Genomic DNA, 204,990 nt, shown 5'->3' on the forward strand with positions numbered 1-204,990 from the left:
ACACAACACCAGCATGTGGGGGGGGAGGGGGGGGAGTGTGTTTTTAAGAGGGGAAGTGAAGAATAACTCCTACAATTGGACCTGCAGAAGGGAATAGGAGGGTAGCCAGAAAGTAACCAGAATTTGCCCCAGATACCAGGGCTCTTATTCCAAACATTTGCTAAAGTAGCTGTGGAATCACAATGGAAAGAAACGAGCCTACATGCATGGTGGGACTGGACTGGTTAGGGCTGCTAATGTAATGTAGGAATTTAATCTACCTGCTTCATTTCCAGCCTCTTCTTGGACAACACCCTCTCCCCCATCCCTCTGGGTGTCTCCCGCTGGATCTTAACAAGTCGAAGGGAAAGCGGGGGGGGGGGGGGGGGGGAAGAATGTAAAAAACTGAGCAGACACACTCCTGGGTTCAGAAAGTGATATTCATGGACATTTACACTTAAAACCAAAAACAAGGAAGAAGGGACATTTCAAGATTGCTCCATTTTTAAAACCCAGCTTCCCAGTTAGCGTAGAGTGGGATGGGGTGATCTGGGGAGGGAACTCCATGCCTGCCGGGGAGCGGCACCAGCTGGCTAAGGGGATGGGTGAGTGAGCCCTTCATCTCTAGGTCAGTCCAGATCAGGCCCCACCAGAAAGGAGTCCAGGGCAGCTGGCACCAGGAGCTGTTCCCATCTGGAAGCGGTTTGCTGTGGAGTCAATCCTTTTCCTAGCAGACGAGCAGCCTCATCACAACTGCCCTCCTTTGCTGGCAGAATTGGCCTGGAGATGGGACCCTCCTTTCCTGAGGGGCCCTGGCCCATGGGGGGAAGAAGCACCCTGGCTGGGCAGTGTGAGGACACTAGCCCTGCCACTGGCCAGGTGGCGTGTGTTCTGCAAGGGGGCTTTGGTCAGCAGCGCTCTTCCCCAGCATTAAATCCCCCAAGAGGGAGCAGCAGGACCTGAAAACCTTCTCCCAGACTGTACCTCACTGGCAATCCCCAAGCTTTGCTGGGATCGATCCCCCAAGGCCACTCCCCGAACGCCTCTCTGCTCTCCTGAGAGCCAGCGACTGAAACAGCATCGCCACCATCCACATTCCCCACTCCCCGCGGGCTGGAAGTGTCTTTGCTCAGCGTGTATCCCTGAGGCTGAAGGGTGCCGGGCGGCTGCTCTGCAGGGGGCTGCTCAGGCACTGAGGCGGGGAAGCCCATCTGCTCCCAGCAGATGGAGGTTGGGATCATCCAGAGGCTGAGGCCCCGGCCCCGGCTACAAGAGGAACAAAGCCACACATTACAGAGGGGAGCTGGAGAGGGCTGCTGGGACCCCTTGGGTGCTACGGGTGAGAGACCCAGACACGTACACAGCAGAGGGTTTAGAGAGCACCAAACAGCTGACTGGGTGCCCTGCTGGGGGGGGGGGGGGGGTTTGAAGAAAGCCCCCTTTGAGCATTGCAATGCCAGAGGTGGGCAGGCCGGTGGTCCGCCTCCTGCCATTGCAGATCTGTGAACCTCACAGTCCAATCTGGGATGACTAAGTCTTCACCAGCAGCCTGCCCCCCATCCAATGCCTCCTCATCCTGCTCTTAACCGGATGCTTGCCCCAGGTCTCCCCTCCGCACTCTGGTGGGTACGTTGGATTTAACCCTGTGATGCCAGGGGACACCTTGCATCACACGCTGCTTTCCTCTCACACCAGCACTGGCCAAACCCACGGCTGGGAGCCACATGGCTCCTCCAGGCCCTGATTCCACGTGGCCGACGTGCTAGGGGACCGCTGGGTCACAGAGAAAGAGGAAGCAGGTGCTGGGATGGGGCGGGGCCAGCTGCCAGGAAAGAACTCAGGGTCTGTCCTCACTAGCAATGTTAAAGTGCTGCACCAGTGCTGGGGGAGAGCTCTCCCCACGCTGCAAAAAACCCACCCCCTCAAGGGGCGCAGCTCCCAGCACTGGGGCACTGTCTACACTGGCACGTCACAGCACTGAAACTTGCAGCGCTCAGGGGGGTGTTTTGTCACTCCCCTGAGCGAGAAAGTAGCAGTGTAGATAAGGCCTCGACGAGCGCTCAGCCCCACCCAAGGAACTGGCTCCACAATCTTGGGGCGCTCCCCCATGGCACAGGGCTCTTGTCCTTACAAAGGGCCAGGCTTAAAGACAGCCTTTGCAATGGGGATTGGGGGGGGAGGACTTAAGCCCCCCTCCCCGCCCCTAATTCAGACTCTGGGGTTCGGAGCGTGGCCAGAGACCCAGAGGGGAGTCAAACAGACCTGTGCCCCTCTCGTTACCCACTCCAGGCTGCGCAAACATGGTTTCTTTCTGCCGCTGCAGACAGTCAACCCCAGGGCCCAGCCATGTTTGAGCTCCCCAGTGTGGATGGGCCCGGGTCTGCAACAGCACCCCACACCTGCCTCAGGCCCAGCCCCACGCCGTACCTCGGTGAGGAGGATGTACCGGATCGCCCCAGGAACAGGCTCCAGCACCACTGTGGAGAGCAGCTCCTCCGAGAGCAAGGCGGGCCCAGCCGGCAGCCCCCTCAGGAACCTGCAGGATATCGGCAGGGGTACGTGGGGCACACGCCAAGAGAGGGGGGATGGGCGGGTGGTCAAATGGGGCTAGGAGTCGCTGCCCTCCCAGTCATCCCCCCCTGCGCCGGGTCACCTCGGGCTGCCCCTCATCTGCTCCAGACTGGCTCTTTCTCACCAATGCCCTCTCCAGGCCCCCAGGCCTAGCTCCTAGAGCTCCCGCCTTAGTCCGTCGCGGGCAGACCCCACTAGTGCTGCCTGACAGCCTCAAACCCTCTGGCCGCTGCAGGCCCTGGGCCCCGGGAAATGCTCGCCTGGAGCAGACCCTGGCACCAGGGCTGAGAGCAGCCGCTAGAGACCCTGGACAGACCAGAATCAAACGGGCCGGGCAGAGGGAACAGCCCTGCTGCCAACTTTCTCCTGCTGCCCCACTGCACCTCCACCCCAAGCACTGCCAATGTCCCTCAATCCCGGCCTGCAGCCCCCTCCCCTGGGAGCCCTCAGCTCTACCGATACCCCTCAATCCTGACCAGCATTTCCCTCCCCCGACCTACGCCCCTCTGCTGGTGCCCCTCAGTCCCGACTTGCAGCCCCTGCTACCCCAGTCCCCAGCACACCGCGCTGGCTGAACAGGGCGGCTGGGACTTACTGGCCTCCATTAGACTCAGGAGGGAAGCTGCACTTCACCACTTCCACAAACTCATCCACCGTGTCCGCCAGGGTGAAGACCACGGCGTTGGGGCCAGCGTCAAAGGTGTAGGCCACCTACAACAGAGCGGACGTGGTCAGCACAGCATGCGGAGCAGGGCTGCCTGTCGCCCGTGGGCTCCAGCGCCCGGCATCCCGAACACTCGCCCAGCCGCAGCCTTTGCTGGCCCAGGGCACGTCTCCACGCTCCGGTGCCCTGCGGCACACTGGCACCAGAGCAGGGAGCTCAGGGGGCAGGTGAATGGGGCTGACCAGAGAGAAACACCTGCTCGAGGAAGGCAGCAAGAAGAGCAGCAGCTGCTTCCTGTTTCATCTGCCCCCTATGAGATGCACATCCCTTCCTCCGCCACGCCACGGGGCCGATGCTAGCACGGCCAGGTGGGCAAACAGATCCTGCCCAGCGGTCCATGAGATCTAGTATTCATGGGCAACACCCGGTGCTGCAGAATGAACCAACCCCCTCATCCCCCGACAGCTGCATCTGGGGTGGGGATCCCTCCCTGAGCCCTGCAGAGAGCAGTGGGGCCCCTGAAGCGTGCGAGCCGACTGCACCTCGTCCTCACATCCACCAACTGCTCGACTCCATCACGCCCCAGGGATCGGGGCCGCGGGATCCCACACATTTCCCACAAACAGTCAGGGGCGTGTGATGGAGATTTGCTGAAGGTTAGTCACTGGGGAAGGGGGGTAGGTGCTGCAGGGTGGGTGGCAGAAGCCGGGAAGGATAGATCACTCACACAGGGAGGTCGATTTTAGTTGGTTTCCTAGGGGCAGGTCGTCTGGGGCAGCAAGGATCCTTTCGTCACACACTGGAGCCCTCTATGGGGGAAATCGCTCCACTAGGAAGTTACCTCCCGCGTAGCGGTTACAAGTCAGTGCAGCCCTACACCGGTTTGCTGTCCCACCCCGGCACCCTGACTGCGCTGCCCTCAGTTAGGTGGGAAGCGGCGTCTCCTGGACACATACCCCAGAGCTCCCAGTGCCACTCCAAGCTGCAGCGCATGGTAGACAATTGCACATGGTTGGGGGGGGGGCCCTCTTGGGTGCCAGGGGAGAAGGTGGTAAAAGTCTCCCAACTCCCACAATCTTCCTGGGGAAATCCCAAAATTCCCTAGGACCTGCTTGAGCACACGTGCTCAGTGAGTGACTGTAGCGCCCGGCACAGCAGATCGGCCCCGGGAGATCTCAAAGGGGCGGCCAATGGCTCATGTTCTGAGCAGACAGACACTACCCTCCAATCACGGGGCTCTGACACTCGCTCCCCTGGCCCCTGTCGCCTTGGTGAAAGGACAGCCGCTCTCTGAACCAGGAGGCCCTGCCCGAAGTGCCATGCTGTGCACCCCTGATGCCAGTCCAGGTAACCCACTCTGAGCCCACCTTGGTCTTGCCGTGGTGCGCGTTGAATCGGTGGGCCAGGGCGATGATGCGCCGGGAGATGTCATTGAGGTAGAAGATGGGAGGGAAGGTGTCCAGGCAGGTGGCATGGAACTGGTTGCTGTCCTTCATGGTCAGCTGGCCAAAGCCCTCAAAGTCTCGCTGCCGGATGAACTGGATCATCTGGGCCATGCGCTCCGGCACCACCGCCTCTGCGCGATGCTGCAATGGGGCAACAGGGACAGTTACACTGAGGGGGGCCCCACTGCATTGGGATGGGGAGACCCACAAAGTCTCATTACTATTTTGGGCACCTGTGCCATCTCCTTGGCACCATCGTCCAGTGGGGGCACCTCATCACAGCACGAGGGATGGACTGCACCATCTCTAACCCTGGGCCCCACACAACCATCGGGAGGGGCTGCTCCCAGCAAGGCCCTACCCACCAACAATGCCCCTACAAAGGTGGGAAAAGAGTCAGGAGAGCTGGAGGAGTCATAGAATCATAGAACTGGAAGGGACCTCAAGAGGACATCTAGTCCAGTCCCCTGCACTCATGGCAGGACTAAGTATTGTCTAGAGTCCATCCTTGACCGGTGTTTGTCCAGCCTGCTCTTAAAAATCCCCAATGATGGAGATTCCACAACCTCCCTAGGCAATTTATTCCAGCGCTTAACCACCCTGACAGTTAGGAAATTTTTCCTAAACCGCTCTTGCTGCAATTTAAGCCCACTGCTTCTTGTGCTTCCTCAGAGGTTAAAGAGAACAATATTCCCCCTCCTCCTTGTAACAACCTTTTACATACATGAAAACTGTTATGTCCCCTCTCAGTCGTCTCTTCTTCAGACTAAACAAACCCAATTTTTTCAATCTTCCTTCATAGTTCAGGTTTGCTAGACCTTTAATCATTTTTGTTGCTCTTCTCTGGACTTTCTCCAATTTGTCCACATCCTTCCTGAAATGTGGCACCCAGAACTGGACACAAAGCTCCAGTTGAGGCCTAATCAGCGCGGAGTAGAGCGGAAGAATTACTTCTTGTGTCTTGCTTACAACACTCCTGCTAATACAGCCCAGAACGATGTTTGATTTTTTCACAACAATGTTACACTGTTGACTCATATTTAGCTTGTGGTCCACTGTGACCCCCAGATCCCTTTCCGCAGTACTCCTTCCTAAGCCGTCATTTCCCATTTTGTACGTGTGCAACCGATTGTTCCTTCCTAAGTGGAGTACTTTGCCTTTGTCCTTATTGAATTTCATCCGATTTACTTCAGACCATTTCTCCTGCTTGTCCAGATCATTTTGAATTTTAATCCTATCCTCCAAAGCACTTGCAATCCCCCCAGCTTGGTATCGTTTGCAAACTGTATAAGTGTACTCTCTCTGTCATTCTCTAAATCATTGATGAAGATATTGAACAGAACCGGACCCAGAACTGATCCCTGTGGGACCCCACTCCTTATGCCCTTCCAGCCTGACCGTGAACCACTGATAACAGTCCCTCCCCACCAGGAGTCAGTGCACAGCTGCTCCCCACTGGCTGTGGAGGGCTGTTTTGAAGGGGATGTCAGGCGGGAGGGCTCCCAAATCTCCCTCCCACCCTCTGGATAGAATTAGTGCTTCAGCTACGAAGGGTCTCCCCAGACGCCCTCAGTCACATCACAACGCGGCAGCTGGCTGAGTTGTTAACACAGTCAGGGATGTTCCAGCAGCTGGCTGAAAACTCGGCCCATGGCCACTTGGGTAGAGCCTGCTCACCCCCGAGTAAAACCTCCCCAACGCGCAGGCAATACCCTCGGATCCAGCAGCCCCCGCAGGAAGAGACTCGGAGCTAAACGGCCTCGGTGTCTCCAGCCGCACTGCGTTACAGCCTGCAAGCAATGAGCTGGTTCCCCGAGTGCATTCAAAGGCGCTCAGTCACTCTAGTGACCAGAGCCCGAGTAACACTGACATGGAACCGTTGTGCTGGAAGGAGTTGGAAAAACACCACCAAATGCACTCAGAGGTCCAGCAGATTTTGCAAGGGAGCACGGCATCAGGCCCAGCAGCCCTGCAGACAGCATGGACGGAATAACCTGCCCGTTCCCGGCCACCATTAGCTAGAGGTCAGCTCAGGCCCTGAAGCAGGAGAGTTTGGATTCCACCAAATTCCACATTTCCAGTCTCTGGGGTCAGGAGTCAAACACGCCCCCCAGCAGGGCTCCAGGGGCAGGTGCTGGAGCACAGGGGAAGTGGGAAGTTAGCATCAGGCCCCCTTTGCTATGGGATTTGAGTGAGTGATTTGGGGGTTATTCCAAACGCCAGCGCCCCCGTCCGCCCCAGCAGCATTGCAGGGACAGCTAGATCAAACGTGAGCAAGAGAAACACCTGCCCCCACACAGCTGAGAACAGGGCTCCAGCCTCAAACCTTCAGCAAGCGGCTGGTGTCCACGCTTGTCTGCATCCCAGCCGTGCTGCCCACCGGTTTCTTCTCAGCGCTTACCTGCAGGGGGGGGGGAGAGGAAGAAAGCTCTTCGCATCAACATCCCCAAGGGCTCTCCCCACCCAGAGGAAGGTGCAGCGGCCCCCAGATGCTTGGGGAACAGATGTCACCACCTGGGGCCAGTCAGCTGCCCCACCCCAACTGGGACATTCTTGGGAGTATCTCACCCCTAAACCCTCAGGACCACTCTGACTCCACGCGCCCCAGCACACCAGGAACAGACACAGCTCTCCCTCCCAAGTGAGGACGCAGCAAACCCCAGAGCCCAGGTCTGGGTCGATAGGTTCTCAGTCTCGGAGAGCGACTGTCTGCAAGAGCCCTACTAGCCAGAATCCCATCTGGAACATACCCCCGCGGATGAACCTCCAGCCCCTTTGGGAGGCAGGCCCGGGACTGCAGGGGAAGTGAGCCACAGGGAGTGGGAGTGACTGCCCAAGGTCTAGTATGCGGGAGAGGCTGGCACAGAACCGAAGAGTCCTGATGCCAAGGTCCCTGCTCTAACCACTAGCCCACACTTCCCTTCCAGAGCTGGGAACAGAACCCAGGAGTCCTAGCTCCCAGGGCAGAACCAGCCCTAGGTCTCACTCTCTCCTCACCATCCCATAATGCTTTTCCTGCCCCACCTTCAGGCTGGATGGATGCCGTGACCTAGGGGTACCAGACCCGCGGGGTTGCCCCCCGGTTCTCACTCACCACCAGGATGAGCACTCTGAGCTCCGGCCAGTGTGTCTCTGGCACCACCTGCTGGGCAACGCTGTCCTTGCCGTCGGGCCGCTCCCCCATCAGCCACTGCACGAAGCCCCCAAGCATGCTCCTGCAGGCGCTGCCCGATCCCTGGCGGGCGACGTCAGAGAGCTCGCCCTCCACGCCATACAGCCGGGCCAGGGTGTGCACTGGGACAGGAGATGGGGTGAGGTCAGCGCGGCTGGGGGACTCGCTCCCCACCCATGGGGCCTGGCCCCAGGGCTCTGGCCAGCTGGATCCTCCTCCACCAGCATCCAGCCCCCTGGGCCGATCCTAGGGTCGCTCGTCCCCAGACAGCCCCCCCCAGGCTTCTCCCCAAACCTCACTACAGCACAGCCCAGCCACGGGGGAGGAAGGGGACAGCACAGCAGCCCAGTGCAGGGCATTTGGGAGGGGAGGGGGGCGAGAGGAGAGAGAGACATGGAAAGCCCACCCTCCACTCCCTGGAGAGCCGGGGACAGTGTGTGTGGGGGGGGGAAGGGACAGCCCGGCACCCTCTCTCAAGAGCCAGGAGCAGGGACAACCCAGCGCATGCACACCACCCACTCCCCCCTCCCGAGAGCCGAGGGCAGGGTGTGGGGGCAAAGAGTGGGGGGGCAGGAGCTGGGGCAGGGCTCACACCCATGCACTCACCCAGGCAGGCATACCCCGCTGCTGAAGACGCCAGGCCGGCCGCCGTGGGAAAGTTGTTCACCGAGGCAACGTGCACTTTGTAGGACAGGCTGAGGGGGGCCGCGGCCCCAGCACTGCCGCCCCTGCGCTTCCTGGCCAGGCGGCGCACTGCAGGACAGAGCAGAGCGGGGCTTAGATGTCCAGAGGCATCTGACCTGCCCCAGTGGGTTCCACGGGGTCTGGACTGGGGGCAGCAGGTCCATGGTTAGCACCTAACACCCCCTCCCCATTTGGGTGCTGGAGAGAAGACAATGAGCAAGGCAGCAGCAGCAGGGCCATGGTGCCAGCCACAGAGGTATCTGCCTGCCCCTCCTCGCTCTCCTGGATGGGTTCTGGGCAGGGCAGGAGAGGGCCTGCACTGGGGTAGCACAAGGGACTTTTAGGGAGCGGGGTACGTCCCAGAGAAGCAGCCTCCACCCCGCAATCTGCAAGGGTCTCAAAGCACTTCACAAGCTTTAAATACAGCCCTTCAAACCCCAAAGAACACGGGGGAGGTTTTACAGAGAGGGAAACTGAGGCACAGAGCAGGGCGGCGACCTGGGCAGGGTCACGTGGGGAACCACTGGCATGGCTGGGAATGGACCCCAGGAGTCCCACCGGCAGCTTGCATATGGCCTTGTGGGGGGGTACTGAGCGCGCCCAGTGGGGATCATGCTCCCAGCAAGTTGGAAGTATATGGGCAACCCAAGGGACTGAGACAGACCTTGACCGCAGGGAAAGCTGGGGGCTCAAACTGGGGCCTGCCCCTTGGCAATTCCAGCTGCTCACCACCAGCCCACCTGGCTGTGCCTGCCCTGCCCCCAGCCAGGATACTCACTCTCCCGCAGGCAGGACTGCAGCCGCGGGTGCCCCACGTTGGCCTCTTCCCCGTTCAGCCAGAGCCGGTCCTCTTTGAAGTCTCTGCTGATGGCGGCCGTGGTGGTGGTTTTAAGCTGGGAGGGAGAGATCAGAGTGCGCTGAGCTGCAGCCAGGGCTAGGCAGGGGCGTTCCAGCGACGTGCAAGCACATGGTTAGATTTAGCTCCAGGGATTGGTGCTGAGCCCCGCCCCGTGGCAGTGGCCACTGTGTGCCACACGAAGCCCCCATCCCCATCTCAGAGGGGGCCGTGGATCAAGTTCTATTTATGACGAGGAAGAACAAAAGCCCAAAATTATTCTAATGTATCACGATTGCTCTCTATCACGGTAGCACCCAAAGGCCCCCATTGTGCTAGGTGCTGTACACAGGCAGAGTGACACAATCCCCTGAAGAGCTGACACAGGTGGAAGAGGGAAGAGACTTGCCCAAGGTCAGCAGAGGTCAGTGGCAGAGGTGGGACTAGAACCATGGTCTTCCAACTCCCAGCCCAGCACCCTGCCCACTGGTCACCCCCTCCCCCTCCATTCAGAGGCTGCTACCCGGCTTTGCTGAATGTGTGAACAGCTTCTGTACAAAGTTTACTTTGTTTTACAGAGCGGCTCCTCTCTAACCGCAAGTGTACGCAGAGCGAAAGCTAAGTGCCCCCAACCCCTTGTTCCCAGGGGGCAGCGGCTTGCACATTTTGCTAGGATAATAATTAAAGGTTTCTATTTATACCACCACTTACCTGTGAACTCACAGCTGCATAACCCCCGCTGGTAGGTAAATACTATCATCTCCCACTTTACACATGGGGAAAACGAGGCAGAGTTGGGAAGTGACTGGCCCAAGGCCACACACAGCAAGCCAGTGGCAGATGTGGGAAGAGAACCCAGGTGTTCCTGCCACCAGGCAATACTCCCTCCAATGTGAGCACTTCTAAAATGGGAAGAGACATCGCCAACAGGCTGGCACCTCTCACCTTTATGAGAGCCAGACTGGGCATGACCTTCCCAAGGCCCTAGAAGTGCAGTTTAAACTAGGTGTCTCTTTGGGTCTGAGGGGCAACAAGTCACCCAAGACGAGGCAGCATTTCAGCACAGGCCACGGGCCAACCAGAGATCCCTTCGGATCCCAAGCCCCCACCTTTTCACCAGGCTGCACCCACCTCGCCCTGCGGGGAAGCGCTGAGCTAATACATGGCTGATACATGTCTCCAAGCACACGTGCCAGTTCAAACACTGCAGAGGGACAGATCACAGTGCACAGGGATCTACAAATGAAGGGCAAAAGGGAACTCCATTGAATTTCCAGGAGTTAATGATTACACCAAGGGATAGACTTGGCCAAATGAGATTAAAATAAGAAAGGGGGAAATTTTGGCTAAATATCAGGGAAATAAGTCCCAACGCTGTGACCCAGGAGGCTGTGTAATATTCTCCCAAGGGAAGGGACAGGAGCCACAGGGGACAATCATGTACTGGTCCTTGGGGAATGCACTGGAATGATGATAACATAGAAAGTAGAGAGAGGAAAGATTTCTATGACACGCTGACAGTGGGGTTTATAGCAAACCACACTTTAGGCAGATGTTTCTCCCACAGTGGCCCATCATTTCCAAGCCCTTTGGGAAGAAAGTTACCACCTGTTTCCTTGAACATTTGCCTGATTGTTCCCAGAAAAAGAGTGCCTGCTGTTGTTTCACTCTCAAATGAAACCCCCCTCTCTGCTCCAGTCCAACCGCTAACAATCTCTCTTCTCTAGCAGCCTCAGCTCCGAGTCACTCCCGAGAAGCATCTTTCCTGGGCTTTTATTACAAGTTCATACCAACCTGATCCTGGTGCAGGGTGACGCTCAGAGAGGAATTGATGGGTAAAATCAGCTCTTCATCTCGCTTCCCCCCTGGAAGAGATTAGATGGCAAAATCAGCATGGAGAGTCCCCAGTCATTAGTACGGGGCTGGGGTTCTCATCAGACAGTTAATCACTCAGGTTCCTGCCTCAGCAGTTGCTCTCAGGCACGTGGAGACCCATCAGAGGAGCCCAATAATGCAATAAAAGAGAGAGACCCAAGTCACTTCCAAATAATCCTCATCAGTCCACAGCGAACTGGCTACAAGAAACAGGTCTGACGAGATCAGGCTACAGAATTCATTCTGCTTGCCTCACCCAGTCCTGGTTAGATACCATGGCCTCTGTTTTAATTTATTAAATCCTACAGCGTGTGCTGCCATGACAGCTGGAGGTGCTTCTGATGCAGAGCCTGAGACAATCAAGGAGGGCAAAATCTGCAAACTCAGGAACAGAGAACAAGCCAAAGTCAGCCCCATTAAAGACAGGCCTGATGGCCCGCCCTGCAGGGGACATGGGGCAGAACAGGGTGCCAAGAGCCCCCACAGAGACCTTTGCCCCAGTGATGGCGAGAGCCTTTCCCCTAGCTATGCCCCCGTCCGGCAGTGCTCTATGTTCCAGTCCCGTTAGACAGAGTCTGAAAGGGACTTCACCGGGGTCACAGGGTTTGGTAACTTTCAGCTCCTCCAAGACTGCCAGACTCAATGAGATTGGCTTTGACAGGGCTCTTCCCCCGGCCCAGACCCGCTCCGCTGCCCTTGACGAAAGGCGCCATCTGGAGGGGCCGCGGGGGGGGGGCCCGCCCGCTGGAGGGGCCGCGGGGGGGGGGCCCGCCCGCTGGAGGGGCCGCGGGGGGGGGGGCGCCCGCTGGAGGGCGCAGCCCCTGCCCCGAGGAGGTTACACAGTCTAACAGACACAGGCGTTTGCTCGCTCAGGCCGACCCCAGGGCCTTCCTGGGGGATACGCGCCCCCCCACCGCCCCCCTCTGGGGCGCTGCCCTGGGACCGGGGCGGGCCAGGCCGGGGGGGGGGGGGCGCCCGGGAGAGGGGGCGGGCCAGGCCCGGGGGGGGGGGGCTGGGCCCGGCCCGGGGGGGGGGGCGTGCCCGGGAGAGGGGGCGGGCCAGGCCCGGGGGGGGGCGTGCCCGGCCCGGGGGGGGGCCAGGGCCCGGCCCGGGGGGGGGGCGTGCCCGGGAGAGGGGGCGGGCCAGGGCCGGGGGGGGGGGCCGGGGCCGGGCCCGGGGGGGGGGGGGCCAGGCCCGGGGGGGGGGCCGGGCCCGGCCCGGGGGGGGGCGTGCCCGGGAGAGGGGGCGGGCCAGGCCCGGGGGGGGGGCTGGGCCCGGCCCGGGGGGGGGGCGTGCCCGGGAGAGGGGGCGGGCCAGGCCCGGGGGGGGGCCAGGCCCGGGGGGGGGGGCGTGCCCGGGAGAGGGGGCGGGCCAGGGCCGGGGGGGGGGCCGGGGCCGGGGCCGGGCCCGGGGGGGGGGGGGGCGGGCCGGGCCCGGGGGGGGGGCCGGGCCCGGCCCGGCCCGGGGGGGGGGCGTGCCCGGGAGAGGGGGCGGGCCAGGCCCGGGGGGGGGGCCGGGCCCGGGAGAGGGGGCAGGGGGGCAGGGGATACTCACAGTACTTGACGACAGCGATGTTGACAGGGGCTGTGCAGGTCACCACGGTGAGGGGCGTCTCCTCAGCCATGCCGGGGGCTGCAGAGGCCCAGGGAGGGAGCCCAGGGGCGCCCCAGCGCGGAGCCGAGCTCTGGCTGCCCGGCCAGGCAGCTGCCCTCCCACACGTGCCTGCCCCGCGCGACACCCCCCCGCATCAGCTGGCGGGAGCGGATTGGCTAGCGGACCAGCAGCTGCTACAGCCGCTTCCAATCAGCACTGGCCCCCCCGCCCGCGGCTGGCTCCGTCAACCAATGGGAGGGATCGGAAGATGGGCGCCGACCGCTCCCTCCGCACCCAGCAGGGGGGACCCTGGCGGCGCCGGGTGCACGTTACCACCCGGAGGCTTTGAGCTGGCACACGAAGAGGGGACTGTTGCTACGGTCGCACCAGGTGCCATATTCGAGAGTGGAACAGCTTGCACATGCGCAGTCTATACAACTAGCTTTCAGAGGAACAGCCGTGTTAGTCTGTATTGGCAAAAAGAAAAGGAGGACTTGTGGCACCTGAGAGACGCACCCATTTATCTGAGCATGAGCTTTCGTGAGCTACAGCTCACTTCATCGGATGCATACCGTGGAAACTGCAGCAGACTTTATATACACACAGAGAATATGAAACAATACCTCCTCCCACCCCACTGTCCTGCTGGTAATAGCTTATCTAAAGTGATCATCAGGTTGGGCCATTTCCAGCACAAATCCAGGTTTTCTCACCCTCCACCCCCCCACACAAATTCACTCTCCTGCTGGTGCTAGCCCATCCAAAGTGACAACTCTTTACATAATCAAGTCGGGCTATTTCCTGCACAAATCCAGGTTTTCTCACATCCCCCCCCACCCCCATACACACACAAACTCACTCTCCTGCTGAATTCCTTGAGGAATTCCACCATGATTTCAACAATTTCCATCCCACCACCAACCTCAGCCTGGTCCAGTCCACACAAGAGATCCACTTCCTGGACACTACAGTGCTAATAAACAATGGCCACATAAACACCACCCTATACCGGAAACCTACTGACCGCTATTCCTACCTGCATGCCTCCAGCTTTCACCCTGACCACACCACACGATCCATCGTCTACAGCCAAGCTCTGCGATACAACCGCATTTGCTCCAACCCCTCAGACAGAGACAAACACCTACAAGATCTCTGTCAAGCTTTCTTACAACTACAATACCCACCTGCAGAAGTAAAGAAACAGATTGATAGAGCCAGAAGAGTTCCCAGAAGTTACCTACTACAGGACAGGCCTAACAAAGAAAATAACAGAACGCCACTAGCCGTCACCTTCAGCCCCCAACTAAAACCCCTCCAACGCATTATTAAGGATCTCCAACCTATCCTAAAGGATGACCCAACACTCTCACAAGTCTTGGGAGACAGGCCAGTCCTTGCCTACAGACAGCCCCGCAACCTGAAGCAAATACTCACCAACAACCACATACCACACAACAGAACCACTAACCCAGGAACTTATCCTTGCAACAAAGCCCGTTGCCAATTGTGCCCACATATCTATTCAGGGGACACCATCACAGGGCCTAATAACATCAGCCACACTATCAGAGGCTCGTTCACCTGCACATCCACCAATGTGATATATGCCATCATGTGCCAGCAATGCCCCTCTGCCATGTACATTGGTCAAACTGGACAGTCTCTACGTAAAAGAATAAATGGACACAAATCAGATGTCAAGAATTATAACATTCATAAACCAGTCGGAGAACACTTCAATCTCTCTGGTCACGCAATCACAGACATGAAGGTCGCTATCTTAAAACAAAAAAACTTCAAATCCAGACTCCAGCGAGAAACTGCTGAATTGGAATTCATTGGCAAATTGGATACTATTAATTTAGGCTTAAATAGAGACTGGGAGTGGCTAAGTCATTATGCAAGGTAGCCTGTTTCCTCTTGTTTTTTCCTACCCCCCCCCCCCAGATGTTCTGGTTTAACTTGGATTTAAACCTGGAGAGTGGTCAGTTTAGATGAGCTATTACCAGCAGGAGAGTGAGTTTGTGTGTGTATGGGGGTGGGGGGGATGTGAGAAAACCTTGATCTATGCAGGAAATAGCCCGACTTGATTATGTAAAGAGTTGTCACTTTGGATGGGCTAGCACCAGCAGGAGAGTGAATTTGTGGGGGGGGGTGGAGGGTGAGAAAACCTGGATTTGTGCTGGAAATGGCCCACCTGCTGATCACTTTAGATAAGCTGTTACCAGCAGGACAGTGGGGTGGGAGGAGGTATTGTTTCATATTCTCTGTGTATATATAAAGTCTGCTGCAGTTTCCACGGTATGCATCTGATGAAGTGAGCTGTAGCTCACGAAAGCTCATGCTCAAATAAATTGGTTAGTCTCTAAGGTGCCACAAGTACTCCTTTTCTTTTTGCGTATACAACTAGCGTCACCGTCATTCAGGCCCGAGCGTTCCAGCGTCGGCCATGACACTATAGGCAAATGCAAGGGAGAGGTGCGGGCTGGGGCGGCCAGAATTAGGGACTGATCCTGCAGCTGAGCAGCCTGGGGGGGCTGATCCTGGGGTCACTGACACCAGACTACCCAGGGTGCCAGGTCTTGCAACGTTATATGGCGGCTTATGTGACTTTGGGAGGGTTTTGGGGATATTTGCAACATTTGGGGGGGCTGGAGGGATATTTGGGGATCTTCACGGGAGGGCCACTATAGCCAAGCTGGAGACTCTCTTACTGTTTAACAGCTGACTTGTCCAAGCGCTGTAAAAATCTATGTACCTCCGCAGATTTTGGAAAGCCCCAGCTTCTGGAGTCAGGGGATCGCCTGCGAAATCACAGCTTTCATTTTAAACTAGTAAGTTTCTAGCCTTTGTGGTTGCCGAGGAAAGCTTAAAACTATCCTTCCCCCTCCCCCCCAATGGCTCAGACACCAGCAGGCAAATAAAAAGAACCAGGCATTTGTTATTTTTATAACTCTTGTGATTTTTAATCCAATCTTCTGATTTTGGGGAGGCCTTTTTAACATTTGAGGTTGGCAGCGCCCCATTCGTGTGTAGCCAACCAGGGTGTCACTCCTGATTTACACCAATGAAAGAGGAGATTCAGCCCTGGTTCCCTATGTTTTCCTGCAAAGTACTGCACACCCCTCAGGGGCTGTGTAACTGCCTGTAATGGGGCCCTTCCAGCAATGTCAGCCAGTGGCATGACGTGGACAGTTCAAAGAGATTTGAGGAAGCAGCCTGTGTGTAAGTTGGGTCACAAGAGTTTAGACACTAGGGGATTTGTAACCAGAGTTCGTTGAAGTAACATTCAGCCTGGCTTTTTAGTTCCTCTTCTTTCTCCTGCCAAGCATGGGTCAGCCCTGGTGGCCAGGCAGATCCTGTGAACATGGCTGCCTGGCTCTGGTGCTGGTTCTGAGCCTCATACACCTGGATCCATTTGTTCTACAGGCAGCTGTGGCAAGAAGGGTGGACTTGGGCAGGTCCATGTGTCATCCTCGTTGTGTATTAAAGCCAGCTGATTTCCACCCCTTCTTTGGACCAGGCTCTTTAACCCTTCATTGAATCATAGAATCATAGAATATAAGGGTTGGAAGGGACCCCAGAAGGTCATCTAGTCCAACCCCCTGCTCGAAGCAGGACCAATTCCCAGTTAAATCATCCCAGCCAGGGCTTTGTCAAGCCTGACCTTAAAAACCTCTAAGGAAGGAGATTCTACCACCTCCCTAGGTAACGCATTCCAGTGTTTCACCACCCTCTTAGTGAAAAAGTTTTTCCTAATATCCAATCTAAACCTCCCCCACTGCAACTTGAGACCATTACTCCTCGTTCTGTCATCTGATACCATTGAGAACAGTCTAGAGCCATCCTCTTTGGAACCCCCTTTCAGGTAGTTGAAAGCAGCTATCAAATCCCCCCTCATTCTTCTCTTCTGCAGGCTAAACAATCCCAGCACCCTCAGCCTCTCCTCATAACTCATGTGTTCCAGACCCCTAATCGTTTTTGTTGCCCTTCGCTGGACTCTCTCCAATTTATCCACATCCTTCTTGAAGTGTGGGGCCCAAAACTGGACACAGTACTCCAGATGAGGCCTCACCAATGTCGAATAGAGGGGAATGATCACATCCCTCGATCTGCTCGCTATGCCCCTACTTATACATCCCAAAATGCCATTGGCCTTCTTGGCAACAAGGGCACACTGCTGACTCATATCCAGCTTCTCGTCCACTGTCACCCCTAGGTCCTTTTCTGCAGAACTGCTGCCTAGCCATTCGGTCCCTAGTCTGTAGCTGTGCATTGGGTTCTTCCGTCCTAAGTGCAGGACCCTGCACTTATCCTTATTGAACCTCATCAGATTTCTTTTGGCCCAATCCTCCAATTTGTCTAGGTCCTTCTGTATCCTATCCCTCCCCTCCAGCGTATCTACCACTCCTCCCAGTTTAGTATCATCCGCAAATTTGCTGAGAGTGCAATCCACACCATCCTCCAGATCATTTATGAAGATATTGAACAAAACCGGCCCCAGGACCGACCCTTGGGGCACTCCACTTGATACCGGCTGCCAACTAGACATGGAGCCATTGATAACTACCCGTTGAGCCCGACAATCTAGCCAGCTTTCTACCCACCTTGTAGTGCATTCATCCAGCCCATACTTCCTTAACTTGCTGACAAGAATACTGTGGGAGACCGTGTCAAAAGCTTTGCTAAAGTCAAGAAACAATACATCCACTGCTTTCCCTTCATCCACAGAACCAGTAATCTCATCATAGAAGGCGATTAGATTAGTCAGGCATGACCTTCCCTTGGTGAATCCATGCTGGCTGTTCCTGATCACTTTCCTCTCATGCAAGTGCTTCAGGATTGATTCTTTGAGGACCTGCTCCATGATTTTTCCAGGGACTGAAGTGAGGCTGACTGGCCTGTAGTTCCCAGGATCCTCCTTCTTCCCTTTTTTAAAGATTGGCACTACATTAGCCTTTTTCCAGTCATCCGGGACTTCCCCGGTTCGCCACGAGTTTTCAAAGATAATGGCCAATGGCTCTGCAATCACAGCCGCCAGTTCCTTCAGCACTCTCGGATGCAACTCGTCCGGCCCCATGGACTTGTGCACGTCCAGCTTTTCTAAATAGTCCCTAACCACCTCTATCTCCACAGGGGGCTGTCCATCTCTTCCCCATTTTGTGATGCCCAGCGTAGCAGTCTGGGAGCTGACCTTGTTAGTGAAAACAGAGGCAAAAAAAGCATTGAGTACATTAGCTTTTTCCACATCCTCTGTCACTAGTTTGCCTCCCTCATTCAGTAAGGGGCCCACACATTCCTTGGCTTTCTTCTTGTTGCCAACATACCTGAAGAAACCCTTCTTGTTACTCTTGACATCTCTGGCTAGCTGCAGCTCCAGGTGCGATTTGGCCCTCCTGATAGCATTGCTGCTTGCTGACTCTGGAGACATTAAGACACTGTCGATGGCCCTTTGCACTCTGACCCAGATCCTTTGCCTCCAGTGGGAGTTAGGCAACTTAATACCTTTGAGGATCTGGGCCTCTGCTCATGCAGCATGGGCAGCAGCAGGGTGAGCTTCCCACATAGGCCAGCGTCTCTCATTCACTTCTTGGCTGCTTTGCTGCAACTCATAGACATTAAGATCAGAAGGAACCATTATGATTATCTAGTCTGACCTCCTGCACAATGCAGGCCACAGAATCTCACCCACCCACTCCTGCCAGCAAAGGGACAGATTGGTGCCTTGTGGAATGGTCTGTCTGCTACAGAGGCCTGTGAACTGGGCAGGGATCCAGGCCTCATTTCATTAGGGTGACCAGGTGTCCAGTTTTCGACTGGAACACCTGGTTGGAAAAGCGCAGCCGACTGGGACGTTAAAAGTCCAGTTCGCGGTGCTGCGGAGCTAAGGCAGGCTAGTTCCAAACTGTCGTGGCTCCGTGCTGCGCCCCGGAAGCGGCCAGCAAGTCCAGCTCCTTGGCGGGGGACAGGGGGCCCATGGGGCTCCACGTGCTGCCCCCACCCTGAGCACCAGCTCCGCACTCCCATTGGCAAGGAACCACGGCCAATGGGAGTTGTGGGGGTGGTGTCAGCAGGCAAGACCAGTGAGTGGAGCCTCCTGCTGCACCTCTGCCTAGGAGCTGGACCTCTGTCTGCTTCTGGGGCACAGTGCAGAGCCAGGACAGGTGGGAAGCCTGCCTTAGTAACCCCTCTGCTGACAGGGAGCCACTGGAGATAAGCCTGTGCCACAACCCCCAGCCCTGAGCACCTCCCCAACCCAAAGCCCCCTCCTGCACCCCATATCCCTCATCCCCATCCCCACTCCAGAGCCAGCACCCCCAGATGGAGCCCTTACCCACCCTGCACCCCAACCCTTTGCCCCAGCCCAGAGCCCCCTCCCACACCCTGAACTCCTCTGCCCCAACCCTTAGCTGGAGCCCTCACCCTCACCCTCACCCACTCCCGCACCCATACCCCCTGCCCCAGCCCACAGCCCCTTCCAGCACCGCAACCCCTGGCCCCACCCCGGAGCCCACACCCCCAGTTAGAGCCCTCCTGCACCAGAACCCCCTGGCCCTAGCCCAGTGAAAGTGAGTGAGAGTGGGGGAGAGCAAGTCACTGAGGGAGGGGGAAATGTAGTGAGCAGAGGGTAGGGCCTCGGGAAGGAGCAGGGCAGGGGCATGGCCTCAGGGAAGGGGCAGGGCTAGGGTGTTCTCTTGGCAACCCTACGTTGCATAGAGGCAGCCAAATGGTCACCAGATGAAAAGGTTTTAGGTTAGTACCAGCTTGGTTTGAATGGGTCATCGAGAGACAAGAGGGTCTGCAGCCCATTGCCAAGGCCCTGAACCAGCCAGTGCCCTGCTGGTTTGTTCTCATGGTTTGCAGTAATTACCTAAATTTCAGAAGGCGGCGCTTGATTCCACTGGCCAGTATCCTCCAAGCAGGCAGCCTGGAGCTGCTTTAGATTCCAGCCCCAGAGCCTGATGATCTGGCTGGGACCCTCAAATGGGGTGAGCTGAGATTTAAGGCTCGCTCCTGCTCCATCAAAGTCAATTGCAAAACATTCCCTGGGCATGTTGGAAATTAACAAGGTGTAAAACTGAGCAAAGGGAGGTTGAGGCTGGCGAGCAGGGAGTGTTCCTGCCAGGCGCAATGGATTTGTCTGTCTACTGTTCCAATCTGATCATCTCCCAAGGGAAATGGGGAAAATCCGGTCACCGGCCTGTCTGCAGAGACTAATCAGCAGCCGGACAATTAGTGCCGCTGTAATTTCTGTGTGTGGAGTCTGCCGGGAACTGGACTTGATGTGCCAATCCGTGGCACGGGGGCCACTGACCAACCCTCAGATGGTAACAGCTTCACTCACCTCTGACCAGTGGCCTAGGCAGGAATGAACAATGACCAGTTCCTCCCCGAACTGTTTTTGAAGATAGAGAGAGCTCCTGTTTGTTTTTGATGTCACGTAGCTTCGGCTTTGAGCAAGTGACAGGCCTTATGTTTTCCTTGGCTAGAGGAATCATTCTGCCAGATACAGGAGGCCTTTCTTTTCTCTTGAATTAATGCTAGGATTGCCTTGTTGTTTTCATCAAACCAGTCTTGGTGCCGATGAGTGGAATATCCTTTGGTTTCAGCACATTCATTGTGAGGGGTAAAACAGCTCTGGTGGGACTTGAACCTACAACCTTTGAATGACTCCATCTGTCATCAGTCTAGAAGTCCAATGCACTATCCATTGTGCCACAGAGCCCTTGTCACATGTGGGGAAAATCTGCAGCACATGAATTGGGCTCCTCAGGCACCTAAACCCCCTTGGTAGATATGATCCTCGCATGGCGGTACAGCCGAAGTAAAAGAAGAAAGAGATCCTGGTGGAGGTTTGGACTCTGCCAGCCTTGATGTATTTCTTCAGCAGGACTCATTTGGCAGGAGGCTGGGCGACGGAAGTCAGGGACACCCTGTTTCTTAGACGCATGCTTTGCACCTGTCTAGCACCTGCCATTGCAGGGTCTCAAAGGGCTTTACAGACATTAAGGAGCTCAGTGGGAGGCAGGTGCCCCTGGGAGGCAGGTCACTAGCATTATCCTCATTTTACAGATGGGGAAACTGAGGCACAGAGCTGTGATCCTGCTCACGCAATGAGCTGGAAATACAACCCAGATCTCCTGGCTCCTGTTAACCACAGGAAGGCTCTGAGCTGAGCTGCTGGGTCCCTTCCTTACAGTAGTGGCGTAACATGCCTCAGAGGGCCCTGGTGCAAGACTAGGCTATGGGCCCCCTTCCTGATTCTGAAATCTAAAATGTTGCTTACTCTCGACATCATGGTCCCCTGGCCTACCCCACCATCCCCAACCCCTCAGCCTGCTGCCCCCCCAGTACGCTCCACTCACTCCATAGCCCACTAGCAACTTGCCCACAGGCCTGGGACCTTCCTGGCCAGTCACCAGCACTGCCTCCGCTCCCCGCCCTCCCGCTCAGCGTGCCGTTCACCTCCCTGCCTATGGGGCCTCTTCCCAATCCCGGCTACTCAGCAGCTCCGCTTGCTCCCATCACCCGCCCCACGCTCACACAACACAAGCCAAATCTGAGAGATGGTGCCAAGGTCGCGCCGCTGGTCAGGTTTGACCCGCCATCCCCCCCCTTCCATCAAGACAGAGGTGCGATGGAGCCAAATGAGAGCGAGTGGCGTCGTGACCCCACGGGCCAGGAGACATGCCGCAGCATTGCTCCAGGTGGTGGGGCCCCCGTAACCTCGTGGGCCCTGGTACGCCTGCACCACTTGCCCCGTTGCAGCTACACCACTGCCTTACAGGTCCCCGCTGCCCTCCACTGCAGCACCTCTGGGGAGGTGGCTGCACTCAGGAGGGCTGTTTCTGATGGCGCTTTGACTGTCAGACGCTGCCTTGTATCAAATACACGGTCACCGCTGGGGCCAAGGCAGCTTGGTACTGGGGGCAGCATGACGGGGATTGCCCAGCAGGTGGCGGCGTAGGCCCAGCTTTCGCTGTGAACCAGGGATGTTTTCCCTTGGCACAGGGGGACTGAGGGAGGTGCAAAGTGGAAGGGAGACGGCCGAGAGCGGGCCAAGAATCCTCCCTTCCATCCCCCAGCACCTTCCCAGTCACCCTCTAATCTCCACAGCGTCACCCCTCTGGTTCCTTCCCGCCAGCCAAGTGGGCAAGGCCCCACCAGCCCCCCTGGGACACGGGGAGCGCTCATGTCGGGCAGGGGCCCGGAGGAAGAGAAGTGCTAAGCAGAATTCTCCTGGCTGGTTTGCTGGGGGATTTCCCTGCCTTGGGCTGGGCCGGCCCAGATCATGGCCTTGGGCCGGGGCGTGAAGTCAGAGCCCCGACAGGGCTGGCTCTCCGCGCCTAATGGCGATCCCAGGGAATCATAGAATATCAGGGTTGGAAGGGACCTCAGGAGGTCATCTAGTCCAACCCCCTGCTCAAAGCAGGACCAATCCCCAATTAAATCATCCCAGCCAGGGCTTGGTCAAGCCTGACCTTAAAAACCTCAAAGGATGGAGATTCTACCACCTCCCTAGGGAACCCAGTCCAGTGCTTCACCACCCTCCTAGTGAGAAAAATAGGAGCTGAAGGGGAAGAGTTGGAGAGGCCAGAAGGAAAGTACAGGAGGTCACAGGGTTTGCAAGGAGCAGGGCCCGACCCACTCAGTTTGCCCCTCCTTTGTACCCTGCCCCTCCAAAAGGTCAACCACCCTTCCTTGCACTGCCCGGCCTCCCTGCTGACTGTACTGGGCACAGAGGCAGGCGGGAGCTTTGCGAGGGTCTCCCAGCCTCATCAACAGCCCCCAGCAGGGCTCTAATGAGCTCCCATTCTCTGCGCAGCTGAGCCCTGTCCACGGCCGCCTATCACCCCTGAACAGCCCCGCGCATCTCGCCAGCACCACGAAGATCCGGGGAGGGGCACGAATGGGCGCGGCAGCCAGGCCCTGTTTTCCGGGCCTCAAGCACCTGCCAGCCAGGCCGCCTGGGGGCAGGGGCTGAGCGAGGAGCAGAGCGAATGCACAGCTGCCCCCAGAACGGACGCAATGGTCCCCCTCCAGCACCACCCTAGGGGGCCCACCAACATCACTGGGGCTGCCCGTTCCCTGGAGAGCTTAGAGTCAGTTCATCTCCCTTGTCTGAGGGCCCTGGTGTGGGTAACACAGTACGCAGGGGGTCCCAGCCCAGCATTCTTGGAGCCCTGGTGCCTGCAGCCGGCCCCCCAGCTCCCTCCCCGGCAGGCTCAGCATTGCACCTACACAGCCAGGCCAGGACCTCGTTCATGTCTGCCCAGGGGCGGGTTCTGCACAGCCGAGCCCAGCGCCCGCCGGCGAGATGCGAAGGTGGAACCCGGACCCCTGGGGATGGCGCCCAGATGAGCGATCGCTCCTGCGGGCAAAGAAACCCAGTGACGCCCCCCCCAAAACCGTCCCTGGGGGGATGGAAACGGAGCCAGACGCAAGGGATGGCAGGGCTGGGGGAGGGACCCTCGCGAGCCAGCCCAGGGACAGACCCGCGGACAGCGGACACCATATTCCCCACCTTTCAGGACGAAACCAACCAGGGTGATTTCGGAGATTTCCCCCTTCAGTCTCCCGGGGAGGGGGGGGCTGCGTGGAACAGGCTTTCCCCAGCAGGGCCCAACAGCTGACATCTCACGTCCCCCGCAGCCCCAGCAGGGTGGAGCAAATCTGCAGCGGAAGCAGCACGGCTCGGGCCTATTGCAGCCTCCAGCCCTGGGCAGTCTGCAGCCAAAGCACTTCCAGGCAGTGTCCCCTCCTCCCTGGCCTGGCACCAGCCCCTCCATTCCCCCTTCGTAGGCAGCTTTGCGGCAGGGCATCTCCTTCCTTCATTTGCTGAACTCTGCAGGAGCCCCAAACTTACCTACCCCTTTTGCATCAAGCTACTCTGTTGCCATTTATACCCACCCACCAGAATGCACCTGCTCTGTTCAGAGCCTCCCTGGGATGTCCAGGCAGCACTCCCCTACCCTGCTGCTGGAAGTGCCCAGCCACAGCTAGAGAGGAGACACTGGCCATGCCGCTGGCCACGAGCCGTGCACGAGACACTGGCCATGCCGCTGGCCGCGAGCCGTGCACGAGACACGGGCCATGCCGCTGGCCGCACACGGTGCACGAGACACTGGCCATGCTGCTGGCCACGAGCTGTACATGTGACACAGGCCATGCCGCTGGCCACGAGCCGTGCACGAGACACTGGCCAGGCCGCTGGCCGCGAGCCGTGCACGAGACACTGGCCATGCCGCTGGCCGCACACGGTGCACGAGACACGGGCCAGGCCGCTGGCCGCTGAGCCGTGCACAAGACACTGGCCATGCCACTGGCCGCACACGGTGCACGAGACACGGGCCATGCCGCTGGCCGCACGCCGTGCACGAGACACTGGCCAGGCCGCTGGCCGCCGAGCCGTGCACAAGACACTGGCCATGCCGCTGGCCGCACGCCGTGCATGTGACACTGGCCATGCTGCTGGCTGCACACGGTGCACGAGACACGGGCCATGCCGCTGGCTGCGAGCCGTGCATGTGACACTGGCCATGCTGCTGGCCGCACACGGTGCAGGAGACACGGGCCATGCCGCTGGCCGCACACGGTGCACGAGACACGGGCCATGCCGCTGGACGGCCCAGGCATACCCAGTGAGATGACGCCTGCTGCACTGCCGCTACCGGGCCCGCCTGACATGCCATGGATGGGAGGGGAACGCTGAGAGACGCGAGCCGCCCAGGTGGGGAAGCAGCAGCAGCAAAGACGCTAATCGTTTCTCCAACAGCATTGCAGGCAGCAATGCCCACTGGTTAGAGCGCCTCCACTTTGCGGGGAATTGTTCTTTGCTGGGTCTGCCCACATACTCTGCTGCGCCCCTAGAAGGAGCACAGCTCGCCCCTCGGGGGGCCAGCGCAGGGCACGGGCTGCTAAGCTCTCGGGGGGGCCGCTGCTCCTTGACGAACCAGCTGCCGTATTTATTTATGCACTTTAAATACCTACCCAGCTCTCTGGATTCCGGGCATAGTTCTCACCCGATCACGCCACCGACAAAGGGAATGACACTCGAATGGGGTGTGGAGGACGGGGGTGAGCGCTGGGGGTCCCGAGGCGCATCCTTAACCTCACGCCCACTGCGTGCGCACACTCACACACTCACAGTCACACACACACATACGCACACAGTCCTCTCCTCAGCTTTGTCACCGCTCCAGGAAGCAGGTGCCTGCCCATTAGCCCCAGACACCTACTAAGTCCAGGGCTTCCTTGATAACAAATGCTCCCTCTTCTCTCAGTCCTGCAGCCCCAAAGGTCCCATCTCACTCTCCTTCCTGGGGCAGGGGGGTGGGGTTCTTCCTTCCCAGCCCAGAATCTTGACCCCATCAGCTCAGCTACACGGGTGAGCTTTGCCCCTCCTGAATTCCGGCCTGCTGCAGGGGTCAAGGGCCAGGGCCAGGAGCTGCTCTAACTTGTGACGGCCTCCCATAGGTGCAGCAGGGCCAAGCTGCAGCCCAGAACAGAAGCAGCACAGACCCACCCTTCCTTTCCTCCACCCTCTCTCATCCCTGGCCCCATCCCTGGACTGGGAGCTGCTGGAGGGGGACAGCTTAGAACCTTTTCTGCGCAAGACCGGGGACGTCCCCTGACACTGGGGTAATTCCCGGTGAGACAATCCTTTGGCTTGATAGTCTCTATATGAACAGACCCAATGTTCAGAGTCCACAGCAAAGCACAGACCCGAGCCCCAGCCTCCCTTCCATTTGCTGGGGGTGCTAATAATTATCCACAAATCATTTTGGGGGCGGGGGGATGGATCCCGGCCGCTCTAGCCCTTGTTCCCTGCTGTCTGATCTCCAAGGCTCTGTCCAGGCCTGTGGGGAGAGTTCTGAGTGATGGTGACTATTACTATCATATTTTCCTTTTTTCCAATGTCCCATCACAGCCGGCTACCCGTAGGCCTGGGCTGACGTGAGTAATGGGACACGGCACGGCCTCATTTCTTGGGAGACCGAACGAGGGAGGTCAATGGAAGCGGAACGTCTGTATGAGCTAAGATAAAGGGGGACACCCACGGACCCCCTTACAGGGGATCACACAAGCTTGGCATGTGAGATGAGGCACAGAGTAAGGCGTGCACAGCCCGCGCGGGAACAGAGCATGCTGCCCCGGGTCTGGTCCCTACAAGGGACCGCGCCAATCCCGACACGTGGGATGCAGTGTACAGCAGATGCAATGTGATGTGCACGTGCATATGAAGGAAGAGGTTTGCTGTGTAACTCTGGCTGCGTGGGGTAGCCTGTACTCACCATACACTGAGTCTGATCAACTCAGCGTAGCATTGCTGTATGCCAGATCCAGGGACCCGAGCATGGGCGGTGGGTATCATAGGCCGGGGAGGCTAAGACTCCCTAACCCAGGCCTGTGGCCCTGCCCACCCTCCGCCCACCCTCGCTCCCCCTCTCCCCTGAAGCTGGCAGGGGTTTTGCTCCAGCTGGTGGCCGGGTACTCGGGCCGGTTGGTGTGGGCCGGCTGGGGCTCCTCCGGCCATGGGGCTCCTCCGGCTGCAGGGAGGGAGGCTCGGGGCTCCTCCAGCCATGGGGGCAGGGCCTCAGGGTTCCAGGGGGCAGGGCTCAGGTGGAAGGGGCGGGGCCAGGGGCTAGCCTCCCTAAAGCAGGGGTTCACCCGCCACCCATGGACCAGAGTGAGGAGACTGCTGTCAGACTGACTTCTTGGGGAACTGATGGCTCGGAGGAATCCCCAGCAGCCTGTCCCTTAGACCAAGCTAGCCCTGCTCTGCCCCTGCAGCTCCCAGGGTTATCTCACGCCCCTTGCAGTCACCATCTGGCCAGGCCACACAGGATCATTTGATTCTGCCTTCATCTCTTCGGCATCTTTTAGTTGCTTTCTGAATTCCCTTGACCTTTGCAACATCTTCCTGGCACTGAGGAACACGGGATTCCAGCTGCCATCTGATCAGTGCTAGATGGAAGATTATTAGGGGACTAGCTCCAAATTTCCCCCTCCTCGCCCCCCAGAAAGAGCAGATGCCCCATCCCCTGGGCAACAGCTGAAATTCAGTCCTTGCGCCCCCTTTAACGAAGACAGCTCCCTCGCCATGTGAGGGGGGGGGAGATTGCCCCTGCCACCTTCTGAGGAGCCCGGCTCGTTCTGCATCCTTAACGAATTTCCAAAACAAGCAGCTACAAACTTTTGCCCCTGTATTTACATGAACCTAGCAGAGAAATGCAGGTAACAAGTGCATGTAAAGCCTCATTCACCCAGCCAGCCCCCGGGGGGGGGGGGGTATTTTTATCCTCCAGTCCTTCACAGTGGAAAGTATTCAGCAAATCCCAGCCCTAGGAGAGACACACACACATGCACCCAACCCCCAGGATAAATATATCCCAGCCTTGATTCACTGGGTCCGGCTAAAAATAGCAGCCTTGCTTAGCGCACCTGCTTGGTGGGTTAATAGCTGGTGGGTTAATAGCTGGAGCACGTTAGAGCTGATCCCCCTCAGGCAGAATGGGAAACCCTGGCATAGGTGGTAAAACAACCACTGAAGAAGCAAAGCTGGTCCCAGCAGAGCCCTGCAGTTAGCCCCACATCCCTCCAGACTGATGCCCTGTTGTCCTGCAGTTTAGGCAGATCCGGGCGTGCCAAGGAAACCTGCGGGTCTGCCCCTTGAGTGCCTTGAGGGTGACTCATTCACAGGGTTCTCCGCTGCCCTTCTTATCAGAACGTATGGAACTTAGGAACCGCCAGAGCGGATCAGAGCCAAGTTGCATCTGATCCAGTGTCTCGTCCCCAACAGCAGCCAGTACCAGAGGCAGGTGACGCAGCCGCAGACGTGGGATAATCTGGTCTCTGATAGTTAGAAATCGGCTCAAGCCCCGGAACGGGAGATGTAATCTCCCTGCCAGCATTATCATCACTCATCATAACAACTCTGGCTAGTCTATTCCCGAGAGCTGTACACATGGCCAGGCTAAATTCTTGGCCTCAGCTCCCTGTGGCGGTGAGTTCCACAGCCTAATTCCGTGTCGTGTGAAAAAGCATTCCCTGGGACGGGTTCTGAATCTGCCACCTTGGCTGTTCATTTCTTGTCCTCGCCTGGACCCCATTACCTTTGGTCACCACAACTCCAGATTTGCAGTTAAGGGTGGATCCACCAACCTCTCACTGGCCTGGGGTACAGGAGCTATGACCGTCACTGTGCACTGAGTTACGGCTGGGCTCGGCCTCAGCTCAGTCCCGAAAGTACAAGCCCATCACCATGGCGTCTGAGCACCGAAGAGTTCCAGAAACGTGGGCTCACTTCTGGTGCTGAACTAAGCCTCCTCCCTAGCCGGTGAGTCCAAAGCGACAGAACTGTGTGTGCTCACTAGGATTCAAGGGGCTGTCAGTGTCCCATCTCAGCCTGCCCCCTTCGAGAGCCATGGGCAGATGTAAATCACCATAGCTTTCAGTGGAGCCATGCAATTTACCCCAGCTGGGGAGCTGGCCCTGTGCCTCTCTGAAAGGCTCCTCCTCCCCATACAGGCTGGGCGGGGGCTTGAGTGGAGAACCCCCAGCCCTTGCCCTGTGCTCTCCCAGCTAACCCATCAGCTTTGCAGCAGCCTCAGTCACGCTCCAGCTGCAACCCGCCCGGCAGATGCTGCTGATCCATGCAATGGGGGAGAGGGATTTCTATGTCTTGGGGAGGGGGTGAAGGGCTGCTGTTCCCTGCAGGCACTGGGGCTGGCCCAGCCTCACACCCCGTGGCTTTGCCGAGGGGCGTTCTAGGCTCAGCCCTGACTCACGGAATAAAAGCCACCTGTGGCACCCAGCTAGCGAGGTCAGTTTCTCTATTAGGCTCAAATTCAGCCCCAGCGTCAGCAATGTAGACACCCTCTGCCCCCCACACACACACACTGAAATCAGTGACAGTTGTGGCTTGTCCCATATGCCCTTGTTGCCTTAGGCTTTCGGGGTTAGCTTTTGGAGAAGCCGCAGGTGGGCAATGGGAAGCAGGCCTGACTCAGACCTGGGCACCTGGTACCCATCCAGATTGATCCTGATGAAGAACTGCTGACAGACTGGGCCAATCCGTGATCCAGCCCTCCCTGCCACCACGTGGGCTCTGGCCCCGGGAAGCTCCGACCCAATTGCCCCGGGAACGATCCCAGATCGAACACGCGCAACCCTGTTGCCCCGGGCTCTGGGAATCCAGCCGGCTCCCTGCTGCCTCGCTGCCCGTCACACTAGACAGCAGCAGGAGTTGTCGGTTGGGCTGACAGGGCAGGAGAGAGCCCAGATCCCTGCACCGGCTCCAGGAACAACTGTTTGTTTGAGTCAGTAAAGCCGGCCGCACAGGGTGGATGATGCTGAGGGCTAAGCCCAGCACTCACCCTGACCACCCAGGAGAGGAGCTGGTGTTCCCAGCGGCGGGGACGCCTGCTGCCCTGCACAGCGTGGGGGTGCGGAGCCCGCCGCTGTGATCCAGCTCAAACCACCCAGCACCAGCCAGCGATTGCCTCACCAGCTCCTAGGTGCTCTCCCTGGCATCTGAGCTGCTTCCACTAACGTGCTAACAGAGCCTTGGAAACTTGTGTGGTTCCAGAGGGGCCTGCCAGCTGCTTATAGATAGTAAGTGGAGGGCAGGCCCAGCCCAGGGCAGCTGGCAATAGCTAGGAACCGCGCGGCTATTTTCAGACAGGTCATCACACTCACCAGAGGGGCCCCTCCCTCCCTCCGCCAGGCTCCACTGCAGGGGATATTGATCGAGGGGCTGGTGCTTTGGGGAGCAAAGGAGCGAACCGTGCTGCATCTCCAACCGTCACAACCCTGTGCCAGTCCCTCCCCGGCCCACACCTTGATCCGATCATTTCCAACTTGCCCAGAGCCGGCGAGCGAGGACGTGACTTTGGCCTTCCCCTCATAGATTGGGTTTAAGGGCCGAAGGGACCATGAGCTCCACCCCGCCGCCCTCCTGGGTAACCACAGAGCTCCCCCCAGTTACCCTGGTCCTGATCCCGGCAACCTGGGCTTGGCTGCAGCATCATGTCCCAGAAGGCAGCCAGGCTTAAAGCCAGCAAGTGATGGAGGAGGATCCATCCGAACATCTGAAAGAGTTTGGCAGGTGCTTGCGGATCTGCCTCTCCCACCCCTGCTCTCACAGTCCCCATTTCACAGACCCCGCATGCCAGAGCCAAGGAGAGCCATGGGCTCCCAGTCCCAGGCTTTAGCCACTATCCCGCTCCCCCACCCATATGTGTATAGAGGGGCAGGAGGTACAGCCAGAGAATGGCGTGAAAGGCAAGGGGGAAGGGGCACTGGGGTCTGGCGCACTCAGCTAGGGCCTGGGCTGTGCTGGAGACCGAACACCCCGCTTCCCCACTGCTTTGCCCCTTCCAGCTCACCAGGGCTCTCCACCCAGCATTTACGCTCGTCAAATAACACCAGCACCTTAGATCGCAAGGCACCTGGGAGAGGCAATTTAAACAGACACGGGCCAATCCACTGGTGCAGAGCCAGGAGGGAGATGCTATTCTCACCTCCTAGAGCCATGAACCCTTCCCTCTAGATCCCAAACACTCAGTCTGAACCCATGGCAGTTCAGCGCCGTGTCAACGGGGCAGCGTCACCATCACTAGAGCACCCCGAAAACTAGCCACCCCCTTAATGGGACAGTAATAGGATTGTTTCTCATGTGTAAATTAAATACCAGCTCTTACGGGCAGATTTACTGAACTCTGACAAGAGTGAGGCAGACAGATGGGTGCGGTTCCCCAGCCACTCTCCCCCAGGAGAGAGGATCTGCACAAGCAATTAGTGCATAATTTACAGGCAGCAGTTGTAATTCTGCACTCTGGTGCAAGACGCCAGGGGCCAGACTTCCCCCTAGACACAATGCACTCCCGTTTGGTTATTTCAAGACAGGTTGCTGCAGTTTAGGCCACACCCTCCCTGGGGAGAGTCTACCAGAGTGGGAGAAATCTGTTTTCACCCCCTGTTGCACGACAGCTCTGTGGATGATGAGCAGAAGCCTGATTTGCAAACACGGCCCTCAGTCTGGATGTGACGTTGTTCACTGGGCCGTAGTGAGCAACTGTACTGTGAGGACCTTGAAAGTGTCAGGGGGTCGGGTAGCAAGGTGCATTACTCTTCATTCTTCTGGTAAGAAAGTTTCACTCCTCTGCTAAGGGACCTCCTGTGCCCAAGCCCCAGAGATCAACACAGGCTGCTCCTCACGGAGCACATGGGCTGTCCGTTATTCTCAAACAGCGAACATTCCTGGGTTGTTTGAATCAGAATCCTTCCCGCACCGTCAGATGTCACTGGAGGCACAAACAGGGCTCACCTTTCCTGCCTATCCCAGGCTGCTCTTTGTACCTTCTCTGTGTTAAGTCCCACAAGTTCTCCCTCTGAGCACTGTTTGGCAGCTGGATTCTTTCGGCCACCCCTTTTGCACATTCCTCCGGATGCCCCTGGCACAACTGCTCTGGCTTGATTCTTTAGAGATAAGGAGCCGTTGAACTCTGACCAATCTTGGCATTTGCTATAAAGTCATTAGTCTCTAAGGTGCCACAAGTACTCCTTTTCTTTTTGCGAATACAGACTAACACGGCTGTTCCTCTGAAACATTCCATTTGATAGCGAGTGTTTTCCTAAGACATTTGCCGCTGAAGGCATTCCGAGATTTGTCTGGATCTTTGGTGGATTTCCGGCTTTCACCTCCATAGGGTAAGGTGGAGATAAACCCTGGACTGGAAGGTTTGTAGCTTGGTCTTAAAAGTGTAGCTTGTTAACAACCAAATCTTCTTTAAGCTGGTGAGTACAGCTGCCACCTTGCCAGTTTGTGACTTTGATTCCTTCTGGGCAGCCCCACTGGTTTGCCAGTTCCTGCCACGACACATAAATTAACTCCCTTCTTGTATTCCTTTGCTTCCTAAAGCAGTGCGGCCATGGGCAATTGCTTTGAGAAGCTGCAGAAACCTGTAAACGTGCTGAACATCCACCGCCAGTTAAAACCCTGAGCAGGACGGGTGCCTGGTGTGTTGGGGGCGTGAAATGGGCCAGGCAGGTTGTCCGACTATAAAACGCAGAGAAATGGCTCCATGCTATCAGTGACCAGTGCTCCCAGCCCCCCGAACAATGGGCTCTGCTCCTGATTAACGTGCACATGCCAGATCCGGCTCTGACGAGTCGTGTATGCATCCATAGGTGCACCAGCTCATGGTGAGGTCACTCCTTGCACTGGACGAGCCAGCCCTGGTTCATTCCCCTTCCCTCCCGTATCATGAGACTGTCGCCGCTCTGCCGCTGTGGGGAAGGGAGAAGGCCCGAGCCAGACACATGCAGCGCCCTCGAAAGCAGAACTATGTTCCTGGTGACCTCACTCAGGAAATGTCTCAGAGCTGCTGGCTTTCTGTCTGCAGGCCGCAAGCTTCTTCTCTCTCCTCTCGCGCACGCACAAGCTGCGAGCCCAGCAGCCTCCCCCTAGCAATCAGCCGGTGGCCTGTACTGAAGGGGAGATCAGCCTGGTTTGGCAGTGATGGAAAGGAGAACCCCTGCCACGCTAGCGCCTCGGCACAAAGACCACCCCATCCACTGGCTCCGTGCAGCACAGCCATTTCACTGCTAGCACATCAGTGCAAGGCATCGCTTTTCTAACGGGGATTGTGGGGCTTGGAAATGGGCTGGGCAGGGAAGGAGATTCCTGGCTCCTTCTGTGTGTGCCCCTTCTGAGGCCAGGCTGTGCCTCAGTTTCCCCAGCTGTCAGATGGGGAAAGTAGGGGCCGCGTGGGCGCACCGATGGGGAAGCAGGTATAAAGTGCTGAGCGTCCCACTACGGCTCCTGCAGCCATGGGCTCTGGTAAATTTTGGTCCCTGGGCTCTGTGGCTCCCATGGGTGGTCCCAGGCTCTGCTAGGCCGGCTGGCACAGGCCCAGCATCTCCCACCCAGCCTCTGTACAAGGAGAGGGAACCCCCAGGAGGGTGGATTTTGTCCTCTCAGAGGGAAGTGCAGAGGCGCTGACCCACATGGCCCAGCTAGGCACTGCCCTTCCAAGCCCCGAGGAAGGTAAAGGGGCCCAGCTGCCTGGGGTGGAGGGCAGATAGCCCAGAGGAAAGAGGCAATAGAGGGGAACAGAGAAGGGGGCGGGGGGCCCTGTAGGCCCCGTGGGGAGGATGGGCTGGGGGTGCAGGAGGCCCAGAGATGATGGGGGGAGAAGGCCCCACATGCTGTTTACAGCTTCAGCCTAACCACCGCAGAGTGGAAAATCTCATTCATTCATTCCGATCCTGCTCTCCCTTGTTGCACCCAGGGCTGGCTGGCTGCCAGGGTCCCCGTCTGCTCCTCTCCCCCCAGCCCGGGGATATATTTATACGTATTTTCCATGCACCGTTAGGAGAAGGGAAAACATTCGGGTTTATTTTAGAGCCTGTAAGATTCTTTCCCCCACTGCCCCGCTTGGCGACAGGTGCAATGGACATATTTAGACATGGGGCGCTAGGAATAGAACGCAATTCACAATATAGCTTCCTTTAGGCCTCTGGGCTCTATTTATAACCCCCCACTCAAGCCGCCTGGTGCCCAAAATATACATATTAGCTCTGCTTTGCCTTTCTGCTGGGCCAGGAAAGTGACATCAGCAGCCCCCACACCGCCGCTCACCCAGACACACTGCCATCTCCACTAAGGAAACACACGCGGGCTCTTTCATACGGAGCTTTCCATAGCCGCTAAAGGGGGGGCGCGGGGTTCTACACTGAGAAGCATCCCATGACGACATGGCCCCGAGCTGAGCTGTTTCACGGCTCCCTGCGTTGCTTCCCCTCCCCGCAGCCCTGAGTTCCCTTTGTCACGGCGCTTGTTGGCTCCTTGGGGCAGGGTTTGCCCTTTGGAGAGTCCGTACAGCGCCTAGCGCACAGGCCCTGGCTGTACAACAGAAAAGGCCCCTGGAGACAAGCTGCCCACTCTACAGCTGGTACTGGGCAGGTCTCATACCTATTCTCTGCCACCAGCAGAGCAAATGGGTCAGGGAACAGCCCAGACCCATGAAAATACAGAAGCAGCTTCCCCCCTGTGCCAAAGTCTTGTCTCTCCACTCACGCAGCTAGGGATGAGTAGCTGAGATCTCTGATGTGTGCAGGGTGGGGGGAAAACACCTCTCTGGCACGACATGCCCTTTGGGGCAAGGACTTCCACTGCACATTGTATGAGGTGCCCGGCCCATTGCTCTCTGTGCTGAAACAACATAACCCGGCCCCCTGTTCTTCAAAGCGCTTGGGGTGGTGGCTTGCCTGGCTCAGATCGTCCACCCACAGCATCTTGAAGGGGCTGTCCACATCACACTGCCAAACCACCACTGGTTCACCCAGCTGCAAAATGGAGACCTGATCCCTCAGGTGAGGGCAGGCAGAGGTGGGTGGACGTGAGGCTGGCCTCATGACTCGCTTGTGGGCCGTTGGCTATGAAACTGACATACCTTAACTGCATCAGCCCCATGAGCCGTTGTCTTGGGGGAACTTTGACCAAGATCACCACGGGTCTGGAAGTTTAACCAGCTGCACAGGGCTCCGAAACCAGCAGCAATCAGCACGGACACAGTCAGCTGTGTCCAACACAAGCAGAGTCCTGCCCCGCAGAGCTTAGAGCTACACCAGGGAAGAGTTTCAGAGGAACAGCCGTGTTAGTCTGTATTCGCAAAAAGAAAAGGAGTACTTGTGGCACCTTAGAGACTAACCAATTTATTTAAATAAATTGGTTAGTCTCTAAGGTGCCACAAGTACTCCTTTTCTTTTTACCAGGGAAGAGGAGGAGCAGGCAGACAGGCTAGGAGCAGGGATACAGAGAGATTCGACCTCCCTAGCCCCCGTGGAGAAGGGGGGGGAAAGCTTGCCCTGACCTGCTCAAGGGGTAGATAGGTAACTTCCAGAGCCAAATGCCTGCTCATCTCTAAGACCCCAGAAGGGAAGGGGGCATTCCCACAGCCCCCCCCGAAATCCGACAGGGCTGCAGCCCTGCCTCATGCTGCCCCCACTGAGCAGGATGCGAGGAGGAGCTGAAAGCCACAAAACACATGAGGCCACAAATGGGGCCAGGGGCCCAATGCACACAATGTAGGGCCCCGTCACTGCCCTTGCCCCACAGCCCTTCCCCAACTTGGAGTGGCCGTGGCAACAGTCACCGCTCCCTTTGCTCCCAGACAGACTGGGCCAGTAGCAAGTGGCCCCATTGTCCCGCAGAAGTGGCAGCAGGGGGTCCCCTGCCCATCGTCAGAGAGGCAAGAGGGACAGCAGGGGAGCCCCAGTACATCCCCCAGCAGTCAAGGTGTATCTGTAGAGGGTGGGCGGAGCCTGCTGTAACCATCTGCTGCCACATGGAGAGGACTTGGTGTGAACACCCATCCATATGCACAGGGCAGGCAGCAGCTCTCAGAGCTATCGGTTCAGGCTCTCAGCAGACACAGGCAGACATCACTGCTTTGGTTACCCCCAGACTCCCCTTTCAAGTGTTTCTTTGCAACCACAAGACAGAGACGCTTTAAAAAAACAAACAAACAAAAAATGAAATCCCAAGCTGCAATCCTGACTCCAGGAGCTGGGGCCCTGAGTAGCAATCTAGGGCCTCGGCCTTCATCCAGCCCAGGAACGTGAGCAGCAACTGTGACAGCACCCTGTTTGGGGTAGGGCAGAGGGGCATGTGCAGTTTGGGAGAAAAGAAAACCAGGCCAGGAATCTGATATGTGAGAGCCCTGCCCACTGAAATTACATTCAGCGATCAGCAAAAATGAATACCCCTGCTTCTATTTATACTGCCTGCATGGAAGCAGCCTCAGGTCCAGGCCCTCTGCTTCCTGTTTAAAAAATTAAGAGATGAAGACATAACACTGAATAGGGCAAAACAAGATAATGCATTCAAATTCCACGTGCCATCCCTGGTGCAGAGCTGCAGCAAATCCCTCCCTGCCTAGGACCCATTCCCCCCTCCCCAATCGGTAAAATTTTATACCAAATTACACTCACATGATGGCTGACCCCTGACAGCCCCTCTGGAAATGCAGAGTTTAGCTGAAGAATTTACACCCGATCATTCATTCCCTTGCTCGCTCCTCCCCGAGGGAAGGGCTCAAGTGCTTAAGTCAGAGGGAGAGACAGGAAAATTGATCCAAAAGATAGAGCCCCAGCCCCTTTGAGGGGTTCCTCCAGCACTCCTGGCTTTAGGATTTCTTTCCAAGAAAAGATCAGAGAACACTGAAGGTTAAGGGCAGATTTTTCAAGATCGCTCTGGGTGCAGAAGCTCTCAGACAGATCTGGCTATAAAAGCATCGCAACAAGAGCGGAGCAGCATGGAAAGACAGGGCCAGTTGTGGGCACCGAGCCCTTGGAAATCTGGCCCTATAGGCACAAAAAGAGGTAAAAGGGAGTGAGCCCCTCCCTCATCATGGTAGTTGCGGCGTGGTGCCAGGTTGGCTGTGGCTGGGACCAGAGCACACCCAGATAGGCAACGAGGAGATGTGGGGGCCTGGTCCCATGGGTCTTCCGCTACCTCCGAGCACAGCAGTGAATGCAGCACGACTGCCGTGAAGCATCAGCAGGGGTGCAGGACACACTGGGGCAGGCCTACGTAAACAAGGTCCTTAAAGAACAAAGCCGACACAAACAGCAGAGATTTCAGACCTGGGAGCTGTCCTTCCAGCAGCTGCTAACAATGCAAGACACGGTACGTTTTGGGGCTGGAGGACATGTCTGTGTCCAAGCGGTGAAGGTGAGTGAAACTGTGCCACGAATGGGGAGAAGCAGATGCCTGGGAGAGAGGTAAGAGAGTGTCTGAAAGCCAAAGAGCACAGAAGCAGTTCCTCTGCTATGACTACGCACAGCCCTGGAGACTTCTGCCAATCAAGGTCTCATTGTTTCTTCTATTCTGTCTCTATCCTCCATTGCCCCTTGTCTGATACTTAAGACTGTAACTCCTTGGGGCAGGGACCATTTTCTGTTCTGTGTTTCAGAGGCTAGCACACTGGGATCCTGGCCCATGGCTAGGGTTCTGGGTGCTACTGCAATACAAGTAACCCCGATCAGATAAGTGCTGAGGCTGGGGGGGAGCAATGCATCGTGAAACAAGGCTAGGAGGGTGTGTCACCAAGGTGGGGCAGCAAGCAACCTGCGCCCTCGCAGTGAGAAGTCGCTGGCCCCATCCTCTTTTGGGCAATAAGACAAGTTCACTTGCAGACTGTCAGTTTTATTTTTTATTAGACACCAGGCAATCAAACTGAACCCATGTGCAACAACAGATCCCACAGGGGCAGCCATGGAGCAGTGGCAGCATGCAGGTGGGGAATGGACAGCTCCCACTGGCTGCAGGTAACCTGACGTCCCAGCCCCTAATGAGGGAGGTGGAGACTCTTGGATGCAAAGGATGGGAGAGGGGCAAAAATGACTAGAGGCTATTCCTCCGGCACGGCTGTGCTTGAAGCACCGTTCAGGCAGCCCAGCTGAATGGGTGCAGACAAAGGTACTTCCAAGGCAGGTGAGCAGAGTGGATGCAGCTTGGGGCTTTGGGGGCGATCCAGTTCACCCCTACAGAGCCAGAGCTCAAGGCAAGGAGCTCAAAGCTAGGCTGGAACGCAGTCTCCACTCCCCTTCCTCACGTGCAAACTGAAGGGCATTGCCTGCATGGAGACAGAACCAAGCCATTCCTGCAATGCGTTTGCCAGGCCTCCAGCACTGCCCTCTGCAAAGCTGGTGCCATTCAGCTGAAGACACAAAGCTGGAAGATGGGTATAGATCTCCACCACCACCAGGAACCGGAGCCTTCTCCCCCGGTAGCACACATCCACCCGCACCCTCCACAGCGTGGCAGGATGCCAAGAGCTCCCACGGAGATGCCCAGGTCTACAGTGGGTTTCCTTGTTCTGACCGCTTGGTGCGGCCCTGGGCAGCGGGCGTCAGGATGCAGGGCAGCAGCCAGCCTCCTCGTGCCGGGAGAGCAGAGACACCCGGGAGAAGGTTTTGGAGCAGCCCCGGCACTGGTACTTCTTGACGTCCGAGTGCGTCTGCAGGTGGGCGCGGAGGTTGGAGCGGTCGGCGAAGGCGCGGCTGCAGTGCGAGCAGCTGTAGGGCTTTTCACCTGGGGGGGAGCAAAGACAACACTGTCAGAGAGAACCACCCCCACTCAAGCAGCTCCAGCTGGACAAGGCCCCGGGCCCGGGGCACCAGCCTGGCTTGGCCGGGTCGGGGGGGAGGGACCGGTCCCGCCTCTGGTCTGGTTTGTACGGATCTCAAAGGAGAACTGAGCAGCCTGGGGTCCCAGAAATAGCAGTAAATTCCACACAACTCTTCTATCCTGGCTCCCCCTTGCAATCAGTGGGGTGCAGCGGCCAGGCCGAATGGCAGGCAATCGCCATGGGTTGCTAGGCGCTCAGGTGGGTTAGGGGGTTTCCAGGGAGTAGGAGGGAGGGAGCGTTGTGAACATCCCAGTGGCTGCCCAGCCCGCTGCCCGTTGTAACCAGGGGAATGCTCCGCCTCCCTGCCATGCGGAAGGGGGCTGTACAGCAGGAAGAAAGAGCGGAGACTGGAGCCAGGTGGACAGACAGCCCAAGAGACCTGGAATCTCATTTCCAGCAGCTGACTGCACAAGTAAATGTCAGAAGCGTTCCACCATGGGGGGAGCATGGACTCGCCAGCTGGAAGCCTTTCACCTGAGCATATCGTAGCAGCAGGGGTGGGACACAGCACCCAGGGGAGCCAGGATCTTGTATTCCCTCCAAGCCAAGCCAGGTGACTCTTCCCAGCCACCCCCCTAGCCTCTGCTGCAGAAGCCAGCACAGGCCAGACAGTTTGGCTTGAAATTCACAATCTAAGGACTCCCTTTCGATGTAGAAGTTGGAGATGGAAAAGCCCCATCAGACTCTCTCCCCAGGGCGAGGCCCAGATCATTCTCCTCCCAGCACCATTTGCCAGCCATGGGGCTTACAACACTCGCCTGGGGAGAATATTCCACACCCCAAGGCAGCTCACTGCCAGGTTTGCCCTGCTTCAACCTAATCACCCCACTACCACCCTTTATTATCCCTCTATATACCACACTGAGTAGCCCCTCACTTCCTCTGCTCCCACCCTTAGGTGCTGCTTAGCCAGGCTAGGTGCATGCAGCTTTTTCAGTCTTTCCTTGTAAATCAATCCTGCCAGGCTGCTGATCGGTCACTCTTCTCAGAACTCCCTGCAATTTGTCCATATCTTCCTGCGATCCTGGTGCCAGAACCAGGGGCAATATTCCAGGTGCCGTGCCCAGAGCCCTGTACAAAGGAACCAGGACTGGCCCTGCTCCGGAGCCCAAGAGTCACACACGCTAACCTTTGCTTTGCAACCGGATCCTATTACCTGCTCATGTCCGATGGGCTGTCTGCTTAAGGGGACACTGGTGAGTCAGCCTCCAGCCCGCCCCCAGCCTCTCTTGCGGGGAGACAAACATCAGCTTATTGTGTATCCTCTGCAGGAGCACTGTTGCTCACGCACAGCTCTGGGCTAGGTTCGTACATGGGATATGGAGGGGGATATGTGCATTGGGCACTGGTATTGTGTTTCCTGTTTACCACCTCTATTTTAAGCGTGCAGGGAGGGGGGAAATCGCAAGTCTCCCACTTCGGAACAACCAGCTTTGTAACTGGATTTCTCGGCCTACATGGCATGAGCACTTCCTATTACAAGAGGAACTTTCCCACAACAGCAAATCTGGCAAGAGACTGTTTAGGCAGAAGAAATGTACTCGACCAGTGCTCCTCTGCCACTTTCTTTGCTGACAGCACTTAAATCTTCAAAGCACTTTATCAGCACTAACCAACCCTCACAACCCACCTGGAGATAGGTAAGTATTACCCATGTTTCACAATGGGGAAACTGAGGCAACATGCCCAAGGCCATAGTACGTGAGCCAAGAGGGGGCAAACCAAGACTGTAAAGGCACCACAACAATCTTACAATAAACACACTATGAGTAAATAGAATTAGGGCTAATCTGGATGGATTAGAGAACATCTTTTTAAAAGGAGAGGGGAATTTCCCCTCCCTTCCCCCAATCTGTAATACCTAAGATTATTAAAACCAGAAGAATTCTCTTTTAAATCATTTACTTCTCACTAGTTGCATTTGCTCTGGATGTTGTTCTCATCTGGCATAACGGAACAAAGCTAGTCAGTCTGATTTTTGGTTACTTCGCTGCTAGTCAATTTGACTTGAGTTATCCAATTTCTAAGGGAATAGGTAGGAAATACTGCAAATATTTCTACTAAAGGGACACAATCAAGGTAAATGGTGACAAAAATATTAGTTTTGCTAAAACAAGCTTTTATGAAACCTAAACCCAACAGGGCAAGATTTCCATACTTTAAAAAAATTAATTCCCATGAAAACAGTTGTTTTTAAACATTCATCTGCAGTGTCTGTAACCCAGACATTACAGCACCAAGAGTCATAAATTGAAACTCACAGGGGGAAAACTAAGTTCATTGAGTTTGCATTGTCCAAACAAATAGAAATGCAAAGGGCAAACAAAGAGCAAAACAGGGCCGAGCAAATGGGATTCTGAGGATCTACTCACTTACTCTAAGGGGTTAGATTCTTCTTCCAAGATCCTGGCATGATTTATGCACTTGTTTAACTTCCTGCATGCAGGTAGAGCCATTGAAGCCAATGGGATTATTTGGGTGCATAAAGGTAAAGTCTGTGCAGGATGCCTTAGGGCTGGTCATCTCTGCACTGTTGGCTCGAGCTAGAACTCAAACGTTGCCTGTTGCCCCTACCCTGACTCCCGTCCACACTTTAAACTCCACCTAGCTGGCGCACCACCAAGGGGGAGTTGAAGCTCCAGGCGGGATGCAGCCACTCAGATTACAACAACTCATCAACTGTGGCCCCTGGAGCGAGCAGTGAGAGGAGCTCCAGTGTACTAAAACAAACCCTTGGCCTGTAAACTCCTCAAGGCAGGGACTGCGGTATCCTGGGTCTCTGTACAGCGCCTAACGCCAAAGGCTCACTCTGATCTAAATGGAGCCTTTAGGTGCTACTGGGATACAGATACAGAGTATTAGTGTCCCAGGTACACAGGTTGGTCTGCAGCATTTGATCTTTTACTCTTGGGATCTGCAAAAAATCTCCATACAAAATACAAGCATTTTGAACCCAACTGGGCCTGGCAGGCTGTTTTGTGAATGCCACATTAAAAGGCCGATCCACCAGTCAAGCCTGGGGACAACAACAGATTAGCCATTTTCTCCCAACCCGCCCTCCACTACCGCCCGCTATGCGCCTGCGAGCCAACTAGACCAGCTTGCTGTGCAAAGTTACTGGCCAAGCGGAGCCCTGTAAGCACAGGAAAGGCGCTTCCCTCCCTGTGCAGCTCTGCGCTGTTATCCCGAGGACTCGCCCCGGCACCGCACCCCACCTGTGTGCGTTCGGATATGTCCCTGGAGCAGCCAAGGCCTGGAGAAGGCTTTGCCGCAGATCTTGCAGACGCATGGTAGTGTATGGGTGCGGATGTGCATCTTGAGCGCTCCCAGGCTCCCGTACTCCTTGTCACAGTACTTGCAGGTGAAATACTTCCTGGCCTGCAGCACGCAGCGCTGCTGGCGGTGTTTGGCCAGCCCGGAGAAGGTGTGGTAGGACTTATGGCAGTCAAAGCACTCAAATCTCTCCAGGGGCTCAGCTGCCCTGCCCCGTGCCCCTTGCAGTTTGTCCTGGGCTCCCCTGTGCCCCTCTGCTGGGCTCCCCGGGTCGGGTGGCCTCCTTTGGGGCAGGCTGAGGACGGGGGGCAGGTTGAGGTTGTTCTGGTTGTCTTTGAGAGGGGAGCCCGGCGCTCGGCCCGTTAACGTGTCCACCAGGCTGATCTCCAGGTTGTGGGGGCTTGTGCTGGGAGTCCTTTTGGTATCCCCATCCAGTGGGAGAGGCAAGGAGAAGCGGGCGAGGATGGAGCTGCCGGCCCAGGGCGCGGAAGGGGTGCCGTCATTCGGGATGAGGATGGGGATGACCAGCCCCCCGCAGGCGTGGCACGCGCCATTGATTTCTGGGGAGAAGCAAGAGGCAGGTGAACACGGAACCGTGGACATTGTCTAGTGGCTCCCACCCGCATGCCCTGCAGGCGCGCCTAGCCAGGAGCTGTGCACCGGGGAGAGCAGCACGGCAGAGCTGATGGCCAGTTCCCCTCGTGTGTCCATTAACCAAAGTCCGCTCCGCCTACACACTGTGTACACACCAGGCCCTGCATCACGGTCACCCCAACTCCTCCACCCTCTGCGGGTTTGTTCTGCTCGGCCCTTACACACTGTGTGGAGAGAAGCCGGGGACGCTTTGGGGCAGGGGCTGCTATTGGGGCAGTGCTATTTACAGGCTGAGCACCAGGATGTTGGGCTGGCCCCAGCACTCCCTGCTAGCTCCAAGGTCCACCCATCTAACTCCCCCCAATGATCCCCCTTCTCTAGGGAAGGGAAGCCTCAGTGCAGAAGTCAGAGCCTTGTTCTACCTGATGGAATTGGCCACCTTTCCTGCTGCTGCTGCCCCAGTCTCCTAGGTCCTGGACCTGTGAAGGGAACTGGCTCCAGCAGTTGCTAAGGCTCCCATCCGGTGGCATCCTGCCCCAGCCAAGGGGCCCGAGCTGGGAGGACGGCCCAGGCCATCTATCCATGGGTGAATCAGGCCCACCGTGGTGCTCAGTGGAGCGCGCTGGACTTTCCAGGAGGTCCAAGAGGGAAGTTAATCACAACACAGCCAGTGTCAGCCCTTGTGCCTCCATCCTGGGGAGATTTCTGACCTCCCCCGCCGGAGCAGATTGGAAATACTCCCTCCCCCCCACCTGCTGGACTCGGATGAGATGACAGCAGTGGGTCTATCGGGAGGGTCCCCCTGTCTGAAGGGGGGCCCCCCACTGGGACCGCCTGTTTGAACTGCTTGGGAGCCCCTCTCCGCAGCTCCCCCGGCCCGAAGACCCCCCTGCAGAAGGAAGCGAGGCTACTTTGCAGTCGCACCCCCGCGCTGCTTTGCTCCAGCCCGCCCCCAGCCGCCGGGGCAGCCCCACGGCAGGACCGGGCCACCGCTTCCCCCACCCGCGGGCCGCCGCGCTGCGCTGCGCGGGGCGCAGGGGGGAGCCGACCCCTGCCCGGCGTGACGCTCGTTCCTCCCCGCGGTGCGGAGCCGGGCCGTCAGCCCCAGAGCCCGGGAAGCGGTGGGGGCTGGCTCGCTGGGGCGGGGAGACCCTCGCCGTCACCCCCAGGAGGCGCCCCGCTGCCGGAGGCGAGGCGCAGGGGAACCTGCCCGCCGCGGGAGCCTGCGCCCCGGGACAGCGCCCGCGGGAAGCCGGGAGACCGGGCGGGGTGGGAAGGGGAGCAGCCCGGGCGCGCAGGGAAGTCGCGGTCCGGCAGCAGGGTGACCCCCAGCAGGACCCGCACCCCGCGACGGGTCCCAGAGCCGGGGGGCCCCCCTGGGTGCCCTGCCCCGGGGCGCGGCGCGCCCTCACCTTGCCGCGACTCCAGCTGCCCGTAGTTGGGGACGCGGGTGCTGGAGGGTTTCTTCACCAGGAAGGAGCGCGGCATGGCCGGGCGGGCAGCGGCTCTGCGCCGGGAGCCCGCCGGCAGGTGCCCTAAGGCGCCCGGCTCATTAGCATGGGCCGCCCGCCGGGCCAACCGCAGGGCGAGGGGCGGGGCGGGGCCGCCTCCCCCGGGGCCGCCCCCCCGCTACAGGTGCTGGCGGGGGCGGGGGGGAGACACGGCGGGACGTGCTGCGCGGCCGCCCCCCCACACCCCGCCCGAGCACCCCCAAACCGCCCCCCAGTATCCCCCTACCCAGCTCTACCCAGCCCCACCCCCTGCACTGCCCCCAGCTCCTCCAGCACCCCTCTCCTGCCCCCAGCACCCCCATAAACCGCCCCCCAGTATCCCCCTACCCAGCCCTAACCAGCCCCACCCCCTGTACTGCCCCCCAGCTCCTCCAGCACCCCTCTCCACCACTCTGCTCCCCCCAGCACCCCCATAAATCACCCCCCAGTATCCCCCTACCCAGCCCTAACCAGCCCCACGCCCTGCACTGTCCCCCAGCTCCTCCAGCACCCTCTCCACCACTCTGCTCCCCCCAGCACCCCCATAAACCGCCCCCCAGTATCCCCCTACCCAGCCCTAACCAGCCCCACCCCCTGCACTGCCCCCCAGCTCCTCCAGCACCCCTCTGCTGCCCCCAGCACCCCCATAAACCACCCCCCAGTATCCCCCTACCCAGCCCTAACCAGCCCCACCCCCTGTACTGCCCCCCAGCTCCTCCAGCACCCCTCTGCTGCCCCCAGCACCCCCATAAACCGCCCCCAGTATACCCCTACCCAGCCCTAACCAGCCCCACCCCCTGCACTGCCCCCAGCTCCTCCAGCACCCCTCTCCACCACTCTGCTCCCCCCAGCCCCCCCATAAACAGCCCCCCAGTATCCCCCTACCCGCTCTAACCACCCCCACCCCCCTGCACCACTCTGCTCCCCCCAGCACCCCCATAAACCAGCTCTAGTATCCCCCTACCCAGCCCATACCACCCCCACCCCCCTGCCTGCCCCCGCTCCTCCCCACACCACCTCTGCTCCCCCAGTATCCACACCCACCACCCAGTGTGTCCCGATTCACACACCCTATCCCCCCCAGTACCCCCATACACAGCCCTGACCCCCCCAGGGCACCCAGAGCACTCCCCAGCACTCCCTAAACCGCTCCTGCTCTCCCTCAGTGTCCTCCTACACATCCTAACCATCCCCCACTCCCTCTCTACACTGATCCTGCTTCCCCCTGCACTCCTCTACACCACCTCTGCTCGCCCAGCATCCACACACACCCCTACTTCCCTCCAGCACCCCGACCCCCCCAGGACGCACCCTACACTACCCCTACTCCCCCCCAGCACTTCTCTACACCACCCTGCTCCCACCTACACAGCACTGACCCCCCAGGGCACCCAGAGTACCCCCTACGCTACACCTGATCCCCCATACACAGCCCTGACCGTCACCATCACCCAGAGTAACCTGCTACACAACCGCTGCTCTCCCCTTGCCCCCAGACACCACCCAAAACCCCACCGTACACATCCCCTGCTCCGCTCACCATTTACCCCACACCTTCCAGCATACCCCCATACACCACCAGACTATCCCCAGCCACCACCCACAACCCCCCTGTACACAGCCCCTCCCCCTTCTACGAACACATACCGAACCCCCTCTTGCTCCCCCAACACACCCCACCCTACACAGTCCCTCCTCAGCACCCTCCTGCTCACCCACACCTGAGCCACAAGCCACACCCATCCTTGCCCCAGCACCCTCACCTCTTCCCATCACACAACCCCCTCCCCCTCTGCAGCCCTGCCTCAAACACACAGGCCTCCCCCAGCACCCTGCCAAAGTAATCCAGCAGCTGCTCCCGCAAAATACAACCCCCCGCATAATCCTCCTGCACTTCTCCCTTGGCACTGCCAGCCTAGCAAGGTTTGCACCCACCCTACACACTGCACCACCCAGGGGTGGAGGATTAGGAATAATGCAAGTGCAGACTGTCCGTGTCTCAGTTTCCCCCGCTGCAAAATCGGGATCAGACTTCTCCACTTCCCCAGGGTGGTGTAGGCCAGTCCTTGCCTACAGACAGCCCCGCAACCTAAAGCAAATACTCACCAACAACCACATACCACACAACAGAACCACTAACCCAGGAACTTATCCTTGCAACAAAGCCCGTTGCCAATTGTGCCCACATATCTATTCAGGGGACACCATCACAGGGCCTAATAACATCAGCCACACTATCAGAGGCTCGTTCACCTGCACATCCACCAATGTGATATATGCCATCATGTGCCAGCAATGCCCCTCTGCCATGTACATTGGTCAAACTGGACAGTCTCTACGTAAAAGAATAAATGGACACAAATCAGATGTCAAGAATTATAACATTCATAAACCAGTCGGAGAACACTTCAATCTCTCTGGTCACGCAATCACAGACATGAAGGTCGCTATCTTAAAACAAAAAAACTTCAAATCCAGACTCCAGCGAGAAACTGCTGAATTGGAATTCATTTGCAAATTGGATACTATTAATTTAGGCTTAAATAGAGACTGGGAGTGGCTAAGTCATTATGCAAGGTAGCCTGTTTCCTCTTGTTTTTTCCAACCCCCCCCCCCCCCCAGATATTCTGGTTTAACTTGGATTTAAACTTGGAGAGTGGTCAGTTTAGATGAGCTATTACCAGCAGGAGAGTGAGTTTGTGTGTGTATGGGGGTGGGGGGGAAGTGAGAAAACCTGGATCTATGCAGGAAATAGCCCGACTTGATTATGTAAAGAGTTGTCACTTTGGATGGGCTAGCACCAGCAGGAGAGTGAATTTGTGTGGGGGGGTGGAGGGTGAGAAAACCTGGATTTGTGCTGGAAATGGCCCACCTGCTGATCACTTTAGATAAGCTATTACCAGCAGGACAGTGGGGTGGGAGGAGGTATTGTTTCATATTATCTGTGTGTATATAAAGTCTGCTGCAGTTTCCACGGTACACATCTGATGAAGTGAGCTGTGGCTCACGAAAGCTCATGCTCAAATAAATTGGTTAGTCTCTAAGGTGCCACAAGTACTCCTTTTCTTTTTGCGGACACCCCTTAATGTAAGGGCCCAGAGAGGGAGATAGATGTACTGATAGGCATGCATGCCCATGTGAAGAGGGGGTGGTCTGAGCATCTTGGGAGCCAAGAACTGGAGTCTAATGCCAGCCAGCTCTGCCCCTCACTCACTTAGCGAGCCGCTCTCAATTTCCTCATCTGTCTAACCAGGATAGCCACCATTACCTCACCGGGAGATCTGAGGCTAAGGGGATGTTTGGAGAATACTTTGAAGCAACAGGATGCTAGATAAGAGTTATTCTTCAGTGTTGTCAGAGCCCCAGACAGTATGCCCATTCACCTGGCAATTGTTCCTCAGAATTCTTACTGCCACATTTGTGAATAGCTGGAGATAATTTATGTTCTAACAGGGTCTTTGCACCTTCCTGGCCTGTCTCCTCTTACACACGATCCTCTTGTGAAATCCGAAAACTGAATTTGACACACCCGGGATGGCTGCAGTTGCAGATCGGCATCACAGCAAGAGAAGCCAGGGCTGGGACAGAGCTCATTGCTTTTATTCAGGCATCATTTCTATTTTACAGAGGGTCTTACACCACCTTCCTCCCCGTAGCGGCTGGGCACCTTTTGCTAATGCATTAAGCGACAGCATTCACACCTGGCCTGGGTTATGCAGGAGGTCAGACTAGATGATCACCACAGTCTCTTCTGGCCTTGGCCTCGAGGAATCCGTTACGGGTGGTTCATTCTCGGTCTGATGCTGGGTGCAGCGTTTAATTAGGGCAGGGGGTTGATTTTTTGAGCAGGCACGCTGTGCTGTGTTTGTCAGAGAAGGTGGGTAGAAGCAGCATGCCTGGCCCCTACGGTGGAAGGTGAGCAAGAGTCTGTCTTAGCCCTTGAGAAAATGGTTTGTTACCTTTATAGTGGCTCAGATTTTCCCTACCCCTCATTGCAGCTAAGACACAGGATGAGCACCCAAAGGAACTGCTTTGCCACCACTACAGAAGTGCCCCATCAAGCTGAAGGCAGAGACTGCCCATTGTCTCCGCCTTGGCAGTGCCCATTTTAACCACACACAGTTAGACACACCACCCTCGGGCCTCTCCTGCCCAGCACGTCTTTGACAACCAGCACTTGCAGGTCTGGAGTGAAATCGGAGCCTGGAATTTGGAGTTGGACAAGCCCTCCTGGGTCAGCCTGCCCTTCGCCCAGGGCAGGATTTCAGAGACGTTAGCCACTGACTCAAAAGCCCCACTCCGTGTGTGAAAACCCTTGTGTCATGAATCTAGGCTAGAAACACTTCAGCAAGCCCATGGCTGGTTCTGAACCAACAGAGCAAAGACCCCCAAACCCATCGGATTAGCAGGAAATGAGTGTTTATGACAATGACACACAGCAAATATTGGCCAAGACTGAAGGGATGGGAACTGCCCAGGCACTAATCCCTATTCTCCGAAGGTGCATTGTCCACAGAGACAGGTGTACAGTGCGTGGGGAGGAAGGAGTCCCTCCCTCACAGTCAGTGGAGGCAGCGTTGGAGACGGGGGTGCAGTGGAAGACAGGGTGGGAATCACAAGGGGAGGGACCTAGAGGAGACCAGTAAGGGCCTGGGGTTTGGGCCGAGCGGTCAGGGGCAGCAGCAAGTTGAAGAAAAAGAGGGGGAACTTCAGGCATCAGAGCATGCTGGAGAGGAGAGCAAGGCTGGAGAAAACCGTGGTTGAGCCCAGGCAGTAACCGAGCAGTTAATAGCTTTGCTCACGAAAGTAGTGGGTGCCGAACATGCCTAGCTCCTTTCTTAGACCCTAGGCTCTCCAGGGGATCTGCACTTGGCCTTCCACACCACAGGAGTGCCAGCAGAACTGTGCGCTGCAAGGCACCCAGCCAGCAGGATCAAATAGTGCTGTTCAGAGGCACCACACTGTGGTACTAAAGCAGGAGGATCCAAATGCACCAGCAGCCACTTGCTTGGTGTCAGACAGCTAGCGGACACTCCCTGATAGTTCCAGACTGGGCACGCCCATACCAGAGGAGTGTTTAGGCTTATAAGCCAATTGTCCTTCAGCAGCATTTTCTATCAGACTCTCCAAGCCCTTTGCAAACACTAGTGAATAAAAGCTCACAAACCACCTGTAGGTTAGGAAATAGTCTCCCTTTTATAGCTAGGGGAAACTGAGGCAGCGCTGTTAAATGGTTTACCCAACATCTCACAGCAAGTCTGTAGCAGAACAGAGCCCCCAGATTTCAAGTTCTGGTCCTGTACTTTAAACCCCAAGAAGCTTGCTCTCCACAGGATAGCCAAGCCAGGTCCTGTAACGTTCAGGAAAGAACCCCTCCTGGAGCTTTGGAAAGGCTAAAGCCAAGATAGCCCACCACTAACTTCCCACCGTTAGAAGTGGTTTAGTCAGTGCTACTTAGCCCTCTAGAGTAGCTCGCTGCATTTAAACAACGCTGCTGGTTCTGAGACTGTAGGCTAAACTCAGAGTTAGTGCAAGCTAGGCTGCTTCACACACAACCCCTTGCACACAACATCTGCCCATGTGCAAGGGGTCCTGGGCTGGTATAACTCTCATGCTGAGGAACCAAGGGACAATATAAAAGTTAAGCACAGATATCACCTCTAAAGTGGCGCACAGCAGCACCCTGGCCAAAAAGCAGCTGGGGCTCCTGGAAACTGTCAGGAAATGCTATTACCAGCAGGAGAGTGGGGTGGGAGGAGGTATTGTTTCATGGTCTCTGTGTATATAATGTCTTCTGCAGTTTCCACAGTATGCATCCGATGAAGTGAGCTGTAGCTCACGAAAGCTTATGCTCAAATAAATTGGTTAGTCTCTAAGGTGCCACAAGTACTCCTTTTCTTTTTGCGAATACAGACTAACACGGCTGTTACTCTGAAACCTGTCAGGAAATGGTGTTTACTGCTTGCACATTGCCTCCCAATGCCCCAGTTCTGTGAAGAAGGCCCTGTCAATACTCCAGAGAGAGGCTATGCTATTGTTAAAGATGGCTCAGTGGGCATGGCTTTGCCCCATAGCTGATCACAGCAGGCCACAGGAAGTATTTAAATCAAGTTATGTCCCATCCACGTAGGGGCAAAGTCATGCCTGCTGAAATAGTTCTTCCCACCACGCTCCGAAGCATAGACTGGGCCAGTCCATTGCAAAGGCATCTGCTGATTCTCTACCCAGTGGGAGGCCATGAGACACTGAGGAAGCAGCCGCAAAGGAACTGATCATGCTTATCCTCCACTCACCAGACTGGGAAGGGGAAACCCCAGGTTCCTTGCAGCCTAGACAGTAGGTGGGGGGGCCCCCCATGACAGACTGAATTAGCCCAGGATCCATCCTAGACAAAGGAGGGGGCAGCCCGAGAACAATGGCAGTATGAAGCACCTTGACACCCCTGTTTAATGCTGCTTAATATCATCAGGCATTTAAATGGGCTGAGAGATTAATGCTTCCTCAGCGCAGGGAGTATACTCCGGGCATCCCCAAGACTCTCCATTCCCACCCCTGCAGGCAGATTTCATCCTGCTTGCGTAGTTCTTCCCCAGTTGGGGCACAGGTGCTGCTCCCACTCACCTGAGCCTGCCAGGGAAGCAGGGTCCCCCACTCTGAGAAGCAGAGTCAGGCTACAGGGGAGAATGCCGCAGAAGTCTCTCAGCACCTGCCTTGCTCAGGACAGTGTTCAGAGTATCATGTTCTACAAACGATTTTTCAAATCCTGAGAAATTGGAATGGGAGGAAACAGAGATCCCCCTCCCCCTGGTGCTTACAATTAAGATGATTTATAGGTGCTTTTCAAGTCCCATCTGGTATGTGCTCCGGAGAACAGGGGCTCCGCAGTAACCTTGGAAAGAGGCTGTTACTTCCCACCCACAAGGCCTAGCAACTAAGGCAGCAAAAATCTAGCAGCTTTGTAAGTGACTCTAGAAACACAGCCCCACGTGTGTGCATGTCCTGGAAAATGATCTGGGCATCTCATCATCCAGGCAGTAGTGCTAGATAACTCTGGTCTCCAGCGATGCTCATCACCAAAAACCTACAAGCACTTTATAAAACGGTGAGGAGCTATTACCCTCCTCATTTTATCAACTTAAGGGCTGATCTACACTTAAAACTTAGATGGACCTATCTATGTTGCTCTGGGTTGCGAGAAATTTCATGCCTCGAATAGGTCAACTGAACCCCTGGTATAGCTGAGGCAAGAATTCCTCCATCGACGTAGCTACAGTCTCTTGGAGAGGTGGATTAACTATATTGATGGAAAACGCAATTCTGCTGATGTAGGAAGCATCTCTGCTATGGTGCTGCAGCTGTGCCCCTGCAGTGTAGACGTGGCCTGAGACACTGAGGCCTGAGAGGTTAAGTGACTTGACTGAGGTTACACAGGAAGTCAGTGGCAGAGCAGGAAACACAACTCAACTTACCAACTCCCAATCTCATCTCTCACCCAGCGAGCATCCCCAATTGTCTGTCTCCATAGCAATTCCCCCAGTTTCAGAGCAGCATCTTAGCAGTTGACAGCGTAAGACGGCATTGGGGGCACTGATACACACACGGCCTGCATCTGGAAGGGTGCGCTAGCGTACATACAGTGCCTAGCACCCTGGGGTCCAGGTCCATGACTAGGCTCTTAGGTGTTACAGCAATATATATATATAAAAATCAAATCAGTAATGGCCAATATCAATGCCCGCATTGTGGCCTCCTCTGTGGGAGCAGCCCAGCGAGCTCACCTTGGATAACAATACAGTGCTTAGGCAAACTCACCTTTCTGGCTTGGCACCAGTTTCCTGGCTTCATACCAGACGACCCTTCGTGGGTCAGCACAAAAGCCGCTCCTGTCCTCAGTTCTGCAGCAGATTTTGGACCTGAGAGCAAGAATTATTCCACATAAGCCTACTGAGTACCACCCTTTGGACTTGGCCCAGCCGAGAGGCCACTGGGCAACCGCTATGTGCAATTCATGCAACAAGCCACTTTGCTCTGGTAGATGGGTATTGCAAGGTGCTCTGCAGCTTCTGAACTGGATTCACGCTCAGTGACTATTCCTTAGTGCAGCTGCAAGGAGAGGGGGACAGGTGCTGGGCTCAGATTACCCATGAGCCCCAGCTTCCTTGTTGACTTGCCCCTCTGTGGCAAGATCTCCAGTGATTATAGTGAACCTAGTGTCATTTAGTGAGCACTACCCAATAAAGGCGAGGGTCTTTGCGTGTGCAGAAAATTTGTATGATTTATTATACTTATATTTCAATATAAATGCACTTTAAAAATATTCTCCCTCTGGCATCTAAAAGGCATAAACGAGCCATGAAATCATGTAACCCTTTGCAGTCAAAGGCAGACACAATCATGCATACAGGATGGGGAGGTGAGATTGGACTGTAGCCAGAGTGGGTCACAGAAATCTCCTGGCATTTGGAACTTGTCCCATAATGCAAGGAAGGGACCAAGAGAACCATATTCTCCTTAAAAAGAAAAGGAGTACTTGTGGCACCTTAGAGACTAACCAATTTATTTGAGCATGAGCTTTCGTGAGCTACAGCTCACTGTAGCTCACGAAAGCTCATGCTCAAATAGATTGGTTAGTCTCTAAGGTGCCACAAGTACTCCTTTTCTTTTTGCGAATACAGACTAACACGGCTGTTACTCTGAAACCTGTCATATTCTCCTTAATAACCCTTGGGGGTATGTCAGTCACACAGAAGGGTAGATGAGGGGTCCTGGAGCCGTGGGCAGCCATTGCTACTAAAACAGCTCCCAAATCATCCATGGAGGGACCTGTGAGCTGTGCCAATTACAACAGGGAATACAGACATGGAACCCTTCCTATGGGGTTCAGTCTTTTTAGAGCTGCCCGCTTCTGGTCCTGTAGAAATAATCAAAGGCTGCTATTCAGTCTGACATTCAAATCAAGTGCCAGCCCATGGCACTTCAGCAGCCAGGGTTGTTACCTGCTGCCCAGTTAATGCAGCACGAGAGCAGTTACACACCCACGCTCCAACCTGGACCCCCACACAGGCAGGACTGGGGAGAAGTCAGCACACCGCTAAAGCACTATGGAATGTTCAACCCAGGCACGGCTGTGGGAGGGAAAAAAAATCCACAACCCCACCCCAATTTCTAGGGTTTTAGAGTACCCAGGATTCCCAAAGCTAGGAGCTTCCCTGTCCTCATCTTCCAAGGCACAGCCACACCCTTGCTTACACTATCCAGTCACAACAGCACAGAGAAGCTAATCCCAGAGTAAGAGACTTCCTAGAGCTATGGAAGAGGGATACAGAGCTCCATCAACCTATGCCATGCATTAGGCTCCTGCTCTCGAGAGCGAAGAAGTGCCGTTAACCTGTAAAAAAGCATCCCCTTTGCTTTCAGAAATGGATTGCTGAGACCAGACGGGAGCAGTCGACTCAGAAAGTGCATAGCTTTATGCAAGATTTCAGGTTGCTAGGAGTAGGGGGCACTTTTTGCCCTGACCGCCAACTGCTCAGTGTGTTTGCAGGAGATGCTGTCTGAGCTCACTGTAACTGTATTCCCTGTACAGAATTTTGTCACTGGACTTTTCCTTCAGTTCAGCAATCCTTGTGCAAGCATGAGGCATGGGGGAATTCACCGACCAAAAGTGCAGCTAAATTAGGCCACTTGAGAAGCATAAGGCAGGCTCTGAAGAAAGACAGTAGTTATGATCACCCTTCTTTGGGTTTTTGTTTTAAATCCACACTTAAATCCACTGTTGACAGAGGTGAGACAGAGATAAGGTTTTAACTACTCTGCGTCAGCCAGATAAGCAGCAGTCAGTGCATTGTTGGAGACTTGATACAACCGTCTATCTAGCAGAGGGCACTGGAAATACAAGATTGAGGATGATGAAACCTAGTCTGCCAGATACTTGACAGGCACCACAGTGCTCAGCAGTAGTTAATGAGTCAGTGGACGAGGTCATAAAGATCAGCTCAGCGTCTCCCTTTCCAAACAAAGAGGCTGATTACATTCAGCACTTGTTGCCCTATCTCAGTGGGCTTTGCCTCGGTATACCTGCTTCTGCTCTAGGCTCAGGGTGCTTCCGAGCAGAGACAGGTTAGACACCTGTAGTTATGTCTTGGAGGGGATCAGCAACGCTTGTCCAATGCAACGGGCAGGCTCAAAGCGTCTGGAATGGCCATAAAAAAAAAAGACAAGTTAATATGCTACTAAAATTCATTCAGCACTCTACTCCCCTCCTCCTAGCTGCTAACTGCTAGTCAGGAGTCCCATCACCGGGCAGAAAGGAAGAGCCAAGAATATCCCTAAAGGACCGAACTGCAGAGTTAGCAGCAAGGTATCAGAGCGAAGCATTTACATACCTTGAGATTTAGACTGGAGGGTGCTCATCTCCCTTTGACATGCACATAACCGTGTTAATAAGAGATTCAAACACGGTAAGTGGGAGGATGAGGAGTGTGGGAGGAGAAACAGACCCATCAAAGGTCTACTGAGTGGGACGGGGGAGAGGGGGGGTGTTTCTGTTCTCTTGAGCTGACACTGTCTGTTACCCCAACTTGTCCCAAGCTCCCAAGAGATTTCAGCCCGACACCAATGGATGAAACTGCGTTTATTGAGAAAAATGGTTTGCTACAAATACATCATTGATTTTTTCTTCAAAAAACAGTATGTCTTGTTAAAAGTTCTATTCATATGCAAAATAGTCACAACACCACACTGAACAGCATGACCGTCACCAATGCCAAACCTGACAGAGAACACGCAACACGGGGGACTCTGCCTACACCCAGAACCGTGGGCCCGACATTCCCAAACCTCGAGTAGAATCAGGAGTTCAAGGGGAAGAAGTCTGATGATTCGCTGTGACACGTGGAATTCTGAGTGTAAACCCCTTTAGTTTACGTTATTACACATAACTGATGCAAAGGGAGCATAGTAAATATCCACTTAGCACATACATATATGGGGCTTTTCATCCATAGGCCTTAAAGTGCTTTACAAAAGCAAGTATCATTGCCCCTGCTACAGAGCTGGGGAAACTGAGGCACAGAGAAGTGGCTTGTTGAAGATCATACAGGAGGAGCCAGGGATGGAACTCAAGCCTCGACTCCCAGCCCCACAAGTCTATCCACAGAGCCATGCTGCCTTGCTAGCATCTGTTGCACCTTCCCCTTCCCCACCTCCAGTGCAAATCTTGGGCCAATAAATGCTGCCATTCATAATTTATACCACAGAAAGGGGTCCTCGCCAGCAACCCGCTCAGGGTGCCACCACTTGCCCCCCTTCCGGGCAAAGTCCCCTTCAGAAGGAACTAAGAAGTGGCACAGACTTGCCCACAAAGCAGCATGAGCTCTTTATACATGGGACCCAACCGTACAGGCCAGGGGCAGTGATCCGGGTACTGGACGGGCATAAACAGGAAACCCAGACGCTTCCCAGGTTGTATATCAACTCCTTTCTTCCTGGAGAGAGTATATATTGGAAGGAGGTACCATAATCTTCAGGAAATCCAGTTAGCTGTCCCCAGGGGAAAAGTGCAGACGCAGGCTAGGAAGAAATCCGCAGTGAGCCAGGGGGCCTATGGTTTTATTCATGTCTCCCAAGCAGCCCCACATGGCTAACTCCCAACTCAGGAAATTCCTCAGAGCAGCCTCTGCTAAGTGTTTGCCCTTTGCTCATGTGTTGTACAGATGCCTGCAGGTTCCTCCGGGTGAGAGGGTGGGGGAGGGACAGCTAGCCACTCGGGAGCAAACATGCATTGCAATATTTTCTGTTACTATTTAGACTGAGGTGGAAAAAAACCTGTATTACAAGAGTGTGAGCCTAAAACTCGGATAACAGGGTGCAGGGAAGTACCTTGGTTAAGCCCCAAAATTGCGCTCTTCAACCTAGGAATGTAGAGCAAAATTTTCAAGAGAGCCTGAGTCCCATCAAAAGCCAATGGCACTGCTGAAAGTTCTCTCAGGCCCCAGTCGGACACGAAGCAATCCTGGGAGAGGATGGCTTCCGGACTAGAAGGCAGCCACCTTCTACATCTCAGTGTGGTTGATGAACGCTAACCCACTCCCTCCCCTGCCTGGATTTTGGGTGAGCAGGGTGAGAAGTGAAGACATTCACAACAAACCGATCAGTACGGAACAGTGTATAAAGGTTAAGATGGACCCAGAATGGGAATGAGTGAACTTAAACATAGGCCTTTTAAGGGCTGGGCTCCTGAGCGTTGTGCTGATCCACCGAGTACGAGCTGAGACACGCTGTCCTTGCACAGGGAGTTCCTCACAGTCACCCACCCTGGATAGTCTCCCAAGCGGCAGCTGCTCTTTCAGGTGAACACCACATGGCGACTTGATGTGCCCCGTTAGCAACCTTTGGCTGAGACATTCCATCAAGGGCCTTTCTGCCCATATCTGACGGCTGCTCCCCATCTGCTTCAAAGAGTTTTTCCACAACACCAGAACCCTGGTCAGCATTCTCCCTCCACATTTGGGCAACTGCAGAGGGCAGAACAGCTGCTGCACCTGCCGATGTTTCACTCACTCCAGTGGAAAGAGCTTCAGGACACCTGGAGTATGAAGGTGCCACATAAACCCAAAGTCACCCATGGAGATGCTGCTAGAGCTGTATCGTATGAAAAAACTCTTTTCTCTTGCAGGCCGCGGTACATTGCAGGTCTGAGAACGATATGCCATTGACGTTCATGTACTCGATAGCATCTCTGTGTATTTGCACTGAAAATATAGATAGAGTATATTGCAAACCAGCAATATACCAGCATGCACTGAAAGTCAGCCTTGCTCCAGCACAGTTCCCTCATTTAGCAAGTCCAGATTAGCCAGCTGGAAACGAACAGCCATTTTGAGCACAGAGTGAATGATTTACAAACATCACCAAATTTCTTAGGTAAAGAGATCTGAACAATTATACAGCTGAAAAGTGAACTGTGCTTACTGACACTCAACTGATTTTGAAAGGTGACATTTCCCATTTCTATAGCACCATTCATACGAGGATCCCCTAGCACTTTACAGAGGAGGGCATCACCCCCAAATAATCCCTAAGGTGGGTATTGCTCAGGTAGGGAAACTGAGGCACAAAGATTAAGCGTCTTGCCCGAGGTCACCCAGCTAGTGAGTGGAGTAGTAGAGACAGACTCGAGTGTCTTGGCTTTCAGCTCCCTGCTCTAACCACTAATCCTTGCTGCCTCACAAGTGCAATTGAACCTATGGCAAACAAGACTTCTACAGTAGCACATGAATATTTCTTGCATGACAGCACACATTCCAGAGACATTTACACATTGCATTGTAAGATGCGCATGGCTTCAGCAAAGCACAGGGCTTTTTCCAACCGCATCTCAAGGGTAATGACAAAATGTAGCACTTGAGATATACACTAGACAGGCTTCCCCTAGCAAGTGTGTAATTGTTGCTCCCCCTAGAGGATTCTGCTTGTTATAACAAGACAGCGAACAATACAAAGATAGGAACAAACTCCATGCTAGGAACAAAAGTTAAGGCAATTTGTCAGCTGGCAGGTTGGGGTGAGACAGGGCTAGAGAAAGTTAACAAGGTTTATGGGTTCTGATTCTTCCTCATCACACTGGCCAACTCATTGCCATTCCTGTTCCCAGCACGAGGTTTGCGTTTCACAGTCCTACGCCACCACTTTGAAGAGAGATCAAGCACATCCAGCCTCACGCCATAAGTAAAAAATTCTCCTGCCAAAACTCCCATTTTCTGTTAGACACAATTTACATTAAGACAAGACTCAGACACCCTCCCCACCCCCCATGCCTTGAAAGCCAGTGCAAAACTGGACCCCATTCTATATAGTACATTAAGAGTAGAAAAGTTAGGTAGGTTTATTAAAGCTTACATACTTTAAAGGTACATAAGCTCTGCAGCTTAATGCTGCTGGAAGAGAAACGGGAACAGATGAGATCTGACGTCTGCGAAAGGTAGAAGGCGCTCATTTGAGAAGAAAAGCCCTCTGGATTATATTTCCGCTGCCCTCTTTACGTTGCCCCTGCAGCAGTACAGATCCAAACCTAGGACAAACAGCCTGCTGGCAGATGGCTGGGTTTTAAGGCTAGATTGACAAAACCTTCTTCCCTAACCCATCCCAACTAAGTGAAGCAAAACAAGCAAGGTTAACAGCACCGTACTAGGGAGTTTCCCTGTCCGATCTCATCTTACATTCAAAGGCAGAGATTTGGGGGCAGTTTCCATCAGTCCCTGGGTTTGCAGTAGGCAGTTGCATTCAGCTATGTTGGTAGGTAACCCACTTACAAACGAAGCTTCCAGCCTGGAATGAAGTGGCTACTGAGATGTTTAAACTATCACCCCCAAGACAATTTGGCACGACCGTGGAACTGCTCGCAGCGACGGTGTGGTGCCAGATGGCGAGTATCACGTAGCCAGAGCAATGCTGAAAGGAAGGCCTGCACAAGCCAGCTCCCAAACGCCAGGAGATTAGCTAGCTGCCATGCACACCCTGAGAGTCCACAGGCGTCAGTGCGAAGTCGTGCTTTCACTCAGCAGAGCACTCCATCCCTCAGAGGGAATGTACCAATGCTACTGCCTGCCAATTGGTCCCAGACTATCAAAGTGCGATGCAAAGTAGGTGGTGTTCTAGCATGTTGGGAAGGTGGCAGCTGCTTTGCAACAAAGGGAAAAGGCGACAGTGGGCAAACCAGAGACAAGCAGAGACCCTCAGCTATTCTGGAGAAAGGGTTAACCGTGCGTGCTAGAGCAAAGGTCCAAGGATGATAAATAAGGGTTTGGAGCTGGAGATCCCACCTAAGAAAACGAGAAGATCCCTCCACAAGGTCCCACAGCGCCAGGTGGCCTTCAGCCAGCGTGCTTGAGATTAGACCGCCATAAGCCAAGAACTTTAGTAGCACAATGTGTCCATATTGGGAGACCAAGAGCAGGAAGGTTAGCAAGCTGCAATGCTCCTTCCCTGGGGTGGGTTTATAGGATAGCCTCCTGCACTGCTGCAGATAGAAGGATTCACGGTAGGTCAGGTGACAAATAACAAAGGTCACAGGATAAAAGAGCAAATAGAGAACAAAAAAGTGATCCAGTGATGAGGCTGATTTTAACTGTGATGGGAAGGGACAGGAACCAGGCACAGAGCCAGAAAACAAAACAGCTAAAGCAGGAACAGATGGATGGAGGAAAGGTCCCCTTCCAAGAGGCCAACACATGGCCACTAGCCACACACCACCTCATGCTTGGACAACTTTAATGGCCTGTGTTACATAGATCAGACTAGAGGTTCTAATGGCCTCTTCTGGCTTTAAACACCCTGAATGTGAAAGTACAGCGTCACCCAAACACCCATGGGATGAGAGAATCACAGAACCTGATGAATCCTGCCCCTTCACATTTCACAGCAGGTTGTGAGTGGACAAGGTATCTATTGCTGGGTTGTGTTCCTAACCGTGACTTCCCCTCCCGGGGCACTGGAGGAGAAAAGCTCCCAGGTCCCTGGAAGTGGCAGGTGCTGGGTTCCAGCTCGCTAAGCAGGACTGTACGTGATTTACCCGTTTTGTGTTTATAGCTAGGGAGGCTACAGGATGTCTCTTAGTAGATGGGAAATGAAATAGTTCTAGATGGACTTTGCCCTGCCTCCCACAGGGCTCTTCCCCAGAACTCATCAACAGAGGGGCTTGTGAATACCAACCAGGAACTTTTGTTTTGTTTTGTGCTGCAGAGTAGAATGTCCAGTCACTATAGAAAGGAGGACCCAGCAATGGGGATCCCAGAGGCCAGTTAAGGATGGGAACCGCCCAGTGACAAGCGGCCAGTTCTCCTTGGCTGGGAAGAAAGGGGCTGTGTGCAGCATTGGTCTGAGGCTTGGCATCTAAGGTGGGGAACATCAGGCCTCAAGTCAGTACAAGGATTAAACCAGTGTTACACAGGCCCATTGAACGACAGTCAACGCAACATCACCAATGACCTTTAAGTCACAGACCTGAGCAGAAACTAGACAGGGAATGCACTGTCAAAACTCCCAGCACTTCCTTCCGAACCGCGCTGGCTGGACAAGTTAACTGAACACACACGTCTCCCTGCCATGGAGAGGGCACCCTGCTCCAGCCATTCCGTTTCCCAGCATTGCTAGCCACACTATTCCAAAATGAATTTCAACTCCCTTAAAAACAGGATCAGCCCAAACCTTTGGTCAGATCCTCCCTATTCCCAGAGAGGCGCCTGCACCCTCCGAGGAGCAAGCGAGGAAGTGATCTTCACAGTGCTGGAGGACTAAGCAGGTCTGACTCTACACTACAGCAAGAGCATGGACCTGAGCACGCCCAGACAGCCTCCTGGCCCCCAGGAAGAATGCATGCAGCTAGGCCTAAGTTTCAGCCACCCCACAGTACGTAATGGTCGGTTACAAACAGATCTCGCTCTACCTGATTTCAGGACCTGCCATGCCCTCAGACCAAGGGCCAGTTGAGTCATGTGTCCTGTCTCAAACAGGGCCAGCACCAAATGCTGGGTTTAACTCCACACCAATGGAGAGTTTTGCAGTCACCTCCTTATAAAGTTTAATGCTGTAAAATTACAGTTGTAACAGAAAAAAATAATCTGGGCATGACATTTATTATAAATTATCCTACTGGTATCACTCCCGGTGAGCTCCTGAATCTTTGCCTCGGGATCACGGAGACTCAATCAATCTCTGGATGGCTGCTGAAGAGCATCGGTTTCCCTCTCCATAGGTGACTAGAATCTAAGTGAGTCCCTAACTACAGTTTACATGCCACAGCCCAAGGCTGGATTTGCACACTATAAGTGCCATATTCACACACATTAGAACTCATAGATTAATCAAAAGCTTTAAGAGACCTAAAGTTAGTAGTAATAGTGGAAGGCAGCCTGCTTGTCATGCTGTACTGCATGCACTTTTAAACACCAGACCACTGCTGAACTGAGCTCTGCCAAGCTAGGACCAGATCAGCCCCCTCACAATCCTAGCCAAACAGCCCATCCATGCCAACAGAAGCGAATGAACAGCCTGGAGTCGAGACACTAACTGGCCTGCACCTTGATAATGCTAATGGGACTGTTGCCCCAGAGAACACCGCCTCTGCTGAACCACTCACAGGGCTTTGCATCTTGGAGACACGCACAGCTTGTAGCTAATTCACAGTTTTTATTTTTTTTCAGAAGTGGATTTGATCCATTGACCAATACCCCGGTTAATGCCTGGTGAGTAACTCCGAGTACTGCCCTCCCATGCTTGGGTCACATGGCTGATCCAGCATGGCTGCACATCAGCATCATATGGGGGGGGGGGGGAAAGAGGGGGTAAAAGAAGCAAAAGCAAAAAAACTGTAAACACAAAAAATAAATACAAAACAATCCAACCTTTCTGTTGCTCGGGCGCGAATGGAAAAGAGCCCCCTCTCAATTCCAGGTTCCAGCAGTTCCCCACCCTACCCCCCAGTTCTTGAATCCACAGCATGTGTTTAAAAAATATAATATTTTTCTTAATAAGGTTCCATAAAAATACTATTGTTCCTAGTCAAACACAAATATTGCAATATGAAGAGTAACTGTTTTGATTTTTGCTCTATAAAACGTGAAAAGGTCTCACACCGATTAATGTAGAAAAAATGCAAGAACTCTAGTATCACAAAAGCTAGTACAAAATGAGCAAGGGGAAAGAATGCCAGTGGCAGGACAGTTCAGGATTCCTTCCCATTTCTACCTAGCTGTTTTTAATAGACCTGTCATCACGGTCTCTGAGCGCAGCAGGTTCGTGTCCAGATTTAGCCCAATGCGCTTCGTTGCCTCTGGCCTTCCCTGAGCAGTGGCAACAGAGCTGAGCAAAAGACTGCTCATGCCCTCGGGAGGGTGGAGGGCCAACATCTCCATAAATACTCTTACGAGGTTAAAAAACACTCAATGCTTTAAAAAAAACAAAAACAAAACCCTATTGTTGAGAAGAATTGAAAACTAGGGCATTTTACATAAAATGCATCATTGTTTTACGTACCCATTAACTGCAACAAATATGAGGAGCAACGGTGCCAAAAAGCATCTAATAATAAATAGATATAGATATATACTCCGTATATGGATATGAAATGCCCAATTGGAAAAAACAAACATTTGGTAAGGTCACCTTTGCCTCTTCCCATCCAGCAGGGGTCACTCTCACCAGATCATGCTCGCTCACCATTTCATTGTGCAACAAAAGATTCCACCTTATTAAACAAGGTGTGATTTAAACAGAGATGGGCGGCCTAATCTCTAGGGGATGCAGCGGGATGAACAAGTGTCACACCTCTCCTAGTGGAAAGGCGACCTGTGCAAAGGATCCACACCGCTGCTCAGCAGTCGCCGTCAGTTCTCCGAGAGGGAGAGCGCCAATGCAGCCTGCAATGCAGCTTCTTCATCAATATTATAGTCCTGGAAACAAGAAGAGTGAACAGGTCAGAGGGGCTGAGGAAGAGTCAACGCGTCTCTCCCTGCATCAGTGAGCTGTCTGCCCGGGTGTTCGTACCTCCTGTGACATTCCCAAGAAAGGACCAGAATGCCAAGCGGAAAGAATCTTCACATTGACCTTCCTTTCGGATCATGGACACTGTCAAAACAGCCACATGATTACAAGAAACCTCTCCTGTGCAATTACTGCCACCTCAGACAAGCCAGGCTGGGAAGAACAGGAGATTAATTTACTTTTCTAAGCTTATTTCTTGCATTTTAAAAGGACAGTGAAGATAAACTGGTCAGTTCTACCCTCAGTTTCACGCTCAGTTTTGCCTACACGCAGCAGGAAGATGCAGCCACTTGAAAAGGTTTCATTTACAAAGTCAAAAAAGGTTTCTATCACCACCACCATTTTTTTTTTCAATACCCAAATTTGGGCACAAGCTACATGACCATGAGGATCCTTTGAAAGATGAGACGTGCAAATATTTCAAAGCTTAGTATCTGTCCTCTGAGGTTAACAGTCACTCTGGAATCTAATCTACCAAACGATAATGGCAGATACAAACAGGAGTTTATCTACAAGGTCCCTGGAGCAGAACTGCCCTGGCTGCAGCCTTCGAGGGGAGAGTACCACCCCACACCCACACAAAAGATTAACAGTGAGGGAGACCTGCCAGAGTTCTCATTTGCGCACCACACCAGAGAAGGACATAGCACACATGCACGCTGTGCACGTTCTGTATTTCTGAATGGTCTCTGGAGCTCAGATTCCAACGCCGCTGTGCAAGAGCCGGTCTCAGAGTGAGGGGCTGGACTCAGCCAGTCCAGTGTTGTACAACGCCCCTTTTGGCCACAGGCCCCATAGCTGTTTGTACAACACAGGTATTTGCTTATGGCCAAATCCTGGACCTTTGCTTCTGGCGAGATGCCAGTACAGCCTGGCCAGCCTCTCACGGATGGAGATCTTCCTGAGGCTGTCTGGAACGGTGACTACTCCTACAGAATTACCACCAGCTCACCTCTCTCAAGTCCCCAGTGCAGATTGTGAAGGGAGCTCGTGCTGCATGCCAAAAGGCAGCATGGAGCCTGCCAAATGCAGCCCAGCTCCTGAATTAGTGGCTTTACCTCTCTCAAAAACCTTCTTCGTTAAAAAGTGTCAAGCTCAGGTGAGATTCAGCCTGCACGTAGAGGCTGATATGAACTTGACAGCACATTTGGCTGGAACTTTGTAGCCCTAGCAGGTTTTCAGTGACACTTCTCTTGCTCATTTCCCAGTGTGTTTAAATGGGACACAGGAGATGATAGAAAGCTTAAATACTCTTCCTTTCCCAACTCCCCTGCCTGGCCTCACTGATCACAAACTGGCGAAGTTCATCACTCGGACTGTCAGATCTTGGGGGAAGGGATCTGTTTCACGGCATGCATCTCCAGGTCCTAGCTCCGTGGCCCCAGATCCCTCCCAATGGCCTCAAGGTACTACCGCAATGACGATAATACTAAAGTGGATGACCCGGAGATGGCAGCACAAGCAACATACAGCTGTCTCCCAGAAGTGCAGGCCACAGGAACAAAGCTCAGCCTTCAGACAGGACCCCTCCCCCCCAACCCTCCTGTGTCCTGCTAGGAGGGGAACTTCCTACTATTCAACACAGGTTCTTGCCACAGCCTATTGCAGAGTCTTGCTTCACCATTCCAACGTGCTATTTTGTCTCAGTATAGATGTGATTTTATCTAAAAAGGCAGAAGTTATTTCAAGGCCACTTAGCTGGTTGGGACAGATACCTGCAATACAGAAGAAAACCTTTCCCCTTCTGTTCCCCCACTAAAAGATGTTAGTAACTGATAGCTCAGCATGAAAACTGTGCAATAATTGCACACAAAAGTGGCGTTCTCATTTCTCATATGGGCCAGCCACATGTGAAGCCAACGCCAGCTGATTAAGGGCTGGAATGTCGTCAGTGGGAACAGGCCAGGGCCCTAAGCAACTTGAACTTTGATTTGCAGCAGTACCCACCACAAAGGTGTCATAGGAGAACTTGTGCCTGTGTAGGAGATGCTGCAGGAAGTTGGCACTCTTGTAGCTGGGATCCCCCCAGGGCATCGCTGAACAGACTGGGCACACCTAGAACATACAGGGGAGGAAAGGGAAGTCATGAGACCAGCAATGTGGTGCAGTTCTTGAAACTGCTGCCTGCCACCCAAAGCCCAAACACGAGCAGGACTACTTTTCCCTTTTAACTTCTATCAGTCAGAGGCAATTTCTGCAAACACCCTCTTCAAGAGACACTGTGCATCTACACAAGCTGGAGAGCTAGGGCATGTCGGTTAGTGCTGGAAGCCTCCAGACTCAAAGGGCAGATTTTTGAGACTGCTTAGACATTATGCATGCTCACACATTTCCCGCAACTGTGGGAATGGTGCATGAAAGCGACAGACAGAATGCTGAGCACCCTCGGGGATGCTCTAGTGGGTTAAAGAGGTATTTTCAATCTGGAGATGGTCCCTTTTAGCATTGATGGGTGTTGAGCGCAATAGGCTCAGGACCAGAATGGGACACAGGAAATATAATCAATTAAATGCAGAGGGTTCCCTGCCAAAAAGCTGTGATCACTCTGTGAGCTTAAAGGCACAATGCATTTAGGGACACAGAAGAAGCTCCCGTCTCAGAAGCACAAAAGAGGTCTTAAAAGTCACAGCCTATTGTAGTGGAAAGTGAGTGGCAAAGCAAAACCATTAGAGTTAGGGAGACAGCACTGAAATCTAGGCTTAACCCAGTTCTTGCTCTGCAATGCACCTCGAGCAAAGCTAATAGATCCAGCTCTGCGTCTGCCTGTCAAAGAGATTTAACGAAGATTAAATGAGTTAGAAATGCGGATAGTACTTTATGCCCAGAAGCAGATGTGTGCGCCTGTTGACTTTGAACAAGGGATTAATTAAAATACGCAGAGACTTCCAATTCACTGGAGGTTACCCCGCTCCCGTTCTCTGCCCAGTAAGAAGTTCATGAGCAAAGAGCCAGACATGGAAATCAGAGCCACGGTGTCAAATACTCGCCAGTCTGCCAGAGGAAAGCTCACCACTTTGTTGGGGTCATTGCGGTGGTTCTCCATGCAGTGCTTGACCAGCTCTTGCTGGTCCAGGTTCCGGGCTCCACAATAAGGGCAGACAAAAGTGGAACGGTTTGGAATATTGCTAAAAAGAAACAGCAGTCAAGAATTCAACACAACAGAGACCAACAGGGAAGAGGAAAGGTGAAAACAGAACTGGCTTCACAGAGACAAGCTGACCGCAGCAGACTCCAAAGGATCTGATGCACCATGAGTCACTTCCTCACCACTGGCATCAAACACCACCTTAGACTGAAGGCTAAGATTTTGATCACATGCTGATGCACCTCCAGTGGCTTCAGTGGACTTACTCCATATTTACATCACAGTCAGTGTACCCACAGGATTATTTTGCTAGCTATTATATCCTACTAATTCAGCCACCCGTATCAAATAATATGTTTCTCTTTCTGAATTAATCCATTTCATTCTTATATTTTATCAGTATTAATTCCTATGAAATTAGGATGTGTTGAGGCATATGATATGTGTTTCCTAATAATTATACATAGAATAAGTTTTGTTTAAGAAAAAGCTTTTCCACTGGATTTTTTTTTTAAATCACATAGACATTTGTGTTGGATCAGGTTTTGGAAAAGCCTATTTAGAAATCCCTCTAAAATTCAAGGCCAGATTTGACCTGACAGTTTCTGGTTCATCTTGTGGCACTGTTTAAATAGCAATTTGTTACAAAAACGAAATGGGAGGATTCTCATGTGAAGTAGTTGAATTTGGTATTTTAATACCTTGGAATGGGCTGAGAAGTTGGAACCACTGGAACGAACTTTGGGCAGTTGGCCATCTGCTCTTGAACCTTAGCGCAGGATGAAACGTGGGATCTCATCTTCGCTAGGGTTACCTAGAAAGACAAACAGAGGGAGGGAAAAAGAAAAAAAAAGACTATTGGAGAACCAGGAAAATCTTTGAACTAGGATTATTGCACATCAATCTGCACCAATGTGGAATTGCTGGGCCAAAGCATGTCTCATTATAGCCAACTAAAACAATCAGCCAACCAGCTACAGTGAGGAGATGCAGGATTTTGGGGGAGTGGGGTGGGTTAGTCTAGCTGATCCCAGATACTGCTAAGAAAGCCCATTTCCTTTTCATAAGACCAAAGCAAGTCATGGTAGAGCTCTTGCCCTTCAAGGCAACCCAAACCTTAGAGTCAAGTTCTCAACAAGGAACAGAAATGCCAGGCTCAAAGGTACACAGAGAGTTATGGAATTATTCACTTGACAGCAAGTGAGGTGTTGGAGCAGCAGAGGGAAAGGGTCTCCGTCCCCTAGGTGACAGGTATCCACATCACAAAGCCACCACAAATGAACAACTTTACTGCCAGTCTCAGAGGCACCCAGGTCTGGATTACCCCACAGGTGGTCCCTTCAAGGCAGGGCTGAGGCATGATGGCAGGACAATGCCCTAGTCAGACCTACTCTCTGCTGTGATCTTGAGGGCGGTCAATCCAACTTCTTTCACCAGCTCTAAAGGGAAGAACATCCCACTCTGTAAGGCTGCTAATACACAAGAGATGAAACACCAGCTGTACCACTTGAGGTCTGTCCCCCTCTGTTCTTATGTCATCCCAAGTCTCTCTGGAAGGCTCCACTGTTTTAATAATGGCACTAGTCTTCTGCCAAAGGGTGTTAGGACACAGAGATGTTTCATCTGAGCACAGCACCACCTCGCACAAGGCAGCCACGTCAGCATAGCTCAGATATCTCACAGCCCTTCCTGCAGGGGCCCTGTGGGTTCATAAGCACCAACAGCATAGGATTTTGCAAAAGGCCATGTACCTAAGCTCTCAAGTTGAGCAGTATTGCATGTGAAACTCAGCCAGCCAACCAGGAGATCCCTCGGGTGTAACCACCAGCTGGAGCTTTACCAAGCATGGTAGCAAGTATTTTGGGTTCCAGAATTTGATCTGGTTCGTGAGGAGTGTTCTCTAGAGTCTAAACATCTATGTTAAATTCAGTGGCAAAAAAACTATGGTAACACAGAGTTAAGGTTGCTTGGTGGTATGCCGTCCCCTTGCAGAACATTGTGTTGAGCAAATCTCAAATTTAGAAAAGCAGGAAATCCACAGTCAAGGTGGCCCACGCAATCTTAACTTTGCCCTCTTTCAGCAATGGCCCAGTACACACAATGGCCCCATTACTCTGCCAACCCCAGTGTTATTGAAATGTACAAGCTCTTCACCTCCTTCTACAACCCATTCACTCTCCCCCACAGGTTTCCATCGAACACCATCAAAGAACAAGAAGGAAACGTTGGGGTCATTCGCCACACCCTGCACTCTCCTGAGGCACAGCAAATTTCAAAGGCGTCCAACTGAGCATGTCCATTTCAGAGGACTTAGGAAGTTCAACCTTTAAACAGAAGTCTTGACACAACCTTAACTACAGCGGTGCAACCTTGCCACTGTAATATGCACTGGTGCTGAGGAATTAACACTCCCACGTCAGGTCTGCACCATTGCTCAGCCAGCAGTAAACTCCCTAACAAGAACTAGGCATGGAGCAGTGCTGATTCCAAATACAGGGAGTGGGGAGATGATCATTACAGGGAAAGGATGCATTTTAGTAGAAAACAGACAACTTTTGTCTTGTAGAAAGGGTTAAGTAACAGAGGGAGAAAAGGGCCCAGGTTCCCTTTTTAAAAGATGCATCCACGTAATAAAATATTGACTTTGGCCTGCAAGAGAGCATCGCTAATACTTCATAAACATTCCCAAGTTAAGCCTCAGCACCTCTGATGTAGGAAGCATTATCCCCATTGTCCAGATAGGAAACCGAGGCAGAGAGAGGGTAAGTGACTGACTCAAGGAGACACCATGACTCTGTAACAGAGCTAGGAACAGAACCCAGCTCTTCTGACTCCCACTCTGGTGCTTAGAGTACAAGGCCGCCCTTCCTGCTATTTGACCGCTTCCCCAACTGGAGCAAAGGTCAGGTTTTCTTATAGCGGTGGGGTACCCCGTTTGTCGTGCTGCCCTGAGGTTCCAAGCCACATGTCTGGCAGTGGAGCATCCCACTTGCCTCCCATTCACAATCTTTGGGGACGCAGGAAGTAACTCCCGAAAGAGACACTGTGCTCAGACATAAACCAACATTCATCTGAGCACAGACAAAACCTTGACTAGCACAATGGGCCACACGGGGTGTCATCCATACCTGTCCTGCCCCCAAAATACCAGTTATGGGGCAGTCACAACTGGACCTGCTCTGATGGATTACCTTCTTACTGCACCCTCTGCAGGGAGCCTTGTAGGAGGACAACTGCTTTTCCACATTGGAGGCCTTCTCCACCTTTTTGGGGTCAAAGGGCATGCGGCAGAGTGGACACAGAGGAGACGGCACTTGGAGACATGGTTGCAAACATTCCCCGCAAAATCTGGAGGAGAAACAAAACCATTAAGTTGTTCAGAGGAGAACCATTATTTATCACAGTCCAGACAGCTGCATCAGCACAGGAGCCAGCAAACAGAGATGTAAACAGGGGAGTTTGAGAGGGAGTTCTGTTGGAGGAAAAGGTATTTTGTTGGAGGAGAAGACTAACAAGACTTAGGTGGGAAGGCGATGACAGACACAGAGGCAGCAGTGGTAGTGACCCAGGCAGTGGAAGGCACAATGAAGATGACTGGATGTGGAAGCTGTGGCATGCACATGATCCTGGAGGGGGTACCTGAAAAGAGTTTTGTCTGCGTGAAGTGCCACCTGATAGAGCTGATGGAAGAAAAGAACCGAGGATTGGAGATGCAGGTGGAAACTCTGGTCGAGTTTAGAAGGGGGTTCGAGCAGATGATGAAGCAAAGACATGAGGAGGCTGAAGAGAAAAGCTCAGACTTGCAGGTGGAAGCAAGACCAAAGAACTCTGAGGGGATATTGCTGGGTGAGGAAAGTGGACAGTGGAAGCATGTGACTAAGAGAACCAGGCAGAGGAAAAGAGACTAGTGAAGGAGAAACAGAGCTCAACAACAGGTTTGCGGAGTTAGAAAATGAAGAAGGGTCACAGTAGATGGTCATTGAAGGTGAGAGGGCAATGAAGAAGAGAAGAGCAGCTAGTCCTATAGGAAGAGGGCAAGAGTCAATGGCGATAACACCACCAAATATGAGCCCCAGGAGGATTTGGGATGGGTTGCAGAGGATTGCAAGGGACAATAGGAATCGAGAGGACTTGCAGCCAGAGGGAACAGGGGATAGACTGGAGAATCGCACCATCGCCAGGAAAAGGCAGGTCTACGTGATTGGGGACTCCTTACTGAGAAGGATAGGCAGGCCTGTAACCAGAGCTGATCCAGAGAACAGAAGGGTGTGCTGTCTGCCGGGTGCTAAGATACGGGATGTGGACCTGAGGCTGAAGAGGATCCTAACGGGAGCAGGAAAGAATCCACTGACTGTCCTTCATGTGAGAACAAATGATATGGCTAGATTCTCACTGGAACGTATCAAGGGAGACTATGCCAGGCTCGGGAAGACGCTTAAGGAAATCGAAGCTCAGGTGATCTTCAGTTGGATTCTGCCTGTTCCTAGAGAAGGGCAACAAAGATGTGACAAGATTATGATGCTCAACAGATGGCTCAGGCAGTGGTGCTACAAGGAGTGCTTTGGGAAGTATGGCCACTGGGAGGCATTCATGGACAGAGGACTGTTCTCCTGGGACAGACTTCACCTGAGTAAGGAGGGAAACAGACTTCTAGGATGGCACAACTGATCAAGTGAGCTTTAAACTAGGAATCTAGGGGAGATGGTTGGGAGATGTCCAGGTTATCTCCACACCGGATTTTAACATTGAGAGGGAAGAAAATGAAGTAAGAAAGGATACGGTCGTGGGCAGGAGAATGGACATCAGGAGGAAGGCGTAGTGTTCATACCAGTCTAATAGGTGATACTGGTGGTAGAATGTCTGTGCCTAATCGGGTACAGAATGTGAGCGAGGCCAAACAGCAAAAATTTAAGATGTTTGTACACTAATGTGAGGAGACTAGGTAACAAAATGGAGGAACTAGAGCTACTGGTGCAGGAAGTGAAATCAGATATTATAGGGATAACAGAAACATGGTGGAACAGTAGTCATGACTGGACTACAGGTATAGAAGGGTATGTGCTGTTTAGGAAAGACAGAAATAAAGGCAAAGGTGGTGGAGTAGCATTGTATATCAATGATGAGGTAGATTGTAAAGAAATAAGAAGCGATGGAATGGATAAGACAGAGTCCGTCTGGGCAAAAAATCACATTGGGGAAGAAAGCTACTAGAGCCTGCCCTGGGATAGTGCTTGGGGTTTTCTATAGACCGCCGGGGTCCAATCTGGATATGGATAGAGACCTCTTTAATGTTTTTAATGAAGTAAATACTAATGGGAATTGTGTGATCATGGGAGACTTTAAGTTCCCAGATATAGACTAGAGGACAAGTGCTAGTAATAATAATAGGGCTCAGATTTTCCTGGATGCGATAGCTGATGGATTCCTTCATCAAGTAGTTGCTGAACCAACAAGAGGGGATGCCATTTTAGATTTGGTTTTGATGAGTAGTGAGGACCTTATAGAAGAAATGGTTGTAGGGGACAACCTTGGTTCAAGCAATCATGAGCTAATTCAGTTCAAATTAAATGGAAGGATAAACAAAAATAGATCTGTGACTAGGGTTTTTGATTTCAAAAGAGCTAACTTTAAAAAATGAAAGAAATTAGTTAGGGAAGTGGATTGGACTGAAGAACTTGTGGATCTAAAGGCAGAGGAGGCCTGGAATTACTTCAAGTCAAAGTTGCAGAAACTATCAGAAGCCTGCATCCCAAGAAAGGGGAAAAAATTCATAAGCAGGAGTTGTAGACCAAGCTGGATGAGCAAGCACCTTAGAGAGGTGATAAAGCAGAAAGCCTACAAGGAGTGGAAGATGGGAGGGATCAGCAAGGAAAGCTACCTTACTGAGGACAGAACATGTAGGAATAAAGTGAGAAAGGCCAAAAGCCATGTAGAGTTGGACCTTGCAAAGGGAATTAAAACCAGTAGTAAAAGGTTCTATAGCCATATAAATAAGAAGAAAACAAAGAGAGAAGAAGTGGGACCGCTAAACACCGAGGATGGAGTGGAGGTTAAGGATAATCTAGGCATGGCCCAATATCTAAACAAATACTTTGCCTCAGTCTTTAATGAGGCTAATGAGGAGCTTAGGGATAATGGTAGGACAACAAATGGGAAGGAGGATATGGAGGTAGATATTACCACATCCGAGATAGAAGCCAAACTTGAACATCTTAATGGGACTAAATCGGGGGGCCCAGATAATCTTCATCCAAGAACATTAAAGGAACTGGCAGATGAAATTGCAAGCCCATTAGCAAAAAATTTTAATGAATCTCAGGGGTTGTACCATATGACTGGAGAATTGCTAACATAGTTCCTATTCTTAAGAAAGGATAAAAAAGTGATCCGGGTAATTACAGGCCTGTTAGTTTGACATCTGTAGCATGCAAGGTCTTGGAAAAAATTTTGAAGGAGAAAGTAATTAAGGACATTGAGGTCAACGGTAATTGGGACAAAATATAACATGGTTTTACAAAAGGTTGATCGTGTCAAACCAACCTGATCTGTTACCTTCTCAAAGGAGGAGATTTTTTAAACAAAGGAAATGCAGTGGATCTAATTTACCTCGATTTCAGTAAGGCATTTGACACGGTTCCACATGCGGAATTCTTAGCTAAATTGGAAAAGATGGGGATCAATGTGAAAATTGAAAGGTGGATAAGGAACTGGTTAAAGGGGAGACTACAGCGGGTCACACTGAAAGGTGAACTGTCAGGCTGGAAGGAGGTTACTAGTGGAGTTCCCCAGGGATCAGTTTTGGGACCAATCTTATTTAATCTTTTTATTAATGACCTTGGCACAAAAAGTGGGAATATGCTAATAAAGTCTGCGGATGACACGAAGTTGGGAGGTATTGCCAATACAGAGACGACCGGGCTATCATACAGGAAGATCTGGATGACCTTGTAAACTGGAGTAATAGTAATAGGATGAAATTTAATAGTGAAAAGTGTGAGGTCATGCATTTAAGGATTAATAAGAATTTTTATTATAAACTGGGAACGCATCACTTGGAAGTAACAGAGGCGGACAAGGACCTTGGAGTATTGGTTGATCACAGGATGACTATGAGCTGCCAATGTGATATGGCTGTGAAAAAAGCTAATGCGGTCTTGGGATGTATCAGGCGAGGTATGTCCAGTAGAGATAAGGAGGTGTTAGTTCCGTTATACAAGGCACTAGTGAGACCTCATCTGGAATATTGTTTGCAGTTCTGGTCTCCCATGTTTAAGAAAGATGAATTCAAACTGGAACAAGTACAGAGAAGGGTTACTAGGATGATCCGAGGAATGGAAAACCCTGTCTCATGAAAGGAGACTCAAGGAGCTTGGCTTGTTTAGCCTAACCATAAGAAGGCTAAGGGGAGATATGATTGCTTTCTATAAATATATCAGAGGGATAAATACCACAGAGGGAGAAGAATTATTTAAGCTCAGTACCAATGTTGATACAAGAACAAATGGATATAAACTGGCCATCAGGAAGTTTAGACTTGAAATTAGATGAAGGTTTCAAACCATCAGAGGAGTGAAGTTCTGGAACAACCTTCCAAGGGAAGCAGTGGGGGCAAAAGACATATCTGGCTTCAAGACTAAGCTTGATAAGTTTATGGAAGGGATGATATGATGGGATAGCCTAATTTTGGCAATTAATTGATCTTCAACTATTAGCGATAGATATGCCCAATAGCCTGTGATGGGATGTTAGATGGGGTGGGATCCGAGTTACTACAGAGAATTCTTTCCTGGGTGTCTGGCTGGTGAGTCTTGCCCACATGCGCATAGTTTAGCTGATCACCATATTTGGGGTCAGGAAGCAATTTTCCTCCAGGGCAGATTGGCAGAAGCCCTGGGGATTTTTCACCTTCCTCTGCAGCGTGGGGCATGGGTCACTTGCTGAAGGATTCTCTGCACCTCGAAGTCTTTAAACCACGATTTGAGGACTTCAATAGCTCAGATATAGGTTAGAGGTTTGTTACAGGAGTGGGTGGGTGAGATTCTGTGGCCTGCATTGTGCAGGAGGTCAGACTGGACGATCATAATGGTCCCTTCTGACCTTAAAGTCTATGAGTCTATGAAAGGGCCCAGTGGCATTTTGGTTTCCCCCCACATGCCCCCTGACACACCTACTCATAGGAAGCCCTGCCTACTGCCTTCTTGGGGGTCCCTCAGTATAGTAACGCAGGAATTGATCCCACACAGATCAACAGAACTGGTTTCTCCTCAGACTTTAGGAAGCTGGTAGGAGCTTTTTGTTAGCCACCAAGGATCTAGTAACATCTATGAGATCTAAGGGCATGGAAATGGTTCCTCCACGTAGATCCAGCACATAGGTCCAATAGGCTGAACTTCTCCCGTGCACATCAATGCACTATTAATACACAGAAATCAGCAACTCCGGACTCCTGTTTCAAAAGTAACACACTGTGCATCTGAGTTGCAGGCCTCATGTAGCCACCCCATTCTGCTTTATGGGGGCATGTGGGGGGCTCATAGGCCAGCTGGAGCAGAGACTTGAGACTTTCACCTACTTGTTCCTCCTGGCCACTACTCTCCTGTTCTAGTTTGCCACCTCCCTCCTGCATAGTCTAGACACTTTCCTGAATTCCCCAGACTAGTCACAGGGCTACTGAACCTACTGACCAATTTGCCTTCTCCAGCAGCTTCTCCCTACCATCTGAAAATGGATGCTCTATACATACAGAGACTTCTACAAGTACCTCCAGAGACAGAGCTACCAGAGCACCCAGCCAGGCTGCAATGGCTAAGGGTCCAAAGAGAAGGATCTGGATGTGTCCAGAACAGATAGCTTGCGGGCAGGGCTTCTAAGTGAGGGACTTATACAGAGCGGAACGTGCCCATTGCATGCATGACCACAACAGAACAAACACGCTCAGGTTTCCTCCCCCACAGGAAGGCAGGTTTCCTCCCCAGTAGCCAGTGATCACGTGTCAGGCTGCAGCCAACGTAGCAACCACATTGGGTTGGCCCCTGTAGGTAAGAATTTCAGGCTGTGCAACAAGGTCTGACTTTGCATTTACCCCCAATGGCCTCTCACAGAAAGATATCTTATGCTAGCTCTCCGGCTACAGCCTCACTGGGAAGCATCGTTGAGAATTAACGAGGTTTCAGATCACATGCACAGGCTGGTGCCGAGAGCTAGTGATGCTGTCTGGGGCAAAGTCAGCTCCTGATCCTTGGTTCCCAAGCCTGCAGGAATTAGGAGTGTGACAGTCAATGGACTTGGCCCTTGGGGAAGGGGACACCCTTCTACCGTCTGGTCCTTCATTAAGGAAAACATCTCCTTCATTACACAGTGAGTGAGGTTGGTTTGTTCCAGGCTGTTTGCACAGCTGAGCTGCCAGCTGACATACTGTGGTGATAGGAGCCATAGAGGTAAACAGAGGTGTTCAGCTAACCAGACAACAGAAGGCGTGCAAGTGACATTCTTGCCACACTGCTCCTTTAAACCAACAGAGTACCTGGACACTAACTTTGCATTTAGTTAGGTCAAAAGTTAGGTCTGCTTCTGCTCATGATACCATCCATCCAGGAATTCACCTGTGCCCCAGGGTTACACTTACAAGTGCAAGTGAGGACCTACCAATGTGACTGCCTTTCCATGGTAGCTGCAGGGTTAAATCTCCACATACCAATTTAGAAATGTCCAGACTTCAAACGCTGGAGAAGAGTGACCACTCTCTGAGGCTGAGCAACACTATTAGAACCTATCGCAGCCAGCCACACCTTGCTGGCAGGGCAGCCAGCCTGGGACAGGCTGAAGGGATGTTGGGAATATCCCCAACAACATTTCTTCAGTGAGAGTGAACGATGGTTGCACCACCTCTAATGTCAGGCCTGTCTGTAGACATCTAGGGATGAGGAAGAGCGTTCGGGGGGTACGTGCCAGAAAGCAGACAGGAGCCTGTTGCCCTTTGCAGACTCCATGCTGTACTACACAACGTCACATGAATAAGATCTAATTGATCTCCATGCGCATCCATGCACAAAATGCGAGCTGGGAAAAAGTGCTCTGCTATGAACCCCAGATGAAGGGCAGGAAGCATTAGACCAGTGATCCAGAGACCCACAGCGAGGCAGCAAGACCAAGTAATGTGCTTTCACTGTAGATGCTCATGCAATGATTTTCAAAAACAAGCCATTTAGGCCTTCATGGGAGGGAAGTAATAGGCCAGGACACGTTGAGATTAGGCTGGGGATCACCATTCAAAGTTCTTATGGCTGCAGAAACAGGGACCTTAAATCAAGTGCTGGAGAGGAAATTCTAGGAAATAAACTTTTCTACCGGAAACAGGGCTATGGGTGAGTGGGGAAGACAAAAAGGGCAAACAGCAAATCTCTCTTGGTAGTGCACCAGTCTTTCCACCGTGAACTGATTTGTCCAGAGTGGAACAGCTAGTTGGCCGTAACTTTTTATCTTGAGCAAAGGGAAAAGTGTAGACATCTGTAAAGATGAGCTGGGATCCCTGCTGAAAATAAACTGGAAGCTATAGTTTCAGCATGGAAAGTTTCCAGACAGCTATATTAAGAACCCGCTCCCTCCCTCGCTCACTCAAGACATGCTCAACAGCTCTGAAATAGACAAACAGAATCTGCAATTAATCCATAATTCTTTAAGGTCAACATGCAATTGGTTCATTGTCTGCTCCCCAACAACACAAAGTGGAGTTTACCCAACACCGTCTTGCCGCCCACAACTAACTCTTGGAGTGGGGTTGGATGTTTCAATTTAGAGCTAGGTGGGAAATGTTTTATTGGTCCCATGAATACCTGAGAGTTGGAAATCCGCCCCTCCCCGCCCAAATCTCAAACTTCTGCACTAAAACATGGATTTTGTTGTCGTTTCAGGTCAATCAGAACATCTTGTTTTGACTTTACCTTTCTTCTCTACCCTATCCTACTTTAATTAGTTGAAATTTCAAATCAAAATGTCATATTGAACCAGACAACCAGAATTTTTCATTTTGAAAATGTCAAAACAAAATGTGGCTCCATCATGTGTTCCCTGCGCAACTCCAGGCAAGTTGCTTCATCTCCTTGTCGCAGTTCCCTATTAAGGAATACTATCAGCCCCATTTTGCATTCTCCTAGCCTTTGCCTGTCTTGACTACTTCGCTAAGCTCTTCATGGTAGGGACTGTCTCTCACTATGTGTTTACACAGCACACTAAGGCCTTGCCTCAGTTGAGGCCTGCAAGCATGATGGTAACACAAGCAAATGATAATGCAGAGCACTGTGGTACATGCCAGTTCCCACACCCACCTCATGCCACTTGCTTAGTTTCCTGTCACTGGCATGAGAGTCCTCAACGACACCCCCCAGCTTGGTGCAAAGATGGACTCTCTCACACATTAAAGGCAGCCGGTGTCCGCAAAAGCTGCACTTCCTGACAGTCTCTCTGGATCAGTGGCATGAGGACAGGGTAATAGATATGTACAAGCAGCTCCTGCTGGGAGGCAGAGTTCACATGGTCACTACCCTGCTCCTGAACAAAAGCAGGGAGCCACCAGCGAACCTGCCTTCCACCCAGACTCCTCTCCTCAGCAGCTTCCAATGCAGCATATTGCAGAGAGGGAAGGACCACAGGATCCTCTTAGGGTCTGTTAGCACAGGCAGCTCACCAAGAGTCCAGCCTATTGGACAGGCAGGGTGAGGTATCAGGTTAAACAGTTTGGTCACCGACTCAAAAGCACTTTGGTCAAATAAACCCACAGCTTCTCCACATCCCTCCCCAACGCTGCCTTTGCCATCACTACTGACAGCTCTGTCTCTCAGGCTCAAGTTTTAGCTCCCACAACTTTTTCCTAGTGAAGACAAGATCTAAAGCCCTCATGTGCACATTGGTCACCTCTCCTTAACTCCTGTAATCTGCTCTCAGGTCTCCCTGCTTCTCCCTCCAGATGCTGCTAGCAATCTTCATCATGTCTCCAACCACCTGTGCAGACTCTCTACCACCTTTCCTCTACCATTCCCCACCAAGTGTAAGCATAGGACCTTCAAAGCTCTGCTCACCCGCAGCCTCATTCCCGCCTACTCCTTCATGGGGACCTAGCCCCCACCCATTCCTTCCTTCCATTTTGACCCCGATGCAGGGATGACAGCCTTCTTCTCTTCACAGCAAAGCTTTCCAACATTGTCCCCTGCAAGATTCCTACCTGTAGTTGGTGCATACACCACTGTGTCTACAGGAGGGATAGGCACAGTGATAGACATGGCTGCCCTCCACATCATGCTCAATCATTACCGAGACAGTACTGCAGGCAGGTCAAATCCACCCCAGTGACCCAAAGATGACCAGAACAAAAGGAGCAGGACTCCAGTGGGAGTCACCATTGCAAGGCTAGGTACCAGAACAGCTTTGTTTGTTTCCAGTAGACTGCAAGCTTGTTGGGTCCGGTGTTGTCTACTTATCCATTGGCACAGTGCTGAACACTGAAGCTCAATCAATAAAAGGAATGCTACTGGGACAGAGGGAGGCCTAAAATTGGACCGGCCAGCTTGTTTTGATGTAGGAGCATGAACTGCACGGTCCCTCCACTCTGCTCGGTTGAGAAAGCAATGTTCTGAACTGATTCTTGGAATTGCTGATCCTGTCTGGCTCATCAACAGCAAAGTGAACAATGGCTGGAGGCTGAGGCCTGCAGACCAACCCAGAACCTGCCACGTTTGTCATTGGTCCAACAGAGAAGGGGCGATTTTAAACTGCAGTCCGTGATTAGGAGAAACTGGACATTTTTCAGGCTCTGAAGGAAGTTCAAGAAGAGCTTTGGGCCCCATCAGCCTGCTGAGGAGTCTGGCACTTGGCGGCAGCGCTCCCCTCCCCCATGGGACACGCAGCCCCGACCCCGACTCTTGCTGTTTACTACCCAAGGGGAACATGGCTTAGAATTAAGAATTTGGAAATAGTCAAAGGTGCCTGTCTTCCCTGTTTGATTTAACAGTCTTTCACACACCACCACTATACAGAATTCTCTCTCCTATGGTGTGAGTTGTCAGCTGGTCTGGCCCTGCCATTTGCAGTCCCCCAAACAGTTAGCCTCCCATCCACCCTCAAGGGATGCTCAGTCTGAAAATGCAGCACCAGACACGGCACTCCCTGAAACTGCAGGGCAAAGCTCATCAGCTGCAAGTTTTTCCACTGCTGGTGAACTCAAACCACCAAGCTACATTCGTCTACCAGCAGGAGTGTATTTTACATGACCAGAACCACCTAGTCATCTGTCTGCTACTGAGTGACCCTGTAACCGGGGGTTTGTACCCCATCTCCTCCAGCAGTCCTCCCTTTCCCGATGAGCGTAAAGTTCTTGATCAACAAGTGAGGCTCTCTCTTAACTTGTTTTGCAAGGAGGGACCTGTCCTTTGTGGGGTTTCCCTATTAGCCTCTTAGCAGATCCACAGATAACTATACAAGCACAGGTTTCAGAGTAGCAGCCGTGTTCGTCTGTATCCACAAAAATAAAAAGAGTACTTGTGGCACCTTAGAGACTAACAAATTTATTTGAGCATAAGCTTTCGTGATGGATGCAAGCACAGGGCACTACAAGACACCATAGTTTCTGCTGGTGTTGTCATTAGCAGACATTCCTTTCACTCCAGCTGCCATTTTACTATGCAGCGCTCTGTTCTGCCCTCACACACATTGCTGAAGTGCCCATCAGTGTCACACCTGGGTGGCAGATTATGGAACACCCATACCATCAGGGTGGGCCCCACTCCCTGGCGTAGCTATTTACATTAAGGAGGTGATATGGGGAGATTGAGGTAAAGTCCAAGATGGTGAAGGAGGCAGTAAGTTTCGCTGTTTCATTCAGCATTGCCAGTATTTAAATTGGAGATCTTCAAGATATCCTGGAAACTACTTCTGGTTGTAAAGAGAAGGGAAAATCAAGGGACGGTCTACGAAATGCTTCCTTCCAGGCACCCTTTAAACCTTGCTGCTCCACCTGTACCCTAAATCAAAACAAAACCCATGGAAGAGGACATTTGCTAGCACTGAACATAAGACCAATCATACTGAGTCAGACCAAAGGTCCATCTAGCCCAGTATCCTGTCTTCCGACAGTGGCCAATGCCAGGTGCTTCAAAGGGAATGAACAGAACAGGTCATCATCAAGTGATCCTTTCCCTGTCACCTATTCCCAGCTTCTGGCAAATAGAGGCTAGGGACACCTGCCCCTCAAGCTGCCTCCTGTCACTTCCCATCCCACCTCCTTCACCTCTTGCCCAATTAGACTGTAAGCTTGTCAGGGCAGAGCTCTTCGGCAAAGCACTTTCGGCAAAGCAAAGCTGCCGATACCACACAAGCAAGCCACCGCCGTCGTCGGTATACGTATTGTTTGCTCCGGAGATAAAATCAATCAAAACAAGTAGTGCATGTTCTGACATTTACAACTGCCTCTGGCTCCGGGGAGAAACTAGTCATAAGACATGTGCACCGAAAGGCGGTTTTAGGGAACCGGGTGACTCAGCCGTTAGATGATCGGATACCGCAACACAAGGAGCTGCCAATCACCCCGCGCCCAAACAGACTCCAGGCAGAGCTGAGAATTCAGTGGCTCCGCTCCAGACAAAGCGCCCCATGGCGCGCGAGCCCCTGGGGCGAAACCCGGCCCCCGGGAGAGTCCCGCCCGGGCAGGGCCGGGGCGTGTGGTTCACACCCCCATCCACGGCCAGGACCCGCCGACTGGAAGCCGCGCGGGGCGGGGCCGGTGGGGGCGGGGCTCCAGGCCCCGGCTCGGGGGGCCGGAAGGGGGCAGGGAGGGGATGTAGCCACAGGCCTGCGGTGCAGCACGGGGGCCTGAGGGGTCCCGGGGTACCCCAGAGACGGGGGGGGGGCAGGCGCTGAGCCGTGTGGGGGGGGGCGGGTTATGGGCTCCAGGGGGGTTTCTTCCCTACCCCCCGCCCCCCCGGCCCGCTACCCGGATGCGCACGTCCGGCCCCCAGGCGCCCCGCCGCCCCCCCGGAGCCCCCCCGCGCTCACGTGTGGCCGCAGCCCCCGATGCACACGGCCCGGTGATACACCTCCAGGCAGATGGGGCAGCTGAACTGCGCCTCCAGCGCGTCGGGGGCGGGGGCGCCGGGCGGCGGCTGCTCCCGGGGGGCCCCGCCGGGGCCCGGGGCCTGAGGCCGCTGCTGGGCCGCGGAGACCAACAGGCTCCGGAACATCGCGGCCGCCATGAGCGCGCGGCGGGGGCGGGGGGGCCGCGCATGCGCGCGTGAGGGCGGCGCGGGGCACCTCCTCCTCCTCCCCGCGCTCGCGCGGCGCGGGACAGTGACGCAGCAGGGGCGCGCCGGAAGCGCTGTGGTCGGGGCTGCGCGTCGCGCGGCGGTGACGCAGCAGGGGCGCGCCGGAAGGGGAGCGCTGCCGCCGCCGCCGCCGCCATGTGTCAGGCGCAGGAGCAGTACGGGGGCTGCGGCTGGCCTCAGGGGCGGCCCCGCGTCGGGTGAGAGCCCGGCCCGCCGCGCGGGGAGCGACCAGGGTCCCCTGGGGATCGGCCACAGAGACAGCGGGGGCGGGCGGGCGGCCGGCTGGAGCCTGGGCCAGGCCGGCTCTGGCCTCAGCTTGAGCCGCGGGGGGGCCGTTGCTGCGTCTGCCCTGGGGGCTCGGCCGGCCTCGCCCCGGAGCTCAGCGATGCGGAGTTCTCGCCTCCCTGAGCGAGGCAGCCGTGCCCGCCGACATCCTGGGGACAGGCCGGGCCTGGGGCGTCGATCGGTGGGCGGGGGGGGGGCTTGCAGTGCCCCGCCCCGCCCAATTGGGCCTTTGGGTGCCACAGCACATCGGTAAAGAGCCACAAAGGTGACCGCTGCCTTGTACTGGGAGTATTCCACCCACTCCTTGGTGCTTTGGCCCTTCAGAGGCGAGAGAAGTTGCAGGGTGCCCCTGGACCTGCATCTGGCCAGATTTGCACGTGGCCGCAATTGTGCATGGCACAACTGCAGCTGTGTGTGTGCAAATACCAGCTTGAAGGCATTCCTCCGGATTTGTGCTTTGAAAACTGGGCCTGACATAATTGAGATGTGGACAGAGATTTGTATAGTTGGAGGTGGTAACTGGTCAGCTCAGGGACTAATAGTATAACATAGCCTTTTACTGCTAGAGCACGGGTTGTGCTATCACCTCCCATGCATACATAACCACAGCATTTCAAGCTCTATAGTTCCCACATCAACCCCAAATTCATTTCACAATTGTACTACGCCCATCTTTCAACTCTGAACTTACAAAGCACCTGGTATCTTCAAAGTGTTTAAACAAGCTGATGGTGGTTTGCAATGCTCTTTGCTTGAAGGTGGTCCCTAGGATAGTAATCGGTTTCCTTTGATTGTCTCTTTCCCCAGCTGTGCGCAGAAGTGCATGAAGTGCAAGGAGGCGTCTCCCGTGTTAGTCATTCGTGTTGGAGATGCCTTTTGCAAGTAAGAAAGAAACAGTCATAGTGAGGAAACCCTGTTCAGAAGGCCAGAACGTTCCCATCTTTAGAACCTCATTTACTGATCTTTATAAATCTGTTTGAAATAGGGCTGTTTATGATGAGGGTTGCAAGAGAGATTCAAACCAACTAGATAATAAAGAGCCGCTTTATTGTGTACAGTTGTGTACAGCAGATTGAACTAATTCAAGAATGTGGGGAGTTGCCCTGTAAGGCCCTTGCTTTGGATTTGCATCTTTTTGTTTTTGCAAAGACTCAATCACTACCATTGCATGCAAGAGATACTGTGATGCATCGCCCTAGTTATAGAGAAATGGGGTATGAGCATAGGGAAAAGCGGGGGTGGGTTACCCTTTTTTTTTAATTTGGAAAACAAACAGATCTAATCTGCCCCATTTTGTTTTTATATGAATCTCGGAAGTTGATTGGTTTGAGCTCTGCAGGCCAGATTTTTGAAAGCCTGGGATTGTAGTTGCGTAAGCAGTTTGTACAGGTACTGCTGTGACTGAGATACAACCCAAGCAACGGCACGCACGCGACTGATCAGAGCTGTAGTTGCAGTTACCAGCGTGCATGCACCTACCTGCATGCCTACGTTCTTTGTAAACGTGGCCTTCTTTCGCCTTGTGCTTGTTTTTACCCTGACAGCTCTGAACTGAGGCTGGGGAACTAAATGACCTCTCCTTGTGTCTGGCTTAACTTGACCATTTAAAAAAGCAGCAAACCCTTTAAAATTGATATCTGTCATTGTACAACGGAACTTTTTCCTCTTGGGCTTTTTATTTTGTTTAAGTGTTTTGGCTCAGAGGGCTAGAGAGGGATCCAGTCCAGCAAGCCTGGTTTCTCAGGCTAGCTTTAAAATGGATCTCCACAGATTTCTGGGTCCCCAAACTGGAGCTGTCTTGCTGTCAGACAGAAGCTAATTGATGAAATCTTAAGGGGGACTCATTGACTGACTTTGCTGTCGGGCAGGGTAGCAGGCAGTTCACTGTGCCTCCCAATTGGCCTGTGCTGGAATCAAAGCTTTATTAGCAGTGAGATGCGGGTGCTTGGGGTGCTGCCTGCCAAGGCTGGGATCTCGCGTAGGGTTGGGATTATCATTTCTAATTACTTACGTGCGTGTTTGTTTCCAAGGGCCTGTTTTAGGGAGTATTTTGTTCACAAGTTCCGTGCGATGCTTGGGAAGAATCGTGCCATTTACCCAGGAGAGAAGGTAGAGTCGCTTTTTGTGTAAGGGAGGGACGGATGTGGGAAGGCGAGGAGGAAGCAGAGATGGATGGTTAAGTGTCTCTCATATCTCCCTTACAGGTTCTTCTTGCGTTATCAGGTGGACCTGCCTCCAGCTCAATGCTTCGACAAGTCCAAGAGGTATCCGCTCTGCAGCGCAGCGTGGAAACTTGTTAGATGTTAGGAACAGTGAGAGCAGTTAGCCAGAGGAAAGAACAGCCACCTGGACCATAGCTGGGGTATTAGAAATGGTTAAGAGGAGACTGATGAACTAGCAGAGAGGAAAGCATTGCTTTGTGGGGTGATGGACTGGATCTCCCAGAGGGCTGTCTGCTTCTGTATGCCCCCATGTCTAAACCCATAGTAGTGCAATCACTGAATGTGGCTCCTTAGAAGTTCTCACAATTCCTGTCCAGTGCACCTGCAGCTCTCTTTTCCCAAAAGGTGGGAAGCTCACAGCCCCCCAGGGAAGTCTGAGCGAGGGGGGCATCTAAGCTGCGCCAACAGTTACTGCGACTGTGCGTGTAAGTGGCCAGGTCAACGTTTGAGCCTAATCAGGTGGCGATTACAATCACTTGGTCTAGGCTGGGGCCTTCAGCCCACGAGATCTAGGCGTGTTGTTAACTAGAAACATTCGCTATCTCTCCTGGGGCTGTGGGAATGCCTCACTAACAGCCAGGGTCAGAAGAGTCAGACCTGCCCTCTCTGCTAGATCCAGGGGATGTTGCTAAGACACGCAACCATTCATTACCTTTCCCAGCGCTTGGGGCGAGCGGCTCATTCCCATTTCTCTTCTCAGGGGCTGAGTCGGGAGACAGCCAAGAAACTGCGCTTTATACCAGGCATCATCTACATCGACGGTAACCCAGCAACCTGTCCTGCTCCCAGCCCATTCTGTGCACGTGGTTTTGGGCCAGCCTACAGGCTGACGCTGTCCAGCATTAGGAGAGCCTGGTTTCGGATAGTGCCCCTCTCACTGTTAAGGCCTGTCTGGTTTCTCTGCTCTCCTGTTGCTGGTAGCGTCCCTTCAGGCCTGGAGAGGCAGGATCCCCAAGAGAGCAGTGAGATGGCCAGTGGACAGAGTAAACACATTGGAAATGGGGGGTTAAGCTAGTCTGGTTCACTGACTGGAACCCAGGGGAGGCATGCTTCAGACACACAGGGCATGCAGGTGGATGGTGTCCCCTTCCCAGGAAGGGTCCGACCACTCAAACGCTCCCACACCCCTCCAGCCAGAGCTCCTGGCAAGGCAGGCCAAGGCATGGGCTCAGGAGTAGGGCTCTTAGCCTGATCCACCACTCACAGTATCCCCTCCGCAGGCAGCAGCTTCCCCACCTGACCTGGTTCTCTGGTCCCCCTGGGCAGGAAGCAGGGGGAGATCCCTTCCCCTGTGGGGGACTCAGAGCCTCCCACTGCCCCATCTACTTTCCTTGCCCTCATGAGTTGGGGGGGAGGAGGGGAAGTTTCCTCTGTCATTGCCCTGACAGACTATTAACCCTTACCCCACCCTCAGCTGGGCAGGGGATGTGTGGCTCCATCGCAGATAGGCTTAGGCTTATCGGCAGCTGCTAGCTGCTCTCTTTAAATCCTAAGAGACAAGAGGCTAGGTAGCTACACTAGCCCCCATTATGGGGTGGGATGGACCAGGGGGTTAGTGTACCAATTGTGCTTCCATCTCCAGAGACTGCAGAGCAATCCCAGTCTGGACCCTACCAGAGCACGAGTTAGCTGGTCTCTTCCCAGATCCCAGCAGGTGCATGGGCTGGCCATGCCCTGCTGAACCCAGCACTTTGTTGCCCGACCAGCTGGGCGCTCTCCACATGGTCATGCCAGCAAGCTGCGTAGGAGTAGAGAGACTCTAAATAGGATGGGTGGAGCTGCTCTGCTTGTTTCAGGATGGAGGGGGGCATCCTCCTACCCCTCCCGCCGTCCCTGCGGGGTGCTGAAAGGGAGTGGGGCCTGGCTGGAGGATCAGTGTGTTTCTTCTGGGTTCTTTCGCTGGGTGCTGCTGCTGACTCAGTGGCGTAGCCTGTTGTTTGATGACACTCACACTTCAGTCTTAAAAACATTGGAGACCAGCCAGCTGAACGTATCCAAATGCATCGTCTAAAGAGAAACCAGCACAACACGCAGAGAGACGCGCACCCTTTGGCCGGGAAGCAAACTCGCGCGGTGGGTTCGCCATGCATGGAAGGGGTGTTTCAAAGATCCGCATTTCAACTAGTGGCATTTATAGGATGATTTTACAAGTTACAAAGCTCTTTATACGTCACTGAAGTCCAATCCCTCCGTGTGTACCGGTTCCTTCACTTGTTGGCCTGTTTGTTCCTTATCTTTGTTTGGTTACTAGCACTCCAGGGATATGAAGGTACCTCCCCACTGTGCTGGGGCAGAACGTTCATGGATTTTGCCTTTGACAAGTTTTTTATTTTCTAATGCCAAAGCTGACTTCAGCTTTGCAGAGCGTTATGGGATATTTGATGTGGATGAACAGAATTTTGGGAAGGGCATAATTCATTCAGTTAACATAACTTCCCAACACCTAGATCTATAAACCCATGCACAGAATACCTACTCGTATGCGGTGTACTACACCTAACGTGTATTGGCGAATAGTGTATATGGAGATGAGGAAGGGAGGGCGTACGCATCTGAAGTTCTGTAGCATGGCTCCAGGCTGCCCATGGAGAATCCAGGTCCCACCTGGAGATGGTCGGGTCTGGCTACTTGTAGGAAGATGGAGCATTGCTGGGGACTGCTCCCCAGGCTGCACTCCTGTCTTAAAGAGAAGGGTGGCTGCAGTTTGCTCCATTGCATGCAGCCCTCAAGGCCTGCAAGCCAATATCCCCCCTGCCCAGGCCTTAGAGCCCCATCTCCCTGCTTCCTGCCTTGTTAGTTGGTGAGGAGGATAGATGTGGCTGCGTGCCTTCTGGGTTGGCTGGAGTGTCCTAGGTCACCCCCTCCCCGCAGACAGAGAAGTCTCTCCTGCAAGGCAGCTAACTCACCTCATCTGGCATCTTGTTTGCTACTCAGAGGGAGCTGTGTGCGGACAAAGCCTGGCTGAGAGAGCGGAGACGCTGCTCCAGATGGAGACCATCCTGCAAGCCTCAGGGTTCCCATATCACCTGGCCCACCTAGAAGAGGTAGGGTGGGATCACAGCCCTGGGGAGCGCTGGGGCGGAGTCACATTGCAGGGAACCGGGGGCTCCCACACTGGGGCAGTCACTGGGCGAGAGATCAGACCTTCGCTGCAATTCCAGGTGCTGGGAGAAGAGCCTCTGGATGAGATGTCCGAGGCCCCTGCTCAGGGTAGCCACCCAGTGCCCTAGGAATGAGGGAAACGGATCCGTCCAATAGGAGCCGATGAGGCTGGGATGGAGGAGGCCTATGGCCTGGTGTCCTTAGCAATGATAGGGCCTGAATGAGACAAGTGTATTAGAGAGGCAGCCTGGTGTGAGTGAGGAGCTGGAGCTGGGGCCTGACCTCTAATCCTGTCTCTGGCACAAGCTCCCTGGGGCTCCTCCAATGTCTGGGTTTTGCCAGCTCCCGAGGCACCGATCTCACTGCCAGCAGGTGTGGGTCTCAGAAGCACCATGCAGGTGCTTGCTGTGGCTAACAGGATCCATCTGCTTGCTCTGTGCAGGTATTTGACTTGCCCAGCTCCATCCTGCAGCATGTGCCCCACAATCCCGCAGGCCCCAAGAACAGCTACAAGGAGGCGGTGGAGGGCTTCATCCGCCAGCAGAGGCAGGAGGAGGGCGGAGGCCCCCCTCTGCCTGAGAGGCATATCCAGGAGAAGCTTGCCGAGTTCTGCATGCAAGATGTGCCCAGAACGGAGGGGCTGGCCACAGTCCAGACAGAGCAGCTGATCCAGCTCTTTGGGTCTGTGAAGACATTGACGGCTAAAGAAGAGCTGCTGCAGACCCTGCGGTGAGCCCCCTCCAGAGTGCTGTGGGGGATGGACAGGGCCTCCCCCTTCTCTGTGAGCAGGGCTGCATGCTTTGCCCTCTCTGACCCTGCCGGGGGGGGGGGGGGGGGCTGCCCAGGTGGGGAGGGGCTGAGGACCTTTTTCCTCTGCCTTTCCTGTCCTCCAGTCCATCCCAGCATGCACTGCTTCCCAGCCATGATGCTGCAGCTCCCGTCCACAGGAGTGTCTGTCTGTCCCATCGCCCTCGGGCCAGGCCCCCCAGCGAGCTCTGGGGATCTCAGGATGAGCTGCCTAGGCCGCTACCCCGCATGCGCTGGGTTTTGCAAGGCACCCAGCTGCCTTTGGAATTCAGTGGGGATTGGAGGCCAATCTCCCTTCAGGGCCTTGGGAAAGCCCAGCCCTGCTCATCTCCCCCCAGCTCCCTTGAGATCTCGTCTCCCTCCTGTGAAGCCCCCATGAAGGAGTGGGCTCTGCTGTCCCACATGGCCCCTCTTCCTCGCCCTGGGCACAGCAATGGGTGGGAGGCTTGCTGTGTGAGCTGGTGTTCGTGAGGAGCTGCCCAGGGCTGATGGGCTCAGCGTCTCTGCCTGGGTCCGGGCTGCAGCCCTCACTCCCTTCTGGCTTCTTCTTCAGCAACCACCTGATCCTGCACACGGCCAGGGCCCAAGGGTACTCCAAGGTCATGATGGGAGACAGCTGCACCCGCCTGGCTGTCAAACTGTTGACCAACCTCTCTCTGGGGCGGGGAGCCTCCCTTGCCATGGACACGGTAAGTGCTGGCCGCAGTTGGGTCGCAGTCACTGGTTACCCAGACTGCACCGTTAGCCCCTTGGTCCTAGCGCTGCCAGGCTGCTGTGCTGGGGGAAGGGTGGCTGGGGGAAGGCCCCAGGCCCAGCCTTACCTGCACTGCCCGGGCCATGGTGGCAGTAATGCGCTGTCGTTTAGTGGGACCTTGGGGAGAAGCTGGCAGTGCCGTTGTCTCCATTGTCTTCGTCGCTGAACGCACCCGGGGCCCACGGCTTCATGCTGGGTGAACGTGTAGCCCTCGTGGGGGCCTGGAACAACGAGTTGCTATTTCCCTGATCTTCTCCAGCTGCCTTAGTGCCTCTAACAGGCTCCCCGCCAGTACATGGGCATCGGAGCAGAGCAGCGTGCAAGCTGCTGTACGCGTCAGCATGGGGATTCTGATCCAGTCAGTTTCTGCTCTCTGCGCTCCAGGAAGGGGAAGTTTTCCTGCCCCTGAAATTGACATTTCTCAGCTGCAGTAGGGAACACTGGAGCTGGGACAGATGTCACTGCACTGACAGCTCGAGCCAGGGCTTTCGGTCAGGCAAGCCAAGCCACGTCCTTCTGCTTCCCTTCACAAGCTGGAGTGAACGCCTTGCAGCCCCGGATCCTGCCGGGTTGCGTTAACCCTTAGACTGCAGCTCCCAGGCACTTGGGGACTGATTTGACAGAGAGATACTTGGGACTGTACATCTTCACCCATGCCTCCCCGTGGGGCAGGTGCCAGGACCGACAGGAAGTGACTGCTCCAAGACCAGAGAACCCAAGAGTTCTTGGCTCCCCTGTCCGTGCTCAGAGCAGGAGACCAACCACTGAGTTATTAGTTACTGATGGGAGGCCAAGGAAGAAAAAGTTAAAGCTACAATAAAAACTAATGTCTGATTCTCCCACCCTGAAAATCTAAAGGGGGGAGTTGGAGTTAGGGAAACTCCCAGCCCCAGGGAATGGTCTGATCTATATTCTTTAGTCCCCATTTTAAGAAGGACAGCAGCTGTAGGCACTGTGCGGCCTGAGGAAATTGCTCTTGAATCCCTTCCCAGCAGCAGAGAGCAAGGGGAGTGGGCTGGCCGGGGTTCCCGTGCGTGTGCAGCGGAGGGGTTTAGTGAAATTCAGGGGGAAGCAAAGGTAGCTCCCTTAAAAAGCAGCCCCACCTCCTGTAGTGTAGGCAGCTGCTCCCAGCACTGGGAGGTCGGCCAGAGAGAACCGGGGCCTGATTTTTTTCCTCGCAAGGGACCAATAACGTTACATCTGCTGACACTGCTTGTCTGGCAACTGGAGATCAAAGGACGGCATTCCCCATAGCACAGAGTAGGTGCATTGGGGTTTCTCCCTCCCACCGAAGCCCATGCTGGAGATCAGCTACTGGCCTTGACAGATGGTAGATCTGATCCAGGGTGGCGATCCCTATTTTCCCAGCCTCTGCTTGCCCTTCAAGGGGGATCCCAGGTGCTGCTTTGCACATACTCTGCAGACAGCAGCTGTTCCGGGGTTAGCCCTGGGTCCTGCCTCACAGCTGCTTTGAACACAGAGCCCCCTCAGCAGCGACTTGTGCCGCCCTCTATGGAGCCCCGCAAGAGGCCTGTGAATGCCAACTCAGTGAGAGAACCTCTGTCCCTTTGCTGGAGGCCGCTAGGTTACCAGGGAGCAGGACACACCCTCGCCCCGCTGGGATCTGCCTCTTGGACTAGCTGCATGTCCAGCCTGAGAACTCCCCACACTCCCTCATGGGCAGCAGCTGGCAAGGAACATTGCCCAGTAGTTTGAGCAAGAGGCTGGAAATCGGGACTCCTGGGTTCTAGTCCCTGCTCCGGCACTGTGTGGCCTCAGGCATGTCCCTTCCCCTTAGTGCCTCGGGTCCCCCTGTGAGATGGGGGTAGCAGCTGGGCGGAGGGGTTTGTAGAGAACCCTGACGTGGGCGCTGCCTGCCCCAGAATCATTCCTATGACTGCCCTCGGAGAGCAGCACGGCTCTGAGCACGCTGCAGTCCAGCTCCATGGGGAAGCTAGTCTGGAGGGCGGGGGGCATGCTCCTGCCTGGCAGTTCACCCCCAGCACTTGGCGCTGCCCCTGGTGTGCTCCTGGCATGGGGCTGGTGCTCACCCAGCCGCGCTCAGGCCGAGCGCTCCGGGCAGACGTGCAGGACGGCTGGGTGCATCCATGGCCCCAGGGGGCTGGGCTGGGGCCATCCCAGCTCTGCGCTGGTGTTGGGCCCTCAGGGCCCGGCTGGTCCTTCACCCAGTCTCTCTCCGCGCAGGGCTTCTCGGACGATCGCCATGGCGACGTGGTGGTGGTGCGGCCCATGAGGGAGTACGCGGCCAAGGAAATTGCCTTCTACAACCACCTGTTTGGCGTTCCCACGGTCTTCACTCCTGCCTTGGACACCAAGGTAGGGGGTGCGCGGGTCTGAGCCTGCCGGGCACTGGGCTCTTCTGGCAGGGCCGTGGCACCCCCTCTTGGGCCCCCCCGTCTCTCACATCCCAGCCCAGCTCACGGGATCTGCAGCCCTTCCCAGCGGTCAGTGCCACAGGGTGGCTGTGCCATGCAGGGACTCCGGTGCCCCTGGCACCAAGGGGCACTTTCCAAAGTGCCTGCCTGCAGTGATCCCTGATAGGGGTGGGCAGCGAGGCCAGGGCCCCAAGCCCAGAGGCCCGGCCGATGTGACTGGGGGAAGGCTCTGGCAGATTAGGCTAACGCCCCCTCCCCTGGGCATGGTGCCAAATCCATCACCCCAGGGCCCCTGAATGTCTGTGGGGATGACCCAGCTGCTTTGCTATCATCACAGGGGAGTCCTGGAGTGGGCGTGGGGGTTGGAGCCAGCTAGGCTACGAGACGCCCTGTGGCTTTCTCCCCGCAGGCCCTGGAGAAGGCCAGCATCCACCGGGTGATCGAGCGCTTCCTCTACGGGCTGCAGGCAGAGTTCCCCTCGACCGTCAGCACCGTGTACCGGTAAGGGCTGGCCCCTGAGCGGGGATGGGACTGAGATCAGTCCCGTCCCTGCGACACCTCTGCAGACCTTGGCTCTGCTCAGCTGGGAAACGTGGGGTTGGCTTCACCCTGGAGGCCATTTGCCCTCATCAGACCAGAGCCCTGGTGGGAATGGCTGGAAGCTTCTGCTTATGGGAGGGTCAGAACTCTGCAGCGCCCCGGAACCCTGACTCACAGCACCTCCTGCTGCGCAGGGCGCCCAGGACTGCAGTGGCATGGGTGGGGCTACAGGGCACTGATTGAACTGCGTGGGGGAGCCTGGGACGGGAGTAATGGGACCTGCGGGTCAGGACTGAGGGGCACGGGCAGATGCTGGCATCGCCTGGCACTAACCTCTGTGCGTCCCCCTCTGGGCTGCAGGACGGGCGAGAAGCTGAGTGCGACCCCTGGAGATGCCGGCCTTGCCCCTGGTGCCGCTGAGCCCGAGCGCTGCCTCCTCTGTTCGTGCGCCCTGGACACTAATGTGGGTAAGTGCAAACGCCGCCCACCCGCCTCTCCCGGCTGAGCCCAGCCAGTGCAGGCTCTGTTCGCTCGGCCCCTTTCCCTGGGGGGCAGCCTCCCCCACCCACAGGATCCCCTCTGGCTGATCTAGGGCAGGGCACCAACAGCTACCCTCCCAGGTCAGAGCCCATCGGGGTCTGGCCCCTCACCACCCCTACAGGAGCAAAGCAGGGGAACCTTGCCATGGTGGGGTGCCAGGGGCCTAGAGATGCAGCCTGGCTAAGGGCAGGCCAGGGTGAGGATTTAACTAGCCCCTTTTCCTATCTGCCCAGCTGAACTAGGGGCCTGGATATTCCCAGGGCACCTCGTGCAGGGGAACCTGCCTCTGGCTGTGCCTGGCCTGGAAGGGGCCATCTGAAGGCCAGGGCTGTGGGGTTTGCCATCCTGGCTTGGGTCACTGGCTGGCCCTGTCTGCTCCGCCAGGGAGAGGCAGATGCCTGGCCTGCTGGACGGGGAACGGAAGCCCGAGGGGCTCTGACTACCTTCTCTCTTTGGTGCAGAGGACGGCTCTGCTTTGCAAGCAATCCTGGTCTCGGAGCAGCTCTCCCAGCAGAGGCTGCCAGCTGCATCGCCTGCCGGGCGAGGGTGCTGCCAGGGGGCAGAGGAGCAGAGAGGGTGCTGCACGAACACGACCGCTCCAGGGTAAGGCACCCCCAGCCCAGGATCCATTGCGGGGTAGGTGCTCTGCTTGGATCAGCACTGGCCTTGTGGCCCTGCGTGCGCTTCCCGTCTGGGCCGACACTCCCCTAGCAGCTGCGGCACCTCCCCACCACCATCCTCCTTGAGCTGCCCCCAGCCAGCTCCTCGCAGGGTATCCCTGGAGAGAACCGGCCCCCAGCCCTCACCTCACTTTTGCCTTCTCCCCTCAGGGCCGACGCCCGGGCTGACTTCCTGCCCCTGCTCTGCTACGGCTGCAGACTGACCATCAAGGACATGGTGAGCCCCTCTGCCCCTCCGGGGCTCTGCTGCAGCCCAGGCCGGGCTGGCGGGACCAGTCTCAGCCCTGCTTTATGCCCCCGGCAGACCTGGCTGTCTAGAGGGGTGGGTCTCCTTTGTTTGCAGGACTGTGGTCCCGGTGGAGTCTCCTTAGGATCCCAGCTTTGCCCATCAGCTCCCTGCATCCTCCCCTGCCCCCAGCCCAGGGCTGAGGCACAGTGCCAGGGGCCGGGACGGGTGGAGGACACACCCTGGCGCTGCATGTGCTGTGCCTGCAGGGACACCAGCAGCTCAGGAATGGGGGGTGCTGGGGGCAGCCCATCACCACCGCTCTGTTCTGTTACAGACCTGCCTGGAGAGCCTCCCGCTCTACGTCCGCTCGGAGGCAGAGCGCAGGAAACGCAGGTACGGGGAGGGCGGGCGGGTCGGCGCCATCAGTCACCGCACTCCTGCATCACAGCTTGAGCCCTGGGAGGGCCGGGACTTGGCTCTTGCACGGATCCCAACCCCTTCGTCGGCAGACGTGGCTCTAGGCCGGGGAGGAGCCGCTGACCCAGGGGCCAAGTTATAAGTAAATCAGAGGCAGAATCTCCTCCTTTACCGTAACATCCAGAACGTGACCTGAGCCAGTGGGACCAGGCCCGCGCCGGGAGCTCACAACCCAGCGTGCTGGGGGTCTGAGATGTTGGTTGTCTTCCAGGGCCTTGATGAAGCTGGAAATCCAGGAGTTCTTGCTGGAAGATGAAGCTGTGAATCCGGGTGAGAGCTGACAGGTGGGCAGGGCTCCCTTCTCTGGACCACACTCCCAAAGAGCTCTACACTGTCCTGGCTGTCGGGGCCCCAGGAGAAGCACACCTGCCAGAGAGCAAATGGGGCATGGGCACAGCCCCCTCCAGCCTGGGCTTGAGATCTCCGGGGCCCTGCTGCAGGGCATTGGGCCTGCCTTTGTTTCCAAGGTGCAGGGCCCAGCTCTTGCACTGCTTGCCCCTGGGAGGCACCTGCTACCTGCTGCGGGGGAGAGGAGAGAAGACACCGCCCTCCTTTTAATGACTGTTTTGAAGAAGAATACGTTATTTTGCACCCCTGGCCGCACAGCTGGATCGAGGCCCTGGGCCAACTCCCCACTCTTGAGCGGTGAGGCCAGGCTGAGTCAGGCCCTCGGACTGTGCCAATCCCCAGTGGAGCACCCAGCCAGGAGGAGGCAGCTTCACGCCCCGCCTGGGCAGGAAGATGGAGTCAGTCAGTCACACTAGCAGGCCTTGGCTTGGCTTTTATTAGAGATCTTTATAAATAAACCATTTGAATTTTTAAAAAAAATCTACAGTCCAGCTGGAGGGAGCCCAGCCCTCGCCCCTGGGAGTGGCTGGGGGGGTGCGGGGGGGCAAACCAGTCCTGGGGCAAGCGTAGCTCCGCTGAGCTGCCTGCATGGGGCTAGCACGGGGAGCAGTGGCTGCAGTAGCATGTCCCACACCCTCTGCAGGCAGGGCAAGAGGGGCGGCAAGCCCAGCACCTCCTGCAGGGGTGTCAGGCCAGTGGGACCCTCTGCTTGCACCCATGGGTGCTGGCCAGTGCTGTGCTGGGGGAGTAAGGTATTGCTTTGGAGAGTTAGTGCAGCCGGCTTCAGGAGCAGGCCAAGGGGGTGACTGGGCCAGGCTTTACCTGCAGCGGGGTTGGGAGCAACTGCGGCCGGCTGGCTTGGATTCTCCCGCTGCAGGAGGGGGAGGCCATCTCCCTCACAGGCAGGCACAGCTGCTGAATGGGCTCCAGAGTGCACCCCCCCTTCTCTCTGGGGTGCTAACAGCCTGGCAGCAGCAGGGCTGGAAGGCACTGAGGTGGGGCCGGGGCAGGAGCGTGTCCCCACCCAGCTGATGTGGAGGGACCATGGCTCCTGGGGAGGGGGGTCTTCACCCAGCTACCTTTGAAGGACTCACTAGTAAAGCAGTTAAACTTCCTTTTAAAAAGCACAAGTCCAGCCTTCCCAAGGTGCCCCCTCTCCCTCAGGGGTGGTGCTGGGCACAGCTCAGACCCCCAGGCAGGGTGGGACCCCCTGCAGTCACTGGGGCTGGCCTGGAGCGCTCAGGGTGCACTCGGCCCAGCTCCCCCCCCCCCCACGGGGCTCTCCAGCTGGGCTGGTTTAAGGCCTCAGTTGTGACATTCCAGGGGTCAGAGGGGGCCCGCAGCCGCAGCGCTGGTCGCCGGTGGCTCCCTGCTACTCCTTCTCCCGTGTCCACTTGATCATGGTCTCGGGCGAGCGGTAGAGGAAGATGAGCTTGGCGTAAAGCTCCTCTTCCAGCTCCAGCTCGCCCGTCTCGCGCACCAGGAAGATGTCCTGGCACAGCTTGAGGATGCGGTCCACGCACGGCAGCTCCTCGAACATGATGGAGTGCGAGATCTCGCTGAAGAAGCCCCGCACGAACTTGCCGATCACCAGCACGATAGATACATAGAGGCCCATGATCCTGCAATGGGGCGAGGGCAACAGGGTCAGCCCTTCTCCCTGCCCCCCAGCAGCGCCCTTCCCTACAACCGCTGGGTCCTGCACTGAGAGCAGGGTCAGGTCCTGCTGCCTCCGGCCTGGCTCCAAGCAATGGGACCAGCTGGGACTCCCATTGGGAAGCTAGCAAGGGACAGGAGGCTGCCCCGAGCGCACTCGTGTGCTCCTTGGGGTGAGGAATGGGGGGCGCCAGGAGCAGGAGGCCCTGAGCTCTGCTGTTGGTATGGTTGTTTGGATGGGCTCAGGGTTTGTACCACAGCACTGGGAGCACAGGCCAGGGAGTCCCCCCAGAAAGGCCTCCAGGCCATAGGGAGTAATGCCCCACTGAGCCCAGGGGCTTCCTCAGGCCAGATGTCCCCTGATACTGCAGGGGGGCACCCTCCCTGCCTTGTACCAGCGAGCCCAGGGGTGCCCTCACTGTAATGGGGGGGCACCCTGCCCATCTCTTCCCCTGCCCCCCTGGTACACCAGAGCCCTGGGCTGACATCCTTCCACCCCCTTGTACTAAATAGCCACTGGGCCGCCCTGGCTGATATCCCTCCATACCTCTGAATGGCCAACTCCCCCCCCAGTGCAGCACCCCAAGGCTGCTATCCCTCCCCTCCCCTCCCCACACTAGAGCCCTGGGCTGCCCCAGCCTGGTGCCCTTCCTCCAGCAATGGCCAATGGGGGGTGGTTGTGGAAGGGGCCCTGGCACTCACCCGTAGCCGGCCAGGAAGCCCAGGCTGGGCGGGCTGACCTTGTCGTTGAAGATCACCATGGGCAGGATGTTGCAGTCCCGCTGCTGGCACTCGGTCAGCCGCACCACCCACCACTCCAGGAAGCTGTCGGTGCCGCCCCCTGCACCCACGGGCTCCCGCTTCAGCTGCACCTCCACGCCCAGGTAGCTCTCCTCCTCCTCTGCGGGGATGGGGAGAGACTGGGTCAGGGCTGGGGGCTCGCCCCCCTCCAGCCAGGCGGGACGCGTCCCCCAGCACCCCCATGGCTGGCTTCCCAGGCACTTAGCCCAGCCACCCCCCAAAGCGGCTCCTGCTGGGCCATGCCCCCGGGCAACCCCCTCCCACAGTTCCTCTGCCAACCACTGCAAGGCCCAGCCCTGCAGCAGCGCTCCCGTGGCCTGCCCGCTGGAGAGGCAAAGGGGGCCATCTTCCCCTCAGCTGCCCCCCTTCCAAGGAAGCAAGGCCCTGACGCTGCCAGCAGCATGGAGACTGGGGACACCCGTCACCCTAGAAACCAGGGACTGAGCCCCTCCTCCCTGGCACCCCGGGGGCAAGTTCCTCCCCACACCAGGCAGCCCCAGCCCCCCAGCTCAGCATGCCGGGGGCAGACCCCGGCCGGCCGGCTCACCTGGCAGCAGCTGCTTGACGGGGTTGGCCTCTGGGCCGTTGGGCGCGCGGATGTACGTGGGGAAGAGGTGGGGGACTTGCCTGCAACACAAAGGGGGGTGAGGGGAGCCAGGCCGAGCCCTCCTGCTCCTCCTGGGGTGGCCAGGCTCCGTGGGGAGCTGGGCACAGGGTGACGGCTGGGGGGCTGTCAGACTGCTTGCACCGTGCTGTTCCCCGCTCCCTGACACGCCAGCCCCTCAGCACGGCGCAGGCTGGTTTCCTCCCGGCTGTGCTGTGGGGACGGGCCCCCAGGCCTCGCGGTTCACCAGCGTGCTGGACCCAGGCAGAACCCCCCGCCCCATGGTAGTCACCCTTGAGTCACCCGTGGCTCCACCCCACCCCTAGTCACTCCACTCGTAGCCCTGACCCGCGGCCATCTACCCACCCACCCACCCTGCCCCGCCTGCTGTAGCTGACTCTGACCTGCCCCCCATTATCCCCTCCTCCCAGGGCCAACTCCCCACTTCCTGATGTGCTCTCCCCAGCGCCCTGCAGGGAGAAGCTAGTCCTCCCCCGACCCCCATGCCACGGGGCCCCAACGCCCCCGCTGGGAGGCCGTGTGACGCCCTGGGAGCCTGGCCCCCCTGCCACTGGGCAGCCGATGCTTCATTGCAGGAGGGGAGGGGTTTAACTGGAGGCTTCCAGCCCCTCCTCCGCTCCCCCGGCTCCGTCCCTGGGGCAGCGCGGTACCCACACTCACACGGGGGCGTCCCTGGTTCCCTGCAGCAGGTTGGCGAGCTCGGTGCGGACGGGGGTGCCCGGCTGCAGGTCGGTGGTGTGCTTATCGAAGGTGTGCTCCACGGTGCCCCCCTTGCCCAGGTCCCTGCCGGGAGAGAGAGGGGAGGCAGGGTGAGTGTGGAGCAGGGCACAGGCCCTGGGGGCGGCAGAGCCCCCCGCCCGGTCCCGGCCGCTACCTCTGGAAGGTCCAGGTGAGCCGCAGCGTGATGTCCGACGAGCCGTTCAGCAGCTCCCTCCGCATCTGCTCGCGGCTGGGGGGGCTGATGCTCCAGAGCGAGCCCGAGCTGCCCTCGATGCGCGCTGTCACGATGTCCTCGTAGCCGTACAGCGTGATGAACTGCATGGCCACCTGCCAGCGCGGGAGACGTCAAGGCGGGAGTGTTGGGCAGGGACCCCATCTGACAGCCCCGCCCCAGCCACGGCCCCCGCCCATCACTGACACCAGGGGCGGGGAGAGACCATCAGGGCAGGAGTGAGGGTCAGGGACCCTGCCCCAGACGGCTCCAGCCACGGCCCCCACCCATCACCGACATGGGGGTGGTGGGGAGAGACCATCAGGGCAGGAGTGCGGGGCAGAGACCCCGCCAGTCGGCCCCCCCGAGATGGCTGCCACCCCAGCCACAGCCCCCACCCATCACTGACACCGGGGGTGGGGAGAGACCCTCAGGGCAGGAATGAGGGGCGTGGACCCTGCCCGTCAGCCCCGCCCCAGATGGCTGCCACGGCCCCCACCCATCACCGACACCAGGGGCAGGGAGAGACCATCAGGGCAGGAGTGTGGGGCAGGGACCCCCCACTCCAGACAGGGCCCCCGACCCAAGTGAACAGGCCCCTGGGCTGGAGCAGTCACTGCCTTTGCACACATTAGGGACAGGCAGAAGTGGGTGTGACTCCCGCTGGGTGCAAAGGCGGCAGGCTCCGGCCTGGCAGCAGGAGCGGAGCATGGGCAGCCAGCACTGGCAGCAGTCCCGCTCCCGACTGGGAGGAGAGGGGGACGCTCAGTCCAGCCCACGCCCATGGGTGCCTCCCAGCATAGCCCCTCTGTGGGAGTGGATGGGTGAGTGTGAGCACCACCAGCCCCTCCACAGCCCCCCACGCTGACCCCCCCTTTCCCAGCCCCCCCAGCACATCCCCTGGGAGCCAGGATCTGCCCCTCCTCCTGCACCCCTCACCCGCACACCGTGGCTCCACCCGGCCATGCCCCCCACGGCTGGGGGGTGGGCCCCTTACCGGCTGCCTTTCAAACTGGTTGGTGAGCACCTCGTAGTCCTGGGGCGTGAAGGGCTGGATGGACTGCTGCTGGGCACTCATGGTGAAGAGCGGCTGCGAGGCAGCGGGGAAGGGGAGCAGGTGTTAGGGCCAGGGAGCGGGTGGGGACAGCCTCAGCAATGCCCCCCCGGGCAGCAGCACCAACCTCCTCCTGCCGCGCGGCACCCGCTGGGAAGCCCTGGGGCAAGGCTGAGCGGGAGGTCGGGGCAACAGGAGCCGCAGCCCCATCCGGCCGAGGGTCTCAGCATCCTGCGGACCCTGCGTGCCCAGGGTCACGTGAGGAGGCAGGCACAGCCAGGGAACCCAAGAGTCCGGGCCCTTACCCTGCTTCTAGACCAGCCTGCCTGCCTCTCTGCTGCCAAGCGCAGGCCAGGCATCCCCAGCCAGTGGCCTGATTCCCTATCCCACCAAGGGGGAGTCTGAGCCCAAAGCCAGGAAGGTCCCCAGACCCCCTTCCTCTCCCCAGCCAGCAGCCGGGCCATTGGGCAGCCAGAGCTGAGTGTGGCTGAGCAGAGCCCCGCTGAGCAGAGCCCCGGAGCTGCCCTGGTGGTGATCAGAGCCATGGGGGTCTGAGCCCCCCCGCAGTGGGATGCCCGGGGCCTGGCCTGGCCATTACCTCGTAGCCCCCCAGCTGGAGGGTGACGGTGACGTCAATGGGGTGGTTGACCACGCCCACCACGGAGCGCACCAGCGACATGAAGAGCAGCGGGAACCAGATGATGCAGATGAGGAAGAGGATGATAAGGCCCCCCATGCCGTACTTGACAATCTTCTTCTTCTTCTGGCCCTTGGGCTGGGGGTATTTCTGCGGGGACAGGGTGGGCTCAGCTCGGGGCCAGCGGGGCTCCCTGCAGGCACTGGCCCAGCCTGGGAAAGGACAGACCCCTGCCCTGGCGAGACAGCTGTGCTAATGGCTCCCAAGGCTCATCTCAAGGCCTTTCCCACCCTACAGGGGGCAGAGGAGGAATATGGGGGGACGAGGATCACACTAAGTTAAAACCTGAGTGACTTGGAGCACATGGTCTCCCCACACACCCCTGCGGATACCCCTCAATCCCAGCCCCTGTGTTATTCTACCCTGGGCTCCTTGCAACGCAGCTCAGCTGATGCCCCTGAGCCCCAACCCACGGCCTCCTGCTCTGCCAGTCCCGGGCTCCCCCGAGCAGGGTCCGCCAGCTGAATCAGACGTAGTCACATTCTGTGGCTGAAGAAATGCCAGGCACCTAGCTGAGATCCTCAAACTCGTTTCACTTGTCCTGGAACTCAGCTCTGCAGAAAGTGCCTGCTACACCACCCAGCCCCCCTCCCTACCCAGCTCACCCACCCCGCCCTGCCCCCTCGCACTCCCCACCCCGCCCTGTCCCTAATGCCCTTTCAGCTTCAAGTCCCCAGGCCTGGGCATAAGAACAGAGACACTGGGTCAGAACAAAGGTCCACCTAGCCCAGTATCCTGTCTTCTGACATTGGCCAATGGCAGATGTCCCAGAGGGAGAGGCCCAAGAACACCCAGAGCGTGGGATTGTATCTCTGACCATCTTGGCTAATAGCCATAGATAGACCTATCTTCCATGAGCTTTTTTTTTTTTAACCCTGTTATAGTCCTGGCCTTCACACCATCCCCTGGCAAGGAGTTCCACAGGTTGACTGTGCATTGAGTGAAGAAATACGTCCTTTTGTTTGTTTTAAACCTGCTGCCTGTTAATTTCATTGGGTGACCCCTGGTTCTTGTGTTATGAGAAGGAGTAAACAACACTTCCTGACGGACTTTCTCCACACCCGTCATGATTTTACAGACCTCTGTCATATCCCCCCTGAGTTGTCTCTTTTCCAAGCTGAACAGCCCCAGTTTTACTAATCTCTCCTCGCACGGAAGCCGTTCCATCCCCCTCATCATTTTCATTGCCCTTCTCTGCACCTCTTCTGGTTCTAACATAGCTTGTTTGACGGCTGCAGCACATTGAGCAGATGTTTTCGGGGAACTAGCCACAGTGACTCCAAGATCCCTTCCTTGAGTGGCAACAGCTCATTTATATACATTTGGGATTATTTGCCCAGTGAGCATGACTTTGTCCATAACATGTGGCGACACGGTCCCAATCAATACAGGGGTAGTTGAAATCCCCCATGATCACTGTTTTCGTGGCCTCTCCAATCCCCCTGAGCATGTCACAATCACCATGGCCATCCTGGCCAGGCGTCGGCAGCACCTTCCCACGGCCATGATCTTATCATGCAGGCATGGAATTCCTTTCCTCGGAGAGTCTAAGGGGCGCTTTCATTCATTACAGATGTTTACTGTATGGACTCTGCTTTCGCACACAGCACCACTCCCCCACGAGGGCGACCTAGTCAGTCATTCCACTATTGCTGTGCCCCATTGATTAGCACCGTTCCACCAAGTTTCCGGCATTCCTATCCTCATTTCATGCCAGCTGTTCTAGGTCACCCGTCTTCATAGTTCAACGGCCTGTATTTCTAGAGAAGCACTTGTACATTTTGTCAATATTCAGCTGCTTGCCTTCCTGTGTTAGATTTACATGAGACTCTTGTATGTTTGACTGTTCCTCACTAGCTCCTCCCTGGACTTTACCCATTTCTTTCCTGTCCTCTTTTCCAGGATATAGAGTTCTCCCTTCAATGATTTCACCCCTACGGGATGCGTCTGCCTGAACTGTGCGTTCCTCCACCTGGCTTCGTTTAGAAAACCCTCTCTGACCTTTGTAGCTACACACGCCAGCAGTTTGGCTCCACCTGGGTTTAGCGGGAGCCCATCCTTCCTGCCTAGGTTCCTCCCTTCCCAAAAGGCTGGGGGGTGAGCAAGCCAGGTCTCCATTTCCAGCGCGGCATGGCACGGGGCTGGGTGCTAGCACCATACTGTGGACAGTGGGGGGGCAGCAGGGATGGGGAGCCCTACCTTCTCAGTCTCCCGGCTGCACTTGATGATGAAGATGTTGGCGTAGATGTCCTCTACGCACATCCAGTTGGAGAGGGACAGGGTGGTGTCAGTCCAGACCCAGTCCATCACGGCCCGCAGCTCCACCAGGAAGGGCACCAGGCGAAACCTGCCACGGGCGAGGGGAGAGCGAGCAGTCACTGGCTGCACCCTGGGGGGAGCCAGCTGTCCTCTGTCCACCCTGAGTGTCCCCCTCCCCCAGGATCCCCTGCTCAGGGGCAGCCCTGAGGCCCTGGGCACATGCCAGACTGAGCCCTCCCACTCTGCCTCCCCCAGGGTCCTGGGAAGCACCACTTGGATTCAGGACCCTTCTTTACTCCTGTCCCTGGCATTGGTGCTATACAGTCCCTGCACACACTCCTGGGGAGCGAGGCTCAGAGACAAGGGGGCCAGGGTGGAGCTCACCCCCGTGAAGATCAGAGGGCAGATCCGTTACCCTTGGAAGAGGAAGAGGTTGAGGTGGTTGTATTTCTTGGTCAGGAAGTTGCCCAGGATGCGAGTCGGGTAGCCACAGCGGATCTGATAGGCTGACAGAGCGAAATAGATGCACTTCACGAAGTACCACAGCTGGGCTACTGTGTTCAGACTGAACATCCTGCAGGGGCAGAGACGGGGGGAGAGAAGTCAAAGAGATGGGGAGGCCGGCAGGCGTCTGGGCAATTTGTGCATCACTACAATTCTCGGCTCCCACCTGGCTGGGCCAGACCCCACGCAGCCTGCGCATGAAGGGGCTGTGTAATTAACAATTCGTACCGAGCGTGCACTTCCTGTCTGCAGACGCTCACCGATCTATCTGCACCCCCAGGGGAAGAGCAGGGTTATCCCTGCAGGAAATGACCTGCCCACAAAAACCAATGGCAAGATGGGAACAGAACCCAGGTGTCCTGACTCCCTAGAACCTCCCTTGGACCATAGGGCCACCCTTCCATCTGGAACGACGAGGGGCTGGGCTGGGATACTCTGGGAGCAGAGCACTGCGCAGTGCCCTCGTCTTCCATTCCACCAGACCTGGGCTGGAGCGAATGAGGTGCCCGACGGCGGCCCCAGCTCCCCGCGGCCACAGTACCTTTCGGTGACTGCGGGCAGGATGAAGAACATCCAGAGGTGGATGCCGAAGACCAGGATGACCTGGAAGATGAGCTTGCCCAGCACGGTCTTGCGGAGGTAGAGGGCGCGGTCGATGACCATGGTGGAGAACTGGATGAGCAGCATGACCAGGAAGGCCTCCGGCACCTGGTCGTCCGACAGCGAGGAGGTGATGTCGGCAGCGGCCGAGTGTTTCTGGGAGAAGCCAGAGAGACAGGCCATTACGGGGCACAACGCCTGGCCCTGGGCCCAGCTAGGTAGCCCGGGCTCCAGCCCTGCAAGGAGGCTGGAGCAGGTTAGCAGGGCGGGTGTCTGGCTCGGAGCAGTGGGCACTGCAGGTCCCTAGGGGAGCGGCCAGCCCAGCAGCCCAGCCCTGGGGCCCGGCTTACCCCAAAGGCCCAGAAGCCGAAGATGATGATGATGAAGTCGACCACGTCTGCCAGGAACATGAGGGCGTAGACATCAGTAGCAGCCTGATACTTGGTGTTCAGGATGGCGCAGAAAAAGCCCCTCAGTGGCCGATACATGTTCTGTGCCCTGAAAGTAGGTGAGGAACTCAGGCCAGGGCACCCCCGGGCAGCCAAGGGGCAGGGCCCCCCCCAGGGCCCACCAGCCGCCATCAAGCAAATCAAATGTTTGGTTGATAGAAATGGGCATCTCTTCCCCTCCCGCACCTGACAAATCTGATGGGGATGGGGGGTAGCAGGGGTGGGGAGCCAGGGTGTGCGGTGGTGGTGGGCTCAGAGGCTGGCCTGACCTCGCTGACCCTCCAGGCTGAGGGTTGGGGTCACTTACACAGCTAGGAAGAAGAGCTTGACTCTGAGCCCAGCAGCCTTCAGCTTCTCCCAGGCTGGGCTCTGCTTCTTCTCTTCCTTTTCCTTCTCTTCTTCCTCCTCTGCCATTCAAAAATCAAGGGTTAGCCCCCAGCATGCCCAGCCCGAGTGGGCTGGGGGCAGCGAGCACGTGGGCTTCTGCCCGTCGGATGGGTGGGGTAGGAGAGCACCCTGCTCTGCACTGCCCCAGAGTGGCACAGACAGGCACCCCCCAGCCTTCTCTGGCAGCGGGTCCCCACAGTGCCAGTGTTTCTAAGGGAGATCCCAGCAGAATGGCCCAGCAACCCTGCCAGGGTCCTTAGTGCCCGCCCAGTGGGGAATGTGTTCACACCACCAGGAATCCCCCGCCCATGTACCTGACACTGCTGCCGTTGCCTTCCACTTCTTGGTCCACCTCCTCTTCTCCTTCTTCTTCCGGAAGCGCAGGTGGCTCCCCTTCTCCCCCTCCCCAGCCCCCTTCTCCTGGAGCTGGGGCTCCAGCTCTGCTGACACCACCTCTGCCTCTGCACCGTCCCCCGAGTCCAGCTCGCACTGCTTCTCCTCCTCCGCCCGCTCGGCCTCGCGCTTCTCCTCCTCCGCCCGCTCGGCCTCGCGCTTCTCCTCCTCCGCCCGCTCGGCCTCGCGCTTCTCCTCCTCCGCCCGCTCGGCCTCGCGCTTCTCCTCCTCCGCCCGCTCGGCCTCGCGCTTCTCCTCCTCCGCCCGCTCGGCCTCGCGCTTCCACTTGGCGAAGGCATCCTCCTTGTGATCCCACAGGCCATAACACTGCCGGGGAGAGGGGCACCCAGGATCAGTGCCAGCTGTCTGGGGATGGGTGACTGGGGGTCGGGATCAGGGCACTGCGGTGTCCAGCCTAAAGCGTGGCATGGCATGTTCGGCTGTGCTATCCCGCACCGCAGCGCCTCCCAGGCTTTGAAAGCGGAGCCCCACTCCCATGAAACAAGACCCGCTGCAACCCCTGTGTGTTGTCAGAGGCCCAGGCACCAGGATGTAAACACCTTTCCCAGCTAGCGCTGGGCCCCACTTGCCCCTATCATTCTGCAGAGCCTGACCCTCCCCCTTCCTTCCCAAATCACTAACAACTTAAGGTACCACCGTTGGCACCTACTGAAACCCGGGGGGGGGGTGACACCCCCATCCAAGCAACTGTCTCCAGCGCCCTGACTTCAGGCAGACTTGCTGTACGGGTTACATTGGCCTCACCGCCCGAAGACGGCCGGAACCACGAGTGACTGATTTCCGTGCCGAGACGCCGGGGAGCCATTCAGAGGCTCTCTGTGCCCCCAGCTGGTCCTATGCCCCCAGGGGTGTACCCCTAGCTTTGGGAAAGGCTGCCACCCCAAATTCCAGCACCCCACCTCTGCTACCATACTTCCTGGAGCTTCCAAGGTAACAGCACTGCTGGCACATGGTGGACCCAGGGCTTGGGCCATCCCCCTGCCTGGGGCAGTGAGCCTCAAGGCCTGGCTCCCAAGAACTCAGGCAGGTCGCCCCACGGCATCTCAGTCACAAGTCGCATACACCGGCTGCAACGTCTTACCAGCAGGAGGGAGCGGTGGAAAAACAGAGCCATGAGCTGGACAAGGTCAAACTTGAGGTAGTGGTCGGTCTTCTCCAGGCCCAGGATGCGCGGCGGGAAGAAGGGCTTGGCCTCGTTCCGCACCAGTGAGGAGTAGCTGTTCCAAGGGAAGAACCCGAACTGGAAGAGGTATTTCACCACCACTACCACCTGCGGAGGGGAGAGGGGGTCAGCGGGGAGCCCAGGTGGGAGTGCTCCGACCCCAGAGCTCAGCCACATGCCTCACCCCGCCGTGCAACCAGGCAGGACGCGGGGCCCAGCATGCCCCACCCCAGCCCGCCGGGGGGCAGAGTGAAGGCTGGCTTCCTTGCTGGCACATGGCAGCGCCTGCGTTTCTGTCGCACAGGAGCCAGCCTGGAGAGGGCACCCACCTCGGTGAAGATGATGGCCGTCATCCAGAAGCGCTTGCTGGGCCGTGGGATGGAGAGCATGGCCCACAGGAAGACCAGGATGGGCAGGAAGAGGGAGATGACGGAAGCCGTCACCATGTTGTTGAGGATGATGATGAAGTAGCAGAGTAGCTCGGAATGGGCAGCCACGAAGTGGTACAGGGCCAGCAGCAGCTTGAGGAAGCGGTTCTGGGACAGGTAGAACTGCTCAGACTCCTCCAGCTCCTGGAAGATCACCTGCCTGGGAAGCACAGAGCCAAACGTGGGCTGATCCTCCTGCCTGCGGGATCAGGGGATACGCTTGGTACGCCCAGTGTTGCCCTCTAGTGGCTGAGCCCTGGGACAGATAAGGGACCTGCTCTGCTACCAGCTAAGGGAAACCCTCTCTAGCTCCACTGGCAGAGGCCTGTGTTTGGGGTGCTGCGCTCCCCTGTTTGTGTCCTGCCTCCCTGGAGGGAGTGTCATTTACACAGGAGCTGGGTCTTCTACGTCCACAGGCCTGCTCTGTCCTGCCGAGGGAAAAGACAGGCTGGGAGCCTAGCAACGCCTTCCCCAGGGATCCCCCCACTCCCCAGCACCTGCCGCCCTTTCTCTGCCCGTCTTTTGGCTCAGGCAAGCTGCATGGGACTCCAGGAAGCCAGAGCAGTCCAAGGGCTCCCCTTCTCCCGGGGCTGCACACACAGCCACTCGCCCGTGGCCTGGCTGAGTTACTGGGAGATCAACGCCCAGATTGAACCGGGTCTCTCACCTCCGTGTGCGGAGCACCGAGCCCCAGGGCTACTGCCCGGAGCTGCTGCCCGTGGGGGCTGGCTGAGCAGCCATGGAGCAGCGACGCAGACACACATCTGCGACTAGAGGCCACCATGCACACCGTGAAACTAACGAGCACATCCCAGTGGCTGCTGCAGGCTTCTGAGGTCACGTCCTTCCTAGCCAGAGCCATGCTAATTTGCATGGCTTTCCCACAATGCTTTGCCTCTCACTCTGAGCCGTCCACTACCTGTTGGAGAGCAGCTCACTGGCCGTCCGGGTCCGGTTTCTGGGATACACCAGGAGCTCCTGAGACCCCTGGATCCGCTCCACATCCTCCTGGGAGCCCATCTGCTCCTCGCTGTGGTAGCCGGTTGTCACGGGGGAGGTGGTGTCGTTAGTGACCTCAGCCCCACTGCTGAGAAGGTCTCCTCCTTCGCACCCACTGGGAGGGCAACAAGCACAGGGTCAGGCTCTCCCCGAGCAGCCAGGGCTTGCATCGGGGGAAGCACCGCTGCCCCCCGGCCTGGGCGATGCTGGGGTTCAGAGGTGGGCATGGCAGGGTTGGCGTGGCGTGGCTGAGGGGAGAGCACAGGTGGCAGGAGGGGAGGAGCAGCAGTCCCGGCTGCCACAGGGAGGGATCACTTGGGGGGCAGAGAGGTGGCAGAAGAGGGCACCAGACTGCAGAGAAGGAAGCAGAGTAACCCGGCTCCGGGCCGAGCTGCCTCTGCCCAGGTCCCCTAGGCCATCTATGCACCTGCCTTGAAGCCATGCTGTTGCGAGAGCCCACGGCGACGGCCGCCTGCAGGCCCATCTCGTCGCCCAGCGCCGGCTGGTACAGGTCGTCCAGGACCCCGCTGTGCACCTCGTCTCCCTGCCAGGGGAACCGCAGCGTCACCCAGCGCCCCTCGGCCTGGCGCCTGCAGCGCTCCTCCCCCCCGCCCACACCTACCTGGCACAGCTTCTGGGTGAGGACGTATCTCTCCACCCACAGGACGGTGGACATGTCCCTGTGCTCCTTGGTGAAGGTGTGGAGCCACTGGGTGAGCCCGTCCACCGTGGCCTGGCACAGCACCCATAGGAAACGCACCACGTTCAGCGCCCGCTGCATTGTGTTGCTCCTCTCTGCGGGGACGGGGAGGGGGAAGCTGCTTTCTGGAACCGCGGCACCCAGCTCGGGGAGGGGCCCCTGTCCACCCAGAGGTCAGGGAGGGTCCGGGCTGGTCTCCCCCATGGCTCACGCAGCGCCTGGCTGCTCTCACAAGGGCCTGGCAGCACCTGGTGCCTGACTGAGCCCCCCGCGCCCAGGCCAGAGCAGGGTCCAGTCTGGCAGCCCCCTCCCCCCCCGCCTCCTGTCAACCCCCTTGGGGCGTGGCTATGCTGCCCTGCTGGCTGTGGGCACGACCCCTCCCCGGGCCCTGCGGGGAGCAGGGCAGGTCATCCCCAGGGGGAGCGATCTCCGGCAGATCCCACGCTCGGTGTGCGGGGGAGGGAGTGGGGCCTGGCACAGGGCGGGAGGCAATCAGGGCTATGGGGGGCCCGTGCCATGGGGGACGCAAACCCCTAGAACTCCCCATCTCCCACCTGTGTCCTCTTCCTCCTCTTGGTCCTCAGGCTCTTCAGGTGCGTCGGCCTCACAGACGTCTCCGTCTCCGCCGTCCCCTGCACGGCAGGGTGGGTTACACCCCCGAAACCAGCTGCCCGCCCAGCCTGCCGTCTCCAGACGCTCACGCGCAGCCTCCGTGGGGCTGGTCGTCATTGCCCCCTCGGGCTGGCCCGCGACAAGGCTCCTATGGGGCCTGTGGGCACTGGGCGGGGAGCTGGGCCCCTCTCCAGCAAGGATCGCCACATCCCTCCTGGGGCGGGGAATGGGGCCACAGAGAGGAGGGGGAAAGGACAGGGAGGGGAATGGAGCCATTGGGATCAGGGGGAAGGACACCCCTTCTCCACGTGGGGCTGGGATGCTGCTGGCCTCCCCAGCTGTGACGTCGCCTCTGTCACGCTCTCCCCTCCAACGGACAGGACGCGCCCAGCCAGGGCTCCTCCCAGCTTGGGCAGGGACACGCTGCGAGCCCAGGGGGCTCCCTGCCGCCATCTATCTCAGCCAGGGCGAGCCAGGCAAGGGGCAGAGGAGGGCAAGCCAGTCCCACCTGCTGGCAACTCAGCGTCCTCCCGGTCCTGCTGCTGCCGCTCCTTCAGCACAGACTTGGCATTGGTCACCCAGGCTTGATACGCCAGCTGGAGCCGAGAGACAAGGTGCAGAGCTCAGTGTCCGGCAGCCGCCAGCCCCACCGCGCCAGCCCTGCCCAGGACCAACCTGCCCCGCTGCCCCTCCTGGTGAGCAGAGGGCAGACAGGCAGCTGGGGGGTGGTTCCTGCCCAGAGATTTGTGCCAAAGTATCACCGGGCTCCACAAGCTATCCAGGGTGCCCTCCTGGCACTGGAGTCTGGTCCCGTCTATCCCCGGGGACGGCACCAAGGGAGCCCAGGGGCCATCACTGCAGCCTGGCCGAGGAGGGCGAAAGAGGATGCGGGATGGAGACGGCCAGCACGGTGGGGAGAGCTGGGGGCAGGGGCGAGACAGATGGCTAAGTACAGGGATAGGTGGCCAGAATGCAGATGGATGGACGGACAGATGGGCAGAGCAGACAGACGGACACGTAGCTGCCCGGCTCCAGCAGGGCCGGCTGGGGGCTGCCCTTACCTGGAATGCACTCTGCTTGGCTGGCTTCTGCTCCTCCAAGCTGGCCTCCTCCTCCTCCTCGCTGTCCGACTCGAAGAGGAAATACTCACCTGAGTGCAGGACTGCAGGGAGCCGGGGGGAGACAACACACAACAGCCGGTGTCATGGAGGGACCTGCAGAGGACGCAGCCCAGGAGGGAAGGTTCCTGCCCCCACCCCCTTGACTCCTGGCGGAGGGGAATGGCACTCAGGCTAGGCCCCACCGCACTGACGGGTCTGTGGGGTTTGACCAGCACAGTTCAGGATAAGGTGAAGTCAGGCCTACAGCCCCGGGGGCAGAGCCAACCTGGAGGCTGCCCTGAGTGTGGTGAATCTCAGGACTTCATTAGTTCAACCCAGCGAGCAGTCGCTTACCCTCCAGTCACGGTGCTCCTCCCGGCGGGCTCCCCACGGACTCCACTCTCGCTGCGCGTGAGACCTGCGCCTGGCCGTGGGGCCCTGCCTGCGCCCTACACGTCCTCACACCCCCACCCGAGGGCACTAAGGGAGCCCAATCCCCCAGTTCCTTCCCCGGGACCCCAGAGGAGCAGTGGGGAAAGCGGGCAGGGCGAGGAAGCCACATGGACAACCCAGCTCGAGGAACCACCCTTGCTGCAGGGTCAGGAACCATCCTCTCCGGGTGGCTGGCCAGCTGGCTCCTGCTCCTGATGGCTCCCAAGCATGGAGGTGGGTAGGAATTCACCAGCAGGATGGCCCTGCCAAAATGGGCCTCCCATCCAGACACCTCTGCTAACGAGCAGTATCTTGGAGGGGGAAGCCCGAGGTCTGCGAGGCTGCCCTGCCTTTGAGAAATGGGGACATTCTTCAGGCAGGACCCAGAGGCTGCCTCAGTTCCAGAGGAACGAGCGCTACCGTGGCGTTTTGGATCCAACATGGTTAGCTCCTACCATGTCTTCACCGGTGGAGAACGGCTAGGAGGTGTCCATGGCCCCTGGTCTCTATCAGCAAAGGCCAAGTTCAGCATGGGGGTATCCCGGAATCATTCTGTTCTGCTGGCATGACGCGCCAAGCTCCCTGTGAGGTCTCTTCCTGCTACCTCTCATGGACTCCTCTTCCACCGTGCCACCGAGGGAGGGGAGGGGGAGGGTGGGAGCTGAGCCCTGCTCTGCCCAGCACAGGAGGAGGAAGAGGACTTTACTTCCTCCTAGGGAGGGACCCGTCTATCAGGCCGTGGTGGAGGAGAAGAGAGTACAAGGGACACCTCCCTTACCCTGGCGTACCGACATCTCTGACACTGACAGTTTGGATAGGCAGCTTTGGAGGGAGAGGTGATGGCTACTTGGCCCACAGATAAAGCACTCAGCACCAGCTAGGTGCCAGGAGAGCTGGTGCCATGGTGCCAGGTCCCAGAGATGGTTCCCAGGCAATCAAGACAGGGCTGGATGGCACGGTGGTCTGAGTACTGATGCCCGTGGGGCCGGGGGCTGGTAGCAAGAGTGACAGGGACTGCTGTGCTCTTGGAGGTCAGTCCTAGGCACCAGGCGCAGGGTTTCCAGCCTCTGGCCCTTTACACGCAGAGCCTGAGACGAGTCACAGGTCTGTCATCTTGCGGCTCGACCTGCTGGCCATGGAGATGGCGCCCGTGCATTGGCTGTGCCCTGGAGCAACACTGCTTCCAGCCCCGGTCACACGATGTCGACGCTGGGGTGGTGGCGGGCAAACAGGGCTTTGAGCAAATGCGGCCTGGGAGCTGGGCGTGGACTCTGGGGCACTGGACTGAGAGACGGTGCTCTGGATGAGCCCCTCCTGGAGCTGGGGGAGGCTGGATCCAATCTCTCGAGGAGGGACAGCTCCAGGCAGGCGTCCCTCGCACCATGAGCACTTGGAGAAAGAGCAATGGGCGGCACGTCCCTCTGGGCCGCGTCCCTCTCGTACGTGGGCCAGGCACTGCGGGGCCAGCACGAACAGGCTTGGGAGTGTGCCACAGGGCAGCAGCCTCAAACCCCCGAGATTTCGCTTGTGCCATGTGGCTAGTGCCATGTTCCGAGCCTACCTGAACCTTGGCGAAGACATAAATATACACACAGCTACTCTGCCGAGAGGCGATCAACTAATGGCCTACACAGCACCGGCATGGTGCGCAGAGGGACGGTGGACACTGCACTGGTCTGTCCTGCGGCCCCGGGGGGTCAGAAGGAACCGAGGGGCGGTTGGGTCGGCTCCGTGCACTTTATGCCCTTGGGCGGAGGGTTGGGGGTGGACACCTAGGGCACAGGCACAGGCCCTGTACACACTGACGGCCAAAGAATCTGATCTCATGCACCCACGCACCAAGAGTGGAGTCCCCGAAGAGCCGCCGAGCGCTCAAACAGCTGCATCCCAATCAGCCCTGGAGCCCGCGGGTAGCACCCTGGGGCGCAGTGCTCACAGAGCACCCTGGCACCTCTACGGCCAGGCACTCGGGGATTTTCTGGGGCCATGTGCCAGCTTGCACCAGTGACTCGCCCCAGGAGGAACTGGTGCGCACGAGCAGCTGAATGGCACACGCCTCTGTAGGCAGGGCCCATGTGAATGCTCCGGGGAAGCCATTCTGCTCACGGAACTGAGCCTTGCCTCGGTTTAAGCCTGGAGCCTGGAGTTTGTCCCGGGACTTGCCTACAAACGGGCTCCAATGGACACCGAGGATTTGTCCCTGCGCCCCTCACTGGATTAGTACCGACAAGCACAGAAACACCAGGTTAGCGCCCCAGGGTGGGGTGGGACGCAGAGGGGAAGGGAGCCGGGCTCGGGGCCATGCAGGACAGGACAGACCGCCAGCACCGGTGCCAGCCACGAGGAAGGCAGCTCTGGAGCTGCTGCCCCAGGGCTGCAGAGGGGACGGGCAGCCGGCTGGGGATCGGCCCTGCCCCTGCTGCAGCCCCCCACAGGCGTCAGTGACTCGCCACCAGAAGGGTTAGAGCCGAGGGCAGTCGCCCGTGTTAGTGCTCCATGCTGGGGCGGGGGGAGTACCTGCGGCATGGTCTAACCAGGGCCGCCACCAACTCTTCCTCTGCCGGGAAGGGTCCTTCTCGCCACTTGGCTCTGCGGAACGGGCACATCGGAGGGTGAGGACCCCGTCAGCCGGGGCAGGACGCCTGCTGGCTGCACCAGCTTGCACCCAGCCACCCTGCCCCACGGCAGCCAAGACCACCTCAAAGATCTCGGCCTGGGGCAGGGCACATGAGGCGAGGTGACGGGCCACACCCAAAGCACTGGGTGGAAATGAACACGCCCAGTATGCCCGAGCCAGCCCCTGAGGCTACTTGGGGGCGAGTGAGGCAGGGAGGGAGGATCCCTAGCTTGCTCACACTCTTCACAGCACAGCCGTGGCCCCAGCAGCTCCCAGGCCGGCAAAGGAACTAGTGCTGCTGTGGGGGCCTGAAACCAGCCGTACCCCAGGGGTGGCACCATCTGAGGGCAAACAACCTCGCTGCACTGATAAGGGAGGGTCTGGGGGAGAACGGGGACGGATGCGAGGCTTCCCGGGGCAGGGGAATGACAGACACACATGGGAGGGAGGGACAGACAGAGGTTTCTGCTCAGCGTGGGGGATTAGGGGCCACCTGGGCTAAGGCTCTCCAGGGTACCGGGTGTGGGGCGCACAGCCCCACCGCATGCACCCCGGGTCCCCAAAAGTCACTGCCAGTTCCCTCCTGCCCTACAGCCCGTCCTACCCAGCCAGGCTCCCACTGGAATACCAGCCCGGTGATGGGCACTGGGTGCACAGGACTCCCTGGGGGTGGCAGCAGAAGCTAGCTCTGCCACTCCTATGGTGCCAGGCTGCGCCCCCCCACCCCCCTCACCTGGTTGGTCCTCATCCGGGGCCTCGGCAGAGTCGCTGGGGTGTTGCCCCATGTGGTACTTCTCCTGCTTTGCCCGGATCCTCTCCATCCTGCAGCCACAAACACAGAGCAGCTGCGGGCGTTGTCGCTGTCCGTCTCCCCACTCCGGCCTTCTGTCTGATCACAGCCTGGGCCTGGAACCCCCCTTGCCCGCTGTGGAGTCCCCCAGCATGCAGCGGCCCCAGCCACGGGTACAGGAGACCTTCTCCTTGCCCAGTTCCTCCCCTGCCCCCAGCTGGAGGGTCCATCTCCCCCCACGGAGCCGGGCGGCTAGCCTCCACTCCCCAGGCCCCCGTTTCCAGAGGGGCTGTGGGCAGCGAGAACCCCCAGCCTGGGACCCGCCCTCTCTGCTGACTCACTGTCGCTTGAGCTGGGCTAGTGACTTCTCCTCGGTCTGCCGGTGGGAACTCATGCTCTTCAGGGTGCTGGCCTTGTACAGCGCGAATCCTCTGCAGAGACACCACGGGGCAGTGAGCCATGGCACGCCCCCCCGCACACTGCCCCCTGCCCGGGCACTCCAGGCACCTGCTCCAGAGAACGGCGAGACAACCTCCGCCCCCGGGGCACTGCGCCCAGAGCTTGGGGCACAAGGGATCAAGAGGCACCTCCAGCCTCCCCTGGGGCCCCAGAGAGCCAGGCTCTCCAGCCCCTCCTGGCCTCTCGGATGGGGGCCTCCAGCACAGGGGCCCAGGGACCCACAGGAACTAGGGCCTCCAGTCCCTGGTGCTCCATGGGAGCTGGGGGCTGTGGGAAATGCAGCCTGCAGCCTCTGCAGGGGGCACAAGCAGGAAATGCCACCTCCATGCCCCGTCTGGTTCTCAGAGCACAGGCTGGGCCGGGGGCAGAAGCGCCTCACAGGGAGATCCCTCTCCCCATGCCCCTGCAGTGAGTGGGCTCCCCGCCTGCCCCACCAGCACGCATCCCCTGGCCGTGCCGCCCCCACCTGGAGGCCTGCAGGGCCGAGGCCTGGAGCTCCGTCATGACATGCAGGAAATAGTAACTGAGGAAGACTCTGCGCTGAAGGAGGAGGAAGAAGAAGCAGATGCTGTCCCAGATGATGCCAGCCTCCTCTATGGGCAGCGAGCAGTCCTGGTCCTTGCCCATCTCCTTGGCTGGCAAAGCAGAGAGACAGGAGCGTTCAGGGCACAAGGCAAAGCCCAGCAACCGCAAGGCAAACAGCAACGCGAGGCTAGGCCGGACTCCATCCCTGGCACTAGGGCTATGTCTACACAGCACACGAACCCAGGTCCTGACTCGGGTTTGAGCCCACACCCCTCTTCCGTCCACACACAGATCTGTCTGACTTGGGTCACAAGCACTCAGGAACCCGGTCCTTGGACCCTGCTGTGGGGAGGGTCACAGCCTGAGTCCTGTTGTGATTGAGGGCCAAGCCCCGTCGCTGTGCAGTGTAGACACAGCTCAAACCGCAGACCCAGCTCAGAAGGGCTGCACAGCGCAGTGTGGATGTGCTAACACGGCTGAGAGACCCAGGTTCAGCACCTGTAAGTCCAGGTTTACAGTGCAGTGTGGACACTCCAGGGTGGGCTTGAAAACCCCGAGTCTACAATGCAGTGTAGACACATCCTTGGAGATCCTGGGCCTCAACCCCCACACTGCAGGCATCAAAATCTCCGGGACTCAGCCCCCACCTTCTGGGCACTGGGAGACCCCAGGCTCCCTTCCCACAGTTCTGGGCCCCCCACTTACAACCCCACAACACCCTGAGCCTCAGCCCCTCCCAGCCTCTTGACCTTGGGGGGACCCCAGGCCCCAATGGGCCAGACCCTCACTTCCAGCCCCCTGGTACTGGGATAGGCCCATGGTCCAAGTCCTGGCATACAGCAGTGGGGTGTGAGAGAGCAGTGGGGCTAGTATGAAGCCTCTGCTCCCCCCCAGAGATACTGTCCAAGCCAAGACAGAGGCGGAGATGTCTGTGGCTGTGCCCAGGGTGCCCACGCTAACCCTGCCAGCGCGGCCTGCCCGCGGGTGCTCTGCCCAGCAGAGGGATACTCACGGTCATAGTAGCCCTTGACGGTACAAACCAGGCTGAAGAGCTGGATCACCCAGCAGAAATTACTTTGCATCTGCTGCACGAAGACGCAGGAGAGGAGCTGCCGGGACAGAGTGGGGGAGGGGGTCAGACCCCCTCGCTGGGCAAACAGCATGGGACTATTCCCCTCCCCACACGCTGCCTGCCTGGGCCCCTGCCACTCTGCTCCGCACCACCCTTTGTCTAAAGGAAATGCATGCCCAGCCCGGCCCCTGCCAGGGCTTCCGAAAGCACAGGTAGAAGGCCCCTACGGAGGAGGGGGCTCCCACAGGGGCGCGTGAACCATGCCCAACCCATCCAGCCCCAGGGGCACATGGGGGTCTGAATTCTGCACGGACAAGAAAGGCAGAGCCCCCTCTCGCCCACCCAGCCCTGGCTCCGTGGGGCCAGTGGAGCAGCTAATGGGCAGATCGCCCAGGAGGAAAGGTGTCAGGGCAAGGCACAGAGTGGAACTGGGGCTGCATGGGGGGTGCTAAGAGGGTGCTCCCTCCGGCTCTGGCCAACCCAGCAGCGCCCCTACCCCCCAGGCCCTGCCAGGGCTCGCCCAGCCGGGCCCGGTGCCCACTGCCAGCGGGGCGTCGGCGGGGGCAGGTGCTCACCGACAGCATGTTCTTGGAGATGATGACGGTGACGTTGTAGAGGATGAGGCAGTCCCAGAGCACCAGCCGGGCCTTGGCCGGCTTGCGCAGCATGGCCGTGCCGAAGAGCAGCAGGTAGAAGCAGGCCAGCAGGTAGCCCAGGCCGAAGATGCTGATGCGGGTGGCACCGGTGATGAAGACCACGACCAGGACGAACCAGAAGAGGTAACGGAACACCACCACCTTCAGCATGTCCAGGTACGACCTGCAGCCGGGGCAGCTGGCTCAGAGCAGCGCTGACAGCCCTGGTCCCGCGGGGCCCTCCCACCCCATCCCTGCGGCACAGCGGGCAGCTCGGTCCTGGGCCGCTGGGGGTCTCGGTAGCAGGACACCCCTTCCCCAAGGAGCAGAGCAAGAGGCTCCACAGGTCACCAGATGGTCTGCATGCCTCATCCCCGCCCGTGGGCCTCCACTGGAATCCAGTCAGAGCAATGTCCTGCTCCCCTGAGCCAGGGCCCCCCAGCCTGTGGGTCCCGAGCCCCCCTGCCCACTGCTTTCGAGGGAGCGGGCCCTGCACCATCCGGGTGCTTCCACACAGCCCCAGATGAGCTGGGAGTCGCCCAGGCCAGGCCAGACCCCGCTCCCAGCGCGGCCCCGTGGAGCTCCCTACCTGCAGTTGATGAAGTTGGGCACCGGGTTGGGTCTGCCCCTCGCCAGCTCCAGCAGGTCTGTGTTCTCCCCGGCCGCCATCAGCCACTCCTCCGTCCGCTCGGCTGCAAAGACCTGCCACTGCTGGGAGGCGCAGAGCAGGAGCAGGAAGTCACCTGCAGGGAGAGAGAGACAAAGGGACCCCACCTTGCCGCCACCATGGGCGCCTTGGAGAATGAGCTGGGTGGACCCCAGCCAGGCCCCTCCTCCTTCCACCAAAGGGGGTGGACCCCAGCTGGTCCCCTCCTCCAAGGGGGCAGACCCCAGGCAGGCTCTGCCCCCTGCCTGGGAGGCACAGCTAGTTCTCACCTCCAAGGAAGCTGCTCCCCGGGACATGCCCAGAGGTGTGAAGCGCATGGTGAATACCCAGCTGGCCAGGTCATGGGGCCAGTGGGCGAGGCTGGCCGATAAGCTCCTCTGTCTAGCAGGGGGGCTATGCACGGGGAGAGTCAGGCCTGTGGGATTCCCCTGGGGAAGGACGCTGGCAACCAAGACTCTGCTCCCAAGGCCTGGAACGAGGCATGTCCAAGCGTGGGAACACGCGCCGCCCAGAAGCCAGTGCACTGCTTTGTGGCTGGCGGGTGGACAGACAGACGGGAAGAAGGAGGCACCAGTCCCGTGGGGAGCAGGGAGCAGCGGTGCCGCGGGAGCCAGGGGGTGAGGACGGGTACTCACTGATGAGGTTGGTGGAGTTGGGCGCCATGTAGAAGTCGGGCAGGTACATCCATTTGATGAGAGCCGAGTTCATGGGGATGGAGTGGCTCCACCTCCAGGGATAGTCTGCCAAGGAGAGGAGAGGTCACCGGGGGAGGGTGGCACACGTGCCCCCCCCCCCATGCCCATAGGTCTGCTCCCAGGCCTGCTACAGAGATGTGGGTTCGATAACACACAAGCCTCAATGTTCCCCTCAGCTACTCCCAAGACCTTGCCCATGCAGAGATCTGGGGGGTTGGGGGTGGGAAGAAAGGGGGTTCTTAGCCATGCAGAGATCGGGGGGAGGAGGTCCCTGCCTGTGGACAGGTTGGGGGGGAGGAAGGGGGTCCCTGCCCATGCAGAGATCTGGGAGGGTGGGAAGAAAGGGGGTTCTTAGCCATGCAGAGATCTGGGGGTGGGGGGATATCTCTGCCTGTGGAGAGGTGTGGGGGGGGAGGGGGTCCCTGCCTGTGCAGAGATTGGGGAGGGGGGAAGGAAGGGGTTTCCTGCCCAGGAAGAGATTTAGGGCCAGGGCTTCCAAACATCCCCTGCTCTCCTGGTCCCGGCCCCTGGGCCTTACCTATGCAGAGGGCGGGGGGGATGCCCACGCACAGCAGGTACTGGTAGAGCAGGAAGAGGGCCAGGAAGAGGCAGTACTTGGGCCAGAGCCTGGCGATGGCAGCACGGCGGCGCCGGGTCAGGATGACGACCAGCCAGCCGCCGTGCAGGATCACCATGAAGTTCATGCGTTGCCCGATCACAGTCACCGTCATGAGGAAGCAGATCTGGGCGGGGGAGACAAGGGGCTGAGCTGCCGGCAATCCCATGCTGGGGGGGGCCCTGGCTGGCGCCGCCCACCCCGCACCGAGCCATGAGGAGCCAGCCGAGGGCGAGAAGAACCAGGGTCCCCCTGGGCCCGCAGGGTCCCCCCTCCTGAACTGCACCCTGGGCAGCAGGGCCAGGGAATCACCACCCAGGGGGAGTTCGTTCCCAACAACCGGTGCCCGCCCATGTCCAAAGCCAAGGTCTTGGGGGGTCGTTTGCCTGCCACGCTGGGGTCCCGCTCACAGGGCTGGGGAGCGCCCGCTCCCGTAGACCTGCCCCCCTCAGTGCCAGGGGACGCCCTCAGCCCTGCCCATCTCACCTCCAGGCCAAACTTGTAGTAGAAGTAGTTGACGAAGTATTTGGCGCAGCTGACGAGGCCCCGGTCCAGGTGCTCGCGCGATGCCTCCTCGAAGAGTGTCTGGGTGGCGGGCGGCGCCAGCTGGTACTGCTTGCGGTAATACTCCTGGCGCCGGTACACAATGGCCTCCAAGACGAGCAGCATCAGCACCAGCAGGTGGTTCTGCAGGGGAACGGCCCGGGACGAAGGTGAGTCCCAGCCGGGCGAGGTCTCGGGGCATCGCGGGCAGGATGCTAAGCCGCCATGTCCCAGCCTCCAGCTTGGGGTGGCAGAGAGGCAGGAGGGGTCACCCCGCCAGCTGTGGGCGAGGTGCTGGACTGCCCACGGCCCACATGGATTCACCAGCTCTGCTGTCACCGCTGACCCTGGCGGAGGGGCAGCCGGTTCCCATTTGCACTGGGCCAGCAGCCTGCTGCCTCCAAGGGCTCAAATCCTGCCATGGGCGGAGCTGGGGGGTCTCCGCCCCATGCCCGCTTCGTGGGCATCCCCAGCGGCAGAGCGGGCAGCGAGTCCAGCAGAGAACAGGGGCATGGGGAGAGGGGCTGTGCCCCCGAACGACCCACCTGGATGTAGCCCAGGTTGGGGAAGCCCTTGCGGATGCCGAACCAGTTGGCAGGGTCCACGGGGCCCCGGTAGAGCGTGGAGTTCTTCAGCTCCGCCCCCAGCAGGTTGGTGCCATTCAGCTGAGGCTGCGGAGCAAACACACAAACAAACTTTAGCTGCCAGGGGAGGGACCCAGCCCCCCGGCCGGGGGTCCCCACGATTCTCCATCGGAGGAGGGGCGTCAGACCCTCCGGCTGCCAATCCTTCCCACTGCCTGGCAGCTGCCGTCGTAGGGTGGCAGCACGTCGGGCTGCCCTGCGGGGACAGGCGTGCCGGGAGCCCGCAGGCTGTGGGGGAGCCCCGATCCCCTTCTGGATCCTGTCCCGCCCCTGCCCCGCGCACCTCGGTGCAGTTGCTGGAGTACTCGCGCGGGTCGACGGCCTTCAGCTGGTACAGCATCTTGCAGACGATGATGATGCAGACCCAGACGGTGCAGAGGCAGGAGGCCATGTGGCGGAAACGGCAGTAGGGCAGGGCGAAGGCCCACAGCGCCACCAGCAGGAAGTTCATGACCGACACCTGCAGAGAGCACACGGGAGCAAGGGCAGAGCTGGGGGCGCGGGTCAGGGGGCCCCCAACTCCAGGGGCACCTTCCAGCCTCACCGCGGACGGCCGGGGCCCCCCACTGAGTCGTAGGGCAGCCAAAGGAACCCACGGCTAGCTAGCGGCCCCTCTCCCACCCTGACGCAGCGCTCCCTCCTGCCCCGCGGATCCCCCCCTGCCTATGGGGCCCTCCCCATGGCTGGCAGAGGCAGATTCCCCAGCAGCAGGGTGGGAGCCCTCGAGGGCATTTTCCTTTCTGGTCTCCCGAGCACGCCCGCCCATCCCCGTTACCTCCTGCAGCGCCACCCACACGGTATAGAGCGCCACCAGCTTGAGGACGTGCAGCTCCAGGAGGCGCCGCACGAAGACCTGCCCGCGGGTGAGGATGTCGGAGAAGGTCCAGCCCAGCACCACCAGGCGCTCCAGCACCAGGCCCCACTTACTGGGCACCGCTGCAAAGCAGGGCAGCTTGTCACGGCCACACCGGTCCCCCACGTGCCGTGCCCTCCCCCGCCCAGCCCCGCCCCCCGCCAGGCACTTCCCCTCCCCCTTCCCCCACCAGCACCCCCCATGTACCCTGGGCTCCATGTCCCCTCCCCCACCAGCACCCACCCCATGCCCAGCACTCCCCTCCCCTCGGTGCCCTGCCCCTCCCTCAGTAGCCCCCGCCCTTGTGCTCTCCCAATCCGCTTCCCCACCAGCACCCCCCACAGGCCCTGCAACTCCCTGCTCCCTCCCACACCAGTGCCCCCCCACCCCGCAGGCTCCCTCCCCCTTCCCAACATCCCTCCCCCCGGAGAAACGGCCCCTCCCCCACAGTCCCAGCTTACCCCAGTTCACCCTTCCCTCCCCCGCTGGGCTCTGCCCAGCGCCCCAAGCGGCGATTACCTTCCGAGGCTGAGTCGGCGTCCCCGGGGTCAGCCTCCTCCTCCGCGCGGGGCAGCAGGTGGCTCCCCCGCGCCTCCTCGCACCTGCAGCAGGGAGGGAAGGGACGGGGTCTCAGGGGAGGAGCTGAGAGGGGGATCCCCGGGGCCGGGATGCCGGGAGCAGAGGGGCCAGGGGCCCTTGAAGAAGCAGAAGCCGGATCCCAAAGGTGGTGCCCCAAGCAGCTCAGCGCCCGCCAGCGCCAATGCGGGGCCTTGGGGTCAGCGCTCCGAGGGGAGGGCGGCCCTGCTGAGCCACCTGCCCTGCTCCTGCAGCCCCTGGCATCCGGCAGGGCCCCCGGCAGGGCCCTCTGCTGATCCCACGCGCTGCACCGGCCAGCTGGGGCCTTCCGACAGCCCGCTGGGCACAGCCCCGCGTCCGCTCACCCGCCCCAGCGCTCTGCACGGCAGCGTGCCCAGGGCTGGATCCCGAGGCCCAGCTGCAAGAGCAGCTCAGGACAGGGCTAGGCTCGGCTCCAGCGCCCACAGCTGGCCCCTCCCTCGTTCAGGGCAGCAAGGGAGGAGGTTGGGGAGGGACGGCCCAGCCCCACAGCGCAGCCAGCAGCAGGTGCTACCCGAACATGCAGGAGCCCAACGCTGCTCCCTGCCCGGCTGGGAACCAGGCACCGCACACTCCCTTCCTGAACACGTGGGGCAAATGGACAGGGGAGAGGGCGTGGGGCTGCCCAGGGGCAGGGGAGGTTCATCAGGGAAGGGGCTGCACTGCCCCTGCACAGGGAGATACCAGGACCCCACTACCCTCGTGTCAGACCAAGGGGAATGAACGCCAGAGGCAGGGTCCCATGCCAGCCCACCCCCCACCCCAAGCTCATATCCAGGCCTGTCTGCAGAAGGGACCCCTGCTCCCAGCCCAGGGGTCCCAGAGGAGCACCAGGCTGGAGCAGACAGGATGCCCAGAACTGCGCCCTCTCCTTCCAGACACACCTCCTAGAGCCTGCCCCAGCCCCTTTCCCGGCTCCCTGTCCCCACAGACCCTGCTTGGCGTATTTGCCCACTTGTCCCACTGCCGAGCCAAACCCAAGGGCCCAGACTGCGAGCCCTGGCTCATCACGCTGTACTGGGGCACCAGGCAGGCCAGAGAGTAGGCTTGATGGGACTCTGGGTCTACTCAGCAGTCAGGGCCCACAGATGCCCGGCTTAACCCCTCTTGGGAAATCACCTGGCCAGTGACACCAGCCCTGGGTCTACCCAGGCTGCTGCTCCCTCCTCTTTGCAGCCACCCCCCAAGCCGTGTCCCCCCCGTGCTGCTCAGGGCACATCCAGCACCAGGCGGGAAGGGAGCATACCTGGGGGCAGGCGGGCTCCGGGGCTCCGGGAGGGCCACGTGCTCCAGGTCGGTGATGCGCATGAAGGGGCGGTGGAAGTAGTGGAGCTGCAGAATGCAGGCCAGCAGGAAGAAGCCCGGGATGAGGATGCTGGAGAAGAGCTCGGAGACGCTGAACTGCTCCAGGCCCAGGTCGCCCAGCCTGGATGGGAGGAGAGCAGCTGAGGGCCAGGGCGACGGAGCCCCCACCCCGACTCCTGCATCCAACCCCAAACGCTGCTCCCCAGCCGCAGCGAGCAGAGCTGGAGAGCTGCAGCCGGGGCACTGCCCCGGTCCCAGCCTGGTGGGAGAGCAGCTAGTCGAACCGGCTGGAGCCGCCTGTCCCCAGGGGAGCAGAATGGGCATGCTGGCAGAGCACCTGGCGATGCAGGCTGCTACTGACACGGAGATGCCCTGGTCCCGTCCGGTCCCAGCACACGCTCCAGACAGCAGGCTGAGCGCTGGGACCCGGGAACGTCCTCCGTGGGAATCACCTGAGCGGCCACAGAGCGAGCTGGAGTCTGTGCTAGGAGAGGAGGAGGGCTGGGAAACAGGACTCCTAGGTTCTGTCCCTGGCTCTGCCACAGACGGCCTTTGGGGAAGTCCTTGCCCCTCTCTGTGCCTCAGTTTCCCTCTCCATAGACCAGGGGGAGGTAACAATCCTGCCATTCCTCTCGGGGGGTGGGGGGGTGTCACTGGGCCAGGCTCTGGAAAGGGCCAGCTCAGCGCCGTGTACTCCGGCCCCACTCCCAGGGAAGACCCTGCCCTGCCGAGGGGATGGGGCGACCCCGCCTGGAGGCTCTGACCCTGGGGCAGGGTTTGAGCACCTAGGAGCTGGAGCAGCCACTGAGCAAAGCTTGGCCTGGAGCGCTGTGCAGGCAGTGGCAGGGCTGGAGGGGGGGGCGGCCGCTGGGCGGCCCCCGGGGCGTCACTCACTGCTGGTCGGTGAGGCCGGTCAGGTTGCGCCAGTACATGGGGAAGTCCTCGAACTGGAAGGTGTAGACGGCGATGAGCACCAGCATGGTGTAGGCCACCACCAGCCACCAGAAGCCCTTCAGCAGCTTCCTCCACAGGCTGTAGTAGACCTGCAGGGACCGGAAGCCATAAGCTCCTGGGCCCCCACCTCCCTTGCAGCCCAGACCCCGGCCGCACCCCCAGCTCCCAGCAGGGCTGCCCAGCTTCTCTGTCCTCAGGGTAGGGTGGGTGCCGCGCTCCCTCTCCTGAGCCCATGATCAGCTTGCACCATCACCCCGCCCAGCGCAGCCCTGTCACCCCCCTCGGAGCCTGGCCTGGACCCCCAACGGCTGTGCCAGTTAATTCAATGCCCCTTGCTTTGCCCCACCTGATGGCTGCCACCCGCAGAGTGGCCCAGTCACCCCATGGGGCCTTGGAGGTTTCTTTAAGCCTCGGCACGGAGGGCTGGCCGGGAAGCACCCCACCCAGCAGCCTGGTGCACCTGCCCACCCGACACAGGCGGGTTCCCCATCACAGCTGCAGACAGTGGCCGATCATGGGGATCAGACAGCAAGCGGCTGCCTAGGCTAGCGCCCCATGCAGGGAACATGCCCAGCCTAGGTGCCTCACAGGGCTTGCCAGCCAGCCTCTCCTGCCAGGTGCAGGCCTCACCTGGAAGAGGATGAGGCAGAGGAGGAAGAGGAGCATGTAGACAATCTTATAGACCACCAGGCGCCCGGCGAAGCTGACCACGATGAACATCCCGGCGCACACGTAGATCCAGTACTTGGCGTACAGATCCATCAGCAGCTCGCCCAAGAACTTCAGCATGCTCCGTGGCTGGCCGGGCTCTGCAGGGCACAGCGGGTGAGAGCCGGGGACATGCCAGGCCTGAGCCAGGGAAGCGGCTCCGGGCGACCCAGCATGTACGTTTCCCTGGTGGGCGGCAGGCTCCGGCCCCAGATACGCAGACATCACCCACAGGTGGCACCAGGCATGGTTCCTGGGATCAGAGCCCGCTGGTGCCCGAGATGCCCTGCTCCGTGCCCAGGCAGAGGGGGCCAGCTCCCCAACCCGCTCCCCTCCCCATGGCAAAGCAGTGAGCGTGCCCAGGCTGCTCTGAGCAACACCTGTGAGCCCTGCTACTGTGGGCAGGGGGGCACACAGCTGCCCAGGTCCCGCCACAGTTATATCCGGCCGGACGCAGACCAGCCCCTCATCATCCCGGCACACAGGTCTGCAGTGCCACAACGGCCCCGGCCAGGCACCGGCTGTGCCCGTTCCAGCCCAGGGCACGGCGGAGGGCGCAGCAGCGTCTCCCCGGCCAGCGCGCACTCGCTGCACCTCCTCCTCCGAAGGCTGCCGTGGGCTCCCCGTGGAGGTGGGGGAAGCCGAGGCCCCGGGCAGGACCCGGGGGTGTTTCGGGGTCACCCCGCAGGCTGTGGGGGAGGGGCTCTCACCTGTGTCGGAGACGGTCACCTCCAGCAGCGGGGCGGGCGGGCGCTGGCGCTTCAGCAGCTTCTCCTTCACGAACTGCCGCAGCAGCAGCCAGAAGGGCAGGGTGTAGAGCAGCTGTGGGGAGCAGCGGGAGATCAGCCACGGGCAGAGGAACCAGCCGGCCCAAAGGCGGGGAGGGGAGGGGAGCGGAGGGGGGGTTACCTTGGCCCCCAGGTCCAAGCAGGGGTATTTGGTCCTGACCAGCCCCAGCTGCTCCAGGCTCATGAAGCCGACGCGGGTGGGCAGCTCGGGCTCCAGGTCCATGCCCCAGACGTACTGCAGGCTGCAGAGCGCCAGCCCGTAGAGCAGGAGGAAGGGGGAGCAGAGCATGGCGAAGTGGTGCCGGCTGCGGACGATCCAGATGAGGCAGGCCCAGAGCAGCAGCACGAAGGTCAGCCAGCTGTGGTAGGTGATGCTCCACACCTGGTGGGGAGAGGAGACTCTGCCCTCAGGCCCTGCACCTGGCTGGTGCATCGCTCCCCATGTTCCATGTAAGCCCAGCCCCCACTGGGACTCAGAGCCCTGATCCGGAGCTGGTGCACCCCCTCCCACACCCCATGTCAGTCCAGCCCCCAAACTGGGGCTCGGAGCCCCAGTACAGAGCTGGCCCCTGCCCACGTCATCCCAGCCCCCCCTGGGGTTCAGCGCTCCGGTCCAGAGCAGGCGTACCCCCTGCCCACGTCAGCCCAGCCCCCACTGGGGTTCAGCACTCCGGTCCGGAGCAGGCGTACCCCCTGCCCATGTCAGCCCAGCCCCCCCTGGGTTCAGCGCTCCGGTCCGGCGCTCCCCCTGCCCAGCCGCTCGGAGCCCTGCCCCAGGCTCACCATCATGGCGATGAGGGCACAGACGTAGCTCTGCTTCATTATCACGTGGCCCAGCGCGTGCAGGGGCAGCCTTTGCCTGCGCCGCTCCGGCTTCTTACTCACTGCCCAGAGAATCGCAGGGACGGTTAGAACAGCCCCAAAACTGCCCAGATACACCCCCACTGCCCAGGGCCATCACCTCCCAGAGAGGAGCCCATCCCACGGGGCATGAAGGCTCCAGCTCACCCCATAGGCACCTGACACTGCCCCAAAATCTCCCCACCAGCCCCTTCAGCCCCACCCGCCTCGAGGAGACAGAGCGAGGCTGAAAACTGGCCATGCACTTTGGGACCGATGTAGAACGAGAGCGGCACCGACAGGCCGGGGGCCGTGAGGATCCGACAGTGACGGGCACGGTATCTGAGGCCAGGCTGGAGGCTATGGGGGGATCAGACAGTGATGGGCGCAGTGCCCAAGGCCAGGTCAGAGGCTGTGGGGGGATCGGACAGCGATGGGCACGGTGCCCAGCGTCAGCGCAGGGAGCTGTGGGGCCATGAGGGGATCAGACAGCGACAGACGCAGTGCCCGGGACCAGGTCAGGGGGCGGTGGGGCCTGGGGGATCACACAGGAACAGACCCCCCATTCTGCACCCCAACACGGTGAGTAACTATGCGACCCCTGGAAGGTGCACGTCCCTGCAATGCTGAGCTCTGACCACTAGGAGTCTGCTTTGCTTCACACCCAACTGAGCAGCCAGTTCAGCCTGGCTGCTGGGGTCCCTTTAATATGAGCAGGGCTGGGGGGCAGCCCATGCCCGCAGGGACGAGGGCCTGTGCCAGCCAAGCCCTAGAAACTCCCCTCTAGAGGCTGCCCCGCCCTGGGCGCAAGGAAAGGGGGTTCCTGGGGCAGGGGTTGCAGGCTTGGGGTGGGGACCAGCTAAGGGCCGAGGCGAGTGGGGCCGTGATGGAGCCCTACGCCCAGGAGAGCACCAGGGGCTGGCACAGCAGGGCAGTGCCCAGGGAGGGGCAGCCGCTGCAGTCACTGAGCTGAGCCGCCCCCCAGCGTGTCTCTCCTGGGCTGGTTACGGCCACTTACCTGGCCCGATCATGTGCACGGTGCAGTTTTCAGTGTCTGCAGCTGAGGCCTCGGTGCCCGGGGACAGCATCCGCTGGGGGACAGAGATAGGAGGGGGGTGAACCCCTGGGCAGCCCCAGTCTGGAGAGCGTCAGGCCTGGGCATACGGGCTGCAAACGCTAGGTGGCTTCACAGCCACGGAGGGTGCAAGGGGCAGGTCTGTGTGCTCTCCTCCCCCCACAACCCCTCCTCCTGCCTCCCCCGCCATTATCTGTCCAGGATGTTCTCTCTTTCTCTCACACACACAGACACACCCGTCCTGCACCAAGACCCCCGACCCAGTGTCCCTTGGCCCTTCTTGCTGCCCCCTGCAGCCCCACCCCATGGACTCTCCAGCATGAGGGACAAGAGCATCCCCCCTTCCATGCCACCTCTCTCCGGCCCCACTAACCCACCAAGCCCTCGAGCCCTCGTCTGGCTGGTGCCCAACAGCCCCGTCCTCTGCCCTGAGGCACCAGCTGTCGCACTAACTCCAGAGGGAAAGCCGGGAGTCTCCAAAGGGCAAGCGCAGTACAGGGGCCCCATTCCCAAAAACCCAGGGGCCAGCGGCTCCTGTCCTAACCTCGGTTTCTTCAGCTAGGTGGCCTCCCCCACTGGGCCAGCTCTCCAGCTCCACCAGCTCATCCTGGGGGTCCGCTGCCACCGCTGATGCCTCCGCCATGTCCTTCGGGGTGGGGGGGAAAGAGCCAACCTCAGTGCCTCGCTCCCACATGCACAGTGGGGCAGACGGTGACGGGCGCTGCAGCAGGGACCCGGGGGGTGGGCGGGGTCTCCCCAGAGCCAGGTAGAGAAGGACTGCGCCCTCCCTGCTCCGAGAGGGGAGCCTCTGGGACTGAGCTGCCTGGAACAGAACCGTCCCCTCCATGCTCTGGATACCACTGCACGTAAAGCCCCCAAATCCTACTGGCCACATGCCCCATTTCCCTCTCCAGGGCTCCCCAGCACTCGGGGAGTCACACGCTGGGCGAGAGCGAGCTCTGGGGAACTCGCTGCAGGGCAGAGGCCTGGCCTGGCAGGGATCCCTAGCTGTGGGGTTCTGTGCTGCAGACCCATGGGGCACACACTTGGCAGGGCTGGAGGAGGACCATCTGCAGTGGGGCAGCCAATGGTTTGGGGCTCTGGCCCCACTCCCTGCTGTGTAGCATGGTGAAGAGTTCCACTTTCAGCCGCTAGCTTGATTGCTCTTTGCCCACGTCCCCAGGTTGGCACCAGTGCCCTCTGGAGCACCAGCTTCCCAGCTGCCCCTCCCCTGTCAGTGGGTGGGATACAAGGGGGCAGGATGGGCACAGCACTGTGCTGTACCCGGCCCCCGGGCCCCTCACCCGTTCCGAGGAGTCCAACCTCCTCAGCTTCAGCAGAGAGGCCACGGTGAAATACAGTAGCAGCAGGACACCGGGGTTCACGTAGACTGGCCAGGGGTGGCTGGTGTTGAGGAGGAGGGCGTTGGGGTTGGAGCAATTCAGTGGCAGGATGAAGGCCTTCAAGCCGAATATGCTGCAGGGAGGAAGGAGGTGGCGTTACACCCCTGGGCATGGAAGCAGTGTCAAGGCCAGGGGGCAGAGCCAGCTGGGAGCTGGCAGGCCAGTCTGGGTACTGAGGTGCCGGCGGCTGATGGTCATTCGCAGGCTTGCAAGGGGTGCCCCGGTGCTGAGCATGCCCCAGAGCCCCTCTCGCTGCCCGGGACGCCAGTGGGAAAAGCGACCGCGCTTTCTTCCACAACAGCACATTGTTTCCTTTGCTCATTTTGCCGTTCGCTGCCCTCCACCCCCCGTCTGCCACTTCTCCCGGCCGCTCTGCAAACGGGACCACCTGAGCCTTTCCCATACCCCCTCCTCTCGCCAGGGCTCCAGCCAGCCTCGCGGGTCATCCCTCCATTTCGGCTCTGTCCTCGGGCCGGACAGAACCCACCTGCCGGGCCAGCGGCCCAGCAATCCACCCAACCGGGGAGCTCAGGATCAGTTCTCAGCCCAGCCCTCCCACCCCATCGTCCTCGGCTTTCCTCACTGCCACCGTCCGCTGAACAGAGGCCATAGTTACCGCTGAACCCAGCCGAGGACTGGTGACTGCACAGACGGCTGTGCTAACCAACCAAGCTTCACAGCCCCCCTGAGGCACAGAGCAGGGCCGTGCCGTGCCCACACCGCACACAGCGAACCGGTGGCAGAGCTGGGACTAGGCCCTAGGACTTGCTGGATCCCGGTCTGATCGGCACATCCAGGGTCCCTTCACTGGCAGCTGGTTCCATCAGCTCCCCCTGGCATCCCCCTCCAAACCAGCCCCTGGCTACGGGAGAGCTCCTCCTTGGCGACCCACAGGTCCCCCCTTCCTTCCCTGCTCCCTCGGGAGGGGCTTATTCAGGGGAACCTTCTGGTGCCAGAGGCAGGTTGATAGGCAGGACGGAGGTGGGAATATCACCCGTGGGAGATGGGTCTTCCCCCCGCAAGTCAGGAAGGGGGCAGGCGGCTGCACCCACCTGTGCTGCAGGATGAGGCCATGATGCCCACTGTCACTGGAGTTGGAGGGGCAGGCCTGCCACAGGCGAGCGACGGGACAGGGGCAGGCCAGCCCCGCTGCAGGGGATGGATGGGTGACGGGACGGGGCAGGCCAGACCGGCTGGAGGGGCGACGGGACAGAGGCAGGCCAGACCGGCTGGAGGGGCGACGGGACAGGGGCAGGCCAGACCGGTTGGAGGGGATGGAGGGGCGACGGGACGGGGGCAGGCCAGACCGGCTGGAGGGGCGACGGGACAGGGGCAGGCCAGACCGGCTGGAGGGGCGACGGGACGGGGGCAGGCCAGACCGGCTGGAGGGGCGACGGGACGGGGGCAGGCCAGACCGGCTGGAGGGGCGACGGGACGGGGGCGGGCCAGACCGGCTGGAGGGGATGGAGGGGCAACGGGACAGGGGAAGGCCAGACTGGCTGGAGGGGCGATGGGACAGGGGCGGGCCAGCCCGGCAGCAGGGGGGTGGGAGGGCTCCGGATAGGGGCGTCAGAACATAGGAGGGAGGCCAGGCCCGGGGCCTTACCGTGCCCAGATGCTGGCAGGGGGGAAGAGCCCCTGGATGAGCGGCGCCTGGTAGCTGTAGATGCAGAGCAGGTGGCCGCCAGCGAAGACGCCCACCATGACGCACAGCGTGTTGAAGCCCAGGTGGCTGATGGGGAAGTGGCAGGCCCACCAGGTGCAGATGCCCACGAAGAGCAGGTAATAGACACTGGAGAAGGCAGATGGCAGAGCGATCCCTGGGGAACGAGCCGACACCGGGGCTGTTACTGGGGCTGCTGAGAGCTGCAGTAGCCGGGTCACAGCTGGGGCTCCCCCCAGGGCCCTGCTCTGAGGCCCATGGGGGCCCCCCACTTCAGCACTGGGGACAGAGGCCTCTGCAGTGAACAGGGACAGTGCAGGCTGTGCTCCCCGCCGCACTCCCCGAACCCCCAGCCCCTCTGCTGCCAGCTAGGCTGAGAGCCCCAGACTCATCCCATGCCCAGGCCACAGATCCTGCAGTGACCCGGCGACCCTGGGCCAGGAGAAACTGGAGAGGACCCTCCCCCCAACACCTACCTGCCAGAGCCAGCAGCAGGATGGCCAGAAACTTCCCGACCGCCAGCAGGAGCCAGTGCGCCCTCACCCGCAGCGTAGCAGCCAGCGGCCCCCTTCGCTCCGCAGAGCCCACCTCCTCTGCAGCATCTTGCCCAGCCGGCCTCTTCAGGTCCTCCTCCTCCTCCTCCTCCTAAGTAAGGAACGAGAGCCAGGCTGTCACCGTGTCCCTCGGGCCCTGCAGCAAGAGCGGCCGCAGAGATGGATTCCTTTGGTCGGTGCAGTTACTGCACACGTGGTAGGAAATCCAGGGATCCAGCCCTGCACGCTGGGGCGTCTCACACACACACACACACTCTCCACGCGCCCTGGCCCCACAAACCAGCACTCCTGAGGCTAGTGCGACGAAGCCCCACAGGAGGCAGTACAGAGCCAGGGGCCGGGAGGAGACAGTTCCCCTCTTCAGAGGGTGCGGCACACACCACGTGGTAAAGACACCATTGACTGGTGGTAAGCACCGGGAGTGAGGGAGGAGCAGGACTCCGGAGTTCTATTCCTGGCTCCGTCACCCTCACTGTGTGACCGTGGGTAAGTCACTGCCCCTCATTGTGCCTCAGTTTCCCCATCTTCCAGATGCCTTTGGTGCCCCTGACCTGCCTGGCTTACGCAAAGGGCTCCTTATCCCTACAGTACAAAGGCACTGAGCTAGTCGGAAGCCCAGGATGAGCTGAGCTCCGGCCAGGCGACGCACAGCAGACAGAGCCATGGAATGCAGAGAAGGACGACACCGCCATGGAGCCTGCCGGGGAAAGGAGACCCTCGATCGGTCTCTGGGCAGGGCACCGGGGGCGAGGCGTCAGAGCAAGGGAGGGCAGGAGCAGAGCCCACACTCAGGGATCAGTCACGCTGGCTGTACAGAGCACCGGACAGACATGGACCCCCAGCAATGGACGGGTCGGGAGATGCAGGCAGCATGGTCAGGCTGCGGTTTCCGCCGACGCACAGAGAGGAATAAATGGGGACAGAGACTCCTGTTCTAGACCAGCCTGTGGCGCTGGCCCGACAGGTGGGGGAGGTTCTATGGGTCTGGTTTACATGCCCAATGGCCTGGCCTTTTTACCAGCCCCACACGAGAGGGCTCTGCACCCCACACCATGGTCATTTCAGTGACCAGTGGCTAGAGCACAGGAGTCAGGGGCTGGGCCTGGCTCTGACACTGACCCCGGGTGAGTCATACCCCGGCTCCATGCCTCAGTTTCCCATCAGTAAAACAGGGATAACCAGACCTGCTTTGCAGGGATTTTTTCACTCAGCCGGCTGGTGTTTTGAGGGTCTCAGGTGGAAGGTACCAGCAAAGCCCTGGAGAGGACTGGACGTGGCACAGCAGGAGTTTGCTGCGGCTGCTGGGAAAGAGCGCCGTCTCCTGCGGTCAGAGGCGGCAAGCTCCCCACCAGGGCTTCCGTGGGAGGATAGCTGGAGAAGCCACCGGTGTTACAGGGAGTCGCAGTGGAACCAGCTGCCCATCCTGCTCAGTTCTCAAAGCACCTGCCATTTCCACAGCAAGGTGGGCGAGGGAAGAATAAATACGGAGCAACGAGGAATCTGCTGCCGGAGCAGCCCCACCGGGCCACGTACCAGGCGTGCCGGGAGCCGCTTGGCCACCTGCCTCTTCCTCCCTTCGCTGCACCCTTCAGCCCCGGGGAGGTTCAGAGATTTCAGACAACAGCAGCCCAGCTGTAGCTACATATAAATGCCACGCATGATCTGCCTGGTGAGGGCACAAGGGGGCAGCCCTATGTACAGAGCTGCCACGCCGGAGCAGAACAGGGCCCAGCCAGCCTGGTCTCCTGTCTCTAACAGCGAGCGCCCAAGACAATGCCATAAATTCAGAGGCAGGAGCTTCTCCAGACCTTTGGGAAGGGGAAAGGGATCTGGGATCCCCCCGGGCTCTGCTGCTCTCACAGGGCACTTTCCAGCCATCCACTGCAGCATCCTCACCCGCACCCCACAGCAGGGGAAACTGAGTCCCAGCAATGAGAAGCGACTCCCCCACAGTGGTAGTGAATCAGTGGCAGAGCTGGGACGAGGACCCAGGAGTCCCGGCTCCCATCTGCGTGTCCTGCCCACTGAGTGATGCTGCCTACTAGACGAGGAACCTGGGCCGCAATGTCCAGATCCAGATCCAGGCTCTTCCAAGGTTCTGGTGGGTCAGGTTCAGCCCGTTGCTGACAGATTCAGACCCAGACTGTTTGGGCTGGGCGGGCAAAGGTGCCTCATCACCCCATGTACAGTGGTGTCCCGTCCCCCCCCAGCCATAACCTGACCCTCCAGGTCAGAGAGTCACAACCTGGGAGTATTTCTGGGTTGGGTCATGTTACACGGGGGTGGGAGGGTGAGGCAGGCTGGGGACCGGCCCCGTCCCATGGGGGTCACTGGAGACCAGCACATTCCACCAGGAGCTTGGTCACTGCTCACTCACATGCTGCCCAGTCCTCCAGCAATCCCTGCTCTCTGCAGCTCTGGAACCAGCCCTGCTGGTGTGGGAGCCAGCTGCCGCCATCTCCACCCCACAGCCCTGCACCTGGCCTTGTTTGTCTCATTAGCTGCTTGGAAAACACATTACAAAAAGCCTGTTTTTCTTGGCGCTGCAGCCTGGGTTCCCGGCACCGAGCAATTTTCCAGGCCGCCTTCCGCGCTGATCCATTCTCGCAGCAAAGGTATTTGCAGCTGACGGGGCTCCAGCCGCAGCCTGGCACTGTCCGGGCCTGGGCTCGGGGCGCCGGGTTCAGATCCAGTTCAGATTACTTCACGCACACAAACAGACCGCAACTAAACGGCATGAGGGCTGGCTGGAACCCTCTCCTGGAGCCGGCATTCACTCAGCCTTTTCCACCCTCACCTCTGCACTCGCTGCTGGCCCCTGCTATGGGGGATCTGCAGCGAGAGGGGGCCCGGCCCCAGGGCCAGGGAGTGCTTCAATCCTAACTGGAGGGGGATGGGCAGCCGAGGAGAACTGGGCAGCTCCCTCCTGCACAGCTGGATGTATTGATAGGGTCCCTGCTGTGCACCCAGGGGAGCCAGGCCTTTGCAGCTGTGGGATTTGGAGGTGGAACCCCACTGAATTATGGGGCTGAGGCCCTCGCCAGGTATTTCCATTTCTGCCAGGAGAGCTATGCCAAGGCAGACCTTGGCTCTGCTCTGGGCACCGTCCATCAGCACCAGGGCGTCTCGCCCGCCAGGCTGCCAGGCCCAGGGCTGATGGGTCACAGGCACCAGTCACAAAACAGACCCCGGGACACGTGGAGCTAAAATTCACAGCAATGGTAGAAAGCGAGGGCCCTTGGGGCACCATGCCCAGAGAGCAGGCCAGGGTACAGCGGGTTGCAGCCACACACTGAGCCCAATCAAAGGCATGAAGGAGCCATGTTCTGGGGTCACCCCAGGCGAGTCCCCTCCTTCGCTGTCTGAGCCTGGGCCCCCTTGCCCCTAAAGTGCCACTGCCGGAAGGGTGGGCAGGGAATCGTCCCCATGCATCCTGTGGTCTCCAGTGCCCAGCTAAGTGCCCTGCGCGTGGCCCCAGCCCGGGTCGGCTTGCCAAGAGCGCTGGCCGCAGGAAGCTGCTGCACCAAGTGCCACGGCTGGAGAGAAAATCCCTCCCCTTCCCCCCACAGCTGCCAGCCTCCATCAGCTCTGCGGGGCCAGCTCTGCCAGGCACCCTGCTGGGCGCTCCCCGTGGCTGGCCCAGGCAGCCCCATCCCCGAGGCCGGGCTGGGACAAACAGCCAGTGTTAGGAACCAAGAGAGATCAGATGCTGCAGCTTGCTGGGGGACGCGGACACTTCCCACCTGCCTCCCCATGGGGGGCTGGGGCAGCTGAGACTTAGCAGCTTCCAGGCTCCGCGCCCCTGGCTCACCCTGGTCCGACCTGAGCACTCTGGAAACCCCACCCTCCTCCCCCAGCACCCAAGAGCTAACGATGGCGTTTCCCCCTAGCTGAGCCAAGGGGCTCCTGGCAGCAGCGGCTGGCACAACCCAGGGGCCGGCGCAGCTGTGCCAGCCACCTCACTGGGCAACGTTCTCACGGGCCAGTGCCAATGGGAAACAAAAGGCCTGGCCGGCCCTGAGTTAGGCTGGGGTCTGTCTCCTGTGGGCCGGGGGCACAGAGGGTGGGGAGAAGCCCCTTGGTTTCTTCACTGCTAGCACGGCCAGAAGCAATCAGAACGGTCTATCCCCGAGCAGCTGGCTTTGGACAGGCCCATGCCAGAGCTGTCTGAGGAACTGGGGAAAGCAGCCGGGTCGTAGCAGCTGAGGAATCTCACGCTGCTTTACAATCCTTCTGGCATGAAGCCTCGTGCCACCTCTGGAAGGAGGGCACCGGGGGCACTGCTCCCATCTCAGAGACGTGGCACCGCACAGCAAGTCAGGACACAGCCAGAACCCAAACCCGGACCCTCTGCTCTAACCACTAGGCCCTGCTCCCAACCAGCCACACAGCCAGCACAGGACTAGAAACAATAATCCACTCGCAACCCCCTAAAGGCCCCGCCACGCAGGGTGCTGGTGACCAGGTCCCCATCATGGGACGCAAGCTCAGCTCTCTGCCAGTGAGTCTCTTCAGCCCAGGCACCAAGCAGGGACCAGGGAGCTCTACAGCGCTCAGCTCTGAGCGCCAGAGCTGGAACGAGTTTGCTGGGTCTCTACCTGGCCCCTGTCTGGACCCATCCGCCAGTTGGGTAGGACTGGCAGCCTTCAGCCACAAAAGGGCTGGACTAGGCCCAAGGCACATTGGCAGAGCTCTGAGGATGAGCCAGCCGCCCCGAACCACTCCTGGGTGCAGCAATCAGCCCCCTCTCTGGCCAGCAGGCGCACGAGAACACCCTGACACACATCCCCCTCGCAACCCGGGGCGGGACGCTGGCGCCGTAGAGCTCTGAGGCGGGCAGGGCAGGGCAGGGCGTTGGGCTGGGAGGAGCTGAAGAGTTAACGTTCCCAGCAGGAGCGGGAGAGGGCCAGGCTCCGCGCCCCCGATCCCAGCCCAGGTGCGGCTGGGCCTGAGGCTGGCCAAAGCCCACATCCCCCGCGGTGCTGCCCCAGGTCCGCCTTTGCTTTCTGCCCCTACACGCACCCCAAGGCCCCCGACAGCTTGTTGTGGCAGCAGGGGGACATCTCCACTGAACACGGCACCCGGCAGCACCCACTACCACAAAGGGTCCCCAAACAAGCCAGACCCTCAATGCAGCGGACAAGCATCTCCAAACCGCAGAGGGAAATTTCCTTCCTACTTGGCTCACTGCTCTGGCCGCTCGGCCTCCTGCCAACATGGCCCTCTCTTCCCACACCTGCCCTCCAGCCAAGTGAGCCCAGGTACCAGCTGGGGCAGAACACGGGGGGATCTGGGCAGCGTCTGATCCAGAAGAGGCAGGAGGCCCTGCTCCCCAGGTCCGCGGCCCGGGGCTGCTTAGGCGAGCTCTCATTAAGGAATGTGAATCTTGAGGAATGTTCACAGGGGCCAGGGGCCGCGCCAATCCCAAATACAACACAGGCACCGGTTCAGACAATTCCTGGGATGGTCCAGGCAGCTCCTGGAACCGCAGGCACAGCTAATGAGGAAAACATTGTCCGTCTTGGCAGGACGAGTGCTCCCAACCCAAGGCCCCTTCCTCTGAGGAACCAGGGGCAAGTCAGATGGAGAAGAGGAGGGTCAGGAGATGGTCGCTGACTGGTAGTCATCAGAGGCCTTTCCCATCCCATAGCCACTTGCTGCCCTGATGGCCTCAGTCCTGTGTCCCTGTCACAAAACAAACCCCAGACTGGGTGCCACTTTGCTGCTGGGCTCAGCGGAGAAGCTCTCTCCATTGGGGGTGCCCCTTCCAGGGCAGGGGCACGGATCAGAGCCGGGGAAATGCAGTGCCACTACCTGCACTAGCAGTTCTAGCCTGCAGGCTCTGGAGCTGCCGGTCCAGCACCTTGCACCACCACTACGCAGACGAGAAGAGAATTCTCTATGCCATATACAATTCACCCGTGGAACTCACTGCTGCAGGGTATTAGTGAGGCGAACAACAAGGGTTCCAGATGTCCATGGATTGCAGCATTAGAAGTCCTAGTTGCTAGGATATAGTTACTCAGGCAACTGATCCTCAGGCTTCAGGCCACAACCTGATCACCAGCTGAGGCAGTAAAGCATCCCCTCCCAGGGTGTAGCCTTAGCCAGGTGCATTGTGGGCTTTTCCCACCTTCCTCTGAAGCACGCAGCACTGGCCTCTCCTGCAGCTAGACGGACCAATGCTCATTTCCGCAGCTGCAATTCCTAGGTTCCCCTTCAGGCTTCGAGTGACTGGTTGCTTCTAAAACGCCAACTCCTCAAACACAGCGGTGACCTCCTGGCCTCATCAGCTGGAGTGCCAGCGTCCTGCCCCCACAGGCACCTCTGGGTGCCCTGGCTGGGGATGGACCTGCCGGGCTGGTTTGTTCAGGGGGGAGGATTCGTTCCACTGGTCACCATTCAGCGAGGGTCTGAAGGGATGGGACAGGAGGGGCTTTCTGTGCTGGGAGTAGAGAGCGCTGCAGGACAGCACACCAGGGAGAAGGCCGCATGTGCCACCCCGCTGCCCCCAGACACCCCTTGCTGTGAGCCCCGGAGCCTGGGCTGCAGATCCAGCTGCGCCGGGCCCCGAGGGCAGCTCGCCAGGAGCACCGCTCCAGTGATGAAGCCCAGGGGCTGCAGCAGGGGCCGGACAGGGAGGCTGCGGGAGGCTCCAGGAGCTGAAGGTGGCGACACTCGGCCACCAGCCCATCTGGCCCCGGCCCCAGCTGCAGCCTGGCCTCTGGCGAGCCCCACATAATATCAGCTCTGTTACTCAGGCTGTTTCCTAGGGTCCCCATGGTAACCGAGGAGCAAACGCGGTCCCTCCTCCGCTCGCTGGGTGACTCACCTTGGGTTTTACAAGGCGCCCGGAACAAGGGATGGGGGTGGGGGGCAGAGGAGCAGGAGCTCCCTCCAGGTGGGCGTGGGGGGAACACTGCCTGCATCACCGCCCCCGCCCCCCGGCGCCAGGCAGCACCAGCCCCACGCACCCGGATTCCAAACCCCAGCCTCTGGGCAACGCAGGCCCAGCTCTGCCAAACCAGCTCCTTACCCCTGGCCCAGCGTGTGGGGTCCTGGGCAGGACTCATTCTCCTCTGGCTGGAAAGGGGGATGCACACGGCTGTCACAAAGGGTGTGCTAGACTCTATGCTGCACTGGGGCAGGGCCTCCTGCCCCCTGTCTCAGGGCACTAGAGGTGTCCCGCTGCCGGCAAGGCCAGGCCTGGTGATTTTGCTCATGGGCCATTTTCTTGGTGATTTTCCCAACAAGCCCTGAGTTTGAGGATGGGGGGTTCCAGTGGGGAGCCTGGCGGGTCAGAAGTTTGGGGTTTGGCCTCCAAAGGGTCCAACATCCAAACCGTTCCCAAATCAGTGGGGGCTAGAGAAGCCCTGGAGCAGCTCTCCTCTTCACCCGCCATGGACGTCCTGCCTGCTCCGTGCCTAGATCCTCACGCTGGCTCCATGCTTGGATCCCCCCGGCGGGATAAAAGGCTCCATGCGTCAACCTCCTTCCAAAGCCCCTGGGGTGGGAGCCGGGAAGCCGGTGACTTGCAAAGGAACGGAGACGCCAAGGAGTTACGGCCGTCAGAGAGTCCTGCCCTCCTGGAGCAGAAACGGGGGGGCTCTGGCCCTGCATGTTGGCCAGACTCGTGCTGTGGTAATTCCACTCTGCCGCCCAGAAAGCCCCACACGTGCTCAGCGGGACACAGCACTCCCTGCACGTCCTGTCCTCAGCTGCTGCTCGACGTCTCCATTCCAGCTCGGAAGTGGCTGCATTTCACCAGTGGAAGAAGGGATTTCTCTCTCACAGGGGCCGTGCGAAGATCTGTGAAGTGCTTTGAGATCCTCCGCAAACGGTGCTGCCAGAGGGCTACATATTTGGGCTCGTAGCTGCAGCAGCCAGATCTCGGGCTGCGTGTCAGCTGACAGGCTGGACAGAACTCTGCGGGGTCCGGATACTGGAGGATGTGCAGACGCAGGAGGCCAAAGCGTCCGTGGGGTTTTGGAGTAGAACCGAACCCAGTGTGCGCTGGCAGCGCTAAGTTTCCGGTTATCTGGGCAGACGCCCTGAAACTTCCTCCGTGGAGCAGAGGGAGCGTGGGGTGAGGGCTGGGAGGGAACCGCTTGGCTGGCTCTCCCCACTGCGGAGATCACGTGTCGCTCGAGGCCAGGGGTTTATCGGCACTGCGGTCGTGCCATTGCTTGGATCTGCCCGGGGGTGGACGCGGGCAGTTTGGGCCGTGCGAACGCAGCACTGAGCCAGGCGCGCTGGGCTGGCTCCATCGGCAGAGGGGCCCAGCAGCTGCTGAAACAAGGTTTCCGAGATGCCGGGAGCCTGGAGCTGGGGACAGCCTTGCCTTGCAGCTCGTGGCTGGGTGCTAGCTCAGGGACTGGGGGCTGGCGGCAGGGCCCAGCGGGGAGGGCTGGCCTCCATCTCTAAGACCAGTAGGGGTTGGATCAGATCAGCAGTGCAGGAGGCTGCAACGCCCGACTTCACATGCTCTCTCCCCAGCGGCCTCCCAGGCTCGACGCAGACTCACTCCTGCAGCCGGTGGCTGTTACATGGGAGCTGTCTGACCAGCTAACAAAGGCTCCAGCTGGGGCTATTGCAGGGAAGCACCAGTCCGGGATGGGACCGACTGGCCTCATCCTTCCATTCGCCCCCCACTTTTCCGGGAAACACAACGGGCCAGGTTCTCTGCCATCACACCAGGGCACTCTGTGTCCGTGGCAGAAGCAGCTGGCTGCTATCAATCCATGACCCAGGCTCACTGGACACAGGCCAGGGAGGACCAGGATGGGTGGGGGGCCTGGCCCTGTGCTCCACACTCTCTGTGGGGTTCTCCCCCACCTGCCTTGGGGCCCCTCATACCCAGAGCCATGCTGAGGGGGCTTGGGTGAGTCAGGCTTGGAGCAGCTTGTGGACAATTGTGCCAGGATTAGCCTCGGGTGCTGGTCTCCTCCCTCAGGAGAGTCTTTGTGGTGCCTTGAAAGGGCAAGTCAGCTGGGGCCCTTGATGTGGTTTGCCGCAAAAGGCCGCCGGTGAATGGGCCAAGAGCCCGCCCGTTCCCATGCACAGACAGGCCCTAGGGTGACTTGCAGGCAGGACAAAGGACGACTGCACTGAGCCGGGAGTGCAGGTGATGGGAGGAACCGAGCCCCACCCATGTTTGGGGGCTCCCTCGCCCTGCAGTTCCAGGGCGTCAGTCGTGGGGAAAGGGCCCAGGTGACCCCGGTCAGTCAGGCCAAGGGAATCAGAACCCTCTGCCCTTCTCTAGAGCTGTCCGTCTGCCTGAGGCACTTTACAAACCAATGGGAAAACTGAGGCACAGGGCAGGGGAGGGCCTGGCTCAAGATGGCAGTACAGCAATGCCAGAGCTGGGAATGGAAGAGGTCCCCAGTTTCTAGTCCTCTGCTTTAACCCCAGCTCACGTCCCATTCCCATAAATATGCCCCAGGGTGGCGGGCGGGGATTCCCTCCCAAATTCACTGGGAACAAGGGGTGCCCGAGCCTCTTCTTCCAGAGAGGGAAACTGAGGCACAGGAATGGACCACAACTTGCCCTAGGTCAGATGACAGAGGCAGCGGTGGAGCTAGAAACAGCACCCTGCTCTCTGGACCCACAGCCCCAGGCCCTGTTCACTGGACAGGGCTGCCTCCCTTCTGGCAACCCAGCGGGCTGGTCATGCTCTTCCCCAGGCCTTTCATTAGCACACGGCCAGGCCACGGCATCCAACAGCACCGGCAGTTAGCGACCAGCACACCTGCCCTAGCCACCAGGGGGGACCCCGAGGGGAAGGGGTCAATGGGTCAGTGCAGGCAGACAACCCCGGCTCTTGGGGGAGATCCAGTGCAGGCTGGCGAGTACAAGACGTGTCCCCCGTTAGGAGGCTGCACCTTGCCCCGTCCCAGGGATGGGTCCCTCCCAGGCCCCAGAGCTGAAGAGCCCTTCATGCGGACAGGGTTTGCAAGGCCAATGAATGCAAGGCCGGCACGCAGCAGGCATCTGGTGCAAACTGGAACAGTCCAATCTCTCACTGTCAGCCCTTGAGCACCTGCAAGCTCTGGGGGCTGAGACAGGGCGAGGCCCAGTGTGAAGCTGAAGGATCTGCCCCGTAAATTAGGCAGCAGTGCCAGATTCCACAGCCGGGAATGCGGTTCCCAGGGGGCCAGGTTCGCTGGTCCTGGCTAATCCCATTAGCACATCTGTTCCATAAGTGGTCTCTGGGGCTTCCTCGGCCAGGCCAAGCTTCCCAGGCTCCCAGCTGGCTCCAGCGGCAGCAATTTGAAAAGCTAAATAATGCTCAGGAGGGAGCTCAGCTTGGCCAGCTCCTGTGCTAAGCGGCGGGCTGGCTGCAGACAGGTTGGGGCACTTCTGTGCTGCAGATTAACCTGGGACCAGACAGACCTAGCCCCTTGAACTCCTCCTCGGGGCCGCTTTCCCAGGAGCTCAGTGTCAGCTAATGGGATTCCCCGTGTATGAGGGCCAGGACGGTACAATAAGTACATCATTTTCCAGCTCTCTAACACCTCCCATCCCAAGGGCTCTCCAGCTTAGTGCACACGCCAGGCCCTCTGAGCTCATGTACACAGCCACGGCAGAAGCAAGCCTCACGTATGCACAAGGATCACTTTCCTCCTACACTGAAAAGGGAGGTCGCCCCGTCGCTGAGGGGTGTGAAAAATCCACCCCCCACGGCAGTGTCGTTCAGCTGACCTAACCCCCGGTGTACACAGTGCTAGGTCAATGGAAGAAAACTTCCGTCCACCTGGCTACCGCCTCTTGGGGAGGGGGATCCCTGCACCGCTGCAGCTGTTCTGTTTCCGAGTTTCAAGTGTAGACAAGCCCTAGTGCCAGGCAGCCACGTCTGGTGCCCCTGTTTAACAGGGCAGAACTGCTCCGGACAGGAAGGACAATCCTGTATCCAAGGAATCCAGCCTGTTATCTTGGCTGGGGCTCTGGAAAGAGCAGGGCCGTGGCTGGCAAGGAAAGGAAACACACACCAGCTGCGGACCCAATGCTCATTATCCTGAGGCAGGTCTGGCCTGGCCTGGCCTGTGCTGGAAGTCCTTCCCCCACCGCACGGATTGAAGCTGCAGACACAAGTCAAGGCCATGGCTGGAGCCCGGAAGATCCCCGTGGCCGTGGAATGGTTCTGTTGAGGTCCAGATTCTAATGGGGGTGCGGGGGTCATTCCTGAGTCCATGCCCTGCACAGGACAGCTCCCCAAAGTGTGTGTGGAGGGCTGTTTGTGTGTGTGTTTGGTCTAGAAGAAATCCCATCACCTGAGACACTGACAGCCAGTCTGGACAAGGCCCTGGGGAAGAATCCTGCCCACGGGAGGGGCTAACAGAAACCCGGGGTGGAAAAGCCTGACAGCTCTAACCCACAGCTAGAGCAGTTCACCAGCTTCCTCCTGCCGCTGGGCACGGGCCATCCCAGCAGGGACCGCACCCGGGCCTGGCGCCTGTCCGTCAGAGACCAGCCATCTCAGCTGGTGGAGAACCCAGTGTCGGGGCAGCGTCTCACCTGTTCGAGGGGCTCGAGCGACTCCAGCCTCTGGACACGCACCGCTGCACTGCCCTTGGGCACCAGGCGGTGGCCCAGGCCGAGGCAGGTGGCAGAGACCAGCAGGATCCCCAGGTCGGGAGCCACCAGGCGCACAGAGTTGGGGATGTCGTTTAGGTCCAGCCTGCGAGGGAACGAGTCGGAGGGCGGGGGGAGGGAGAGGTAAACACTCGCCTGCCGACAGGCCAGCCCCTCGCGCTGTGTGAGACCCACGGGCAGAGGCCAGTGGGAGTGGCTGTGGGGGGACCCACGTGGCTCAGCCACGGTTGTGGGAACAGACCATCAGGGAGCAACGCGCCCTGCCACGTGCTCCTGCTGGCCACCCCACAGCTCCCTCTGGCCCTGCCTTGGGCGAGCGAGTCCCTCCGCCAGGCTGGGAGGGAAGCTGGCAAACCCAGCTGGGACAAGGAGACTGCGGCTCTGCCTTCGCCCTCTGCCAGCACAGCAGCAAATGCCTTGAGTCGCTGCGGCGGCATGCTGGGGCACACAGGCGGGCTCTGGCCCTGGCCTGTCCCACCACACGGTGCTGCTGAGGTAGGCGTAAGGCCCAATTGTGAGACACTCCCCCGGGGTGGGGACCTGCCTTCTGAGCCTCCCCCCAGCGATCAGTTCATGGGCTGGAGCACAGCCCCCGATGGCCCCCGTGACCACCCAGCCAACGCCCAATCACAGCAGGGGCTTGGCTCCCTATATGGGGCCCGCCCCAGAGGAGCGTGCCTGGGGCCGCATGCGAGAAAGCCATCACCACCCAAGCTCCACGCGGCATAATGCAGAGATCTGCCCCTTACCTGGTGACCCCAATGTGACGGGCGAGCGTTTCCCACGTGCTGCCTGTAGGGAAGCAAACAAAGAAGGAGTTAGCCTGGCAAACCCCCTGGGAACGGACACAGACACCAAGACATTGCTGAGCCCAGCAGCAGATGGACAGTGTCTGAGCAGGGGAGCTGAGGGCCAGCACAGGGCCAGCAGCGCCTGATACCACAGCAGGTGGCCGCCTGCAGTAACTCACCAGCTTGACCCTCGCGAGCCAAATGGCTCAAAACTAGAATGTTTCACCTAAAGGAACAGTGTGACTAGTGCAGGCTTAGATCACCAGACCGTGTGTGCAAAACGGCACGCACCGAATCTGTGCAAAGTTACTGCAAGGGCACGTGGGAGGGAACAGTCAGACGGCTATTTCTGCCCCCGGCTGTTTGCACACCCAATTACGGTCCTAGCGAATACTGTACATTCCGCTTTGCCCATAGAAATGCCAGGTTCAGCCCTCTAGATCTCACATTTATACAGCATCTTCCAAAGAGCTGAAAGCTCTTTCCAGACTAGCCATGCAGGGATCGCTTTGCCCACCGCTGAAATGCGATCACCTCCGAGGTGGAACGGGCCGGCTGTCTAACAGCCTCATAGTATCCGTTGAGGGGAGGTGTCACAGAGTCCCCGGGCGATGCTCTGGAACTGCTCCCTACAAAGCCAGGCAGGACTATGGAGGAGTCTCCTCTCTGGGAGCAGCCTGTCTGCAGGACACACAGCTCACACAGCTTCCACCTTCCTGGGTCTGACCTCGGAGCATTCAGCATCCTCTGCCCCCCGTGTGTTTCCCACAGCGAGTCCGCTCAGGCGGGGTCCTGGGGAAGCCAGAGGGTCCTGCACCCCAACTCCGCAGTCAGACGGGACTCTCAGCCAGCCAGTAAAACAGAAGGTTTATTAGACGACAGGAACATGGTATAACACAGAGCTTGTAGGTGCAGAGAACGGAACCCCTCAGCCGGGTTCATTGTGTGGGGCAGTGAGCCAGACAACCACGTCTGCCCTTCATTCCATGTCCCCAGCCAGCCCCAAACTGACCCCCCCTCCAGCCCCTCCTCCTCTGGGCTTTGTCCCTTTCCCGGGCCAGGAGGTCACCGGATTCCTTTGTTCTCCAACCCTTTAGGTCTCACCTTGCAGGGGGGAAGGGCCCAGGCCATCAGTTGCCAGGAGACAGAGTGTTGGCCATTTATATACACTGGCCTTTTGCTCTGCAACAATTAAACTCCCTTATCCCACCACCTAGAGACTTAAGAAATGCCTTGGGGAAACTGAGGCATCCCTACAGTATTCAGAGGAAACATTAAGAACAGTCCCACTTTGTCAGAGGAGGATAAGAATAATCTTCGATCTAGCTGAAACTGCAGAGGAATTTAGGAAGCAAAATGCAATTTGCCAGGTTGGAATTGGAGCCGGACACTGGGGTTCCCAGCCCTGCTCGGGGGGGGCTGCCGTAACCCCAGGTGGGTCAGGACCGTAGCATTGCCATCTCATTCTTAGCCCTGCAGCCGGAGCGGACTCCCCAGAGTGCACATGGGGAAGGGCACATGGGGCCACGGCCACCCTTGGCGCAGAGGCAATGGAGACCCACCAAGAATTAACGTGGACCTTTGAATCCTGCCTCATGCATTCACAACGTGCCCCTGTCATGCAGGGAATCCGTATCCCTATCGCCGTGCCGTGCACTGCTGAGTGCATCCTTCCTTCCAGAGCGCCCTGGCTGGGAGCAGAGCCCGGCTGGCTGGGACACCTGACTATGGGGCCACGATATATCCGACAACACTGGGGGGGCGGGGGCCACAGATGGGTCTCCTTGAATGGCAAAGAGCCCCCCACAACCCTGGCCCCAGGCTGCTGCCTCCAGCAACGTCCCCAGCACACGTGGATGCGGTACTGCTCGGGGGGACGCCGCCAGCAAAGCCCTTCTCCCTGTCAAGCCCGGAAGAACGAGAAGGGCAGGGTGCCAGGAACAGGAGCAAGGGCCAGTGGAGCTGCTGAGAGCTCAGACGCCACCCGCTCTGCAGCTGGCTAGCGAGCTCGTCGAAAGGGTCAGCAGGTGTGGGGAGCTGCTCCATGGCAGGGGCAGAGGGGAGATTGTGTGCTACAGCCCCACCCCCCCTCCTCCACAGCACCTCCTCCCCGCAGCCCCGTGCGGCACCGCCCGGCGCGTACACGCCTTCCGTGCCGGCGTTCCCCGCGCCGCCCTCTGACCGTCCGGCCACCTAGACTTCCACGACAGCAGCAACAGTGACATCTCCAGCGCATCTCAGCAAACTTCTCCCTGGCCCAGCAGGACCTCTAAGAGCGCCCCCCAAGGGACTGGCACACCAGGGGCTTTCTCCTTCTAAGAACGCTCGCCAGCTCAAGGGCCAGGGATGTGGCAAACGTGAAAGCCGTAGTTCTGATGTCACATTCCCAAGGCTTGAACGGTCTCTCCCGCTTTGCTGCATCTTTCGCAAAAGGTCAGGTGGCTGTTTAATGGGGCATCTGCCCCGGGGCGACGCAGGTGGAGGTCTCTGTACACCGACCCCTCCCCTTGTTTGACACAGTTTGATGTAGGACACGGGGGTTATGGGAACACCTTCGGCCCATACTATCCATCAAAATGAATACTACAGGATGAGCCGGGACCACCGCTCGAGGAAACGGGAACACCAGACAGTCCCAGCTCAGCTGTCCCAAGTCCCCCACCCCAACCCGGGGCTGGAACAGAACAGGCCAGGGAGCAGGTTGTGACGAAGCGGGACTGTTCTTAATGTTTCCTCTGAATAGTGTGGGGGTGCCTCAGTTTCCCCAATGCAGTTCTTAAGTATCTAGGTGGTGGGATAAGGGTGTATGATCGTTGCAGTGCACTAGAGGGCAGGTGTGTGCAGGGGTCAGGACACAGAGAATGGCCGACACCCTGTTTCCTGGCAACTGGTGGCCTGGGCCCTTCCCCCCTGCAAGGTGAGAGCTAAACGGTTGGAGAACAAAGGAATCCGGTGACCTCCTGCCCCGGGAAAGGGACAAAGCCCAGAGGAGGAGGGGCTGGAGAGAGTTTCAGTTTGGGGCTGGCTGGGGACATGGAGTGAAGGGCAGATGTGGTTGTCTGGCTCACTGCCCCCCAAAATGGACCCGGCTGAGGGGTCCTGTTCTCTGCACCTACAAGCACTGTTTTAGACCATGTTCCTGTCGTCTAATAAACCTCTGTTTTACTGGCTGGCTGAGAGTCACGTCTGACTGTGAAGTTGGGGGGCAGGACCCTCTGGCTTCCCCAGGACCCCGCCTGAGCGGACTCGCTGGGGGAAGCGCACGGAGGGGCAGAGGATGCTGAATGCTCCGAGGTCAGACCCAGGAAGGTGGAAGCGGTGTGAGCTTTTTGCCCTGCAGACAGGCTGCTCCCAGAGAGGAGACTTCCCCAGAGTCCTGCCTGGCTTCATAGGGAGCAGTTCCAGGGCATCGCCCAGGGACCCCGTGACACAGGTACATCTCCTTCACCTTGACAGTTCCGGGAGCCGAGCAATCGGATTGGCCGAGCACTGTCAGGTGACGCCCAGCGGACACCTATATTCTGGGTGGATTCCAAAGGAGACACACAGAGCCAAGGCCCAGGAGAAGCTGGTTTCTGGGGACAGAGGTGGCTGCACACCCCCCTCTCCCATCTTGCTCCCCTTCCTCTGCCCCCTGCCACACTGGGGAGGAAGATCTGTAGGGTCTGGGGAAGGAGGGCCCACGGGGAGCAAGACGGGGGCACTGGCTGCAGGGAGCCCCTCGCTGGGAAAGGAGGAAATTTGGGAGTAGGGGGACATTTCTCCCACTGGTTGTCCTGGCTTGCCGGGGAGTGGTTCACTGGTGTGTACTATTCGCAGCCCTGACCGGCCAGGCTGTTCCCGGGGGATGGGGGGAGAGACGGCGGGAACAAGCGGCAGAAGCCAAGCCTGGCTTTCCATAAGGGAAACAATTTCCTACTGCCTCCAATTCCGCTCGGAGAAGAGGAAAGGCACTTGCCAGACCCTCCCCCTCCTCCAGAGACCAAACAGACTCCGTCTGCCATAGGCTGCGAGAGAATCCAGTGTAAACAGAACTGCAGGGGTTGGAGGGCAGAGGCACACACCTGCCCCGCTCACCCCTCGGCCAGCCTGCGCCCATCTGGGGATGTTGTTCGACAAGTAAGTAAGAAACCTCTGAAAGCAAAGTGCCAGCTCTTCATGAAAGCTTGCGTTGGGCGGCAGGAGGGAGCCCGGGGGCATTTTGCAAGGCATTTGGAGAAGAGCAGAGGCTTGGGATAAAAATGGGGCTAACTGGAATCAATCCAGTAGCTACCACTGAGATGCAACAAATATTTACATTTGCCCCCAGAATGGGGAGGAAAGGGGGTGGGAGATGGGTCCTGGAAAATCATAGAGGGAATCCTCTGACAATTCCTGACCAAGGCTGGGGAAGAGTCACCCTGCCCACCAAATGCACACTTGGTCAGTCCATGCTGAGTGGATGCCTGTGCAGTGCAGCTGTGATCTAGGTTGCTCAGATATCAACTCCTGCCTGGGATATTTCACAAGTAACTACAGTGCACAAGGTGGGGCAGGTAATATCTCCTTTTGGACCAACTTCTGTTAGTGAAAGAGACACGCATTCGAGCTCTTCTTCAGGTCTGGGAAAGGTGCTGAGAGCGCCCCAGCCAAACCCCAGAGGGAACAGACTGGTTCCCAGATCTGACTAGCAGAGAGGAGTGATGGGCGAAATGGGCCCAGTAACGGAGCTGGGACTGAATACGACTGACTGGGGCCAGGGGAGGAGCTCACTGCGCTGCGCTGAAGAACCCCCAGCAGAGCCACATGGGGGCTCGGTACTCACAGTTCTGTCCCAGCAGCTGGCCCAGATCCGGCACAGTGTACAGGCATATCTGGAAGACCAAGTGGGCAGTGAGAAAGAGGATGCTGGTTCCCAGGAGAGCTTGGAGGAGACGACCTGTGTGCCCTAGAAGACAAAAATAACCCCCCGGTTATTAAATCCTCCTCCTGGCTCACCTCCCAGCCGAAGGCCCCAATGCTTTTTGCACTGCGGCCAGCATCCTTGTTTCACAGACGGGGAGAGAGAGAAGCTGGGTGACTTGCCCAAGGCTCTGCACCAAGACAGTGGCAGAGTTGGGATGAGAACCCCAGTCCCCCCTGCTCTAACCACTACACCCCACACTGTGGGTGACGTTTCCAGGGCCAGAGAACGATTGCATCTCCCACAAACGCTTCGCCAGCTGCGTACAGGGAACCTGACCCACTGCTGTGCAAACGCAGGCCTCCCCCCGGCAAGCAGCTCCACCGGTTCAACCGCTGGAGGGGCTCAGCCCACGCCGTGCTCTAGCTGTGTCTGACTGGGCCGGAGGTGGCTACGTTATTCCCGCATTCCAGCAGCGTGCTCGGACACCAGCATCCTAGCCAGCCCCAGCTGCGGTTGGTGCACTGCTCCCCGGCGCACGTTCCCTTCACAGCATCACCGACTGGGAGCAAAACGCACACAGCTTCTGTATCGAGAGCCCCTACCTGGTCTGGGGTCTCTCAAGCCCCACCCACATGGCACTCCTCACACTGACCACCAGGGGGCACAGTCAGAGCACACCCCCCACCCTGTCCTCTGCAAGCTGGGTCCCTGTGTCTGTCCTCACACCCAAGGGGTTGGGAGAAGCAGCCTCCAAACCTTCCAAGGTTGGTTGACCCAGGAATGTGTCACCCTGCATGCTATCGGAGGAATGTCCCTTCCGCCCCTTGGCATCAGGAGGGCTATGTCCCAGGAGAGTCCAGCCGGACCCACCCAGAGAGGGCCGGGGCCCACTTCCCAACAGACGCCCACGCTTGAGGGGCCTGCAGCTCCCCGCCCCAGGCCTCCTGGGATTTCTCCCTGCAGAATGGCAGGGGCAGGATCGGCAGGGACCATTCCATCACCAGGAGCAGAGAGGAGTGCAGATCTGTGGGAGGAAGGGAGGGAGGCTGTCACAATCCTGGGAGATATCCACACACAGGTCAGATTGCACGGTGGGGCCATGGTGCCCAAGCAGCGGTCCCCCATTCCAGGAACAGCTGCAGCCAATCAGGACAGGGCAATCCAGGGAATATGCCAGGGAGGACTTTGTTCTTAGTGGGGCCCACAGCTGAAAGAGACAGCGTGAGACTATCAGGACCGAGGCGAAAGATAGACCGGGTGTGATGTCTGGAAGCAGGATGGGAGTTGGGGAGTGGGAGGTGGGGACGGCTTATGATGTCCCATAGGGATCAGCCTAGAGTAAATTCCAAGTGCTTCTACCTGGAAACAAACAGGCAGAAGAGTGTCCACACCAGCCCTGCAAAGGTGCTAGCAGCCTCAAGTTATTAGCAAAGGATTCCTTCAAGGCAACTCTAGCAAAGTCACACTCTTAGACCGGAATCAGGAAGGCCCCCGGGGGCTCATTTAAACACAGACCCACTGAAGGAGGCGGTGGGAAACAAAAGGTCCCTTCTGGGAGAGATTCCCTTGGGAGCAGAGATTCCCATGCGAGGCAGACGGGGGAGAACTAACCCTTCTCCTCACTAGCAAGATGGGGAACATGACTGGCGCGGTCTGCCAGGCCACGGGAAAATGTGGGTGGGGCGGTCACAGAGCCCGCCAGGCCCTCTGCTTTGGCGCAGGGTAGCCCAGACCACAGCAAGAGCAGCACCAATGTCCAGGCCTCCCCCAGGAGTTGGGGGCTAGATGCTGTCCCCTGAAGGCCTTTGGTGGGCAGGGATCGTGCCCTCACGTGCCCGTTAACCCCAGCGGAGTCTGCCCGGTGCACACTGATATTGCACCCCCAGGCAGTATCTTTGGGACCACTGAATCAAATCTCTGAATGGCTCATGTCGGGCTGTGCTCTGCCCCGGGGATGGGGACCACAGCTCCTCCAGAAACTCAGAACAGCCGGGGGTGGGGGGTGATTAAGGTGAGTCACTGACACTAGCCAGCTCTGGAGAGGAACCCCTCAGCGAGGTTTCATAGACTGGTCAGGCTGGGTTTTCCCGAGACTCAGAGACAAAGAAAGGGCTTTTGGTGTAAAAAAGATGAGCTTGAACTGACTCAGGGCCTTCTTTCTGTGCCAGCGACCAGACTGGGCCTTCTGTCCATGGGGGCCCAACCCAGGGGGAAGGGCTGGAAAGACTTGGGCCTGCTAGGGCTCCGGAAGGCTCACGGGGGACCTCGAGCCTGCGTCCAGGAACCTTTATGGTTAACAAGCTTAGAAAGAGCTGGGGGTAACTGCGGGCACTAGAGAAAGCGAAGCGCAGAGGCTGGCTGCTAGGCAGACGGGCTTGCTGGGGGTAGCAGTGCATGGCAGGAGCTGGGCAGCCTAACCCCTGGTCAGGAGGGCGTGGGGCATGCCCTGCCCATAGACAAGTGACGGCCGGAGGCCTGAGACCAAACTGGTCACCCCTGGAGCTGAGGGTCTCAACACCAACCCCCATCACTACGACTGGCTGAATCCACACAAGAGGGGGATAGGATCCCCTGCCTTGGGAAACCAAGAGGGGAATGAACCCTGGATCTCGGGGGGTGTCATGCAGATCCCTACTTCCTCCCCAGGCTCCTACATTAACTGATGGGACACCATATGACTGGCCGAGTCTCTCTCTCTCTCACACTCACACACACACACACGGCTGACAGTTCCCACACCCACTTCATCGGCCCACGAAGGACTTTACTGTGTACACCCTTTCACAGCCTTTGTGCACCCCCAGCACAGCTCTACCTGCGTAAGGATCGGTCCCATTTGCACACACGCAGCCAGCCCTGTCCAGCTGCAATGCTGGAGGAGTCAGACACACTCTCACAAAGCAAACAGCTCAGAGAAACAACTCCTGCCCCACACACCACTAGAGAGCACCAGCCCTCGGGCAGGCTGGGAAGGGCACACCCCTGTGCGGGGCACAGCAGCCACAGCCAGCCCGGGCAATGGGGGCCATGCAAAGTGATCAGTTTACATCTGAGATGAAACTGGACCTCCCTTTGGTTCTGCTCCAGCTTAGAGACGGGGCCAAACCCCGAGGCCCCGAGTTTTGGGTATTCAACAGCCAAACCAAGATTGTGTAATTCTCAATCAGATCCTTTTCAGTGGCTCACAGCCACGCCACTTCATACAGAGCACCAGCCGTGAGGACTCAATCCGGCATGGGGCTGAGTGCTCCGACCCAACCCAGCAAAGCTTAGACATGTGCTTGATGTCAATGGGGTGTTGTGCCCTGCTGGATCGGGGCAGAGTGCTCTGCACATAGCAGGATCAAGCCTGCAGAGAGGATGGCTTGAAGGAGAATCCCCGTACCTCCCGCAGGAACCTCGGGCTCCCCTGGGGGAACTCAGTCAGACACTTGTGCTAGGGGCCACCCCTTCCGAGGGTCTCTCCTGTAGGAGGCCACGTCACAATGCAATGCCGGCGGGGACTGTCTCGTCTTCTCCCAGCCATGCGGCAACTATGACTTCCCTTGAAGAGGGGACCTGCAAATACTTCAGACCAGCGGCATGAGCCAGATGCCCCGAACAGCCTGGAAAGAACAGGGCACAGGGGGGGACATTCTCCCGTTCCTGCCAGCCACCACCTTCTCTTCTACATGCACCGGGATGCACTGTGCCAGCTGCTGAGCACATCCCAGCTCCAGGCGGAGCACAGAACCGGCGCTCCGGGGGCGGGAGAGGGAGCTAAGAGGGGCCAGCGCTCGGTGTGCGTCTGTTCAGTTTTAAAATGCATGTGCAATTGCACTTCTGTATCTGTGCACCGTGACCACAGTGATGTGCACAAACCAGGCCAGCTGAGGTGTGCGTGGAGGGAGATTTCGCAATTTGCACACACCATCGCGGTCCCACACATATAAATTAGACACCGAATCACCAAAATAAAGCAAAAATCCAGCAGTCCATGCCCAGGCTTTACGCTGGGGTGTTTGTGCTGGGGCAGGGAGAGAAGCTGGGGATTAGATGCTGGGCCCACGGATTGAGTCCCCAGTGCTGCGTTTTTCCTCTCTACTCTCAGCACAAAGGGACCTTTGGAAGTGGACGATGAACATCGCCCCGCGCATGCTGTCCCATCTGGGGCAGCCCCATTGATTCCATACAGCAGGCTGGGTGCCAAGAGCAGAAAGGTTTAGGTAAAAATCCCCTCCCTCCCTCCCTCCCTCCCACTGCTTTGACACCAGGATCTCACAGGGCTCAATGGACATTCATGAGTTAAACTCAGCATGACTGGTATGCTGGGAAGAGCTATCACACCCCCCCCCCCCCCTTACAGATGGGGAAGTGAGGCACAGGGTCAGACATGGGGCATGGGTTAGAGCCAGGACACAAAGAAGGAGAAAACGCCCCCAAACGGCCGGTGTGCTATCCAGGACAGCCGCTGGCGAAGGTGACGGGCAGCGGGATACGGAGCCTCACAGCTCTGCAAAGCCAGTGCCAACCCTGCCGGGTGCAGCAGTCATGACCCAGTAGCTGGGGTCCCATGGGAAACAAGCTGGTGGGTCCCTGTGGGGGGGGCAAATCCCTGGGGTGATACCACCCCAAATGCCCCCCAGTGGGCAGTCTCAGGGACCTCCCCTCTTGCTTAAATGAAACCCCTGGGCCCAGCTGGCCCTGACAAAGGGGAGCTGCCCAAGGATCCAGGCTCCCCTCCTCACCCCACCGCACCTTCCTCTGCCTGGGGCCTGCAGAAATGAAACCCAGCTGGGCTCCCGCGGCCTGCCAGGGATGGCTCTTCTCCCCACCCCCCTTCACCGCAGGCTGCGGCCCTGGCTCAAGCCAGCCTGGAATTTTCCAATCGCGAGCCACAAGGTAGCCAATAACTTCAACCCCCCCACACCCTCGATAATAACCCCAGTCAAATCTTCCACCAGATGCTGCCTAGCCCCTTGTGCTCACACACGCCTCATAAATCCAAGGATGCCAGACTTGGGGGGGCTCACATTTTCCTCTCCCAGCTGGAAAGAGAGATCCCGGGAGGGGAGGGAGAACTGGCCCGTCCAAAGTCTCACTCAGTGATGATGATCCTTTACTGTAAGTCAGCTCTGCGGCTCGCCGGAGAGAGCTGGGTTCGGATGGCATGAAAGCCATGAAATATTCAGGGGCAGAAGCTTTTAGTGGTGGCAAACGAGGGAGGCCAGTTCTGATTATGGATCTTTTAATTGTTGCAGGGGGCGGGCGGTCCTGGGGCCCGATCCAGACAGGCTCCGGCAGCAGGGCAGCCCCAGTGCCAGCTCTCGGAGGAGGGGCGGCCCGCTCGCCACACCCCAAAGCCCTGCCAGCTGCCCCAAAGCCATGGCACTGCCAACCTCTCCCCCTGCGGGAGGCACTGCCTGCCCGCCTGCGGTGGGTCTCCCTACACCGGAGGCCCCCAGCAGCTCCCACCAGCCCAGCCATGGACGGCCCCCAGGAGATGCTGAACAGCTGATCTCATGGGGCTCCTGCTGCAGCCAGCCCCCCCGCCCGCATGCCCCTCTGCTCCTGCGGCGAGCACGGCGAGGCAGGGGGGCTGACTCGCAGCATCTCCCTCCTCCCTGGATGGATGCAGCTCGGCTCTGAGGTTTCTGGTTAATAAGCCTGGTGTTTGGACCCAGCCATTTCAGAGCAAGAGGCCTATTCATAGCACGGCCGGGCTATAATTAACAGCGGTGCTACTGCCCGGGAACCACCAGGAGACTAGAGTCCCCAAGCTGCCCGGCCTGGGGGAAACCACAGAGGAAGGAGAGAAGGTGCCCACTTTAGAACAGCTCACGCCCCCCTCGCCCTAAAAATAACCCCCACAGACTGAGAAACCCAGGCCTCTCAGCCTCAGAGCTACCCACCCTGCTCAGTCACGGGGGCATGGCGCTCCAGCCCCCTCCCCGGGGGACACCACACTCCTGCCACTCATGGAGTCTGGGTCTCGACTGCCCCTCCTCTCCTCTGCATGTCAAACATCTGGGGGCAGTGCCCGATGGTATCGTCGGGCAAGGGAAGGCTTCTGCCCACAGCAAGGTGCTGCCAGCCTGGAGATAAAGCTCTGAGGGCCTGCCCAGTGCCCGGGAAGTGAGCCTGCTTCCCCCAGGGTGAGCCCCAGTGGGGGAGGCATTGGGGCAGCAGAGTTAATATCAGGGGCTCCCAGAGGTGAGCTCTGAACTCCGAGGACGGGTCCTGCCCCAGGATGAATGGCGCCAGGGGAGCCCCTGCTGCTTGCCTGAGTCCAGTCTGCCCCAGCACCTCTCCCGTCAGAGCAGACAAAGCTCCCATGCCCACCCAGAGCCGCTGGCCAAGAGGCTAACTGGTCTTTGGCAGACACTGGTGCCAATGCTATACCGTGGCACACCTCACCAGGACCCAGGCTGTTCGCACAGGCAGATCTGGATAGCCGTTCGGCTGCAGTCACGGCTCGGAGCTGGACCATGGGAGGGGTGCAGGACAGCGAGGGCAGGCCAGGGCTGACACTAGAGAAAGAAGGACCCATAATTCCCTGGTGGTGCAGGCCAGTGCGGGCAGGAGTGGTATCCTGGGCGTGCAGATGGGGTTCAGACCCTCTTCTCTAATCCTGCTCCCGGCAGGCGGAGAACGAGGAGCCGTGGGTCAGTGCTGGGGCCGGTTAAACCCCGAGTGCTGCGTGAGCAAGTCGCCCCTCTCCAGCAATTCGCCAGCTTGAAGAGCCAGGACTCCCCACGGACACGCTGGTGCCACCCATTCCCCGGGGCAGCAGCCAGTGGTGCTGGGGTCACGATGGCACAAAGAGCCATGGCTGCGTCACCTTGGCTGGCCCTGGGGCTAAGACAGGGCTCTTCCTGGCAGGGAGCCTGCAGTGATTGAACCCTCTATTTATAAGCGACTCTTCCCTTGGGCCCCACTCCACAGTCCTGTCCCAGAGAGCCAGGCTCTCTGTTCCCTTGATGACATATCATCCCATTGCTCCCAGCTCGATTCCAATTCCACTCCTCTGGGATCCTGCCCGGTCCCTCCCCGAGCAGCCGAAGGACACGCACGGATGGACTTTTTACCCTTGTCTCCCCAGTCGAGCCTCCGTCCCTTCAGCATTCTTGTGGATCTTCTCTGAGCTGGCTCCAGTTCACTGACATCTCTCTGGCACGGAGGGCCCCGGAGCTGGACGCCACATGCCAGGTGCGCTCTCAGCAGCCACGTGGAGAGGGATTATCGCCTGGCGACTCTGGGATACCCCATCTCCACAGTGCTAACACGGCAGCGGATTCTCTCACGATGCCCTGGCTCTGCAAACCCCAAGCCAGCCGGCTGCCCGCCACTGCCCCCAAAAGCTGATTTAGTCAGGGCTGCTGTGCAGCCATCTCCCCTGAAATGCCCATCAGGAGCTGTTCGAGCTAGCCAGCAGCGACACACGGGGCCAGCGTGGGGAGCAGAGCCCCCTAGGATGGGAGTGCTCACAGCACCCTTCGTAAGGGAGGGATCCTGGCTGAGTCATCACATGCCTTCTGCTGCCTCCCCCAGCTTGGGCTGTGGTTCAAAGCCACAATCTGGCCTCCACGCAGGAGTCGGCCTGCAGAAGAAAGGACGGTGGCTCAGGCCAGGCACTGCAGCGAGAGGGGAAACAGGAAGGATTTTGCATCCAAACCATCTCCAGAGCCTTTCCCACTCCAGGGGTCCCAGTCGCTTTCAGGGAGATGGACGATGCTGGTGCACAGGCAGGCGTGGCAGGTGTCCGGCTCTCAGTTGCAGACTCGCGTCAGCGCTCTCAGGAAGAGGCAGAACGGCCAGGACAATCGTCCCCAGCGGAACTTGGGATCTTTTACTTCCACTGGAACACAAGTTCTCCGTCATGTCTCCCCTCTAGCACCACCGCTGCCTCCCCTGGGCTGCCCGGCAGCACCAGCAAGAGGCTCAAGGCCTAGTGTGGGACTGGAACCCACAACCTTGTGGCTCAGAGGTGAGCCGCCGTGGCAGCTACCCTCAAGCGTGGTTCGTATCAGCAATCGAAGCAAAACTCAAGAAAAGCAACCACTCCTCCAGACGGGGTGGGGGCACCATAGGGCAGGGCCCGGGCACCGAGCTAGAGCACAAGATTATCTCGGCGCTTCACTGACTCGTCCACACTGTCTCCATTCGCTTTCCCTGCCACTGCTGATTCACACGCGTCTGTGCCCGAGGTCTCCTTTAGAACCAGCCCCTGCTCCAGTGAGGACCCAGTCCCACTGCATGCCAAGTGCAAACATCCACCCTGAGAGCAGTACATAAAGTAATGAATGGGAGGGGGAGCGGCACCTTCTTGTCTTTGGGCTATGGGATGGGGAGAGCAGGGGACCCGAAGAAATTAAAAGATGGAAAATTCAAAACCAACAGAGATAAATAGTTCTTCACCCCATGCAAAACTAGACTGTGGAACTCACTGCCACAGGAAGTCACTGAGGCAAAGGGTTTAGCATGATTCAAAAAGGGATAGACATTTCTATGGAGAACTAGAATATCCATTATACAAAGGATCAGAATTCTGGCAGGGATATTAAGCCTCCTGCTTCAGTGCTTAAGCCAGTCTCTAACTATTAGAGACCAGACTGAGACATAACGTGGGGCCAGCTTATCCCACACCTGCCTACGGCTGAGTTCTTCCACCTCCTTCTGCAGCCTCTGGGGTGCGCTGCTGTCAAAGACAGGACTTTGGACCAGATGGACCTGGGGTCTGATCCAGTCTGGCAAGTCTGGCCAGGCCCCAAAAGGCAAGCTAGCAATGTGGGCTGTGTCCAGGAGACAGGGAGATTATCTCCAAGCCATGTCTGAGTTGCCTTGTGGCCTTTAGCCCATTCCCAGTTAGAGAGGCAGCATGAATACGGATGAATAAGGTCATAATGAATAGCATCTGTGTGTGCTACTGCCCTCTACTGCACGGAACCAGAACTGCTCAGCTGTGTGCCATAGGCTCAATACTGTTAGCAGCTAAGGGAGATTCTCCTTCAGCTCAAGAGGCAGAGCCCTGAGCTTTGGATGCAGGAGTTCCTGTGCCCTGTGCCTGTGTCAGGAAGTTCTCAGTGGGCCTGGAGTGCAGCCCGATGACAAGTGAGCAGTTCCAGGTGGGCTGACTTGCTATAATACACAGCACTGAGGATGTTTTTCATGGGTGCATCTCACAGTATTAGAGAGAGGGGGAGTTTCCTTCTCGCCCATTCGACAGCTGCGAAGGCTGAGGCACAGCGCTGGGACAGGGTGCGCCCACGGCTGCAGAACCAGGACTGCTAATATTCAGTCTCACGCTCTAGCCGCTGAGCAACGCTGCCTCCCCCAACTCCAGCCTGGCTTTCCAGGGGTGGAGAACACCACAGCAGCTGAGTGATGGGACTGTTCCTGCTAAAACCCAGGACACTCCTCAGGGTGGGGCCTGTGCTCTGGCTGCCCAGGCCAGGAAGGATTTTATGGCTTGTATCCAGGACAGGAACTCGCTCCGGCGCTAGGCCAGGAGCCCTGCCGGAGAGAGCACGCCAGCTCCCACAGCAATGCCCCTTGCAAGCACAGCAGTCTCCCCGTGACTGCAGCTGGCATCTCTCTCCAGAGACTGCCACTTGGCAGGTCGCTGCCCCCCAATCTCAGTCACCATCAGCCAGGACAGAGCGAGGGGAGCAGGCGTGGAGGGTGGGGAGAGGGCAAACCTTCAGGGATCGTATGGCGAAGGGAAAACTGCCGTGTCCAGAGCCTGTGGAGGCAAGAGCCGCGGCAGCCCTCGGCCCTTACCTTTGATGGTGTGTTCAGTGGGTCCCAGGAACCACGGCAGCAGTAGCAGGTAGAGCAGGTACACGAGCGAGAGGGCATTGAACCGGAACACGCAAGCTGGGGAGAGAGGCAAAGGGAGGCGGGTTAGAGATCTGGGGCGCCCCGGGGCAGGACGCCCCGTGGCCCCCGCTGCTGCAGGGTCCCCTAGGCAGCTGGGAGCGACTTGTAGAACAAGCCCACTGGCTGTGGGGAATCATTCCCCCCCATCTCCACCCCGGGCAGAGCTCTTCATTACTCGGTCCAGGAACCGAGGCCTCGCTGCAGCACAAGGCCTGTGCCTTCAGGCAGCACGAACCCAGATCACCTCCTCCTGGGGGACCCACACAGCGTCAAGGCACCGACAAGCTACCAGCCACCGCCTGCCCCCCCAAGGAAGAGGGACCCACAGGCAGACAGGCTCTGACCTCAACCCACCTCTGGCTGCTCGCCCACTCCATATAAAAGTACCAGTTCTGCCCCCAAAAGGGGGGATTCACCCCCAAATGCTTCCCGGAAAGCAGGGCCATTCCCGACACCCACCAGCATGGGGTTTCAGGACATGGGATTTGTTAAACTTTGGGTCTGCAGATTCATAATATGGGAATGTTTGGGAAGAAACTGAGGGAAGGTCCCTAGAAGAACTGAAGTTTTTGAAGTAGACTAGAAGCAGCCTGTCAAAAGACAATCCAGCCATGACCTGGTTTGGAATGTGCACCACTGCCCTCTACTGGACAGATTCAGAACTGTTCAGCCGTGTGTCATACCCCCTGTATTGGTTACAGAACTTCTCCCTTTAGCTGCAGCACTAAGGCCGGTGTGTCTGGAGCTGCAGAGCTCCAGCCCCACCATCACCCTGCTGTGGCGTAGCCCTGCTGTGCAGCATGGAGAGGACTGAAGCTCCCAGGCAGCCACAGGGCTAATATGATATTCAACCGTTACATGGCGTTTTACACGTTTTAACAAAGGCCAAGTCTCCCCCAGAGGCAGAGCAGCATCAGGGCTGGGAGTAGAACGCAGGAGTTCATGGCTCCCAGCTCAGGGGTCTGGCCACTAGACCATGCCTAACTCCCAGCACACCTGACCCTGCATTTCAAGGTGCGGGAGAAGAGAGACGCAGCAGGGGCCTCACACAGCCACCCCTCTGGAGAGCTCCAGCCCCGCCCCAGTCAGCGAGGGGGCTGAAGGGTGGCTTCGCCCTTCTAAGACCCTGCCCCCAGTGTGTTTCCAAGTCTGGTTCTTCACACCATTTAGTTTGCTCCACAAGACGGAATCTCTACGGGACCCCTCCTCACTCACACACCCCCTATTCCCAGCCTTGACCCCTTCTCTTCGGGCTCCCTGCTCATCCCCTGGGGGACCCAGCCTCCAATCGGACCTGGCATGCTGGGAAACCCTCTTGTTCGCTCATGCGCCCAAAAGGGACACTCTGAAGCTGGACCATCATCAGCGGGGAGGGAGACGTGCTTCCCGTGTAGGGCAAAACCCCTGCGTGGGAGAGTCCTGCAGGAGGGAGTCAGGATCCATACCGCTGGACAAGAGTCAGCGTTTTTGTGATCCAGTTCCCAGGGTTTCCTACCTCCCCAAAAACTTAGCCCCTCCTGCCTCCCTGTCACTTCACACCAGAGGCTTAGCCCTTAGCCTGTGCGGGGGGGGGGGGGGGGGGGGGGGGGGGGGGGGGGGGCGGCCAACGACTCCCAAACGGAAGCAGGTTCCTGTGCAGGTTTTTCCACTTGCCGTCACAGTATGGCTTTCCAGCCCGTGGCCAGGCTCTGGGACTTGCTGCCCTCCTCCCATGGCTGGGGCTTTGGCTGGGACAGATCATGGTGGAGGAGCATCCCATTTGGCCACTAGATCGGCATGACCTTCCCTATTGGTTCCGACCCACAGGGCGACCCCAGCATGGAATCAGCCAGTATGTTCTGGGAGGAGGCGCGCACCATACAGGCAGGATAAATCTCCACTCATTCATCCAGCCAGCACTCCCTCCCCATGGCTAGCAGCCACTGCCCTCTGGAAAAGGCGGCGACTTTCCTTCCAGTGATGCAGCCACTTCAAATACATATTTAAAAAAAAAAATCCTCTCAAGAAAGCGAGAGCACAAGCGTGCGAGCCAGAGCTCCGTACTGGGAGACTGTCCCAAGAAATGGTTTCAGGCCAGACTCCATTCCCCCACGCCAGGCTCAGGCTGCCAGGATTTCCCCTTTTTAAAAGAAAGTGGGCAGTCTGGTAATACAGGAACTCCTCACTTAACGCTGTAGTTCTGTTCCTGAAAAATGAGATTTTAAGCGCAACGATGTTAAGCGGATCCAATTTCCCCATAAGACTTAATGTAAATGAGGAGATAAGGTTCCAGGGACATTTTTTTCACCAGACAAAAGACTATATATATATATATATATACACACACACACACACACTATAAGTTTTAAACAAACAATGTAATACTGGTACACAGCGATGATGATTGTGAAGCTCGGTTGAGGTGGAGGAGTCAGAGGGTGGGATATTTCCCAGGGAATGCCTTACTGCTAAATGATGAATTAGTGATTGGCTGAGCCCTGAAGGGTTAACACTCACACTCTACAAGGCAGCAGGAAAGGAGGGAGGGCGGACAGAGACAGAGACACACACCCTGTATGTGTTTGAGAGATGGAGATGCACATTTCCCCTTTAAGTATGAAGAGTGGGGTCAGAAGTACACTGCCTTGTTAGATCAGCAAGCTGAGACCAGACCTCAGCTCCCTCCGTCTGTGTGTCCCCCCGCTCTATAGAAGATGGGGTGAGCGGGGTGCAGGAGCAGTGGGGAAGGGGACACCCTGACACCTCTTCTTCCCCTCCACCGTCCCCCCACAGCAAGCAGGAGTCTCGGGGAGCAGCTCCAAGGCAGAGGGCAGGAGCAGCACATGGCGGGGGGAGGAGGGGGAAGCAGGACAGCTGAACTGCCAGCAACTGATAGCCTGCTGGGCCTAGGCGGGTGCTGCACAGGGGACTTAGGGGAGCAGGGAGCTGATTGGGGGGCTGCCGGCCCACCCTGGTTCGAAGCCCCCACAAGCTCGCTGCAACAGGCTGCTCTTCCTGCAAGCAGTGGACAAAGCAGGCGGCTGCCAAATGACGTTAGAAGGGAGCATTGCACAACTTTAAACGAGCATGTTCCCTAATTGATCAGCAACGTAACAAGGAAACAACATTAACCTGGATGACTTTAAGTGAGGAGTTCCTGTAGTTGTGTGTGTCCTTCCAAACAAAACAAAACTCAATCTCGTCCAATGCTTGGGGGGGGGGTACTTTGGTGCCAGCCAAGACCTTTTTATGTGACTGTTTATTTGAAAACCTCCCACTCCCATTTCCACAATACATCTCACACACAAACCCACACGCACCCCTTCAGATCAGGGCAGCGTTCTCTAGAGACATGCCACAAGAAGCCCGCTGTGTCGCTAAGGGTCCCATCATCTTCCCTCCCCAAGGAGCTCGCACTGCAGCCCACACTGGGAATGCGCCAGAACCAGCCTTCCCTGCAAAGCGGGACCTGACAGGCACGCTTCACCCGGAGCCAGGAACACGCCTTCCCTTCTGCTTTGACACCCAAACAAGTCACAGGCAGCAGGGCTGGCCCTGGCCTCCTGGGGGATCTGCCCCACCCTACACCATCTCTGCAAGACTCCCACCGGGGCCGGGGCACTGAGCTCATCCTGTGCCCAGGGTTGAATTACGTCAATTGTAAGCACTCCAGAGCAGGTACTCTCTTTCTGTGCTGTTTATACAGCACCGAGCACAGTGCTGCCCCGGCCTATGGCTGGGTGTGTTACCACATTAGAGAATCATGGAAACGTAGGGCTGGAAGAGGTCACCTGGCCCAACTCCCCCATGCTGAACATGGACAGTGTGTGAACCCCCTATTCAGGGAGGCTAGCCCCGTGTCCCCCCCTCCTGCTCTCACCCACCAGGGCCAGAGGATCTCCAAGGCCCCCACCACAACTGGAGGAGCTCCAGACGGCTCGAATGAGCCGCCCCAGGCCCTGGCCTGCCCGAGCCACTCCCAGCCCACCCACTGGAGGAGTCCCAAGCCCCATCACGGCCTGGCCCTGGGGCCATGGCGGGGAGCATTAGCCGAGGTTTGGGGAGTCTTAGCCTAGAAGACCATACCCGACTAGGGTTGCCAACCCCTCAGGATTGCCCTGGAGTCCCCAGGAATTAAAGATCAATCTTTAATTAAAGATTATGTCATGTGATGAAACCTCCAGGAATACGTCCAACCAAAATTGGCAACCCTATGCCAGACAGGTGTTTGTCCAACCTGTTGGGGATTCCACAACTTCCCCAGGAAGCCTATTCCATTCGGCCACTACCCTCATGGTTCAAAAGTTTTTCCTAATACCTAACCTAAATCCCCCTCGCTGCAGCTTACACCCATCACTTCTTGTCCTACTTGCAGTGGATGCAGAGAACAGTTGGTCACTGTCCATTTATCTTAATATATCTGAAGGCTTCTCAGATCCCCTCTCAGCCTCCTTTCCTCTAGACTAAACACGCCGAATTCTTCCAGCCTGTGCTCATAGGCCAGGTTTTCTGATGGCGTTTCTTGCTCTCCTTTGGACTCTCTCCAGTTCATTCCTGTCTTTCCCAGAGCTGAACATGGCGCTCCGGCGGGGGGCTCCCCAGTGCTGAGTACAGCAGAGCCATCACCTCCCGTGTCTCCCGTGTCCGCTGCACCCGCTCACGGGGGTGGAGGGCGTAAACCGGTGCTGTGCACTGTATAAGCACCTTGATGGACCACCCCAAAGGCAAGACACTGGGAGAAATGCCACTGCGTGTGGGCCCTCTGGGCTCCACCGCAGGGGAAATTCAACACCCTAAGGAACCAGCCATTTGCCATCAGGCCTTCAGGTGGCGGGCGCTCTTTGCCCCAGCCCTCGGCAGGAAGCTGGCACAGCTTGCAGAGTAGCCACAGCGTCCGGGAGCAGGGAGCAGGGTGGGTGTCTGGGTGAGGGCCCTTGTGTATCCTGATTATCAGTGTTTGTTTTGGCACATTCAGAGCACAAGCAGTTTAAACAACGGCTTCCCTCTGGGCTCCCCAGAGCGTGAGACCCTTTACGGCCTCTCAACCCGCTCTAGGAACAGCTGTGAGACACGCATGGGAGGCCGGAGGTGGGGGACCTTTGGGGGCACAGTGACACCAATCTGCTCTCATTGGCTTGCTCCAGGGAAGCGGATTGTAAGTCCCATCCCCACGCCCCTGTACCTGAAGCCATGGCACTTGTAGCTTTATTACAGCTATGGAGAGATTCGTTCACACCAGAACATGGGCTCCAAGCCCACTGAGCCAGGGGAACGTCCAGACTGGGGTCCAAACTGGGTAACTCTAGCCTTGTCCTGCTCTTCCCCCTTCCACCAGGGCATCCCAAACATTCACCCTTGCTGTGCACTGGGAAGGAGGCTCAGGCCCATCCTCCCACCTGTACTTGAGGGGCACAGAGAGGCCAAGCCACTTGCCCAAAGCCGCATGCAAGTCAGCAGCAGCGTCCGGGCTAGGAGACAGATCGCCTGACTCCCCATCCTGTGCTTTAATCACAAGATCAGCTTTCCTCTTTGCTGGGGTTTATTTTTAGGCAAATTACAGCTTGTTTTAGGAGTGAAACCATCTGACCGGTCTGGAGCTTGGAGGGATTTAGATCCAACGATGGGCACTGTGCTTCCAGCCAGCCTCTCATTTTAATCTATAGCTGGAAACCCCACGTCGCCGACAGCAACAGCGACGGAGAAGTTGCAATCCATACAGTGGGGTTACAAAAACGGCAGCTCACGGGGATACACAGAGAAAGTCTGTCTACTTCAGGTGTAACTCACCAGGCTAGATGCTATCTGATCAGAAACGGGGTTGCTGAGCAACACCACGCAGGAGCTGCAATCAACTGCAGACACCCACATGAGCAACAGGCCGACGGGAACCACTCGCGGGCACTGAAGGAGGCTAGCCACAAAGCCGTAGGTGCACCGCTTAGCGCAGCTGCTGTCAGCATTAATTTGTGCCCCAAGTTTCTAGCCACCCTCCCCACTTTCCTACTGGAATACCAGACCAGGGTGGGACGGGTCACCCACCATGTGCAGCAGGCTGCGCCCTTCCCCCCAACAATAAAAGTGAAGGATTATTTGCATGGTGTTGCCAGACCCCACAAGATCAGGAGCTGATGATCTGCTGGTTTTCTTAAAGCCCCAGTACCTGAGTCATGCGATTACAGGAAAATCTCTGCTTTTTTTTTTTTTTTTAATTCACTTTCTAGTGTACATGGCTGCGGGGAAGAACTGGCAGTGTGACCCCCAGAGGCCAGAAGGCCAAGATAATGGCCCAAACGTTGATTTTGGTTTTAAAATCTCATGATCTTCAAGCCGATCTCCCGATTTTCAGGGGCCTGATGTGATTTTTGATACTTGGCACAGGCAATCTGGGGAGGCCGTGGGAGGGGGAGGTTCATGTGCTGAGGCCTCATGGGAAAGGGGGCGTCTGAGGAGCGAAGCGGGAGGGGGGTGGCACTAGGCAAATAGCCACTGGGAGGCCCTTCCCCTAGGACAGAGGGTCTCAAACTATGGTCCATGGACCACCAGTGGTCCGCGAGCTCCATTCAGGTGGTCTGCGGATAGTTCCCTGTAAGGTGCGCGCCTGGCCCGCACACGAGAGAATGAAGGGCCACCCACCTAATTAGTGGAGCCGCCCGGCATGACTCCACTAATTAGATGACTGGACCCTGGAGAAGACGCACATGTAAGGTGAGGTGGTGGCCTTGGGGGGAATAGGGGGTAGGTGGGAGGGGGCAGTGGGGTGAGAAGAGGGGGTGGGGGGAATTTGGGAAGTGCAGGGCTGCGGCGGGCAGAGAAAGAGGCGACTTTCCCCAGCTCCAGGGCTGCGGCCGCTGGGGAGAGATGGCCCTCCTCCCCAGCCCCAGCTCAGGGGCTGCTGCGGCAGGGGAGAGAGGGAGAGGCCCCCCGTCTTCCCAGCCCCAGCTCGGGGGCTGCCGCGGCAGGGGAGAGAGGGAGAGACCCCCCCGTCTTCCCAGCCCCAGCTCGGGGGCTGCCGCGGCAGGGGAGAGAGGGAGAGACCCCCCCGTCTTCCCAGCCCCAGCTCGGGGGCTGCCGCGGCAGGGGAGAGAGGGAGAGACCCCCCCCCCGTCTTCCCAGCCCCAGCTCGGGACTGCTGCAGTGTGGGAGAGAGGGCACATCCATCACATTAGAAAGGTAAGACGACTGATATTAAAATATGAGTTGCGTGCTTTTATTTGCAAAAAGAAAAGGAGGACTTGTGGCACCTTAGAGACTAACCAATTTATTTGAGCATAAGCTTCATGAGCTACAGCTCACTTCATCGGATGTAGCTCACGAAAGCTCATGCTCAAATAAATTGGTTAGTCTCTAAGGTGCCACAAGTCCTCCTTTTCTTTTTGCAAGTACAGACTAACACGGCTGTTACTCTGAAACCTGTGCTTTTATTTGTAGAACAAAAAAAGTTCATTATTATTATTGTTTTTTTATATAGTGCTTTTATCCAAAGCGCGTTGCAATAGTTAGCTAAGGGTACAAACAACATTTGGAAAGATCAGTAAGTGGTCCGCTGAGACCCCCAGCAATTTTCAAGTGGTCTGTGAAAAAAAAAAGTTTGAGAACCACGGCCCTAGGAGGCAGCTAAAGCAGCAATTGGGGAGGCTAGGAAGGGGCCAGGTGCAGAAATAGGGTGGGGAGGGGTATAACTGGCTGGCCTCTCCCGCCCTGGCCTCTCCCGCCCTGACATGCACCCCTCAGTGTCTGATTGCTGAGCACTCGCCCTGAGTCATCACCTCCTCCCTTGCCCTCCCCAGCTCGCTCCAGGCCCGTGGCCTCTCTTAGCCTGACTCTCTGTGCCAGAGCAGCTCACGCCCACAGGCCCAGCCAGAAGCAGAGGCTGAGGACTCCCAGGTCCCAGCTTCCCCCGGCCTTTATCTGAGCTAACGAAACGCAGCGGGGGGGGGGGGGGGGGAATAAGCAAGGCCTGTCCTGCTTACACCGAGCGCCAGGGCCTCGTTTCTCAAGGGGGGGGACGGAGAAGGCCCCAGCTGCCAACGGCAATTTGGAAACAAGCGGAACAGGCCCCAGCCAGGCAGCAGCGCAGTATAAATCCTTTCCATACAACGGGGCTGGTGGTGCCGGGCGGTGTGCTCTGGCAGGAAGGGGGCACGGCTCTTCCTGTGTTTACCAGCAGGGTTCCGTGGGATCTCGCTCCCTGGGGATAGGAAGCCGCACATGCACAGAAAGGCCGAGTAGCCGGACACCGCGGGAACAAACATGACCCCAGCCACTGCCCCATCATGCTCCCATCAGGAGCTCAAATGCACCCAGGCGGAAAGCCCAGGACTGGGATGCCAAGGATATAAAATTACTGCCTGGACAGAGGGCCTCTCCGTGCTGCCCGACACACACGCCCAGGAGTGAGCACACCATCCAGAGCCCTGCTGGGGGCAGGCTGGGCTGGAGCCTGTCATCCCTGCAGCCCAGCAAACCAGTCTCCCTTGAGCCCCACCAATGGGCAGGTTGGTGCTGCACCCAGAGTGCTTGGTGTGGGGCACACGGTGGGGGTCCACCGGGGAGAATCAGAATGCAGAGAGCTGGGGTGACCCACTGGCTGCTCCCTATGTTGGGAGTGAGGTACCCGTGATACTGCCAGTCCCCGGTCCCGCTCCATGCATCCGAACGAGGCGCTGATGGAGCGGGACACGTGGCAAAAGGCGAAAGCCCTGCAGAGCGTTTCAGAGATCAAAGCCAGCTCAGCCGCTTTCTCAGGAATCTTAACGGTGGCAAGAGAACAAGTGCCCCCCATCCTGCAACACAGGACGGTGGGGGGACGGGGACGACCACTGCCTCTTGCCCCTAGGCTCCATGTCCCACTCAGCCCCCTCCATCCCTGCTGAGGAGCCTGCCCCACCAGACCCCCCTTCACCAACCCCGATCGGCAGGAGACGAGGGCAGCCCAGGGGACCGGAGCCCAGTTTGAAACAGAGCATGTGGGAAGGCAAAACAGCCCATGGTCTCCAGGGAAAGTACCAGCAGGCGCCATCCGCCACCTGGGGAACGGGTACGGCCCAGCAACCTCTCCTGTGCAAAGGAAGAGCAAGCTGTGCCCAGGCAGGCAAGGATCACCCCCCCCTTCCCTCTCCCTTCCTCCTCCCCAGTGGCTCCATGCACAACATTCGGGGCACCTCCCACACCCAGAGATGTCACCGCTTACAAGGAAGGAGCAGCCAGTCATTGAGGATGGGGGGCAGAGGCAGTTGCTGGACGTTCCCAGGTCTCCTAAAACGTGCCCCCTCCCAAAAAGGCAGATCTTGCACTGCCCCAGGGAGACACTGGCTCTCCGCGACAAGAAGCCCACCCATGCCAGCCGGGGTGAACACGGCCCATTGCGGAAGGGTCAGACTAAGCCCAGGGGAGAGACGGGCTGGGGCATACAGGGCTCAGGAGTGAGATGCCCCCTCAGCGTGCCTCCCTCTTCCCAGCCTCCCTTCTTAGCACGCGTTAGGGTGTGGCCCCGAGGAGTGGGGACCTGCCCTTTAGCAATGGTGCTGCTCTCTCTCTCCGCACAGCCACCGCCCCAAGTTTCGCTTCCCGGCTGCCCGCTCAGGAAACCAGCGCTAGAGAGGGTTCGAGTGCGAGTGTCCCAGGGCAGTCGAGGCTGGAAAGCTGGAGCCAAAAGCTTGCAAGTCACGTGGCCCCAAAAGGGGTCTGGCTCCCAGAGTGCAGTGCCCACGAGCCACAGGGTCCACCCTAGAGCGCAGGTCTGGCCTCCTCTGTGTGCACCCTGGGTGCTTCCCAGCTCGGCCAGCACTGGCAGGCCCTGCCCGCTGCAGCCTGGAGGCGACAGGTGTGGGTGATGGGGCAAGCTCTGATCAGCAGCATCCCCGACTCCAGTCCCATACAACACTGGTCGCGGCACATCCCTCGGTGCTGCCCTGGGAGGGGAGCAGTCCAGCCACCTTTGCCTGCAGCGACTTGCGCTCCCTGGCTTCACAAGTGCCAACGATTGTACGTTTTGTAGTTAGCAGACTGCATGATCTCATGGAGCAAATATGCCTCTTCCGGTGCCAGCAACAATGAGGCAGAGAGCGCCCTTTCTTGAGAGCGAGAGACCGCTGGAGCTGCTGTGGCTGACTCAGGAGGGCAACCCCGTTTTCACCCCCTCTTCCCCAGGAGGCTCAGGACCACTCCCAGCTTCCCTGCCAGGGACCTCGGCCCCTTGAGCCCAGGGGCATTAGAGCCTCTAGGTTAAATCGCCAGGCAGTTAACCCCTTCAGCACCAAGACCTACCACACCCCAGATCCAGCTGTGACTACTCCTGAGGAAATTCTGTGCCAAAAAATTAAAAATTTTGTGCATGTTTTAAAATTCTGCAAATTTTATGTCAGATAAATGTGGAGACTCCAGCATGGCAGTGGGGAGCACAGGCCACTGGCTGCAGAAGTGGGAGCTCACTGTGCAACTCCCCCTGGGACACGGACTCAGTGGTGAGGCTGCACCCAACCCTGACACACCGCAAGGACCGGGCCGGCCCCAGAAACACCCCAGGGCCCTGCCCCTCCATGCCAGGTGCACCAGGCGTGGGAAGGCAGGCTCAGCAATGCAGAAGGGGCTCGGTGTGGGTTGAGAGGGCTCTGTGTGGGGCAATCTGGCTGTGAGCAGCTCAGTGAGGGATCTGGGTGCAGGGGGATTTGGATACATAGAGGCTTGTTGTGGAGTTTTGGGTGCAACGGTAATGGGACTCTGCAGGGGGGTTCAGATGAATGTGGGGGTTGACTGGGTGTGGGGAGGATAGAGCTCAGCAGGGAGCTCTGGGTGTGGGAGGCTCAGTGGGGGGGTCCAGATGCTGGGGGAGTGGGGCTCAGCGGGGTGGGGATCCAAGTGCAGCTGATTGGCGCTCGGTGGGGTTGGGATGCAGGTGCAGTTGGCTCGTCGGGGTGGTCTAGGTGCAAAGGGAGTGGGGCTCATTAGGGTTGTTCTGAGTGCGGGGGGATGAGGCTTGGTGGGAGGGTCTGGCTATAAGGGGGTCCGGATGCACAGGGGTTGGGCAGATGGGGGAGCAACTCCCTGTACAGGGGGGTGGGGGAGTTTGCAGAACTTTCTGCTCCTGGGGGAGAAATCTGGGGGTGGGTCTGACACAGCCCTGGATGCCGTGCAGGGAAAAAGGAAGTCCCGCCCAGCCCAGCCCAGCCCAGCCCAGCCGGGACTAGCAGCTGAGCCCCGCACAGGGTAGGAACCACCAGCTGGGTCTTCCCCAGTCTGCCCCCTTCCCCATAGTGATTTACCTCTCTGCCAGCTGCCCTGAGCACCTGAAACATACTGCTGGGGAAGGTCATATGACCACTCTTCTGGCTTCCCTTTGCTTCCCCGTCAGAAAGTCATTTTTCTGCAGGGAAGCAAATAAATGTGGGGGGGACATAAATTCTGCGCATGTGCAAAGGCGCAGAATTCCCCCAGGGTTATGTGACGAAGCAAGCAGTGAGAGTCCTCTCTTCTCCCCATTAGAGCAGTCTCCATGGCTGCTGGGCTCTAGCCACTCAGAAGGGCTGATCTAGGGAGGAGTCGGCACAGACCCAGCCACCAGAACTGACTAGCAGCTAAATGCAACTCAGGCCAGGGTGGGGGACTGGAAGCAGCTCCATGTGTGGGATGGGATCCCAGCTCCTCAAGGCAACAGGGCATGTGAGCAGAGTCCCACACTTCCCTTCCTGCCTCTGGCCAGGACTCAGTGCAATGGTTGGTGGGCTGTAGCAACCTACCTGCCTGGTACAGGAGCACCTGGATGGCCCAGCCCCACTGTGTTAAGCATTATGCATGCATACACGCACGCACGACAGCCCAGTGTTCATCTCCTCCCCCTCCTCAAACACTGCTCTGCAGCAATGCTGAGCCAGCGCATACGCCACGTCCCACCCCAGAGGCAGCTGCACTTCAGGGATGAGGGAGAGAGCCTTACACACACACTAACATGCTGAGCATTCCCTGTGCAGCAGCTGGTTTTCAGAACTGCTCTTCGCTGCGGAGAATAAGCTCAGCAGCCCCTAAGCCTAGTGTCTGGGTGGCACTGGGCGGGGTGGGAAATTCTGTACCGAAAACTCAGTGAAAAAGAGGAACAGGGTGGGTGAGAGGAGCTGCCTTGAGGGTCTTGGAGACAAAACCGTCTAGCCACAGAGCAAGCGGACTGAGCAGGGGGCGTGCTCACACCCCGCTCTGCCTCACAGGGCCTCAGACCTGAGCCACCGGGGCCTGAGCGCTGAAGGCACTGGAGAGGGCCTGGCCCTGGCCCTGTTAAGCTACTTTCTGGAGCCAGGGGCTGTTTCTGTCCTCAAGGCATGGGGGAAGCACCAGCCAAGCTGCAGCGCTTCCCGCCTGTTGAGGCCCAGGCCTGGGAGCTCGGAGGCGTCCCACGGCTTTCAGCAACTAGCTGAACTAAGTCCAGCGAACCCCATCCCTGTGCCGTGGGCAGCTGCTTCACCCCTCGCCTTGCTTCTCTGGGGCGGACTCAGCCCTCCCCTCCGCAACCAGCCCCAGAACTGGCGGGGAAGCAGCTGCCACCCAAGAGAGGAGAACTGAGCCGCAGAGCCGGGGGGGATGCAGAGCTGCAGGGACAGCAGGCAACGGAGGTGACTCAGAGCTAAGACAGGTTAAACCCTGCTGCCAGGGTGGGGAAATGGAACTGGGCAGCCACGGCCATCCCGTTAGCGCAACTTCCATTTCGATCCATCCCAAGGAGGCACTCGCGTGGCCCGGTGCTCCCGCTGCTGCAGGGAAGGCGGGAGCCTCTGACAGACCTTGAGAACTATTGACCTGAGCCGGCGGCCCACTGCAGCCTCACTTTGCATTTACACCAGTGACCTAGGCTCTGCGACCCCTTCCCAGCCTACCCCGCCTCCCCTGCAGCTGCAGCAGCTCCTCCAGGCCCGGTGAGGAGGTTTGCATTCCCAGCCAGCTGCCCTCTAGGACCATTCAGACGTGGTAAATCCAGCACAGCGAGCAGAGCCAGCCAGGTTCACACAGTCTGACCCCACCGCCGCAAAGGCTGGTAGACGGCCGGGCCGTGAATGGCCCCAGCGACGCTCATATGTGGAGGCCCGGTAGCGCCCTGCAGGCCGCACAGGGATCCAGCCGAGAGAGAACAGGAGCTGCGGAGCAGCAGGACTGGGTGTCTGATCCCGGGGTTTGCTGGGTCCTCTGCTTGGCTAGGAACGCTGCTCAAGTGGCAGTGGGGAAGATACGCGCCGAGGGCTCTCTCCCGCTCTCTGCCAGTCAGCCGCAAAGTGCCATGAACTCTCCGCTAGCAAGCGGCACATTCCAGGGCCCCAGATCGCTCCCGGACCATTTACCCCCGTTCCACACGCATGCCTGGGCAGACAGCCCTTCACGCTCGCACCACTGACTGCACCTTGCCTCTTCTGCCAGGCACATTCCCCATCCCCAGAGCACACAACGGGGGCAAACTGTCTCCACTGGGACAGCCATGCCACCACCAAGCCCGTTTGCTGTAGCGTGATTAGAGCTATTGCAATTCCCTTGCCACGCCATCCCACCGCAGCACGGTTAAACCCATGTCACTGTGCCTTAGAGAGAAAACACAGTCCCCTGCCCAAAGGCGATTGCGCTCTAGGAGCTCTCTGGCCGCATGGGGGCTTTTCGCAAGAAACTGCTCCGGAGTAGCTACTTTGGTACGTTTCCAAGCGTAGACAAGTCCTAAGGGCCACTCTGTAGCTCGTCTCCCGCAGGCGCCCCAGGGGAAGGGGCCCCAGGGTATCTCTTGCACTCCCAGATACCCTTATGTCCCTACACATGGGCCAGCCCTGAAGCCAGCCCTGGTTCTGCCCAAGCACATGGCGCTGGAGAGTCTAGAGTGGCTGGGACCCCAGAGGGGCCATGGCCTCACCCCGCTCTGTACCAGTCTGCAGAGATGAGCTAGCGAAGTGAGGAGCGCACACTGCATCCTGTTCAAGGGGGTTGCAGTGACCCTTGCTGGGTGTGTGCCCAGCGGTGTGGGGCACACCTTCAGAAGCTGCTGCCAGTGCGCTGTGCTGTTCCAGGCATTCAGCACAGCCCTGTCCTCTGTGCCCAGCTTCTCCCAACTAAGGGCAAGTCGCACATGCAGGCAGCCTCTGTCCATGTTTAACCTGATGCATGCAGCACACCGGTCCTTGGGCACAAGGGAGGAAGGGGCTGGGAGCCAGGACACCTGGGTTCTATTCCCAGCCCTCCCATGGATGAGTGAGGGGACCCCAATCCTTCTCCAGCTCCTGGACAGAGGGGGATGCACAAAGCATCTTTGGCCTGCACGGGCAGAGTGCACCAGACAGGGAAGGCCCTGCCCTTTAGGGGTAAGCTATAACTGCGCACCCGAGAGCAATGGCACTTTACGGGGGGTGGCATTAAGGAGCCAGGGGGTTATTCTGATGCATTAGAAAGCGATTTCAATCCCAAAGGAATTCCTTCACTTTAGTCAACCGCAGCTGCTCTGCACATGCCCGAGGTATGAGACCTTGGTGGGGCGGAAGCCCAGGCCGCTCACCCAGCGTTCCCTGGAGCGGCGCCGTGGTCAGACACCGCCAGGAATGGGGAGAGCCCTGCCCCTACCCACAAGGCCCTCAGTTTCTAGCTCCCGCCACAAGGCCAGGCAGAGAGGAAGTAGCAGCAAGAGCAGAGCCTGCTGGCACTGGTGGCATCCCGCAGGCCTCCTGCCGTCATGGGGCTCATGGGATGAAGCCACAGGCTTATCTCAGTCTCATCTCCCCCATCACGTGCTCCTGGCTGTTATCACGGGGCCAGCCAGGCGCCAGGAAGAGGAAAGCTTTGGTGTACAGAGGCATTCAGGATATCTGCTCAACCTCCCCGCCCCACCTCCAATAAACCGGAGAGGATCAGAAAACCTACTGGGGGAGAGAGGAAGAGAAATCCACATTCAGCTTCTACCTCCCAGACCGTGCCTTGCCACTCAGCACAGACACAGCGGCGCTGCCCCAGAGAGAGCATTAGAACAAGCAGCACAGGGATTTGGTCCCCGAGTTTTCACACGCCTGCAATTTAACACAGTCCTGTGCAATCACAGGGGTTGGGCGGGGACAGGAGGATTCTGCAGACATTGTCAAAACCGTAGTTAAGAACCGGCTGAGCAAGTTATGGAAGCCTGAAAGCCTCCTGCTCCTCAGAAAAGGGACTAAATTAAAATACAGCTCACCACATAATTTCCTGTTTGCTGCCTCTCGCTGGCTCCAGATCCAGCCTGCTCCAGTTTACAAGGAGGAGGATGGAGGTTTGCACAATAAGTTTTATGACTCAGCCTGGGATCTGAGAGTCAAGCTCGGTTCTTTCTGCTCCTCTCCACAGCAGTGATACAGACTGACGCCCGGGCAGCTGCAGTCTCCTGGTGGTCTCCAGCAGGGCTGCACAGGAGGCCCCAGAAGCAGGATCTGGCCTTGCTCTCAGAGCCTCACTCGCACTTCTGGCTCATGCATCCCCAAGAGGTCAGAGCGCAGCTCTCCCAGCCTCCAGCAGAGCCGGCTCGCCAGGGCCAACAGGAGTGAAAACCTGCCTGTCCCAGCCGAGCTGCGAGCGTGCACACAGCAGTGAGAAGGGACTATTTTTACATCCTAACTTTGACCACGGCTGCAGTTTAAGATGGCCAATGGCCAACAAAAAACATATGGAGCAGCAGCAGCTGGAGGAGAGCAGCACCAGGGAGCTGGAGAAGGACACGACCTGGGTTCTGCAGGCGCTGGCAGCTTCAGAGAGGAAGGAGCTGCTTGCCCCGAGATGCCCCATTGCAGATGGTTTGGCGAAGGGCAGAGACGCTGCGCTGGGCATTGCTGTTAGCACAGCAGTCTCAGGCCTATGGAGTGCACAGATCTGGATTGCTGCTCGCAAGGGAGAATCACCATTACCCAACTACGCCCCGGTCAGCTGTTCCACTCCTTTGATTTATGCCCTTTCCTCACTTAGCAGCCACCCTCCCACCATTCAGAAGCCAGCTGTGGGGATTAGGAGGAAACCTCTGAGCAGGTTAGACTGGTAACATCCACTTTAACCCACTGGAGTTCAGAGTCATATGTGATTAAGAGAGTGTTGGAAAAACGAGAACAGGCTTTAAGCAAGAGCCAGAAGAATCACAGAACCCACTGCCTCTCCTAGCCAGCTGGCCTACAAGCGGGTCAAAGATCCAGCTGTCTGAAGCAAGGCAAACCTGCCACTTGAGAGTACTTAAGGGGCCGGCCCAGCCCAAGGGACGTTGGATTAGCCAAGCTGGGGAGATCCTGATCCAGAATGAGGAAGATCCCAGCCTCACTCCAACTAAAGCCTGCGGAATGGGCTGGTTACTAATCAGACTAAGGCCCATCCCAACACCACCACCCCTGCCCTGCTTACAGCACCTGAAGCCATCGCAGTGACTATGCGGCGTCCCTTTCCGCTCCGTCTCCATCGCAGCCCCTGCCAGGCTCCCCTGCTGACCTGCGGACAGCGAGTCTGGCCCCGTCAGCCCCGTCAGTGTCCATCCTGCCACACGCCTCCTCAGCGAAATCATCCTACCAGGCCATGGAGCACTGATGCTGCAGGAGGCAGAAAAAGCCCAGCGATGCGGCCAGATCCCTCGCCCCTCGCAAGGCAGGTGGCGAGCAGTGTGTGGGAGGGGGCAGGCATCACCTCGGAACTTGCCAATGGAGCAAATCGGTGCTGGAGTCAGAGACAGGGAATATGGGGTGTTACTATATGGCCATGTCCCCAGCACTGTGGATTATTAGGTAAATGGGGAATGTTCTCATCGAGCTGACTTTAAGTTACCCCAGAAGGGCAGCGTTGGAAGCTCCCTCTGGTACGGAGCCAGTTTAGCCAGATCCACTGAGGTACTTTACTTAGGCTCTTAATTTCCATTGATTTCACCCTTTTCACCTCTTTTTTAGCATTAACAGGCAACAGCTTCAGGCTCACAAATATCCTTCAGCCTTGCTGGCTCCTGGCATGGCTACAAAGGGCAGGGCCCGATTTTTCCAGTTCACTCCGTTCAGCAAGCTCGGGGGTGCCAATGGTCATTAGTTATTTTCCCTCTTGGTATTTCTGACTCATTCACTTGAGCCAATCTAGCCAGAAGGTGCAAATGCATGGAGGGTTTCTGCTAAAGAGCATGAGGGATTGCCAGCCTTCAAGTTTTTATACGTATAAAGAAAACCTGAAAAGCTTTTCCCTGGCTCAGGTATAGCCAGCGCTGGATTACCCAATAGGCAGACTAAGCACGCGGTTGGGGCACCAGCAAAGCAGAGGGCACCAAAAAAAAAAGATTTTTTTGGAAAAAATTTGATATTTGATATTTCAAAAAAGCATCGAAGTAGTCATCATGGTAAAAATCAGAACTTTGTTAGACTTCCTTACACTCCACTACACACACTTCCTCCATTTTTCTGTTCTCTTTTTATTACTTATCCCCACCTAAACCAGGGGGACATCCTACTAACGTAGATCGAAATAATGCGAGGAAATCAGATCCTGTCATGTATTGCAATAAATTTATGTTTTATTATTGATATTTTCTTGAGTTATATGTACTTGATTCAGTTTCGAGAGAGAGAGAGAGAGATCTTCCTCTACCTCGGTGGGTCTTGCGCTTATTGGCGCATTTGCTCGCCTTGGAGCTTCATGGCAGCCCTCAGCTTGGCCGTCTTTCTGAACCCACAGTCCAGGTCGACTCCTCCTGTGTCTGACCAGGAGTTGGGAGGATTTGGGGGGAACCCGGGCCCGCCATCCACTGCAGGTTCCAGCCCAGGGCCCTGTGGAATGCAGCTGTCTAGAGTGCCTCCAGGAACAGCTGTGTGACAGCTACAACTCCCTGGGCTACTTCCCCATGGCCTCCTCCCAACACCTTCTTTATCTTCACCATTGGACCTTCCTCCTGGTGTCTGATAATGCTTGTACACCTTTGTCCTCCAATAGTCCGCGTTCTCGCTCCCAGCTCCTCACGCGCACACCACAAACTGAAGTGAGCTCCTTTTTAAAACCCAGGTGCCCTGATTAGCCTGCCTTAATTGATTCTAGCAGCTTCTTGATTGGCTGCAGGTGTTCTAATCAGTCTGTCTGTCTTAATTGTCTCCAGAAGGTTCCTGATTGTTCTGGAACCTTCCCTGTTACCTTACCCAGGGAAAAGGGACCTACTTAGCCTGGGGCTAATATATCTGCCTTCTATTACTCTCCTGTAGCCATCTGGCCCGACCCTGTCACAATATATACATAAAAATAGTGTACGTTGTGTAATTTTTTTAAGTTCAGATAACTGAGATAAGGGGCAGGATGAAACGTAACCAACTGATTGGAGCACAGAAACGTAAACTGGCAGAACAAAAAAACTAGTGAAATTTTCCAAAATCTTCCAAAAAGCTGACATTTTTCAAAGCAAATCCATCAGAAGCAACATCTTCTCTCAGTAGCACAGACATCGTTCCAAAACCTGTAGGCGTTTCAGAGACTGACCCTTCTTCTATTGGTGAAACAAACACCATTCCAGAACATGTGGATGTGTCAGAGACTGTAACTGATCATCCTACTCCTGGTGGTAAAACAGACATTGTTCTAGAAGGTGTGGATGCGTCAGAGACTGAACCTGCTCATGCTGTAAATAATAGGAGAAAAGATCCTGGTATGTGGGTTGATTTCAGTACCGATGATGTAGCTTACTGGATAGATCATGACCAAATGACTGTCAGCACCACACTGGGCCATTTGAGAAATCACGTCAGACTTTTACCAGTGGCAAGCAAACAAGATATTGTCCACAAAAAATATTTTTCGGCATGAAAGCGAATGGTGAGAAATACACTCGAGAATGGCTACTGTATTCACCATCAACAGGGTCTGTGTACTGTTTTGTTTGCAAACTTTTTGCACATAAACCTTCAACACCCCGGTTTGCTACAGATGGATTTAGTGACTGGTGGAATACTGTTTTAATTAAACAACATGAAAATAGCATTACTCACAAAGATTCAATGTTGACATATTTAAATCGAAAACAGGACTTTGGATTAACAAAAATTGGAAGAACAAATTAAAGGGAGCGTGAATACTGGCAACATGTCTTGCAGCACGTTATAGCTGTTATTCAAACATTAGCTGAACACGGTCTGCCTTTCCGGGGATCAGATGACACATATTTCAAAATATGGGAATGCCGGCAAAGGTAATCCATCATACTTATCCAAGAAAATATGTGACGAACTCATTGGTCTAATGAGTGACAAAGTTCGTCCAGCTATTGTGGATGAAATAAGTACGGCTGGGTACTTCAGTTTATCTGTTGACTCTACACCTGATCTTTCACATATTGATCAATTGAGTATTGTACTAAGATACGTGTCTCCCACAGATGGAAAACCAGTCGAACGATTTATAACATTCCTCAATTAGAAAAGCCACCCTGGTGAAGAAATGGCAAATCAAGTACTGCATTATCTGTGCCAAGTTTGTAAAATAGATTTCTCAAAGTGCAGAGGTCAATCTTACGACAACACTGCCAAGATGTCAGGGCTGTATCAAAGAATGCAGAAGAAGCTTTTAGAACAGAACAAATGCGCCATATTCACACCATGTGCTGCGCACTCTCTCAATCTTGCTGGCCGCAGTGCTGTTGATTGTTGTCCGGTGGCAGTAAGGTTTTTCTCAACAGTCCAGTTACTTTACATATTTTTCTCTGCCTCAACACACCGATGGGCAGTTCTTAAAACATATTTGGGCAATGACTGTGTTGAAATCTCTTTCTAATACTCGCTGGCAGGCTCAGGAAGCGGCAACAAGTGCCATTCTGGAGTCCTACTCAAAGATTGTGGATGCATTAGAAAGTACAGCTGAAGACCAATCACAAAAGGGAGAAACTAGACGAGAGGCAGCAAACATTGCAAACAAGATGCAAGAACTAGAGTTTGTATTCATGTTGACCATGTGGAATGAAATTTTACAACAGTTTTACCACACAAGTCAAGCTCTCCAAGAAAAAGAATTGGATTTGAAAATATGTGCAGACCTCTGCCAATCATCAGCAGACCACTTACACACTTTGAGGAATGATTTTGAAAGATCTGAAGACCTATCAAGATATCTTGCCTGATACTAACTATAAAGAAGGCCAGTCCCGCAGTCAAATCAGGAAAAAACAAGCAAATGATAGCAGAGCAACAGAAACAGCATTGAATTCTAAAGACAAATTTCACATATCTACTTACTACGCGATAATTGATAAACTTGAAGCTCATATGAAGAGGAGAGGTGAAGTGTACAAAGTAGTATCAAGTAGATTTTTTTTTCCTAAACGATATGGACTTATCTGACGAACAATATTCACAAGGTTCCCAAAAGCTAGTTGACTCAGACCCTGTTGACTTGAACATGAATCTCTGTGGAGAAGTCCGGCAGTTTCACCGTTACATGCGCGCAACGTTTAATGAAACAGGGAAAATGAAATTCAGTCACATTGATCTTCAGGACACAATACTGAAAGGCAGAATACAATGTGTATTTCCAAAGGGCCAGTGTACATAAATCGCACGACGGATTTTTCTAACAGTGATGATTACTAACTGCTCCACAGAATGCTCTTTTTCTCAGCTGAAAAGAATAAAAAACCGTCAGAGAACAACAACATGTCAGGACAGTCTTGATTCACTTTCCCTATTGTGTATGGAAGCAGACATGCTTCGTCGAGTCAGCTTCGATGAACTTATCCAGAATTTTGCAATCAGAAAATCTAGAAAGAAACTATTTTAATTTCAGCATACATGTAAATTTTGTGTCATTTTGAAAAATAAAATTTTATTTTACGGTATAATATTGTTTTTATTTTGAATAATCTTACATGGGGGGGCACCATAATCTTTAGAGGCTTAGGGCCTCTAAAGGTCTTAATCCGGCCCTGGGTATAGCCCGTGTTTTTTTGAAGTTAAAAATCTCAGTCTTGCCTTCAAAGAGCCCTCGAGCAAATGCATGGGTGGGCAGTGGGATCGGACGTCACAAAAGACTGAGATCTGACATGTGAGACCTTAAAACTTAAAACTTTGATTGTTGTGAACATCTGTGAAACACTTGGGAGAAAATCTCTCTTGGCCCACTGTGACAAAGTGAGACTGTTAATGTCTCCTCTGAATACTGTAGGGGTGCCTCAGTTTCCCCAAGGCATTTCTTAAGTCTCTAGGTGGCGGGATAAGGGAGTGAGATTGTTGCAGAGCAAGGGGCCAGTGTACATAAATGGCTGACACTCTGTCTCCTGGCAACTGATGGCCTGGGCCCTTCCCCCCTGCAAGGTGAGAGCTAAAGGGCTGGAGAACAGCCCTCCTGGCCCGGGAAAGGGACAAAGCCCAGGGGAGGAGGGGCTGGAGAGAGTTTCAGTTTGGGGCTGTGTCACGGAGTCCCTGGGCGATGCTCTGGAACTGCTCCCCATGAAGCCAGTCAGGACTCTGGGGCAGTCGCCTTTCTGTGAGCAGCCTGTCTTCAGGACACGCAGCTCACACAGCTTCCACCTTCCTGGGTCTGACCTCGGAGCATTCAGCATCCTCTGCCCCTCCGTGCGCTTTCCCCCAGCGAGTCCACACAGGTGGGGCTCCTGGGGAAGCCAGAGGGTCCTGCCCCCCAACTTCGCAGTCAGATGTGACTCTCAGCCAGCCAGTAAAACAGAAGGTTTATTAGACGACAGGAACATGGTCTAACACAGAGCTTGCAGGTGCAGAGAACGGGACCCCTCAGCTGGGTCCATTCTGGGGGGCAGTGAGCCAGACAACCACGTCTGCCCTTCACTCCATGTCCCAGCCAGCCCCAAACTGAAAACCCCCTCCAGCCCCTCCTCCTCAGGGCTTTGTTCCTTTCCCGGGCCAGGTGGTCACCGGATTCCTTTGTTCTCCAACCCTTCAGCTCTCACCTTGCAGGGGGGAAGGGCCCAGGCCATCAGTTGCCAGGAAACAGGGTGTCGGCCATTCTCTGTGTCCAGACCCCTGCACACACCTGCCCTCTAGGGCTCTGCAATGATCATACACCCTTACCCCACCACCTAGATACTTAAGAACTGCATGGGGAAACTGAGGCACCCCCACACTATTCAGAGGAAACATTAAGAACAGTCCCACTTCATCACATCTCTCCCCCCTTCGAGATCGAACTGAGCGGGGTCACTTTAGCCGGTGACCTGGGGAAGTTCGAAGCCACCAACCTTCCCATGGATGCCCCAGCATCTCTCCCATTCCTTGGTAGGAGTTACACCAGGCCCTTCCATTTTCACACCCTCCCTTAGGTCAGGGGTGGTCGATAGCACTCGCAGGCCGCATGTGGGAAGGTTTATGCAGCCCATGCCCCTTGGCCACCCCAAGAATGTCTCCCCATTGACCATCACCTTCTGCTCCCACTGGAGGTCCGAGGGGCCTGGCCCCAGGAAACTCCACACAGTCATATAGGTTGGGGTCAGGAGTGGGAGCCTGTCCACATCCCCAACCATCTGGCTGACGGAGTCTATGGCCTTGGGACCCAGCAAGGGAGCTAGACACCGGGGCTTTTCCGCAGGGTCCCCCTGGTTCAAATCGCCAGCCTGCTCAAAGGCAGTGAGGTGGCATCCACACCCCCCCTCCTTAACCAGGGGCAGCAATTTAGTCTCGAGGTTCCCTGCGGAACTGGCCCCCCGGGATCTATCCCCACTCACCCTGGGAGGTCCCCTAGGCCTCTCCGCCCCACCACCGCCAGTTCATGCTGCTGCTGCTTCTGCAGCTCTTTCTCGGGCTCTCGCTGTCTCCCACGGTCCTCTTGCTCTCTCAGACTCAGCTCCAATCCCGTCCGTCTCCGATCCCCCGATGGGGAACCCGATCGTGAAGACCCCCGTCTGGTCGGGGACAGGAGTCTTGGCGATGCCTGGCTCCCGCTTCAGCTGCTCCCAGATCCTGCTATAGCCCCAGTTGAGGTCAGGAATCTGTTCCTTAGAGCGGTCATCCTCCTCCAGCTGCACGATTAACTCTGCTTTGGTGAACTTTCCAACGCTCAACCCTCTCTTTCTGCACAGGGTTACAATGTCCTTCTTAAGGAGACGGTGACAGGCCATCACTCCGCTCTTCCCAAGTTGTTGTGGACTCACAGGCCCGTGTGTTCTCAGCTCCCCACGGTTTCCAGGGAGAAGCCCTAGTGTGCCAGCCCTTCTCGAGGTCACCACCTCTTTGCCAGGGTCGAGCTGCAGACTCATCCGCCCCTTGGACTGCTCGCTGCAATCCCCAGGGGAACCCTGTTACTGCAAAAGTCCTTCTCTCTCCCCGGGCCAAGCTGCAGGCTCCTCCGCCCCTGAGACTGCTCCCCGCAGTCCCCAGGGGGACCCCATTACTGCACACTCCTCCTCGCTGGTCACACACTCCCAGGGGTTAACCGCTCCCCGAAACCGCTCCTTTCTGAGCCTTCAGCAGGCCTAGTCCTCGGCAATCCCCCTTCGTGTTACTGCTCCCCAGTCACTTACTGCAGGAAGCGCCATCCACGGGGTGCAGTACATCCCACTTCTGACACCAGTTGTCACGGAGTCCCTGGGCGATGCTCTGGAACTGCTCCCCATGAAGCCAGTCAGGACTCTGGGGCAGTCGCCTTTCTGTGAGCAGCCTGTCTTCAGGACACGCAGCTCACACAGCTTCCACCTTCCTGGGTCTGACCTCGGAGCATTCAGCATCCTCTGCCCCTCCGTGCGCTTTCCCCCAGCGAGTCCACACAGGTGGGGCTCCTGGGGAAGCCAGAGGGTCCTGCCCCCCAACTTCGCAGTCAGATGTGACTCTCAGCCAGCCAGTAAAACAGAAGGTTTATTAGACGACAGGAACATGGTCTAACACAGAGCTTGCAGGTGCAGAGAACGGGACCCCTCAGCTGGGTCCATTCTGGGGGGCAGTGAGCCAGACAACCACGTCTGCCCTTCACTCCATGTCCCAGCCAGCCCCAAACTGAAAACCCCCTCCAGCCCCTCCTCCTCAGGGCTTTGTTCCTTTCCCGGGCCAGGTGGTCACCGGATTCCTTTGTTCTCCAACCCTTCAGCTCTCACCTTGCAGGGGGGAAGGGCCCAGGCCATCAGTTGCCAGGAAACAGGGTGTCGGCCATTCTCTGTGTCCAGACCCCTGCACACACCTGCCCTCTAGGGCTCTGCAATGATCATACACCCTTACCCCACCACCTAGATACTTAAGAACTGCATGGGGAAACTGAGGCACCCCCACACTATTCAGAGGAAACATTAAGAACAGTCCCACTTCATCACAGGCTGGCTGGGGACATGGAGTGAAAGGCAGATGTGGTTGTCTGGCTCACTGCCCCCCAAAATGGACCAGGCTGAGGGGTCCTGTTCTCTGCACCTACAAGCTCTGTTTTAGACCATGTTCCTGTCGTCTAATAAACCTCTGTTTTACTGGCTGGCTGAGAGTCCCGTCTGACTGCAGAGTTGGGGGGCAGGACCCTCTGGCTTCCCCAGGACCCCGCCTGAGCAGACTCGCTGTGGGAAGCACACAGAGGGGCAGAGGATGCTGAATGCTCTGAGGTCAGACCCAGGAAGGTGGAAGCCATGTGAGCTTTTTGCCCTGCAGACAGTCTGCTCCCAGAGAGGAGACTTCCCCAGAGTCCTGCCTGGCTTCGTAGGGAGCAGTTCCAGGGCATCACCCGAGGACTCCGTGACACCCACCCGTTCCAGTTACTGTCTCTGGGAAAGCAGATGCCTAGTTCTCTAGCCCTCCAGAACGAACAGGGAAGAGGGAAGACGAAACGCAGTATTGCTACGCTTCTGAAGGTTAAAAACCCACCACCACCAAACAGAGTTTTCCATGTATATACGTCACTTACAAGAAAGATAGATACTAATTTCCCCCTATGCTGCTCCTCCTTCAATCCTGCATCTTGACGCAAACCGAGCCCTCAATAAATAAGTACATTATCCAGGTGACAATCCAAAGCAATCACTCCACATTCCAGCCCTGCCCTGTCTAGCTCAGCAGTGGCCAAGGGATACTTGTGCCAAGTTCAGTCCACAAGCACAATGCGAGTGGTGCTCCCTGGGACGCTGCCTTTGTAGCAGGGGTGTTTCTCTGCTCCTCCACGTCCAGCTGCTACTGCTGTGCCTGGAGTCAGACCCTCCTCAGAGCTGAGGGCCGACAGGCCAGAGGAATTTGGCGCAAAACTCCCTCTATGTGCAAACATGCTGCTATGCTAACTGGTACCAAAGGACACTGTCCAGGATTGCTGGATCCTCCCTCCCACAGCTCACCCTTGGAGCCATTCCAGGTACCAGAACCACTACAATTGCCACATTGTTGATTTAGGACTCAGAGTTAGCTCCAAGATGGGGCAATAGCCAAGAGGACAGCGAGAACACTCTCCTTTAGGGACACAGGACTTGCCAGACTGGATCAGACCAGAGGTTCATCTAGTCCCACACCCTGTCTCTCTCAGTAGCTAATACCAGGTGTTTCACAGGAGGTGAAAGAGCCCCTTTGGGCTGCAGTTATGCAATGTCCGCCCCTAGGGAAGTTTTCCTGACCCCCATCATTTAGTGGCTTGCTTATGCTCTGAAGCATGAGGGTTTATTCCGCCCCCCCACACTTTTTTTTTATTTTCTATCCCATCCAATGTAATCACACAGGCTTGGATTATCCTTATAAAGGCTAATCCTCTTTCAATTCTACCTGCTTCGCTCTGGCCTCAACAATACCTCGGGTCACTGGTTAATTAGGCCTGGCATAAAAGGGGCATTTCCCTTTATCAGTTTTAGACCTGCTGCTTGCACTGACTGTCTCCCAGCGCTTGGATGAAAAGGGTAAAGAGCAGCTCCCAATCTGCCCACTCTGTGCCAGTCATGACTGCGACCGCCTCTGGATTGCCCTTTCCTATTAATCTCCTCTCAAAACTCAACAGCACCAGTCGTTTCAGATTCTCATTCCGAGCCCTCTCCCGAGGCCTCAGACCGGGATCTATAAGACAGTCGAGAGTCTATTCAAAATGTTGAGAGTTAATAAAAAGTCTCTGATCCAATCCTCCCCAGTGTTTTTGTAGGGACCAGAGAAACTCTGTGGGGAAGGAACCTGACGGATTCACCCCGCTGGCCTGTGGCTGGCAGGGCCTTGCCCTTGGTGGGCGGGGAGGGCAGTAAAGAGGTGCTGTCCAAGCCCCCCAGTTGAAGCCACTGGGGTTTGCCGAGTGGGCCCTCTTTCTTGCAAAGGCTCCCTTGCCCACCTCGCTGGTCTCACTAACCTGCCCAGATCACTCAGTCTCACCCGCTACACACACAGCTGAGGAGTGGGGCTGAGGGGCAGCCAGGCCTAGCCAGTGGGGCTTGCCAGAGAGCCGGGAAGGTGCGGGAGAGAGGAGAGAAGCAGCAATCTTTTTGCATGGGCTAAAGTTCGCCAAGCTTGAATCCCGCCTCCTCCTCCCTCACTGGGGCTTTGGGACGGTTGTTTTCTGGGCAGACAGCTGCTCCTGCTGAGCCACGTGCATCTTCCCAATTTGGCCAAAGCGCTGGGTTTTATGGACTTTCCCAAGGAGACGGGTTGATTATTTTATGCCTCTCTGGAGTACGCTGCTTCCCCTCCCCGGGGCAGGGCTACTTGGGAAACAGTGAACTGATGTGCCCGTGAAATCCTTTCCAATGTGCTGACGTAAGCAGACAACCACCCCGGAGCCAGCACCTTTCTGAAAGCGGCTGCAGAGCCGCTTCTCTTGCACAAACACCATCCATCAGCGGAGGGCAGCAAGCAGGCTCCTGGCACAGAGCCTGGGGACTCACCAGCAGCTCAGCCAGGGCTTGATGCAACTCAGAGCATCTGTCACCATTGGGGTCCCTCGGGGGCTCTCCCAGCTTGAAGCACCAGGAGAAGCAGGGCAGCCACCTAGGGACTTTTTACACTCACAAGGGGGTTTACGCTGCAGCTGCATGGCTGGGGCATTGCGTGGTTGCGGAGGGAACAGCACCTCCTGTCGAAGCATCAGCTTCCTGCAGCTCCCCAGAACTCCTCCGCGGTCTCCCCTCCAGAGGCTGAATTGGTCTGACCCTGCTTAGCTTACAGGGGAGACTGTCACAGCTGGGGTGGGGTTGGCTGCATGGCAAAAACTAGCCAGGGATTCACAGCGCAAGGGGCTCGGATCCAGCATGTGATGGATCCTCCTTTCACACCTCCGAGATGCTCAGTGTTTCAACGGGGCTAGAACGGCCCTGGGCCAGTAAAGGCAGCATGGGCACAGTGCAGGACTGGGGCCAGGCTTACAGACTCCCAGCAAGGGAGGGCCCTCAGAGATGGGGAGCCCTTTTCTGAAGCAGCTCTGAGAATCGGGGACAAAGCGCGTGGGGCAAGGCGAAGCGCCGGCGAGAGGGGTGGAAGAACTGGTCACAGCGCAGGAGTTAGGAGAGGGTTAATGCATTACTCAGGGCTGGAGTTTCTTTCAAATACTTTTATGTGAGGAGAGGAGAATAAATCATAGCTCCAAAAGAGCTCAGCTCTGACTTTACTGGGTTGTTTAAACGCTGACCTTTAACCTCGCCTTGAAATCTTCCCAGATGAATCGGTGCTGTACATTAGGGTTAAGAGCAACCCGGCCTGCGAGGCCGAGAAGCAAAGTCAGAAGAGCTCCGTGCAAGAGACTTGCCCTCGGCTACACACTGATTCCCAAGGAAATGAAACCTCACCGACTCCTTCGCTCAGCCGCTTAGCGCCCCATGCAGTCGCCAACCACCGCTGGCGGGGCGTGGGGAGGAGACGGCTAGCGCAACGGCAGGTGCAACTGAGCAGGGAGAGGTGAAGGCACAGCAAGACAAAGCCACAAAACGGAGCGAGTGACTCTTCCCCTTGCACGACAGGATTTACTAGCGGTATTACGGGAGAGTTAGAGGCCCCAGCCAAGACCAGGGCCCCCACTGAGCCAGGCACAGCACTAACATCGATCGAGACCAGGGCCCTCCGTTGTGCCAGGCACACCACCGCCCCCGACCAGCACCCCTCATTACGCCAGGGGCTGCACACTGGCTGACCGGGCTGCAAGCAAGAGCCAGAGCCAGGGGCTCTCTAGCTTTGCCATTCTATGGCCCAGTCTGTAGAAGCAAGGGCCACTGCGCCACCCTCTGGCTCTCAGAACAGTAACTGGCTCCCTAAGGATATTAGACTGTGGATCTCAGAGCGGTATTGGGTCCCAGAGGGGCAGCGCATCGGCCCATGTACCCAACACCCATACTCCATCGACTTGGGACTTTCTGTGGGATGAAGTGGGTATGTCTGTAGGTTGGCCTTCTTGGGGAAGGGAACCCGAACCCGACTCATCCATTGCTTTGTGCCATGCTCACCAGGGGCACTGGCCCACTAGAGAACTGGAGTGGCTCCACACAAGTCTCACTTTAAATCTGAGCAGATGCAGGTCAATTGGGCAACCAGCAGCAGCTGGCAGTCTGCAAGTCTGCACATGAGCTGTGGGACACTGGAGCTGGAAGCAGCAGGAGTGGATGCCTTGGCTGGCTGGGCAGGCCTGTTTAGGATCCCACTGCTCATCCTATGTAGTGCAGGGGCTAGCCGGGGTACCCTGTGAATTGTCCACTTCCTTCTGCCAGAGCAGTAAGCCATGGCTGGTAGCTCATCACACCCCAGCGGATACAGAGAAGGGAGGGTCACACTCTCATCTTGGGCACTTCAGGAGAATAACGATTCACTCTGCTGAGAGCGAAAAACAGCCCAGATTTCGAGAGAACTGACGCGCTACCTCCTAATGCTCTTCTGTGCAGAAGACGGTGCGCTCAGGAAACAGGCTTCCGCTGGCATGGCGAGCCAGGTGAAGGGCCCAGATGTGCTGGTGTCAGATTTACAGCCTGGAAGGTGATCATTAAGGATCTGGAGAGCTTGTCAGAGGGAGTAAGTCAGTTCACAGCTTAGCACAAAGGAAGAGGCGTTCATCTCTCAGCGTGCTGTGCATGGCCGCAGCATGACTAACAGCAGCTCTAGAGAGACTTGGAGGAAGCCATCAGCTCACTCCAAGGGCTGGCGTGACTCATGCCTGAGGAAGAGCTGACTGGGCCGTCTGGCGAGCCATGATGGGTAAGCAGGCTGCAGGTTAGCCACCCTTTCAGTGACACAAGGAGAGAGAGGAGGGTTCTCCCTGGTTTTTCAGGGGACAGATTTCCCCACCCTTGAGCACGGGCTGAGCAACACTTTGCTCTCCAAGTTGTGCCCCTGGTTACAGCGACACGCGGGGAGGAGAGCGATGCTCAGGGTGAGAAGGGAAGCAGCATCCGGCCCGCTGAGCGCTCCCTGGCATGTTGTGGTGAGAGTGATCAAAACCAAAAGAGCCCCAAGTCCTGACATAAACAGCCCCGGAAGCCTGTGTGCCTGGCAGCACTGTATTTACCAACCCTCTGTGCGCCTGCTTTGGGACAAAACGGCAGAGGGACTAGTCCCACAAGGTCCTCACTGCCCCTTACACTTGGGAGCAGCTCCCCATCCGAGTCTCCAAAGCTACCTCCTCCTCCTTCAAAGCCTCCAGAAAAACTTGGCCACAGTTCGGCTGCTGGGGTGCTGAGAGCGCAACCTGTCATGTTGAGCAGCACCATTTCCTTGTGCTCCCCCATCAGTCTGCCTGTTTCCATCTGCTGTCTCATCTGTATATCGTCAGCTCTTTGGGGCAGGGACAGTTGTTTTGTTCAGTCTCTGTACAGCGCCTAGCACACTGGGGTCCTACACGATACTACAAATAATAAATATGAAGATCAAGGAACTATCAATATCATCTATTGAATCACGAAGAGGGGCAAGGGAAGGGAGGGCAAGTACTCTCAAAGGGATGGGTCCCCTCTCTTTGGAGTGCTCCCCAACGATAACAACTGACCAAGTCCTTCCAGAGTTATCACTGTTTACACCACACCCAAGCGGGGTACTAGATTCACTAGACACACTCTCTAGGTCACCTTCAGTAGGGAAGTAGGAGTGATTTTCTCCACTAAGGAGGGCTTACACTGCAGCATAGTGGGACTGTAGACATGTTCTACCACTTGGCAGATTGCAGCATCAGGTCTGTAACAGCACAGGGTCACGCGTGAGAACAAAGTCCCCCTTTCCCATCGTGTAGTGTTTTCACTTTACTCCACAGCACTGGAATACGGATGCGTTATCCCAGGCATATCCAGGGGGTGGAAAGGGTCTCCAAGCTAGCATTCATTTCAGGTAGCCGGATAAAGTCATGACTCTAGAGAGGTTCTCCAGCGATGTTGCACAAACAGTGCTGAAGACATGCCTATGAAAGCTTAGTTTTGCTTGACTGGACATGCCCTCTTCAGGGAAGATGACAGGTTCCAAAAGGAAAAATCTACAGTGAACTTTAATATGGGCAAGAGGTGACGAGGCAAAGAGAGGAAGAGACCCAAATACGTCCGTCCCTACTGCAACAGAAATATCCATGATTGGGAAGCCAAAGTGGCCAACCAGTTGGCTTAATGAGCCAGAATAACAGCTGGTGCAGAAAATTTCAAAGCAAGACATATTGGCCAATGACAGGAGAGGGTATTTCACAAGCAGAGAAAGAAGGAGCTAGACAATAAAAAAAAATAAAATAAAAAAGGAAGATGATGACAATGGCTGCTTTGCTTTTCCCTGGTCCCAGAAAAGTCTGCGAGTCAAGAACCAGACTCTAGAGACACCTTCAGCTCTGTGGAAGAGCTCCCTAACTTGGTCACCTTCAATACCCAGGATAACAAAGACCTGTGACCCTGGAGAGGAGATATCACCAGTAGAATCGCTACTGTACCCTGATGGCAAAGCGGGGTCATCTATGGATTTAGGGGCCCCAGCTCACCAGGTCAGAGCTTTGGGGAGCATCCCCTCGCCTTTCTTTGGGAATCAATCGCATTTCTGTGGAAAGGGTGCTCAGCCCCATTTGTTTTATTTGTAAGGAGTAATCTCTCCACTCAACCCCTTCCCACCCAGTGGGATCTCATGGGCGTAGCCAGGAAGCTGGTACAGAAACTCACCTAGAGGGCAGAAATCCTGAACTACTGACCCAAGGAGGACAGGTTCTTGGCACGGGTGGCGGGTGCATCCCCTAGAGCAGGAATTCCAGCAAGGAGCTGAAGATAGTCAAGGAACAGCATGTGCCCCATCTCCCATTTCACTATTGCCAGCTGATAGCAAGCCATCTCCATAACAACATACCTCCTATCCTGGCAAGAGTAAGTTACTGTGTTTTCTATGCGGGGGGCTACTGCAGGGGACCCAACTGGTTTGGATCATCAGTCCCTGAGTAAATCCACAGCCAGACTTGATTCATTTAGCTTCCATGTTAGAAACAGTGCTGCATTCTGAATAACGGTGCAGATCCCATGTCCACCCAGCCCTCGTACCGGGGCACGTAAAGGGAACCTACTCCAAGCTCACATTCTCGCAGGTTAGCCTTGGGATGAAACCCAGCTCCGGCTCACAAACTGCTGGCTGCAGCAGCTAGTGCTGGAAGAGAGGGAGGTTCTGAAGCAAACAGTGGGGGACAGAAGGTCGTGTGAAAGCCCCAGCTCACGACCCAGACTAGCTGGTCGGGCATTAACTACAGGGGCTAGGATCTACTTCCTAGTCAGTGGCTAACACCTCCACCAAGCTGTGCTGCTCTGGGACTCAGGCTCTCTAGCTGGGTCACGAACAGAAGGGAAGGGATTTGGCAGAACAGGGGCAAGCCACCTGCCGGTTTGAGGCAGGTGGTTTCTTAATGCAACATGAAGCAGCTTCCAGGCCTCTTGGCCCAAGCCCATTCAAGTAGCCAGCCAGCCTCAGAGCCCCTGACAAAGCAGTCGGCTCTCCGTGCTGGGACGGCTGCTCAGTGCTGCGCTTGAAACAGTCACTGCAGCGTCGCACACACGAAGCGTCCCCCTCGTATGATCGGCCTGACCCCGTTGCCGCCTTTGGCAGCTGTGAATCTCCACAGTGGCTGTTTCACTGGAAAGAGCAAGTGGAGACGTTTCAGGAGCTCTTTATGCTAAGTAGCTGGCCTCATTAATTACCGCTGCCCTCCCAGGGACCCGCTGGCGCTCAGCAATAATTAACACAGCGCTATTTAATCCATGGCTTGCAGCACTATTTGTACACGCCCACAATGGGGGCAGTGACGGAGGGCGTGTTACGAGGACAGGAACAAGGGACCTAGCCTACGGACTCCCCATTAATGGGATGCTTTGAGCATTTAACCCTCCAATGTCCCCATCACAGTTATAGCTGAGGGAGATTATCCACAGTGAATTGCTCCTACAAACCCCATTAGGGTCATACCCCGGCTCCCCCGTTCCTTAGAGCACTCACCCCGTGCCCATTTAGAGCATTCCTGATTCCCACACCTGAGCTGCAGCCCCCTGGCAGGAGGGCAGCAAAGCTGGGTGAGACGGACGCAGACAGTGGGCAGCTCTCCTGGTTCCCCCATGGCATGGCAGTGACATGAAGCCGCACTCCAGCTCCCCAGCTAGAAGGTGCAGGCAAATGTCCCCATGATGTTCCTTCACACCCTGGCCTCGCATTCATCCCAAACAAGCCACAGAAAGGCGTCGAGCCAGACCAGCGACCCAAGGCCGTGACCCGTGTGACCACAGGCTGCAGAGGCGTCGTTCTTCCTGCACTTGGGGGGTTATTTTCATGCCATGGAAGACAGGACAGATGTGTGTCTCTACACGTTACACAGCAAACTGAACAACGAGATCACATCACGCTCCCAGCCCTGGAAATCTCAGGGCCCATGAGAATGGGCAGCTGTGACTCAAACGGCTAGAAGGCAGCATGCTGCCTCTGTCTGACACCCATCTGGTGGGGAAGGGGGGGTGGCATGTTAATTAGAGCTGGGGACTGGGAGATAGGACTCTGCGGCTTTGCTTCCAGTTCTGCCACTGCCTTGCTGTGAGACCTTGGGCAAGCCACTTAACCCTTCTGCGCCTCCATTACCCCACTTCACAGAGGGGGAAGTGACCTATCAGGAGGCTACAAGAACATCTTAGACATTTCTAAAGCACCTAGCAACCCCCTCCTACCATGGCGATAAGAGGATGTAAAGTGCTTGGAGATCCTCAGCCAAAAGGAGTTTGCCCTTCTCTAAGTGCTATTTCTTCAGGAGTTCCAGTCACCTTCGTATTCCAGCTCCAGGGCTTCCCTTCCCCATGCTAATGGGACCAGGCTTAGAAACCCTCTAGCTCTGGCACCAGAACAGACTCCCTAAGCCAACTGCCCTCCCGCTCCCCCCCAGTGAATCACAGGGAAATCAATCCTGACTGCGTTTCTGTCCCACCTCAGCTGCCCACCTCACCACACTCCCCAGCCTCTCTGGGATGCGCACACCCATGCTGCCTTGCACTTGACGCTCAGATGAAAAACCCACTTGCCCACTAATTCAGAGGACAGACAGATTGCTCTGAGCTGCCAGGGACGTATTGAACACGCTCCCAGCCAGCAAGATTCCTAGCAAATCAGTCGAGATTTCCTGTTACTGGAAGAGGCGATCAGAAATGCCATTTCACCCACTACATTCTGTTTCTATGGGAAATTAACCCAACTCCTAACTGCACAGTGAGATGCAGACATCCGCTAACGATCCCCGGGGCCTTTGCTGGGGGAGGGGCTGCGGTCAGGGTCACCATATTCCGAGGGGGTGGCCATTTGGACCCAGGAATCCCAAGCAGGCTGTATGGGGAGCGGCTGGGCAGTGCTCATCTCCCTTGCCAGTGGCCATGGAAATCATGACAGGCTGCGGCCATGCTCTGAAGGGGCAGCTCCCACCCCAGGGCGCTATTGTGGCAGCCCCCCGGGTCTGGATGCCAACTACGGTGAAGGGTGGGGTAGGGGGTGCAGAGAGGTCCAGGCGTTAGAGGAGCAGCCCAGCTCTCCGGCAGGAGCACAAGGCATGCCCCACAAGGGAGCCAGCTTCTTTGCTCTGCTAAAAATAGATCTTAACGGGGAGGTGGCAGAAAGACCCTGCCAGGCAGGACCACACACCACGAACCCAGGAGGCCAGCAGGGAGGCTGGGCTGGGAGGGGCAGGAAGGGCAGAGGGCTCAGCCCGGGTTTTATTTCCCAGCGGCGGAGGCCGGACAAGCCCCTGGCCTGGACTCCGCTGCTCTCATCCCCACAGGAAGCCTGTGCCCACCCTCAGCTCAGCAGTGGCACAAAGGGGATGTCTAGGCAGCAGGAACCAGCGTGACAGGCAGGCTCCGGGCACAGACAGACACCCAGAAGGAGAGCAGGCCACCGACGCTGCTCAGGCAGCAGGGAAGGGGGAGCGTGGCTATTATGGATGGATACATGGCCCTGGCTCCTTCCTGCGTCACCAGCCCTTCCGGTTAGGGTGGGAGCCTGCCGCTGCAGCAATGGGGAGGGAGCGCCAGGTGCACGGCAGGGTACAGGAGAGAGCCCAGCTTCTGGCTCTGTGCAACGCACCATCTGGCGCTCTGTACTGGCAGGCGCAGCCACCCCTAGGAATCATTTGCATTTCCACAGCCCCTGACACCCAAGGATCCCAAAGCTGTCTGCAGACATTAAGGGTCACAAGCCCCCAGCAGCAGTTCCTAAATCCTGTGCTCCAATCACTAGGCCACACAGCCCCCATGCATTCAGCTGCAACGGGGGGCGGGGTGCCCTGGAGCATGCCCTAGCCCTCAGCTCCTCGGGATGTGGAGCCAGGATGCATGGACATTGTGTCAGCCCAGAGCTGCGGAAGGGGACAGAGAAATCCCAGCGTCCTGACAACCTGGCCAGTCTGTGTCCGACACACCTTTAGGCCGCAGCACCGGCAGAATCAAGTAAAACAATGTGGGAAGACACTCTGCTTTAGCCCCCTAGGATGGCATTCCTGCAGCCAGAGCCTGCACGGGACCATGGCTCCTTCTCCAGCCTCCAGTATCATCGCCGGCTCCCTAGCCCGCTCCAGAGCCAACCAAGAGCTCCAAGGGCTCGCTCAGACCAGCTGCCCCAATTCTCATCCCCTGGCTGCTCTGCTGTTCCCCAGTGGTCTCCCTCTCCCCCTCCATCTGGGATGCTTCCCCACCACATCCCTCCCTGCCCCACAGCCCCTGCCCATTGGGAGGCCCCTCTGCACAGTGGATGGCTGACCCCCGTGAGGAGTTTGGGGCAGGGTGGTTTATGTACCAGTGCAGCCCACAAGCACCTCATGATCACTGAAATACAACAGCGTGCAGTCGCCCAGCTCCACAGATCCAGAACAGATCCCCTGGCACGCTGGGAAAGGGATGCAAACCCCTCCCCCATCGGCCAGACTCCTGAGGCTAGGTCAGTCCAGGAGCTGGGGTGCCCAGACAGCGAGGGGTCTGGACAAGCCCCTGCCCCCAAACCAGCCAGCAGAAGGGACCCCACTGGCCTGGCGATGGGATGCAGGGAGAAGTGACTTAGGAGCGAGCTGAGCACTGATATGGGCACTGGGGTCTCAGAGGTTTGCCCCTCTTAAGAGACGGGCTCATAAATTCTGCAGTAGCTGAGCCTGCTGGGTGCTTTTCAGGGATAAGCCCAAGGAGCATGCTTGGCTGGGAAGTTTGGGCTCACCGGGGCCAGGCACGGGGAATGGCAACAGTCTGCGCTAAGCGCAAATGATCCCCCTTTGGAGGGGAGATGGTGCTGGGAGCAACATGGTCTGCGCCAACCTGGGGGGCTGGAATCTGCCTGCAAACTTCAATTTTCACAGGCAGGCAGAAAACTCAGTGGGACCTGTGTGTGGTACAGGGCAGCTGCCATCTCAGTCCCTGCTGTGCCCACCCAGCTACCAGGCTGAGCAGGGCTGAATGGCAGAGGAACCCTGAGAATGCAGCTTCACAGTGAAGGGCTGAAGCAGCTGCTGTCCTGGGTGTGAACCCGCAACTCTTTGTAACAGCCCCTGCGATCCCAAAGCAGCCCCATTGATCCCACCAGAGCAGAGCTCTGTTGTGTAGGTGTCGGGGCCCAGCTGGCCTGCACAGCCCCATACCATCTCAGAGCATTTCCTGTACCCTGGGGTTTCAGGGTCTGAGACCCTGGAAGGACTGGAAAGGAAAGTGTTCCAGACGTTGGATCTCTCTCCTCTTGCACCTTGGCATTTCTGCCCCGGCCTGGCAGGACCATATTCACTCACACTGGCCGGCTCAACATTCTCAGAGATTTATGGGAGTTCCATTGCCCTTTGCATAAGCTTCCCAGCCCATAGGCTAGCCCGCTCCTGAGCCGAGAGAAGCTTATCATCACCCAAAACACTGGGCTCAGTGAGAGGAGAAAGATACAAAGACTCAAGAGAGAGGCATGGGCTGAAGACAGGAGTGGGAACCAAGAACTCGGTTCTAATCCCAGCGCTGACACCAACCCTGCTGTGGCCTGGGGGCAAGTCACTCTCTCTGCTTCAGCTTCCGTAGCCAAGTTCCCAGGGGGTGTCATTAAAGCAGAGTGCTAAGCAATGGTTACTTATCTGCAAGTCTCACTCAAACTTCAGATCCCAACAGGGGCATTTTACAATGGCCAAGAATGGCGGGGCTGCAGTCACCAGCCTAGACTCCTTTCTGGACACTGCCCGTGGAGAGGTAAGGCCCACGCTAGATAACAAGCTACCCGATTCCTGCTTTCGACCTACTGCCCAGTTCTCCCCACCCCCAACAGCTACATTCCCTGAGCTGCCATCATATTTTCCATTCGCTGTCCAGGTCTCAACAGTTTACGCCACTGCAGTGAAGTTAAACACCCGTTGTTTAAACAACCTCCCCACCCCACCACACGCCACAGAATAAACTTGCAAACTGAACACAGTGCAGCTGCCCTCCCAGGGTCACACTTCCCCTGCAGGCTGGGACACACAGTCAGCAGCATGGACTGTTTGGAAATAAACAATGTAAATTAATCAGTGGAACAGCCCCCTTCCCTCCCCCGCAAAAGAGATCAATGCTTCCGTGGTTTTAACCACCCAAGAGAGCCAGGATACAGCCAGGTGACTGTATACAGAGGCCCCCTGGTCTAAGTTGGATCTCTAATACCCTAATGACATTGCAGAGGGCTCAGTCAGAGAGCCATGCAGGGGACCGAACACGTGCAGAGCCGGCTCATTGCCCTACAAGCGATTACCACGGCATCCCTCGGACGCGTGCGGCATTTGATCGCGCTGTGTCTGACGGGAGCAGAGTGCTAAACAGCACGCGTGTGTACAGTCCTAGAGCGAATCAATAACCTCAGAGCGGGGCTGAGAGCGGCTCCGGCTCTCTCAGTCCCCACAGCGCTCCGGACCAGTTCGAAACCCCAGCCAGGATTGCAAGCCAAGGCAGCGATGAGGAAAGCAGGCCAAAGGAAGAGGAGACTGGCCCACACAGCATGGCAGCAGGGTGCGCTTACATTCCACCCTGGAATCTGTTTACACGGCAGCTTTTTCACAAGGCTGATCCTAGGCAGGTTTGTATAGCAGCTGCCAAACAATGCGACTGGCAGGGTGGTGGGGGGGGGGGGGTGGAGGATGGACTGGACAGCAGGGGCTGGGAAGAGGTGGGAGGGGAACAAAGTGAAAGCAAAAACTCGAGGGGCAGGGCAGGACTGAAGCAAGTGTTGCAAGCGGTTGGGGGTGGGGGGAGATGTTGCACAGAGATAGGGTTAGTGAGAGGGCGGTGCAGGGTGCAAGGCTGAGGGCCTACAAGTGGGCTCATGCATATGCCCTTAAGCAAGGCCCAGAGCGGAGAAATTTGTGCTGGTTTAGGACCCTGCACACAGGACATATTTGTACATGCCCATGTGCTATACACCCCCCCACACCGCCCACCACACCCCGTGCAGACCGGGACCACGCACACACACACACACCATGCAGACTGGGACCGTGCTCGCACACACACACGCACACACACACACACACACACACACTGTGCAGACCAGCACTTTGCTGGAAGCACCAGTTATTTTTCTTTTGAGGCCCTGCCCGTAAGACGCAGCCACCGATGCTGGTTTACTTCTCTTCTATTTAACCCAGGGCCCAGCCACAGGAGGGACGGCCGTGCAGCCCACTCTCCCGCACAAGCAGCAGCGGAGTCATCGGCTGGAGCCGACTTCGTGGAGCCTTTATTTCAGGAGGAAAAAACATAAAAGCTAAAATAGGGAGGCTGGGAAACAGCAGCCAGCACCCAACGCCTGGGCTTGTCCAGGAGAGAAACCCCTCAACATACTCCCTATCGTTACATTATTAAACAGGTGGGGTTAGGGGGACTCCTTATTACACAGAACACTTGAGAGAGGCTGAAACCCAGGGAAATAAGGCCTCTCAAGAGCAGGTCACATCGGCGCGGGGTCCTTATCCCAGTCTTAGTGCCGTCCTGGTGTGGACAGAGGGCAGTTTCCGCGCCAGTTCCTCACGGTCAGGAGCCTGCTCGGGTCCCGGTACTCCGGGCTGTGCAGTTCTATTTCCATCACTTTAAAGTTATGATGTTAAACAGAACTCTAGTACAGACAAGGAACCTCCACCAGCGAACACCTGCTAACGCTACACACGGCCTGGTCTACAAAGAGCTTTAACCCACGGCACACTGATCCCCACACGTCCGTCTTCCCTGTTGCGGGCATGAGATCGGGTCCGAGTGCACATGCCTGCCCCGGCCACAGGCCCCAGCCATGCCAAGCCTTGCCCTGGGAGCGGGGTGTGCGCCTAGGAGCTTCCATTCACAATTACTGCCTATGACCAACCGGAGAACCTCTGGCACAATGGAGACAGCTGGGTGGAACCAGGGAGGGAAATAGCTCTGAGGAAGCAGCCCCCGAGGGGGTAGCTTGGTAGCACTGTAAATGGGCCAGGTGTTTCCCACATACACAAGTTCCCTGCCCGAAGCTGCTTAGAAGAGGAACAGTCTACAGGCAAAGGGCAGGAGGAGGAAGGGACTGAGGCATCCGAGCAAAGGGACTAGGAGGCGAGGCAAGGTCTGGGCAGGCTACATGCGCACGGAGTTCTTGAGGAGCAGTACTGAGGTTATGGCCCTGGACCAGTGCCTGGAGCTAAGCCACGTACTCTGGGCTGGCAGTGAAGATGCCCGCTTCTTTTCGCATGTGGTGCTTCCAGAGAGGGGCTTCAGGAGTAGCTGAAGTGAGGTGGGGGAGGAAGAGGACAAGATTTGGGAAGGTTGTTGGCAGCAGAGACAATAGTGAGAAGAGACTGAAGGGGAACGGAGGCTGGCAGCAACGACAGAGATGGGGATGAGACCCCTAATAAAACCAGGGTAGAAACATGAGCAGTGTCATGGGGAGCCTGGAAAGACAACATGGGGCTTTCATTTCACATGCACCCCAAAAGGGAGGCAGCAAAGTGACACTACAGGCAGGGGAGAGGATTCAGCCACGGATGGATGGACTGGAGAGAGGAATATCGAAGACCTGAGAGGTGATGATTACGGGGTCAAGACAGGCGAAGACTACGGCAGGGAGAAGCAGCTGGGATAGGGAGGGAGAGTGGGTTATGTTTTAGAGATGTTGTACAGAAAGAAGCTGCAGGACTTGGGTTATGTTCTGGATTTTGAAAGGAAGGGAGTAAGGCCATCTGGTTTTATTGATGGTTCTTCCACTGACTCACTGTGTGAATTTGAATAAGTGATGTCCCTGCTCTGTGCCTCAGTTTCCCCATCAATAGAATGCACAGTTCTGCCCAAGCTCACAGAGTGACGTTTGTGAAGTGCTCAGGCACAGTGGGGCACAGGACCACAGAAGTACGCAATAGCCCTTTTCAGAAGGAAATAACTCGGCAGGTGTTTCACAATATTCTTCCCCACATCATACTGGGAGCTGGTCACCTGAACGTTCCACTTCGGAAAAATAGTTTTGAGCACACCCAGGAGTCTTCTAACTAAAAGGGACAGTGGCTACTTAACTCAGTTCCTAGTACAGTACAAAGAAACAACTACAGAACCTAACGTGCAGGGGGAAGTCATGCAATTTTACAGGATTTCGAAGAACACAGGGTTTGCGGCTTTAAACATTTGCCTGCAGTGCTGTGAATGTAAATGCTGCCAGCAGTAGGCCAAGGCAGAAGGTGAAACTGACAAGGTTCGTGGCGCTGTCAAAACTCACCGAACAGCAAAAAATGTACTTTCAGTCCAAATCTCAGCTGTTGTTCTACTACAGGGACACGCAGAGGAAGTCTCTTTTAGAAAGACATTATATCCATTGTGAACACACACTTAACCAGCCAAAACCTCAACTGGTGTAAATGACAGTAGGCCTCACCAGAAGTCAACAGTGCCACACCAATTTACACCAGGTGAGGATATGCCCCTGTATATTTTATAACCATGTGTGTCTCCAAGATGCCCAAACCAACATGAAGCAAATTTGGGAAACAAATCCTTGCTCCCAGCCTGAAATGCTCCACATCAACTTCTTGCGGCTGTGGTTAACACCCAGAAAAGTGGGTTTGTAACAGACAGATGGGCACACTGTCGTAGTGGTGTTTGCAGGCAGAGTTATAATTATCTTCTCACATCCTGCACACTCTGTCACTGTGAGTCACTGCTTGAGAGACACACACAGACTAGAACAAATAGGAAGTCAGCAACTTTTAAAAACGCCTCTGCCACCCAAAGTAAAAAGGGCAGCTAAAGAGCTAGTCAGATTTTCTCTAACCGCCAAGAAAGCCCACTTTGCCACCCGAATCCCTGTAAATCACATCCTGACCTGCTGTGATCCCAAATGCAGCCTGACAGCTCATGGCAAAACAGTTTCAGTTTATTAATCGGAGGAGGTGGCATTGCTGATGGCAGAAGCAGTCAAGCAATTTTGACCTACTGGAGAAGAGTCACACTATAGCTTTTCACAGTGGCAGATTTCCCCCTCAACCGCTCTCTTTTCCCCTCCAAGCAGCAGTTTGCCACAGAATTTGGGTTGGAAAGCCACACGCCGCCTTCCCTCCCCTTCCCTCTCCCCCCAGTTTCTAACTAGAATCTGAGGAGGTCTTTGGCTGTGGCTCATCTCCCTGGGGAAATGGTGGAAGCACCATAGCTTGGGCCTTTCTCTAAACTTGGCCAGACAAAACACAAGGAAGCTGTTGAGTGCAATCCTTCATTTGCAGAGCAATGGGCTGGATGACCCAACAGGGCTTTTCATTAGTGTCTGTTTAAAGGGAAACGGACAGTCCACTGTCAACTAACGTACTTCACAGAGTAGTACAGATCGAAAAGGTTTATTCTGTTTTTTAAGTCTCAGGACAATGATATTTTCCAGACTACTAGCCAAACGACTGCTCAGGCTGGTGGTGCATCGGTCTCCAAAGAATAACATTGCTTAAAACAGTCTGAGAGCAGCTTTTTATCATTGATTTGACCTCTCTGAAAACCAGTTGCTACAGCCTAGGTGGGTTTTCCCCAAGCATACAAATTACCCAGAATGTCTTATTAACAGATGGAGACTTTCTCTGGGCTGAGTGAATGGATTAGGGGGAAAAGCCAAAATTAGTCAAAACTGCACCCTGAAGGCTATTAGCACAGCTCCTGGAAACGCTGCCGAGATTTTCTAACAGCCACCTGCGTCACTATACGCCAGTCAGTCCCTCTCTCACAAGTTTCTGGAAATTAGATTGCAAAAGTAAACTCTGGATTAACAGAAACAGCTCAGGGATGACCAGAAGTTTGCTTTTTAAATATTTCTGAAATACTCGCTGACTTGATGCATGCAGAGACTTCAGACAGAGGCCGGGGAGGAAGAGTAAGAAGTTAGAAATCTAAGTAAAGAAACAGACTCCAGCATCACAACTGTTTCCTACTTCACATACTCACGCCTTGGTAGCACTCATTGTTTTATCATTCTGAATAACAACTCCTGCAAAAATGACACTCACTTCAAAAAAACCAACAAACACCTGTTACTACCACCTGATATGATTAAAACCACCTGTCTTAGGGTTTTGTACTGCCACTCACCAGCATAGTAGCCGAGTGCCTTCCCCTTACGATAGATTGATGACACATGAAGAACATTAGGGACTTTATTATCTCTGGATATTCTCTGTTTCCGAGTTATGCTGGGAGGAGAAGAGGGAGGTTACGCTGAGGGGTGGCTGATGTGGAATAGATCATTCTACTAAAGAAAAGCTTTATCAAAGAGGAAGGATTTGCAGCATTTCCAAGAGTGCTCAGTTGCTTGATTCTAATCTCCGGAAGTTCCTTCCCCAGCTGGGTTGCCCTCATCTGAGGACAGCGTGGCCCTGGCTCTCGCACCACTGTGCTTTGTGAAGCGGACATTCTACCACATACGCTGCTTGTTTGTTCTGAGACATTTCCACTCCTCTTGCACAGTGCTATCTGATGGGTAACGAATAAAACACTAGTCTAATAAAACTCTAATAAAACACTAGTCTTTACCCCCGCCGCTCTCAGAACACTTCACAGACAAGCATCACTGTCCCCACTCAATAGTTAAGGAATCGGAGGCCCAGAGGCTGAGTTCTCACAGTGGTTCCGGGATGGACTCAGGAGCCAGGTCTGACTCCCAGTCCTGTACTCCATCCATGGGACCACAGCAGACTCCTTTTACAAACCTAACCCTCTTGACAAGGTCCTGTTAACAGGTGTGGTCCCATTCACCTAGCTAAAGGCAAGCCAAGCAAAGCGAATGTTTAGTAACAGCTGGCCTGCACTGATTTGATGCATTTCCCTGCTGCCTGGGGAAAATTTAAAAGAGCTACTCCCCCAGCAGCACTAGGCAGAAGTTGCTTGTTTTTCTACCCCCTAACCCTGTGTCTTGGGACAACAGAACATAAGAACGGCCACAGTGGATCAGACCAATGGTTCATCTAGCCCAGTATCCTGTCTTCCAGCACTGGCCAGAACCAGATGCATCAGAGGGAGTGAACAGGTCAATTATCAAGTGATCCATCCCCTGTCATCCAGTCCCAGCATCTGGCAGTCAGAGCTTTGGGGACACCCAGAGCATGAGGTTGTGTCCCTGATCATCTTGGTTAATGGCCACTGCTGGACCTGTCCTCCATGAACTTATCGGATTCTTTTCTGAACCCAGTTACATTTTTGGCCTCCACAACATCCCCTGGCAATGAGTTCCACAGGTGCCTAAGAGCAGAAAGCCAGGTTCACCCGGGCCACGAACACAAAGCATCTTGGAAAGTATGACACCTGATTTCATCCCACACTAAGCATTCAGGGCTTTGATACAAATTTGTTCTTCAGACATGCTGTTCAGGGTAGGGACCATGGTTTCTTACATGTCTCGAATGTGCCATGCACACCAGTGGTGATAGACAAGCCAGTTACTCTTCAAAAGATGATATACTATTGTGAGTGTTTGCATGCCACTGATTGCCATAGTACATAGGTGCCCGGTAGGCAGCTTTAGAGAGACCATACATAGGAATATAAATACACACAACCTAGCCAGCACTGCCATGTGGACACCCATGTTCCATCCTCTATGCCAGTGGCTCTCAACTTTTCCAGACTACTGTACCCCTTTCAGGAATCAGAGTTGTCTTGTGCACCCCAACTTTCACCTCACTTAAAAACTGCTTGCTTGCAGAATCAGACACAAAAATACAAAAAGGTCATAGAACACGGTTACTGAAAAATTGCTGACTTTTACCACATAATTAGAAGCTAAATCAATTGGAATATAAACGTACTCACATTTCAGCGTATAGCATCTAGAGCAGTGTATACAAGTCACTGCATGAAATTTTAGTTAGTACTGACTCCACTAGTGCATTTTATGTAGACTGTTGTAAAACCAGGCAAATATCTCGATGAGTCAATGAATCTGCTGGAAGACTCTCTGCATACCCCCGGGTGGGTACACGGACCCCTGGCTGAGAACCACTGATCTATGCTAACCTCTCACCCCTGGGAGCACCTCAGGTCACTAAACAAGGGCCCTTCAGGCTAAGACAGGAACATGATTGGGTTCCTGCCCAGTGCCTTCCAACTAGAAGGGTGGGGGTGCAGCCAGAAGGGTGGGGATGGGGCGGGGGGGATCTTTTCTTAAGGTCTCATCTGGCAGGAAGAAAGATGGTTGAAATGAAGAGGAAAGCTGGAGAGGTGGTGCCCCATATGGGTAGGTGGTGCTCCCTATGGGCAGGGACATTAAACCTGTCCTTATGCAAGGCACTGCATTTAGCTGTATGGAGTGGAAATCTATCCACTTCATGAAAGAACTTGTACAGATACAGACAGACATCATCTTCCTTGCCAAATGATATTTTTTCATGGTCTGTATGTATATATAAAATCTCCTCACTGTACTTTCCACTTTATGCATCCCATGAAGTGAGCTGTAGCTCAGGAAAGCTCATGCTCAAATAAATTGGTTAGTCTCTAAGGTGCCACAAGTCCTCCTTTTCTTCTTGCTGCTGGGGATGTACTTAGCGTCAAAATTAAGCAATTCAGGGACTGGTGGGTGGGGAAAAGAAGAGCTGAGACTGATCTGTGGTTTTTATATAGAGTGACACCCCCTCCTTCCCCCCATGGGTCGGCCTTGCCCCCTGTTTCTCTCCTGCTCCTCCGTTCCCCCCGTGGACCTGCCCGCGCTGCTCAGAGAGCGGACCCAGCCCTGGCAGAACACGTGCTGCGTGCAGTGACTGGCCAGTTCATCCTACAGGTCGAGTGCCCAGGGGGCTCTGCCCCAGTCTGGTCTCCTTCTCGAGCTCGCTCCCCCGCGCGTGCAGGTGAGTCGCAGCGAGCTTCCCACGCGGGATCGCCCACCGGCCGCGCGGAACGCGTAGCTCTCCGCTCTGCAAAGGGACGGGAAGCCCAAGAGCCCGGAGCGGACACAAAGTTTCTCCACGCTACGCTGGCGATTCCTCCCGTCCCAGCGCGACATACACGGGGGCTGGAAGGGTCGCCAGCCACGTCTTAAAAAAAAAAAAAAAAAACAACCGCACCGCAACATCACACATGCAACCCCCCCAAATCCAGCCTCCGCGCGCGGCAAGCAGCCCTCTCCTGGCAGCAGGGGGCTCGGACTTTCCCTAGGCTCTCCACTACGCGAGCCTCCCGAGGGAACTCCCGACCCACCCGGCCTCGCCTGGACCCCCAGCGGGCTCTGACAAACCGGGCGGGAGGGAGCGGGGCAGTTCCTTACTCACCGGCCAGGAGCGAGAGAGGCAGCAGCAGCCAGTACAGCGCCCCACACAGCGCCCGCGGCTCCATCCCGCCCCGCGACTTCGGCGGGGGTGGGGGGCAGAAAGAGCCCAGACTCCCCGTGGGTGCCCGCAGCCAGCCCCGCGGTCAGGCTGAGCCCAGGGGCCGCCCGCAGCGCATGGCGCTGGGCAAGCCCCGGCGGGCTCCGCGCGCAATCGTCCCTTGGTGCCGGGCAGCTCCCGCGGGGAAAGTCTCGGGCCCGGGCGCGGCGGGCTGGCCCCGCTCCTGCGGGAACTCCGCTCCGGGCAGATCAGCGGGGCCCGCTCCGAGCCCGCTCCCAGCTGCGGGGGGCGGAACAGCGCGGCATCGCGGAGCCCCCTTCCCGCGCTGCCCCGCGCAGGCTCGTGTGTAACCCGAGCAGCCTGGCCCCGGCGCTCCAGTGGAAAGTCTGATGCGGGGGAAGGAAGAAGGTGGATTTATCCGGGGGCCGAGCTCGGCGGGCTGGGCCCGGCTGCTCTCCCACGGGTCTTTATAGGCGCGGTCTCCTCCCTGTCCAGCCCTGGGCCGCTTCCCTTCAGCCCCCATGGGCTGGGCTGGGCTGGGCCGGGCCGGGCCGGTCGGGCTCACAGCCTGCCCGGGGGAGGCGCTGCGCGGGCGGGAGGCCTCCCGCTGTCCTGGCGCGGAGGGCTCATGGGGAAGCGACAGCTGCCCCCGGGGCCCGGCTTCTGCTCGTAGTGCCCACGAGCCCGGAGCAAGGGGCTCCCCCCACGCGTGGGTCCGCCCCGCTGGCAGCTCTGCCGCCCGGGGCGGGGCGGGGCAGGGGCAGGGGCAGGCTGCTCGCTCTCGCCCTCCCGAGGCGCAGCCCTCCTTGCCGCGGGCCTGGCTCCGGGGGTCCTGGCTGGCCTCGGGGCTCGGATCCTGACCCCACCCCCGCAGCACGTGTGCAAGCTGCGGCCACAAGGCGCTTTGCGTCCAACTTGCGCTTTGCTGTGGCCTCCCCGGCCTGCGCCAGCGGGTCCCACTCCCTGCCCGTCCCCGGGCAGCCGCCGCGCTCAGCCGGGGAGCCAGCACCACCTAGCGCCGGTACCACGCTTGCTCCTCTTAGCGCCGGGCAGCCCGCGACACTCCGCAGCGCTGGGGGGCACCCAGCACCCACCCTGTGGCGTCCTTCCTGCCTGGGGTGGCCCCTGCCCGGTCGGAAAAGAGACAGGGCTGGCAGGGCTCTGCCAGGAGAGTGCGCGCCCGCTGCTGTATTTGGGGCTGCCTTGCGCAAGGAGGAGACTGCGGGCTGGGGGGTCAGGGGGGTTGGGACTGTGCAGTTAGTGGAGGGGAAGCTCTGGGAGACTCCTCTTATTGTTGAAGTGCGATCGGATCACAGCCTTGGTCTCTGCTGCCCTTTAGAAAAGGAGAAACCAACCTGAGAGGTGCCTTGTGCAAATTAACAGCAAATCACCTCTCCCCCTGCCAGACGAATCAGAGCCATATGCCAGGAGCCAGAAGCCTTAGCCAGAGCTCACCTGCCTTCCACCCTTTCCACCACAACTTCAACAATCAGCACCCATCCATCAAACTCCCCCTCCCGCACCCCCACCAACTTCCGGGGCACCCTGGTCAGCTCCAGCGATGGAACCCTAGAGACAACCGGTCACCACACCAACCTTTGCAGATTCAGTAGCCACCCCAAACACACCAAGAAATCGGTTATCTCCAGCCAACCCTCAGATACCACAGAATATGCTCCCAGGAGAAAGTCCGAGATACACAACTTACAATGCTTAAAAACCACCTTCACCAAACAGAGACACTTCCCCAGAGATGTAGATTGCAGCATGGAATGGGCCACCCAAATACTCCAAAAGAACCTTCAATGGGGGGGACAGGGGGAACAACCACCTTTGGCTGCATATCCCTAGCTGTCACCTACCACACCACACTGGAACCCATCTGGGGTATTATTAAACAATTATAACCCATAACTCAATGGAGACCACATCCTGAAAGAAATCTTTCCCATACCCCCTCTTCTGGCCTTTGAACAACCCCTAACCACACTAAGCTCATCCTCAAAAGCAAGAGCCATACAGACCAGGACACACCAACTCAGTGCACTGCCAGACGAACAGGGCAGTATCGTAGATGAAGTTCAGACTAAGGCGTGATTATTGCTAGTTGAAAACTTTTCTGTGGACAGGGTTTTCAGGACCTGGTAAGAAGCAGGGATAAGGCTAGGGGACCAATCCCAGTATTGTATCCAATTTACAACAGATGCAAAACCTGCAGACATATCTCCTCCACTGCAGTGATCAAACCCCCCCACAACACACCTTTCAAAATGCATGGGTCCTACCCATGCCGATCACAAAATGCGGTGTACCTCATCCAGTGCACTAAATGCCCCAATAGCAACTACGTGGGTGAAACCAGACAGTCACTACACTGTCAAATGAACTCACATGGGAAAATGATAAAAGACAAAAACACCATATGGGCAAACCCTTTTTACAGAATGATCACTCCATATCTGACCTCTCAGTTCTCATCCTCAAAGGAAACCTGCGCAAACACCTTCAAAAGATGAGCCTGGAAGCTTTTAAATTAATAACTCTGCTAGATAGCAAAAACCATGGTCTTAATAAAGACACTGGATTTATGGCTTATTACAACAATCTGTAACCCACTAACCCCCCCCCCTTTTTTTTTAATTTCTCCTGTGACTGCAGGGGTGTTAATGAGCCATTTCACCTTGAATGGTCCCTTTAAATATGTCGCTAACCAATCTGTTCCACCTTGTATTTAGCTGTGATGCTCTGAGAACCTTTGGCAGAGCTGAAGAAGAGTTCTGGGTAAGCTTGAAAGCTTGTCTCTCTCACCAACAGAAGTTGGTCCAATAAAAAATATTATCTCACCCACCTTGTCTCTCTAATATCGTGGCACCAACCATCCTGGATCCACAAAAAGGAAGTTCTTCTTCACTCAGCGCACAGTCAACCTGTGGAACTCCTTGCCTGAGGAGGTTGTGAAGGCTAGGACTATAAAAGGGTTTTAAAGAGAACTGGATAAGTTCATGGAGGTTAAGTCCATTAGCCAGGATGGGTAAGGTATGGTGTCCCTCGCCTCTGTTTGTCGGAGAGTGGAGATGGATGGCAGGGGAGAGATCACTAGATCATTGCCTGTTAGGTTCACTCCCTCTGGCATTGGCCACTGTGGGTAGACAGGATACTGGGCTGGATGGACCTTTGCTCTGACCCAGTATGGTCGTTCTTATGTTCACAGTATCGGTGCTATGGCTCCAGCTTTGGAACACCCTCTAGGAGGAAACTCTTCAGTGCGCCAGACCCCCTGGGTGTCTCACTCTTCCTCTGGGGAAAGACGAACATCTTCACCAGCTCCTTAGACTGGACCTCTGAGCCTTCAGCATGCCTGCTTCACATTGTGAGCTCCGTGCACATTTGCAGTGACACTCACACAGCGAATGTTGGTGGGTTCAAACTTCCCCAGGTCACTGGCTAAAGTGACCCCGCTCAGTTTGGTCTCGAAGTGGGACTGTTCTTAATGTTTCCTCTGAATAGTGTGGGGGTGCCTCAGTTTCCCCAGTGCAGTTCTTAAGTATCTAGGGGGTGAGATAAGGGTGTATGATCGTTGCAGAGCCCTAGAGGGCAGGTGTGTGCAGGGGTCAGGACACAGAGAATGGCCGACACCCTGTTTCCTGGCAACTGATGGCCTGGGCCCTTCCCCCCTGCAAGGTGAGAGCTAAAGGGTTGGAGAACAAATGAATCAGTTGACCTCCTGGCTAGGAAAGGGACAAAGCCCAGAGGAGGAGGGGCTGGAGAGAGTTTCAGTTTGGGACTGGCTGGGGACATAGAGTGAAGTGCAGACGTTGTTGTCTGGCTCATTGCCCCCCAAAGTGGACCCAGCTGAGGGGTCCTGTTTTCTGCACCTACAAGCTCTGTTTTAGACCATGTTCCTGTTGTCTAATAAACCTTCAGTTTTACTGGCTGGCTGACAGTCATGTCTGACTGCAAAGTTGGGGGGCAGGACCCTCTGGCTTCCCCAGGACCCCGCCTGGGCGGACTCGCTGTGGGAAGCGCACGGAGGGGCAGAGAGGATGCTGAATGCTCCGAGGTCAGACCCAGGAAGGTGAAAGCCGTGTGAGCTTCTTGCCCTGCAGACAGTCTGCTCCCAGAAAGGAGACTTCCCCAGAGTCCTGCCTGGCTTCGTAGGGAACAGCTCCAGATCATCACCCGGGGACTCCGTGACAACTGGTGACAGCGGTCAAAACAGTAGGGTTTAGTCATTAACTGGTAGACAGCATAGGAAGTCCTTAGGGTAGCATACACAAATGAAGGTTAAA

The 204,990-nt window shown here is 57.1% G+C and overlaps 5 protein-coding genes and 1 long non-coding RNA gene across 13 annotated transcripts; 2 read left to right on the top strand and 4 right to left on the bottom strand.

The window, feature by feature from the left end:
* Positions 1–401: 401 nt before the first annotated feature.
* Positions 402–12,972, bottom strand: MVD (mevalonate diphosphate decarboxylase). The gene is made up of 10 exons (XM_048816726.2): positions 12,780–12,972; positions 11,145–11,215; positions 9,294–9,408; positions 8,438–8,584; positions 7,754–7,953; positions 6,986–7,060; positions 4,582–4,800; positions 3,146–3,261; positions 2,407–2,515; positions 402–1,245 (listed from the first exon to the last, which is right to left on the bottom strand). Exons 1-10 carry the CDS (start codon positions 12,847–12,849, stop codon positions 1,165–1,167), a joined length of 1,203 nt encoding a protein of 400 aa, XP_048672683.2. The 5' UTR covers positions 12,850–12,972; the 3' UTR covers positions 402–1,164.
* Positions 12,973–37,027: 24,055 nt separating this feature from the next.
* On the bottom strand, positions 37,028–43,418 carry SNAI3 (snail family transcriptional repressor 3). The gene is made up of 3 exons (XM_048870847.2): positions 43,303–43,418; positions 41,239–41,856; positions 37,028–37,926 (listed from the first exon to the last, which is right to left on the bottom strand). Exons 1-3 carry the CDS (start codon positions 43,376–43,378, stop codon positions 37,745–37,747), a joined length of 876 nt encoding a protein of 291 aa, XP_048726804.1. The 5' UTR covers positions 43,379–43,418; the 3' UTR covers positions 37,028–37,744.
* Positions 41,752–80,268, bottom strand: RNF166 (ring finger protein 166). 4 transcript variants are annotated; one of them, XR_007359298.2, is made up of 7 exons: positions 80,048–80,266; positions 68,197–68,353; positions 65,707–65,819; positions 64,931–65,045; positions 63,868–63,975; positions 61,705–61,829; positions 41,752–41,856 (listed from the first exon to the last, which is right to left on the bottom strand). XR_007359298.2 is itself a non-coding variant. In XM_048870848.2 (6 exons), the coding sequence occupies exons 1-6, from the start codon at positions 80,242–80,244 to the stop codon at positions 61,764–61,766; spliced, it is 756 nt and encodes a 251-aa protein (XP_048726805.1). In that variant the 5' UTR covers positions 80,245–80,266; the 3' UTR covers positions 53,999–61,763. The 4 variants fall into 4 exon arrangements, 2 of the variants coding, with proteins under 2 accessions (XP_048726805.1, XP_074974568.1); XR_007359299.2 differs by lacking the exon at positions 41,752–41,856 and adding an exon at positions 51,269–51,293; XM_048870848.2 differs by lacking the exon at positions 41,752–41,856 and having other exon boundaries at positions 53,999–61,829.
* A 149-nt stretch (positions 80,269–80,417) lies between these two features.
* On the top strand, positions 80,418–93,173 carry CTU2 (cytosolic thiouridylase subunit 2). The gene is made up of 15 exons (XM_048870843.2): positions 80,418–80,510; positions 81,406–81,480; positions 82,629–82,707; positions 82,803–82,862; positions 83,521–83,581; positions 85,755–85,864; positions 86,365–86,651; positions 87,283–87,418; positions 89,689–89,820; positions 90,289–90,380; positions 90,780–90,886; positions 91,421–91,562; positions 91,790–91,856; positions 92,203–92,261; positions 92,557–93,173. The coding sequence occupies exons 1-15, from the start codon at positions 80,449–80,451 to the stop codon at positions 92,624–92,626; spliced, it is 1,539 nt and encodes a 512-aa protein (XP_048726800.1). The 5' UTR covers positions 80,418–80,448; the 3' UTR covers positions 92,627–93,173.
* Positions 93,101–203,595, bottom strand: PIEZO1 (piezo type mechanosensitive ion channel component 1 (Er blood group)). Of its 5 annotated transcripts, none has more exons than XM_048870829.2 (51): positions 203,550–203,595; positions 155,552–155,647; positions 145,712–145,834; positions 140,866–140,908; positions 140,039–140,201; positions 128,447–128,615; positions 127,914–128,127; positions 126,209–126,380; positions 125,449–125,550; positions 124,848–124,920; positions 123,773–123,873; positions 123,111–123,371; positions 122,912–123,023; positions 122,124–122,302; positions 121,434–121,582; positions 120,481–120,660; positions 119,139–119,221; positions 118,542–118,702; positions 118,050–118,226; positions 117,668–117,793; positions 117,066–117,266; positions 116,502–116,706; positions 115,904–116,008; positions 115,191–115,344; positions 114,542–114,785; positions 113,907–114,003; positions 112,836–113,004; positions 112,252–112,341; positions 111,854–111,942; positions 111,021–111,092; positions 108,033–108,133; positions 107,480–107,567; positions 106,914–106,991; positions 106,282–106,454; positions 106,091–106,203; positions 105,580–105,774; positions 104,562–104,820; positions 104,152–104,340; positions 102,971–103,376; positions 102,577–102,676; positions 102,171–102,318; positions 101,762–101,976; positions 101,132–101,290; positions 100,657–100,804; positions 98,359–98,547; positions 97,704–97,796; positions 96,650–96,822; positions 96,436–96,558; positions 95,698–95,777; positions 95,052–95,250; positions 93,101–94,315 (listed from the first exon to the last, which is right to left on the bottom strand). In XM_048870829.2, exons 1-51 carry the CDS (start codon positions 203,578–203,580, stop codon positions 94,066–94,068), a joined length of 7,620 nt encoding a protein of 2,539 aa, XP_048726786.2. In that variant the 5' UTR covers positions 203,581–203,595; the 3' UTR covers positions 93,101–94,065. The 5 variants fall into 5 exon arrangements, with proteins under 5 accessions (XP_048726786.2, XP_048726785.2, XP_048726784.2 ...); XM_048870828.2 differs by lacking the exon at positions 203,550–203,595 and adding an exon at positions 200,645–201,622 and having other exon boundaries at positions 128,447–128,612; XM_048870827.2 differs by lacking the exon at positions 203,550–203,595 and adding an exon at positions 200,645–201,622.
* Positions 200,042–204,630, top strand: LOC142068679 (uncharacterized). The gene is made up of 2 exons (XR_012664611.1): positions 200,042–200,224; positions 203,913–204,630. It is a non-coding gene; the product is annotated as an uncharacterized LOC142068679 (long non-coding RNA).
* Positions 204,631–204,990: the final 360 nt, after the last annotated feature.

The sequence above is a fragment of the Caretta caretta genome, chromosome 12 (assembly GCF_965140235.1).
Source record: "Caretta caretta isolate rCarCar2 chromosome 12, rCarCar1.hap1, whole genome shotgun sequence".
Taxonomy (NCBI): Eukaryota; Metazoa; Chordata; order Testudines; family Cheloniidae; genus Caretta; species Caretta caretta.

What these genes read in the sequence shown, in the direction of transcription:
- MVD (XM_048816726.2), bottom strand. Translation starts at nt 12,849, where the DNA reads ATGGCTGAGGAGACGCCCCTCACCGTGGTGACCTGCACAGCCCCTGTC. An exon ending in AGCGGGGTATGCCTGCCTGG is followed by an intron (nt 7,954 to 8,437) that starts GTGAGTGCATGG and finishes CTCCTGTCCCAG; the next exon opens with TGCACACCCTGGCCCGGCTG. An exon ending in GGTACATCCTCCTCACCGAG is followed by an intron (nt 1,246 to 2,406) that starts GTACGGCGTGGG and finishes TTCCTCTTGTAG; the next exon opens with CCGGGGCCGGGGCCTCAGCC.
- CTU2 (XM_048870843.2), top strand. Translation starts at nt 80,449, where the DNA reads ATGTGTCAGGCGCAGGAGCAGTACGGGGGCTGCGGCTGGCCTCAGGGG. An exon ending in GAGCTGCTGCAGACCCTGCG is followed by an intron (nt 86,652 to 87,282) that starts GTGAGCCCCCTC and finishes CTTCTTCTTCAG; the next exon opens with CAACCACCTGATCCTGCACA. An exon ending in CTCCTGCCTTGGACACCAAG is followed by an intron (nt 89,821 to 90,288) that starts GTAGGGGGTGCG and finishes TTCTCCCCGCAG; the next exon opens with GCCCTGGAGAAGGCCAGCAT.
- SNAI3 (XM_048870847.2), bottom strand. Translation starts at nt 43,378, where the DNA reads ATGCCGCGCTCCTTCCTGGTGAAGAAACCCTCCAGCACCCGCGTCCCC. An exon ending in GCAGCTGGAGTCGCGGCAAG is followed by an intron (nt 41,857 to 43,302) that starts GTGAGGGCGCGC and finishes GCTTCTCCCCAG; the next exon opens with AAATCAATGGCGCGTGCCAC. An exon ending in ACATATCCGAACGCACACAG is followed by an intron (nt 37,927 to 41,238) that starts GTGGGGTGCGGT and finishes GCTCCCCCCCAG; the next exon opens with GTGAAAAGCCCTACAGCTGC.
- PIEZO1 (XM_048870827.2), bottom strand. Translation starts at nt 200,708, where the DNA reads ATGGAGCCGCGGGCGCTGTGTGGGGCGCTGTACTGGCTGCTGCTGCCT. An exon ending in TGTGGGTGGCGCTGCAGGAG is followed by an intron (nt 118,227 to 118,541) that starts GTAACGGGGATG and finishes TGCTCTCTGCAG; the next exon opens with GTGTCGGTCATGAACTTCCT. An exon ending in AGAGGAGGAAGAGGACACAG is followed by an intron (nt 106,455 to 106,913) that starts GTGGGAGATGGG and finishes CCGTCCCCGCAG; the next exon opens with AGAGGAGCAACACAATGCAG.
- RNF166 (XM_048870848.2), bottom strand. Translation starts at nt 80,244, where the DNA reads ATGGCGGCCGCGATGTTCCGGAGCCTGTTGGTCTCCGCGGCCCAGCAG. An exon ending in ATCGGGGGCTGCGGCCACAC is followed by an intron (nt 68,354 to 80,047) that starts GTGAGCGCGGGG and finishes TTTCTCCTCCAG; the next exon opens with ATTTTGCGGGGAATGTTTGC. An exon ending in TCTCCTATGACACCTTTGTG is followed by an intron (nt 61,830 to 63,867) that starts GTGGGTACTGCT and finishes TCTTGTTTCCAG; the next exon opens with GACTATAATATTGATGAAGA.